Source organism: Hypomesus nipponensis, chromosome 11, assembly GCF_054491055.1.
Source record: "Hypomesus nipponensis isolate SF chromosome 11, ASM5449105v1, whole genome shotgun sequence".
In the NCBI taxonomy this organism is placed as follows: Eukaryota; Metazoa; Chordata; class Actinopteri; order Osmeriformes; family Osmeridae; genus Hypomesus; species Hypomesus nipponensis.
The window spans coordinates 14063450-14332970 of NC_140371.1; the positions used below are offsets into that span (position 1 = coordinate 14063450).

The 269521-nt window shown below is 45.5% G+C and overlaps 28 protein-coding genes across 40 annotated transcripts; 13 read left to right on the forward strand and 15 right to left on the reverse strand.

Annotated features, from left to right (window-relative positions):
• Positions 1 to 6215: 6215 nt before the first annotated feature.
• LOC146268237 (uncharacterized) lies at positions 6216 to 19290 on the forward strand. Its single transcript, XM_084710087.1, has 9 exons — positions 6216 to 6621; positions 7259 to 7334; positions 8859 to 8947; positions 10922 to 11954; positions 14248 to 14432; positions 15172 to 15355; positions 15829 to 15892; positions 16382 to 16481; positions 18679 to 19290. The coding sequence occupies exons 3-9, from the start codon at positions 8891 to 8893 to the stop codon at positions 18706 to 18708; spliced, it is 1653 nt and encodes a 550-aa protein (XP_084566213.1). The 5' UTR covers positions 6216 to 6621; positions 7259 to 7334; positions 8859 to 8890; the 3' UTR covers positions 18709 to 19290.
• A 2000-nt stretch (positions 19291 to 21290) lies between these two features.
• adam12b (ADAM metallopeptidase domain 12b) lies at positions 21291 to 77006 on the forward strand. Its single transcript, XM_084709221.1, has 23 exons — positions 21291 to 21384; positions 28630 to 28757; positions 31818 to 31891; positions 45749 to 45827; positions 47446 to 47522; positions 48351 to 48540; positions 50491 to 50556; positions 51371 to 51442; positions 52026 to 52195; positions 52316 to 52400; positions 54700 to 54848; positions 62271 to 62448; positions 64673 to 64762; positions 65720 to 65915; positions 66123 to 66231; positions 66801 to 66999; positions 67352 to 67429; positions 69199 to 69307; positions 69489 to 69627; positions 69912 to 70014; positions 71525 to 71773; positions 74463 to 74638; positions 74894 to 77006. Exons 1-23 carry the CDS (start codon positions 21291 to 21293, stop codon positions 74943 to 74945), a joined length of 2862 nt encoding a protein of 953 aa, XP_084565347.1. The 3' UTR covers positions 74946 to 77006.
• A 44-nt stretch (positions 77007 to 77050) lies between these two features.
• Positions 77051 to 79927, reverse strand: fank1 (fibronectin type III and ankyrin repeat domains 1). Of its 2 annotated transcripts, none has more exons than XM_084709224.1 (11): positions 79764 to 79927; positions 79226 to 79406; positions 78999 to 79123; positions 78811 to 78892; positions 78667 to 78741; positions 78441 to 78506; positions 78148 to 78313; positions 77807 to 77950; positions 77462 to 77539; positions 77336 to 77380; positions 77051 to 77250 (listed from the first exon to the last, which is right to left on the reverse strand). In XM_084709224.1, the coding sequence occupies exons 1-11, from the start codon at positions 79774 to 79776 to the stop codon at positions 77197 to 77199; spliced, it is 1029 nt and encodes a 342-aa protein (XP_084565350.1). In that variant the 5' UTR covers positions 79777 to 79927; the 3' UTR covers positions 77051 to 77196. The 2 variants fall into 2 exon arrangements, with proteins under 2 accessions (XP_084565350.1, XP_084565349.1); XM_084709223.1 differs by having other exon boundaries at positions 78667 to 78759.
• A 184-nt stretch (positions 79928 to 80111) lies between these two features.
• dhx32b (DEAH (Asp-Glu-Ala-His) box polypeptide 32b) lies at positions 80112 to 87252 on the forward strand. The gene is made up of 11 exons (XM_084709222.1): positions 80112 to 80714; positions 81112 to 81305; positions 82042 to 82435; positions 82663 to 82899; positions 83004 to 83088; positions 83193 to 83342; positions 84597 to 84788; positions 84901 to 85041; positions 85245 to 85435; positions 85587 to 85777; positions 86508 to 87252. Exons 1-11 carry the CDS (start codon positions 80394 to 80396, stop codon positions 86686 to 86688), a joined length of 2277 nt encoding a protein of 758 aa, XP_084565348.1. The 5' UTR covers positions 80112 to 80393; the 3' UTR covers positions 86689 to 87252.
• A 494-nt stretch (positions 87253 to 87746) lies between these two features.
• Positions 87747 to 96178, reverse strand: edrf1 (erythroid differentiation regulatory factor 1). The gene is made up of 25 exons (XM_084710220.1): positions 95782 to 96178; positions 95367 to 95575; positions 95166 to 95232; positions 94943 to 95068; positions 94717 to 94841; positions 94408 to 94558; positions 94205 to 94306; positions 93982 to 94103; positions 93740 to 93851; positions 93504 to 93651; positions 93273 to 93384; positions 92976 to 93087; positions 92552 to 92833; positions 92345 to 92416; positions 92055 to 92202; positions 91642 to 91833; positions 91236 to 91436; positions 90772 to 90990; positions 90359 to 90585; positions 90018 to 90176; positions 89681 to 89830; positions 89294 to 89447; positions 89043 to 89158; positions 88537 to 88712; positions 87747 to 88421 (listed from the first exon to the last, which is right to left on the reverse strand). The coding sequence occupies exons 1-25, from the start codon at positions 95881 to 95883 to the stop codon at positions 88256 to 88258; spliced, it is 3750 nt and encodes a 1249-aa protein (XP_084566346.1). The 5' UTR covers positions 95884 to 96178; the 3' UTR covers positions 87747 to 88255.
• Positions 96179 to 96803: 625 nt separating this feature from the next.
• On the forward strand, positions 96804 to 98386 carry tex36 (testis expressed 36). Its single transcript, XM_084710221.1, has 4 exons — positions 96804 to 96980; positions 97116 to 97190; positions 97412 to 97492; positions 97612 to 98386. The coding sequence occupies exons 1-4, from the start codon at positions 96930 to 96932 to the stop codon at positions 97960 to 97962; spliced, it is 558 nt and encodes a 185-aa protein (XP_084566347.1). The 5' UTR covers positions 96804 to 96929; the 3' UTR covers positions 97963 to 98386.
• Positions 98387 to 98837: 451 nt separating this feature from the next.
• On the forward strand, positions 98838 to 103518 carry LOC146268243 (AP-3 complex subunit mu-1). Its single transcript, XM_084708989.1, has 9 exons — positions 98838 to 98909; positions 99509 to 99786; positions 100077 to 100248; positions 100682 to 100819; positions 101018 to 101103; positions 101262 to 101395; positions 101618 to 101825; positions 102045 to 102189; positions 102361 to 103518. Exons 2-9 carry the CDS (start codon positions 99514 to 99516, stop codon positions 102459 to 102461), a joined length of 1257 nt encoding a protein of 418 aa, XP_084565115.1. The 5' UTR covers positions 98838 to 98909; positions 99509 to 99513; the 3' UTR covers positions 102462 to 103518.
• A 127-nt stretch (positions 103519 to 103645) lies between these two features.
• On the reverse strand, positions 103646 to 125905 carry LOC146268244 (vinculin-like). Of its 2 annotated transcripts, XM_084708986.1 has the most exons (22): positions 125456 to 125902; positions 120551 to 120621; positions 119162 to 119312; positions 118545 to 118653; positions 117873 to 117995; positions 116845 to 117005; positions 114951 to 115041; positions 114666 to 114813; positions 114348 to 114501; positions 114072 to 114247; positions 113391 to 113581; positions 111928 to 112127; positions 111091 to 111219; positions 110755 to 110904; positions 110557 to 110665; positions 110050 to 110352; positions 109798 to 109922; positions 109310 to 109495; positions 107681 to 107857; positions 106423 to 106626; positions 106199 to 106303; positions 103646 to 106026 (listed from the first exon to the last, which is right to left on the reverse strand). In XM_084708986.1, exons 1-22 carry the CDS (start codon positions 125621 to 125623, stop codon positions 105880 to 105882), a joined length of 3378 nt encoding a protein of 1125 aa, XP_084565112.1. In that variant the 5' UTR covers positions 125624 to 125902; the 3' UTR covers positions 103646 to 105879. The 2 variants fall into 2 exon arrangements, with proteins under 2 accessions (XP_084565112.1, XP_084565113.1); XM_084708987.1 differs by lacking the exon at positions 107681 to 107857 and having other exon boundaries at positions 125456 to 125905.
• A 3424-nt stretch (positions 125906 to 129329) lies between these two features.
• On the reverse strand, positions 129330 to 133900 carry LOC146268245 (urokinase-type plasminogen activator-like). Its single transcript, XM_084709892.1, has 11 exons — positions 133534 to 133900; positions 132614 to 132696; positions 132422 to 132491; positions 132005 to 132149; positions 131305 to 131396; positions 131116 to 131172; positions 130772 to 130946; positions 130482 to 130627; positions 130239 to 130379; positions 129988 to 130136; positions 129330 to 129881 (listed from the first exon to the last, which is right to left on the reverse strand). Exons 2-11 carry the CDS (start codon positions 132668 to 132670, stop codon positions 129687 to 129689), a joined length of 1227 nt encoding a protein of 408 aa, XP_084566018.1. The 5' UTR covers positions 132671 to 132696; positions 133534 to 133900; the 3' UTR covers positions 129330 to 129686.
• Positions 133901 to 137134: 3234 nt separating this feature from the next.
• On the forward strand, positions 137135 to 144040 carry LOC146268246 (inhibitor of nuclear factor kappa-B kinase subunit alpha-like). Of its 2 annotated transcripts, none has more exons than XM_084708924.1 (21): positions 137135 to 137480; positions 137653 to 137773; positions 137958 to 138052; positions 138275 to 138462; positions 138600 to 138688; positions 138786 to 138875; positions 138972 to 139096; positions 139280 to 139387; positions 139536 to 139671; positions 140066 to 140266; positions 140412 to 140514; positions 140867 to 140990; positions 141216 to 141367; positions 141660 to 141721; positions 141907 to 142016; positions 142132 to 142181; positions 142294 to 142402; positions 142595 to 142784; positions 142966 to 143129; positions 143246 to 143345; positions 143563 to 144040. In XM_084708924.1, exons 2-21 carry the CDS (start codon positions 137681 to 137683, stop codon positions 143656 to 143658), a joined length of 2385 nt encoding a protein of 794 aa, XP_084565050.1. In that variant the 5' UTR covers positions 137135 to 137480; positions 137653 to 137680; the 3' UTR covers positions 143659 to 144040. The 2 variants fall into 2 exon arrangements, with proteins under 2 accessions (XP_084565050.1, XP_084565051.1); XM_084708925.1 differs by having other exon boundaries at positions 143502 to 143587.
• A 31-nt stretch (positions 144041 to 144071) lies between these two features.
• On the forward strand, positions 144072 to 149564 carry erlin1 (ER lipid raft associated 1). The gene is made up of 12 exons (XM_084708927.1): positions 144072 to 144399; positions 144972 to 145108; positions 145324 to 145405; positions 145712 to 145758; positions 145841 to 145902; positions 146017 to 146142; positions 146232 to 146305; positions 146411 to 146469; positions 146688 to 146779; positions 147137 to 147226; positions 147323 to 147402; positions 147494 to 149564. Exons 2-12 carry the CDS (start codon positions 144996 to 144998, stop codon positions 147659 to 147661), a joined length of 993 nt encoding a protein of 330 aa, XP_084565053.1. The 5' UTR covers positions 144072 to 144399; positions 144972 to 144995; the 3' UTR covers positions 147662 to 149564.
• A 2609-nt stretch (positions 149565 to 152173) lies between these two features.
• On the reverse strand, positions 152174 to 156315 carry spef1 (sperm flagellar and cilia associated 1). Of its 2 annotated transcripts, none has more exons than XM_084708929.1 (7): positions 156105 to 156315; positions 155719 to 155830; positions 155121 to 155274; positions 154984 to 155035; positions 153741 to 153816; positions 153311 to 153410; positions 152174 to 152881 (listed from the first exon to the last, which is right to left on the reverse strand). In XM_084708929.1, exons 1-7 carry the CDS (start codon positions 156211 to 156213, stop codon positions 152765 to 152767), a joined length of 720 nt encoding a protein of 239 aa, XP_084565055.1. In that variant the 5' UTR covers positions 156214 to 156315; the 3' UTR covers positions 152174 to 152764. The 2 variants fall into 2 exon arrangements, with proteins under 2 accessions (XP_084565055.1, XP_084565054.1); XM_084708928.1 differs by having other exon boundaries at positions 152175 to 152881; positions 154957 to 155035.
• Positions 156316 to 156486: 171 nt separating this feature from the next.
• adam8a (ADAM metallopeptidase domain 8a) lies at positions 156487 to 165099 on the reverse strand. Its single transcript, XM_084709744.1, has 24 exons — positions 164916 to 165099; positions 164662 to 164765; positions 164456 to 164529; positions 164246 to 164324; positions 164002 to 164078; positions 163211 to 163436; positions 163019 to 163096; positions 162694 to 162932; positions 162376 to 162457; positions 162088 to 162230; positions 161804 to 161981; positions 161525 to 161614; positions 160963 to 161158; positions 160586 to 160673; positions 160191 to 160365; positions 159796 to 159873; positions 159598 to 159685; positions 159191 to 159308; positions 158838 to 159036; positions 158446 to 158496; positions 158289 to 158342; positions 158145 to 158195; positions 157990 to 158064; positions 156487 to 157443 (listed from the first exon to the last, which is right to left on the reverse strand). Exons 1-24 carry the CDS (start codon positions 164962 to 164964, stop codon positions 157399 to 157401), a joined length of 2637 nt encoding a protein of 878 aa, XP_084565870.1. The 5' UTR covers positions 164965 to 165099; the 3' UTR covers positions 156487 to 157398.
• Positions 165100 to 165290: 191 nt separating this feature from the next.
• On the forward strand, positions 165291 to 168153 carry znf511 (zinc finger protein 511). Its single transcript, XM_084709745.1, has 7 exons — positions 165291 to 165923; positions 166111 to 166190; positions 166321 to 166522; positions 166677 to 166801; positions 166980 to 167255; positions 167469 to 167565; positions 167858 to 168153. Exons 1-6 carry the CDS (start codon positions 165717 to 165719, stop codon positions 167536 to 167538), a joined length of 960 nt encoding a protein of 319 aa, XP_084565871.1. The 5' UTR covers positions 165291 to 165716; the 3' UTR covers positions 167539 to 167565; positions 167858 to 168153.
• Positions 168154 to 168426: 273 nt separating this feature from the next.
• On the reverse strand, positions 168427 to 170229 carry msx3 (muscle segment homeobox 3). Its single transcript, XM_084709746.1, has 2 exons — positions 169738 to 170229; positions 168427 to 169367 (listed from the first exon to the last, which is right to left on the reverse strand). Exons 1-2 carry the CDS (start codon positions 170144 to 170146, stop codon positions 168955 to 168957), a joined length of 822 nt encoding a protein of 273 aa, XP_084565872.1. The 5' UTR covers positions 170147 to 170229; the 3' UTR covers positions 168427 to 168954.
• Positions 170230 to 187108: 16879 nt separating this feature from the next.
• On the forward strand, positions 187109 to 189473 carry LOC146268252 (uncharacterized). 2 transcript variants are annotated; one of them, XM_084710006.1, is made up of 5 exons: positions 187116 to 187215; positions 187416 to 187605; positions 187733 to 187799; positions 187915 to 187952; positions 188130 to 189473. In XM_084710006.1, exons 2-5 carry the CDS (start codon positions 187598 to 187600, stop codon positions 188905 to 188907), a joined length of 891 nt encoding a protein of 296 aa, XP_084566132.1. In that variant the 5' UTR covers positions 187116 to 187215; positions 187416 to 187597; the 3' UTR covers positions 188908 to 189473. The 2 variants fall into 2 exon arrangements, with proteins under 2 accessions (XP_084566133.1, XP_084566132.1); XM_084710007.1 differs by having other exon boundaries at positions 187109 to 187605.
• A 1276-nt stretch (positions 189474 to 190749) lies between these two features.
• Positions 190750 to 192422, reverse strand: fuom (fucose mutarotase). The gene is made up of 6 exons (XM_084709964.1): positions 192270 to 192422; positions 191864 to 191932; positions 191696 to 191766; positions 191437 to 191535; positions 191050 to 191123; positions 190750 to 190900 (listed from the first exon to the last, which is right to left on the reverse strand). Exons 1-6 carry the CDS (start codon positions 192352 to 192354, stop codon positions 190834 to 190836), a joined length of 465 nt encoding a protein of 154 aa, XP_084566090.1. The 5' UTR covers positions 192355 to 192422; the 3' UTR covers positions 190750 to 190833.
• A 3482-nt stretch (positions 192423 to 195904) lies between these two features.
• On the reverse strand, positions 195905 to 198794 carry echs1 (enoyl CoA hydratase, short chain, 1, mitochondrial). The gene is made up of 8 exons (XM_084709687.1): positions 198636 to 198794; positions 197805 to 198002; positions 197489 to 197616; positions 197245 to 197344; positions 196934 to 197038; positions 196676 to 196795; positions 196510 to 196577; positions 195905 to 196392 (listed from the first exon to the last, which is right to left on the reverse strand). Exons 1-8 carry the CDS (start codon positions 198724 to 198726, stop codon positions 196327 to 196329), a joined length of 876 nt encoding a protein of 291 aa, XP_084565813.1. The 5' UTR covers positions 198727 to 198794; the 3' UTR covers positions 195905 to 196326.
• A 632-nt stretch (positions 198795 to 199426) lies between these two features.
• On the forward strand, positions 199427 to 201222 carry sprn (shadow of prion protein). The gene is made up of 2 exons (XM_084667235.1): positions 199427 to 199740; positions 200399 to 201222. The coding sequence occupies exon 2, from the start codon at positions 200405 to 200407 to the stop codon at positions 200867 to 200869; it is 465 nt and encodes a 154-aa protein (XP_084523361.1). The 5' UTR covers positions 199427 to 199740; positions 200399 to 200404; the 3' UTR covers positions 200870 to 201222.
• A 449-nt stretch (positions 201223 to 201671) lies between these two features.
• On the reverse strand, positions 201672 to 204616 carry mtg1 (mitochondrial ribosome-associated GTPase 1). Its single transcript, XM_084667234.1, has 11 exons — positions 204392 to 204616; positions 204148 to 204214; positions 203955 to 204057; positions 203759 to 203845; positions 203620 to 203676; positions 203183 to 203273; positions 203023 to 203084; positions 202845 to 202941; positions 202544 to 202625; positions 202341 to 202453; positions 201672 to 202112 (listed from the first exon to the last, which is right to left on the reverse strand). Exons 1-11 carry the CDS (start codon positions 204492 to 204494, stop codon positions 202015 to 202017), a joined length of 960 nt encoding a protein of 319 aa, XP_084523360.1. The 5' UTR covers positions 204495 to 204616; the 3' UTR covers positions 201672 to 202014.
• A 2373-nt stretch (positions 204617 to 206989) lies between these two features.
• Positions 206990 to 210693, reverse strand: paox (polyamine oxidase). The gene is made up of 10 exons (XM_084709323.1): positions 210377 to 210693; positions 209850 to 210026; positions 209488 to 209615; positions 209190 to 209377; positions 208889 to 209073; positions 208541 to 208710; positions 208335 to 208420; positions 208069 to 208181; positions 207694 to 207848; positions 206990 to 207488 (listed from the first exon to the last, which is right to left on the reverse strand). Exons 1-10 carry the CDS (start codon positions 210534 to 210536, stop codon positions 207336 to 207338), a joined length of 1515 nt encoding a protein of 504 aa, XP_084565449.1. The 5' UTR covers positions 210537 to 210693; the 3' UTR covers positions 206990 to 207335.
• Positions 210694 to 211214: 521 nt separating this feature from the next.
• rassf4a (Ras association domain family member 4a) lies at positions 211215 to 227669 on the reverse strand. Of its 2 annotated transcripts, none has more exons than XM_084709324.1 (11): positions 227548 to 227669; positions 221841 to 221909; positions 221446 to 221521; positions 214903 to 215024; positions 214513 to 214598; positions 213494 to 213687; positions 212865 to 212966; positions 212704 to 212755; positions 212363 to 212484; positions 211972 to 212069; positions 211215 to 211690 (listed from the first exon to the last, which is right to left on the reverse strand). In XM_084709324.1, exons 2-11 carry the CDS (start codon positions 221891 to 221893, stop codon positions 211621 to 211623), a joined length of 975 nt encoding a protein of 324 aa, XP_084565450.1. In that variant the 5' UTR covers positions 221894 to 221909; positions 227548 to 227669; the 3' UTR covers positions 211215 to 211620. The 2 variants fall into 2 exon arrangements, with proteins under 2 accessions (XP_084565450.1, XP_084565451.1); XM_084709325.1 differs by lacking the exon at positions 227548 to 227669 and adding an exon at positions 222374 to 222516.
• LOC146268259 (uncharacterized) lies at positions 217635 to 218954 on the forward strand. The gene is made up of 2 exons (XM_084709326.1): positions 217635 to 217803; positions 218120 to 218954. Exon 2 carries the CDS (start codon positions 218121 to 218123, stop codon positions 218610 to 218612), a length of 492 nt encoding a protein of 163 aa, XP_084565452.1. The 5' UTR covers positions 217635 to 217803; position 218120; the 3' UTR covers positions 218613 to 218954.
• Positions 222589 to 224571, forward strand: LOC146268260 (uncharacterized). The gene is made up of 4 exons (XM_084709327.1): positions 222589 to 222697; positions 222993 to 223122; positions 223289 to 223369; positions 223910 to 224571. The coding sequence occupies exons 1-4, from the start codon at positions 222628 to 222630 to the stop codon at positions 224016 to 224018; spliced, it is 390 nt and encodes a 129-aa protein (XP_084565453.1). The 5' UTR covers positions 222589 to 222627; the 3' UTR covers positions 224019 to 224571.
• A 1661-nt stretch (positions 227670 to 229330) lies between the features above and the next one.
• On the reverse strand, positions 229331 to 233514 carry tmem72 (transmembrane protein 72). 2 transcript variants are annotated; one of them, XM_084710133.1, is made up of 5 exons: positions 233285 to 233514; positions 231921 to 231987; positions 230626 to 230697; positions 230324 to 230463; positions 229331 to 230040 (listed from the first exon to the last, which is right to left on the reverse strand). In XM_084710133.1, exons 1-5 carry the CDS (start codon positions 233358 to 233360, stop codon positions 229592 to 229594), a joined length of 804 nt encoding a protein of 267 aa, XP_084566259.1. In that variant the 5' UTR covers positions 233361 to 233514; the 3' UTR covers positions 229331 to 229591. The 2 variants fall into 2 exon arrangements, with proteins under 2 accessions (XP_084566259.1, XP_084566258.1); XM_084710132.1 differs by having other exon boundaries at positions 230306 to 230463.
• A 1268-nt stretch (positions 233515 to 234782) lies between these two features.
• On the reverse strand, positions 234783 to 236116 carry dnph1 (2'-deoxynucleoside 5'-phosphate N-hydrolase 1). Of its 2 annotated transcripts, XM_084710045.1 has the most exons (5): positions 236032 to 236116; positions 235801 to 235913; positions 235519 to 235590; positions 235178 to 235288; positions 234783 to 235080 (listed from the first exon to the last, which is right to left on the reverse strand). In XM_084710045.1, exons 1-5 carry the CDS (start codon positions 236082 to 236084, stop codon positions 234962 to 234964), a joined length of 468 nt encoding a protein of 155 aa, XP_084566171.1. In that variant the 5' UTR covers positions 236085 to 236116; the 3' UTR covers positions 234783 to 234961. The 2 variants fall into 2 exon arrangements, with proteins under 2 accessions (XP_084566171.1, XP_084566172.1); XM_084710046.1 differs by having other exon boundaries at positions 235801 to 236072.
• Positions 236117 to 236433: 317 nt separating this feature from the next.
• mea1 (male-enhanced antigen 1) lies at positions 236434 to 238639 on the forward strand. The gene is made up of 4 exons (XM_084710044.1): positions 236434 to 236643; positions 237015 to 237347; positions 237452 to 237560; positions 237825 to 238639. The coding sequence occupies exons 2-4, from the start codon at positions 237051 to 237053 to the stop codon at positions 237992 to 237994; spliced, it is 576 nt and encodes a 191-aa protein (XP_084566170.1). The 5' UTR covers positions 236434 to 236643; positions 237015 to 237050; the 3' UTR covers positions 237995 to 238639.
• On the reverse strand, positions 238640 to 269174 carry ppp2r5d (protein phosphatase 2, regulatory subunit B', delta). 5 transcript variants are annotated; one of them, XM_084710041.1, is made up of 23 exons: positions 268671 to 269174; positions 267706 to 267824; positions 266618 to 267251; positions 265281 to 266526; positions 265054 to 265139; positions 264834 to 264933; positions 264319 to 264608; positions 256806 to 256889; positions 253170 to 253347; positions 247736 to 247935; positions 246227 to 246337; positions 246031 to 246123; positions 245244 to 245374; positions 245002 to 245061; positions 244766 to 244874; positions 244553 to 244606; positions 244086 to 244256; positions 243646 to 243773; positions 243274 to 243375; positions 242977 to 243049; positions 242449 to 242493; positions 242172 to 242306; positions 238640 to 241629 (listed from the first exon to the last, which is right to left on the reverse strand). In XM_084710041.1, the coding sequence occupies exons 1-23, from the start codon at positions 268950 to 268952 to the stop codon at positions 241492 to 241494; spliced, it is 4569 nt and encodes a 1522-aa protein (XP_084566167.1). In that variant the 5' UTR covers positions 268953 to 269174; the 3' UTR covers positions 238640 to 241491. The 5 variants fall into 5 exon arrangements, 4 of the variants coding, with proteins under 4 accessions (XP_084566167.1, XP_084566168.1, XP_084566169.1 ...); XM_084710042.1 differs by lacking the exon at positions 256806 to 256889; XM_084710043.1 differs by lacking the exons at positions 264319 to 264608; positions 264834 to 264933; positions 265054 to 265139; ... (2 more) ...; positions 267706 to 267824; positions 268671 to 269174 and adding exons at positions 257659 to 257780; positions 258024 to 258172.
• Between the last annotated feature and the right edge of the window lie 347 nt (positions 269175 to 269521).

Here is a 269521-nt window from a genome sequence, read left to right on the forward strand (position 1 = left end):
CGGTTGGTTCATGGTATCCTTTCACAAAATTGAAAAAGGCCCATTAACTGGGGTTAATAAAAGCAAGGCCAACCTCTAACATCAAAGTACATAGGGTATCTGTAAGTCTGTGTGTGTGTGTGTGTGTGTGTGTGTGAAATGTCTAAAATATAAAACAGGTCTTCCACTTCATCATGATTAAGTCTGAATGTGCAGCTCTAGCTCCATTTGACAGTGTTTGATGTCTCGCACCCTGATGGCATTGTATTCCACATCCCCATTCCAACATCCACCAATGTCCAATCTGGTCTGGTGGTCTCCCCCACTGATCAATAGGACTGCTAATGTATCTTTCAAGATGGGGATGGTGATAGGCCAAGACTGATTGAGGAACAAACCCCTGCAACGCTGTCCCCTGATAAATTATAGTATGAGGGCCATTCATCCTGAATCAACCAATCTGAGAAAAGACAAGAGAGACAGAAAGAGCAAGAGAGAGTGAGAGAGAAAGAGAGAGAGACATAGAGAGATACTGAGACATTGATCCTGTCTCTACTGTAATCTGCTTGGACTCTACGTGAAAATCTATTAACAGTGATTTCTATTCTAAGAGGGCATGATCAACAGGTTTCAAAAATACTGTTGATTGCAGACATGTTTGAGGACTACTGAGTTCAGTTTATTATTGAAAGTCAGTTTAATCTACAGTAACATCAGTTGGCAGCATCACTTGAGTAATTTATTTTCAGGAATAAAAAGGTAATTCATGTACATATAGAATAGTAATTCTGAAAAATGTATTTAATCAAGATGGGTGTCATTTGAAGGTTTCATCAAGGAAACAAATGATGTGCAGTCTTAATGTTTATAGTATGACACAGGGAGAAAGAAGGATAATGAGACAACCATGTTTAAAATTGTAATAATCTACTTAGTGCACAAAAGGCCAGGTACAGCAGTAATCTGGACTATCATAAGGCATGAACACTGCAATGCAAAGTTAGCACACTACAACTTAGCTCAAAGTAGGGTTAACACTTCATTTCCCACCAGTTATTATTTTATATACGCCAGACCAATTTGCTCAAAGTTCTTTCCTCTTGGAGCATGTCCTGAAAATATACACATCTCCATGGCAACGGCCCAGGGCCTTGACTTGTCAAATTAGTCTGGGAATAATTGCAAATCTTGTGACATTCTAAAACCATTCTTAGTCTGCATCACCACACACAGCAGGTGAATCACAGTGAGCTAATATAGCTATGACATGGCAAACATGGATGAATTCCTCAAGAATATATGCTAATCGTTCGAGTCTCTTAAGAGATGCATCTCCTAAAAGTAATTTTGCAGGTAGAGGGCAAAACATGTTTTCTTTGTGGATCACGGAAATTAGACCTTAGTAACCTCTCTTCCTAGAAGAAACACAGTAATAGACAATGTTGAAATGAATACACACACAAACGTGCACACACGCACACAGATACATTACATGCACACAGCAGCAAACTGAAGAAAGCAACCAATTATTTTCTGTAAATTATTTAATTTTACACATCACTGCTCACTGATGTTTCTCCTCTCCCACGCTTGGTTTTGGAAGTCCTCCACTGACCCTACATCTGATGTCTGCTAATGACATTTATGAGACAACGGTCTCCCTTGTTTCATATTGACTTCTATTCAAAATACCCCCCAAACAATTTTGAATATTTCCACCATGTAACTATCAATCGCTATGTCACGTACCCAGACGTGCCTCCAATTTTCCGTGTTTCCTCTTTTCCATCTGTTTGTATGGCCGTAGCTCCGGGCTTCAATTGAACTAGACCACATATTCCCCACCACCAGCGTTGCCTGATGTACAATAATTGTCGTATTTGTTCGTTAATTTTGTCCTCTGTACAATGTATCATCAATCGTACCCCCCTTGTGGCCCCCCTAAATGTGAGTCTCAATAGTTATAAACATGGTATGTTGCCTTTTCTCTGCAATGCAGTGAAGATCATTTTAAGCCTGGTAGAATTATTTAGCATTTCTCATCTGGCCACATTGCACTCCAACAACACAGCTGCTCTTCATTACAATCAGCACACCTGCCTTCCATCTACACGTCAGCTCGACAGAACCGGAATCTGGCTCTCACTCCCAGACCTCATCAGATCGTTGTTTCAACGACAGTGGGAGTATCTTGTTCACTACAGCTCTTTATAGGGTATTCTAGTTATTCCTAGTGTTGTAAGCAGTGCCTGTGCTCACCGTGCGCCTACAGGGTCACAACAGTCTGTTTCCGTCTGCCCGCCTGTCTGTTTGTCCACCTTGTCTGCCCAATTCTACTCTGCCATCCTCATCCCCGCCAGACTCCCACAATAAACCTCGGTTGATTAATGTACTCGGTACTCATGCATTTGGTTCCATTTGCTCCACTACCCCTTAAACACGCAAAGCCTTTTGGCACACTATCCCACCACTGGCAAGAAATTAGACATTGGTTTAGTAGTTTTTATCCCTTACCATATTTAGCACTTTGACTAGCTTTATTTTACCCAGGCCTACAGATAATTCAATAAGAATGCTATGACGTTAGACAATCAGCCGAGGGTCGTATAGGGTAGTAGTGAAACAGTTAGTTTAGATGTTACTTAATGCTTAACTTTTTTGTTTATTCACATACTAGGTGACTTTACATAGACTTAGAAGCAGTGAAGTAGTTTGCTAACCATGTTAGGATCATCTTGATGAACCACCGCAACCCTAAGTCTGCACAAGCAAGGTTTATTCCAGTACACAGCTATTTTACCTGCTATTGCAGTGAAAGACCACAAAGCACATTGTTTGTGCATTGAGTAAGGTTTGTGGTGGTCCTTTGGATTATTATATATATTTTTTTTTTCACAAACCATAATTTGCAATGTACAACAACATGTTATGTGCTACAGTATTACACAGTATCAGTAGTAGCTGGTGACTCCAAAAATTGGGGAGGACAAGAGGAAAAGCAACCAGCAAGTAGACAGCAATACGACAAGTAGACAGAGAACATTTTCTCAATTAGAATGTCTGAAAAGTACATTTGAACTGTTGCGTAGATCGTAATGCTGCTGTACATGTTAAATCAATTTGAGATTTTTTGTGTTCTTATAAACCACTTATCCTGTAATGTCAATATTTTTTTTTAACTGATCGATAATGCTGTGTTAATAGTGTTACTAAAACAAGATTTCAAGAATCCCCTGGCAATGCACTTCTTATCAATAGAAAGGTCATGTAAATGCCAAACTGTCATGGTGCACTAATGACACTAGTTTTCAATTTACCATTTTTGACCCAATGCAGAATTTCTCTTTGCATGACTCTCTACATTTCTCTCCCCCTCTCTATATGTGTCTATCTCTCTCTCTCTCTCTCTCTCTCTCTCTCTCTCTCTCTCTCTCTCTCTCTCTCTTTTACACAGCTCTCAGATTTTCCCAAAATACAGAAGCAACATTTCAAATAAAATCTCTTATCTGGCACTATCTCATTGTCCTTAAAAGTTCCTGGTGAATTGATGCTCTTCCACATAGCATGCTCAGAGATTAAGCTTTACCACATGACAAAGTACACTTTGTGCTCTGGCACACTGGGGTGTTAGGCATGAAAGCTTTACATAGACAATTTATATAGTGCAGGGTAATCACATTTATGAGTTGGATTATACAAAGCTAATGCTGCACAGAACTTAACATTGGAGACCAGTGATACATTTAATTTTCTCCAACAAATACATAATAGCTAAAATATTCATCCTGCGGATTTATGCAGGATAAATCAGATCTGTATCAAATAGATTAAAATCATGTCATTTATCACTTTATCTGTCTGTTTATGGAGGTTCATAATCAGAGGGATGTATTTTAGCTGCTGCCTAAATAGAAATGCATTGCAACCTGATATCTTCTTGATCAACATCCATAGAACATCAAGAACCATGCCATGTCATCAGGGTTCTGGTGGTAGACCCGGAGGAATTCATCAAGGGTCTCCCCTTTCTAGATGTGTTTTATGCAAATCAGACAAATCCCCCTCCCTCCCCAGTGGAGATTCAGTTTCCACGGCAATAAGTGCATGTTAGAGGACAAAGAGATATTTGTAAGTGAGAGACCACAGGAGAGAGTAGCTAATCACAGCAAGCTAGTTTATAGACAGGCTGGATGTATGGTCTGTATGGTCTAGAGTTGGATCCAAAACTAGTTCAGTTATACAATAGCGTCCTCTGTTTTTGGATGGGCAAGTCTTCCAAAAAAAGCCTGCAAGTCTTGCACATCTACAGTATGGTTCTTGACTTTGGGACAGAGCATTGGCCACTAGAGGGCACTAACCTGAGGCACTGTCCCTTTGTCAAAGAAAAGGACAGTGACCTCTAAAGTACTTTTATTTTATTTTATGGTAATAGTTATTGCTACAGTCTTACATGAATACTGTGGTGGCTTGATGGACAATACACTTGCCCTTGACGGTAACAGTAAATCAAGAATGGGCAACCAGCCCTTGTTGTAATGCAGCATATTACCAAGGGGAACAAAGAATGCATAAGGAAGTGGCCAAATTTGAAACTATTAGTGGAATTAATGTGGCTTGCAGAAATACTCTTTGTTCATCATGTTAATAATATGATTACTGTGGTGCCTTAGATACACTCTATGTAGATGGAGTTTACATACCAAGAAGTTGGATATGCCTTTCAATGAGTGGATTGGAACTGGAATGCCTTGCTTATTATTCTGTCATGCCTATACTCCCTGTAATACTGCTTCACCATGTAAGGGTTCATGTTGGTCCATTTTTTACAACTCCTTCTCTAGTCCCAAGGTCCTCGCTACAGTAACATCTCCTGAAAGATGTATGAAGATGACTTATTTGGATCGTGTCAGAGATTTCCATCTGGTCCATCATCATACTGAAGGGAGTTCAACCCGAAGCCCTAATACGATGACATTCTCAAGCACTCCAGGTACATGGAGACCTAAGGGAAGAGTAAAGAAATTGTTTTGGAATTGGGCCGATGACTAAACCATAGCTGCGGAGCTCATTAGGGAGTGGGCACAGAGCCAGGGAACTTTAAACAGAGGTAATCATTAAATGAACCATGAAGCATTACTGCCAGACTTAGCGGATACCCATGGAACGATTTACAGGGTTTGGCAGGTTTGGATTTAAGGGTGAAAAGAGAGGTTTTCCTTCCCTCTCAGTTTGAAACCAGGGACAATTCCAACCCAGTTACAGAGTGCGATTGTGGGGTAATACTTACAGTGCTATACTGACAAAAGTGTTGAGTCATTTGCGACTGTTGTGTCGTGAAGAGTTCTACACAAGTTCAAAGATGTGACACTGTGTTCTCCTCTCAAGGTAGCAGGATATCAGGCATTGATGAGTGAGTCAGAAGCCTGTATTTGGGACAGCATCATATCAATGCTTGGGATAAAAGCCATTGATTAACAACACACTTCTAATTTTGGAGAATTAGCCTTGAGACCTGCGACATCATTCATCTGGCCTTGACCTGTGTTCAATGGATGTCAGTGGACTTGTTCACATTATGGAAAGTAAGTTATTTTCGACATTATTATTTGGCAGAGTAGCGGTTTGATGTTTTATTGGTTACAACTCAGTGCATAACTGTCATTGGTATCACCCTACTTTATCAGACTTGGTTGTTGTTCAAAGGAGAGAAACAATAAGTTGGATGTTCAGCAGTCTCGCTGCCACAAACACTACCCAGAAATCTTTATTTATAGTTTTGCTTTGCTTTGCTTTACTTTGCTATGCTTTCTTTTCTTTTGGACTATTCCTCTATTTAAATCTAGGTCTGCCAGTTCCCAGAACAAGTATTTCTTCCAATAAAACCTTTGGGAAAATATATTCTGAAAGTCTCTGTTTGAGTAAGCTCTGTTAGTGTCGAAGTAAGATAACAGCTTTTACTGCTGTGTCACGACGGAAACCGCAGAAGCCGTGTCCCCTCATTAATAAGTTGTGCTGCAGTCCACCATTATGCAAGCCCTGAAACCTGAGATCTGGTCATCTGTTCATCTACCTGAGCTGGAGCCCATAGGGAGGGAGGGAGGTGCGGGCAGAGTGACAACTAGCTGCCCTACCAGAGGGCTACACTGGAGGGAACAGGGCCTAAGTAATTTCCTGGAGCTCCAGAAATCCCGGGTGTATGTTTCTGCCCACATTCCCCAGCCAGAGAGCAGTGCCAGAGCTGAATCAGGACCTGTTTTTTGCCCTTTATCAGAGAGCCTACAACATTACCACTGTAGGACTTTTACTCAGGACTGGGATGGGCCAGTACCGGACAAGACCTGGGGTGGACATATCACAGAGTGCACTGTGGATGATTTCGACCATTGGTCAGGCCTTATTGACTCAGCAGATGAGCTGAGCTCTTCCCGTCAGTCTCCTGTCAGCAGTGAGGAGTTGTTTTCTGTGGGGCTGGAGGGAACGCAGAGCCCCCTAAGTCACTTGGAGACAGCACGGATCAGATGCACGCCTGGCAGAGAACGAGCTCGAGTCTGTACTCTCTTCTCAGTTAGGAATGGGTGGTTACCCTTAAGAAAAAAGGGAGTTCGAGTTCATTTGCCAAACCTCAACTGTCTTTTATACCAGGTAAGACAATATACACAATGTCTCAGAGTATCTTTATAATTGCAAACTGTTTCCTAAACAAAAGGGGCTGTTCAATGTCTCTAAACTGGGCCATTTTGTATCAGATTGCTTATCATGTTGTTTGTATGCATGCATACAATTTAACTAGTATACCTTAACATTATGTTTCAATATGACTGGGTTGGTACCTAAGTAAGTTAATGCTTTACTGTATCTTTGATACATTTCAACCCTTAGCCACACACATTCCTAAATGGATCTGTATCAATATAAGGTTTCACTGGGACATATACTGGATAATCTGGTTTGTCATAATCAGTATTTTGCCTACTGGAGTGTATTAAAAGTGAACATTCACAAAGAAATCTCTGGCCTCTGGAATGTTCTCCCCTCCTGTGAATCCTAGTTGGAATTCTTATGGATTAGGTCTCATGTGACCAGCTTATCATCCAAGTCAAGACCATTATTGCATACCTCAGTAAGGTTCCTTAATTACTGCTTTTCACAGTACAAAGACCAGTTTTCAGCTATTGATACCTCACTGCCCTGGTCTGATAGTAACTGGTCTGGTAACAACATCCACACTGATACTCTACAGGAATGTTTCTAAACAAACTTTAAATGTCTGTTTTTCCAGAGACAAATTGAACTCTGCATCAACTCTATCAGACGCAAAGATAATAAGTGCAGGGAAGATGAACTGAAGGTTAAAGGTATGCAAAATTGTGATTTCTTCACCCACAATAAACAAAATATATTGACAGATAAAGTTTCTGCCAGCAAGACTGAAATTCTGGTTCCCAAATTGGGCAGGGACAAGAGACTGACAGACATGAGAGAAAATTACATAGAAAGTCAGCAAATGAAAAATGGGACAAATACTGTATTCAGTGAACTACAGAGAGCCATACAGTGTGTTTCGTCATTGCTGGCTGATGTGTTTACTTTCCAAATACCCTGGGCTCTGCATAGTCTGTGTGTTCCCTAACCAGCGGTGGGCTCCCATGGCCTCCCTCTCCGCTCCCTTCTCTGTCAGACACTCAAAGGCTGACTCAATCACTGCTCTCACACAGCACAGTAAACACATTACACAGTACCACATAGACCCCACTCTTTCTGTTCCAAGGCACTGATGGGCCCTGCCCTACCCTGGCATGCTGGGGTTGGGGTTGAAGGGAGAGATAGAGTGAAAGAGATGGGGAGAGGGGGCACTATGACTAAATGCAGCCTTGTTACAAACATTACTCCTTTGTCAGGCGTGTTTTTTTGTGCTGTCTCCCAATCAGACATAGACACACACCGACACACACGCACAAACACACAGTGAAACAAACAACATCCCCATCTCACAACAAACCACCCCACAACCCCCCCCCCCCCCCCTCCCACATCGTATATCTCACAGATACTGATACAGCTTGTCCAATTTCTCTTGCTGGGTTAGCAAAAAATAAATCAAAGCAAAAATGGGAGAAGGGGGGGAACTATGAATACATCATTTTGTATTTCAGTGTTATAGTTCTGCTCCATATTCCCGTCCCATGTGTGGCTCAAACTGGAGCAAACGCGGTAAATAATTACTTTTCACTCACACAATAGTGCTCATGCAAACAGAATGCACAACATGACTGCCTTTTTCTGGGTCATACAATGACATTATAGGATAAACAGGATAGCAGCATTACATGATTGCTGGATTTAGGTACATATCCAAGTCTCTATAAGCGACTACCAACGTTAGGCTACAATTTGTCACCCTCACCAAATATCAGACTGGAAACAATTGATGTATTACCTCATAAGAAAATTGTATTGAAAATCCACCCAAAATTGATCGTTTTGGGTTTAATGGTTCCTAAAATTAATGTTGCACGCAATAAGCGGATTTGAATCTTAAACATGAACGTATTTTATGTGTTTGGAAGCCGATCTATATTCTTCCTTCCCCTCCTTTTGTAAGCAACAACGGAAATGAAGGTCAGATGAAGCCTAGCCTCAAAGTGAATTCAAGAGCAACGGTTTATAGATTACTTTACACATGAGTAACTGGATTTATCTGTCAAAACAGTCATCGACTAAGTCTGAGCACTCTCCAGGCATGCTGAGATAGAACTATCAGTATTTATATAACTTCACAACAACATTGAAACATATTTTAGTTGATTCTGGTCTTGTATTTTGAGTTCATTTTAACTTCACGAATGTTCCTGCCTAACTCTTAATAACTGAATTTACAGTTGGAAAAATAGACAATGACTGGTCGTTTTCCATGAGTTTTCGGAATAGGAGATTCCCCTGCAGCCTTTCAACACCCAACATCAACGAGGTAAATCATGTAATGGCAAGTTTTATTTGGAAGCAGTGGAGGTGCTAAACCATTTCAACTGGGGGGAGAGCAAACTGGGGCCAGATGTACTGTTAGATGGGCAAGTTACATTAAACATTATTGTTATAATTTTGTTTCCTTCACTGCAGGCATTAACAGGCAAAATACCATGTTTTTAATAGTGCTGTCAAACGATTAAAATATTTAATCGCGATTAATCGCATTAATGTCATAGTTAACTCGCGATTAATCACAATTAATCGCACATTTTTATCTATTCTAAATGTCCCTGATTTCTTTTTGTCCCAATCTTTTTTCAAATTTTAATGCTCTTATCAACATAGAAAAGTGGTTCGGATTGCTTTGTGCAAATATTTTTTTTATTGAAAACAACATTGCAATCGCCTGGCTTTGACGAGGGGGCAGAGAATTTGCATCAGCTGTGTGCTTGGCCATCAAGTGGTATTTCAGACTGGACGTGCTGCGATGATAGCTCAGTTTACAACGACAAAACACACAGATCACTGGTCTTGTCAATAGAACCATTTGGCAACTTTTTAAAAGCAAACTTTCCATTCAGACTTTCAAACTTTCCATTTCCATCCATTTCGGCATCTCGCGCTCGTCATCCACTCAAAACGTAACGTTAGCCTACTACCAGAGAATGTCTAATATCAGTAAACGGGCTCTGCTACTACTCTTTAGCCAGCTCGCAAGCCAAACGAGTGTTTGGCGTGCCTGTTGTTTTGTTTCCGGTCTAGCTAGATCCGGTGTGGTGTTGTAGTTTTTCTAACGTCGGTAGTTGTTGCAACAGCATGTGAAAAAAACTACAAAGTTTGCTAGGCCAAAAAGAGCGTTAATCGCGCGATAAAATAATTGACGCCGTTAATTTGGGTTTGCGTTAACGCCGTTAATAACGCGTTAAACTGACAGCACTAGTTTTTAATGATCACACACATTATTTGTATTTCCCTTATATCTTTACATTTGCATTACGTAATCAGTATCAGTCACAGCATGCCCCCCCCCCCCCCCCCCCACATACTAACTATATTGAAAACAAAAACAGTTCTCAGTGAACACATGGGACTATGAGTCAACAGTGGTCTCAAGTGACAGTCCCATGCTGTTGTGTTGTGTTTATTTGCCAAGCCTGGGCTGGTTTCTAGAGGCCTCATGCAAATCAGAAAACTAAACCCACCTGTTGACTTGACCTAAATATTACATTGACATTTTTTACATTTATTCATTTACCTGACGCTTTTATCCAAAGCGACTTCCAAGAGAGAGCTCTACAAAAGTGCATTGGGAACTGATGATAACAACAAGATAGCCCCAAACATTATACGTAGCCAAAACATGAAGCATGCATTGTGAAAAACCAAATAAGTGCCAAAGGGAAGAACCATAAGAGCATGTAGTTAAACAAGTTACAATTAAACAACATGAACCTCAAAAAAGTGCAAGAGTGTACCTGTAGAAAAGCAAGCAACAGTAAAACATTTCACAGCAAGTACAATAATTTTTAATCAGTTACAACTAACCAACAAGAGCAACAAGTCTCTCAATAAGAGTCATCGTGATATATATATATATACTGAATATTTGAATAGGGTTCAGTTAGAGCATAAAAAATACCAAGTGCAGTTTCAAACTATTAATGTGTCTACAATTGTAGCATTATTGGTAAGCTATACTGGAATGTATCACTTCATTATGCGTAGTTGAGATCATGTGAATTGTTTTCCGCCATGTAAGGCACATATTACTATGGTAACAGGAACACATCTCAAAACAAGGACAGGAAACAAGGCAGCTTTGTGAACATTTGTATTTATATCTCAGGCAATTAATTTTTTTTATCAGAATCACACAAAGTGACTCAATATCATGGATAGAACCAAGACAGCTAGCTAAAAAAAACACTGATAATTTATATTCTTGGCTAATATCTTTCTTTGCTCTCATCAATAGACTTCCAGCAAGGTTGACATTCCTGCCTGGCTGCACAGGGATGGCCCACCATGGAGTGTTTGGAGGGGACGAGAGGTTGGTATGGAGAGGCAAACCCCAGTCCCGTGGGGGCTAAACCGCTCCGGTGACTCCCTGAGATGGGCTCCCAGCCTCCAGAGGGCAACCAGTGTCCCAGATGTCCTGGGAGGTGAAACGAAGGCAGGCTTCTCCTCCATCACCATCACATCTCGGAAAGTCTCCAAAACCCACATTTACCATTCACACGAGACCCTGCCTCCCTACCCTCAGCCCCATTCAGTCAGTACAGCCCGGACGCTGACCAAAAGCCCTGCCTTATCCACAGAGAGTACTATGAGCTCCAAATCCGCTTTAGAAATCCAGAGGGCTTCAATATTGAATGTAACAGAAGACAGGCAGGGCTCTTCCATATTTGACAGGGTCCTGATGAGAGGGGCAGGCAGGAAGAGAGCTGGGCTGCCTGAATCTCGATGCAGCTACACAGAAGGGGACAGGAGCCAGGATGCGGGACACTCCTTTCGGTCTTGCCTCCACCTGGAGGTGCCTCTGATGTCTTCCAGCTCTGTCTTGTTTCTCAACAAGTCACTCTCCATCTCTCTGGGGCAGGCAGAGGACGGGAGTAGCAGGGTGCACAGGTCCACTCTGTCTCTGTCTGTGGGCAGGGCGCCCCACCACAGGTCCCCTAAGACGAACCCCAAAACAGACTGTAGGATATCCAGAGTTAAACAGGAATGCACACGGAAATTGGACAACCAGAAGGCTGACTCGGGTCACAGCGGAGGCCACGCATTACAGCAGTGGGGGTGTGAGGTCCTGAAAGTGACCTGTTCTGATGGAGCTAACAGGCAGAGCACGGATTCAGACACGCAACGCTCCACTCCAGGACTATTGTCATTCAGGGAACCAGGCCTCTCATGCACAGGGGCCAGCTGGCAGAATGGAAATGCAGATGAGAAGCGCTATCCTCCCTTCAGCAATTTCAGACACAAGCACTCTACTTGCAATGTCAACCCAGGTAGGAATCTCATCTCTACACATCCGGTCGCAAATCTTAAGTACCCACTGTATGCAAATTTGTCAGTATTCCTTTCAATAGCTTCTATTTCCATACACGCCTGGATAAAATCACATTTCCAAGTCTTAACAGGGAGTGCAAGGCGACACCGAGGCAGTCTTAGAAGGTGTAAAGTCTCATTTTTAACTTCTGCCTCTCACCCTTTGATTTATACCTCATACATTGTTAATAGGAAAGCTTTCCCCTCAACACTGCAGCGTTGTGTATCGAAACGCAGACGGGTAACGGATCTGCAACGGCGACATGCTCTCATAATAGCCCTAACACCGCGCCTATGTGAAATAAAGTCACACATCCTTCTTTTTTTTTTCATTTCGTCTCCCCCCAACGCCTACCCCCCTCCCCACCGCCCCTTCTCACTTACACCCCTCGCATGCATTATCTGTTTACCACATACACCGGTTTGGTCAGAGCTTGGTTTCCACAGCTGTTAAAGTCCTTGCAGAACCTCCTGAGGAGAATGGCTGCATTGTTTGAGTGATCTCCCCTGGCCTGGCCTCAGGGCACAATTTGGCTGTAGTTGGATCAGGGCTGATCTGACGTTAAAGTTCCCCTGTGGGAGGTATTATTCAGTAAGTGGGATGCTGTGAGAGTCTCCCTCAGGTGACTTCAATAGAGAGTAGGGGTCTAACTGTGAGACCAGGGTTCTGTTTGCAACCTGTCATCTTATACAGGAGGGAGGCATTTGAAGGATCCAAGGAGTCCACAAAGAGCATTGCAGAGCTCACATCTTGTTTTACGTTATCTACTTTTGTTAAAAACGTAACCAGGTTTGTCTCATCGTCGAGGTACAAACATATTTTTCGGAAGAAATCTGGGCATGAAAATTGGGCTTTGTTTACCATTTCGATTATACCGAAGAGAGTAGCGAAAAAGAATGAGAGAGGAAGAGAGAGAGCGAGAGAGAGAGAGAGAGAGAGAGAGAGAGAGAGAGAGAGAGAGAAAGAGAGAGAGAGAGAGAGAGAGAGAGAGAGAGAGAGAGAAAGTGAGGTGCAAACAAACAAGATCATTATTCTTGTAAGCTGCAAGGGTACCGGGGATGCCAAGCATGGCGGCAGAACAGTGGAAATGTTACAGTACAGCCTGCATAGACCACACAGACTAGTTGCGTCTGGCTGGCTGGCTATGGACAGCGCGTCGAGGCCTGTACAGTAGTACATACAGAAGGGAATGGTGCGTACAGCGGCATGCCATGGCATACTGTGTTTCTGCTTAGGAGTTCCACGAGAAAAGATCAGGGAGATAAAGCGGGCGAAAGATGCTGAGACAACACTGAATTATTAAACACTCTTCAGGACAAAGAGGCTGCATTTACTCCACCAAAGCGATTCTCTTTCCCTGCTGTTTCACAAAACAGGTCAATATCGGCCCGCCCCAGTGTCGGTTGGACGGACACTTTTTTGTTGTTGAAGTTTAGCAATCTGACGAGCTGCATGTCGCATACTTCCTTCCCCATTTGGCTGCTGCTATGGTGTGTCTGTGGCATCATTGCGTCAGTCGTTTTCCACAGGACCTCTTGGCGAGGGTGCCGGAGATCGGACGAGGATGGATCCTCTGCCATCGTCCTCTTCATTATTCATCCAGCTTGCCCATTCATCCATTTCTTTCTTGTGTTTTTTTCTCGTTTTTCCTCACGGAGTTGTACAAAGGGTCACTTTTAGGTCTCTTTCATTTCCCCACTACCCCAGATCATGAAATGCACAGAGAGACAGCAGGTCTCACTCAGCCCTAATTATTCAGCTATCCCCGTTTCTGTCAAATGCCCAAATCAAATCCCTAGACGGTGGCAACACATACCAAACAGCATATCTGCAGAAAGAGAAACACCTTATTACAAATGCAGTACGGCAGGTAATACAGCTGAAACAAACAGCATGACACTAAGAGCTGAGGGTACTGTCTAGTGTGCACATAGCTGCAGCTGTGTCCTGCTACAGTAGCAGTGGACTGATGAGAGTGTGTGTGTGAGGAAACATAGTCATGTGGTTTACCTACCAGCATGGAGACAGAGATCCAAAATCTGTCTACAGATGGTACTTTTGGAGTTATCGCTGCACCTTTCCACACCTGACTTCCAATCATTAATACTCTCTCTGATTGGCTGATGAGCGAACTGACCTGGATCTGTCATTTGCTGACTGAAAAATGATCGCCGTCACTGAAGTGTAATGGATGTAAAGTGCTAATACCTGTCATAAAATACTGTCAAGTCTTGTTTTTGTGTCTTTTTAAGGTCACTTCAGGATGAAGGGAAGACAGCCACAGAGTGAGGAGAGGGAAGAGAGGAAAGAGAGACGAGGTGGCTCCGGAAAGACTCCTCATGTCAACAACCATCCCAACGCACACACAAAGTCCGCCCGCTGCTCTCGCCCAATGGCCGACATTCCTGCTCTTGCATCCAGGACCCTCAGCCTCAGAGTACGTCTGGAGTCAGCATCACACACACTGTATGGAATCATGAGCATGTGAATATACCAGAGGAGGTGATATCATATTCACAGTTATACTATATTAGAGTGACTGTTTTTGTCTGATATATGCCACATAGTTGTTAAATCTATGAGTTAACTGTTACTGGTAACTTTGAGGAGACAAATTATCGGTGCGAGAAGGATATTTAATATCACATTTGATATAAACTTTGTAAAGTTTATATAAGGATAACTCCAGTACAGAGCAGTAAGACCAACTGTAGTGGCTAGGAACTTGCTGTTCTATATTGCCGGTTCCCGTCAAGGTTAAATGGGTTTATTTCACCATGGTGAAGTGTAAAGCTCCAATATAAAATACTTTTATGAGGTATCACTGAGGATTTGTATTCCCTCCTGCTGAGCAAGTTCCCTCAACACTTTCAGTAAGGTTATGCCAAGCTGTTACCATACTGCTTACACCTATTTAAGCATTAGTCATCAAGGACACAGAGAAGGGGATTATTAGAAAGCAACACAGCCCATATTTTATTTATCTGGATTAGTTGGCTTACTGTTATTTAGAGCAGTTTGCGCATAACCAGAGTACAACACTGGTCCAATTTGAGAAAAAATATATTTCAAGGGATCGTATGTACAGTAATTTGTTTCAGAAAGCCTCTTAAGCTATTGTCTTACTCTCTCGGGAACAAGCAGCTAACTGTCTGTTCTGTTTCTGCTGTCCCCAGGAGGCTCTGGAGCAGTTCAGGCCAGACTTCATCAGCCGCTCCCAGGGCAGGGTGAGGAGACTGGAGCAGAGAGCCAGGAGGAGGAGGGCCCTACAGGATCCCAACCCAGACCTGGTGCAGGGGCTCTGGGGTGACAGAGCCAGACACAGGGGGGACAATTACACCAAGCCCGATCCACTCAGCGGTACTGAGCAATAACATGTTTGCCTCTCACGGTGTGGGCGTATTTGAAGGCTTGGACACAGTTGGCGTTCTGGTTGTTGTTTTTAAAATGGGTCATTAGAGGTGTGGAGATGGGAAAATTGGAACATAATTTCTGTCAGTATATTGTGGTATACTGTATTTCAATGTACAGTATCCAACCTTGCTCTCTGCTGGACGTCATCCGTTACTACAACATAGTTCACAACATTGAAAATCACAATGTCAAAAACCATTGCACATAACAACACACTGTGATGAAAAATCTGTTATACAGTATGTGCTTTAACAAGTTAAGTAAATCTCAGCTGACCTGGGATAGACAACGTGCGCAAGCCTGTTAAGTTGTCTGTTTGTGTGCGTTTGCACACGCACACAAACGAGTGCCTGTGTGTTTATTCATGGCATCTGAACCTTTGCGTGTATTCATTGCAGACACTTGTGTATGATTCACAGATAACCTGTTTAGGCCAAGGGAAAGGTCCATATCAGACCAGGAGATGCAGCTAAGGTCCAGACGGTGAGTCATGTAACCAGGAGTCCAACAACAGGACATTCTCTAACCCACTTATCTGCTTCAAGCTGAGCCTCATCGTTATCGCTGCCTGTCTCAAACCCACCACACATTCTGGATGTCACAACAGACAAATGTCTATTTTGATTAGTGAAATGAATGACCCTGTTACGCTTATCATTTGCTTTCAAACGTACCTTATCTTAGGTGACACTCCCGATCAGATGATATGTGCCCATTGTTATTTTTTTCAACCATGCCTTAATCTGACTTGGAGGATCTCTTAACAAATTGACTTTGTTTGTAGCAGGGAAAAAGGAAACGTGTGTGAGGCTGGGTTATCAGTGCATGCAGGTTTGCCGGTGGTGGTGTGGTCAGATAAAGACTGCTTTCTAGTTTACAGATTCCTTGGTGTCACTAAGCTGCCCTTGGCCCACCAGTGCTCTGCTCCCCACCTCCCCTGCCTTGTCTGAATATGGCTTTTAACGCTTGCAGAATTTACAACAAGCTCCCAGAGGTCACGAAGAAGAAGGAGGAGGAGAAGAGGAGGGTAGTATCACAAACGAACAGATTGCGTGCTGAGCTCTTTAAGAAGGTAATGTTCTACAGAGTTGATATTGCTGGGAATTGTTTTGAAATTGTACTGATCCTTGAAATGGTTGCACAGTATTCAAAGTAAATGTACAGTAATTCCGGAAGCCACTGTATACATAGCAAGTTCGGTTATGTTGGTGAACGTACCCGTAAGTAATTGAAACGGTTCTCACTCCTTCCAGATTCACACACAAACCCAACTTTGTACGTTCCTACATATCTTTACGTTTCCAAAAAGCATTGCTCCCTAACTGCAGACCAATGACAGAGAGAGAGAGAGAGAGAGAGAGAGAGAAAGAGAGAGAGAGCGCGCGCGAGAGAGAGAGAGAGAGAGAGAGAGAGAGAGAGAGAGAGAGAGAGAGAGAGATAGAGAGAGAGAGAGAGAGAGAGAGAGAGAGAGAGGAGCTGGAAAACATGTTGATAAGGAGTGTGGTGGATGGAAGCCTTGGCTGAGACAGAACGCAGGGTGGTTTTCCCTGCAGTGTTAAGGCTCCTGCTGTCACCTGTTCACCTCCAGGTGTGAGGCAGCCAGACTAGACAGGCTAAAGATATCCCCCCTGCCACACTCGTCTGCTATCCCCTGGCACCTCGTCTGACCTGCATCCTTTCCCCTCGGACACTGATCATGCTGTCAGAGAGACACAGGAAGTAGACATAAGTAGCCTGCCTGATCGTTTTGTATCTTAACAGATACCCTGTCGTCATTTCCAATTGACCGCACAGTATAGGATGTCGGCTTTATTTGTGTCTGTTTCAGGTGTTTCTGTGTGTACTATGTGTGTTAGGATATATTTGTGTGCTAGTTTAATTTCTCTCAAACAAAATACATTCCACATAGGGCTCCTGCTCTGCTCATATTCAGAACAGAATACAGCACAGTATTTGACCAGCAGAGGCCCCTGTTTGACTTCTGTAGAGTTTTACTGCCCTTTCTAATGTCATCAGTCACATGATTGTTCTCAGCTTCAGTAGGACTAGCTTAATTATACATGTATCTAAAGAGCGGTAAACAAAGCAGCTCTTTCCTGATAATGTTCAAATTTGTGGCTTTGACTTTGTGGCTTTGTGGCTATGTGTGACTGTCCTCAGAGACCTTGAGTTCCCAACAGGCAGAGTATTTAAAAACCCAAAGGGTATATTAGATAGTTCATTGCTAATGTGATGTGTGGGAGCTCTCTTAACCCGCAATCTGTCTACAGGGAATGCAAGGGGTATGTTGTCATCTTAGGCCACAGGCTGTCACACACATTCTGTTTCAGCTGTTGATCCCTCAGTCACACCTCCATTACTGACAAATCAGGACAGTGAGCTGGGCTCGGCATCAGTCAGGTGGAACGACAGAAATGGGAAAAAATGTCCCCATCGTTCCCAGATAATTAGGAGCCCTTTTCACTTCAGGGATTTTAGAGCTTCTTCATAGACAAGGTGGCCTGAAGGTGACTCGATTAGGTCTAGTGAAGTGTTGCTCACATTAAATTGGACACAAAGATTGAGTCAGTATCGATGTCTACTTTCTCATCTGGTTCAAAGGCACTATACATAAAGTTCAAACATGCCAACAAACAGGCAACTGGTGTGTTGGGGATTCTCTAAGGCAGTTTTAGACCTATTGTAACAAAGTCAACCAGTGTTCATCAAGGGAAGACAATCCAATCAGTTGCTGCATCTGACGGATATGATGACTTCCCAAACCCTCTGGCCTACAATGAAAGGAAAGAGTAATACATTGAAAGCATTGCCTGGTGTTTTAATGTCACATTTTCAAGAGAGAGAGAGAGAGTGAGCCATTAAAAGAGAGAGAGAGAGAGAGACACAGAGAGAAAGAGCGTTAAACAGAGAGAGAGATGGACCCCACTGAGGGGTCTGTTAGCACAAGAAAGCACAGAAAACGACAGGTGGCTGTAAATGGTTGGAATGACATCTCCACCGTCACTTTAAGTGGAGAGTGATTGCATACAGGTACTGTAGCCAATCCTTGGCCTGATACTAGGTGAGCAGTATTCCTCCATCAGGAGAGGGACCACCTGAGGGGACAGCTGATGGATGTGAAAGCCAATTTAGACCCAGGAGTCTGTACTATCTGAACTGCAGCTGCTTTTAGTAGATTGAAAGGTGGCCTGTATGATTTGTGTCTCTGTATGTTCTGGGCATTTTCAGTTTTTCTCAGGAATAATCAGTGTTTTTTGTGTTTTTTTCAGAGACTTCTGGACCAACTCCTGCAAAGGTGAAGTGATTCAAGGAATGATTGGATGTCATAAAATGTCATTTTAGCATTCTTCAGCATATATATCCGAGCTTTCCTTCTACTGTGTCGGGAACTCCACCCATGACCTTGTCATATTAGGCTACATGTAAGCCTGTGCTTACCTTGTGCATGCAATCCCTACATGTTCTACTTCACTTTCACCTTGACAACAAGGTATCTTCTCTTGACATGAACAGCATAAAATCATATGAATTACATTATTAATACTCATGTGTCACCAGGTTCTGAAAAGTGTAACTTAGTGCGGAGTACAGTGCTGAATATCTAATAAAAATGTATGGTACCTCTGATGGCCGAACTGCAATATTGTATCTCACCCGCCCGGCTTTTACAGTTTTTAACCAAAGGACATTATGTTTTTCAGTTTTTTTTATTTGAATATATTAATCCGGTGAGATATTTTCAGAGGAGAGTTTAAATAAGGTATGAAATAAAAATAGATGAATGTTGCATTAGCTGTTGAAATTCTAAGGCAATGTTTTAATTCATTTATTCATTCAAGCAAGATTGAATGATTAGCAGCAAGATATATTTTTTCCTCTAATTAGCGTGATGAAGTTCTTCTGTACGTGATGTAATATCTGTCAATCAAAATGCAATATACTATTTCATAAGACGAACCTGTGTTGTCATTCTTATCGACCTTTCGCTAATTCAAAAACTCTAAAGATGATAGTACAATGTGCAAATCACCATATCATAACTTGGCATCTGTGAAAAGCAAGCTGTAAATACTTATTTGGCATCACGTTCTCCGAGCTTGTGGAACCTTCCATCCAGAACACAGGCATTCCACGCTAATAGAACTCAGGAGACAGGGAGATCCAGTGAAAGAGGTCTTTGTCGCAGAGGTCCTTGACAACCAACCCTGAGATGACATCGTAATCAGAGGAGAAGCTTCAGGGGAAAGCCTGGGACTTATAGTCCCTACTAGCCTGTAATTGTGACTGACATCACAGTCATGGCATTTACACTGAGATACTGGGACGTGATCAGAGGAATGGGTGAAGGACACACAATTTGAGTTGTACAATATCCCAGGAAAAAAAGGGTAAGAGTATGGCCATTTTGAAGTAAACCAATGGAGTGAATGCAAACAATAGCCTTGCATCTTTGCAGCGCTGGAAGGCGCAGGCAAAAACAATGAATTCATTCACATGGGGTGCCCACATCCTTGAACATAAAATCCTCGCATACCCTTGCCTTGACAGGGTTCTACCCAATGGTAAGAGTTTTCTGAAGCCATGTATCCCTGTTGCAATGGCTGAGCACTGACAGACAGGGTATATAGTATATATATATATATATATATATATATATATATATATATATATTCACTAAGAGAAAGCTGTCTGTCAATCTCAGGTATCCCAGTGAATCTGTATTACAGCAGGAGTCTGTCCTTAGGAGCATGCAGTCTGAGATGTGTCTTATTCCACCAAGCCTGAGTGACTACACGCTTCTGGATCCATAGGTGTGTGATTGTCTGGCAGGATCATGGCTTCAGGAACACTGTGGAGTGTGTTATAGACTACTGCAGACCCAGATTGACCCACTGGCTGTCTTTTAGAATAGGCAGTCCCAATTTGAGAAAATAAGACACAGTTTAATAGAGAGAATACAACAGGGAAATTGTTCTGCTTAAAAAAAAAGGCCTGGCAGAAATCTAAGAAGAAAAACAAACGAGTCAACATTTTATGGTGAGTCTTCATGGGCTCATTAGAGGTATTTTGTTGTATAGTAGGGTCACACAAGCAGTCTATACAAATACCTAATTTTTACTTCCCAACAGTTAAACAAGGTATACTCTACATTTCTGTGGGTGGAGTTCTACTTAAATCCCAGAAAGGTGTCTGAGTCAATAGGATTTGTAATAGCCTATGTCCTCGGTTACACAGACAGAACCTAATAATTAGCCTAAATTACTTAATTGGCCTCCTAGAACGCATCAAGCTCATAGAGCAGGTGGTTTGTCTTGAAGAAGAATGTGACCGGACACCTTTGTCGGTTAAGAAAATGTGAATACATTTTGAAATGTATTTCTGTGCAGTTTTCATTGTGTCATTCGTATTCCTATTTAGGATTCAAATAATTTATATCGGCGGATAGCCTGGCGCTAGGACCCAACAGAGACAAAAGCGCACATGGCGATTGTTGGTTACTGCCCGGGTGCACAAGAGATGCTGAGGCGGTGGAACTGTCTCCCGAAGAGACCAGTTCTGTAGTAGCCTATCATCCAGCTCCCTTCTCCGTCGTTCTCTATTACATCATACTCTAACTAAATGATCAATGCTTTGGACAGATCGTTTCCAAATCTTTGGGAAAGACATCCAGAGACTCGAACATGCACGGGTGAAAAGTTTTAAATAGCTTAGGCGCCTTGATCTATTCGGAGTCAGCGGCTTTTGCGTGTTTTGGACTTTATCAAACTGTCCAAGTAGCACCCTTTTTGTGTTTAACAGTGAATACTTGTGGATGTCATATTATTATGCTGGTGTTGTGATCTACTTCTCTGGACTATTTTCCTTATCTTAACTGCGCAAAATGAGACATTGGAGTTGGAATAACTTTCTTATAGCTTTATATATGTTGTCCCAGACAACAGCAGTTGACCACACAGACTCAATTTTCAATGCCGGTAAGTTGACTGAAATATCTTTTGAATAGAATACTTACGACAGATTGATGTTGAACTCTAAGCAAGGTACAGTCTACCAAGTGTTGAATAAGAGTGTGACATTTAATAGACCATTTAAAAACAAAAAGGTATTTCTCTTGATACATGTTTCACTGCTGTGTGTGGACCTTTATTTTTCTCCTACATGCCACTTCAAGCGAAGTGAGATAAAGGGCTTGCTTCTGAGAGAGCTATTCTGTATCCTGTGGCTATTGTTTCCTGCTCAGAGATAAGACACGAACAGGAACGTCTGACAGGCAACAGTGAATGGACACACTGTCTTTATGCTTTAGATATCCCACATTGTAGTTGGCTCTAAAAAATAAGAATAGGTTTCTTCAGACAATGAGCTAGACTTAATTATGAGTGTGCTTGTGTGAATTAGAGTGAGGGTTATTATGAGCATTTATGTTGTTTACATGGACACATCAAATGATCCTGGAAAAAGTGAAGGCGTGAGAGAGAGAGAGAGAGAGAGAGAGAGAGAGAGAGAGAGAGAGAGAGAGAGAGAGAGAGACAGAGACAGAGAAATACAGAGAGATAAAATATGCCACACTGAGGGGGTGACATATAGTCAGGCTGGACTCCCACCTCTGGCGTGAGAGTGAAGGAGACATATCCTTTGATCAGGCCAGGGATCTTCTAAGAGCCTCTGGCATCTGTGAATAGTCAGTCTGTCATCAGCAGTTAGCCACAGCTAGGGTGTAGGTCTAGAACAGTGTCAGTCCACCCTCACCCCACACAGCAGGGTGGTCACGCACTGAGCCAGCAACAGGAACCCAGGAACAGCATGATGATATAAGGCTGCTGGTATTAGCAGAGGGTTTCATAAAACATGGGCCAGGGCATTTCGGGACATTGTGTTTCATCTGCCTCTGTGCTGAGTTGCTAATGGAAATCTTAAATGTGGAATTCCGGGTATGTTTGGAACATAATGTACAGCATGCCTTCAAAGTAATTCCATCTCACCGTGGTGATTTCAGTGTCAGCATCACCCACCAAGAAGAAAAGGGAAATTAGTAGGGCTTACTTACTCTCAAATAGAAAGTTTGTGAAAATATGGTTTCCAAAGCACCCATAAGGTAACTCCCATTATTAAACCTTACTTTGAGAAAAAAAATTTTGAAATAGGTCAAAATAGAGCTTTGAAGTCAGCAGGAGACCAACAGCAAGCTACAATCAGTTATTCAACGACTTCCCTCCACAACCAGAAATGACTAGGGGCTGAAAGATAGAGACCATCTGTGGTTGTCTCCACCCTGTGGTGTCGTGTGTAGGGTTTAAGAAAGATTTTTGAAGGATGGTTGAGTGTCAGGGTATCGAACAAACAGTGTCTACGCAAATGTCGATTTTTGAACGTCTTTCATCATTTCACCAAAAAGTCGGTGGTTTGAAGGCTCTACTGTAGAGTCAAATTATTATTGACTCAACACTGAGCCAATTGTCTGTGTGTCTTTCTGTCTGTTTGTCTGTCTCTCACTCCCCCCCCCTCTCTCTCTCAAAGATATATAGACTATATCTTGTTTATTTCCATTACAAAGCTTTAAACACAATTGTGAACATGTTGTGCATTGTGATTTATTCAGCAGAGTTCAATAAACAATTAGAGTGAGAGAGAAATTAACTTGATTGAATTTGAGGAAATTATCGGTTACGAATGCTCTCTTGGTCAGCTGCATTCATTAAACAGATTAGAGTTTTGGTTGGTTGTATCCCCAAATTACTGTAAGGAGGAGAAAGCAAAGCTGCTATTATAAACCCCAGCACGCATCCCCACAGGCACACACACAGTCCATGAGGAGTGGACCTCTCATCGCTGTTTTCTGGATGTAACTCACACACACCTCTCAGTATGCCCTGGAATGCTGATGAATGGTGGCCATCCTGTTTGAAACGAGCCATCAAGCCTCCCTCTGGAAAAACCATTTAAGAAATAACATCTTCCTGGTTTGTCTTTAAAGACCTGCTCATTGGCTGCATTTGACATTATGGGGACAGGTTGGTATAAACGTTATACCTTGATATACTATAAAGGGTTCGACCACCGGGGAATGAGAAGCTCAGTTAGCAATGTCTGTCTGTTCGCCGTCACTGGCCATTAAAGCTATCAGGGTGATTTAGAAACCTGCTGCTTACCAGACACTGTCTGCACTGCTTCCGGGAGATAAACAGATAAACAAACGCACACACACATCCCAGGAGGAAAACATATAAACCTGTCAAAGAAATGTTTGACTTGGGATGATTCATTTTTTTGTTGACGAGTTTAGATTGATGATCAGTTGTGGTCTACTCAGCACGTCGATTACATCTACTTAAAGTTGCCACATTCTAGTCAATTTTGTTCAACATGGGCTTGAGTAAGGACGAGAGTCTAAAGAACTGATGGAAAACCACATGAAATATTCATTGAAAGGCCGGATCTGAGGTTGAGGCAGCTTTGCCTGAGGCTTTTGAGATCTTTTAAGGTGTGTGCGTGGTTTGTGTGCGTGTGTCAGCAAACACGCTCGTGGGTTGGAGCCTGAGCCTTCGCAGTCGCAGCTTGATTGTTAGGTGACATTTGCTACTTTAGCCTTAATCCCGGGCCTTCCACTGCTGGAGTCCTCCCCTGTTGGAGGACTGAGGGTCCTGGAGACCTGAGTGGACAAGTGGCCTTCTTCGACACGGCTTCCAGTGAGAGCTCCTGAGATACATGAGTGGGTGTTGGACGGAGACCTTACTAACCCCCGCCCCACGGGGAGGGAGGAGCGCTGTACCCCGCGCGGACACTGACTTACTGAACACGCTCACAAACATATCGTACGCTCTGCACACGCACGCTGTACTCTCGCAACGCTTGAGAGGCGGCCTTTTACAGAGGGGCTTCGGGGTCAAGGCTTCGGGTGTCTCGTGTTACCATTTCTTTCACCATTATATGCTGGCCGTATGTTTACTCAAGCCTCCTACTTATGCGTTTGACGCTTTGAGATAGGGTGGGGGTCCACCAGGGCTTTCACAGCCACTTTTCCAGTTAGCCCCAGCACTAATTGCCAAATGCTTGGAGTGTGTTATCACTTGGCAAGAGGAGTTAGTGAGGGGATGGCAAGGGGGATGGATGGTTGGATGAATGGATGAAGAGAGGAAGGAAGGATGTTTTAGCAGTCTTAGTTCTTCCAAGAGGTATCTCTCCCCCCTCCCTCTCTCTTTCCTTCCCTCTCCACCTATCCATCTCTCCCTCTCTCTCTCCTCTCTGACCCAGTGGGGGCCCTTCCCCTCTCCTGTAACTGCTGAGAATGATTACCTCATGAGGGGCTTTGGACAGCATGACGAATCCTCTCTGGGAGGACAACTGGTCCCACTTAGCACAGCAAAACAAACCTTCCATTACATACAGGTCAAGAAGGGCCGGAGGGAGAGGGGCTGGGAGGGCAAGCTCTGTTTGTATATGTTAATCCCAATCCCAACCCCAACTCCACTCCACCCCCTAAATCAAAAGATGAATTCCTGATGTTTGTAGGTTTTCTCCCCAGACTCTGGTGCTGCTAGATTATTTTTTTTAGAACTTTTAGGGGGGGATTTGAGAAATTCTGATGATCAGGATCCCAGACCCTACAATTTAGGGTAACTGTTTCAGTTATGTTTTTGCCATTGAATGTAGTTTTGTGAACTGTGCTTTAATAAATCCTTTCAGATGGGTTTAGTGTAAAAAAACATGTACATTAATAAACAGCATTATCGGTAAGCTGTTTAAGGTAGTGGAAAATGGATATACTGCACTGTTTTAACAAGGGGAATGTTATAGCGCTTCAGTTGATGTAAAAGCATTAGCCCTGAAACTATAACTGCCACGTTCAAAGGATCCATGTGTTTTGAAATGAAGCTAGAGCCACAATCTCTTTATTATACATGCTGTGGACATGAAAGGCTACAGTTTGTTATTAGAAACTGTACTTTATCACAATATAGAAGTCTGTAAAAACAAACATCCAGTATGTTGGATTTCTTCGGCCTTTGCTATTGGATCAAGTCAATCTGTCTTTCAGTTCTTTGAGTGGTTTCGCAATCAAAGATCCATTGATGTTGTAGGGTTAATAATGCACAGAAGGCTACAGTAGCCTCGAGCGATACTATTGCACATGTTAAACCAAATGCAAAGAATCTGAATGCGAGACTTTTCAAACAATCACTCAGCTATTGTTAAAGAAATGGGTGTGAACCACAACGGTGTGAAGGTTGCAGATGTTTCTCACACGTTATTGGGTGCAATGAGAGCTTAACTTCCTGAGCCTCCACTGACATAAGAGATAAGTGAGCTTAACGTCATCCTTAACTTTAAATGTGAATCCTCTCTGGTAGTGCAAGACGTGAGATGATTGTAGAGGTGTACTAGTCGTTTTTAAAGCTAAGAGAGACGCTCCTGGAAGGGCTTCTTTAACAACCTCTGGGTATATTGAAAGTCAACCTGTCCAGTAGCCCAAAATCTCCTCTGCTCTCTTTCTCGATCCGTTTACACTCTGGCCTGTCGTCCTTCATCCGTCTTCTCTCTTTCATTGGCCATCCCTCACTTCCCTATATCTCCCTATGACTGTTTCACTTCTTCCTCAAGAGACATGCTTGAACAAGAGCACTGCTGAGCTTGCATATATCAGGTTTGAATAAAAGGTAATGTATTCCGCTGTTATCTGAAACTTGGGGCAGCCCAAATAATGAAACACCCCTGATTTATCCCTTTTTTATTTCAAGACCCATGTAAGGGAGCGCAGTAAAATATGCCACGCAGACGTGGGTTTTTAATATAGTCAAGAGGGCTGTGGTCGGGCCAACCATCATTCTCCCCAAAAGACAGAAGGGAATGAACCGGTCTTATTTAAAATTTCTAACGTTCCCAAGGAAGATCAAGCACATGCAATTAATCATGAAAGCCTTTTTTTCTTTTTATTCCTGATTCCCAAGTGTCTGTGAAGGAAAAGATGATAGATGGAATATTCATGCGCATACTTATTCAATTTGCAACCTCCTCCCCCATCGAAACGCACACACACACACTGTATAACACTGGCGCGCACGCAGGAAGCATCTCTCTGTATCGACACAATACAGTGCAACAAAAAAAGAGTCTTTCTTTTTCTTGTAAGAGAGAGCACATGTCACGAAAGTGAGAACAGTTGTGGTGCTAAAAGCTTATTTATTGAAAAACGTCTGCCGGCCTTTCTTTAAATGCACTTTCTTTTTCTCTCTCTCTTTTTATGATCCTCCAGCCGCAGCCTGTGGCTGCTGGGATGACTCCGATGTGGGTTTCATGCACCACTACATTCAACAAACTACTGTAGGCGTGCGCTCAAATATCCCTTAAAAACTGAAGGTCTCATATGGTGCCCTTAAGCTGAACGGGGGGGTCAGGCCAGACGCAAAGTACGCCACACTCTCTTTTTGAACGTGGAACCAAAGCAGTTGTTGTGTGTTGTCGGCACTCCTCGTAGTCTTATAAGAGAGTCACTGTTGTCTGTCTAAAGAGAGACAGCGTGACAGAAAAACAAAGACCTTTTGAGCGGTGAACAGAGCAAGGCGGCGAGTAAGACACTTCCTGTGGGCTCAAAGTCTTAGTCTGACACGCGCGCACACAGAATCACAAACAAACATGCGCGGCCCGCATGGCCTTGTCACAGTGACGTGAACAAGCCCTTCAACTGGTCTGTGTTTGCCTGGTAGCATATCCAGCCCGGTCTTGGATCCAGCTGGAGCTCTATAAGAACATCAGAGAAGGAGCCCATCTCGCTATCTCCACTGATGGATGACAGGTTCTCTCAGTCTCCCACTGAAGTGAGCAGGAGGTTATCTCTCCACTCCTCCACCCCTCTGCTCTTCACCTTCACTCCTCTCAGTCAACACCCCCCCCCTCCCCCCCCCCCCCCTCGTGTTCCCATCTCTTCCTCCTCGGCCACACAGGAACCCCCTGGGCCTGTTATCGCAGCATGCTTAGTGTGGACCTCAGAGAGCCCAGACAGCCCCAGTGGTCTGTGGGAGCCTTGGCAGCAGCAAGGATGCTGATAGGACGGAAAAGCACCCCACAAGTTTCCCACAGCAAGCCTGGGACACAGCTTGCTGTATATCCCCCGACAGTTGAAATACAGTACAGTATTGAAATGATGCATGCCTCACTGTTTAAGGTACGTTAAATGGCATTCAGAATTTACATTTCTCTTTCAATCCGTGGTGAAGAGAAGATTACTTTAGTAGAGGAGACCGTTATGAATACATGGCATTATTGAACAAAAGAGATGAGAAGAATAGAGAGAGATAGGAAGACAGAGAGAGTGGCAGAGGGAGAGGACGGAGGGGAGTTTGAGTCGACAGAGAGAAACCTTGTGCGTGTGTGTGTGTGTGTGTGTGTGCATGGGCGTAACAAAGAGTGTTCATCTTCAACAGTGGCAGAGCTGATGCAAAGCAGTCTAGAGATATTGTATAGGCTGACTACTTCATGAGCTGAATGAGAGAGAGAGAGAGAGAGAGAGAGAGAGAGAGAGAGAGAGAGAGAGAGAGAGAGAGAGAGAGAGAGAGAGAGAGAGAAAGAGAGAGAGAGAGAGAGAGAGAGAGCATCCATTATTTATCGGGGGTATTACTGCTGGTCCTGCAAGACTGGTATTGGTGCAGGTTCTTTGGGGACACTACTGTCATAGTACAAGGGACTTGTTTTTACATCACACAGCCAATAAAGTCTACCTTAAGAGAGGATGGCTAACATGATAGATGATGGGATGTTTCAGTAATACATGACCGTGATGAGTTACATGTAGCCTACCTATGCTAGTGTGTGGGCTTGATACTGTACACATGACATTGTATTAAAGAAAGCTGTAATACACTCTTTCATATTTTTCTCTGACAGATAGTTCTCCCCCTGATGGAACAACATAATTACATTGAGTCATATAATATAACATTGGTCCTCACTTCACAGAATGCCAACTGTGACCCATTGTTATATTAAATTACTCAGTGTAATTATGCTTGTCTTTGGGGTTAAGTGTTGCTTGAGGTGATGCGGTGTCTGTGCCAGGAGTGGAACTTGTTCTTTGCAAAATGTGATTGTTGATCAGTAGTTTTGTCTGTTGACCCGGATACATTTCTAATATTCAACTATTTATATTCCATTCTGTCATGGCATATCATGGTCTGCTTTATTCTATGTCCAGCCTGTCTTCATCACTGTCGTTGATGTGTTTATAGGGAGCAACATGGACCAGTCCAGCCTGGGAGGCGGTGCCATCGCTAAGCTACATCGCTACCCGACAACCATTCCAGTGCAGCTGGGAGGGAGAGACCGGAGCAGGCCCCTCAGCCAGCTTCCAGCCAAGGTAAATATTCATAACATGGCCACTTAGTGGCCCTGGCTAATGCTAATATGGTGCTTAGAGGCCGAGCCAGCCAATGCTAATCTGCTGTTGAGAGCCCAGCCAAGCACAGATGCTTGCCTCTCTCCTCGCCCTGCTCTGTTGTTCCAGAGGAGAGCTCCTCATAATTCCCTCTACCCACTCTGTTTATCCTCTGTAGATTCCTCTTTGTGGTTTCCCTCATTGCTTTCTCTGTCTGTGCTGTTTTGAATGGCCCCCTCGGTTGTTTGTGTAGCGTGAGATAGCCCAGGGGCGCCACACACTGTGAAATTATTCCCCAAACTCGGCAGGCTTCCTACTCTACAAGTCAGCCGTGCATGAAACCCTGCATTTTCAAACGATATAGGAGATAGGAGAGGCCAGGGCTGAGCAATTTCCTCCCCGATCGTTTTCTGTGTTGTCTGAGACAAGATCAGGCAGCAACAAGAATTGGAACCTAGTCTACCTGATCTCTGTGTCAAACCCCACTGGATCGATCAACAAACAGCACAGTTGCTGGGTAGAGTTACAGTACAGTACATGTATGTCATAATCCTAAACTGCATGTATTTTAGGCTTTGACCAACATCAGCTAAAAGAACATTCAGCTATTGTACATTGTAAAATTCCCTTGAGACCGGAACAGCAGGTGAATATGCCTCAGCTTGCCTGCAGTACCACAGTGTAAAGGTTCTGTGTTCTGGACTGATCTCTCTGGTTCTGGGGTTGCTTCAGGCAAGGAAACCCTACACGAACACTTGGCCCAGCAAAGAGAGGAAACCGAAATTTGGGATCCTCCATTGCAAAGTCAGGAGAGCTCTGCAGAGGGGGGGATGAGGTGTCGTAGTACACCCTGAATATTTAAACCAGCCCGGCTTACCTAGATTGATCCCTTACAGAATTCTGGCATGGATTAGTTTTTCCTGGCTCAAGGAAATCCTACACCTTAGGGGGACAGGGGAATCCTATCACGTTATAGACTCTCAAGTCCTGTACAAAAAAAGAGAAGAACAGAGCTAAGGAAGAACCCTTTAAACTCTCCTCAAAGGAATGAGTCAGTCTCGGATAAGATGGGGAATCGTGAAGGTAAAACAACACAATGTACCGAGCCACTCAAAGCATTGAAGCTGGAACCTTTACACATCCCCTCTTAACACAATAGCCCACTGCTCTGATACATGAAAAGATAGTTTGACACTGAATATTACGTTCAGTGTTGGACATAACTGAATCCAAAGAACACCTACAGCTGACGCTGTGTTCTTACTTTTTTTGCCTAGGAGTCAGCTGTTAGTCCTATAGATTTTTCCTAATGTGCTTAATAAGGGTACAGATATTTTCCAAGATGCTACTAGACTCTCCTTCCCTGTAGTCCCGACATGGCAGGTTACTGTCTCACTTTCAAAAAGAACAGAGAAAATGAAAAGCGATGAGTCAGGACCAACTTTTGGATGATGGCCTGACGTGAACTTCCCATCTCTTCCCTCTGCCTCTACAGACACACAGTGAGTAGTGGCAGACAAACATCCCTGAATTAACTGTAGCAGAACCCTGTTGGTCAAAACCTTGGAAGGATTACTCCGGTAGGAGGAACCCTATTGTATTTGTTAGTATTCTTCATTGTTATTGTAGTAACCCATTTAGATATAGTATCTTATGAATGACCATGCCCAGAAGGCTGACATTTTGTCCAGATATACAACTCTGGAAAAAGTTAGACCACTGCACCTTTTTCTTTCAGAAGAGAAGGGTTCCTCACTCAAAAGTTTCCTTCTCAACGTTTTTCATCCTTTTGAATGACTAACCCTACCAAAAAGGTTGCAGATTTTTTAATGAAGAAGCCCTTTAGTTTCTGGGCTACACGGAACAGGTGAGACGATAAATGTTATAAGTACGAAGGTTCAAGGGGCACTGTACTGCGACCCTAGGGACATCGGTATTACAGAAGCAGGGACCATACCTGCTTACCTGGTGATTAATAAATAGTAATTATCTGTATCTTGTTGAAGATGGGGATACACTTCAGATGCATTATGTTACCCTGGTTATATAGTACATTTACAATAGGTTGCTAGTCAGCTTATTGCTACACACAACATGCTGTAGTTTTTTTCCCAATTTTTGGAGTCACCAGCAGCCACTGTTAGATATACTGTAAGAATGCTTAATAAGGCAGAATACATGAATAGAAAATGATGAACTCGCTGTTGACATACTGATTGACATTTCAGTCAGAAATCCCCTTTTCTCCCACAAGGGTTTGTGGATTTAACTGCTTTGATTTTCTAGACCACGGTACACTACTTGCCTTTCTGTTGCTCAGACTTTTCTATCTGTCTGTATGTTTGACATTCAACATTGTCCAAATGACAGAATGAAACATGGACATTTATCTAAACTGTGATTTTCTATCAGGAAGCTTTCTTTCATAACCTTGTCAACAGCTTTATTCTTGGACACCCTCTTAGGGTTTGTGCCTGGAAGGCATGGAGCTATTTGTTAAGGTGTGTTTTTTTGTGTGTCACACATTTTTGGATAGCCCTGTCACAATACATCCAAAGTCTCAAGTCTCTGATTCCCATGGTCCTCCACAACATGAACCCAAGGCGAAGAGAAGGTGGGGTGCCTGGTGAAAGTAACGTCAATCAGCTCTGAAATTTGCAGACAATCGTCTAAAATGTTGCTTTCACTCTAAAATTCCCCAAATTCCAATCCACAAAACTGTTCAAGCTGTTGATTTGGGACTAATAGTGTGCTGATGTGGGATATTTTGGTCACTTTCGATCGAAGCGTGAATGTTTAATTACCTGTCATGGACACTTGTCAACTGAGGCAAGGTTTGAAGCTGTGAATTTGGTGGGTTGAAACCTCAGTCAGGTCAGAGGTTACACACTATCAACCACCACTGGGAACCCACTTCCTGTATGCCAATTTCCAGTCCTGTCAATTTAAATGTCCTGTCCTGGATGTGTGTCATTGTGGGTACTGGCTGACACACGGACCCTCCTGTCCCCTGACCCCTCCTGTGACATGTGTCTGTTCCAGAGTCACCCTGCGTCACTGCAGCTGCTTGTCGAAGCGGAAGGCCAACAGCTGGTCCTGGTACTGGAGAAGAATGAGTAAGTCCTCTTCCGCATCACTTCCTGCTAGCTGCCACTGCCATGGGCTCCACACACAGAGATGGACATTTGTCAAATCAGGAGGGCAGGAAGCAACCATATTCTCTCAAGTGTTGTATTGCCCACTCAAATCGGAGAACTATGCAACTGCTACATATCCTGGACTCTGATTAGAGACATGAAGAGACATGCTGTGTCGCTATTGGGCTAGCATAGACCTCAGTCGGTAATGTAAGGTTTCTACCAGACAAAGTCATATCATTGTGTGAACTGGAACCAATAGGGAGGAGGTAATTGGGATCAACACAGGGCTCTGATTTCAACGCTCGCTTTATAAATAGATAATAATAATCAACCCGGCTGTACCTGCGTCCTGATTGCTGATACGGTGCTCCTCACAATTGTCCCCAACTGCCGGTAAAACAGAACATTGCTCAGGTTATCGAGTGCAGCGTTTCCCTTACCACTACCCTCAACTACCCCCCGCACCCCCCCACCCCCCCGTTCAGGGAATACTTCCCATTTCTCACGCTCAACTTTCTCAAGTCTCCCTCTGATGATTTCCAAGTAAAAAAGCTGCTCCCACTTCAACTCCCTCCCTCCCTTCCATCTAGCATCGCCCCCGCCCCCACTCCGACCCCCGGTGACCCCAGCATCAGCTGTGACAGATCGGTCAGCCCTGCGCCGGGCCCGGCTGGCTGCCAGTCCCTTCCGCTCTGCCCCCCCGAGGGCTCCAGATGTGTCCACTGATATGAGTCCCTGTGCCGGCTGAGAACAGGTGGTCAGTGACCCCTCCGTGGGGAGATCAGTAGCCTTGACTGTCTTCCCCAGACCAATGCTTCTCTCATGGCCCGAGCTGAGGAGAGGAGGAGACGCTGACCTCATTACAGATGAATAGGCTGGTGGAGTCACGGCTCATCCTTCTTTTATAGACACACTACCAGAGCAGATTCCGTGTGAATTCACAACTGAATTTTTTTGTTTTACATGATTTGGTTGCAAATTGTCCCAGAGGTGCCGTTGTTTTATCTGTTCATTGGTTCTATTTGTGGACCCTTGTAAAGTGAAATATGCCTTTGGTTCTTGACGTAAGGCGAGGTAGTAAATGATGGTAGGGTACTGAAGAAATCAGTGTGTCAGGCGTTGATAACTGCACTCCCACAGAACCCTGGCGAGAGTCTGAGTGGAGCAGGTAAGGCTCAGCTCTCTGAGGGGCTTGTAGTGCTGGTTTGCTCTCCATGGGCCCTGTTTGTTTAACTGGCTCAAAGGAGGAGGAGAGTTAGCAAATTGTATTTTTGAGGACCGAAGTGTTCAGTTAGGAGAGGCATCATGTGCTGAGTTATGGAAGGTTTACTGTAAGTGGTGGTCTTTTACTGGATTCTGCTGAGTCCATAAGGTTTCCTCATTTGGCGAAGCTCCAGAGAAGTTCTGGTGTGGAGCCAGTGAGAAATGATGTAGGGCTTGCCAATGTAAACGGACTACCAGATCTAATTAATAAACCAATATGTTTGCTAGCAGCCTTCTGGCGCTGGCCCAGTACTCTATCCTGAAGCACAGTGTAGAGACGCTCAAGGCCTGGGGAGAGGAGAGCAGCAGGAAGTGTGTGTCTGTCTGTGTGTGTGCCTGCGTGCGTACGTGTGTGTGTGTGTGCGAGGTTGTGTGTACCTTGTGTGTATTCATGTACACGTGTCTGTTCGGTGTGTACTTACCGTATTTACCTTGAAAACACTTTTTAGTTCAGCATTGTATCTCTCTAGATTGACCCCCCTCTGCCCTCCGTTTGGTACACACTCTTACAGCTTCCCGGTTGAACACACCCAATTGTTCAAAAAGTTTTTTTTCTTTTTTGGAAATGTTTGATCCAAAAAAGGTTGTTTTGGAGTTGGACCAGAATGTTCTGTCTGCTGGGCTGCTTCTGGCTCTCACTCTCTCTCTATCAGCTTCTACCTGAGCAGATACAGACTCTGAAATAGAGTTGAAAGCTTGAGTCCTGATTATTGGAGCCCTTGTCTCATTTCTCAAGTATTTCCCCCCCCCTGTGTGTGTGTGTGTGTGTGTGTGTGTGTGCATGCATGCATGCATGTGCGTGTGTGCATGTGCGTGTGTGCCTGTTTCTGTTTCTGTTTATGATGTCTGAGTGGAGGGCCTCATAGCATTTCGATCAACCAACCACATTATTGTTTTACATTTTCCAGGACTTGTTGCTCCTCAGCTGTAGCCCTCTCAGAATAGAGCTCTGATTATTCCGAAAACAGATGAATAGAACAAGTAGTCTCCTTTCAGCTCAGAAAGACGAGCTGTCAGGACAAGGTTAGAGAGCATACATCTGAATTCTTGAGCTATGTTGCACATTGTTGACTGCATCCTCTACTGACACAAGATGTTTTATTATAGCATGTTTGACCACTCTCTTTCCATATTGTTTGGTCTGTCTCCAATGAGGCCCCATGTTGCCTTCACACATGACTACCTTTCGTGTTCTAGATGTCAGTCATTGCACATATGGAAAAAAGAAAGAAAAAAGATTTTCCTCGGCCTCTGTAATGGGGACTGTGTGACATATGATATTTAATGCTCGTTGCACATGCGGCTGGTTAGACGTGTGTGTGTGTATGTGTGACAGAATGGTCTCTTTAAAGCATTGTAGTGATCCATAGCTTGTGAACCTGCCTGTAATGACCTAATGATAGTCTTATGGGACATTACCACATTTACAGTAATCAAAGACTGCAACAGCACTATACAAGGGAAAAATTGTGCAATGTGTGTGTGTGTGTCTTTGTGTCTGTACATGTGATTCTCTGTATGCATTGGCGATTTGTTTGTGTTCATTTGTGGAAATGTGTATGTGACTGCATGTGTGTGCACTTGGAGTTAATACATGTAAACAGCTCGCCCTTCAGGATTTCAGTTTGAATCAATACATTGAAAACCATTTTGCCATTCATACGCGCAGCTAGTTCTGGCAGGGCAATCGGGCAGCGCGCGTCAGTCAGTCATCGGGGACGTAAGGCGTCTTACTCCACCCACTGCCACACCCATGTTAGCAGCGCATATCCATTGGGCCACGTCCGATAAGGCGTCTTAAAAGACGCGAGGATATGCACACACTCACCCCGGTCGTTGTATGATCAGTGCTGCTGCCACCCTCCACCATCCCCTTCTCCCCCATGCTGTCTGTATGTCTATCCATCAGGGGGATTATATCTCTATTGCTCCCTGCCACATATGTCATGTATGTATGTGTTGCATCGAGGAGGCAGGGAGTGCTTCCCTTAGATCATCCACTCCGTCATAGTAAATCTACATGTCCATATCACGTAACAATAAATGCTCAAATCTAATACGTGATTGTCTTGACTGAAATTTCATTAATACAAATCATTTGAGAAAACGATTTGATGATCAGTTGTTCTACCTTGTGTCATATATTAGACTGGAGATGTTGACAGATTACCCATACAGCTTTGCACAATACTTCCCCATGATGACATTTCCTTTCATTCTTTTCTCTCAGGAAGGACTGGAGGAAAGGGCTATTCAGGAACACAAGGCCACCATTAAACAACATCATTATGGTCTGTCACAAACATGCCCATAGCAACATCCTCCTCAGCACTCTTTTCTGTTTATGCAAACTGTGTAGAATCAGTGAAGGAAACTGACAAAGACATGCCCCCCCCCCACCCACACCTGATGGTCCCTTGCGGTGCACATCATTAGCCACAAAGCTCATTCACAATAGGTGGACAAAGAGCCAGAAAGAGACAGAGAGAGAGAGAGAGAGAGAGAGAGACAGAGACAGAGAGAGAGAGAGAGTGAGACCTCGTTTTCCAAGCTATTTAATTAGGTATGTCAAGTCTTGGAGACGTCGACCTGTCTTTCAGCCACACTGGTCCTGCAGAGAAGAACGAGCTGTTAGCTTGTTGGCCTGTCAGCTCGGAAGCCTAATGGGGCTTTTTAAAGAGCTCCCTCGCAGCGCAGACTAAACACATTGTAGCGCAGAGTTTCTAGACAGACTAAACACATTGCAGCCACCTACTGACTTTGCTGGGGATCGCAAAGCGGTTGATTACAATTCAGGCACGCCGGATATCAGCATCAGCTCCAGCTTCTCTCTTTCTCTAACTCTTTGTTTCTGTCTCGATAATAAGCTATGGAATAAGTATAAAATAATATAGCATAAGATAGCATAGTGAGAATAAATCAAGTGTGTATGTGTACAATATGTATGTGTTTTTTTATGTACAGTAGGAGGGAGTAGCTTGTTTCTATGAAAACCACGCCCCCCCCTTCTCCACTGGCCACCTTTGTCCTGATTACGACCACCAAAGGGGGATTTGGCCCAGAAGTCTCCCCCTGCTGCAAACACATAGGCCCTCAACCTCAACGCCAAAAACCTCTGTGGCCCTCGCTTGTTGTGCCAGGGCCTAATGCCCTAAGCCTGTCACGACCGACTTGCCACGCCTTGCCAGGTTCAATTGTACGCATCTCTGCAGAGTTTTGGAGACAGTGTTGAAGCGTGCATTTCCCATTTGAACATTGTGAAGGGCAGTTATGGGAGTTGAATTGGCCATTAGGAGTGATGAACATTTGTGGTCTTTACACATATGTTGATCAAACTAAGTCAAAATCGTGCTTAGTACAGGGGGTACTAAACATTGCTGTTAGTCTTGTGAAACCTCTACATGGCTAGGTCTACTGCCAGGGTCTGAGGTCTTGGCAGTGGGGTCTTGTCTGTGAGAGTGGACTGTAGGGGAGAGAGTCAGTGACTACACCCTACTGCTAAACCTGTGATATTTTCCATTACACAATGAAAATGATTGGATTTTTCAAATTGCAAATTTGTAGGTTAAATGATTGTTCAGTGAAACCATTAGAGGAAGAACTTTCCTTCTATTGGTCTTTAATTAAGATCCTGATGGGTGGCAGAGAGACTGAGAGAGCTGTTGGGATGACTCAAGCCCCTCTAGGAAACAGAGAGACGGAGGGAGGAGAGAAGAGAGGTCCTGCGCAGGGAGAACAGAGGAGTGCTACTTTAGCCTGTGAGGGCCTCGAACCAAGCCCCAGGGGTCTCCATCTCTCCCCGTCTTCCTGCTGTTCACTGCTACATTTTTTATACTCTCACTGTCTCTCTCTTTCTCTTCCCCTATTTTTCCTCTCTTTCTCTCTCTCTCTCTCTCTCTCTCTCGTACACATTCTCTCTCTTTCTGTCTCTGTCTCCCTCCCCCCCCCCCCTCTATGTCTCTGAGGTAGCTGTGAAGTTAAGAGAGTTTGTTGAGCAGTGGAACTTCTCAGAGACCCCTGGCAACTCCTGCATCACTGCTGGCTCCTCCTGCAAGTTTAGTCTTGGGGTTATTCTTAGCCTGGCGATAATGTTGTCGGACCACTTAGCCAAATGTGTTTGTGTTGTGTGTGTGTGTGTGTTTTTTTCGCCTTCGTCATTTACTAAGCAGGAGAACATTGGGTGGGATGCCGCCCAATTTTCACTGCTTTTAACCTTACATATATGGGTCACCTGTCAAGGGTGTTAGCTAGCGGAACGGCAAGGTCCCGCACGCATCAGCACTTTTCTGCTACGTTCTTTAACGCATTACAGAGAGTAAGTGCTTTTAAATGAGAACACAGGGGTGATGCATGCACAGCCTCGCCCATTTCACAGAGTAAGACATGCTCTGAATATCCCCCGGCTAGACACATTGAGATGAACTACAACCATGCAAGTTAGGCAAGAGGGAAAAATATGGTAAGTCAGAAGGGGTCATGTATTTTCCATACTGTGGACTGTGGATGTTAATGATGCATAATGTATCTATTTATCTGGGGCAACATTTCTCTGGATCAGTGGGAACGGCAGATCTCGGGAGCACGAGCGAACGCATTCTTCTCCTTTACTCTGCAGATCTCCGGGGAGGATAGAAGCACAGTGTGTATACATCATGTGTACATTTGCATGCATTTGTCTCAGAGACAATGCGCCCGTAGTAGTATGGGATTCTATTACATTTCCCTGCACACTCGACACATCTATCCTTTTCCCCATCTTGGATCTACGATATCCACATTTTCACCAGAGCACGCTATTCTCACGGTCCCTCGTGCCATCAATATCACAGACAAAATAAATGTGAACTGCGATGAAGAAGGATACTGCTTTATATGGGAGTCCCATACATCAGTTGTTTTCTAGGATTATAAAACTGAAACTTCAGCCGCCCCAAAGCTATGAGGTCAGACCGTCCCCTCGCTGAGCTCCACGTCTGACTGCTCCTCCTGCTCCACAGAGCCACTGATCTCAATCTCATATGGATAATCCAGACCAATCACTCACTTAACAATCAGATGAACCAGGCGACGGATAGATTAGGGGGATTACACGCTACTGGCCTGGAGGTGAAAATTCAACAAGGCAAAGCTTGCAGTAGTTCAGGACATGGCGGTGGGGATGAATCTAGTGTGATAAGCATCCATCCACAGCTCCAACACGTTAGTCTTTGTCGCCTCGACTTACGCGCACACACAATCACATACACACACGCACCCACTGCCCCCAATACAGCCACACACCGCACGCACACACGCAAGAACGGATAGGAAGCACGAATTTAGAAGCTGCGAGACATGCAAAGGAGAACGCCGCAGAGAGAGGAAACGCATCCGAGGTCTGACGGAGGCGATTTCCTGAGTGAGCCTGACAACACAGGGGTCGGACAATCAGCTGAAGGAACCAGTGAGCAAACACACCGACAGAACCAGTGGGAAAACCTTGCCCAGGAAGCAGATGAGGTTGCGCAGGATTAGTTTAACCGACAGTTTCAGCGATAAGGCATTCAATTATGAAAGGATGTCACTATTTAAACAAGCAGAGACAGATTACCACAGTTTGTTATCCATGATGTGAATAATAGACGCCTTTTGGATTCGTAGGACGTCACAGATGTTACCGCTTTCAACCAGTTCCCCTCCCCATGCACCTAATGTTCACCCAATAACCTATGTCCCTTAACCTATGACCTTTGAACGTTTGGCGACCCCGCTGGTACCTCCTGTATGAGTTGATAGTAGCCTGCAAACTGCACGGTGGTCAAGTAAAACAGGCATAGGTTAGCAACGGTACAAGTCCCACAGAATTGACAACTAAAAGGCTGACAAGTTTTCAATCAGTCCTTAGTGCGTCATTACCCATATCCAGTCTTTAATCGATGTCTTGGTCTCTACCTGCCCAAGCCTCTCTCAGCTCTGCAGACTCCTTGCTCTGAAGGAACACGGCGCAGTCACCCAATCCTTTGTTTAAGTGATACATCATTGCAGAGTGAAAGACACAACCTCCGCCATGTTACCAGGGTAATGGGGTGTGGAATGACAGATTGGGCGCCATTATCTTTCTGGGGGATCAACGCTAACTCCGTACAAATAGAAAGGAGTGGACCTAATGATGTGAGACATTTTTAAGGGCACTTTGTGGGGACTGGGACATGAGGAGCAACAAGGGGGAACAGTGACAGCCAAGGAAACATGCTGTTTTATGAGTTGCTGCTAAAGCAGCATGTCATTGCCTCTTTTACCGGTCTGTTGTACTGTACCTTCCACTTTCAGAAAGAAAGAAGAAAAGGAAAGGACACAAGAAAGAAAGAGAGGGAAAAAAGAAGAAAGCATGGAAGGAAGGAAGGAAGGAAGGAAGGAAGGAAGGAAGGAAGGAAGGAAGGAAGGAAGGAAGGAAGGAAGGAAGAAAGAAAGAAAGAAAGAAAGAAAGAAAGAAAGAAAGAAAGGAAGGAAGGAAGGAAGGAAGGAAGGAAAGAAGGAAGGAAGGAAGGAAGGAAGGAAGGAAGGAAGGAAGGAAGGAAGGAAGGAAGGAAAGAAGGAAGGAAGGAAGGTAGGAAGGAAGGAAGGAAGGAAGGTAGGAAGGAAGGAAGGAAGGAAGGAAGGAAGGAAGGTAGGAAGGTAGGAAGGAAGGAAGGAAGGAAGGAAGGAAGGAAGGAAGGAAGGAAGGAAGGAAGGAAGGAAGGAAGGAAGGAAGGAAGGAAGGAAGGAAGGAAGGAAGGAAGAAGGAAGGAAGGAAGGAAGGAAGGAAGGAAAGAAGGGAGGGAGGACTAGGGAGAGAATATTTTGAATGTTACAGCGTTTAATTGTGTATTTTCCCTCTAGACAAAAGAAGTCTGGCTGAACAATGAAAATGCCTTAGGGAACAACTTCTGATTAATTGGAGAGATATGAACCCTCTGACAATAACATTTATGGATTTGTTTACTCTTTTCTATGAATAATGAGAGGTCTTCTTCCTTGAAGATCCCTAGTCCCTCATTAGTTCTGGTGAATGTGAATATGGAAGATACTTAAGCTCCTCTGAGGAGTGGGCAGTGCATACACTACCTGGAGTTATTACCACAGTTTCTCCTGGGGTTAAAAAGTACCTACCTACCTATTAGGGGAATGAGGTGACTGCGTATGTGTAAGTTTCAAACACCATTCCAGGTTTATGGTTTTTAATGTGCTAACATAAAAACAGTCACATGGTGTTAGGTCAATTGCAAACTACAGTTGATTCATGTCACTCTGTGATTGACTAAGGACTTCAGAAAATAGAGAGCTGTTCAAAAAACTATCATATAAAATGTAAGGTTTAAAATGAAGCAGAATACTAACGTAGAAAAGTTTTGGTCCATAGAAGCCCTCTGTGTAGTCTTGACTTCATGCACTCTTAATCGTATAATATCTAAAAGGATCACCACTGTCAACTGGCCAGCTGTTACCTTTAAAGAGTATGAGATCATGTTCATTGTACAGTGAAATGGAAAAATATGCCAGATGAGGGAATTGTTTAATGGTGTTACATATTCCGGATGTGTAGGCCAACAGCAATGAAATGGCTGATTCTTATAAAACTGGACTGTACCTTGGGATCTCAGGGTCAGGGTTGTCATGTGACTTCAGGCCCTCTCCAGGACAAGCACGAGCAGCATTCTGGTGATAAATCTCTCTGTACAATGATTTGTTTCACACCAAATCCATGCCTTTATAAAGTATTAAAACAAAGATGTTTCAATGCACAGTAATCCTTTGTTTCTGTATTCCTGCTGTTATGGAGACTAGGCAACACCTGCTTTGTCTTTGGAATAGAGTGTGCTACTCTGAAGAGATTTTCCTGCTTCTATGGAGAACATAAAAACATTTTTATTGAGAATTCAATATATAACAAATTACAGACAAAGGACCAACATGGAGGAAGAGAGAGAGAGAGAGAGAGAGAGAGAGAGAGAGAGAGAGAGAGAGAGAGAGAAAGACTTTGCAGAATGAAAACGTTTGGCGAGAGGGTCTCTTGCAGAATGAAGACAAACAAGGATTGTGAGTGAGGGAGGGAAAAAGACAGAGACCTTGTGGTTGCAAAGTAAGAAGGGGAGAGATGTGTGTAGGAGTTCCATTCAGTGTTTCGACCGCTTCTCCACATGAATGTGAGCTTTGCTTATGCTTCAGAGAGCTGTTTTCCTTCATCATTGTCATGTCACTGGAGGTCACCACTTAAGCTTGTAGACTGGCCTTCCATTTAACAATATGTAGCCTACATCACTCAATTCACACAACCGCTTTGAGATCTTCTTTCTCCCACCCTTTTGGTAATGTGCACGATATGATTTGCCACAGTACATTTTCAGAAAACATGTCAAAGATGACATGGGGACAGTATGTTCAGGCTGGTCAACGGAAATGAAATTGGTTTGAATCGGATATGTACATGCGGTGACACGCGTGTTCTCTTGAATCCCACATTGGGGTTGGGCGCCCCCTCCCTCCCTCATGTGTGTCTGTTTGACCTCTTTGCCAACACCACAGCTACTCAACTCCTGTGCTTGCCTGTGATTCGCTGCTGATGGGAAGACCCTGTATTTCTTCCACTCGGGAGTTGTTTTTTTGTCTCTCTCCATCGGTTTGACTCATCTGAGACTGCAGTGCTGTTGGGATGCATGTGCCGCAGAGAGTACTGCTGACTGGACTGTTTTCTAAGACTGGAAACAGAGAATATGCTTTGTCCCCTGCCTTCAAGGATACCAGGTTGACAAATAGAAAAATATAAATATATTGGTCAGAACCCACAAACAAGTGATCTGGTGATATGTTAATATTTAGTTTCTAATATTTAGGCTGAAACCTTGGTGTGTTGAAGTTGGAAATAAAAGTGAAGATTATTTTATGCATTAATTAACAGTGACTTAATTAAAGAGTCTTTAGGCTTCTGTAGATACTTTTTTTCCACTGATAACTTATCATAGCTAGATAAGACTGACTAATGATCAGTAGGTTGTCACTGGATTCTGTCATCAGTGTCCTTCTGAGGCCCCCCAGTGTTTGTGATGAGAGTCCATTATTTCTTCAGCTCAAAGAGAATCTTCTTCCACCATCTCTGTGAGCTCACTGCAGAGCCCCAGATAGAAGCGTGCCTAAGCTGGGGGGGGCGGGGGGGGGGGGGGCATGGAGCTGTATGTAAATCAATTTAGAGAGCAACGGCGTGTGGAAATAGAATTATGGCTGTCAACCACAGACCTTTCTACGGCTCTCCCCTTTCTCTCACTCCTCTACACGTCTGTGAAGGCAAGAGACTCTGTTCAGTGAAATTACTCAGATTACAAAGAGCACTGAATAAAGCAGCGCTGAATTGCACTCAAATCGCTCAATGCTCCAGGGGGTTCTCATAATGGTGAATTATTACTTGAGGTGTGGCTTCATGTGTATTAAAATGCTGCACTTTCCTCACATTTACATAGAAGCAGAGTGGAAGTAGTCTACAGGAATGTGCACAACTTTTTTACCATATGCAACGTTTTAAAATTGCATTACCTTTTTTACCAGAAATCCAGTTAGAGACCTATCGAGTTCCACCTAAAGATATTATGCTCTGCTCTGGAGACCCTGGCATCGTCCTGTTTTGGTTTGCGTTCAGTCTGTGTTTGACTCGTCCCAATTATGCAAGCAAACAGCAAGCCATGCATGTGTGTGTGTGCATGTGTGTGTGTGCTTTTTTGTTTGTTTGACAGATCCTACATCATGGAAAAATATCAAATGTACCATATTAAAAAAGTGTTCAATTGTTTGCTTGATTATGCCTTGGATGCTATTTATACATTAGGAAGTCTCTGCTCTGGTCTGCTGAACCTGAAAAAGTATTATTGACAAAAATGTACAAAACATAGGACTAGGTTCGAATATGAATCGCTGGAAAGCTGTCGCCAGTGGAGGAGTGTTGGAACACCACAGGAAGATAGATTGTTGTTTAGACCTCCCTTAGATTCCACTTAAATGGCCTCATTCATCACAATTAACCTGTGTGTCTATTAAGGAAGTGCTAATTAAATGTTTGTCCATGCTTAATGAAACACAACACACTCGAAGGCCTATGAAATCAATGTTCATTGATTTCAATTGTTATGAATATGTGTATTAAGCCAGTGAGTGGTACGTATGTACCAGAAATAATAATTGTCTTTGTTTATCCCCATTACACAATATAGCACCTTGGAGTGAAGGAGCTTACAACAGTGAATTAACAACATCGAGTGTAAGCGATATCTCTTCTTGTTTGTGATAACATTAGAAACTGTAAACTGCAAAAGGCTACTACAAATGAGAGAATCAATGATTTGCATCTGACAGGTCTATTTCTTAGTATGACACATTGGACAGTATGGAATATAGACCGCTAAAGGAGTGTTGGAAGGGTAAGGGGCCGTGCTGTTAAAGCCTTTTATTCCTTGCTAACGTCAATGACGGTTATCAAACCTGACAGTCAAACTGAAGACTTGAATTTCAATCAGGCCTTGTGTGGCGTGTGTCAGGGCATGGCATAAATACTCCAGAATCCTTCGATAAATACATAACCATCTCGGTTTATCTCTCTCAAACCGAAGGTGTTTCATGGTCTTCCCGTCCAATCTTTGACTCCCCAACCACTGTAGAAACCATACATCTCTCTACTTGGAAGAAAAACATCTCTACAGCTGAGCCTTTGGGGTTCACGCTGGGTTTGTGCAGGGGGGTTCTGGTAACTGTCACGCCGATTCCTACAGGACGAGATCAAAGGCTTTGGGAAGTAGCCTCTTTGAAGTGATCCGCCATCTAAATGTCATTTGATGGCTACTGGTTCCGCTTGACAAAAAGATGGCCACTGGTGGGTTCTCATTACCGGGGAGTGGGCATAATCAAATTTAGGCGTTTTACAATGTCTAGAAAAAAACATCCACCCTCGCTCTCTTTCTTCTGTCAGAGATCTGTTTGCTTTGTGAGGATTTTTGAGCCTGAGATCTAACCATCATATTATGCAGCCTCTAACCCCAACAACAACAACATCAGACATGTCATGATTGATTCTGTTTTCTGAAGAGCATGTGGTCATTCCACTAAAGAAGCCAAGATACAGATCAGATATTCCATAACTATGCATGCTATTTGCCTTTTCATTATGTTTTGGACTCGGCAAGGCCCAGTACCCCAGAGGGCTGTAGGTGTGTAGCCAAGAGGGACATGCAGAGAGGCAGCACGCACACTCAGCTGTAGAGAGCCTTTGTTCCATCATCTGTCTTTACCAGAGAGTTGATTACAGGATGATTTGATCATGTTCAACCTACAGCCAACCTCCTAATGCATGTAATGGCACCTTGACATGAATTATTCATCTTAAGCCAGCTTCCTACCCTGAAATGTTTTTTTAGCCTTTGCAGGGAACTAGCATTAGGCAAACACAAATCCTATCTGGACTACAAACATATCCTCTTATGCCATGTAAGGCAAATACCAGCTTTTGGACTTTTGATCTATCGTGCTTGCTGAAGGCCTTCAGTGTAATATGGATGGGGTGCAGCTACATAACATTAACTTCCCAGCTTTTGCTTGGTGGTAAGTTTGTAATGGCGACACAGAAATAGCCGTAAAAGACAGACAGTAGTTAAGTCATATGGGAGCAATGACAGCAGCAATGGATCTGTTGCTCATTTCAGTTTTCGGAGGCAAATACTATCCATAGATGCTGAATTTATGTATGTCTTTACTGTATAATCCTTCCTCAGCTAATCCTGGATATTGGTGAGGACAGGCAGTGTAGGATGGTAGCATGGTGGGATATCTCCTGCTGTGACTTGGACGCACACGGCATCCCATTTTTTCAATCTCTCTGAGTGATCCATCCCAAATCCTCTCCAGCCATCCCACTTTAACGTGTGTTTTGATTGAATTAATGACATTTTCAAATATCATCTTTGCTGGTAAATGGGTCATCGCTTTGGGGGTGGTGTTCTCAGCCTAGCCTGTTCTGGGACTGCACAGTCGATTGGTTGCTTTTTAAAAAGCTGTGTGTCTTTAGATGTCTCTCCTGAGAGAGTCGACATATTAGCCTGCTCCATGTAGATACATGTCTGAATGAACTGTAGTTAGGAGGGCGTTTTTTCTTTCATTGGCTTTCTTTCACGCACACACACACACTATCCTAGATTATTTTCTAGGACCATCCCCTTAGATGTCACTTTGACGGTTCAGCTGTTGAGACACACACACATGCATGCACACATATATGCACACATTGACAGGAACACACACACATTGGAATAATTGCCTTAGAAGGCTATGTCATTCATGGACACAGGGCATTGTTAATTCACTTCTACTACTCCCAGTGAACTGTCTTTGTTGTGCCATTTTCTTCAACATGAATCATTCCAGTGGCCTGCCAAGGAATACAGAAAGCCTGAGAAGAAAACAAATGTTTAGTTCCAGACTATTACAAAACAGAGTAGACAATTCTCTTCATTTTGGGTCTGAAAATAACCCTTTTCAGATGTCCCTCTGTCTTTTGTTTGTTTGTTGTCTGTTTTGCAGGGGTCTGTTCGCAAGCCATTACACTGAGACACATTACCTTGAGGACGGGAGTGCAGTCGTCACAGCCCACAACGTCACGGTAAGCAGGGGAACGAGTGCACCTGATATTCATGCTTGAACTGACGTGGTTCTCAGCTTGTCATAACGGATGATTCAGTAAGAACGTCAGCTATCAACTGATGTTTTCAGAATCACATGCCGAGAAGAATAGTACTGGTATCTGGAACAGTGGCATGACAAGCAGACACACTGTTATTTGATGATGGTGTAGACTGACGGGTGGTGAATTATATCATTCTGTTCTCATCAAGATGATGGAATGTGAATCCATCGGGAGTATTTTGAGCAGGTTATGACATAAGGCTATGTATGATATTATCTTGAATTTACAATGAATGGATTTATTTTACAAAATGTCTTGTGCAAGTGCATGCTGGAGGAAGTCACCTACTGTTAGAAAGGTGTAATGAATGGATCAAAATGGGTGTTCCTTCTAAGTTTCCTTTCACCTCAGTTCTCTCAGAGTTCAGTTGCGCGCATACAGCACCTTTCTTTTCCTTACTTTCCAACAGAAACTGGTGGAACCAAAGTTGAACATTTGGAGCTAGGTGTTTTCCCCTCACTGTCTTGTCTTATACCTTTGGTGTCAGCTCATTTTGGAGACATGCTAGATGGTTTGTCTCGCTATGGAAACAACATTACTCTCTGTACCTGCTCATCTGCCTTGTGCAGCTGAAGAGGAGAGGTCATCCTACAGTATTGTAACTAGTAATGCTAATTATAAGATGTCCTAATCTCATAGAAATGTATATCATTATTATTTAAAAGTTGTTTTGCCACATGCAGAGCAGGCTAGAGTACTGCATGTCAGAGTGATAGACTTTCAAAAGTCAGGTAGGAAAGAAGATGCTGAAGTTGTGTTATGGTGACAGGACTCCTGTCTAAATCTGCTGATATTTATCTTTCCTTAGACTTATAAAAATGTGCCAAGTTGACCTTTTAAAAGCCTATTATTTCCGTATGGAAGGATCCATTCCCAGAAGCAAACCATGTCTTTATAGACTCTGGGTCAACATACAGAACACTTGAATTGTTGCCCAAAAACAGCAGCACTGTGTCATGAAAGAAATATGAGTTGGTGGTATTAATATAGATGCTATACACAGAACGTTTGCTGAACCCCTGTGTTCATATTTAATGTCACGCTAAAGGCCATTAGCTGGTGACTCAGCAAGAGCCAGCTGGTGTACAAACTTGACACAAACTCTTTCCTATGCAGTTGAACCCAAGTCCTTTTCCAAGATAAAAAACTTGGCTGAGCTTCCTCTGTTAAAGTCTGTTAAGAACCAGCCTTAGGTATTTCCTCTTATAGTGCAGTATTGACAGAAAGTACATTTGGGACTGAGGAATGGTTGGCTGGTTGCTAAATGACAGTTGATCTTGGAGGGTTTGGTTCAGACTTGAAAGAACACAGTTAGCCATGAAATGTCTGTTTTCTCTCCAAACCAGACACTTCCTTCGCCCCCTCATCCAGACAGACAGTCACTGCAGTGTGTCTGTCTCTCAAACTCTAAATTACCTTTTATTCTCTATCTCTCCTCATGTCCATTGTAGACCATAAATAAAAACAACCATCCATGTGTCCAGAATTTCACTTCACAGCCTGATTAAGTACTTAACGACATGTTTGTCCCCAGAGTAATTGCTACTACCATGGGCAGGTGCAGGACCACCCGTACTCTGATGTCACCATCAGCACCTGCTCCGGCCTCCGGTGAGTCAGACAACAGGGGCAGTCTTCTGGCAGCCTGGGACCGCGGGTTCAAGTGTCCACAGGCATCTCTGGGAGCGGATGCATTTCTTTAACATGACCTGCGTGCATGCCATGAGTGCTTTTACCTACAGCCCTTCACAGCTGGTCAGATGCACAGTCCCTGGAGAGAGAGGGGGTTGCATCCTCTTCTCTCGCTATGCATCCAGTAATTATCCTCTTCTCCTCCACTCTCATAGGCATCTATCTGTAACTAATGGCCACCTGGAAACTATAAAAGATCCCGATGGAGTGAGAGCATCAACAAAAAGCTTGTTGATGTACAGTCATCTCCTGCTTAATTGCCCTTAAAACCGGAGCTGTATTATAGCTGGAGAAAATGTTTTGCATGCCTTAAAAGCTTTTAACGAGGCCATAAAAACTAATGACCAGGAACATTTGGCTGTTATAAATTTGTGATAAAACATTGACCTGGAATAGTAAATACCCCCAAGAAATGATTTTGCTGAAAAAGTCAACAAACTGGAGATTTGATAAAAGTCTTAAAGCATTCAGTTTTACTAAGGTCATCAGCTCATTTTAAGGGCCCTCCTGTTAAATGGATGTTTGAGGAGAAATAGTCATTTAGCCTTATTGCAAAGACAATGTGAAATTGTGGCCATCACTGTCAGACTGTTTGTCAATTTGACACATCTCGAGTCACGCTGAGGGTGAACTCGCATTTAAAACGAAGTTTTCTTGAAATCATCAGTTCCATTCAGTAAATTTTTGTGGCAGGCTTGGGGAAACTATTGTACTGTCTTCCTGAAACAGTGTCCCTAACCTTCCTAGGGGCTTAATTGCACTTGAAAACAAAACCTATATCCTGGAACCAGCATTTGAGCCTGACAATGGTACCCACCTCATCTACCGAGGAGAAGACCTCGACCTGTCCCCTGGAACCTGTGGACATGGCTTCAACCTGTCCTCTGACACCATTGACAACCACTTGAGGAGCCCGTTTCAGTCATTCAGCACTAGGGTAAGGCACCTGGTGGAGTTTTTCACCCTGTCTGTCACACGCATGAAACAGGACAGTGGTATTGGGCCTAAATATTGATTGATGTGGATTGAAAAGGATGGGCCTGGAACCTCTAAACTGTTGATGGTTGGACACGGGAATATTAGTGTCTCATCCTGTGGTACAGGTCTGGTCTTGGCCCTAGTCTCTCACCCTGGCTTCAGACATCTATCACAGTGCCACAGGACAAGCTGTGCCACTGGCTTCCATGTAGCAGGTGTTCACGTCCATCTGCCACTGTTGTACCTACTTCCATCTAGCCCTCCAGAATAACAGACTTAGCCTCTGATTAAACACTCACATCGAGTGACCTGCAGCCAGGGCTTTCAAAGTTCACTATAAAAGGACCAGGGGCCACCTAAATGGAGAGGAGATTGGAAAGAATAGTGTTCATAGCTTACATGAATCAGGCTTTGTTTATGTAATGCCACAACATAATTGTGCGGCATGTGTTTATGACAGAGTGATACCAAACAACAGGTGATAGTGTGATAGGTCTTCTGTAATGATTCATACTATTTAATGACTCTTTAATTACATTATTTACTTGTTGTAAAACATTCTATCAATGTTTTACAACAAGCCAGTTTTTCTGCAAGAAACTCTGTGTGCTCCGAGAGTACGGGGTACCGGATTCCCTGATCGGGGCTGTCCGGTCCCTGTACGACCGGTGCCAGAGTTTGGTCCGCATTGCCGGTAGTAAGTCGAACTTGTTTCCGGTGAGGGTTGGACTCCGCCAGGGCTGCCCTATGTCACCGATTCTGTTCATTACCTATATGGACAGGATTTCTAGGCGCAGCCAGGGTGTTGAGGGGGTCCGGTTTGGTGACCTCAGGATCGGGTCGCTGCTTTTTGCAGATGATGTGGTCCTGTTGGCTTCATCGGGCCGTGACCTTCAGCTCTCACTGGAGCGGTTCGCAACCGAATGTGAAGCGGCTGGGATGCGAATCAGCACCTCCAAATCTGAGGCCATGGTTATCGACCGGAAAAGGGTGGAGTGCCATCTCCGGTTTGGGGAGGAGATCCTGAACCAAGTGGAGGAGTTCAAGTATCTCGGGGTCTTGTTCACGAGTGAGGGAAGAATGGAGCGCAAGGTCGACAGGCGGATCGGTGCGGCGTCCGCAGTGATGCAGGCTCTGCATCGGTCCGTCGTGGTGAAGAAGGAGCTGAGTCGAAAGGCGAAGCTCTCTATTTACCAGTCGATCTACGTTCCTACCCTCACCTATGGTCACGAACTATGGGTAGTGACCGAAAGAACGAGATCGCGAATACAAGCGGCCGAAATGAGCTTTCTCCGCAGGGTGTCCGGGCTCTCCCTTAGAGATAGGGTAAGAAGCTCGGTCATCCGGGAGGGGCTCAGAGTAGAACCGCTGCTCCTCCGCGTCGAGAGGAGCCAGCTGAGGTGGCTCGGGCATCTGATTAGGATGCCTCCTGGACGCCTCCCTGGTGAGGTGTTCCGGGCACGTCCCACTGGGAAGAGGCCCCGGGGAAGACCCAGGACACGCTGGAGGGACTATGTCACTCGGCTGGCCTGGGAACGCCTCGGGGTCCCCCAGGAAGAGGTGGTGGAAGTGGCCGGGGAGAGGGAAGCCTGGGCCTCCCTGCTTAGGTCGTTGCCCCCGCGACCCGATCCCCGGACAAGCGGCAGATGACGAGAGACGAGACGAGACGAGAACTCTGTGTGTGTGTGTGTGTGTGTGTTGTTTACCAGGCAGGATATGACAGTCAGCCCATGAAAATAATGGTGGGTTAAATTGAGGATGTCAGTCTCCCCTGAGTGCAAATGTTGTTTAAATTGTCACTTTTCTTATTTCTTTATCTGTTTCCATGATTATTTGTTTCCTTCCCAGAATCCATCATAACCTTTTTGTCCACCTTCTGTCTATCTCTCTTTTTCTCTTTGTATCACAGCACAAAAGACATGCTCAGAAGGCTACGAAGTACGTGGAGCTGATCATTGTTGCTGACAACAGAGAGGTAAGCCCTCCATGTTTTTTTATGCGTACATATGATGTTCCATTCTTCACTGATAGAGATTACCACAGTGGAAACAGACAAAGGAAGAATAGAAGAAGAAAACAGGCCTGACAGAAGGAAAAAAAAAAATGAAGCTCCCCGAGGACTTGTAGAATTAGGTCAGTGTGCAACAGCCAATGTGGTCCAGGGCTTCACAGGAAGTTCTGAACTATTCCCCAGTGCCCCAGACAGGAAACAGGAAACCGTGTGTGGATACAGAAGTGGTCTGCCAAGGAGAAAACAGGCTCGCTTTGGGATTTCCTCCCAGCTGCCCTCTGTCCTGGGCTGGAGAGGAAGTGGTCAGGTCTACCACCCAGACCGCAGTATCGAGGCCCGGGGGAGACGGTGTTGTCAGAGACCTTGGGTGTGAATGCAGGTTTAAACTCAGAGGGGTAAAGACTGAAAGGCTGTCTCATCACGGAACGGGTGTCTGCCAGGAACCCTGGCTCCCTGTTGGCACGACGATGATTTCTCTCCCACATGGAGATGACCCTCATTCCAGATGGATCTCAGCTTGACAGCTTGTCTGGCATACTGTGCTACACATGTCAGACCAACATCACAGTCCACTACAGGAGGCTGTCAGCACAGGAGATTGCGATTCTCACTTCAGCAATAGCTTTTTTTCAGTCCTTCAATGGAATCTCTTTTGGAAACTTGTGTACCAGCTTATTATACACAACAACATATCAAGTGCACCACAGGTTGACTTGAAGGTTGCTTGTGACTTCAGTTGACCCAACATTGGTGACACAAATGTTGCGTCTGTGTTCAGTTTCAGAAGCAGGGGAAGGACGTGGAGAGAGTGAAACAGAGACTGGCCGAGATAGCCAATTACGTGGATAAGGTACGATCCTCACCCCCGCTCCACACAGCAGTGATAAATCACACGTTGCAAATAGAACAACGGCCGACGGGGGAGATGAATGTGATTCCTGTGTGATATATTAATGTCAGTCTCTCACAACTGCCTTGTCTCGAAAGTCTTATTTTAGGGCTCCAGATGGATGCTGTATAAATAGACAGGTGTCAAGCGTGAAAGGGTAACGGGGGAGAAATGGAATCGTTTCGACATCAAACGATGTGTGTCTCTCCTTCTTGTGACCTTACAGTCTTATTCGTCCCCCAAGTCCCCCGTCCACCAGTCCCCTAGCCCCCCCGTACCCTCTCCAGAACAAATGTACCCCACTTCCCCCATAAGAAGACCCCTTGTCCTTCTCCTTTACATTTAGCCATTTAGCAGACGCTCTTATCCAGAGCAACTTACAGTAAGTACAGGGACATTCCCCCGAGGCAAGTAGGGTGAAGTGCCTTGCCCAAGGACACAACGTCATTTCGCATGGCGGGGAATCGATCCTGCAACCTTCTGATTACGAGCCCGACTCCCTCACGGCTCAGCCATCTGACTCTTCCCACTTCTCCCCGCTCAGTTCTACCGGGCCCTGAACATCCGTGTGGCGCTGGTTGGCCTGGAGGTGTGGAGCGACTCCGACAAGTGTCCCGTCACCCAGGACCCTTTCACCACGCTGCACGAGTTCCTGGACTGGAGGAAGGGGACACTGCTGCCTCAGAAGCCCCACGACAACGCTCAGCTCATCAGGTAGAGCTCTCCCTGACCGTCCTGCAAGACCACATTCGCACACCCAGACTCGCACACACACACACGTCGGAATCTTGTCGCCCAGAGCCCCCCTGATGTGCGTCTGTCTTCCTGCCCCAGCGGGGTGTACTTCCAGGGGACCACCATCGGCATGGCCCCCATCATGAGCATGTGCACGGTGGAGCAGTCGGGGGGCATCGTCATGGTGAGTCTGAAGCTGCACCCCCCCCCCCCCCCTTCTTTTTAGTTGTGGCCAGCATGGACCAGCATGGATGTGATCCACAGGCCTCACCTTCTCTCTCACTGACCGCGGACACCTTACCACTTCCAAACCAGCCAGGAACCTAACTACCCCTCCTCCGTACACTCGGATACCCAGTGTTGTGCACACATGTACAGGCATGTACAGTACACACACACACACCACTCAAGGTCATAGGCAGGCTTGTCATTACTCAACCACCCAGTCCCCCGGCTTGCATAGTGGTTGGACGGCCTTTGGAGGTAAATCAGGCTGCACAGACTTTAAACAATGTTACATTTCCATTTTTATGAAGGTGATGAATGGCTTGTTCCAGGCAGTTAACTGTATATTCTATGCATTTGTAACTAAACACATTTCATATACACAGGAGTAGAGTGAAGTATCATACATTTACATTTACTACCTCGTGGGTGTCGGTCCCTTCTGGAACATGCGATATTCATTGTAACCTGCCAGGCAAGCTCCTTCTCAGGGTCATCCTGGAGCAGTACAGCTCTTAACCGAGAGGTCTGATTTCCTGTAAGAGATCTGGTTCTCCCCTGGTTATAGCTGCTTGTGTTTTTCCACATGGTCGTCCTTCCTATCCCATCCCATAATGAACACACGGCATTGGCTTGGCCCAGGATGAAACAATCTGAAACACAGTTTTATGAGACCGATCGATCAGATGAACCACTTGTTATACCGTATACCCTTGCTAAGTTATGATCAGCCTCAAATCCCTTCATTTGGTCCACATGCACTCTCAATTTCACAGTTCCAACATGTTGGGGTTCTTAGAAACGAAAACACTTGTGGGCCATTTATTCGTCTGCCGCCGGGGTTAAATCGTTAAGGTAAACAAAGCACAGTCGCTTTCCTTTCGGAGCTGGAAAACTCCCAGCTCAAAATGGAAAGGATATCACAGAGAGCCTAAACGATTTCCACAGGCCAAGCTAACCCTCTCATGTTCTCACCATCACAGCTAGCTCATTTCTGCTTAGCTGGGAAGACTCGGGCGTCCCACCATTCTATCCCTAACCCTACTGAATCTGCTATTAGGGTTTTTGTGAAGAGGAACCATGGGGAGATATCCTCGGTATACCCCCCCCCCCACTCAGACCACTCAGCGATGCTGAGGAGAGGCTTATAACATGACAGAGCAGGGACTGGTTTCCTATCCTGCCAGCAAAACCCCATCACACCCCACCGCTGAGCTCTGTAATCAGGACAGAAAATAGCTAGCTGTGTACATGGGCCCTGACATGTGACCCTGTGGTGCAGATACAGAGCAAGTGATGTTCTCACGAGTCTCCAGAAAACATCAGAGAGCAGCCCCAGACTGAAGGGACATCACCACCATTGCAAACCTCAGCTTAGCGGTGCAGCTATAGAAGAGGCAGATGTGGAGACCAGTAGGGTGGAGAGAGTCGCTTTGTCGCGTTGTCACATGCTCTTACTGACAGTGTTTGTCACTCCACTGAGCCATGTTGTCCTCGACTGTGTGTGTGTGTGTGCTTGTGTGTAAATCTAACAGGGGACATGTTTTCATAATTCATGCAGCCTTTGTGTGTGTGTATATAGCACCCTCTTAGCAGGAACCTGTGAAACACACTGGGCCAATTCTGCCTGTCCCTCCTCTATAACTCATTTACTCTCTCCATCAATCTTTAGTCTTTTTTGGCACTCTTAGGTCGAACTCTTTGAATGTTTTACACTTTGTCTCTTTATTGCTTTGCTATGTGTCTCTGTCTCCACCTCTCTCTATCTCTCTCTCTTTCTTTATTTCTATTTCTATCGTCTGTCTGTGTCTGCCTGCCCGTCTGTCTTCCTGTCTCTCTCTCATGTTGTGTCTCCACCACTCTCTCTTCTGCCTCTCTATGTCTGTCTGTCTGTCCACCTTCATTTCCTTTCCTCTCTCTTTCTCCCCAGACACTCTCTCTCATTCTCTTTCCTCTCACCCCCCCCCCCCTCCACCCCCCACCCCCCCCCCCCCCTCCGAAAGGGACAGCGTGTGTTATCAGCGCTGTCAGAAGCCATCCTGTCCCAGCAGGAGGAGTACGTGCTTCTGCCGGTATCTCTCTCTCGGTCCCTGATGTCCCAGGTGACTGCAGCTGCAGAGAGAATGACAAGAGTGTCTGAAGGGGCTTTCCTTCTTCAGGAAACCACGACCTTCTTGCCCCGGCACTCCTCTGTTTAGTGTGTTTAGTATCCATCAGATAATGGACCGTGCTGACCCTGACTTCTCCTCTCTCTCTAGGATCACTCCGAAAATCCACTGGGCGCTGCCGTGACTCTGGCCCATGAGCTCGGGCACAACTTTGGGATGAACCACGACACACCTGAGCGGGGGTGCGGCTGTAGGATGACGGTTGACCGTGGCGGCTGCATTATGACCCCTTCCACAGGGTAAGTGAGGCCAAGTGAGCCGGCCCATAACGAGACTGTTATCCAGGGGTGGAGATGGGTTTTACATCATAGGTTACATCCGAATTCTCAATAATTCTGTCTGGAGGTGAACAAACGCCCCCAAAAAAGAGACAGTTCCATCTATTTTATCTTGTTTGGGGGAAACTTCACAGTTAATCCCCTGCAGTGGTCTGGCTTTGAGATGGAGTTTACAGCGAGTGCAAGGACACCAAGGACAAGTGTTTTATACGGTCCCTCCGCCTCTGTTGGTCCCTGTCTGATCTTCTACTCTACAGTTCTCTGAAACTGTTTAACAATTCCCAAACCAGCCTTTCACTTTACGAGTGTGTAAATGAAGCCCTCTCCTTCTAACTTTTTGGAATAAATTAGCAACTCTTCTCCACATTGTGCAAGCAGGCCTCTCTGAAAGATTAATCGCCCAAGTGCCGGCGAAGAGAGTCGATCGTTATCACATGTAAACATTTGTCCTCGCGTGTCTCATTGTTTATGTGATGTTGGCCATGCATCTTTGTGAGGGCGAAGACCGATAATCACACACACAGGCACACGCATACACACACCCACACACCTAACCCAGGCTGAAGACAGAAGAGCTGTATCTAGTATTCCCTCCCTGTAGCCTGGGGCCGCTTGATAACAGCCTAGCCAAGAGTGATGGGCCATGTGACGCTTCCTTAGTCAACAGCAGTCAGATAAGGTGCACCCACGGCGTAATAGGAGATTTCACCCTTGGTCTGATGCCAATTTAGCTTATCTGATGATGAGTCCTGCCACGCAGACTGATTTGTTTGGGACAGATTCCACAGCCCTGCCAGAGTAGGAAAGCAGGCAGAAATTTATAGAAAAAAAGGCTCTTTTATGCCAGTTAGATATGACAGATGGCAGCCCAAGCAGAGGAGTTTGGTGTCGGTGCAAGATTGCTATGTGCAGTTTCCTGTTTGGTACAGTTTTTGAGAGCACGCCGCTGATTCTTTGAGGGACATGTGTATATCTGTCTGTCTGTCTATCTGTCTGTCTTTCTAACTGTCTATCTGTCTGTCTGTCGGTCTGTCTGTCTATCTATCTGTCTGTCTGTCTGTCTGTCTGTCTGTCTGTCTGTCTGTCTATCTGTCTGTCTGTCTGTCAGTCTGTCTGTCTGTCTGTCTGTCTGTCTGTCTGTCTGTCTATCTGTCTGTGTGTGTGTGTGTGTGAGGGAGGGGATGGGGGGAGCGGCCTGTTGGTTGCAGCTGATTCACAGCCCGTGTCCACGTCCGCCGGTGTTTTTACTGGCCTCTGCTCTCGCCGCTGTCACTGGAGCCCAGCCATGAAACACACCGTAACACTCTTCTCAATGATGGGCTCATAAAACAACACGGCGACAGGCTGGAAGCGAACTCGGCCGAAGGAGTTGTTAAGGCATCCATCGAAAGTTCCAGCAGATCTGGAAGGACGGCGGGAGGGGTTTGGGGAGGTGTGGGGGTGTCTGTGTGTGGGGGGGGGGGGGTGTGAAGGTGGAGGGAGTGGAGTCTTGAGCCCGGTGAGACTAATCTGACCTTTTACTCAAGAAATAGGCCAGCAAAAGACTTGAGTACAAGAGCTGTGCGGTGAGCTCATGCTGTTATTCTCATGCAACATTGATTTGGAGAAGAAGGGAAAATCTCTGGCAAAAAAAAGCACTGTGGCACGAAATGAATGCGTAAGCATCATTCCCCACCTTTGGAGTTTGTGAAGGCTTTTATAATTCATGCAAAAGTAAGCGCTCACTGTAGTGTAAATCATCAATTAATTAAATCTTGTGGTGTCAAATCTTTGAAGAGTTATTAAGTGTCACTTCAGTGATTCACATATTTATTCTGCTAAAACGAGTCATGATCCCTAAGAGCATCATCAACTGTGGAATTCGTGTAATAACAGTGCATTACGTGTCCAATGTAAGCATGTTGAGCAAAGGGAATTGAAGCACAATTATAAAAAGCAACATTACGCCATCGGCTTAGTTTTCTCTCGGAGCAGCAACACTTTCTTTCACGGTGCCCTTTTGACTTGTATTGCTCGGATCCATGCGCTCAGTCAGAACTCTGGCTCTGCCTTATATTCTCCAGCATGAGGTGTCTGGTGGGACACAAACTAATGTCCTCAGTTCACTCTTATTTCACTTCTGCTGTACACACACACCCACACACACAACCCCACACAGACACACACATGCACAAAAAAGCAAAGCCACATACACACAGACAGTCAGCACATCGATGCGGTGTATCCATACGTTTTTCGGACCTGACTCCACATCATTGCTCATTGACAAGACCAGTCGTTTCAGAAACCAATCTTGAAGCTATTTCCTCCATATGGATTTGATTTCTTTCTGCCCTGGACTAAAGCTACCCACAGTGCTCTGTCACTGCCCCAGCTCTGCTGCGTCTTCTGAGTCCGGGAAACAGAATAAGCTGTCAAACCACTACACAGACAGGCAGACAGACAGACAGACAGAAAGACAGACAGACAGACAGACAGACAGACAGACAGACAGACAGACAGACAGACAGACAGACAGACAGACAGACAGACAGACAGACAGACAGACAGACAGGCAGACAGGCAGACAGACAGGCAGACAGTCGAACAGACCTACGGACAGACAGACTGACAGGCAGTCGAACAGACAGACAGGCAGGCAGGCAGGCAGGCACACAGTCGAACAGACCGACAGACAGACAGACTGACAGGCAATCGAACAGACGGACAGACAGACAGGCAGGCAGGCAGTCGAACAGACGGACAGACAGTCGAACAGAGGGACGGACAGACAGACGGACTCCCAGACCGCGGGGCTGGTGGAAGAGCTGTGCGTTGTGTTGGGGGAGGTCTTAAGTCAGACTGACTGATGGAGGGGAGGACAGGGCTGCATCTAAATGACATGATTATCCGTGGCGCTGCCAGCCCTAATCAGGGACAGGGCGCACTGACAAAGATCCACTGAGAGGTGTGGTGCCAGGCCAGACAGGCAGAGAGAGAGAGAGAGAGAGAGAGACAGAGAGAGAGAGAGAGAGAGAGAGAGAGAGAGAGAGAGAGAGAGAGGGGGGGAGACAGCCATCGAAAATGTGAATTTGGCAAGCCTAAAGTACCTCAGTCCTTCTATTGCAAGATATTGATACCGAGAAGCGGTCTTTAAGTGTCTTGTAACTGGCTGGGATGAAACCCTTGTCTTCTATGGTACAATGTGTTCTGAGATTAAGGAGAGCAGAATTTGTGGAGCAGCAGGTGTTTTGCTGACGGGTAGAGGGGATGGAGCGTTGTGTTGATTGTGGGCAGATGTGTGGTGCAGTGATGCTGTACCCAAGAGAGTCGTAGCTCGGTCTTTAGCACAGCCTCACCAGCCTCACATCTGCTGAACGGGCAGAAACGGTCCATTTCCTCTGTTTCTTTACCCCTCAGATGGGAGTTTTGGAAAGGCCTCCTCTCCTTCAGTCTCCGCCCTGCCCCGCCCCACCCCGCCCGAACCCCATTCTGGCCCCGCCAACCCCACCTAATCCTGCCTTGTCGCGTCCTGTCCTGTTCTGTTCCTTCTACCCATCCTCTCCCCTCTCCTCAATTTCACCTCTACGCCTCCTCCTCCATCTGCAATGTCATTCTCAAACTCAGACCCCCCCCCCCACCCAGCTTCCTGTTTGACATCATCGGACTGACACCAGTCTTCCGGGGGGGGGGGGGGGTCCCCACACGTGTCTCCAGCAGTGGCCCGCTCCAGTCACGCCCCCACCCCCCCCCCACCTGTGAGGCAAACCGTCGGCAGGAGGGCAGATGGTCCCAGAACTGCCGTGTCACGAGCCAGAGGAGAGGTTCCAGAGACCAGCTGCAGAATCTTCGTCCTTGCCCTTTCCCCACTCCCTTGCAACCTAATGAAAATGCAAATGGCGACGTCTCTGTGATTTCTCATAGGTCAGACTGGCTAACTAAAGAGCAGATCAGATCCTATCAATTTGCTCTTTTCCCTCAGTGGGATCTGACATTGAACTCCTGTTAGTTAGAAGCCTGCCTGTCATCCTCGGAGCCCCCGAGGACTACAAAAGGCACTGTCTGTTATTGCACACGGCTCTAAGTAAGATATGACACCTTTCATCTCCGGTGGTATCAAGCCAGTGATCAGAATTTGAATCAGGTTATGCTCTTTTACAGAGCTTCGCCTGAATCCATATTTGCTAGGTGAATCCCATTTCTCCCTTTCATGCATCCTGTCAGTCAGCCAGTGCAGTGTGATAGAATTTGGTTCAAATTCTCTGTGACCATTATGCGGCTGACGCCCCAACACCTCCTGCTCCTAATTAGATCTGCGTTGCATGGCTGCACATGGTGAAAACACGGGGTTTGAGCTAATATTACGCAGTGAAGCCTTTACTGTAGTTCCAGTTTAGTGTCATTTCCTGGACGGCGAGGGTGGCACGTGTCTTCAGCTGTGATAACAGTCATTGGTGTGTGGGTGTGGATGTGTATCCACATTCCACGGCTGTATTAAAGGCCTAAGTGAGCAGACCAGTCCAAGCAGACCATCTCTGGTTACACAGCTGGGGAGAGGCTGGCTAGTCTCTGACCGAGCCCAGCAGATTAGGCTGTTTACCAATGGAGCTTAACCTGCTCTCTCTCTCTCTCTCTCTCTCTCTCTCTCTCTCTCTCTCTCTCTCTCTCTCTCTCTCTCTCTCTCTCTCTCTCTCTCTCTCTCTCTCTCTCTCTCTCTCTCTCTCTCTCAAAAACCCAAAAGCATTTATTGCTCTCTGTCTCTGTCTCTCTCTGTCTCACTGCCTCTCTCTCTCTCTCTCTCTCTCTCTCTCTCTCTCTCTCTCTCTCTCTCTCTCTCTCTCTCTCTCTCTCTCTCTCACACACACACAGTATCTCATTCTCTCTCGTTCTCTCTCTTTCTCTATCTCTGTTTTGCGGAATGTCTCTGCCCGGCTCTGTTCCGTTATCAGTGCCGGCCATGCTATTGACAGCGGGCTCTGCTGTGCTCTGCTGTGTGGGTTGATGTTGCTGTGCTGTGGTCTGCCTGCCGTCTCTGTAGCTCCTCTGACAGGGCTCCAGGGCCTCAGTTGAGGCTGTGTGTGGTCAGGGGGTAAACAGCTGATTGTAAACCAGGGCTAGTGGATTAGACGAGCAAACAGGTTTGGCGCAGTGAGGCGGTGATTACACCACAGGGTGCGAATGGAGAACACTCAATACCCACTGAGGTGATGGGTGATGGAAGATTCAGGTGGGTTTTTCTCAGAAGTTGATGTTCGAACTGTGTGTTTTCCTGGTATGGTGAACATGTTTTCCCAACTGGGTTTTGTTCCGTTGCGTGTATGAGACTCACTAACGAATGACCTGACAGTGCTTTTTCCAAAGTAACGGCTGCCAAATATAATCTCCTTATCCAAGCTAGCACACACAAACACATCCAACACACACACATTACATACACTCACAAACACGCACACGCAGTCACTCACACTAGTCCGAGGTGAAGCATTGCAGATCTCTTTCTATCCCATTCCAAATGGGATAAACCTACTAACGTGTAACGAAGCGTTCGACAAATCCTTTCAGTGTAACATCATGGTTTACATACCAGCTCTCTGCCGATTGGCACGTCCACCAACCTCCGCCCCATGTGGTGCCAAGACTCACAGAACATACCCTGCTTACCCAGATCTTGGCAGTTTAATGCATTTGTGTCTGAAGGTTTTCAACCCCTATTCCGGCAGTTTCCATCAACTCCTCGCATGTTGCCCTGTTCTTACCAGTCTTCCAGCTCCATTGTATCCTCAATCTTTGCTTCTATAGATGGCTTCATACTAAAAACAGCCGCAGAAGTGTCCTCCCCCCCAACCACCACCATGCTCCCTCCCCCCAACTCTCAATCCTCTATAACTTCTCTCTGAGAGAGACCAGGCTTACCCCCTCAAATCCTCTCCTTCTCTGCCAATCTCCTGGGCCACCATTCGTTCTCTCTGGATCATGTGCCTGCCTGAGCATAGGTTATCCCGCCCGATGTCATGCACAGCATTACTGTACAAAGTGTGCCCAGCATGCAGAGTGAGAATGGCAATTGGGCAACTGTCAGTCAAGTGAGGAAAACCTTCCTGAAGACAGTGCATGCTAATGGGAAATGTGCAACAAGAAACTGAAGTGTGAGGGAGTGTTGATCAGGCCTTTGGGGGTGGATATTCCAGGATCACAAGCAGGAAACATACATGAGGATTTGGAGGAGATCACTGTTGTTCCTGGATAAGTCAGGATTGGATACCAATTGTATTTCGTTTCAACAACCTTTTTATTCACTACACTCACATTTGCACACACACACACACACCAACTAACACACACACACACACCTCCCTTGTACCCCTGCTCTGTCAGTTGCCCAGTGTGGGCCACGATTACCCAAGCTCCTCTTTTTAAGATATTTCTTTGTATATTTGTATAAGCAGTGGAGAAATATGTATGAAATGAGGGGTTTGCCGGCCAAGCAGACGTATTTGTTGGATAGCTTTCATTTTGTTGGTTCGGTAGTTTGTGCCCCTTTGTGAGTTGGAAACCGTGTCAAATTAGAGTGCATCTGATGTTTGCTAGACCGTTTAATATGTTCACAGGCTGAGTGAATGAGCAAGACTCTTTCCAGTCAGAGCTGTCTGGCTTTGCCTGTGAGTTCCCAGCTCGTCTGGCTTTCCCTTGAACCAAGTTTACTCTTCAAAGTACATGCTCGGCTCAGTGACATGATTCATGCAGTGACAATGAATCTGCCCTTTTCTGCCCTTCACGGTTTGGGCCTGTGCCTTTTAGATAGTCAGACAGCAGAACCCTGACCATGAGGGGCTGAAGGCTTTTCTCGATGGGTTGGTCAGGACTGTGTCGCTGCCGCCAGTGTTGATCAACATTCATCTCTGTCTCTGTCTCCATTCCTGTCTCCATCTCTGTCTCTGTCTCTGTCTCTCTCTCTCTCTCTCTCTCTCTCTCTCTCTCTCTCTCTCTCTCTCTCTCTCTCTCTCTCTCTCTCTCTCTCTCTCTCTCTCTCTCTCTCTCTCTCTCTCTCTCTCTCTCTCTCTCTCTCTCTCTCTTATTCTCTTTCCCTCTTACTTCTCTCTCTCTCTCTCTCTCTCTCTCTCTCTCTCTCTCTCTCTCTCTCTCTCTCTCTCTCTCTCTCTCTCTCTCTCTCTCTCTCTCTCTCTCTCTCTCTCTCTCTTATTCTCTTTCCCTCTTACTTTCTCTCTCTCTCTCTCTCTCTCTCTCCTCTCTCTCTCTCTCTCTCTCTCTCTCTCTCTCTCTCTCTCTCTCTCTCTCTCTCTCTCTCTCTCTCTCTCTCTCTCTCTCTCTCTCTCTCTCTCTCTCTCTCTGTCTCTCTATCTCTCTGTCTCTCCATCTAACCCTCCCTCTCTCCATCTCCCTCAGGTACCCTTTCCCCACGGTGTTCAGCACCTGCAGTAAGAAGGACCTGGCAGCCAGTCTGGAGAAGGGCGTGGGCATGTGCCTGTACAACATGCCCGAGGTCAAGGTGCTCTACGGGGGGCAGAAGTGTGGCAACGGCTACGTGGAGGAGGGAGAGGAGTGCGACTGTGGAGACCTGGAGGTAACACACGCACACGCTGACAGCAAGGGGCCAACTGTGAACATGACCGACTGTCAATTGTAGATATTTACATAATGAGGAAACAGGGCAACAACGAACGCTGCGAGGAACGACTGTTGAATAGCTCAACTATTTGCATTGTCCCCCCCAAACCACAGCCAGTCTCTCTAAATGGTTCCCATGCCACAGACATTGTTATTTTGTAACAAACGTGTTGAAAGTGAGGTGAAACAAGATACCCCCATTTCTAAATCCCCTCAAGAGACCCTCAACATGGAGCTTTGTTTACGGGCACCTTCCTCTCTCAGCCCCTACACGCCGCCACAGTGATGTCACTTCCTTTTCACAGGCTCATTAATCAAAAGCAGTGTCCAAATGTGTGACAGATGAAACTAACAGTGGCGTAATCGGGGCGAGGCCGGCGAAAGAGAGAAAGGCTGTGCCAGCCAAACAACTGAGCCCGCGTCGACACATCCAGCACACAGCTTTGGGAACTGAGCACACTGATACATGCTAGGGAGCAGGTACCTCAGGCACAGCACTAAGCCTCGCAGCCAAGGCAGGATATAGTTGTGCAAAAAAGAACAAAGCAGGGCGGAACTCCTCACGAAGCGATGCTACATGAGAGTTCAAGCTAGGAAACAATGGCTCAGCAGAGCCGAGGAGCAGAAGCTACCCATCGGTTGTGTTCATTCGTGTTTCCATTAAACGAGGCCGCAGTCAAGCAGGTTATGAACCTGATAAGGGTGGGTTCGTCGTGCCTTTTGGATGACGAAGTACTTCAGGCCGTATGCCATCAAAGGGAGTGTTTTTTGATGAAGATACATTTGACATTTGGATAGTTCGTGTTGAAGTGTTCTGGCACTCTCTTCTTTCTTCCCACACCCAGATCATTCTCTCTCTGGATACTTCTTTCCTTCAGAGTTGGCTGCTTCCTTGTGGTATTCAGTGAGTAAGCGGATAATCAAACAAACTGTATGGCTTACTTTGGAGTCAGCTCTCTGCAAACACGTTGATTTGATTGAGCCCCTAATGTTCTAAACAGTAATGATTAGCATAAGGTCCTTCGCTTCAATTAGGGAGAAATTCTAATCAGGATAAAACCACTGGCCGTGAGTAGTATGATTCAAATTGGCAGTCCACCATTCCATCACCCTCTGTACCCCTCCTCCACCTAGTGATGTCACCCCAGAGCTCTGGTGTGATTGGCTGGCTTCCCATTTGGACCGGGAGATGAAAGCTTACCCTCCACTCTTACAAACAATAGGATGGCGCGAGGCCACAGGAGAGAAGAGAGGCCAGGCCCGTAAACCTCCCCCCAAAGGAGTTGAAGGAGGACGAGGGGAGTAGCAAGAGGGGGAGGAGGAGGTGGAGGGGGAGTTTGGATGGAGATGGGGAGGAGGAGAGGCCAGAAAATTAGCCTCCAGTCCTCCATCAATACCTCAGTGACAGCCCCAGGGGCCTAGTTGAGAGGAGGTGAGAGACGAGAGAGAAGGAGTAACCGTTGTGGCGTTGTGCTCATGAGAAGACTGTTTAAACACATTTTAAAGAAAACTTTCACCTCTCTGAACTGTTTCATTCATGCCCCGTATTCCCCTTCTTTCACAACCTTTTCTCTTCGGTCGGTTTCCTTCTCTCTCCCACCAGACCCGAGTTTCTCAACTTCCACTTTCTATATTCTCCCTCACTTCCCCCACCAGCTCTGTTCTCGACATTGTTTAACTATGTTCCTCTGCATTGTTCAGGCGTTATACACCCCCTACTAAACTTCCATCACCACACAAGTAAATAACCTCGACCACTACCTCACACTGCTCCAGTTGACATGCATCTCAACTACATCCTCTTCTACCCACCTGTTTGCCCACAGCAAGGGACGGCCCATCAAAACTCTCTGGTCTTAACATCAGAGTATAGGTCCACAGAATTCTCTAATCCAAAACACAGAAGCTTGAGGGGGGTGCTGAGTACACGTTTGTACTAAAGAATGAAGTCCCCCACTGCTGGTTCAATATTATTGTGTCTCAGAGGTTTGGCTTGCAGGGTTCAAAGGCCTGCGCTATGGGGTCTCCAGGGCCGTCAAGCAGGGGAATTCCCCACAGGAAGTACACTGCGCTGACCTGGAAGGCTGAGGTGACATGGCCAAAACAGAGCCTGTGGCTAATCATGTCCTTGTGTGTTGGTGTGTGTGTGCGTGTGTGTGTGTGTGTGTGTGTGTAATCAGGAATGTTTGAACCCCTGCTGCAACGCCACCACATGCACTCTGAAGGGAGATGCGGTGTGTGCCCATGGACAGTGCTGTGAAGACTGCATGGTAAGATTGCTATTCAACTCACTCCAACCTCCCTTTTCTATTTTATGACTGTCTCAGTCTCTCCTCTCTCACCATCCATCTTTTGCGGTCTATCTCGTCTCATTCTTTCTCTCCCGCGTGCTCACTCTCCATTTGTCTCACGTTGTCTGTTCCTTGCAGTCTGTCTTCTTTCTTTTTCTCTTTCTTTCTTTCTTTCTTTCTTTCACTTGCTCTCCTTTACAAACATCATTCCCTTCTTCCTTTCTGCTCGGCCTCTCTCCATCTCTCTCCTCTTCCCTCGCCGTTGAGTTGACAATCAGCATGGAAATGAGATTCTCTCTGCTCCACTGACTACTGTTCCACTGGCACGCCATACTGTATGGCCATGGATGAAGACACCCAGTGTCGAGGGATTCTTAATCCAGTAAATGTGCAGTAGAAAGTAGAGGAGCTATGGAGAGGTGCTCAACCTGCTAGAAACGAATCTAGCTGTCTTGAGTGGGGGACATGGGAGATTCAGTCGCCGCTTTAGTAGGAACGTGTCCTTGGCGAGTTCAGGTCCTTTAAGGTTGCTTTTGACCATATTTTTTTTATCATACTGCTTCTCTGTGGGTTTTGCTCTGTTTAAATGGCTTTCCATCTGCCACAGTCATGATCCCTTCCTTTGACATAGTGATCAAAACACACGCATCAGATGTACAGTGGATCCTTTCTTTGAAAACAAATTCACTTGAGCGAGAGAAGATGAAGAAGCCCGACAGTGTGGTGTTTTTTTCCCCCAGACGTTTTTAATCATGTTCTTTTTCTCCTCGTGCCGTTTCATTTCGAAAAGCTGCTGCAACGTTCTGTCAGTTGCATCAGGCTGTAATCCCATGCTGTGAAACATCAATAAGATGCAAGGCTTCTGATTTGATGTATGTTTGTCTATGTGTTTGTGTTTGCGTCTGCATGTGTGTGTGTGTGCCTGCGTATGTGTAGCTCAAGCCTGCTGGCACGCCCTGCAGAGAATCCAGTAACTCCTGTGACCTGCCAGAGTTCTGCACTGGTGCCAACCCCCACTGCCCGGCCAACGTATACCTCCACGACGGGCACGCCTGCCTCAGCGTGGACGGATACTGCTACAATGGCATCTGCCAGACCCACGAGCAACAGTGCATCACACTGTGGGGACCAGGTCAGTAGAGCGCCCCTTGATGGACTGGAGGAATGTCGCTGGCCATTGCATTGAGCCCTCTAATGCAGTCTGGCCTCTCTTTTTTCTCCTTCTTCTTCTTCTTCTTCTTCTTCTCCTTCTTCTTATTCTTCTTCTTCTTCTCTCTCTTTACCTCTCTCTTCCTTGTGTTGCTCTCTTTTTCACTCGGTTTCACGCCCTGTTCTGCAGGAGCCAAGCCAGCCCCAGGGATCTGCTTCGAGAGGGTCAACTCTGCAGGAGACCCATATGGGAATTGTGGGAAGGACTCCAAAGGCTCCTTCGCCAAGTGTGAGGCGCGGTAAGCCTCTGGAGCCTCCCCAGTGCCTGTCTGGTGCCTTTGTCTTCCAAAACAAAAACTGCAGAAAACGAAAACCAACAAAGGAAACAACGCCGTCCATCTCAATTAGCATTATCAACGGTGTCATCTACAATCCACATTTGAAAGTGACAAATAGCCTTGAAATTACAATTAACAGAGGGGTGGGAGGGGGGATATTTTTAGAAGATAGCAAACTAATTAGAGTTTGAAGTGTTCATAAGGCACTTTATGGTATTCGTGTCTTCTAATTGTTCTTGGAACTCCCCTGGGTGAAAGCTCTTATCAAGCATTGCTAATTGATGTAATTTCTATAATGACTAGAGGACTCATGGAGGCTTTATAATGGACGCATGATGACTGTCTGGCAGCCTTTCATCTCTGGTTACAATTACATACCCTTTTTCACACTCGTCATAGACTGTTGGTGTGAAAACGAACACTTTTAGTGCTTTGATCAAGTGCTGTGGGTCTTGTTTTGAAACCAAGTGTGTGTGTGTGTGTGCATGTGTGCACGTGTGTGTGTGCGTGACCTCGTCTTTTTTAAACAGGGACGCTAAGTGTGGCAAGATACAATGCCAGGACGGGGCCAACCGACCGGTGATTGGCACCAATGCCGTTTCCATAGAGACAAACATCCCTCTTCAGGAAGGGGGCCGTATCTTGTGTCGGGGGACCCATGTCTACTTGGGTGATGACATGCCCGATCCTGGACTGGTGCTGGCCGGCACCAAGTGTGGCCAGGGCATGGTGAGAGGCCTGGCACTCTGACCGTGTTAGAGAGAGATTACAAGATACACTCGTGAACACTAGGGACTGCAGCCACCGATAGTGGAGAGACGTGTTGACTGGAAGCCGTGTTCCTGAAGCTTAGACCTAATACGTAGTGACGTGTCGCTACTCTTGACAAATGCCTGTACGATAACATGTTACTCTCCCTTTGACCGTCTCTCCCTTTCACTCTCTGCTCCCTTATCGCTCCCTTGCCCCTTCTCTCTCTCTCTCTCTCTCTCTCTCTCTCTCTCTCTCTCTCTCTCTCTCTCTCTCTCTCTCTCTCTCTCTCGCTCTCTCTCTCTCTCTCTCTCTCTCCCCCTCTCCCTAGATGTGTCTGAACCGTCAGTGCCAGAACGTCAGTGTGTTCGGGGTGCACCAGTGTTCAGGAAAGTGCAGTGGACGAGGGGTGAGTCGAGCCACAAGGCGTTCTGTGGAATTAACCCAACTTTGTACCGCTCCAGCACAACACCTCCACATGTTCAAACTGTACTGTGCAGCTCAGCAACCCACCCGTGTGAATTATAGCAGGTACTCCCATGCTGTACAATCAATCTTCATTGCCCGGGGAGGTTAAATCAATCCAGTTTAATGGTGTCATTTATGTTCTACTTAAAGTGCCGTCCATCATCTCCTGGCATGAGGGAGGCAGGGCATGCTGTCCTACAACTGTGCATGGGTATGGAGGATAACAACCGCAGCCAAAAAGTTCACCTCTGTTTCAGTTCCCATCAATAATGCACAGAGTAGTCCTTTAATGTTTTATTTACTTTGATGTCAAACTCCATAAACAAAGCACACAGGCACACAGGGCAAGATTGACTCACCAATGCCATCATCTTCACCAGCTAAACATAAAATCGAAGTTGGAGACATTTCCATAGTTTAACCTTTGCTTGAAAGTTACAGTTTTCTCTCCGACTGTAACTCCGCCTTTAGGTCAACCTTATCTGAAACCCTGTCTTGAATAAATGAAGAGTGAGAATCGTTTTCTCTCCTGTTAGGGCAAGTTGTTTGTTGAGTGACTTGTAACTTTTAACAAGCTTTTAATACAAATCTTAACTCTGTATGATATTTATGTCCTGTGAGTTTCTCAAATGTTACTGCAATTCACTTCGCCATCAATCTGCCCTGTATGGGCACCTGCAGGATGTCCAGTACTTGTCCTTAGGTTTAATCAGTACCACTCCCTGCCTAGCCCCTGTGGGCCCAGGGCTGTTCAACCGTTACCCCCCTCCAACCACCCCCAAACAGGGAGTGCCTGTGGCTCAGAGGCAGTGACCGTGGAGGGCTGTTCCCAGCGACGGGCCAGATCTGCTGTGGATCAGCCCAGGCCCCAGAGCTCCCTCAGGCTGACAGCTGGCCTCTATTACCCCCCCTGGGCTGGGGAACCCTGCTCTCCTCCCCCGCCTCAGGGATGGGCTCCCCCCCCCCACACACACACACATATTTTAACCATCATGACTGACGCTGCACAGCCCTGTGTCATGCCCCCCCCCCCCCTTCTTCTCCTCAAAACCACATGAAAACCAACAGCACTGTGTGTGTTCTCTATTTGGAGAAGTGAACCAATTATTTAAGAAGTGGGCTGGGAACGTCTATTCATTTCATTAGGGGGATGGAACCCCTATATTCTGGCATTGCCAGACAAATTTGCAAATGTGTATGAGTCTGGAATCTTTGATTTCATTTCGTATTTCCAAGGGGCGCAGACCGAAACGCCTCTGGACGCAATTGTATCGGAGTGAACAGATAAAATCAATCAGAGAAACCAAACGTCATCTTGCTGATTCACAAAAAAGCTTCAAGGGCATACTCTCTATGACAGTCGTCGCGTCAATCATATCAGATAAACTGATGTGATTGGCTCATCACTGTTCAGGCTGGGGTGGAAATCTGTCTAAACAATGAGATGACCAGGCCCATCCGCCAGAGAAAATGAACCACGAGCTCCCAGATTCATCTGGTTCTCAGTCTGGAAGCCCTTTATGTGCAACATTGATCCGTCGTGTCTGCAAGCCACAATAAACAAGACAGATGCCATCAGCGAGTGTATATGATTGATTTGGAACACATTGAAGTCACTGTAGAAATGCTCGCAACGTCATATATCGGTATTGATTGACATAAGAGGGTGAGGTATGTGTTGACTAACCGCAACCCTTATGGACTTTGTAGGTGTGCAACAACAAGAAAAACTGCCACTGCGAGCCACACTGGGCCCCGCCCCTTTGTGCGAAGGCTGGGTTTGGAGGTAGCATCGACAGTGGGCCGACGAGACTGGCAGGTAGTCACGCAACGTCTTTCAACACTCAATTTTGGTCCCCTCTGGACTCCTTCGCTCACCAGAGAGCTGTCCCGCCCCGCCCATCACCGCCTTAACGCCGCGCACGTTTGTCCTGTCGTGTCCCGTGCCGTAGATGTGCGTGCGTGCGTATTAATGTGCGTGTTGTCGTATGTGACATCAGCCGACAGCAAGGTGGTTACCGTGGCAATCCTCGCGGCGCTCCTCAGTCTGCTGGGCGTGGCCTCCGTGGTGTTCCTGAAGAGGAAAACCCTGGTGCGTCTGCTCTTCACCGACAAGAAGAGCACCATGGAGAAGCTGAGGTACGGACTTCGAACCTAACCACAAAACAGGGCCCTAAAAGCACTTGCTATCCTCTGAGTTGGTGCACCCATAAACAATTTCAAATCATTTTCATATATCTGATTGTAGTGTATGTCCAAATACCCGTTGGAACCATTCAGTTTAAGTAGAAATGATGTCAAATGGAAGCATGGAAAGTACAAATACACCCTCACTGTGTGATGAGATCCACCAGGTGCACAGCTGTCTCTCTACTTTGTCTTTGATATCCGAAACATGAGTTGTGGAACATCTCTGTCTGCAGATCGGTGGGGACCAGACCGACCAGTCCCACGAGAGGCCATGGGTACCACAGGTCCCCTCCACACCAGCCCTCTGCCAACCCTCAGGGGGGTAACACATACAAGGTAGGTCTCTATCAACCCAGATGGAAACAATTAGGTGTGTGTATGAATGTGTGTTTGTGTTTGTGTGTGTGTGCACACAACTGGATTGGATTCCAAGTATATTTCGTTTCTAGGAGGAATGAGCGTGTACCGAGCCGTCATGCGTATCCAAACCTATTTATCCCAGGATTATTGTCAAAACGAAAAATTGTGTCTGCTGTGAACGTAATTGATTCAGTCAGCAGCATCCCTCCCTTGAAGAAATATTAATTAGACAAGTATTGTTGGCAGAGGGCTGGGAAAAACTTTAATTGAGAGACAACGCTATTGAATTGAAATGTAAATTATGCTGCTCTATCATTATTGGGCTGTGCATTAAGCTTCTGTCGTCAATGAAAAGCTTTTGTGTTTGAGGAGAGAGCTGAGTTGATTGATTTCCGAATAGGAGGAAAATTGGTTCGGACTTGTGTTGATAAGTATTGAGGGAAATGTGTTGTGAGTATGACAATGATGGAGGGTTTGTGTGTGTCTGTCTGTGTGTGTGTGTGTGTGTGTGTTTGTGAGTGAGAGAGAGAGAAAGAGATAGAGAGCAAGATAAAGAGGTAGAGAGAGACAGAGAGAAAGAGAGAGAGAGAGAGAGAGAGAGAGAGAGAGAGAGAGAGAGAGAGAGAGAGAGAGAGACAGACAGACAGACAGACAGACAGACACAAAGACAGAGAGAAAAATAGACAGAGGCTAAGCCAGCAATTTCCAGATGGTGTGCATTACAAGACACAGAGGTTACTCAGGGGTTAAAGGTTAAAAGTCAGAGGTCGCCTGGCCAAGGCAGGAAGAGACACCAGGTTCCATGTCTAACATGTGTGTCTCCTACTCAGAGAATCAAGATTCTGAATCTTAAACATCTACATTGTTTATCCACAGGTAACATGAACAGACATGTTTGCCCTTGTTCTGTTTGCTCCAGTAATCACTCACTGTCCAGATGTCTAGCAGAGTCACAGCAGGTTGTCTTGGCTAAACCTGCAGTGTGTGTGCGTGCGTGTGTGTTTGTGTGTGTGTGTGTGTGTGTGTGTGTATAAGTGTGTGTATATGTGTGTACGGGTGTTTATCCAGCAGTAGCCAGTCCAGCAATCTCAGGTGCTATTAGTTTGTTTTGGACAGGAGGACTAACAGCTGTCTAGACCATCTGATGCTGTTAATGCCAATGTCTGTGTGTGTCTCTGGAGCATAACCACCTCTTACTGAGGCTTGGCTTTTGATTGGACTGAATAAACAAACTCGTATGTAAGTGAAAGTTTAGTATTAAAGGAGGAATAAATACCAGTTCAAACTAAAACAAAGACAATGATCTCTCTGCCCCTCTTCCTACCCCCCTCTCTCTCCCTCCCTCTCTCTCTCCTTCCCCCCCCCTCCCTCCCTCCCTCCCTCTGTCTCTCGCTCTCTCCCTATCTCTCCCTTCCTCTCTCTCCCTTCCTCTCTCTCCCTTCCTCTCTGCATCTCCGGTTCTGTCTGTCTCTCTCTCACTCCGCAGCCGTCCCACTTCAGTTCGGAGCCTCTCTTACCCCCCCCCGACTTCCCCTCCCACAGCCTGCGCCGACTGCCCCACTACCAGCCCATACACATCAGCCACCCCATGCCCGTGTCCCTCAGTGTGGGCCAGCCCACCCTGCCCCCGGTGCCCCCCCACCACAGGGCCCTGACACCTCACACCAGCTTCTCGTCCTCCCGGGCTCCGAGCTCCCAGAGCCTGCCCCGCCAGCAGGCTTACAGACTGGATCAGGTGGGTACTCGAGGCGTCATACTGTCCTGCTGCATGACCCCGGCTTATTTAGCAGGACTCGACAGGGTTTCAAATGGATTAATACACAATTATAGCTCAGTGCTAGAGCAGTTGACTGCAGATCAAGAGGTTGTGGGTCTAAAGCCCCCCCCCCCCCCCCATACGTCACTTTGGATAAAAGTGTCTGCTAAATGAATGCATTACCAATAAATGCATTACATAAACACACCCAGAGTTGATGGCACACATTTTAAAGGAAATCTAACCCATCTGTGTTCATCACACCATGGAGATTTTCTGATATGATTGGGTGATTCATTGTTAATACATACCAAACTTTTTTTTAAGTCATCTCTATTACAGACCAGCATACGTACAGTTTTCGATGTGGATGAATTAGACACTTGGCAGAGTTGCTGAATTTGTCTGTCCGTCATACAGTATTGGCCAGACAGTATTGGTCATACAGTATTGGTCAGACAGTATCTTCCAGACAGTATTGGTCTGACAGTATTGGTCAGACAGTATTGGTAAGACAGTATTGGCCAGACAGTATTGGTCAGACAGTATTGGCCAGACAGTATTGCTCAGACAGTATTGCTCAGACAGTATTGGTCAGACAGTATTGGTCTGACAGTATTGGCCAGACAGTATTGCTCAGACAGTATTGGCCAGACAGTATTGCTCAGACAGTATTAGCCAAACAGTATTGGTCAGACAGTATTGCTCAGACAGTATTGCTCAGACAGTATTAGCCAGACAGTATTGGTCAGACAGTTTTGGCCAGACAGTATTGGTCAGACAGTATTGGTCAGACAGTATTGGCCAGACAGTATTGGTCACCCAATTGGCCAGACAGTATTGGTCAGACAGTATTGGCCAGACAGTATTAGTCGACTCTGCCTGTGTAGCTGATCCAGAAAGCACCATGTCAGCTGTCGCTGCTTTACGAGGTGTTCAGCACTGTCTGGCGGCAAAGCTGTAAAAGAGGAAGGAAGACATTGAGTCTCCAGTGTATGTACATGCACTTGAACTAGTCCCAGATGTTGCGGGCAGAGGAGGGGGATGGAGGGAGACAGATACAGATCTGAAACATCCTTCCACGTGGGTGAGCCAGCACATGGAGCTCATATCAGGGGTTTGAGTTCAGATCCTGAGGCCCACAACCTCTTCCTGACCAGAACATGTACAAACTCTCATTGCCACACACAAAAGTGAACATCTATGGTATTTGGCACAGTGACTTCACATCCAAAAAGATGACACTTAAACGTGTTCAACTGAAAACATACAGACTTTTCTGAACCTGGACATCACCAATTATGGGCTTCCTCCTCTCCTCCTACCCTCTCAACCTTCTGACCTCTGGCAAGGTCTCCACAAGGAGAGACAGGCTCAAAGTGGAGCTTTAGGGGTGTTCCATTCTGCAGCAATCTCATTGCATATGCTTTTAACTGTGTGGAGAATCTCAGGTCTGACTAGTGATGTTGAGCATCTCGACAAGCACAGCGGCCTGGTAAACCTTTTTACCTACATAGTGTTTCTAAAAGCCTGTTTAAGTGATAAACACACTGTTTTGTACTGTACCTCCTATTTTCCGATCCAACGTCACTGGACCAAGTCTCAAACACAAGTAAGAGTGGAAAAGAGTGGGATTTTGTTTTATTTGGAACATGCATGATAACGTGATAACGTGCCACGACGGCTTCATCTCAGACAAGTACATTTGTTTGTGTGATAGAACCCAGTCATTAGTGTGCAAAGAGGGTTATATCCAAAAAGCTATCATAGCTATCCTTGACTGGACTGTTGCCATCTCCCTCGTCAATGATGGTTTGCGGTCTGTGACTGTCCCCGCCGGTATGCAGGTCATGTCTTCAGCGGAGGTCATATACAACCTCCCCCCACATTTGGCTGCAGCCACATGAGCATGACCGCACCAGGCACACGATGCAGTGACCTGTCCGAGGAGATGGGGGGTCAGTCAAGCATCGTAGGTGCAAATCACCTCCACCAAACCACTGACATGTTTAACATTATCCAGGGCGTGAGGTCCCTTGTTGTAAGATCTGGACCATGCAGGTGACACAGGCACAATGACACACACACACACTTCCCAAAACCACTGACAAATGTTTCACTTATTATTCTGTCCTCTAAATCTCCAAATCTCATCCGTCTGGTGTTGTCTGAAGCTTGGCAGCTCCCTGCAAATGTTGCACAAGGTTGGTCCCTGGCCCTGCTCTTCTGACACTGTGCAGAACAGCTGTGAAGCCGGTAGCAGATGTTAGCCATTATGTCCCCCTCCCCGGACCCACCCCGCTCCTCCCCCAAGCCAGATTAGTAACACATGATGGCACCGCATTCAGACAACCTCCCAGTCAACACACACAGAGACCTGATGGTCTCAGATACAATGCTTCGGATTCACCTCAGGACGTCTGTCTCAGATTGTGACACAGTGCCCTCTACTGAAGCAACGGGGACATTCTTTGTTGACCTATTCTGGGCAGAATATTAACTTACACTTGTAGTTCATACTCTTTGGTTCCCAGTTGTCGAACCTGTGTAGGATATGATTTACCCACAGGCACGACATCCTCAATGACCTTCCATGCCTTGAATCTACTAGAATCTCCAATCAACGTAAATTCGGAATCGGTAAAGCCTACAGCTTGTTGTCTTTCAGGAGCGTGAGAAGCCCAGCCCTCCCCAGAAGCCCTTGCCTGCTGACCCCCTTGGAAGGACCTCCAGACTGGGCCGCAATCACTTGGCAATGGGGGTCCACCTGCCTGGCCCTGGACCCCTACCTATCCCCATCCCCACCGTGCCCAGGCCTCCTCCAGCCATCCCGCTACCTAACAGGTGTGTTTGAACCCCACACTACAGAGTTCTGTTGGTACATTGTTCACACAGTAGGTCTAGAATGGGAATTGTAGCTCAATACATGTTTAGACTAAAGGTTTCGAATATTAGATCAGTAGCTGTCAATCCCAGGGCTATTACGAGTTGATGTTGCTCTCTTAAGTCTTGCAGTGGTCTCTCAGGTTGCACGTGTGTGCGTGCATATGTGTGTGTGTGTAGGTACTGTATTTACACATGGTTTTCATCACATTGCAGGCCTGCGCCCATGCAAACCCTGAGACTGCCGAAGCCTCACTACGAGCGCTGACCTCACAAGGCTGAGGCGGAGTAATGAAGAACTAGGAGACGCCCATTTGCACTACAGGACTCTCTGAGCCATCTCGGACATTGGTGGGGTCTCAGACTATTAGGGAAATGGGGATCGACGACTCGCCTTGGTGCTGTCACTCTAAAAGGTTTCTGTCATCCTCGCTCAGGTACCAAAATGAACTATTTAACTTATTATCAATATGTGTGCACCTCGCTCGAAGTAACATCAATTTCCCCTAACCTCAACCAGAAGAGTGATCTGATGTGTTGTGTGGGGATTTTCTTTTGTATTTCTTTGTGATTTTTTACTGTTTGGAGGGAGGGCATACTGAAGAAAGCGTTTTTTATATAACCTATGAAGTTGCTTAAATAATTAAAGAGACATAGAATCCTTAGAAACGGGTTGTTTGAGGTCAAAATGAAGGGAAACTGACTTGCTTGGAGAGTTGTAGGAATAGATACTGTGCTTGTAGTTTTCTTAGCAGTGCAAGCAAGTTTGGGTTTGTGTTCAGTTGATCATCGATAACTGTTTGTACATTTTCAAGACATCTATTTCCCTCATGCAACCAATGGAGTTATGTCTACCCAAGAACACAGGTGCATTTCAACCAACTACAGATGCTGAGAACGCAAAATGACTTATTGTTTACATGTTTGTAGTTTGCTTGACATTAATTTACTTGGTAAATCTTCTCTGTGTGATGTTAAGTGATTGCCACCTTTGTTAGCATTAGTATGGTCTGTGTAGAATAATGGTTTATTCACAGGGTATCAGGCTCAGAAAGAAGCACAACAGGGTACTTGACCTTGAATTGTGCATTCCTCTGATGAACTGGAACACATTTACAAGATTGACAGATGGTTATGTGCCCATTTTTGTTTAAGTCAGGACCAAAAACTTGAAAGACATGCTGCATTCGCCCATTTCGTAAAGATTACAATCTCTGACAGACTTCAGACTATTTGCTGGCAGCTCTACGATGGGTGAATGCTCTTCGTGGATCATGAGTCTGACATGACCTGGCAGTGTGTTCCAGGAAAATACAGTAACACCAATTAATGCAATAGTGGATGAGTTCTGTGTCATCGAAGACTGCGGAGCTATTCCATACTTCAGTGTCAAGATCACATCAGTTTTGTTAACGAACCAAACCCCACTCTGACTTACACTAAGTCCTGTTTTTCACTGGGGTCTCTTAACAAGGTTTCAACTAGGATTACCATAAAAACATCCACACGATGAGATCATCGACTAGATACTTCCCATTGTTTAAAGTTCTTAAGCACCCATGGTAATCCTGTTTACAATGTCCCACAATTAAGTTGAAGACTTATGAATAGGTTAAAATGACTCTAACCAAAATATAAATTCATAAAGGGAGTTGTGATCTTGTACACAATCTTTTTCACTAGAACTTTGTGTGGTGCTAAGTGGCTGTGTATATTAGGCACACTTGTGTGTAGCAGATCTGTGTTCTTGATGAGTCACAATCTAAATCTTTGCTCAGAAAAGCTTTCTGTACAAAAACAATTGTGGGTATCATACCTGGATCTCTGTGAATTATGTCTTCATTTTGTAGTTTCTAGGTCCGGATTCACATTATACTGTATGTATGTCTCTACGCAGATCGTTTCCTATCTTCAGTATTGTGCAATGCAGAAGTCACACAGAGCAACATTGGGAACGCATCACACTTGAGTATTCATTGTTTTTCTGACGAGTAATAACTAAATATCGGTTTATGCCATGTCTTTTCTTTTCATTCATAATGACAAATGTACTGAATGTTGATAACTGTAAAAGTTTCCAAAGCCCAGTTGTACAGTTCCTATGAATAATGTGTCTGTTGGTATACGTGCTACTTTAATGTTTTCATTTTGACAAGAACAGTCATTTGAGAGCTAACATTGTATGATGGTTCCTTCTGTAATGAGTCTTGGGGCTCGTTCATAGAAGTGTGTTCATTAAGAATGGGAACAGCTTGTTGCCCAGGACAGCCTCTGATCAAAACCACATATGCAGTGAATTCATACAGATAAATAAATAAAGTTGGAAACACTTTCTTACACTTCTTTCTTTTACTTAAAATTCAAGCAACAACAGTTAAGCAGTCAGTTAGAATAGGTGACTACAAACAATCGTTTTCATGTGTAACACATTTTTATTCAAAGTTGAATTACTAAAAATGTAAGTTATCTTTTCAAAGTAGTAATATTATAAGTATTTTGTATCTAATTCGTATTCATTCTTACTCTAATTCATGGGCTGTACTCTTCTTTCGTTCCAGTAGATTGATGATGTTCTACAGGAGAGGAAAAACAAGATTAATTCAAAGTAAATACAACATAAGAAACAAGTATGATATGATTTATTGAGAACAACCTTACCTCTCTTCCAAAGGCCTTTGCCATTTCAGCAGCCCCCGATCCAAACTGCAGACATACCAGTAAACATCAGTGATTCCAACAGGTACAGAGTCATAATGTCAACCCCTCCCTGTGGTCCTCCCTCACCTCATTCTTCACATCGTGGTCTGCCCCGCTGTCTAACAGCAACTGCACCAGCTCCTCGTGGTTGTTCAACACTGCAACCTAGTGGACATCTGAGGTTAATACCCTTCATCTCTTCCAACGCGTCTTGCAATAGTTGGGAGTTAAACCAACAAAACCAGGGTTTGATCCACCATATTTCCCACGCATACACCCGCTATTCTAGCATCTCGCATACGGTAAACATCATCGACTCTTCCCAGCTCTTCCACACGTGTGGTGGGAGCCCTCCATGGGGGAGAGCGAGGGTGTGGCAGAGCGAGGGTGGGTGTGGCAGAGCGAGGGTGGGTGTGGGCCGGTGCCACGCACCATGAGTGGTGTCTTCCCATCCTTATCCCTGGCGTTGACGTCCGCCCCGGCTCTGATGAGGAGAGAGGCCACCGAGGGGTTTCCGCTCACTGCCGACACCCTCATCAGAGGGGTCCACTGCGACACCCCGTCGCGAATGTCAAGCTGGGATCAGAGCACAAACGGGTTTGTTACATTACATTACATTTAGTCATTTAGCAGACGCTCTTATCCAGAGCGACTTACAGTAAGTACAGGGACATTCCCCCCGAGGCAAGTAGGGTGAAGTGCCTTGCCCAAGGACACAAAGTCATTTGACACGGCATAGACACATGCTGTTCCTGCGTCACCCTCGGTCTCACCTCGCATTTGTCCTGGATCATGTAAGCGATGACAGCCAGGTGTCCCCCGTCTGCAGCCCAGTGGAGAGGGGTACAGCCCCCCATGTCCTGGGACTTCCACGACGCTCCAAACTTTCTCAGGTACTTCACTATGTCCAGGTGACCAGAAAAACAGGCCAACATCAGGCTGATTGGGCGGGGGGAAAGGGGGGGGGGGGGGGAGTAGGATCAGCTTTCGAGTTCAAGTTTCCAAGCGAGAGTCAGACCGATGAGCAGATGGGTGGATAAAGGGGGGGGGGGGGTACTTGACACACCTGTCTCTCCCACTGCCGTTCTTCATATTCACATCTGCACCGTGCTCCACCAGTTGGTGGACAATTCTGACCCCAAAAAAGAGTGCGTTGTATTCATTGGCTATTGCAGGCAATGCTGCTGCTGGCTTCCTGGAGGCCTTGAACTGATGCAGCGCTGCTTACCAGGTGTGTGTGATTCATAAGCAATACACACGAGACTATAACTGGTGCTTTGTTTCTACTGTACCTGGCAAAGCCTTTCTGTGCAGCCACCATGAGAGGAGTGAAGCCTAGTTTGTCATGGACATTTACGATGACTGACCTGCAAAAACAAAAACAACTAATTCAGTCTCATGTAACGTGATCGTTGTCTTCCTCAATGCTCACCCACCCAGACTGCAACACTCTGGTCATTTCCTCCTCATCATTCATGTTGACAGCACGGTGCAAGCTCATCCCACTCACTGGCTCACCTGCAAGCAAGATAGACATTTCAGGTGTCAACATGCTGTGCTAACAGATGAACCTTTTAGGTTAGGGATTGATATGTTGGTTAACCGAGGCTGGTTATTGACTCACGCGTGGTGGAGACAGAGACACATGGGCTGCAGAGGGACTCTCCTGTTGGCCGGGTGAACCTGAGTCTAAATTTGTAAGCAGTGCTGGGGTCCAGGCCTTGCACAGTGTGTTGGTTGCTGTACCCACTTAAGACCCAACAATAACACATTCAGCCAGCATTTCAGCAGATTACTGTAAAAAATGTAGTGTGTGGGAAACCTATCTCGTGGTAATCTATGGATACTCACACGTAGATGGTCCCGTATGTGTGTGATTTGAGGTCCATCTCTTCCACAGAGAAGCTGGTCCATCTCTCAGGTGGACCACTCCTCGGTTCATTCTCCTCTGTCTCCCAGCACAACTCAATGCTGTGATGGCTCACTTTTCCAATGACTGGGGGTGATGGTGTTTTAAATGGTTTAGGGATCCCTGAGCAATATGTTGCACGTTATGGGAAAGAGAAAGGGGCATGGTCGAGTGGGTCCAACATTCCAGATGAAGTAACACATTCAATGTGTCATCGCCGGTCACTAGATGGCAACAAACACTCAAAGTAGGGAGAGCTAGCTAAAATTCTGATTATTCATTTTGTTGGCGCATATAAATGCAGATCTCTATTAATGCTAATATGGTTCTTACACATATTTTGTATTTCTATTTGAAAAGCTAACTAGTGCTACCATATGTCCATTGCTAGCCAGATACAATAAGTACCGCCGTCCTGTACTGTAGCTAGCCAATTTCCTAGTTACAAATCAAAGCCACCTAATGAAGTTAGATAGCTACCTGTAGTTGTCATCGAAATAGGTTACGTAAAATTCCTTGAAATATGTAACAAAATCGTTATTCAGTCCAATAATCCAAATGAAAAATGTTTACTATTAAACTTGCTAGCTAGTTAGCTTTCTAGTTACTTTCTCATCACAAGAGACTGAAAAAGTGTGTGCCTGTTGATGGTTTCTATGGAAACAAGTGAACCACACTAGGGGAAATTTTTTAGACTTTTGGCACCAAGTTGGAAAACTATTTTCGCATAGAGGATTCAGCATATTCTCCAGATTTTGTTTTATAATATATATATATATATTTTTTTTTTCTTTTTTTGCAAATAGACGATGATTTAGCCATCTATTCTCATTAGGCATTGTTCTCCATTCCATGATGTTATGTCCCTCCTCCTGCTGTCTCATCTGATCTGGAGGACTAGTATCACCATAGATGGGATTAGTGACCACATGACCACATTCAGTGTTCATGGTCCACTGAATCGTGCCTTTCTATTGCTTCTGGCAACAAAGTTAGAGCGGCAGCAAGCACAGTCCGCCAAAACTGCAGAGAACGACTTTGAATATGATTTTACGCAAACTGGCTCACATTTATTTTGAGTAATTCCTAACGCTGTTCATTTGAGCGCACATGGACATAATCGGACAAGGAGTGCGTCGTAAATCGCAATTGATGGCGCAGGACATGGCAACAGCAGGGGAGGAGTATTTGGAGGAGAAAATGGGCTACGATTCAGATGGAGATGTGGCAAGTGAAGAGAATGTGGAATATGATGATGTACTGGAACTTAATCAATTTGATGGACTGCCTTATTCCTCACGGTATTATAAATTGCTGAAGGAAAGGACTGCTCTCCCAGTTTGGAAAGCCAAGAGTGAATTCATGGAAACTTTGGTCAATAGACAGTTTGTTATGGTCAGTGGCACTACCAAAACAGGCAGAAGTTCACAGGTGAGTTGACATAGGCTACAACTTAAACTGCATGATTTTGTAAATTGCCAGGTGTCAACTTGGAATAGTTACTATATATAGTTCTCAACCCTGGTCCTGGGACTCTTGTATGTTTTAGATGGTTCCTTGTTTTAACACACCTGATTCAAATGAATAGTCATTACCAGGCAACTGCATAACTAGATAACAATCCATTCATTTGAATCAGGTGTGTTGGAGCAGGGAAACATCTAAAACATACAGGGGGTACCTGAGAACCAGGGTTGACCACTTCCTTAGATGTCACATACAATATGACATGGTTCCATATGAATTCAATAGCATTCTATGTGAAGTGTTATAAATCACCTTCCAACAGAGTTCATCTACTCTTTCTCTATCATTGTGCTATCTCCAGATCCCTCAGTGGTGTGCAGAGTTCTGCCTGTCAGTTCAGTACCAGAACGGTATGGTGGTGTGTACTCAGATACACAGGCAGCAGACAGTGGATTTGGCCCTGCGGGTGGCTGACGAGATGGACGTCAACATTGGTCATGAAGTGGGCTACAGCATTCCATTGGAGACATGCTGCTCCAGTGACACTGTCCTCAGGTCTGTAAACACGACTCATGTACCATACTGCGGTATTCACACGCACCACAGTCATAAAGACACACTTTCTCAAAACTCCCTCGCGGGTTGTGTCTCCCCACCTCCTAGGCGGCTGTCCTTTCTTTAAGAGAAAGGAAAAAAGTGAACAATAGGCTTGAGGGGCCTCTTTTCAGGGGGCTTCCAGGCAGCTGCCCAGTCCTCTGTCGGTCCATATGCTGCTCTCCCGCCTCACCCCCCACTAGAAGTCAGGCAGAGAACAAAGACAACACAATCAGGCAGGGGGCTAAAGATATATGCAGCCAGGGAGACCCTATGAATTCGCTCACCACATTAATTACCAACGGAGTACATTAGGCTTTGTTACAGAGTGGCCAGTCACCGCAGATTCATTAGAGCACCAATCAGGGGCATGTGTTATGGACCCTCTACTTTGTTAAACCCTGAAGAGCAATTTGATGAATTGCTTTGTGCATGTATTGTGGCAGTACAGATAGTAGAGCTATATTAGGGCATGGTAATGAAGGAGCTGTATTGGTTTTAGAGGACTTTCTATTAGTCTTTTTGTATTTAGTATAACTATTTAGTGTAACTATTTAGTGTAACTATTCTCACTATTTAGTGTAACTATTCAGACTCACTTATAATAATTTAGTACAACAATTGGACTCAGTTATGCTCACTGTTCTGTGTAACTATTCAGTATCATCATTATTCTTCCCTCTTACTCCTGATCCAGGTACTGTACTGACGACATGCTGTTGAGGGAGATGATGTCCGACCCCATGCTGGAGCAGTACGGCGTCATCGTCATCGACCAGGCCCACGAGAGGACGGTCAGCACGGACGTCCTGCTGGGTCTCCTGAAAGACATCAGCCTTCAGAGGCCAGAGCTGCGGGTGGTGGTGCTCACCGCCTCCCATCCCGGTCCCAAGCTGCTGGCCCACTGGGGCTCAGGCTCAGCGGCGGCCCCTTTCATCCAGCTGGAGGGCCTGGCTGGAGGAGAGGTGGTGCACAGCAGCAGTGCTGGGGCCAGCCAGAAGGACTACTTTTGCTCCGCGCTGCGCCTGGTGCTCGAGATCCACCGCTCGCAGGAAGGAGGAGATGTGGCGGTGTTCCTGGCCACCTCTCAGGTTCGTCCTGTCAGGGTGGCTTAGAGCTGTGAAGTGCCAAGGCTAGGGTACCATAACCCTCGTAATTTTGATGCTGTCTTTTTACAAAGGGAGTTGATGCTTATTTATGCGTCTTCGGGTCAGCGATCAAGTTGGTACAAAATGTCATCTCCGAGTGAACCAGTCTTGGAATGCGTAAAAAAAATCCCAAACGTCCCTCCCTCTCGCCCTCTCTGTCACCCTACCAGGAGATAGATCTAGCCCAGGACATCCTGCGTCGCGAGGGGCCCAGTCTCCCCACAGCCCAAGGGGAGCTCCTGCCCATCACCGTGCACCCTGGGTCGGGGTGCAGTCTGCTCGTCCTGGGGGAGGGGGAGGAAGGCAGGGCCAGGAGGGTCTTCCTCACCTCAAGCCCAAATGAGGAGCTCTTCTGGGCTGTCGATTCAATCCGCTTCGTCATCGATGGTGGGGTCCAGAGAAGATGCGTACGTAGTCAGGATGGATCTTATACCTCAAGTATACTGTAACTAGATGTGGAAGTGCTGTGTAGTAGCTTTGATGTTGATCTGTTTCTGGTCATCTGTAACAGGTATACAACCCCAGGATCAGGACTAACTCTGCTGTCATACGGCCAATCAGTAAGAGCCAAGCAGAGAGTCGGCGGCAGCTGGCAGGTCAGACTGCTCTAAAGCGTGAATCAATTCTTGGCATCGACTAGTCGTCAAGTGATGTGCAATTCTATTATCTGTTCCCTTGTTAACCTCAGTATCCCCCGCAGGAAAATGTTTCTGTCTGTACCCAGAGGACACGCCTCTGGCCAATGAGACGCGGCCACACATTCTGGAGTCTGACATCACTTCCACTGTGCTCTTCCTGAAAAGGATGGAGATTGCCGGCCTGGGCCACTGCGACTTCATCGACAGACCTGGTCAGACCATAGAAAATCATGTTGTAGCTTGTATCAAGGACTATGTGCTACCGTGAATTGTTTGTGTAGGGTTTGTTTTGATGTAAGTGGTTAAACTGGAAGCACAAGATCAGCATCCTGATATGGATAGCATGCTGTTGTTGGGGCTGAGTTCTATTTTGAAGTTTTCGAGTCACACTGGGTTTGGGATGAGCCCAGTAGAATAGGCCTGCGTGGCCGACCCCAGAATCGCCCACTCTGTTCTATTGGGGGTCAGTGAGCCGTGGGTGAGCTGAGCTGACAGGGTGTTCAGCAGCCATTGTTTTAGGTCTGACCTGCTTCCGTGTACTGAGGTCGGTCCGTAGAATTGATGAAACACACACGCTCTCTTTCTCTCTCCTCCTCCCTCTGTCTTCCTCTCTCTCTCTCTCGTCCTCCCAAACTTGGCTCCCCATGCCCAGGGATGAGCAGCAGCTGCAGAAACATTGCTAAACACTCATTAGCAACAAGAGCCAGTCCAAGCTGTGTGCTGGTGTGTGTGTGTGTGTGTGTGTGTGTGTGTGTGTGTGCTGGTGTGTGTGTTTCTGTGCTTGTGTGAACAGTCCATTCAGAGCCCATGATGGGATGACATGGATAAAAGGTGCGCGTCTCTCAATCACGGTCCCCCATTGCCATGCTATTAGGTTGAGACTGTTGCCCATTATTGTGATTTTGACATTCAGTGCTGCAGCACTGTGGTGCACCATTATGATATGGCTACAACGGAACATCCTATCCTTTCATATCAGAGCCACTCAGTGAGTTGCATTGTGATGCATGACAGGTGCTAAGGGGTGTGTGGAGTCCTAATCTGCTGTTATTGTTTTGATGGCTTGGCCAATTCATAGGCTATATCAGAGTGACATGTTTCCCCTCCCTGAAAATATTCCAAATCAATTGAGAGCCAGCAAGTCATTATTTTACAAAGGCATACATTATCAAAATAAAAATAATAATAAAAAGAAATATAAAAAAAAAAAAACTGTTCCATCATATCCCTCAACCTACCCTGAATATGGTCTACTGTAGCACTGGTGATGGCTATACTAACCATCACTGGGATACACAGTCAGTTCACATATTCAAATCAAACATGCAGACTAAATCAAATGTAAATAATTGCATATGGTCATTACGCTGAGTAACACATTAGTCTCTGATTACAGTTTTTCAATCAATCACAGTCACAACTACCATGTCCGCTGGACGTGACCTCCATGTCTGTTCTCCCCCCAGATCCGGAAGGTCTGATGCAGGCTCTGGAGGAGCTGGACTACCTGGCAGCTCTGGATGACGACGGCAACCTGTCCGAGATGGGCATCATCATGTCCGAGTTGCCCCTGGAGCCCCAGATGGCCAAGACCCTGCTGGCCTCCTGCGAGTTTGACTGTGTCAACGAGGTGGTCACCATCGCTGCCATGTTGACCGGTGAGAAGGCCTGTGAACTCTGAGAGTAATGACGATTCACTTATCGGGCTTTGTGGTTTTATAGAACTGTATTGGGCTCAAATCCCTCCCTCCTTATTCATCCCTCCTTCAGTTCCTTCCTGCTTCCTGGTCCCCTCGGCGGAGCTGCGTCCTGAGGCTGCCCAGTGCCACATGAAGTTCCAGCACCCTGAAGGAGACCACTTCACCCTCATCAACATCTACAAGGCCTTCAAGCAGCACCAGCAGGAGCCAAGTAAGTCCTCACAGTACCCACACATCAAGGAGATGCTAGCTGGAGGAAAGTATTTTAGCACCTTACTGACTAACGTCCATAAGGTCAAAGAAGGAACAGACATGCGTTTCTTAAAAAGATTGCTCAAGTGGTTCCAAGTTGACGGACATCCACATGCTAGCAGTGAGGCTACAGCTGCCTTTGCCGTCTCTCCCGCCCCTCAGACTTCTGTGTGGAGAAGTGGTGCCAGGACCTCTACCTCAGCTTGCCCGCCCTGCAGACAGCCGATGCCCTCCGCTCCGAGCTGATGGCCACCCTGAGGAGGATCGAGCTGCCCGTGTCCATGCCAGCCTTCGGCTCCAGGATCAACACCCTCAACATCAAGAAGGCTCTGCTGGCAGGGTTCTTCATGCAGGTAACAGCATGTCAACATTGGGCTGTGCTCGGTATGTGTTTAGTGCCATGAGGAATTGACCACTCCCCCAAAAAATGGGACAAGCTGGGATATCGGTGTTGTTTTAAGGCATTTTCTGAAAAATGCGGATTTCCCGTGTTCTTTTTCCCAGGTGGCGAGGGATGTGGACGGATCGGGGAACTACTTTATTCTGAACCACAAACACGTAGCCCAGATCCATCCTCTGTCTGGCTACGGCGCCAAGATCCCCAAACTGGGCCTGCCAGACTGGGTCCTCTTCCACCAGTACTCCTTCTCCGAGGACAACTGCCTGCGTACCGTTTCACAGATCTCCCCGGAACAGTGAGTAACCGCAGTGGATCTGGATCGGGATTAGATGAGATTAGATTCGATTATATGTGCTTGACCAGCTAAAGGAGAGGACAGTCTTGTGCTTTGTGATACTGCACGGTACATTCAAATAGTTTTATCCTGATTTTATGTATATAAGGTCTGTTAACGAGTCTTCATCCCAAAACGTCCACTGAAGCTTAAGAGTGCTTTAAAACTTTGGAACCTCTAAGGGACAAGACCAAGAAGAGCTAAGGAATCAAACTATTCTAGTCGAGTTCTCCCTGTGGTTCCTGTCTTTCCATGGCCCAGTGGAGAGAAATGTTTGTAATGGAGGGGGGAATTCCTAATCCCGTCCTCCAGTATCTCGTCTCTGAAAGGGGATTAGGGATTGCACTGCTCCCAGGGAGAGTGGCGATGCAGCTTAACAGAGAGTGTTAATGACACACAGTCCAGCAGCCTTCACATTCTGGCTGAGGGTTCCACATCCACAGAAATGTCGCTTTTTTAAATCTCTCCACTATGCTCAAAACAGGGCCTCCGGCTGATGTTTAAAATGATTTTAATCCCTCTCTCTCTAGAAATGAGTGGGTATCATTCAAAAATGACCTTGGTATGAAATAAACTGGGTCAGCCTCTTTGTTATCGACGGGTTCGGTTTTGGCTCATTTGATTCCTGCTGAAGCTGTGTCCATGACTCAAAGAATGTCTCTGTCCCTGTATATACTCTACCAACCTCCAGGTTCATTCAGATGGCACCACAGTACTTCTTCTACAACCTGCCGGCCAGCGAGAGCAAGGACATCCTCCAGCACATCCTGGACCATGGAGCTGCACACTGCAAAGGCAAGAAGACGACCAGCCCCATTCTGGAGACAGACTCCCCAGAGGAACAGCCCTACGAGAGATGTGTCATACAGTAAACACCCAGGAAGACCAGGTCTACGAGAGAAGGGTTTTACACTAAACGAGATGCTTGCCATCTCTGTCCTTGGACAGCGAGCGTCTCTCTACAACCCTAGTTGTAACTAACTCAATGCTGTTTGTCGACAACCTTATTAGTCCTCGGGTGTACAAAATTAGGCCACTAAAAGAAGACGGACAGGCAGCTATTCAGGGATGAGAGACTGCTGTAGGCTGGTTGGAGCAAGAAGTCCGTATCCATGCCTCATCTGCTTTGCACTAGTATTACCTTCAAATCTGTGTCTCTTAGTAAAATAGAGGCACAGTAAGGAATAAAAACCCAGGACAGAACTACATCAGTGACGAATGTCAGGGCAACATGACCTTTACATACAGTGTTCAAGCACATAGAGCTTAGAGTTAATAACTCGAAATCTGCTAATATATGGAAACAAGACTCCCGGTCCTGATTGTCAATTTGTTAGTTGTTATTTAAAGACATGTTTTAGTGACTATGTATTTATAGAGCTTTCTTCCGTTTTGTTACTTGCACTTTAATAATAAATATTCCTGCCTGAAACAAATATTCCTCTCTGAAACAAATGTATGCGGTCAGACGTACATGCAAAAGATGTTTCGTCTGAGAATGTTTCTTCCTCCACTGCATTCCTAGGAGAGCTAACAGTTCATGGAATGCTGGATCCCTTGGGCACTCTTTAACCACTTCTGCTAGTTTAACCTTCTGTCTTCCCCTATTAAGTTCCTCCAGTTGCCATGTTGAAGGCAGCTGGCCCCGACAGATTTCCCAGGCACAGGGGAGCAGACAGCGAGCTGTCCAAGCCACAGGGAGAAGCCAGAGTTTGGGGTTTCAGCTCCATCTGCTACCCAGGGAGCCAGAGCAGAGCTGGGCAGGGGCGGGGTGACCCAGATCACAGGCAGGGTATTATAAATGGCATTACCGTATCATGTGACCTCTCCAGTCCTGTGTACCAACACAGGCCTCTTGCTAGAGGCCCGCAGCAACCGCCTAGCACTGCCTGGCAACGGCAATGCTGTAATGATGTTCACCCACCAGATATAAATAAGCACTGAAGTTTTATTTTGAGTCGGGGCAAACATGCTGACACACTCAAACATAAATATAGAGCAACCTGGACACGCCAAGTGGCGGTTTGTATTGAACTTTGCCAGATTATTGCACATACTTGTTTAGAAGAAAAAATCTGAAATATAATACTGTAAAAATGTTTCAACCTTTAAAACGAGCAACCGAGCAGCGCTCTCTTCACAGCATTATTCCTATCAGCAAAGTCAGAAATCAAGCCATGCTTTCTAGCGTTTTCTTAATAAACGATTTGCTCCGTTGCTATAGGGTGTACGAAAAAAAAAAAGTCCCAACTGTACCTGTGATCTTTTACAAAACCAAGTCAGATGTACAATTTAAAAGGCAAACTGATCCTAGTGTTCTTAATCGCTGCTGATTGCTCTGTGGACTAAGGCACGGCTGGTGACGCGGCTCTCACGCAGACGCTCCGTCTGGGCCGGGAAGCGGAATCCTGAGGGTGTGCGTCATCGTCACTGGCCTCGTCACGAGGACGCGACGACGTCGCCGCAGCTGCCTGCGTGCGGGGTCAGCAGGTGCAGGAGCTCCAGGTAGAGCTCGATGCGGGCGAGGAGAGGAGCGGCCTTGTCCGCTCGCAGTAGTTTCGAGTACACGTTCTTGTAGGTCTTCAGAAGCTCCTCGTCCTTATTGCTGGAGAGAGAGAGAAACGGTGACGGGTTATTTTCTTTTTTCTTCGCGTGAACGTCTGGACAGGCCTCGTGTGTCGTCGACCGCTGCGTCTCAAGTGGCGTCCTTCTCTTTTTACCTTGGTTTGCGCTTCGCGGCGGCCATCAGCTTGATCAGCTGCAAGAGGAGGAAGGAGAAGCTGGGCTCGAACACGCCCATCAACGTCATCACTTCCTGTACGTTCAGCCCTAAAGAGACAGTAGCATCAGCGGCGCCGGCAGGACCAGAGAACTCTGGGCCGTCTGTGCCTTCCTTCTGTTAGGATGAGAGAGAGAGAGAGAGAGAGAGAGAGAGAGAGAGCGAGAGAGAGAGAGAGAGCGCGAGCGAGAGAGAGAGAGCGCGAGCGAGAGAGAGAGAGAGAGAGAGAGGTTAGGGACATTTGCAGCGAATGACTTGCGACCATATCAATCCATAATCATTCACACTTGTGTGGTATTTCGGTCATTTTTTGTGTTAACTAGAAGAAAACTGGTCGAATTATTAATTAGCGCTTTGGGTGGAGAAAAGTGCGTTATAATCATTTAAAATAAGGCTTTTGGATGGCCATCTGTGCTAGCTGTGTAACCCGCTGTCATGGTGCCCTACCTGTGTGTGTTCCTCCTGCAGCTCCTTGTGGATGAGCTGAAAGGCATGCTGGGTATCAGACAGGACGTCCAGAGCTCCAGTCAGGGTCTTCAGCTTGGCCCCGCTGCTGCTCTGACCTGAGGGAGGCGGAGGCAGAGAGGGGCCAGGCGGTTTGGAACCCAAACAGTCTATATGAACAGCCTACTTGAAGTCCACTGTCCAGGAACAATGACCTGACCGTCCAGGAGCTCTGGGCCTTACAGACTACTGACCTGTCATGGTGAACTCGGCGAAGGCCACTCTCTCCAGCAGGGTGCGCAGCAGCTCACAGGGCGCGTCCTTCAGGCTGAGGAAGAGGCGGATGGCCTTGCTGTAGTGCAGCTCCGCCAGGCTGCGGTGCTGCTTCCTCAGGTGCTCGTTCCCCACCTAGTGGTGAGTTGGGAAAACTGCATCGAGACTGAACGGTCCAATCAAACACAGAACCAGCCATAATTGCCAAGGAAATTAGTACTTGGCAATTATAATTAAATAATTAAATACTATAAATCACCATGATACGGAAATATACGTTTTACGTGTACAATGTTACAAAATGTGGATATAACTAATCATAGGACAGTGTTGAAAACGAAGCGTGCATGTGGATGGGACTTCCATACCTGGTTCCGGAAGCAGCTGTGATACATGGAGGCCAGGCGGTGGTGGATGGTGGCGGCCCGGTACTGGTAGAGGGGCTGGCGGGCCGACTCAGTCTGCAGGTCACAGTACTTCAGCGACTTCATCATGGACTCGGTCACCTCACGCTCAATCTGACACACGACGGAATCGGTACGACATCACAAGGGACAAGGTCAATCTTTGGGAGACGGTATACGTGACAGGGCTGGAAACCTGGGCACCAGTCCAGTCCAATGATTGTTTTAGTATGTATGCGTTGGCCATTTTCATTTCATCTCATCAGATTTGACTTCCGGTCGTGTGGTTGTCACCGTGTACCTGCTCCTGGGCCTTCCTGGACAGAGGGGCGTAGTCCTGCAGCAAGGTGGCCAGGGTGAAGTAGGTGGTGGACAGCTCCCAGTTAACACTGTCCCACACTGCTGGGTGGCTCCCTCTGGTGGACAGAGACTTCATAGCCCTCTGGTAGTAGTCTATGGCCTGGATAGAAGGAGGGGAGAGTGGGACAAAGAGAAAAAGTAAGAAATGTGATGGGGTGAGGAGAAAAAAAAAAGGAGTAATAAAAGACGGTTAGCAAGTGAGAAGATAACGAGGGGTTAGGGCGCATTGTTTGAATCCCACGGCCTTTGCGGGCCCACTAGAAAGCTGAGCATGGCAGAGACCTTGTTGTAGTAGAGGGCCTCCTCTGGGGAGAACTCGCCCCTGCTCTGGTCCGCAGACACGGCGCAGTGTGCCTGGGCGCAGATCCTCATCAGCCTGCCGGTGTTGCACAGCAGCAGGGCCGTGTTGGTGAGGTCGCCGATGGCGTGAAAGTCCTCCATGCCCTTCTCGAAGCAGGAGAAGCTCTTCTTCCACATCTCCTGCTCTGCCACGGACACGGACTTGTTCACTGCGGAGTGAGGGTGGGGGGGGGGGGGGGGGTGGGAGGGGATAGCAAGGGCGTGGAGAAAGACAGGAAGTTAAAAAAAAAGAAACGAGGCGTACTAGAGTTCCAAACGCGCGGTTTTTGGGGAGCCGGCGAGTTTGGGTCCAACACCGGCTTCTGTCGCCCCCGACATCCAGGAAGTCGCTTCACCTTCCTTCTCCGTCTGCATGGCGGCCGCCTGGTTCATGTAGAAGACGCCGATCTCGTTGCGGATGTTGCCCAGCCTCTTCAGCACCTGCGGCTGCTGCTCCGGCCCGTGCTCCTTCACCGCCCCCGAGGTCAGCAGCTCGTGGGCCGCCTCGTAACACTTGCTGCTGACAAAGAGCTGGTACTCCGGGTCCATGGCCAGCTCTGTGGCCATGTTGAAGGCTGTGGGGGTGGGGAGGAGGAGGAGGAGGAGGAGGAGAGGGTGGAAGTAGACAGACAGGCAAGCCACAGAGGAGTTAGTCAAACGATGCTGCTCTAACCTCTGAAAAGGGGGCTAAGACTCGCCATATCGGTGTTTCACCATGGTATTTACAGCATGAAGCTTCCTCTCGACCATCAAGGAGAAGGCGGAACATACGTGTGTGGTGTCTTTTGTTCCAGGTGTGCGTGTGCGTGTGTACTAGTACCCTGGCAGCTGCTCTCTCTTTGCAGGCTGTGCAGGATCTCCTGGTCCTCCCTGGTCTGGTAGTTGTACTCCTCCAGGTAGGCGGCGCGGTTGCTGGCGTTCTGGGCCAGCATCAGCTGGATGTCCCCACACAGAGACAGACACTGGCTGTGGAACAGCAGCACCCTCGGGTGCAGCGTGCTGCTCACCGAACAGTAGGCGTCTAGGGCAGGGAGGAGGGCCGCAGAAATAGATGGAAAACAGAGAGAAGGAGGCTATCAAAGGACGTCTTTGGACGTTGAGAGTCATTCGGAGTCACTTGGAACACAGATCTCTGCACGACCTACAACCCGGGGGTTCTCAAAGCGAGCGTTAGCCTAGCACAACAAGCCCACGTTTCCCAAGATCCCCGGGGCGCCGAGCCGTACCGTGACACTGCAGGGCCAGCTTGATGTAGCGCAGCGCCCGGCCGTACTTGAGCAGGTTGGTGGCGGCGTCGGACAGGACGTAGTAGGCCTTGGAGGCCTTGAAGAAGAGCTGCAGCTTCATCCGGTGCTGCCAGGAGCCGGGGATCATCCCCGACCTGGTGGGGAGCTTCTGGTCCTCCTGGAACGGACCCACTGGAGGACCGGAGGGAGGGGAGAGAGGACGCCAGAGAACCGAGGAGTCAAAGGAGAAGACGAAAAAAAAGAAACCAAGAGAGGGGGTGAAGAGAGATGGAAGAAAGAGACATTTCAAACAGAAGGATGAATTAGTACCCCAGTTCGCTGAAGCCAAAGGAAGGGCGGACCGTATCGTAGATTGTGTACGGAAGGGGGTCTGTTTGGGGGGGGTGGCTAACCTCTGTCCAGGAGGAGGGCGATGCCTTTCTCGGCGCCGCAGGCCCCGCTGGCGCTCCTGTCCTCGTACTTCAGGGGGATGGGGGTGTTGGGGTCGGCCGCTGGCAGGTCGCTCTCCTTCTTGATGCTCCCGTCCACCGCCTTCAGGCCCTGGCGACATCGCACACAGTTCACAGGTCACCACACCGCCTCACTTCATCTGCTGGGACTGGGCATCATCCCACGCTGGGAACGTTCAGTCTCTCCCAGCCGTGTGTTTCCAGAAGGACCCCGCACACACACACACACCCACCTTCAACACGTAGCTGAGGACATGGCGACATTTCTCTTCCTTGTCTTGAGAGACGGCGAAAGCATAGCTCGGCTGCAGAGGGGAGGGGGGGGGGGAAACAGCGAGGATTCGCCCGGTCATAGAACGCAAGACTAATTTAGCACAGCGACGGTTCGTGTTACAATTCTATTCAACTCGCTTTCTTTTAAAATGGTCAAAGTCTCTTACCCGAATCTGGTGGGTGGACTTGTACTTCTCGGGCACGGACAGCTCCCATACAGACTTGATGATGGCAACGGCCTTACTGTCGTCGGGCAGGTTGGAGCAGGTGCTGTAAGCGCCGTTCTCGTCGCTGTCCTCCGGCAGGTCCTCTTCATCCTCCTCTTCCTCCTCCTCCTCGCTATAGCTGTCCTCCGACCCCCCTCCCTGCAGAGACTCGCTGCCGTCCTCCTCGGGGGGCTCGTCCAACTGGAACAGCTCTGACAGCATGTAGTGGGCCGAGGCGATGATCTAAACCAATCACAGAGAGAGCAGGGAGCGGAGTGGAGGATGACCCAAGGGAAATTAGGGCGGAACGGATTGATGGATTGGAGTGTACCAACTGCACCGTTATTTAGGGTGGCATTTCATGCTGGACTAGTCCAGCGTCTACCTGGGGGTGTCTCTCCTGGTCCAGCAGCTTGACACAGTTGAGTAGCAGTGTTCTGATTGTGCCATAGTGCTTCCTGTTCTGGTTGGTCTTCAGCATCATGTTGCTGGCCACTCTGCCACAAACAAGACACCGGACTCTTAACCAAAACGTGCCACTTATTCATCTAAACCTTACAGGAAACACTTGCCTGAGTAAAGGACATACAATGAACATGAGTCCCCCTGTTGGTGTAAAATAGCCATCACAGCTGTGTGTACAGGAGCCATGCGTTGTGTGTCTGACAGGTGGGGTACCTACTTGTAGAGCAGAACAGCCACGGGGAGAGTGAACGGGTTCTGGCACTTCTCCTCTGCTGCCTCCTCACAGAGAGTGGTGAGGTCGTACAGCTTCACGATGTCACTTCCGCTGGCTGGGAACGAGGAGAAACGGAGAGTCATCAGGGTGAGGGCGGGAGGGATAGGGGTCAACACACCGCTGATGGGTTTTCATGCAGTCATGATTTGCCGTGATGGGTCACTGGTGCCTCACCTTTGAAGAGCCAGTAGGTGTGACCCTCTTTGGTGCAGTTGGACTTGAGGAAGGACAAGATGTTCTGAGCAATGTCTTTAACCACCCTGGTGGAGAAGGTGGAGTTGTCCAGATCGGGGATGTCCTCAGTCTTTATCATCTCATATTTCTGATGACAGAAAAAGACATTTAGAACAAAGGAAAACACTATATATATTCTTCCAGTGTCGTATACAACTTAGGAGTGATTCATTTACCTGGACGATACCATTAACATGAAAGCACATGACTAGTTCTGGAACGTTGCACATCAGGTTGTCCAGCCAGTAGTCTATACCCGTGAGAATATTAATCGGTTTATTGTTGTCCCTGAAAGAGGAAGAACATTCTAGATGTTAGATAGAAAAACGGTACAGTTGGCAGACAAAGGATCCCAGAGGAAATCCTATTCGAAATCAAACAATAAAAATAAACTGTACTATACGCATGTGATTCTGACCTGAGTCGTAAACTGACAGCTGGGTAGCGTCCTCCTCCAAATATTGGCATGTTGGAGCCCACCAGCATGTGGATGTCCTCAAAGGTCCACATGATGTTACGCACAAAGTCATTCCTCAGACCCTGCGTGGTGAAGCAACAAGAGGGCATCAAGTCAAGACCCTGACATCCGTCCCTACATCCCAACAGCCCAGCGTATAGTCGTAATATGTCCCTGTGGATACCTGACTGCTTTCCCCCTCGTTAAAAAGCATTGGGAGGTTCTGTTCTTTGAGGACCGAGGTCACCTGACCCAAGGCATAGTGGTTCTCCATGGAATCACATTGCTGAGGACAGGGGACAAAAGGCAGCCGTCGGGTCAATGTCGGTAGAGTGACGAAAGAGGGCGAAAAAAACACTGTTCATTCCCGCTCCCGTCGGTCGTTACCCCTTTATGTGCGCCGGACTCATCCGCGTCGGAGCTGGCGCTGGTGAAGGTGGCGGGCCAGGAGGGGGCAAACTCCTCCGCCTCACACTCCTCCTCGCCCTGCTCGTCTGGGTGCTCCTGTACCTGTTCCGCAGCTCCGTCCCCATTAATACTGGACAACAACATGGACACCATCAAAATCAATAAGCTCCAAGAAGACCTTATCTAAAGTGCATTCATGTCGTCCGAGTTGTGCCAATGGGTGATGTTTGACACGCAATTGCTTTTCCAAACCCTTTATTTCGAGAGATACGTCATCGAAGTCCTCACCTGTAGTAAAGGAATTTGGACAGGATGGCTTTTTGGTACCAGTGCTCTTTACTCTTCTTCTTCCTTTGCCACTTCTGGTCGATCAGCCTCTGGTAGAACTCCTTCAGCCATGCCCAATCGCCCGTCTTTTACATCAAACACAGTAACAAAATACCACGATTCAACATCATCTTCGTTTCAAGCCCAAGTCAATCTAATCAGGCTCGTCACAAGGCTGGGTGTATACCTGTGAAGACTTCATGAAGAGCTCCTGAATGTCCAGTTCATCCAGGAGGAGAGTTCGGCCCACGCGGTGAACCGCCATGCTGACATGGGACTTACTGTAGGGAATTTTCAGCAGCTTCTTGATGTTCTGAGTTGGGAAAGGGCGCAAAGCAATTTGGTTTATTTTCAAACATTCAAATGAAACTGTTCTGCTTCATGTATTTATTTTTCCTCATGTTCCCAACCTCTGAGTCTGACACCACGTCAACATCGTCACCAATGGAGTCGATGAATTCATAAGCCATCCCAAAACTGTGGGGATAGGAAAGCATTCAGATGAGCATGGATCAAATCTACTGTACTGTATGGCAGAAACCCTCCATCTTGCACCTCACACTTGCAACACACACGATCATGCACTCAGACAAGGGTCCCAGAGCTCGTACCTGGAGAATGGCTTGCTTTTGCTGCTGGACCCTAGAACAGTGGTTCCTGCTGATCCCAGCTGGGGGTTCTCTCTAAGCCAGTTGGCAGGAGGCAGTTTAAGGTCGGTCTTCTCCTGCAGCAATGCATAGGTGGTGGGCGGAGGGGCAGCAGAGTACTTGACCACTGCACAGCTCTTTATTTCATTGTTGCCCAGGTACGACTCAGACTCCTGATAAGATAAGTAAGAAAATGCACAGAAGTCAAATGACAAACACTAGATTCTGTGACAACTTGATAAGCAAGGCAGGCAACCGTGTTGAAATGTATTACACTGGTAAATATACTATACTGGTATGCGCTTGTCTAAATCCACATGTAGCACATTGACAACAACTTAGCAGTAGCCTATAATATTAAAAGGCTAGCTATGCGTACCTGTCTGCGGCAAACGTCTCCACCACTATTGCCATTCAACTCTTCGTTCACAGAATCAGAGTGGACACCACCATCCTCCCTGTTTTCAGATGATCCGCTCATGTTGCCTGTTTTGTAAATGGAAACTACACATCCATGGTTTAACTACCTAGCTAGCTAACGACTCAAAGTTAATTTATAAACTGCGACTTAGCAAAGCTGGTTAGCTACCCAACTAGAGACCAGGCTGGATAACCCCGACTGGTCGCAACAATAGCAGCCAGTTGCCATTAAGGTAGTTTGATTTAAAATTAATACAAATGTATTTTCTGTCTGATTTCCAAAATAACAAACACAGCTTCAGACCCTTTGGTAGGATGCGTGTGTGTGTGTGTGTGCGTGTGTAAAGTTGATCATGTTGAAGTATAACCTCCGGTCAGGTTGAGAAAGAAAGCAAAATAAAAGCCCTATAGCAAAAGTGCAGAAAGTAAAAATAGACTAATATTAACATCAAGAAACAATTTTTTCAAATATTATGTAATATTAACTGCATATATCTACACAATGAAAAAATGTATATCGGGGTTGTGGACATGTTTTACTGGACTGGATGTGATGGTGTGAGTGAAAGAAGTCTTTTAATTTGAAATGTACGTTCGCACTTTTGCTTGTTTTAGTTTTGTAAGCGTGTGCAACCCGGAAATGGTTAAGCTTTCGGTTCACTTCCAGAAAAATCTAGAACGAAATAAATATTTTGAAGCTATAATCAATCAATAAACCGCCTGACTATTATTAATGTATTAATTTATTAATTCGTTATTTACTCAATCTTATTCATTAATATTATTAGTAACATACTTTAGAGTTAAATATTTTTGCATCTAAAGACAACAGTCTTGAAACAATATAAAACTCCACTTTAAATGTAAAATAAATCTTACACTGTAAAAGTGCATTATTTGTATATTTTATATTTTATAATCTATTTTTGTGAGCCAAAGTTTACTGACTCTGGAATGTCAAATCTATGTTTTGAGCATGTTTCTATAGCTACACAGCCACACTGTTTTCATTCTAATGAGAAGACCTTCAGTATCAACCAAGATTATGTAAGAAGTACGTGAGCACAGAGATTTCAATGTAGTTTGGTACATTTCAATATTGTCAAAATGACAAAAGGTGGAAAGAGATATTCCCTAATGGAAAATGATGGCAAATGGGTAAGATTATTTTGGATAGTTGGTCTCATGATGTTTGTTGTGGCTTATACTGCAATAATTGTTACTTAGATTTTTTTTTATTAAACATATGGATGTTTTGTAAATAAGTATATTAATGTTGATCAAATTGATCAGTTTACTCATGCAGACGTATCAGTTACTGAAACTACCAGACAGGAGGCTTGCACAAGCACAAGACCTATTCTAAATGTAAGAGTCAGCATGCCTTGGATATAACACTGAACATATCCTAAATATTTCTCACAACGGAACAAGTGAGAATTATCTACTATCCTAAAAAAACCTCTAGTAATCTAACCTTGATATATGTCAATGCCACAGTCTGGCATAATGGTCCTGCATGAACCTGAATACTGTACTCTTTGGAATGTGGTTCTGTTTTGTCTTGTAAATTATTATTCTTTTTGCAGAAAAACCCAGGGATAAGCTATCCGTTTTCAGCTCACGATAACAGATCAGCATTGCAAGACAACATCAAAGTATTTGATGATGTAATTATCACTCTCCCATTGTTTCCAGCATTTTACACTCTAAACCTAGAACAAATTGAAACCACATTGCATGCAACTGTAAACCAAACAGTTTTTATCATGGTTTTCACCATCCACAGGGCTTGGGGCGAAAGAAGTGCCTGGACGAAAGGAGACAACAAAACTCCTCCTGTCTGCGTAACCATGGTGATGTGACCGATTCGGAGGTGACCAAAGCACGCTTCTCAGCCTATCGCACAGACTACCCAGCCAGCCAGTCTACAGGTAGTGCTACCTTCAGGCGTTTCCCCAGAAACCATCTGGAAAAGTCCATTGCAGCCGCTAGTGCCTTGGAAGCAGAGCCGTTCATGTGGTTTGGAAGGCATGACTTGGACCACCCTCTACCCCCGGGAGTTTGGGCTGCTACCAACTGCTCTAGTAACTTCAAGACAAAACACTATCCGCATAACCAGCATCAGAATAAGAACTGAACATTATCTGGGTGCTCTCTTCAAATTGGAGAACAGTATTGTCGTACTAATGTAAATAAAATCTGTGTATCAAAATCTTCTGTGTGCATGGCATGTGCATGACCTGGACTTATGATCTCTGACCTATGCACTTTTGTAAAGCTCTCTCTTGGAAGTCGCTTTGGATAAAGTGTCTGCTAAATGAATACATGTAAATGTAATGTAAATGTGTAAAAAAGATGTATCAGTAACATGAGAGCTGTCATAGAGACCGATTGGAAAATTGTACAGAAATTAGGCCTACATCTAATATTTTAGGCCTACAACTATTTTAGAATGATTATTTTGACCAGATTCTTATTGATGGCACCAATACCAACAAGTTTATATTTGTTTTGCACATCCTCTTCTTAATGTAGTCATACAGACAATGCGCGTTGTGTTTAATTGCCTTTAATTGCTTATACATTTTGAGAATTCTATTAATATTATTAGTATAATATAAATTATACTATTACAATAAATATTATATTATTAATATATGTATTGTATGCATATATATATTTTTTATCTTCGTCTGAAATACGATGTGGGGTCAATATCATGGGGTCAAAATTCTGGTCTAAGTATTTGAACTATTTGTATTGAATTTGCGGGTTCATACGATTTGACACGAAATCGTTGGGAATTGTAGTTCTTTCAACTGAATGCAAAACAAGGATATTCTTTGTTCTGTGTGGGTTTTGGTAACTTTGAATACATTTTGACGCTCAGTAGTTATGCGTTTGAAGTAAAAAAAAACAAAAAAAAACCGGAAAGTTTTGAGCTTTGTAATTTATTAATAGTGAGTTGCCATTACTTTGACACACAATTGCGTCACTTCTGGGACCGAGCAGGGAGAGGAAGAGGCGTGTGTTCACACTGCCACAAAGCAACATTCCAAGCCTCTATCACTGGAGTACAACCAGGTAAAATTTTACGAGACATTATGAGTTTTATCCAAACTGACATATCGAAACTCGCTGTAATCTATTGAAAGAGAATCGAAGGTCATTTAGAAACTGAAATGAGACTTTAAAACTGAACGATTTTGCACCCGAAAAGAAAATGAGTTGTTAGATACAGCGACACTCCACACCAGCTGTCAAACTTTACTTTAGTGTTATTGTAAATTATAATTGGTTGCCATTTTTGTGGGGGATTTAACAGTTTGGTTGATAGCATTTAATTATAACTAAAAACTGTATGGTATTCAAATATTTTAATTTGACTGTCTTTCGTGAGAAGCTTGTGTGTGTGTGTGTGTGTGTGTGTGTGTGTGTGTGCGTGTGTGTGTGTGTATGACAAGAGGATGCCACTTATGATGCAGGCATATGACTAGCTAGGGCATAATTAACAAAAGCATCCAGGCGAAACAAATGTAGGTTTTGTCAAACTCACAAGACCATTTGTTCATTGTGCACACCGGCTCTTTCTCTCACTCCTTTCTCCCTTACACACACACACATGCGCATGCACACATACACACACACACACGTTGTTTCCACACACAAACACAATGCCTCAGTTGAGATGATCCACAGCCTGTTCCTGATCAACCCCACGGGTGACATCTTCCTGGAGAAGCACTGGAAGAGTGTCATCAGTCGCTCGGTGTGTGACTACTTCTTCGAGGCCAAGGAAAAGGCAGTGGAGCCCGAGAATGTGCCCCCTGTCCTGCGCACCCCCCACCACTACCTCATTAGCATCTACAGAGAAAAGCTCTTCTTCCTGTCAGTCATCCAGACGGAGGTGCCCCCGCTGTTCGTCATCGAGTTCCTGCACCGGGTGGCTGAGATGATCCAGGTGGGTCAGAACTACACAGTGGTGTAGCACTCAAAGAGCTGGGTTATGGAACTCGTGACGGGGCTGTCTCATTTTGTTATCTTGTCTGCTAGCTATGTCTATCTGTTATATAATTATTAATTATTGCACTGTTTCCCTTAAATTTCAATACTTTATCGACATTTGACTATTGACAAAGGCCCCCCACTACACCACACACACACATTCTCCAGATATGAATGATTAGTCTAGTGTGTAATTTGAGTTGACTGTTGGTAGGGTAGAGTGTAAACAGATAGTGGCTTGCGCAGGACTACTTTGGTGAGTGTTCGGAGACAGTCATCAAGGACAATGTGGTCATCGTGTATGAGCTGCTGGAGGAAATGCTCGACAACGGGTTTCCCCTGGCAACTGAGTCCAACGTCCTCAAAGAGATGATCAGACCACCCACCATCCTGCGATCGGTCGTCAACACACTCACAGGTAACCAGGAAATCAATGCTTTACCTTCACTCTTTATTCTGTCATATTGTATCTGATCCAAGGCTGTCCTATTCAAGTGCCTACCATAGCAATCATACCATACCCTGTAGATTTGATATTTAAGCCACAAACTCTGTCTATTCACATGACACATGCCAAAAAAGGTGCACTGCTTTTTTTTAGGTCTTCCGGAGCTGCGAGTTAGCAAGAAAAACTAGGAAGTCGTGTTGTGAAATACCTGTTAGAATAGATTTGAACAGTTACAGCACTGCAGCTATGTTGGTCTATTGCACCTCAAACCAAATCACAAAACACCTTGTTTGATACAGTGTATCACTGTGGTGGTCCTTTGTGTTTTGTATATAAACCATAGCTTACCCCACACACAGTACCATACACGTAGTTTTTAATGTATTATGTTGGTGTTATCCAGGTAGTAGTAATGTGGGTGAAGGTTTGCCCACGGGTCAACTGTCAACTATCCCTTGGAGGCGGGCAGGAGTGAAGTACACCAATAACGAGGCCTACTTTGATGTTGTGGAGGAGATAGACGCCATCCTGGACAAATCAGGTACATCCAGCTCTCTGTTCTTATGCATCTTAAGGAGAGAAGGACAGTCATTGAAAATACATTCATTTACATTGAATTCCAATACTTGTACTTGTTCCAAATGGGACATAAACTTGAAACGTGAACTTAAAACTTAGCAAAAAAAGTCTTGTGGCTGTAAAATGTTATTTTTCAAGAACAGCATCTGTTGGTGTCCAGGTACAACAGTGTTTGCGGAGATCCAGGGAGTGGTTGAAGCCTGTGTGAAACTTTCTGGGATGCCTGACCTGACGCTCTCTTTCATGGTGGGTCCCTGTGTGTGTGTGTGTGTGTGTATATATATATGTGTGTGTGTTTGTGTGTGTATATATATATATATGTGTGTGTGTGTGTGTCTGTGTGTGAGGGAGAGGCTCTCCAGAAACGGTCCCATTTCAAACCTGTGCCAATTGAATGGTTGCAGAATCCCCGTCTCCTAGACGATGTGAGCTTCCACCCCTGCGTGCGCTTCAAACGCTGGGAGTCGGAGAGTGTCCTCTCCTTCATCCCCCCGGATGGAAACTTCACTCTCATGACCTACCACGTCAGTGCTCAGAAGTAAGCACGACAAACCCCAAACACGAATCGCTCCGTGTACTTCCCAAAACACACGCCCAGCTGCCCCGCACCCTAGAAACAGGAAATAGGGCTGTCCGACGTGTAATCCTATGTAAGACTTTGACTTGCGTTACTGCATTGCACGGCTACCTAAAGAACAAACGCATCCCCGTAAGCCAGTCCTGTCGTGACTGTCTTCTTCCTTTCACCTCTGCTCCCCAGCCAGGTAGCCATCCCTGTGTATGTGAAGCAGAACATCAATTTCTTTGAGAGTGCTTCCTGTGGGCGTCTTGACATCACCGTGGGCGCCAAGCAGACCATGGGGAAGACTGTGGAGGGGGTGATGGTCACCATCCACATGCCCAAAGTTGTCCTCAGCGCCAACCTCATTGCCACGCAGGGGAGTTACACCTACGACCTTGCTACCAAGGTAACCCACTCATCCCGGGCCGGCATACAACCACAACGATTGGTCATCTCGATGTGGTCTTGTTTATTGTCCACGCTGCCTCGATTTCACTTTTTCTCCCTCAATCTACACTTCTTGACTTTGTTCTTTCCTCTCCTCTTACTAACTCTTTTTTTCTTATACTTTTTCATCATCTCCCCCCCCCCTTCCCTTAATATCTGTCTGTCTGTGTTGTGCTAGGTGCTGGTGTGGGACATAGGTAAGCTAAACCCTCAGAAGCTGCCCACCCTGAAGGGCAGTCTGAGTCTACAGGCTGGATCCCCGAAGCCGGAGGAGAACCCCTCTCTCAACATCGACCTCAAGATCCAGCAGCTGGCCATCTCGGGTACCCCCTGACCTCTTGACCTTTTCCTCCTGACTTCAGCCACCCTCAGTATTTAACGGATTGACACCAGCATTCACTGTCCGTGTGTAGCTTTGTTGTCCATGTTGTTTGTATTTTAAACATTAGCATTAACGTTATTGAGACTTCTTTTTTTTCTGTTGGCACTTCCAGGGTTGAAGGTGAATCGCCTGGACATGTATGGCGAGAAATACAAGCCGTTTAAAGGGGTCAAATACGTGACGAAGGCAGGAAAGTTCCAAGTGCGGACATGAAGAGGGATTCCAGATTACAGGTTAAAGGTCAACTATCCAACATGCCAAACAAGTGTCAAGGATGCCACCCCCTACAAGTGTCAATTCTTAAACTTTTATATTACCCTGCTCCATAGCATTCTGGGTTATTTATTGTGTATAGCATTCAAGTACATGTTACTGGTTGGAACTGGAATGATGTAAAGGAAATTAGCCTTAAAAATCTCTCCTTTGTGGTCATGAAGTACAATCAGAATAGCTCCGGTTTTAAGTGTTTTATGGATCGTTGTACCTTCCTTTGGTGAAGGGACAGCTGTAAATGTAACTGCTTTGAATATTGTTGTTTGTCAAAAACCTATTGAATGCTGCCTAATGGGAATATTAGGAGGCAAGAGCCCCTATGTGCACACACACAAAATGCATCCTCACCTGTTTTCTGAGTGTTCAACCGTTGTATCCCAGCGAGCCTTTTTCCTCACCTAACTGGATTCCAATGCTGTTTTGTATGAAGTGTATTTTTTGAGAACGGTGTCCTAACTGACCACAGCTAATATGTGAACCTAGTATAAGCTTTGCAGTGTGTCACACACGTTTGAACTCAGCACACGTATTCACACCAGTGGCCTTTGCAGATAATGTGCTTGTCTTGTGTTGTACAGTATGTGCCAAAGACTTTTTCACCCCCACTTGAAGGAATAATGGGAAAAAATATCAATGGATGGATTTGGACAGCGATGGGTTTCAATGTAGTTCCAAACCATCTATGTGATTTGATCTTGGAAAGTGCCTAAAATGACGGATTGTTTACTGGTTTGTCATTGGAATATGAGTTTTAATTACTGCTTGTGTAGGAAAATGTGGGAAGGCTGTCTCAGGAAAACGATTTACCTGCATCACGGAACTTGTTCACGCACTTAGAATATCTGCACAGGACCTTCAAAAATACAATCTGTGTTTCACGGGTCACACTGGGAAGAGTAACTCATCTAGAGCACCTGTATGTGTCAAAATCTGTACTCCAGCTTTGAGGCCTTTGCATTATAGTGTTTGCAATGTGAATATATCCCTGTACGTCTGACTCTTTGCTTCGTTCCTACTGCATTTCTTGCCACCCTACATTCAGGACACATCAGACAGTCTGAGAGACGGCACTTCCAAAACGCAGCTGCCTTTTATAGTGTGAATTGTAAAGGAGGAGTCTGAAGTGAGTTACTAGCTTTGTACTTTATTATTCCAAGGCACAGCAGATTGTGTTGGCAGGGCAGTAGTCATACATACATTCAGAGTGTGGAACAATGTGTACACATACAAACCCTAACACTCAAGTCAGTCAGTCAGTCAGAGAACACTATAGGAACCCTTAACCAGTCCTTCAGTCAAGGGATTTCTACAGTCTTCTGAAGTAAAGTACTGGAAAGGATCAAGCTACTATTCAGTATCTGTGATGGGACAGACAACTATAGGTGACTCGTTAACTAGTTCAGCTAACTTGACGAGTACTGTGCACACAGAGTGCCAGCCTTCATACTACAGTTCAATAATACATCGTTTGTCAAGTGAAGATGGCTCACACACACGTACATACACTCGACCCGCCCCATGTCACCCATAGATAACCGCTTCACCACCAAACTGTCCAGCCTAGGTTGACAGGGCCAGCCTGGGCTCATGCAGATGCTTCAGTAATAATTCCCTCTAACATCAAAGTATTTCAGACGTATAAGACCACCCCTGAGTTCTACATGAAATGCTAGATGATGTTTGTCTCTGGGATTCACCAGGGCTGAGGGTAATACTGATGGGTTCAGCGAGATATGAGTTACAGTACACAATGTAGTACAATACAGTACACAAACCTCAGCCCCTTGCTGCCTGAAAACATCTGATAGTTGTCTTGGATTGAATCACCACTGACATACAAAGGTCTGTTCATCACTAGTCATTATTATTAAACAACAGGGTATATGCTCAGTGGCTCCATTCACTTAAACCCCCCAGCTCAGCAGAGCCCCACCTTACAGGTTCTAAATACCATAGCACTGTGACATTATTCATGCCAACAGTTTCACACAACGTTCTTCGTATTATTATTGACAAGCCACCGGGGTCTTGTGAAAAAACACTCCCCTACTAACACACACACTTGTCCTCAGAACACCAGGTGACTGTGTACTACTAAACTGCCAGAACCTGGGTCAAATGCACAAAAAACGATTTTTTGGCCATAATTAAAATGATTTGAGGGTGTGTTTGAGTTAGTTACCTCAGAGTTTGCTGTTGTGGGATTGTTGCAAATAGTGCCTGACCCAGGCCTTAAACTGACAGGCTGGTAGAGCAACAATAGGTCAGCTGTGTGCATGTCTGTCAAGAATGGCTTTGACTATCATTCATGATAAAGTATCAAAGTAAAACAGTTCAACTGTTACGCAGATCATACAGAAAAAAGGGCTTCATCTAATAACTAGCTTAGGTATCACACTGCAGAAACATGGTACTTATTCAATCATCTTTGAAACTAGAAAATTATGGTAGACCCAACTTCTCAAAAAATAAACACGTGAATTTTCTTTCATTTAGTTTGTGCTTTTAAAGTTGAGAGTAAATATGCTTTACGGTCAAACAAATCCTTTGGCATAGTTCAACATGGTAATACTTGAAATAAAACTACAGTCAAAGAACATGAAGCACACTTGGGAAGCACCCGTTAAAATATCACCTGATGTTAGCCTATTGGATAAATAATATCACACAAAAACAGATCTCACAAATAAATGTGTTAAAGTGTTGCCACTCAACGTAAACATGAAGTGGGAGAACTGGTGTACCATCAGCCAGGGGCACTCATGCCTGTTCAACCCTTAACTGAATGTCATTTGCAATAAGACAAAAAAGTATGTACATTTAGACAATAAGAAAAAGTCCACTGGTAAAACAGAATCTAAAGTAAACGTCAAAAGCTCGTACTGTCATAAAGAGAGGGGCAGAGAGACAGTTCATAGATCACTTGCTTTTTTAAGAAAATAGAAAAAACATTTCATGCTAAAAATATACCTGGGATTTTGGATAAACCTTTTGTAACACAACATACCAAAAAATATATATTAAAAACCTTTTGTGGTTGTCCTAACATGTTACCGTTACAGATAAAGGGATATATTGTGAAGCGAAGCTGTACTCGACCCAGAGAAGAGGGGCTTCTAGCAGTATCTGCTAGGGTTCCTAGGGTTCTTAACACACCAGAGTCGAGTTCACCTGCAGGTTTTGCCTGTTTTGTAATGTTCTGTGTGTGGGCATTTTCAGTGTACTGGGTATGTACTATACAGTATGTTCATAAAGTTACATGTCTGTGTGCTACCAGGAAGTGTGTGTGGTCAACATCAAGGTTGCATGTGTGTGTATCTGGTACACAGTACTGTTATCTCTGCGAGCAGGTGTGTGTTTACTGGTACCAGGGGGTCTTTCGGACCCAGCGCAGGGTGCAGCCTGAGTCTGTACGTATCTTGATGGACGCTGCCTCTGCTTCTCTCACTGTCTCCTTCACAGACTGCATCAGGTTCTGAGCATTGTGCACCAGCATATCTGTAGCCTGCAGGGGACGGAGGGAAGGAGAGGAGAGGTACAAAGAAAAATGGCCCGTGTGAGAGATGTAGATCTCTGAGGTAGGTCATTTGGAGGAGAGGGACTATACTGTGGTCCTGTGTGTGTGTGTGTTTGGTGTGTGTGTGTTTGTTTGGTGTGTGTGTGTGTGTGTGCCATACCTGTTCTGACTCCTCCTCGCTGATGTTGGTTCGTCCCAACATTGTGGCTTTTACAGTGGAGAGAATCTTCAGCTGAGTGCTAATGGTGGGAATACGCTCACACACCTGCAGAAAGAAACACAAACACAAGTCACAATCACTATAAATCCAGTGTGTTTGTGCTCTGGTCAATAAATCGTGCGCCCGTTTTCCGTTGAGTGTATACGTATGTGTACTCTACACACCTGTAGTAGGTTGGTTCTGATGCGTCGGTCGGTACACTGCTTGGCCACCTCTTTAGCCAGTCGGGTGACCTCGTCGGAGGCTTTGGCAATGTCCTTGGCACACTGGATCAATGCCCGCTTGTTACCGCTGCCGCCACGCACCAGACGAGACATCTCCGCCATAAGCAGGGCCATCCGCTTGGCTGCCCCGATGATGTCATTACCCTAGAGAGAGAGGAAGCGGGGGACAGAAGTCAAAGGTCAGGGGGGGTCACACTGTCATGGTTTAAGTGGGATGTTGAAAGAAGCACATGCCGTTGTTATAGCAAACCCTTTTTCACATATGATTGTGTACATAGCCCTCCTTCAAAAGTAATTATCAGTAACTGGTCATGTTTAACAACGCTGTTATCCAAATGCTGAAACATTTTCTGTAGTGTACATTGAAACACACAAAGTATTATAGCATTTGATTAACCATCAACTGTGGCAGCAAGCAGTGAAAGAGCGGTTAGTGAAAGTGACCAGACCCTGGCTCCATGTTCTCCTCCAGAGAGCGGAACAGAGGCACAAGACCCTCGGGCTGTAGCCCACCGCCCCGCACGGCAGAGGTGAGCTGAAGTTAGCTGTCATGATGCCAACGCTAGCAGTTTAGTAGCATCCGTGAGGTGTTAGCATGTGATTCGGTTGTGCTGATCAAATGATCCTGCAGGCTCAGGATCAGCTGGTGACCATGTCATAGAAGCAGGCACACAAGCAGGCAGGCCAACTGACTTAGAAAAAACGACATCACTTTGGGAAACTGTCATCCTTGGCTTCACAGGTTGGCCCGAGGCAGAGTGATTGACAGCAGCGACCACTTGTCAGAGTGACTGGCTCGTCCTTCTTTAAAACACTCTCCTCCAATCAATCACGTGAACATGACTGGTAGGGACTTGTGAAGCCAGTCCCAGTTTATCCATTAGGTGCAGCAAACACCATTCCAACAATCCTCAATCTAAGCACAACCCCAGCATGTGTGAACTTTGAATCTGCTTGTGATGCAGCAGCAACAACAACCACCACATCAGCAGCCATGGCTGGTTGAAGGTTTCCATGGTAATAACGGATGCAGAGTTGAAAGTTCCCACGGTGCATTCAGGATGTGGTAGCCAGTGGTTGGCTGCGAAAGCCCTCAGGGTGTGGCTTAAATCCAGTGGGCGTGTCTGTGCCACACAGGGGCCTCCATGTGGTGCTTTTGTGTGTTTGTGTGTGTGTGCGTGTGTGTGTGTGTGCAGACCTTGCTGGACCACTTGCGGGCCTCCTGATGTAGAGATTGGGCGGCTGCCAGAATAGGTTGATTGACAGGCTGGTTGGATGGCATCATCAGGAGCTCAGGTTCATAGTCATCCTCACCGTCAGTAAACTCATCTTCATCATCTACCTCCCTCTCTTCCACTGCCTCCTCATCCTCAGGCTGGGGGAGGAGTGCAGGGGGGAAGGGATGGGGGGATGGAGGTGGGATGGGGAGGGAGTAGGAAGGAAGGGATGGGGGGAGACAGGGAAGGGTGGGTGGATGGATGGGGAGGGAGGGAGGGAAGCATGAAGAAAGGTAAAGATATAGTTCACTGAGAGAGGATCTGGAGGAAGGGACAGAGGTAGAGAGAAAATCTAGCAAAAGAGAAGGAGGTGGAGGATAGTTCTACAATGGTGGTGGAGGAGGTGGAGGATAGTTGTGCAAGGGTGGAGGACGAGGAGGAGGGTTGATGAAGACATTCTCATGCTATACAGTAATAGCGAGGAAAGGAGATGGAGGCTTTTCAAGGTACGGTGGAGGCGAAACAGCCAGCATAGACGTAAGACCATTCTGAACTATGCTCCAATGCCAACACTAAACCCGACTTCCAGAAAGAGAGAGGCAACAGTTACACCTAACAGCCTGCTGGGAGTTTTAGTGGTTTCGAGTTCAGGTTTAGTTGAAGCCACTGTAGAGTCATGTGGCCTATTTTTCTTGCAGCCTTTGTTCCCATAGATAATACTGTTCAAGACTACATAGGAACAGGGAGGAGCACTGTAGTTGGGTAAGACCAGTCTCCGTCCGAGCTTCTCTATAAAATATCTAAAGATGTGATAAGAAGACTTAGTGATAAAGAAGGGCAGAACGTCCTCACTGATAAGACAAGTGATCCACCCTGTACATAAAGACCTGGCAGTCCCCTACTGTAGAGGAGGGCCAGCTTAGCATTAGAACCACACACCACCGCTCCGCGAAAACAGACAGAAGAACGTGAAGAGTGATTCGGTTGACTCTGCTCTGACTCTCTCCACGACGGGAGGTGGGTGGCATTTCTCTTGTAGCAGGAAAGGCTAAGGGCTTCATTAGATAGCCTCCACAGGCAGAACCCCCCTGAGGGTCTGTGTGTGTGTGTGCGTGTGTGTGTGTTTATGTTTGTGTGTGTATAGAGTAGCGACCCTGCATGCAGACTCTCCTCCAGTCGATGACAGTTTCCAGTTCTCCTCTGAAATTGGAATCAAGACACAGATCTCCACATTTCAGAGACACACACAGTCTTATGAGAAAATAACAGCGGTGTATTTCGGGATCAAGCCATTGCACCCACAGGACATCAAGGAACACTCTGATCCTCATTGTACGTCTCTAAAATCTGCACTGGCACTATGAAGATTCATCATCATCGCCTACGACCCCTTCTGGGGCTTACGCCGCCAACAGTTCTCCAAGCTTCTGGATCTTGAGCCTGGATCCTGCCAGATAAATCGATGTGTATGTCATGTCCCGTCCACTCCCATTACAAACCACTGCTCTGCAGTTTTTCTCTGCATCTGTTTACACACTAACTGACCGCTCTGTCCACAGGACTACAGCACGTGCGTGTGTGTGTGTGTGTGTGTGTGAGGTTTCACTGACTTTGCTTGACCACTTGCGAGCCTCGTCGTGTAGTTGCCTAGCAGCCACCATCATGGGCTCGCTGACCATCTCCCCGGCCTTCTGCTCGGGGAACTCCTCGTCCCTCTCTTCTGGGGGCGGGGGGCGCGGGGGGGGCACCTCTCCCTCGGGCAAGGGGGGCTTGGGGGGTGCCTGCTCATCACTCACCTGGGAGGGGCCGACACACAAACACCCACACACACACACAGACGGACTGTGTCAGCCTTCATGATCAGCGTGAACATCTGCAAGGTTATCCGGAACGAGTATGGGAAGTGTGCTGAGTAAGAGGAGGCAGACCAAGAGAAGAGGTAGAGGGAGTAGGCAACAGAGAGAGAGAGGGGGAGAGAGAGAGAGAGAGAGAGAGAGAGAGAGAGAGAGAGAGAGAGAGAGAGAGAGAGAGAGAGAGAGAGGGAGAGTCTTTGTGTGTGTGTGTGTGTGTGTGTGTGTGTGTGTGTGTGTGTACTTACATGCAGCTGGTCTAGGTCTGGGGGTGGAGGGGGGAAGTCAAGCTCCTGGGGCTGGAAGGCTTCTCTCACCTTCCCCACCGATGCCAGGATCCTCAGACAGGAGTCTAGGAAGGCCTTCTGAAGAGCTGTGAAAGATTCAAGAGGGAACAGAAGTCAGATATGTGAGAATGTTTGTGTGTGTGTGTGTGTGTGTGAGTCCTGTATGTGAGTGTGTGTGTGAGGACTATATATATTGGTTGTGTGTGTGTTTACCTGGGTCCTGTATGTTCCCAGCCACAGCCTTGGCATCCATCACCATGGGTGATATGGTGTGTGAGAGAACGTCGGAGGCGTGTTTGACAGCGTCTCGGAATCGCGGGTCCTCAGAGTTCTCCACTTCCCTCTTTGCCACCAGCAGCACCCGATTGGCTCGCCTGGCTATGCTGGTCGCCCCGGCAACAAGCATCTGGGGCTGTACGTTGGCCATGGCAACACGGCATTTGTCGATGTCCTTCTTTATGGCCTCCTCAGAGGCATCCAGCAAAGACTTGGTGTCAATAGCCTCATCTACCAGACCTGTCGACACACACCACACACACACAGACACATCACACACACACACACACACACACAAACACACAGGATTCTCATTCTCAAACTAGCCATCCATTTTGAAATCCATTTCAAAAGAAGAAAGATATCATGCCCTTCTCTTGTGCGTCTTGTGTTCGCTAAGCTGGCTTATTCGGTGTTTATTCTGACCCCAGGTCCGTTTTTTACCCGTGAGTCTCTCCACATTGTCGATCCACTGGTTCTTCATGGTGTCAAAGTGTTCATACGCTGCCTGGTTACCTGGGTTCTTCAGCAGGATACGGGCAGCCGAGGTCACCTGCGTTCAGATAGAAGAGGTGCGTGGGAGGGACTCTTCTGACAGACACGCACAAACAGGAAAGCCCTGGCACCCTCTCCGGGGCGTACCTGTGGTGTGAGTTCCCTGGCATGTTTCACAGCGGCGTGGATTCCCTCCACCGTGCCCTTATTGGCTGATCCCACGGCAGCCGCCTTCTCCGCCGTGGCCCCCAGACGCCCGGCGTGAGCCTCAAAGTTCCCCGCGCGCTCGTCAAACACCTGCAAACACCGGCACGCGCCTGTTAACGACTCCCAGGCAAACACACAAGCCCACAACGTGTTTTAGCCCGACCCATCGAGGCTTCGATTATACTCGTCCACTCCTCAATCACAGAACACATATAATACACAGATATGGACTCGTAGTGATTGACTGGGTTCTACCGCTCAGGGTGCAGTACTGACCTCCTCCCTGTTGGGGGCATCAGGGGGAGCAGTGGCAGACACAGCCAGCAGCTTGATTGGGGTGGTGGTGTCACTGAACACATCCGACACTTCCTGTGTCATCACTTCCTGCATGCGCCCCTTTAAATCCTGCAGATTGACACAGAAGATGACTAGAGTCCATACTGCATTACACTTAAGCACACAGGGATCCATAATAGCCCATTCCAGTAATGCTGTGAAGCATGAATATCCAGATCAAAAAGCAATACCATGTTTGACCACTAGAGGAAGATCATGGCCTTGAAATTACGACACACATTTGATGCTAATTGAGTAAGACAGTGGGAGGCACTGTGTATAGCAGCAGTAGTAGTGTGTGTGTGCGTCTATTATTGCATGTGAGTAGTAGTGTGTACCTATGTACTGGCGTGTATGTCTGTATTACTGTGTACGTGTGCAGGAGTTGTGTGTATGTATGAGGTAGAGTGTGTGTGTGTGTAGTAGAGAGTGTGTGTGTGTGTGTGTAGTAGAGAGTGTGTGTGTGTGTGGTAGCGTGTATGTAGTAGTAAAGTGTGTGTGTATAATAGTAGAGTGTGTGTGTGTGTAGTAGAGAGTGTGTGTATAGTAGTAGAGTGTGTGTGTGTGTGTGTGTGGTAGTGTGTATGTAGTAGTAAAGTGTGTGTGTAGTAATAGATGTGTGTGTGTAGTAGAGAGTGTGTGTGTGTGTAGTAGTGTGTATGTAGTAGTAAAGTGTGTGTGTAGTAATAGATGTGTGCGTGTAGTAGTGTGTGTGTAGTAGAGAGTGTGTGTGTAGTAGTAGAGTGTGTGTGTGTGTGGTAGTGTGTTGGGCTCTACCTTCAGACTGTCCTGCAGCTGAGCAGCTGTGGCTCGAGCGTGAGGAGCTTCCGCCTCGCCCCGTCCCGCCATGTCAGCCAGCGACGTCATCAACGCCTCGTTGCGGTCACAGCGACCAATCAGATCCTGGCGGTACGGCCCTACAAGCCCCCCTGCTAGCCTCCGCCCCTCTGAGACCATGCCCCTGATTGCTGCCTGACCTGGGGACAGGGGACAGAGGTCAGGGGTCAGGAGTCAGGGGTCAAGCTACTTTACCTCAACTGCTGGCTGAGACCAGCACGTTACTCACTAGAACTGACATGCAGAAAGTCAGGGGGAGGGGGGGCGGCGGGGGGGCCAGAAATGGAGAGTGACAGAGACAAAAAAACGAGATCGATTAGGGGGGAAAGAGAGAGAAAGAAAAGACGTTGATTCAGACAGAAAGAGATGGAGAGACGTGGAGAGAGTGAGAGAGAGGGGGAGAGAGGGGGAGAGACGTGGAGAGAGGGAGGGAGGGAGGGAGGGAGGGAGGGAGGGAGGGAGGGAGGGAGGGAGGGAGGGAGGGAGGGAGGGAGGGAGGGAGGGAGGGAGGGAGGGAGGGAGGGAGGGAGGGAGGGAGGGAGGGAGGGAGGGAGGGAGGGAGGGAGGGAGGGGGAGAGGTGTTGGAATGGTCAGGAGTGGAGGCATCAGAAGACGTTACCTGTGTGGCTCTGGGGCCGCTCACACACTGCTCCAATCAGACAGCATTGGAGAGAAGCAAAACACTCTCAGCAGGGAGCAGATACACAGAATGCCCACATCGGTTCATGGACATGTGGATGCGTGTGCACGTGTGTGGGAGGGGGGGGGGTGTGGGGGGGGGGGGAGAGGGGTTTGTATGTGTGCATGTGACATAAGACACTGAACGTGGCTGCAGTAATGGCTGTCTGTCATCCTCATCTCTGAGAGTACGCGCGGGTCAGAGTCTAAGTGTGCGGTGGTTTCAGAGGGAGGGCACGGCTGGGACAAGAGATATCCTCCGTCTCCCCGTGGACCCACAAATAGCCTCGCACCACTCACATCTTTCAATATGGTCCAACTGCCAGCCAACAGACACACGCAAACACACGCACACCAGCACGTACACACGTGTTATCCACAAGCTGACACGCCATCCAACATTCACAAAAGCTGGCATGACAGGACCCGATGGTCACTGGGTTTATTTTGGTGTAAAACCATCAGATGACAGAGCCTTCTCCAGGGACCTGCACTATGGCCCAGCTCATCTGCATGCACAAAATACAACCTGACCTGGATAGACTTTTACTGGATGTACTCACCTTGTCTACTTTTCCTTCTCCAATCCCTTCTCCCATCCCCTCCCTTCTCCCTTCATTTCCCCTCTCCTCTCCTCTCCCTTCCCCACTCTTCTCCCCTCCCCTCTCCCATCCTCTGCTCTCCTCTCTTCTCCCCCAACCCCCCTTCCTCCCCATCCTACTCACCCACTCCTCGGTCGTCCACTCCAGGGTTGTTGACCCAGCGCAGGGCCTGTTCCATCTTTCCCTCCAGGGTAATGGCAGGCTTGGCAGGCCTCATGTTGGCCACGGCCCGGTTGGTCTTAGACTGCAGGGTCAGCAACGCTGCACCGATCTGCTTAGCCAACGCACGGGCCTCCGGACTGTCACCCTTACCCCTGAGGGAGGGAGGGAGGGAGGGAGGGAGGGAGGGAGGGAGGGAGGGAGGGAGGGAGGGAGGGAGGGAGGGAGGGAGGGAGGGAGGGAGGGAGGGAGGGAGGGAGGGAGGGAGGGAGGGAGGGAGGGAGGGAGGGAGGGAGGGAGGGAGGGAGGGAGGGAGGGAGGGAGGGAGGGAGGGAGGGAGGGAGGGAGGGAGGGAGGGAGGGAGGGAGGGAGGGAGGGAGAAAAAAGGGAGAGATAGAAAGTCAGAGGATGACAAAAGGATACATATAAAACCTTTTATCCCACAAGATCTAAAACACCCAAGGGTAGAGTTTCGCTGCGTGAATACATTTTTGATAACAGTGCTGAGGATTTGATCATGTTATTCAGCCAAAGTACCCTAATAGGTCCTCATCTAAGAGCCTGCATCAAACCATCTGTCCCTAGACAGCAGGCCCCTTCACAGAACTCTGGTGGTGAGCCAGTGTGCGTGCGTGTGTGTCATACTGCTTGCGTAGCTCCACCAGTCTGGAGGTGAGTCCGGCGATCTCGCTGATGGAGCGCAGGATGTCGTCTCTCTCGCGGGGGTCCTCGCACAGGTCAGCGATGCGCTTGGCCTCCGCCAGCAGCGCCCGGATGTTCTCCTCCCCCTCAGGACCCCCGTTAGGGTCTGCCAGCCACACCTGCAGGACACACACACAGAAGCAGATGTGTATATGATTGCAGTCAAATAACGGCAATGTGTGTGTGTGTGTTTCAACGTGTGCGCGTGTGTGTTCTGACCTGTGCAGCATCGAGCCTCCGGGCGATGGCCGACTTGGCGTTGATTAAGGCCTCCAGCCTGCGAGTGGCGCTATCCACCTTCCCGAACAGCAGGTCCAGACCCTGGGAACACTGAGCAGCTCGCTGGACACACGGGGGGGAGGGACCCTGCCCCCTACACCACACACATACACACACACACATTAGAACGCGCATCACAGCGGACGCACACACTTCCCCCGCTCTGTTCTGCGGGTCACGTCTTTCGACGCAGCACGCGAGATTCACGTCGCCACCCCGACACGCATGCACACGCCTCGAGGCAAACCCCCACTCTACCTGGCCCGCAGCTCGGACACCTGATCGGTCATCTGTCCCAGGGTCTTGGTGGTTCCCAGGACGTCCCTCCGCTCTCTCCCGGCACACAGCTCGCCCACCTTCCCTGCCTCGTCCAGGATCACATGCACGGCCCCCTCCCCGGCCTCTCCTACACACAGACACAAAGGTGCATGACGAGGTCACTGTAGGACTCATATTGGTCTGGTAGTGAGTGTGTGCTAGACTGTGTCCATGTGTGTGTGTGTGTGTGTGTGTGTGTGTGTGTGTGTGTGTTAGACTGTATACCTGGCTGTCCATGGGGGTCTTTCAGCCAGCCTTTAGCCAGCGCCATCTTAGACTCGATCAGAGCCAGAGATCTCTTCATGGCCTCCATATCCTGACAGGCAGACAGCAGAGCATTACCACCAACAGACGAACCATCCAGTCCACACAGAAACATCCACGCAAAGTGCCGCTCAGTCATGGATCGTGTGATTATCGATACCGATTCCCCTCCATGTACTGTTCCTCAATGTCATGTCATGTTGAAAGTTGTGAGGGCATTGCTAAGGATTCGCTCAGGCCTGTGGTGTAAAGGGTACAGGGTGGGAGAGGGGTAAAGAAACAGGGAGAACATAAGGACATCACAGAGAATCAATCTGATTACTCGGGGTCTGGGAGAAAAGCTCTTCCTCCTTATTGAATAATGGACTTCTCAGAGGCACCTGTTCGATAATGGACATGTATAATGGATGTCTGCAAGTCTCACCAACTCTCATCCATTATGCAGGATGTGAGAGAGCGCGGACCCACACTGGGCAGTCTAAACACCTCAGTCAACACACACACACACATTCTCTGTCTCCCCTGGCTGGTGTAGTTGTGTGAAGTGGGGTTACAGGTTACAGTACATGTAGGGTTCCAAGTTACAGGTTATATTGTAAGACAGATTCTACCTCAGCCTGGAATGACCTCGTCAAAATGCGACTGGTGAGTGGTGAGTGGAATGGGACTGGACTTTCACATCGAGTGCATTCTGCCTCATCAGTGGCACATTGGAGATGTTCCGTGGGACATCTCACAGATACATGAACGGTAGCCTTTAGTATATTAGTTTGAGATACAGAGGCTATACAAGTTAAACAGCCATTATATAATCAAGCAGATAAGTAAACTTTTGACGCAGAAATAGGAAAGCCAAAATATCTGTTATGTATACTGCATGTTTCACTATATTGAAACAGTTTTGGACAGATATCTGTCATCTTGCACAGAGACTGGCCAAGTTCACGAACAAACAACAATGATTGAGGTGAGGTGAACGCAGCATCTTTTGGGTTACAGACACAGTAGCTAACCCAAACTAGACAAAAAGACAAACAGCCTCTATCAAAGGACAGACACGCATGCCGCAGAGTTGCACAGAGGGGGGGGGGGGGGGGGGGGCAGGAAGAGGCTTACCTTCTACAAGGAGGAAAATAACGGAGAAGGGCAAAAAAGAAAGAAAGAACAGAAAAAGAGAAATCAAGAGTTAAAATACCAGGTTCGAAAGAAGGGTGTGAATCAAAGAGACTGAAGGCTGCTGCTCAGAAGAGTGGAAGCACACACAGCCTCCATGTCAGCAGGACTGTGGTGCCAACCAGATGCGCTGTATTACATATTGATGGTGGGGGGGGGGGAGGAAGGAGGGGAGAGGAGAGGAGAGGGAGAGGTGGTGTGAGGAGGAGAGGGAGTGGGAGAAGGGGGAGGAGGGGAAGGAGAAGGGAGGCAGGAGGAGGGGAGGAAATGAGGGAGGGGGAGGGGAAGTAGGAGAGAAAAGGAGCAGTGGGAGAAGGGATGGAAGGAGAAGACAGGAGAGAGGGGTGAAGAGGAGGAGGAGGAGGAGGAGGAGGAGGAGGAGGAGGAGGAGGAGGAGGGGGAGGAGGAGGAGGAGGAGGAGGAGGAGGAGGAGGAGGAGGAGGAGGAGGAGGAGGAGGAGGAGGGGAATGGGGGAATGAGGGACTTAAGTTAAGGCTTTGATGACAGGTGTGAGGGTGTGAGGGATACTAGACCCAGGACTGGGGAGATGATTGAGGTGGCAGAGGTATTTGAGCGGGAGAGAGAGAGAGAGAGAGAGACAGAGAGAGAGAGAGAGAGAGAGAGAGAGAGAGAGAGAGAGAGAGAGAGAGAGAGAGAGAGAGAGAGAGAGAGTGTGTCACACCTTGTTGGCCCATGCGTCTTCGTCCCAGGTGGTGAGCTGCAGAACGCGTATGATCTCCTGGATCTCCGAGCTCATCTTCTCAAACGTGAACCGTCTGTTCCTCTCAGCCTCTTCGACGCCTGCATTGCCGCCACTCTTGGTCGCTACAAAGATCTTTATGGCTGCAGGGAGAGGTGGGTTACTATTGGGCACGATCACATTCTAATATCATTTCTACAAAATGATTTTTGAAGTCCTTGTGAAAGATGCATTTGTTTAGGCTCTCTTCTAGAACGTATAGGACTGGTCCACTGGTTAAATTGCACATCAAATTCATTGCATGAAGCTAAATCAAGTCAAGTCTTATGTCAGTGGCATTGGGTTCATTTCCATAGAACCTCTTTGGTACATCCAGTACAGTACATACACTGAGCTTGAACACGCACACACACACACACAGTCAAAGACAGACAGCTTTCAGAGTTGCCGTACACCATCTCACAGTACGTGGCTGCATGCAGGACCATGTCTCTTCATGTTTGACTTTTAATGCCTTTTTAATGACTTTTAGATTCAAAAACACGTCTGACCATCAAAGCACACTGTCAGTGTTGCACGGATGGAGAGAGAGAGAGAGTGAGAGAGAGAGAGAGAGAGAGAGAGAGAGAGAGAGAGAGAGAGAGAGAGAGGGGGGGGGTTATAGTGTGTGGTTCACTGCACTTCATGTACAGTACTAACAGTTCACCACAGTAGACAGCAGCAGCTGGTGGGCGGTTTGCGCGTGTGTGATTGTATGTGTGTGTGTGCGTGTGTGTGTAAGTCTAACAGGCCCAGGAAGTAATGGCTGTAATTATCAGGGTTGCTATAACAACCATTGAAGGCCCGTTGGCTGTACTACCTCCTGCTGCTGCAGCTTCTATAACACACACACACACAGGCACACACACACACAAGCACACACACACACACACACAGGCACACACACACACAGGCACACACACACATACACACGTACATACAGGCACACACACACAAAGATAGACACACACCTGATATAAGGACGGGTAGTAGCTCTTTGATGGTGTTCATGGATGACACCAGCATCATTCTGTGTTCCTGGTGGGTCAGCTCGTGCTGTCTCTCCTCAATCATCTTTGACATCTTTGTCATCCCTGAAAAGGACAGCAATCTATCAAAATGCTGGGAGAAACTTTGCCAACCAATAATCAGAGGTTGGGGACCAACCAATCCAAATGAATATCTGTTGTCTACAGCTCTTTACTCTGGGCCAAATAGACAGCTTCTCTCATAATCATATACATAATCAAATATACATTTTGTAGCCCATGTTATCTGTAAAAGGTAAAACAATTGTAGGAGGGTTTATCCCGGAACATTTAAAGCATTAATCCTTTGGGATGTCATCATCACCCTACGTGTCTGAAGCAGCTACTGCACTGTGATCTTCAGTGACGACAGTTCTGTTGAGGTGCCTCCTAGATCCAGACACACGCTATCTACAGTCTGTCTCTGATGCTTCTTTCTCTAGACCACTACAACAGAACTGACTGCTTGGATGAAGCAGGGGCTGAAAGTTAAAGGCTGGTGGTTTGGTTACTGTGAATGGGTCAGGGGCCAGGGCTGGGAGAAGTGACCTGGTCCCAAGTCTCGTTCTCTGAGTCAGGGGTCCGGTCTGAGTGATGAAGGCTAGGATAGGTTACCTGGTCCCAGGTTCTTGGTGTAGGTGATCAAATCCTCCATGGTTTCCACCACCTCCGCTACTGTCAGATACTCCAAGATGCCCTTACACACTCGGATGATCTTTCGGACCTGGAACACAACACACACACACACGATTGCAGGCACCTACACCAACACCACACTGCACAATGACGCTGTAGATAACAAAGTCTCACAGCCTTTAAGTGTTTCTCGTGCATTTGTGCATGCTTTTGGTTTCCCCCTTCCTTTTACAACCATAACCCAGAAGGTTGTGTGTGTACATATATGTCTGTGTCTGTCTATGTGTGTTTATTTGTGTGTATGTCTTGTGATGTAGGTCTTGTGACTGAGGGAAGCCACTCTATCGGAATGGGGGCCAGTGTGGTGATCAGACAGTATTTAGCAGCTCAGTGTGATTCTACTTACACTGCCTCTGTTTATCAGGGGAAGGTCACCAACAGCCTCGTAAGTCAGTTAGTGAGTTAGCCTGAAAGCTGCTGTCCTGAATGCTGCTGAATGCTTGGGTGTGTTTCAGTGTGGGAATGCATGCGAACACAACCAGATTCAAACACACACACACACACACTCACACACACACAAACACACAGAGTCACACCTCTGCTTCGTCGAAGGTGAGCAGGAGATCAGAGGTCCCAGACAGGATTCCTCTGGACCCATCGATGAGGTAATCCCGCGCCGGAACAGAGTACGGGTCTGCCTTCAACATCTGGGCAGCCTGGACCAGCTTCGAACACGCGTTCTCCACCCTTAGAACACAGAACCTGTGTCTTAGAGCAGGAATGGTCAAACCTGATCTGGCCAAACCTTGTCTACCCCACTGAGAAGCGGCCCTCGTATGCAGTAGCAACCCTCAGAAGGCCACTTTCCCATCTGAGGAACGGGGCACTCGTCTGTCCACTGGCCCTGTTTAGATGACACTCTTCCGGGGTTTATCATTAGAGCATCCCTCTTCCACTGATCTGAGGTTGGGGGTGCGGGAGCACCGCTGGTTGGATTTATATTTCTGTGTAGCAGGTGACACTTTGTGTCTAATGGCAGATGATTTGCAGATTAGTGATGGCCCCCCGGGGGGGGTGATGCATATTAAGAGTGGTGTTATTAACGCCTGTCTGGGGAGAAATAGCCCCTCCCCTGCGTGACCCCCATTGGTCAGGGTATCGATGGCCGCGGAGGGATCTATATTTAGCAGGGTTCACATTCCCACATGCCCCCTTCCTAAGCCCTGTGTGTGAGATTTATGATGCGTGTGTGTGTGTGTACGTGGTGTGTGCGTGCGTATGTGTGTGTGCTTTAGCATGGAAGTGTGTATCTTTTACAGAGACAACCCCTTCTGCCACAGTCACCAGGAATGAGGGAGGGCGAGAAGGAGAAAGTGTGCAGAGAGGAAAAATGGGATTGAAAAAAAGAGGACGTGAGAAAGTGGTTGCAATAGTGATAACAAATGGCCTTCCTTGACCTCCTGACAACACACACACACAGCGTTAGTGCTGAGACCGAGGACTGCTGAGTAACAGCTCACTGGCAGATCCAGAGTCAGCTGTTTGGACCCACGCAGTCAACAACAAAGTAGTTCATCTGTCAGGATGCTGAAGAGCCAGCAGGGCCCGGCCCACAGCCCTTCCTTCATTCCTTCCTTCTTTCTTCCTTCCTTCCTTCCTTCCTTCCTTCCTTCCTTCCTTCCTTCCTTCCTTCCTTCCTTCCTTCCTTTTTCCTTCCTTCCTTCCTTCCTTCCTTCCTTTTTCCTTCCTTCCTTCCTTCCTTCCTTCCTTTCTTCTTTCTTTCTTTCCTTCCTTCCTTCCTTCCTTCCTTCCTTCCTTTCTTGGTTCCCTCCTTCCTTGGTCCATTCTTTGAACAATTGTCTGATCTGATCAAGAAACATTGGTATTGAGGCATGTGCTTCCACTCACATGACCATCAAGGATGCCGTTACAGAAGATTCAGACACAGCCCAACAGGTTTCAACCTTTCTCACAGTGGGACTTACTTGATGAACGCTGAAGGCATGTCCCTCTTCATCACCTGGTCCTCTGTGGTCTGAACAGTCTCCTTCCCCACCTACAGGACACACATACACACAGAAGAGTAGAAGAGAAGGGGAAGTAAATATACTGAATCAATGTGTGTGTATGTGTGTGTGTGTCTGTTTGTAAATCACCCATCTGGGAACACTGTCCTCAGCCTCATCTAAAAACCAGCGCCAGTCACAAATCCACATAGAGAAAAAACTTTTCAAACAAAGTGTTTGAAATCACTTCCTTCGGTTCAACCTCGAATGGAAGTGATCAGCTAAAGGAAACTTGAAGTGTTACAGTTAGGAACAGAGTTCTGGGTGCTGATTTGCTGTGGACTCAGGCCATCACGGTGATAGTGGTGTAGGGCAAAAGGCCCTTTAGGTCCAATCACAGAAGCCAGGGAAAGAAGAGACAGACTGATCTCTGTATGGTTGTGTGGCTAGTCTGAACACCCAAGACAAAGAGCCCATTTTTCTCTGTCCAGGGGGCTACTCTAGTCTTGTCTGCCCAGCAGACTGGCCTGGTCCTGGGATCCAGCCAAACACACGGGGGTACTCTTACTGAAGGTCTGATAAACACTGCTGTTCATCACAAATCCACAGTGAGACACCAACCCACATAGACACAAGCTCCACAAATAGACACAAACACACACAACATACGGTATGAACAGTCTCACACCCAAACTCGAAATAAACGGTGGTAAACGTGTGTGCGGACCGTGTTTTTGATTTGAAGTACTGCACATAACAGGTTAATATTAGCTCATTTGGAGACTCAATGATCTCAATTGAAACATCAATAGCAGCCATTGTTTTATGAGATTCGATTAGTCTGTGTCCTGGAGGAACGACAAAGGCAATGCCCTTGCATCATACAGGAGAACTACAAACTACAACGCTTCAGCATTTAAACACACACACACTTTGGGTGACCTTGCTCTGTCCTTCAGTGGAGACTGTTCATATCACCATAGTGATGGAGCTGGTTATCTCTTAAAAACACATGGCCCACACATCAAACACACACACACAGATACAAACACACACATCACACACACACACCAAATGCAATTACAGAGGCTAGAGCATCAGTCTTTGTTTCCAGTGTCTGTGAAAGTCAGTTAATAGGTTTTCCGCTCCAGAGAGCCTGAGAGGAAGCATGCTGAACGTCATGCTATCTCGGCCTCAGATAAGGAACATCATTATGCTCCTGTACAACATCCTTCCACGCTCAAATCAAACTTGGCCACAAGAGCCCAGAGAACAGTCTTCGTAAAACAATGCAGAGACTGAATCATTGCATGAATGAATGAATAAATACATGGGAGAATGAATGAATGAATGAATGAATGAACAAATTGTGAATTCAGGGCACTCTACAAACCATCTGTAAAGATGACCGATCATTTTCATACCTATCTGGGATTTCTACTAAATACTAGCCAATTGAAGAATGAGTGGGTGTGTGTTTGTGCGTGTCTATGAGTTTGCCAATGATGAAGTCATGTAAGATCAGTGATCAAGGGAGGAATAAGGATATTTTTTAAGAGTAACTGTACCATGCCTCAGGACTTAAGTAATGGCAGTCAGTGCTCACAACTAATGTTCAATACATAATTAATGGAGAGTTAAGAGGTTTACAGCGAGCCAGCTATTAGATCACAGATCAGAGACATTGAGCAAAGTAGAGAGGAAGGGAAAGACAAGCAGAGGGTGTGTGATAGGAAAGATATTCAGGCTACATGATCATATCAGAGGAGTTCACCCATTAGACCAGGTCTTCTCTGGATCACATGACGCCGTGACAACCAAACGAACGGGTCTTTCTATTTCACTGTCTATCTTTCTGTCCATGTGTCACTCTTCCTTTTACTCTTACAGGAAATAAATGTGTCTGGTGGTGTCAGGGCTACTTAAGGGTCAAGTACAGGGTTAGATTACCAGATGACAGACTTACTGACAAACAGTCAGACAGACAGACAGACAGACAGACTGGGTGGGGCAAGTGAGAGTTGTCTGAACACCCTGTAAATAGTCCTAAAGACCCAAGATAGCTGTGTGTGAGTGTGTGTGTGTGTGTGTGTGTGTGTGTGTGTGTGTTTGTGTGTGTGTGTTTGTGTGTTTGTGGTGTATGTGATCTGAGGATAGTCTCACTCAAAGACACTGACGCCAGACTTTCCCAACTCAGCAGGGAGCCCCTGTTGCAAAGCATACTACTCAGATCTCTCTCTCTCATTTCTCTCTCTTTTCTCTTCATCCCTCTCTCTCTTCCTCCTCGCCCAAGTAACTCTCCCGCTCCACTTGGATTCCGATCCTCTCACCCTCTCTCCTTCCTGCTTTTCTTCAACCTCGTTCTCTTCTCCCACTTTCTCTGCTTGCCCTCTGCGAGTGTGTTACTTCCCCAACCAGTAAATCTATTTATTCCTCCCTTTCCCTCTATCCTTCCTCCCCTCCCCCACATAGTTGGGGTCCATGTTGACTTCAGACATCCATACAGACACCCACCTGCAGCAGCAGATGTGTGGTTAAAGAAGGGACAGGACAGGTGCCTGGGGAAGGACTTTCCTGCTGTTTTTGAACTGCAGCTAAAGTGGCACATTACCTGGATGAATGTACTCTCCATTTACTGCCTAAACAGACAGGTTGGGACCGTTTAGGAGACAAATGTAGAGTATGTGTGTGTCAGTTTCAAAATATGGTGCGTGCGTTGGGGGGCTCAATGACGTGGTTCTTTTAAAGGGTCTTAACGTTCAGTCCTCCCCGGTTGGGGTTAACAGTGTAACAGTATCGGTGTGCTGTAATGCTGTCACACCGTCCATGAGTGAGTCTGTTTCTGACTCTCTCTCTCTCTCTCTCTCTCTCTCTCTCTCTCTCTCTCTCTCTCTCTCACACTGCTTGGAGATCACAGTCAATATGACACAACTGCACTGGGAAAACAGAGATCCGTTAAACATGGAACCACTCCCACCATTTTGACGTCTTCTTGTATACGTCTTCTCCTGTCATCCTCCACTCCTCCTCCTTCTCCTAAGAACCGCCTCTCTCTTTCCTTCATCCCTTTCTCGTCCCTCTCACATCTCCAGCTTCTCTCACTTCTCTCCGTGCCCCACATGAAATGTTTAACGTCTAACTCCCGGGTCCCAAAGTCCTCCATCTCTCTTCCACAGATGCCTGTTCCTCTCCCGGTCTCCCTGCCTCCCTGGCTGTCTCCCTGTCTGTCTCCCCGCAGGTCTGTCTGCGTGTCTGTCCACTTGCCTGCCCGAGGGCCAGCATTAACCCTCTCGGAAGAGTGTCTCTTTCTGCACGGATCCACCATCCGCCCGCTCCAAAACACACATACAAAAGTACAATGACAAATCAGGGAGACACAGAGATAGACAGATAGAAAAAAAGGAAAGATAAAAGAGAGAGAGAGAGAGAGAGAGAGAGAGAGAGGAGAAAGAGGGAGATGGGGGTGGGGGAGAGAGAGGAGATTAAAGGTATGCTTCATAGGGGAGAAGTATCCAGTGGCAACAGAGCATCAGAGAAACCAGACTTAGGGAGGGACCCCACTGGAAGGACTCTTCATAGTTAGTCTAGGGCCAAACAGCCCTTGGCTCATTTCTGACCCAGTCTTATTGAATACCAGTGGCCAGTTTCCCAGAAGCACCAGTAATTCTAGTTCAGGACTAAGAAGCCTTTCAATGGAGTTCATTCATTGAGAGACATGTTTTATTTTCGAATTTGCTGTACTTGGACCAAGGCTGCCGATCCCTCTGTTCCTTCCTCCCTCCTGTTCTCATTTCTATCCTTTTTCTGCTCTTAAATCACCGATTCTCCATTCCATCCTTTCTCTTTCCCATCGTCTCATTTTCAATCTATCCTTTTGTCCTTTTTCTCCTTTCTACCCTTAAAAATGTTTTGCCCTTCCACTTGTCCTTCTCTCCTGCTACTCCACCACTGGTGGCTGATGCAAGCTCAGTCCTGATGTTCGACAAAGTGTGAGACCCAGTTCGCCCATGTGTCAATAATAATGACCCTGGAGCAGTGATAATGGTCTGTCCTGCATTGATCTGCCCACAGTTAGAACCCATTGAGTCCCATCTGTCTCCCCCTGGTCTGCCCGGCCGATGCCACTTCCTCTGTCTGGTATTCAGACCGCAGGTTACAGCAGGTCAAGCCAAGCTCTGATATATCCCAGATAATGAAGTTGTGCTCATAAAAAAAAACTCAAGTGCCCAATCAATTAAGATACGGAATTGGAGATGACTGACAAGGTGAAGACATACCAATCGTTGGGTATGCAGGACTGGAAGAAGATAGGGAGAAAACTGAGGTTAGGTGTCGTGTAGTAGAGGGCTGGGAGGGTGGGGCAGGTGGAAATATATCATGCAGACTTTGAAGGCTAAAGTCTCCATAAGGATTTGAGAAGGACTTTGAACTATAGCAACAAGCCAAAAACAAATTCACACCTTAATTTTGTGAGCAGTTGGGGGCACATTACAGGGCATTGCACAAGCACCTTCTCCTCCTCATTGATAGATGACAGCTCTCTTTGCCTCTAGGTTCAAGGACAGAGTGTCTTGCGCGACATAGGCTTGCTCTGTTTATTTCACCAGGATTCGTTTATTCCGCCCCACAAACTTTTTTCAGTTCAGCGCCCATTCGATAGCCAGGGCAAGTTTGATACATTGTTGTCATTGTTTAGAACGGGGAGAGAGAGTGTGTGTGTGTGTGTGTGTGTGTGTGTGTGTGTGTGTGCGTGTGCGTGTGTGTGTGGTGTGTAAGAGAGAGAGAGAGAGAGAGAGAGAGAGAGAGAGAGAGAGAGAGAGAGAGAGAGAGAGAGACAGAGATAATGTTCCAAATGGTGAAGGAGATGGCAAACAGGGGACTCACCCGCACAAGGTTGCTAACTGCCGCTTGCACCACCGCCACCGGGGTCGTTAAATCCGGGATGGCTTTACCGTCCACCTCTCCCTCTTCGTGCATGATGACCAGGTGGGAGATCTGCTGCGCCACCGGCTCGAGAATACTCTCGATTGTCTTGGTGTGAAACACCGGCATGATGAACGAGTTCTACCGCAGCCCTACAGATGAAAGGCGGCTGGTCGCTCCAGCACACTGCGCTGTTCTGCTGTACCCACTCTCTCACCAACGAAAGCGGCTATCCAGATCCTCGGTCCCACCACTGGTAGAGCCCTTCATGCGTCACCCTGGGGGACGGTGTACTGCACGACTCTACCGCTGAACGGTGTGCACTAGCCTGCGAGCGACCAAAATCGTGACAGGAGGAATCACCGTCCTCCAGCCAATCAGCAGCTGCGTATTGGTTCGTTCTGACTCCTTTATAACACACACGCACACATACACATAAACACACACACAGCATACTCTACTCTCCACACTACCCTACTGCTAGCACAAGCAAGAGCTGCTCCCAAATTACGTCATGCATTCCCGGTAGCCCGAAAAGGAAAGTGTTGGTGTGGGGGTATCTTACTGTCAGGTGATTCCAAGACGAAGAGAACGGGAAGAAGCAGAGAGGGAGAGAGAGGGAGGGAAGGCGGGGGATATGAGTTATTACTACACTTCATATTGATAGCATGGCTCGTAACAAACGTTATAATGGACCTACAGTTATAATTTTCTGATCGCTGAGGCCCCTGGCATTGGAGATCCACACAGGATAGAATCCTGTCAGAATCCATGATACACTTTTTCATGATTCATCTGGATGTCGCCTCCACAAGGTACACATGTAGCCACCACACAGTCGCACCCATGGAAATGAGTATTTAATAATGCTGATGACCCTCCCCCTGTCACCTGATCTGTCTTCATTAAAAGGTGGGTCAGGAGTTCATGTCTCCAGGCCTCGACGCCCAGCTCTAAATTAAGACTGAGAATTCAGTTTGCTGCACAGAGGACTGGGGAAGAGGCAGGAAGGGTAATCTCGCCCGTAGATTTGGAGAAGGAGGAAAGGGAGGGAGAGAGAGAGAGAGAGAGAGAGAGGGAGGGAGAGAGAGAGAGAGAGAGAGAGAGAGAGAGAGAGAGAGAGAGAGAGAGAGAGAGAGAGGAGAGAGAGAGAGAGAGAGAGAGAGAGAGAGAGAGAGAGAGAGAGAGAGAGAAACCCACCTCAAAGCCTCTTCAGGTCCTACCTTATCCTCCACGGAAGCTGCTTGGCAAACGTGGTAAAGGAAGAAGAGGGTATTAAAAAACACAAGCCCAACGCTAACCACTGGCCTAAAACAACGACAGCATTTTAGCCAAGTGCGGTTTTGGAAACAGATTGTGTGGGTATCTTTTCCTGCATTGGTCATCAGGGGGAGTTTCTCCACAGTGTGTGCGGGCACTGTCAGGGCGTCTCTGCAGTGTGTATCTCCTCATGGTCTCTCTGTGTGGCTCTGCGGTGGTTGAGGTCTTCCTGTGGGCTCCTGGCTCACAGGGGGAGCTTGTCTGGATCCAGGGGCTAGAAACCGGAGCCCCCCTACAGCAGAGGAGGGGTATTTATATACCCCCAAGAGCCCCAGCGTCTACCCAGTTCTGAGGCTGGAGGATCTTATAGTGTGTGTGTGTGTGTGTATGTGTGAAAAAGAGAGAGAAAGAAAGTGAGTGAGTGAGTGTCAGAGAAGAGAGACAAAGTGTTTGGTCCTGGTGTTGGGTTTAAGTAAAGATGCACTCAAAGCAGAGAGGTTGGACTGTTGTCCAGCTAGTGAGAACAAAAGCATACATGTCGTGGTACTGCTATTGACACCACATCCTACACATGCATTCACACCTTCAGGGTTAGGGTTATACGGTATGTCAATTGTGTTGTCATATTTTAAGTCCCTTTTCTTCTCCTCCTCACTGTTCTTCTCTTCACTCCTCTTCTCCTTTCTTCTGTCCTGTACATTACGGGGGGGGGGGGGGGTGCAAAACAGCCAGCACTCTCAACTGTCTCCCTTCTACTCTCCTTTTTGTCTCTCTTCTAGCTATCGTTCTTTTTCTCTTCCCATGTAACACTGCACAGTCCCATTCCCCCTCAGGGCTTGTCCATAAAGAGCTATACAGGCTCATAGAGCTCCTGCGCTACCGCCTCAGAGCCCTATAAGGCAGGTGGACCACAGGGATAAAGTCAACAGTGTATCTCTACTGTAAACCCTGTCAGAGGTGGTGTAAACTGCCCCCCCCGGTATGAGCCCGGTAGCTGGGAATGTGAGCATAATCAGATGGAAGTGATGTCTAAACACGTCTTATTAAAACCTATTAGCCCAGCGTTGAGGCGTGTGCTTTGAAGTGCAACTCGAATCGAATGAAGACACGTTTAAACACTGTAGTGCACACGGTGTGCATTGGTGTGTACGTGCTGTACTGTATGTGTGTGTGTCTTTGTCATCGGTCTGTGGATGTACGTTTTGGCTGGCCCTGACTCATTCTTGTTTATGCTGTTGCTGTTTATGTGTTTCAGAGATGAATGAGGCATTCGACACAGAAGTGCAAATAAGTATAAACACACACACAAACACACTCTCAGTCAGCTGAGGATCAGTGGAGAGAGAGATTATGGAAAATACAAAGGAGGAGCACAAGAAGAGATGAAGAGAGATGGACAAGTGAGAAAAGGAGAGAAACCAAGGAAATAAAAGAAGAGAACAAGTAAAGAGAGAAAAAGAGAGAGAAGAGATGGTGAATTTGGTGAGGTTGAGACAAATAGAAAGAGAGACTAGGAATACACCCCCCCCCCCCCCCCTTTTTTTGTGTGCCTTTCATCACTCAGCCTGGGCCTCGGATGAGATAACGGTTAACTGAGACCTCTCACAGTCGTCTATACCAAACGTATTAAAGACCTGTGCGTGCACTGGGGTTCTTTGTGTGTGCGATTGTGTGCTAACCTACGTGGGTGTGCTCAGTGGGTGGGCTGTGTCCTTATGCTGGTTTGTAACAGGAGCCCCCTTGAGGCCCCCCTAGTTCCCCTCTCCCCCTCAAATACCCTCTGAACTCATCCGACTGTTGAGCTTAATGAGACTCATTAGAGACATACCTCTGACAGAGAGAGAGAGAGAGAGAGAGAGAGAGAGAGAGGGAGAGAGATCTACCTGCTCTTTTTTCTTTCCACAACAGTAAAACACAGATGTTCTATGTCCATTGTAGTATATAGTACAGTATAGTCTCTATTATTACAGTATAATACAGTATAGTCTCTGAGAGATATGCTGGGTTACAGAGACAGTCAACTTAAGAAAAGGGCACCATGACACACACAAGGACCAGCTGGATATGAGCGGCAGGTCTGTATGCTCTGGTGATCTGAGGGTGTGTGCTGCTGGTCTGAGGGGTGGAGGGCTGGGAAAGACAAATTCTGTTAAATAGTGCCCTCTAGCGCCCTCTAGTGATATGAACAAATGTACAGTATCACAGGATGATCGTGCAAGTTTTATCCTGTCTGTCACTGTTCTTTGGCAGGCTTGGAGTCTGGCCAGGCAGATGCAGAATCTAGACCCTGAGCTTTCTCAAGGTCTGCAATGGAATGGGTTGGCTTAGTCATACATTTCAGAAGAAACCCTGAAGGTCTCATTTCTCGTTAGACACAGTTTACCAACAAGACAGCTGCAGAGTGATGATGGCATCACAACTCCAGGTGCAAGAAGGCAGAAAGTTTTGGGAGAAATTAGAAGTCGAATTTTATGCTTCTGAAATGTGTGTGTGTTATAAGTATGCAAGGTCAGTTTTCCATTTTTACACACAATTAACCATAACAAAGAGGCTTATATTGTGCAAAGTATGTGGAAATAAACTTTATATGCAATAAAAGAAAACAGTTGGACAGATGTGCCCATGTATCAAAATATTTAACATATACAATTTTATGACAAAATACATAGATTTTATAGAAAACAAATATTTATATAAATAGCTTTTGAATGGAAATAAAATAAATTCATGAATAAATAGTCCAATAAAATACACAACAAATAACATTACATCAAATGGTTCCACAAAGGACGATGCTCTCTATGCAGGAACAAGGCTTAAGCGGCGGACGTCAGGTATGATAGCTAGGTCGGTTATTCTGCCTGTCTCTCAAACTATAGCTGCCTCATCTTATCTCCTGCTCCATTCTCCTCTCTCTGTCTACTATTCAAACTCACTTCTGGGGGTACATGACTCCTGCGGTGTAAGCAGGGAGCCCTGTTTTCTCAGCGATCCAGCTGTTGTAGTTGGTGACGCGCGTGTACACCCCAGGTTTGTTCTGTAAGGCACAGCCCTCGCCCCAGCTCACCACGCCAAACACAAACACCCTTCCAGACACTTCGTACATCAGCGGTCCACCCGAGTCACCCTGCGCAAGAGAGGAGATGGCTGTTAACATAATTGACGTCACCTTATTCACACACACACACACTCTCACATGCACACTATCCTCCACTCCCACCACACACACTTACCTTACAGGCGTCCCTGCTCCAGTCAGGAACCGCAGCACAGAACATGTTCTCTGTGATGCTTTTGTTATAGTAACTCTCGCTGTTGCAGAGGTGCCGAGAGAGTAGGGCAACGTTGGCTTGTTTCAGTTTAGGAGAGAACGCCCATGCTCCTGTAAAGATAGACCACATCAAGGCTTCGTCTTCACAAGGAGCCCGACATGTGTGAACGTGTGTGTTTTGTGAGGACTTAAGTGTTCAGAGGTTGTACACACCCGATCTCTCTTTCCCATGTCCTGCGATGGTGCACCGCGCACCGAGGGGGAGCTTGGTGAGAGGCGGGGGAAGACACACCGTCCTGACAGCCTTGGTCCGCACCGCGCACATCCCGTCTTTGCTTTTCAGCTTCAGCAGGGCTGCAAGAGACAATCCCCACACGCACACACTGAGTCAAACCCATGTTTGTCCCTACTTACACACACACACACACACACAGACATACGCTATACTCCACCCACCTATGTCGTTATCGTAGGTTCCCTCAAAGTGATTGTAGTCTTGATGGTTGATAATCTGATCCACGGCAAACTTCTGCTCTCTGTTGGCATCAGTCTCTCTGATGGAGCTTTTCCCCAGATACACAGTTATATCCTTGGTTGTGATCCTGGAGCAGACATAGTGAGAAACCATACAGACAAATGATTAGGTACACCTGCACAATGAAAGACACATGAACTACACAGACACTTAAATGTGTGTGTGTGTGTGTGCCTGTATGTGTGTCTGTGTGCCTTGTTGTGCATTTTACCCCTCGCTAACGCAGTGAGCGGCCGTGAGGACCCAACATGGAGCTATGAGGGAACCTCCACACACGTGTTGTCTGCCTTTAAAGATGGCCGCTGTCCATGGCTGTTCCTCGATGGGTGTGACCGAACCCCCCACAATCTTATAACGCTGCTCCACTCTTTTCCCGCACGTATTCTCTGGACGCACAAACACACACGCACAAGTCAGGTCATTGAAGTTCATCCAGAAATACTTGGCCTACTACCTCCACCTATGGCATGGCCCCCACCAGATCCACTGATTACTAATAGTATTGTACCGTATGACATGGACAATCTTATTCCACTGTCATTGTGGACAACTCACCAGTGTCCACAGCTGGAGATGGAGGAGTGTGAGGAACAGATGTGGTGACAGGAGAATCTGAGGTGTCACAGCGCAGACAGAAGGATGTTAGAGGATGCGCTGGTCATTAGGACAGGTCATATAAGGAGACAATCATAGGTGTGTGTGTGTGTGTGTGTACATGCTTATGAGTGGGTCTTTGTCACTCACCAGTGTCACACTTGGGAATGCGACACAACTCTCTGACGATTCGATGGCTTCTTCGCACCCGACACCACGGACTCAAGCTTTGGTCTGGGTTCCTGAAAACCGCATTAATCGGGATATCAACTCATTGCATCACTGGATAATTAACCAACCAATGAATCCGTTGACTAACAATCGACAACCAATCTATGAATGAATGCAGCAACTACACGAAATGATGTACTCAACAAGTACATCGAATTTTGACGGCAGGTTTATACAAGTACTAATTGGAGAATTATCTAAACTCTGTAGCTCTAAGAAAGAAGAGGGAGGCTTGATGAACATCAACAAAAACAGCATGGTTGCTGAAATTCAAACAACATTCAGAAATAGATTCCCACAAGTGACTCATGACAGAAGAGGAAGCAGATACACAACACACACACAGACACAGACATAAACACACCCACATTTTCCTCAGAAACACATGATTTTGATGTGTCAGTTAAATGGATGACATCCTTGCACACAGACACTTTAGTATGAATGGTAACTGGAGTTGGAAACTAACGAGTGGAAAGACTGTTATAACGCTCTGATTTCATAATGTGCCTTGAGAGAGAGAGAGAGAGAGAGAGAGAGAGAGAGAGAGAGAGAGAGAGAGAGAGAGAGAGAGAGAGAGAGAGAGAGAGAGAGAGAAAGAGAGAAAGAGAGAAAGTACCTGCAGAAGTTGTGTTTGCCCAGGCCCTGTGATAGAGCCTGTCTTCCGATGTTACTGAACTTGTCCCAGGACAAACAAGTGTGGCCGCGGGCAGACACAGAAACAGAACCTCTGTAACTGCTCCCATTTCCAATCCGACATAGCGCTGCAGAGATATGACAGGGAGAAGTCTACTTGTTAGACTTATTTCTTAAGACTAATTCTAGTGTAATAAACATCAAGGCTAGTTTCCTAAACATGGATTAAGTCTAGTCCTAGACAAAAAACAGTTTCAGTTGAGATCTTCATTGAATTGGCTTAATCTATGTCTGGGAAACTGTGCCATAATGTTTTTGTTTGTTTTTGTAAGCGTTGTTGTTTGTTGTTTATTTTGTTAATGATGACTGATTTGAGTCCACAGATGCCAGGAAGTCTCACCACTTTGTTTTTCAGATGGAGTCTGGGGGGAACGTAGGCGTCGGTGCCAGGGCCAAGTCCTTCTAGTGACCTGGAAGGGGAGATAGAGTCAGAGATGATACTGACTGAGGTATGCACACAAATAAAGATGTGCTCATTGTGTGCATGACTTTGTAAAAAGGTGTTAAAAGTAGTTTCCTCTTTGATACTTACTGATGCATAACTGGAGAAGATAGTGGCCGCTAGCGATATAACAAGTAGCAGGTTCATTGCAACCTCTGCTTCCTCTTTTAAGTCTAGAAAAAACACAGTTTGCAGAAATGAGAAACCCAGACCGCTGATTCCCTTCTTTGGAGTGACGGATACACTCAGTACTGCGCACACGCATACACCCACGTACACACACATACACCCACGTACACACGCATACACCCATGTTCACACACACACATTTCAAAAGCCTACATCTAGGAATAGAACACTGTCACATGATTAACCAGTAAGCCCAGTACACTGTAGTATCAGTAAGTGTGTGCGTGTGTGCGTGTGTGTATGTGTGTGTGTGAAACTGGTATAGGTATGTATACAGCATAAAATGCAAAAGTTGAATTCAACGTGTATCTTGATGCTGGGTTTTAGAGAGCTGAATGCACCCCCACGGTGAAAGAGACTCTCAATGTAGAGACTGACAGTAATCCAACACTATCTTTAAACAGCGTAAAACACAGGACGTTCCTAGACTCTATGCACAATCTACACGACTTTCACATTAGTTTTCACCCAAACAATGAATCCAGATAGTATTCTTCCATGTGTTTATCTACAATCTTGATTTGTTGTACTCACTCGACCATGTATCTCTGTGACTGTACTTTCGTGGCATTGTTTATGTAATATTATGTACATCTGTCTATTCATTGAGAAACAAATTCTTTTCGAGATTATAGGAACACAATAATACAATATCCTAAGCGTAATTTATGAACTCATTATACAACCTCTGGTTCAAACCTTTAAGCATTTCGGGTCGTTTTCCCGTTCAGAACCATTGTGTGTCTCTCCATAACTCAACTCAACATGCTGCAGTCAACCAAAACCAATTATTAATCAATACTAAAGCTGTATCAGTTTACCTCCAAGCTGGACCTGATCAAGACCAAGTTGTACTTCTTCCCTCTGTTGATTCTTCTTTCTTATTGGCTGCTTGTTGGTTCTGTTTCTGGTTTTTCTGTTTTGGTTCCAGGTCCAGATGATTGGATGCTTGACAAAAAGTCTTCTGCGGCCTCTTCTTGTGTTCTGCTGAGTTCCCACAATGTTGTCTCACAGACTTTGAGTGTCTTTGCCCATCAAGGTCTCTGTTATAAATCTGCAAAGAGACAGTGGGAGGGGTTATGAGTTGGTGGGAAGTGTGCACATGCACACATAAATCCACTTAAATGCACACGCACACACACGCACAAAAATGACAACCACTTCTCACACTTCTCACAGCAGTCATTCAATGTGGTCATGGCAAGATATCCTTATATGGACACAGACCCATAAAAAAAAATTTGCCTGAAATTACAACACGATATCTGAAGAATTCATTTTAGCAGCATTAGCATTTAGGCATCTATGTTTGTGTATATGCATTGTGTATGTGTGCATGGTCTTGTTGAAAGACTCTTGTGGGGACCAAAAAACCAGGATAGAAAGGATAGTGACAAGCATGGTTAACAGAGGAAAACTATACCTCTTGGGCACCACAGCGTCAAGTGTTATTTCTAGGGGAGGTTTATAGTCAGGGTTAGAATTAAGGTTAGAATTAGATTTACGTTAAGAGTTAAGTTTAGGGTTAGGATTTTTTTTGCATTGCCCTTAACCCTAAATGTATCCTCTTAAGAGTGAATTGTGGGTCCTCAATTAAATAGTAAACAAAAAAAAATGAGCCTTAAGAACCATATGCAGGTCCTTAATTCATGATGTGCTCTGTGCCCTGCGGAAAATACTTTGAAGAAGACACTGACATTGAAGACTGAATATGTACTTGTCTGGACATAACTCCACATCATACAGAAAACAAGATAATTACTGGAAAACAGGTCATATTTTAGCTAAAAAAAACCCTTGGTGTGAAAAACTTGAAGTGCTGTAGCAAGCCAATATGATTAATATGGTGATTAAATATGTTACAACAAATAACTCAATGTTACAACATTGTATTTCTTTACAAAATACTAAAAAAAATCACATACACATTTGACCAAAAATAGCCCTTCCTTTTCTTTGTGAACAATTTCCAAAAGACAATGACCTCATTCTTCACACATTGAGAAATATATGTTGTCTGATGATTTACCAACCTTTCCGGTCCCCAAGGAGGGGAATTCACCTTTTGCTGCTGCAACACATTATAGCCTACATCAGCCACTCATGTATAGTCACAATATTGTGTTTCTGGCCAACATTGGCATATGGGGATTTTTGGATGTGACCACCACTGGAAATATTTTGACAAGCAGGCCTTTATTGGGTAGGGGTGATGTAAGCTAAGCTTCGACTCTCAAATTTGTACCCAGGGGGTGTACATTTGTATCATGTCTTGGATATAATATTTCACTATTTGGCTTATCATTATTTACTAATAAAAGGAAGGTCATTGTCACTTTACTTTTATGTTCCTCTTACTTACATAGCTTACCCTTGGTACGTATGACATGAGTTTTGACTGTCCCCTGTAAGAATTCAATTCAATTACTTCAACAGAAATACCCACAAAGTAACTCGTCAGTGCCCCGTAAAAAAGTGTAAAGTGGCCTTGGCATTGAGACTCACACGAAGCAAGTACTCACATAACATGACGTGATGTGAGACAAAAAAAAACATACGAGTGAAGCAGTATGATTACTAAGAGAAGACTGTGGAAAGAAATGAATCCACCTACTGTTCTGAGAACTAAACGTCATTCACACATCTGTTCCTTATCGCTAGAATTTTTTTTTTTTTTAAGACAGTTGATATTGATTACTGTTGAGAAATATGCACCCATGACTTAACCAATTATTATTTGTTAAATTGATTGCCCCCTATCAATTTTATATAATACTATTGAAACATTTCTATAGGTGTTTAAATTACTTCACTTCACATATATTTTTCTCCCAAAGTCTTGTTTCTCCCAACTTTTCTTTGTATACCGACACCAAGTGGAAACTTGGCCTATTCCAAGGTTTTTTAATGAGAGCCATGTGTCAATTTGTCAGTTAGTCCCTTGAAAAACTGATTTACATCATGATTTTGCGGAACACTTCACATACTGTAAATCCATGTTGACTCAGGTATTGCAGATCTATTGCACTGGTCCCTCAGTGCAATATTCATTTCGAAACACTTTATAGACAAGAAACTATAGCTGTTAGGTGTTGCTTCAAAACATCCTCTGCTAATCATGTCTTTGGAAACGCTGTATCTGTGTCTCTATCTTTCTCTACCTAACAACATAGGTCTAGTAACTGCAATGAGTTGTGTCGTAACTGTCGTGATAAAAATGTAGAAAAGGTGAAGTTTACCAGTTCTACAGTATTGTTTTGTTGGTAACATGAACTGTATTTATCTTCGTAGGGAGTCAGCTGGCTGAGCGGTTAGGGAATTGGTCTAGTAATCTGAAGGTTGCTGGTTTGATTCCCGGCAGTGGAAAATGACGTTGTGTCTTTGGGCAAGGCACTTCACCTTACTTGCCTTGAGGGAATGGCCCTGTACTTACTGTAAATCGCTCTGGATAAGAGCTAGCTAAATGTTCATGTTATATCATGCACTGTTAATTTGACGCCAAAAATTATTTAAACTAATCTAATGTCCGTCCAGGGGCGTCCTTAGACCCTTTTTACTGGGGCATGTGCCCCAGTATAAATCTGCTGTGCCCCAGTAAAATCTAAAGTTTGAGTTTTAACAATTTACTTCATTAGTCAGTGCATTCATTTAGATTGATAATCCCGGAAGAAATGCCAGGGGGGTATTCCAGAAAGCAAGTTATGCAACATACCTGGGTAAGTTTGCAATGTTGTGTTGGGTTTCAGTTGGGGAGTTAACTTACCCTGTTATGTCACATAACCTGCTTCGGGCTCAGCACACACGTCAAAATTAAGGTAGGGTAAGAAAACATTACAAAACTAAAGACAGTTTCTAAATGATAGGCCTACCGATCATCTTATTTTGACTAAACTATAAAAACAATATTACATGAAGCTAAAAGAAAAAGGATTTACCCTAAATGAATGCGAAAAGAATGTGAGTGCTTGCATTTTATATTTATGTCCCTGCCAAAGCTGATATCAAACTTGTGTCCCTGAACTGTTGTATAGAGGGTTAAGCAAGAGGAGTTTCTATAGCCTAGTAATGCATTGAGCGCAGCAAGCTTGAAATAAAAAAAAGGGATATGAATAAGGGGCCTGTGCCCCAGTAAAGTTTGATGTCTAACAACGCCTCTGTATCTGTCTATTTGTCAAATGTGTCACTGTGTCATCTGTGTTGCTTCCACCGTACTATTGGAAAGTTGGAAGCAAAGGGATATACATGAAACAATGAACTGAAGTTTAAATGTAATACATATTCTGTCTTTTCCTCCGATTGTAATTAAATCCTCGTTCATCGGCAATCGTACCGTAGCCTACCTCTTGCCCACTGTTTTGGGAACCACTGCTGAAGCCGAGTGAGGTTATTTTGACGCGCATGCGCATGCATGCTGCGCGCTGCCTTGTTTGGGTCGTGAAACTACTCGAAAGTAAAACTAAACCAGCTAAAGTTAGCTATCTAGCATAGGCCTAATCTAACAGTTTACTTACATTAGCTTGATTCAATGTATACCGTTTGAAAATTTTGAAAACCAAAGTAGCCACAGGATACATTTGTTTGCGTTTTGGTTGTCAGTATCACCTTTAAGGAACGACGTCCAGTGAGTGAGTGTTACTGTACAGTACTGGACTCTGAACACAACAGGGAAACTGATTGACAACATGTGTGTCTGCGACAGTCTGGTTTTGACGTGACAGATGTGATACATCGATAGCTAACAGAAGTATTCCAATCCTGTCACGTCAAGGTAAAGGTTTTTGAATGATCAAATCAATAGAAGAAAATCATTGTTAGCTGTTGCTGTTATGCTAATTTCAGCTAATACGAGAAACCTGCTAGTGTGTAGTGTGAAACTGTACCTTATGTAGCATGCAATGTTTGTTGCATGTGTCTGTGTGCCTCCACTCTCCTTTCCTCAGACAGCCACAATAAGCTACGGAAAGAGCCATGCTGAAGCAGACCCAGGTCTGCGGGTTATGGGAGATGAAGGAGCGGCTGGGGACAGGGGGGTTTGGAGATGTTTACATGTACCAGCACCAGGTAAGTCATGAATATACCCAAGTCAAGGTTACAGGTGCATTTTATCTGTCTACTAAGGCATATGTTGATTATGATTTTTGGAAAAGCACCACATTTCTCTACAGGGATCAATTATTTGTATTTCTAACTATGTCTTTTTGTTGATGTGTGTGTGTGTGTGTGTGTGCGCGCGCGTTTGGAACAGGAGACCGCAGAGAAAATTGCTGTAAAACAGTGCCTCCTTGAGTTGAACCCAAAGCACAAATGCCACTGGAACAGAGAAATACAGATTATGAAGAAGTCAGTCATCAAACAGACCTTCCCACACTTTAAAGCTAGCTACACCAAAATAACATGAACAGTGTGCATAACAGTACCGTAACCATCAGCTGTGTTCATACATTTCCTGTGATTCATTTTCAATGATTGGGTCAGCTATGCTGTCACAATGACCATTAAAAAAAAAACATTTCCTTCTTGCCTCATTGTCCCCATCCATCTGTGTGGGTATTGCTGCCCTAGGCTGAGTCATGTGAATGTGGTGAGGGCCAGGGAGGTGCCAGAGGAGATGAGTTCCATCACTCTCAATGGCCTGCCCATGTTGGCCATGGAGTACTGCTCCAAGGGAGACCTGCGCAAGCGGCTCAACAAGCCAGAGAACTACAGCGGACTAAAGGAGAGCGAGATAGTCTCGCTCCTTAATGACGTCGGTAATGTAACCTGAACCTAAAAATAGTATCTGTTTAACTTATGTTTAGGTTATTCATGGTTAATTATGCTTTGGTATAGAGTATGTACGTGCATGTTCTCCTGGAATTATTAAGCGTACTCTACCATACAACCCCAGGGTCTGGCATCAAGTACCTCCATGAAAATAAAATCATCCACAGAGATTTGAAGCCAGAGAACATCGTTCTACAGGAGACCAATGGGAAGGTGAGGGCATACACACAAGCAAATAGACACGCCTCAAACACTACTTTGATGCTCTATAACACATCTGCTGTTTTTACTCCACTGTACTCTACCGTAGATTGTACATAAGATCATCGATCTGGGTTATGCCAAAGACGTGGATCAGGGAAGTCTCTGTACTTCCTTTGTTGGGACTCTGCAGTACCTGGTGAGAAGCTCTGTACCTCTTAGCTTCTTACAAGTACTCTGACACAGACGTGGAAGAAACACACTCGACGGCTTACTCTGTGTGTGTGTGTGTCAGGCTCCTGAGCTGTTTGATGAGAAGCCCTACTCATTTACAGTGGACTACTGGAGTTTCGGAATCATCCTCTTTGAGTGCACATGTGGATTTCGGCCTTTTTTGCACCACTCAAACCCTGTACAGTGGTGAGTACATTTCCTTCTGGGTCATTATTTCATCATGTGTCTTCTACTTCCTTTGCCAGTGCCTATAATAAAGATTTATTTAGCTTTTGTATTCAAGTATGTATGTGAAGAAAAAAAACAATATCTTGCTTTCTGTAAGTGCACATTTGCCCTACTGGCTGCTTACTATGCTTGTTTCTACAGTATTGGGAAGGTGAAGAACAAAGGTGCTGATGACATCATGGCAGTTGAGGATATGAACGGAGAAGTCAAATTCTCAACACACCTGCCCTACCCCAACAACCTGAGCAAGTAAATCAGCCGGACACGACCTAGCCAGGACTACAGTGTAATGGTACACCACCAAGCAGTAGTTACTCCAATGTGTGTGTGTGTGTGTGTGTGTGTGTGCGCGCGCGTGTGTGTGTGTGTGTGTGTTTGTGTGTGTGTGTGTGTGTAGGGCTTTGTTGGAGCCGCTGGAGCGTCTCCTGAGGATGCTGCTGTTGTGGGACCCAGCTGAAAGGGGTGGAGGGCTGGACCCAGACACACACCAGCACGTCTGCTACACTGTTCTGCAGAACATTCTGGAGATGAAGGTAGACACACACACACACACACACACCAGATAGGGTATGATCTATGTCATATTCACTTTCATCTTTGTATGGTCGACAAAGGGTCTGTTTTAACCAATATTACCGCAGAATTAATTGTGACACCTATATTGGAAACTGTAATCCCGTCAGTACTATAACTGTATGTAGAATTATTTTTGGTGAAGTGGATCAGACATAAAAAAATGTCCTAGCTGGCACGCTGGGTAGGGTGTGTACCATATGGGCTGAAGCCCTCACATAGTGGCCCAAGTTCAATTCCGTCTCAGGCCATTTCTGCATGTTTTCAGTTTTCTCTCTCCCTTGTATTTACTGTCTCACTGACTGTATCCAATCAAGCTGAAAATATATGTAAAAAAACATCCCCATCCTCCAGGTGATCCATGTGCTGGACATGTCATCAACCGAGCTGCACTCCCTGGTGCTGGGGAATGAGGAGGGCCTGCACTCCCTCCAGCAGCGCTTGGAGACCCACACTCCAACGCACATCCCCCCCCTCAGCCAGGAGCTGCTGCTGGATACCGGAGTCTCCCTGGACCCCCGACCATCGCCCGTCTACTGCCTCCCTGATGGACCGGTGTGTGTTTACCCCCTCCCCCCTTCCTCTTCAATTCCGATGACCAGGAATTGTCCTCACCAGTGACCACTTTAGGATGTACAATGACTAACTAATAGAACATGCGCCAAACCGTCCAATGACTGTGGTGATGCTCTTTCCTCAGCGAGGGTGGGACAACTGCTTAGTGTACCTGTTTGACAAGAGCCTGAAGAAGTACACCGGCCCTTTCACTCCTAGACCCGTCCCTGACAGCGTCACCTTCATCGGTAAGCTGCCAAACACCAGCTGTAACACCACTACATCAGTCTGATTAAGGGGCAACAGGTATGCCATGAGACACTGTCGTGGGGTGAAAACTCACGACGGGAGCATGCAAACACTTTCTTTGAGTTTAATACGACCCATGAGTCCATCTGCTGTAAAGCTACCTGTTGAAATGAGGCTGAGATCACACTGTGTCAGTGCCCACGTGTTTGTAGCCTGAAACATCGCCAAAAGGCTGGCTACTCGATGGCGGTATTTATAGCCGCGTAGCTGTTCAACCCATTCAACTGTTGAGTTGATGCGCGCGTCACTCGGTCCCATCTTTGATGGCCGCCTGTGTTTGGCTTGACTCAGTGAGGGAGACTAAGACCCAGCTGCCCCTGACGGCCCTCAGGAAGGTGTGGAGGGATGCGGTCAGCTACATCTGTGGCCTCAGAGAAGACTACGCCCGCCTGTACCAGGGACAAAGGGCTGCCATGTAGGTCTATACACTGTCAGAACTCATCCTATTGTTTGCAACTCGAGCGTATTTGGGGAAATGTAACTGCCTCAAATTTTGTGTCAATCTTTTTGTATTTTGTACATTTGGAACAATTTAGTTAAGTCATTTAAATACGTTGTGTGGAAATGGAATTATGAGTGCACACGTGTGCTAGCCGTCTATCTTGCAATGTCTTCCTTGTGTGTGTGTGTGTGTGTCTAGGTTGAGTGTGCTGCGTTACAACACCAACCTGACCAAGTATAAGAACCTCCTGTACTCCCAGTCCCAGCAGCTTCGAGCCAAGCTGACCTTCTTCAGGATCAGCATTAATCAGGATCTGGAGGAGTACTCCCAGCAGAGTGACACTGGCATCTGTGAGGGCGTCTTGCTCACACCCTGCTGTGATCCCCCCCCTTCCGCACACTCTCATACTCAACAAAACCATATACTCATACAGCACAGTATTAATCATGAACGGTACAATACTCAAGAGTGTTATTGAGGGCAGGTTGGCTTGACCTTCTCTCAAGACAGGTTCAAACACATTGGCCTTTGTCGTGAAGTATTGTTCAATTGCGTGTTGAAATGGTCAAAGCAAATAAGATTTGATTTGAAACCCAGTGAGCCTCAACTCTGCTGCTTTGTTGTTTATTCCGTGTGCTGCAGCCTCAGAGAAGATGCTCAAGGCCTGGGAGGACAATCAAGAGAAGGCCAAGGAGTTTGGACAGGTAGATTCAAGTTTACTCATGTATTGGTTTTTACTCTGTTTTCTTTTTTACAAATCTACTCTTCTCTTGCTGCGCTTCTCTTATCTTTACCTCACTGTTCTCAACTCCTTTACTCTAAAGCTACTCTTTTGAAAAATTCCCTACTCATACTTACTGTACTTTACTGTGTGTGTGTGTGCGTGTAGGCAGCGGAGGTGAGCTATCTTGATGAGGAAATTGTATCTCTCCATAATGAGATTTGGGAGCTGGAAAGGAGTCCCTTTGCCAGGAAACAAGAAGACCTCATGGAACAGATGTTCGTATCAACGTCCACTACCTTTAATCAATGCTGGCCTATGTGTGTTTGTCCTACTTGTAATGTTTGTCCTGTTTGGGGAAGGTGGGTAATTGAAATGTGTGTTTTTCCTCAGAATCGAGACGGCCATTGGCCTCTATAAGAAGTTGACCCTCAAATGCAAAAGTGAGTCGGATCCCATGACAGGGAGCTGAGGTGTGCCCGAGTGGGATGTTGTTAAAAATCAGCTCAGGTTCATTCTGATGACACCGAATGTATGCTGTGTGTGCGTGTGCAGGTGCTGACCCCCCTCACGGCTACAGTGACAGCTCCGACATGGTGAAGGTCATCATTCAGGCCGCTCAGAACCATGATCGAGTCCTGAGAGACGTCTACTCCCATCTCGGGTACGTCGCACACAGATCTACTCGCGCACAACACGGGCAACGTCTTCAAACATGCACGCGCAAAATTATTCGACGTACGCACGCACGCGCCCACGCGCGCGCCCACGCACACACTTAATCGAAATGGTTTCCCGGTGTCTCTGATTCCCTCTGTCTCTGCTTGCCTCTCTTTCGCTCCATCCCTCCTCCCAGTAAGACCGCGCTGTGTAAGCGGCATATGGTGGATCTGTTTCCGAAGCTGGACTTGGCCGTGGAGGGCATAAAGGCGGCGGAGATTGCGATCACGCAGATGCAGCTGAAGAGACAGCGAGAGTTCTGGCACCTTCTCAAGATTGCCTGTGACAGTGTGAATCATGGACACGCCGATGCTCACGCATCCAATGTACTGCATATATACGTAATGTTGGGGAGTCACCGACAAATGTGTTCATCCAAGAGTGTGTACTCGGGTACACACACACACTCTTGGATGAACACATTTGTCGGTGACTCCCCAACTCACGAATGGGAAATTAATCCTTTCAATTCAAGTGTTTAAACTGTGTGTTTGTGCATGTGTGTAGGCCCAGAGCACCTGTCCCAGGTTTCTGTCCCCCCACACCAAGGCACTCAGCCTCCCAGAGTCCTCCACACTGCATGTGTACCAGCCTCCGACCAAAGACGGCCTACCTCCTCTCAACCTCCCGGCCTCTCTACCTCCCGGCCTCCTGCTGGGGGCTAACGACCAGTGAGGCCAATGACATCTACATATTAGATCATATCACACAACGGGTGTTTGAAGCACTGTCGTGTCACTCTTCTCTCTGTCACACGCATATTTTCGTTTTTTCTTCCCTCTCTTAGTGAGCCAGTTTGCCACCTGTTAGAGGAGAACCAACGATACCTGACCCAGATGACGTCGCTCATGCAGAAGACTGCTCAGCACATGGAGCACAGCGTCATGGTACATGTTTGTGAGCTAGCTGTATGTGAGCGTTAGTCGGCAGTACTCATGTGTTTATGTGTTTGTGTAAAACGTATGTTTTACTGTTTTGTACTGGCTCGGTTTATGTTTGGCTGATATTTCACTAGTAAAGCAGGGGTTATGATGTACATGCAGTGTTAATGGACCATATGCAGAGGCATGCCTGACCCTGTGACCCTGCCTGTGTGGCCTGCAGGAGCAGGACTGGACCTGGACCCAGTATCGATCACTTCCATGGTTTGAGACCCAGCAAAGCCCCGGCTCTGTGAAGGCCACTACCTCACTCCTATAAGCCCTCGGGTGAACGTGGACTTTTCAAAAAAGTGCTTATTTGGAAGGAACTACGGCTAGATTATGTCTGTATGCATCACACATATTTCAACACAGACTGGATGTCTGCATAGTTACATGACAGAAGCACAGTAATCTAATGACGCAATGTAACAAAAATGTGTAAACATTGTGAAGAAAGCCATAATGTGTCTGTGAGCACATATCATGCATTTTACAGACACCATTAGGATGATGCCTTTGTAAAGTTGAAATACTATCTTGTAAGACAATGAAGTCAATTGAGATATGATGCAGCCACATAATTTATTTTTATTTCATTGCAGGATATGACGAGTTTATATTTGTGTGTTTGTATGTGATTGATAAAGTTTTAAAGAAGACCTATGTCTGTTTGGATTTTATTGAATAACACGAGCCAGTCCCATCTGGTTTACTCAGTTATATTTCACGTTTTGGTATTGATTTCGTAAGACCGTGAAACACGATATCCACGTCTGTCGTCTATCGCTTTTAATGGCAGATTGCAACCAACGTTAATGCACGTCTGTCTGCCTTCTCTCCACCTTTTACTAAAAGTTTTAGGTTTTCAATTCTAACCCGGAAGAGCTGATACGGTTAAGCGAGAGTATCGGTATCTAACTAACATTGCTTGGCTGTCAGAAGTGAAAACACCCGTGGGTGGTGGAAAGGGGGATGGGTCGCTGTGAACCGATCGTAAAGAGAACTGATCAATAGACTGGTAAAATTTAATTTTAATCGTACTTATGTTATTAGCTCAGCTAATGTTAGCTGAGCACATAATGTTAGCTAGCTTTATTAAGTTGCTTGCTACGACATTACACGCATATTGTCGAACTAATTGCTAGCTAGCTAGCTAAGTTCGCGAGCAAGCTAATGTAGCCTGTCTAGCTAATGTTAACGTGCGTCATAAATTGGACGTAGGCTACATTGTAGGCTGCTAAATCATAGGTGTCTGCAGGTTAGCCAGCTTAATAATTACGTTGTACACAATGCATATTATATGCAGTGCTAACCTTGTTAAACACAGATTATTTCTATTCTAGTTGTAGACCCTAATTGTGTGCCCCCTATTGTGTGAGTGTCTGTATTTTGCTAATTTACGTAGCGTAGCTTAATGCTAGTTAACCTAATAAGGGGGCAGGGTAATTGTATAAGCGCTACGGGTGGAATTGTCTGATAAGGTATTTGGAATTACTTTACAACTGCTGGCTATCCGTTGGGCTGTAGTCAGATATGTTGGAGCAAGATATTAAATAAGCAACAATGACTAGTCTTGTGTCTACGTGCCAGGTGTGGTGAGTCCTGTAGGTGAGGATGACGATGGCGCATGTTGGGGCAGTAGTGGCAGCAGTGATGGGGCTGATGGCTATCCTGCTTCATTCATCCATCCATAAGATAGAGGAGGGACACTTGGCCGTTTACTATAGGTAAGAGCTATATTCGCTTCAGCATGTAGCCTAGTCATGCTGCAACTTTCTCTTCCTTCTCCTTTATACTTTCAAAACGCTCATTTTCACAACGATGGATGTGAGAAGTGTTTGTTAGAACAGAGCTTTGTGAGTTTTCTCACAGGTCCTGCCAAAGGGTTGGCATTTTGGTTGTTGTGTCTGCACATTGCTTACATTGGTGTTATGCGTTTCAGGGGAGGAGCTTTGTTGACCACGCCCAATGGCCCTGGGTATCACATCATGCTGCCCTTCATAACCACCTTCAGATCTGTACAGGTAACAGTCACCGGCTATTCAGACACAAACCCTACTTGCTAGAGCAGGTCAGTTCCTATTTGCCAAAGCATGGGGTGAGATCAGTTTATCTCATCGGGTGCAAAGGACACAACAAGTGGATGCTGATGGGTGTGAACCACAAGATTAGTCAAACTCACATTAACAACTTTCAGATGGTTACTGATAGCTAAAACAATCCAAGGTTAGCTGACTCATATCTGGCTAAATAAACAGCCATATCAGATCCTACAGTGTAGTGCGGTCAGTGACTAGCTCCTCTCACAGTTCTGTTGCTTGTTTTAACAGACAACTCTCCAAACGGACGAGATCAAGAATGTACCTTGTGGAACCAGGTAACTGGAGGAGGGTCTGGCTTGGGCCCTGTATGTGTATTTCTGTAATTCAGGCCTCCTAACATCCATGTTCTCTCCACAGTGGAGGTACGATGATCTACTTTGATAGGATTGAGGTGGTCAACATGCTGGTCCCTACTGCAGGTAACACCCTCAGAGCTACACTTCCCATAACCCCACTCCCCTAAAACGTGACTGGGAAACGATGCAGTTGATAATGTTACAACTCACTCCAACCTAGTCTTCTGTTCCCGTCAGTGGTTGACATTGTGAAGAACTACACAGCTGACTATGATAAGACGCTCATCTTTAACAAGATTCACCATGAACTCAACCAGTTCTGCAGTGTGCACACCCTTCAGGAGGTCTACATAGAGCTGTTTGGTGAGAATACACACACACACACACTCAAACACACTCTCTCAGGAAGACAAAACTGTTTTTTTTTAAAGTTCTGTTAATGTTTTTCACAGATATCATAGATGAGAACTTGAAGATCGCCTTGCAGAAGGATCTCAATTGCATGGCCCCTGGACTTACAATACAGGTACAAACACACACACACAAAGGACTGCTACGGCAATGCTGGGTGCTTGGCAATCTTAACAGGTTTGAATGTGCTGTAAATATTTTCTTTCTTGCTGTGTTGTAGGCGGTCCGTGTCACAAAACCCAAGATCCCCGAGGCAATCAGGAGGAACTTTGAACTCATGTGAGTGTTTTAATGAGTGCATGCTTGTGTGTGTGTGTGTGTGTGTGTTTAGCTTATTCAGGCTTTGTGGTTTTATGCATATTCCAGCATCGTAGCTGAGACACCCACACCTACTCTGGGCTGCAAAGTAGCAAACACGTTGACTTTCAATGTCTTTGCCATTCTCTCGTTCTCCTTTTCTCCTCTGCCTCTCTTTCCCTCCGTCTCTCTCGGACTAGGGAGGCCGAGAAGACTCGGCTGATGATAACAGTCCAGACTCAAAGGGTGGTGGAGAAGGAGGCGGAGACTGAAAGGAAGAAAGCCATCATTGGTAAGGCTTGACACCCTTCCGACCCATAACGCCGCGCCCCCTCCAGTGTCCAATAGAAATGCCACGTTACGTTACCCTACCTCTTCAACGTCATTCATTACCCCTAGCAACATGCCCGCATACCATAAAGTTGCAGCCATCGGTAACCTAGTAACGGGCCTGTGAACCTTGACCTACAGAACAAGCCTTTGTTCTACAAGACGGCCCTCTTTGAATTTGCTTTAATTACATGAAGCTCTGTCCAAATGACCGTTTGATAAGTCACAGACATTTCCTGGAGCTAGATCAATGTAAAATAAAGAGCCAAATATAAATATATACTTTTTAATTTACATTTTTTTTTTCTCCGTCTCCCAGAGGCTCAGAAGGTGGCCGAGGTGGCTGGGATCCACTTCCAACAGAAGGTGATGGAGAAGGAGACAGAGAAGAGGATTTCTGAGATAGAAGGTCTGTCTGTCTGTCTTCGTAACACTCGTCCATGTTGTGGCCCCCTGTGTTGTACAAAGTGTGATTTCCCCCCCCCCCCCCCCCTGTGTGTTTCAGACTCTGCCTTCCTGGCGAGGGAGAAGGCCAGGGCTGATGCTGAATACTACACAGCTGCCAAGTTTTCTGAAGCCAACAGGGTAAACATGTACATACTTCTCTCTCTCTTTTGCTCGCTCTCGCTTCCTCTCTCGCATATCTTCCCTCATCATCGATCTTCTCTTTCCCTAGTTGAAGTTAACCCCTGAGTACCTGGAACTGATGAAGTACCAGAGCATAGCAGCCAACAGCAAGATCTACTTTGGCCAGGACATCCCCAACATGTTTGTGGAGGGCAACAACGGCCCCAAAACCACGGAGGGGGACGCCCTACCGGACGCCCAGCTCCGGGAACACTGAGACGCCCAGCCGGCCTGTCTGTCTCTGGGCAGGAAGGAGGGAGGACGGTCACACTTTGTGGGGGAGGGAGGGGTGTGTCTCCCCAGGGAAGGCATGAACTCTGATGGCTTCAGGGTGGCATAGCTGCGCAAATAGCTTGGTGGGAGTAAAAAAGTAAAAAATTTACTTAAAAAAAAATATACAAAAAAACACGCTTTGGTCTTAAACCTCAAGGGCTGAGAGAAAAAGACAGATAGGGAGAAAGAGGAGATGGAGTGAACAGAGGGAGAAAAAGTGGGATGGGGTTAAAGAGAGGGAGGAAGAACGAGTGCATTCTGCTGCTCTGTGTGAAGATGCTGTCTTAGAGATAGACACCATGATGGATCAAGCATTATGAACGCCGATGCATGGATGAGTCCGGTCCTGAGAAGTCAACCAGACGGGATCTTCTCTTGACATTTGTCCCAGTCACCCTTCTTTACACGTGCTTGCATTTTAATGCAACTTTGGGCTTTGCCTTTGAAAGCTTCTTTCCTTTTCTGGTTTGTTTGTTGGTGCGTTTCCCTTTTTATGCAAGACAATTTGATTTGTTTGGAAATTGAGCGGTTATCAATGTTGATTGAGCCTTAATGTCCGTGGTTTAGTTTAACTGGAATCAAACAGGTGACACTAATTATAACTGATCTCGATTTCTGGGATGTGGTCAGGGACACTCACTTGTTTTCATTAAGTTCTTAGGAGCAGAGAGAGAGAGAGAGAGAGAGGTGAGCCTTCTCCCCGAGACAGCGCATCTGCTCAGTTCAACACTACAACCCAGCACTCTCACTGATAGGTACTGGAGACAGAGGCGTTAACCTGTATTAACATGTATTAAGCACAGACACTCACACCCCTTACAAACCATACAAATACAATCTGAAGGGCCAGAGCTGTATGCGCAGTTAGGTGTTAGTTTTGTATTGGCTTACCTGGAGTCTTGAGTGCTCAGAAGGTGGTGGTTTACAGTAGTGTAGGTGTATTGTCATTGTATTTAGTGTAGTTGGTGGGTTTGATGGTAGTTTGTGTGCAGTGCAAGTCTGTGACCAGAGAATGACTGAATATACCCACACTATGACCAGCCCTGATGTAAACTGTGAAGCCGACAGAGAGGAAGCACTAAATCAAGGGCTGTCCAAATGAGAATCCTCGGAAGATAATTGCCCTTTCTATTCTCACGTTGCTGTGAGTTGGATAAAAAGGGATTTCATGATGTAGTTGCAGTGACCAGTCGTTTCCAGGCCTACTGATTTAGACGGAGGCGACGGGGCTGAAACGAGCCGTGTCCCTGCTCCCTCCTGCTTGTTGCCCTCAGGAAGAAGGCTGGGAAGATGGGACACAAGTCCTGATCGTGCGACTCCTCCAATTGATTTTCAGGGGTCACCCTTCTCTTGAGTGTCAATTAGAGCTTACAATCACCCCACAGCAGTTTACACATACACACACACAAACACACACACTCATATGCAGGTACAGTGCCACATCAGACAGGTTCAAAGAGATAGGGCTCTGAGATTTAGACTTAAGTTAAGGTGACAGACTACTGATGAGCTTATATAGGACTAGTGCTGTCTGGCTGGTTAACACACCACTAACACAGTGGAAGCTTCAACCTGTGGTTAAGATATAGACCTACTGACGTTGACTTGATCTAAGAATCTGCATTAAAGACTGTTCTCGTGATTTGGTGGTGGTTTCAAATCAAACATACCAAGGGGTTGTAATTGAGATACTCAAAGGAGGATTCATAACCTTGTGAATGTTACTTTTGTACAATCTGCCTAATTTGGACTATGTCTCATTGTTTTAAAAGATTTATATGCAAGAAGTTTTCATCAAGTTTTGACAATGTTCGTTTATGTAAAATAAAGCCTATTTTGATACCACATACTTGTGTCATGGTTGGCAGTTTATTCCATTTGGAAACAGATGTAGTATTCTTAATGTCCACTAGATGGAATACTATAGTTGTGTTAAAAGACTTGAACTTAACCAGGGTTTGCTTTGTTCTTGTGTTTTTGTGTTCACAAAACACTGACACGTCCACATTCAGCATTTCTGTGCTATGCAAGATGTCAGGGGTTTTCCACCCAAGCTGCAAAAGATCTATTAAGGATTTTTATTAAAACATGGTGTTATTGGCCATGAGAATCCACACTGAGGCTGGAAACTAATTTCCTGAGGTGACTTAGGAAGAAAACAGTTGTTGATAATTTATGTGCTTTTCTTTTTTACGACTTGTGCGTGTTTATTTAAGTGTGTGTCTCTGAGGGAGACGGAGAGGGTGGGATGATTTTCAGTGTGGATGGGCTGTGGTTGCATGATCATGTTGCAAGCACACACACATTCAATCACGACAAACACATCTTTTGACTGTTTCAGTCGCTTGTTATTTTGACCCATATATCCATCACTGTGATAGGAGCACTTAGGGCTACAGTCATCAGCTGTGAGTGTGCGTTTGTGTACAAGACAAAGGGAAAGTTTGTGTGTTTGGTGCGTGCGTGAGGATGGCTGTGCGTGTGTGTTTGTGAGAGAGAAAAGGGTGTTGTGTGTGAGTAGATGACTGTGGCTTTGCTTTGACTAACTGCTGCTCAGTTCCTCCTGGGGTCTCTGCCTCACTCCCTAAACGACCCCCACTCCCTCTCTCCTCAGACCATAACTCTCCTGGATGCTGAGTTGGCGCGGCAGACCCTGCTCCTCCTACCAGAGCATTTGGCTGGAGTCTGACTCCTGACCCGGTCACCGCTGGACTCGGAAGTCTGGAAGTGTCTCCTCAGGAATTGTATGAGATGAGGAATTGTGGCTGTGTTTGTGTGCGTGTCTGTGATAACAAACGGCTGAAAGAAGGGAGACGGGGCTTTGTGCAGAGACTTTTCCATCTCGTCTGTGGGTGGAGTAGAGTGTCGAGCAGCCTTTTCTGTAGTAGCTCATTCTGATCTTTTATTATTCACACGTGCGCACACAGATTGAATCGTTGGAAAAAGTGTGATGTGCAGAACTGAGGCCGATGATCATATCAGGGACCCCAACAGAATATCAACAGTGTGTTTTAAGCCCCTCCCTTAGAGGAAATGAGGTCAAGGAGAGTTGTGCCGCTTCCTGGATGGTCATGGTTTCCTCCATCTTTCCTGTATCCTTCTGGTGTGTGATCCCACCCTGGCCAGAACCCCCTCCGCCCAGTGGGTACAGAGCCCAGTCTCCGCTGAGTGCCCAGGGTGGAGGAGTTGCAGTGGGGATGTTGTGGGAGGGAAAAGAGTGGGGTGCAAGGACCAGAAAAGAGAGCTCGAGGAAGGAGGGAAGGACCAATGGTAGGGAGAATAGGGGAAGGAGAGAAAGACAAGGCAAAAAGGAGAGGAAGACAAGGAACATTGTTTTGGCATAAGTGAGGCAGGGAGAATGGAGAGACAGGCTTCTATTTCCCCAAACAACCGGGTGGCAACCGTGACTCAGTCTACCTATCACACAAACCTCATTGGCAGCACCGGGCAGTCGGGCACACACACATTCCAATCCCGTGTGTGTGTGTGTGTGAGAGCCTTGTTACAGAGGGAAGAGGAATGGCACTGGTGCTGTTATCTTATCACTCACACTCTCACACACTACCAGTCATTTCAAGATTACACCCAGAAGAAAGAGGCCCATCCCTGTAATGCCTCACCACCTCCAGGCTGCCCTGCTCCCTGTGGGTGATTCACCCTGATAACACCCTGCAGGACTCCTCAGTTCACTGTGGGATTTTCTTCCCGATGAACTGTCTCTTCAAACGCCATCCATGTGGTCCTTTCTCACCGGCGTGCCAGTGGCTTGAGTCATCACCTGGACTGTTTAAAACGTTTCTTGTTTGAAGTGTAAGGACAGGGTTGGGCTGCTATGTTTTTGGGGGGTGCTTCATGAGTGAGTCATCATAGTCAAACAAGACATCTGAGATCCAGCTGGACTAGATCAGCAGCCCAACAGGGTCCAAGAAGACTTTAAGGAGATTTTATCAGGTGTTATTCTATACTGGGAGAGAAGTGAAGACGACAACTTAATCAGACACACACGGGGTGACTTGGTTGGTGACTACACTTACGTGGTGTTATTCGACAAGGGTAGGGGCTATAACAACATAGATAGGCCTCACGTAAACACCAATTAGCAGCCCACTGAGAATGGCACCTGGGAAAAGTAAGGAACAATGCAGGGAGAGTTTTGAAGAAAGCTCCTTACATCTCAGTAACGTATACTGGGCACTCCCACGCATGCAGGCAAACACATGCTGTCCTCGCACATGCTTGGGCTAGACTAATAATAAGTCTTCTGAGAAGGTTTGTTCAGAGTCTGTGGATAGCAAATGCAGCAGAGTCTATTGTCACAGGGCCTGGTCTCTGGTTTTTGTAAGGTATCAGAAAAGAAAGTCTAGATATGGTCATGACTGACTTGCTTTCTGATGGTATCAGACCACACTCTATTCTGACAATAGTAACAGTTGTGCTTCGTTGGCAGTTCCTTTTATTTTGAAAAGAGCAAACGCAGGAGCTCCACTCGAGAGTTCTAGAGGAAGTGATGTCAACTTCTGAAATTGAACTTTTTCTTTTCTCTGCTCTCCCGTTGCTCTCCCCTGTCCCCTCGCCACTCGTCTTCTCTTGTTCCGCGTCCTCTCACATATAGGCGGTGCGGCACAGTTGCAGTATCAGGCTGGATTGTTTATTTAGCTCTTGGTTTCGAGGTCAGGTAGGCTGAAGGCACAGTAGTAGCAACACATCCAATTCACAGATGACATTTATATAAAACACAGAATCACATGGTCTCATTGGTCATTAAACACGTTAAACCAATTATCAAACAGTGCACACAGCTACCTGATGCAAAATGACCCAAATATGTCATCAAAACAAACGTGAAATACATCATCTTTAGTTTAGAAACATAAAGGAATATGGTTAGAAAAGAGGCATCTGTGATTCCACGAGAAATAGTATTAAAAGTAGAGAAAATAATGATCTTGTTATGATATTCTTCCATCACCAATAGTCTCCTATATTGGTATATTTAGACTGTGTGAAATAAACATTATTGCAGATTAGGTTCCAGCCTTGCGTCTGTTTATTTGGACATGTTGCTTCTGGCCTTGTATCGCTCCAAATGACGTGTCAGATCTTCTATCCGCATGTCCTTCAGCTGCACCAAGTGCTCCAGCCTGTTCACCTTAATCTGCAGGATCTAAACACACACATACACCAACACACCAACACACTCGTGAAAATACAACATAACTTGCTTAGTGAGATCGTAAAGGCAGTGCCTTGCTGACTATCTCTAACACGTTGGTGATGAGCAGCTGTGCTAAAGAGGGCTCACATCTGCAGAGAGCTAACTGACTCAGTGACCACTACTGGCTCAGCTTACCACACACACACAAACACACACACACACACAGTCAGCAATGTTTCATATGAACTGGAACGTCCTTAGCAGGTCATCACAGGAAGAGGGAGTGTGTCACATTTTGTCAGCAATGTGTGTTTCCTGAGTATAGAGGATGTTGCGCATAGCAGTGTACATACAGTGTGTGTGTGTGTGAGTGGGTGTAAGTATGAGTGGCTGTGGCTTAGTGTGTGTGTGTGTGGGTGGGTGTGTGTGGGTGTATACCTCCACAGTTTCCTGCAGGGCCAGTATGGCTTGCTCCTTCTCCTCCAGCAGCAGTCTGAAGGCAGGGTCCATCTGAGAGCCCGGGGCCACCTGGGGAATGCTGTGGGAGCAGACACACACACCGGACTCAACAACACGCAACCACATGCACTGCTTGTTTCATTGCATAACCAGCACTGTATCTATATCTTTATTTGTTTACCGTATGTAACTCAGCTTATCATTTTTTTTAACAATGTAAGGTCTGGTTTATTATTATTTGGTGTCTTATGTATTAGGTAAATAAATAATTATACAATGCCTTGCTCTAACCACTGAGCTATACTCTTCCTATCCCCCCCAAAACACAACATATACTGTATATATACAGTATTCTAGTCTGTCTGAAGGTGAAGCATACACCATGTATGCTGTGCATTTGCTGAGGCACCTGCTTTTGTCTTGACCAGCCTTCTCCTTCTTCCTCCCCTGCTCTGCCTTCAGCTGAGCCTCGATCCGACGGGCCTCTGGGGGGGAAATAAGGAAGCCAAGGATGGAAACACAGAGACACAGCCGTAGGCCTGACTCGCACATCTCTCATCATAGTATCAAGATGGATCGGAGCCTTCTGGCCGTGGCAGTGTGGTTAGACCACCCAGTCGACAGGGTCAGTCAGTGGCAGAGACGCGTAGGGGTCGATGTAACGAAGGCCCGTGAGCACGGAGGGGTCGAGAGGGCGGAGGAGGACCAGACACGGCCTTCCCAATCGGAGAGAGATAGGAGTTGATGGGAGAGCTAGCCAGTGATAAGAACCATCTGGCGATGAGGGCTGATAGGATTCCTTTGTGTGAGCGTGAGTGAGGATCGAGGGGAGAAGAAAGAGGGAAGGAGACAGGAAAGGACAAAGGGGAGGGGGTGGAGGTTGGAGAGAGGGTACGGACAAAGGGGGAGGTGAGGTGTGGGAAACGGAAGAAAGATATGTCTGGTGTCCCTCCCTCAAGGTCCTGGCCTCTTGACCCTCATTCCTCCTCTTATCTGATGTGGCACCCCTGTGTGTGCGTGTGTGTGTGCGTGCGGGGGGAGTGGTTAACATTTGCTGACATTGGAATTCTGACAGCACCTCAGCAAAGATGTCAGATGGTTGGCAGTGGGACAGAGGTGACAGGAAACAGCCTCCCCAGACAAGAAATCTTTCTGTCCTTTGTTTGTCCCTCCTTCAGATGACTGGAGCACTGGGTCAGCACAACTCCAAGCACGTGCATATGTGTGTGTGTGTGTGTGAGACACTTCCAAATAACCCTTAAAATGAAATCCAGTCCCCTGCCATCTGTGCAAATGTGCCGACATGCTGCACGTCAGCTGAGCATATGAACCCATATACACACAAACACACACACACACACACCTCACCACATGATCATGAGCTGGCCTGCTGGACTCTCATTGAATTGACACCAGGATGAGTGTCCATCCAAACAAAAACATTTGTCTATGTTCTCATTTTATTTACCACAGCCTTTTATGACGATGAAAGGAAACAAATAATAAAATAATATAATTTACTACACAGTATATCAGTGTTTTTTTTTTCCTCAAAACTCTGCGTGAATTGGTGATGTTAAGTTGACATGCATGAACATAATGTAGTGTATTCAGGATTCCCTTACCCTTTGTTATGGTTGAGGTATTGTTACCTGAAGCTGGAGAGGTTTTCTCCTGATTCCTGATATTATAGTATTCCAGATCCTAAGAGTGATGGAAATAAATTCTTTACATATTATGCCATTCTGTACATGTTTCTGGACGCACACACGCGCACACACACACACACCAGTAATGTGTCTCCAGCAGTGTGCTCCACTGGCTTTTCCTCGATCCTCTCTCTGAGGAAGCACAGCACAGGCTCGATCGCCCCAGGGGCACACACTACAATCCTCTTCACTGTCTCCTCAGGCACGTGGAAACTGAGCTTGGAAAACACCTTCCTACACAGCACAAAAAAAAAAAAAAAAGCATGTTTATGGAAATCATGAGCTCTGGTTTCAGGACAAATAAACACATGAGTAGTCCTAGAAAGAGATTTAAGTGTCTGCTAAATATGTTTAGTTTTTAATCCAGAACTAACTGGATTCCCAGGAAAAAGGCCCATAATATACTTTACACTGCTTGACAAGATATGTTTTCAATGAGTGGCAACCTCTGGGTCTCACTGCTATGTACAGCAGCATGGCTGTGATCCAGACCAGAGGTCAGAGAATGCAAGTGTTTCCATCACAGTTCTCACGACCCATAGCAAGGATGTGGAGAGGAAAACATTGCCCAGAGCAGAGGTCAATGTGCACTGCAGGCAGGCAATGCATCTTACTGCAAACATTCCCATATTTTATTCCACACCAAAGATATATTGTCAGAAAGGGTTTCCTCCTTGCCTGTTGAGAGTGCCCCAGTTGCTGAGCTTTTGCTGTGTGGAGTTGGCTGGGCTGTAGTTGTGCATCTCTACGAGCTTGGGAAAAAAATACTTCACAACTTCAGCAGCCATCACTGGAGGAGAGAGAGAGGGGGCACCATTTTTGGTCAGACAGTGACAGTACATCATCAGCGTATAACATGGCTCTCAAGAAGTAGGCTAAATGTCGGCGAGTTTGCTTGTTTTGGACAGCATTAATAGTGAGAAAACATGCCCAGTTGTTGTACAGAATACATTGCCAAACTAAATCAACACTGCAGACCCTTTAAATGCAGCACAGAAACTGTGTCAAGTCTACTGCATAGTAGTAGCACTGCTACTAGCGCTAACTTTGACGTTAGTATATACCTCCATCGCTGAAGTCCCTTGTAATATTTCTTTTAGGTCTTGACAACGGTATTTTGTCTATCCATGCATACAAATCTTGCAGTTTTTCTTCGTTTAACTCTTGATCCATGTTTTTGTTACTGCATTACATTAGATAACTTCGATAGTGTTTCATTGGCTAGCTAATGTAGCTCACTTTTCCATCAACAGGTTGTTTAATTTGTTGCTGGGCAACCAACATCCAGGTATGGCAACTGAGAAAGGACAAACATTTCTTCACCAGTTGTTTGCGCAATTTTAATTCACATTGGCCAAGAAGTCAAGGCCAACTAACATTTTCGTAATATATGCACATTTTATCATTGAATTATTTTAATCACAACATGATTCTCAAAATATAAGTCAAAACATCAGTCTGACAGTCTTTTTTGTCAAGTTTATTTTCAGGTACAAAAATGTGCACAGAAATACAGTACAATGCAAAACGTTCAGAAATTAGAACAATGGTTCAGACTAAGTCTAACAGACCAGCTGAATGTAACATCTATAAAAATATCCCTTACATTATTCAAAAAATCGATCAAAAGTACATCAGCAGCAACATGTCAACAGACATAAAATAACAACACCATAAGGCAAACCCTAAACAGTAGTACAGGGTGAAATTAACAATGCAGTTTGGCCCTCAGTCATAAGAAGTCCATGCTCGTGCAAGGGGACAACAAAAGAGTCCCTGAAAATGGTGCTTTGTTTAAGAGTCGTACCGAAAGTTGGTGAAGTAAAAGGAAAGTCAGTAAAGAGTCAAAAAACTATAAAAAGAACAATTTGCTGTGCAAGTGCTTACTCATTAAATACAGAGGAGAAGTTCTTCTTAAAATAAAATCCACATCATCATCATCATCATCATCATCATCAGCATTATCTTCATGGCGGCATAGCCAGTTGTCATAAAACAAGAAAGCGTGGGAGTGTGTCAATCACAGACACATCCGCACGCAAGCACTTTCATACACTCACACAAGCCACACAAACACACACACACACACACAAGGCACAGACAGTGATCAAACTGCAAACTAGGCGAGGCTTAGGTAGGGGCTGATGTTCCTCAGAGCAGCTCCCCCTGCAGCAGACAGACTCTGAGGACCAGGTCTCCTCAGACAGCCTCTGTTCAATGCAGGCCAGCTCCCATTCAGTATCAGGAACCTGGCATGCTTGACAAGTTGCTCAGCCAGCCAGGCCTCTCCCTGTGGGACAGCCAAAAGGCACTCCACTCAGACCATTTAAAAGGGTGTCACCTCAGGGTTCCTCTCCGTCATCTGGGTCTGGTGGGGGGCTTTAAGGCTGCCTTGCCTGCCGCCTGTACAAAAAGACACACGCACACACCAGGAATGAGTCAGTATTTCCTGTCTCCCTCTCCCTGGCCTCCTCCCTTTTCTCTGTCTCTTTCTCTAATTATTTAAACCCTGTATGGTAACTCATATATAAAAACAGCTGTTTGCGGTCATGAAAAGGGATGGTTAAATGGTTCTGACTTACTCTCCAAACATCAGACACTCCCTGTGTGTTACATGTCTAAATGCCAAGACGTTGTCCGGATAAGAGGCTTGGACCATAGGGATCTTTATATAGCTGAATGCCAGGAACAATGTCTGGGGTGTTTGAATGCCAGCCGTGTGCCCTCCCATGCCCCTTCCTAATACGATTCCTATTTGATTTAAACTGGAAAATCCCTACTTTCTCTCCAGACCCTCCTTTCAAAAGGAAGGTCTGGACAAGAAATATAGGCCCCGCCCCTAAGGAAAAACACTACCCATACATTCAATACCAGACAGAAACTGACCACTGTTCAATCCTTTTGTAAAACACTGTATCATTTAATATCAGTGTCGAAATAATGACTCACCAGTTGATTCTGTTTCCACGGAGAGGGAATGACAACAGGCTTCACAGACGGTATAGGAGGCTTTGGCTTTGTGACCTGATAAAGGAATTATCAAATTATGAATTGCTTTTGCGACCGGAGTATGTGTCTGTGTTTTTGTATGTGTATGTTCATACCGATCTCGGACTCAGAGGAGGCAAGGGTCTGGATGGAGGCTTTGGTTTAGGCTGGGAAAACAAGTCATTCAAGTAAGTATCTCTCCCATAGTACTAGAACGTCTCCCATGCAGTATTTATACAACTGGAGATATTCATCCTCACCTCTAACACCTTCTTGACAGGAACAATTGGTGGTGGCAGACATGGTCTAGCAACCTAGGAGAATCAGTTCAACATCATCAATATGCTGCTCTTCTCTCCTCAACACAAGCAGAGATCAGTATGTGTCCATCATGTGATGGTTATCAGTCGACTGTACCTGTTCTGTTTTATGCCTGGGTGGCAGCCCTGAAGGTGTCTTCCTGGGAGGCTGTTGGAGGCAGAGACAGACATGGCTTCATGAAACCCCTGCAGCATTAACCCCCCCCCCCCCCCCCGCCCTAAAAAAAGCACAAAAGCACTGACGTCTGGCCAGATTATTAGTTCCCAAATGGTACCCCTTATGCAACTGTGCAACTACTTATCCACTATCTCCAGACATCCAACTATCCATTCACTCTTGTTATCCCCCAATGGCTGCACACAAATTGAGTTACGTTTGATATAAATGACATGTGCATCAGTCCTGTATTCTATGAAAGCCTATGAATATAAAGTACGGCCTGGCTGTTTCCGGGAAGCTAAGCTGATGAAGCCGAGAGCGAGTCCCACCTCGGGGGCAGGTCTGCTGGGGACCACGGTGACAGCGAGGACCTTGCAGGGGGCCCGGCCCACCGACAGAGAGAGGGGGGTGTAGGCCTGGGTAGCAGACGACTCCACGAACGTGGGTTGGCTGATGCGAGGGGGTCCTTGGCGGGGGCTGCCTGACTGAAACAAGGGGTTGGACTGGCCAGAGGTGGAGCGCATGGGGCTGTGGAATAACACACAGGCAGGGAACAGTTGACTCCAGGGGCGCACATGAACAACACTTTCTTATTCGTGGTTGTACTGTTGAATAGCAGAACATCTGTTCCCCTATTCTAGATTTTGACTATTAGTGTGGGACAGAACCAATGTTTTCCTACCCTTTAGAGGAATGTTCCTGCCTGCCGTTTCTCCTGAATCGCAGACCCCCAAAGACCAGGATGAGGAGCAGGAGGAGAACTCCAGCCAGGGATACACTGATGATAACTGTTTTCATCCCTGTTCACAAACACACACATACACGGCCATGACTACAGCATCCCTCAAGGGTAAATATGACATCTGACATCAACACAGGAAACAGACTCAACTGTAACCGTATCTGTTGAGACTATCGGGCAAATTCAATTACAGTCTGCCTGTTCACTCATCAGAACAAAGTACAGTTGTTAAAGACCATGGGAAAAGGTTGCTCAATGATAGTGAACCCAGACCACACACATTCTATTAGACACTCACACACACGCACACACACACACAGGGACACACACTCAGAAGCACACAGTACCTGAAGCAGCCTGTTCTGACAGCTTCACATTACAGTAGGGCGGGGCCCAGCCAGGGTCACAATGGCACTGCTTCTCATGGTTGCAGACCTATCAGAATGCAGATGCAGTCAGCTACAAGCTTAAAGACACGTTCTCATAGGTCAATCTTTGATAGCGACGAGAGCTGTGGGAATGGTTGCTGTGCGTCACTGTCTCACCCCCCGGTTGTTGCATTTGGCAGAGCAGTCGTCTGTGCCGTACACCTTAATGTCCTGGCAGCGTTGGTCATAGCACACCTGAGCCACAGAAGGGAAGAGTCAAGGACCTCACATAAACACACATTATTGTTTCTAATCACTTCTACACAAGAAGCCCATATACTAACCAGGGACAAATAATCATCCATCACATGCATTTACCTCCTTAACCTGAATGCACTATTTTTGCTTCGGATAAGGGCCTAACACAGCAGGCATTACATAGGTAGATCAACATATGTGGCACAGAGTAATGGGTTCAGGCCTCTAATCTAATGTACTGCTGATGTATGTAGCCAGTGGATCTTGTACTTTGCAGTAGTGTAACGCTGTTTGGTATAGCCAGGTTTTCTCACCATGTTGGTGCCACACTTGGTGCCGGTGGGCACCATAGTAATGTCCTCAGAGCTGCCTGTGGCATCCATGCTGGCCTCGTTACACTTCACTCCATTGAGAGTGTGGATGTACTTGTGACGTGTAACCGGAAACGTCCGTCCACCGGTGCAGTACAGCTTCCCGCACCACATCTCCCTGGAAACACCCCAACACAACATCACAGGTCAGCCTGTAAGTCAGTACCCCATTCCCCTGAAACAACATTTGACCAGAGTTCAAGGACTATTGGAACGATGTGGAATGTAACGTATACAATCAGTCGCTGTGCTGGTCACCACAGCCTACAGTTGTATGTAGAATAACTGGTTTATAAGAGTTCTACCAGACAGGAAGACAGTGCTATTGTGGTTCTTACTGTGGCTGACACCTCTGGGGTCCATACAGGCTCTTCCTGCACTGCTTGTTTGGGGACAGGAAACAGGCGTTGTCTGCCACCTCAGCATCTAAAACCATAGAGATAGAGGATGTAGAGTGACCTGTCAGGATCAAGAAAACAGGACAAACCCTCCACCCTGAAGCCTCTCATCGACAGCATCTGTAAGACCTCCTCTGTGATTCACACTGGGGAGCTGCTCTGACATAGATTGAGCCAAGACTTAATCACAAGGCTTAATCTGTACATGGGAAACAGATTCTCAAATGTAAATCTTGATGCTGCGAATGAACACAGGGTCATCGTGAGTACTTCCTGTTGTTGAAGTGCAGTCGCGGGAAAATTGAGTGTCACTCTACCTGGTCCCCACAGTCTCTTGCAGTGTTGTGTGTGAGTAGGACACTCTCCGCTGAAGCAGTATCCGTTTCCGCGGTTACAGGGCAGCCCGTTTTGAGTGTAGGAATCAACGGGGCATAGAGGGGAGAAACCAGTACAGTGTTCGGCCAGGTCACAGTCACCGGATCGGGCTCTGCACACGCTGCCTGTTGGCCTCAGCTTGACGGAGAGGAGAGAGAGAGACGAGAGGAGAAGGGAGAGGAGAAGAGGACGAGAAGGAAGAAAAGAGGTTAGGGAGAGGTCTGGAGGAGTAGGCAGCCATCGAAAGAGCCGCTGTGGTTTGACACGCTCCTAGCAGTTACTGTGGATGGTGACGAACAGTGAGGTGTGTCTAGTCATTTCCTGTGAAAAGTGACATCAGTTATGATTTCCCATCAGACTCGTCCTGCTCACTTCCTCTCAGTGATGCCACGCAGACTTCCTTCATTCAATATTCAACCACCAACTGCTGTACAATGCATCCGCAATCCAACACCCACAAGTGCGTGTGTGAATATGGTTGTGCCGAGTGTGTGTGTCTGTTACCTGGCAGTCGTGGCAGCAGTCTCCTTCTGCACATTGGGCTCCGGCATTCAGTCTGCAGGTGGAGGCGTTACAGCAAGAATTCGTGCATTCCTGTCGGAGAAATAACTAGGACTTCAGTTCCTGTTCCCTAACACTGGACATGAACCGACAGACACATGGTGTGTGCGAGTCCATAAGTCTCTGTGTGCATGGGTGTGTATTGTATGTGGGGTCTGTACGTGTGTGTGTATGCATGTGGGGTGTGTGTGTGTGCGCGTGTGTGTGTGTGTGCACACGTACCTCCACTGTGCCACAGTCACACTCCTCCCCAGGCTCTACATATGCGTTGCCACACACAGGTCCCCCGTAGATGCGGTCCACAGAGGGAGAGTCCAACAGACACGAAGGATTCTCCTCCTCCAGGAAGGTGCTGAGCTGCTGCTGGCTGCAGCTACTGAACCCCTTCGGATACACAAACCTACAGACACACGCGCGCGCACAACCCTTAGCTGCTAGTCCTGCTCAAGCTGCGACCGATGGTATTTGTATCGCAGGTTTTACTGCGAGAGTGTGTTTGAACTCACCCAACTGTCTCAGCCATAATGCAGCCTTTGGCAGATGCCGACGATCCACAGCGGCAGTGTGTTGCATCATGGGACATTCCCAGGTTGTGGCCCAACTCATGGGCGATGGTGGAGGCCACTCCCACTGGGTTCTGGTTATGGTCCTGGAGAGATAAGAGGTGGAGGGGAGATAAGATAAAGGAAGAGAAGAGAAGAAAAGAAAACAGAAGAAATGAGTGATGATCTTCCACATACAGCAACGCAAACTGTCCCGCATTTGGTCAGGTGACAGCTGCAGGAGACACCCACCTCGTTGACAGCCCCAGATATGATAGAGCAAATGGATTTGGTGGGCGCCAAGCCAACAGTGGACCCTTGAAAATCCACACCTCTGAAAGAATGAGAGGAGAACTATTCAGAACAGAGCACATCAAAATCAGAAGCACCATATCCACAAGGGAACATGCATCAATATTGTGTGTAGGGTTACAGTCAGACCTGACAGTGACCAGACAACACAATCCAACAGTATTGAATGACACACATCACATTCAACAGTGTATAAAGAGCGAAACAAACAGACATTTCATTGGCGAGAGAGACAAGAGATGGCTCGTTCATTCTTACGTGACGAATTGTGCATTGTCATGTTTGATCTTGTTCAGCAGGCTGTCCTGGCGCCACTGCAGGAAGCGTGTCAGCGTCTTGTTAGGGTCCGAGCTGACCTCCATCAGGTCTCGGTAGGACCACATCTGCAGACCCACCAGCATCACACGCAGCCCAACAGAGTGATACAGCTTGTCCACGTGGTTGGCAACCTGGAGCATTCTGGCCTCCACCAATTTCCTGTCACCAAACTTCTTATACTGCAACAAAAAAAAAGGTAGAGTCGATGTTGATAACACAGACACTTTGAAGTTTATGATAACATAGAAGTGATTATTATACCTACCTCTGTGTGGTCAACCACTATAACCATTTCCACGACCCTGCGCTGACCAGCCCGGGCCTTGGTCTGGGCCTCCATTCTCTATAAAGAGGAGAGATTTTATTTATGTATAGAGCTGATGTATCTTTTCTGTTAGGGTTGTTGGTACTTGTGTCTGGTGTTGGGAGAGAGGGGCATGTGAGTGCATGTCTTTACCAGGCTGCCAAGATGGTACATCCCAGATGGAAGGGAACCATGGTCGTATACTGTAATGTTGTCATAGGAACAGGAGCTTCTCTTTCTCCTCAGGTGTTCCTGCCGATACACCGCATGGAGCTCCTCCCCTTCCACGCGAGGCTCCGCCCCCTTCGACTGCTTTCCTGTCACATGGTCCCCTAGACGTTCAATCAGGTATGACTGCTGAGCCACACGCACAAACCCCCTGCACAAGAAAAATCAAACTCTTACCCTATATCGATAACATTTCAACAACAGAAATGAGAAAATCACTTGACCTAATAAAGACAAACATAGATCTATGTTAGTGTAGCAAAATTAGACATCCCTTTTGGGACCATTGAACAGATTTGAGCAAAGACCAATGAGCAAATAGGATGATTCGAATCACACAAGTCTGGTCCTCTCAGTAAGGCCGTTGTGTGTCCATAAGGAGATGATTAGGTTACAGGTTATCAGAGGCCGGGGGTAGCCCCACAGCTTTAATGTTCTTAATGACCGTGTTAGAGGAATACAGGGATAGATCACTAATGCACTGATCACTCCTGACGTACGCCGATAAATTGATTATTTCAGGACCCTATCATTTCTCATATTTTATTTAAAGTATCTACTCCAGTCTATAGAAACGAGTTACATGACATTGATTGAAAATAGATCACATATGCATACAGACCCCTCGTGGATAACATTGTATGTCATGCTCTAATTCTGAGTTCTACAGAATCAATAATATTGCAGAGCATGACATCATTGAGAGTGCCACTCACTGTATCCCCGAGCACAATGCCACACTGACGGAGGAGTCTTCCATATCCACAACGTGCCCATGGTAGTAACAGTGGTCCTGACACACACACACACACAACCATTATTAGACGTGAGTCTCTTCACAGTGATCTGACGTACAGTACAAAGGCATGTAGCATAAATAATCCCACTGCGGACGTAGACATACACAAGCAGGATGGGACGTCTCGGGTTAGGATTAGTTATCGGTTAACAAAATAGTACCTCATGATCTGGGGTTGTTACAACCTCAGCGCCGTCTTCTGAGTAGTGGGTCAGTGCATAATGCTTTCCGACAAGATCCCTGGGATGAGAGGAAAGAGCTTTAGTGGTGGACAGATGAAGAGGGGGTTGTGTTTGACGGGAGACTTTCTCCCTCCAGATGGTCCCTTTTCTAGCTCTATACCATATTCTCAGATTACAGTGCAATCTCACCTGTTCTTCTCTAAATGGAGAGTGTAGTTCTGTCCGTCTAAAGCGACTGAGTACTGGACCACATCAGGGTATGTCTGCACACAAACACGCAACACAGACAGGCATGTTTCAAAATGAGTAAGGAGGAGGAGGCATTCCTTATGGCAAAGACAGGTTATAGTAAATTATTTGAACCACAATTTAATGCCCGGGTTATACATTTGTACCTGTTGAGAAGAACTCCCTTGTGATTGAACTTTCAGTATCCGAGGTGTGACAACTTGGTAGTCTGTCACATGAGGTAATGTAGGAAGGCTTCTCACAAATATCCCTGAAATAATAAAAACCATGTTCAATTGGAAGAAAGAAAGAAAGAAAGAAAGAAAGAGAGAGAGAAAGAAAGAAAGACAGAAAGAAAGAAAGAAAGAGAAGGAAAGAAGGTAGAAAGAAATGAAAGAAAAATATATAATGTATATCCTACCCCATGAGGAGATACAGAAACAGAAGGATAAGCAATGAGACCATCTCATGATGCTGCGGACAAGAGGTCTATTCTCCCTTCTCCTAGACTGACAATGGCAATGCTCGGCTCTTGGTCTGGGAAATCACACAGCCATACCGGAACCACGCCTCCCTGCCTTGTGCGTTGGTCTCATATCCTGAAAGTTGGCATGAAGTAATCTGCTCTTCCGCCGGATCAGGACCGAGACTGAGTCAGTTAAGAGTCACATTTACTGGAAGGTCCAGATTTGGATTAATTCAACTTCAAAGTAAATTCGTAATCAATGTTGCTATCATCCATTTTGTTTAGGCTACCGTCAACAGACAATTTGACAACTAGCCTATCTTTAAATTCCAATCAGTTTTCTGTGCGCTAGGCCATCGACAAACAGCACGTCCCCCAGAGGCCAGATCTGTAATGTTTCTATTGTTATGAGTAATTTTATTCAATTTGTATAGGCCTACGTGTATGTTGGTTACATATTTAATCCCGGGGTCGCTTGTGTTTAGCATACATTAAACTCGGGACAAGAGGACTTGACAAATGTCATTAAACATAAAGTGCACTTTAATCGCCCTCTTGTGGTTGAAGACGCAACTTGCAAGCAAATACTTTTTGAGAGCAAAATCAGGCGCCCATGCCGGTAAACCAATCATATCCGTGTCGCACGCCGATTACGTCATCATTCCATTGGTAGTTGACTGTAGTGTAGAAATTGGATCTACCTGAGATTATCTGGCTGTAACAGTGAACTGCAAATGAAAAATTCCTAGCACGACAATGTTGCAGCCTGAGTTAATACAACATTTAAAATGTGGCAATATTATTAGTATAGACGCGATTCCAACGTTGCCGGTAGATTCTAAATCGTGGCAGTGTAGAAGGTTGGAGCAGCCAAGTGGAGATAGCGGTACAGAAGAAGCACCTTCACCATTTACTTTCGCTCCTCATGGGATTCATCTCGGCCAGGAACACGAAATATTTGAGGTAGGCTATTTCTCTGGAAATCTATGTGCTGTAGAATTGGGATATTTTCAATTTGCCCTCTCAGAGAATTGAGCTCGTCAACTAGCTTGAGCTTTCTACTCCTAGTGGGCTCTAGCTATCTATTTGTGAATTATACAGAACAGAAAACATACGCTTGCAGCAATCATGTATCCTGTCTCCCTGGTAGGATGGAGATATCCACAGACATCTGTACCTGCAGGATCTCAGCAGCAGCACTGCAGACGCAGACAACTCGCCGAAGCTCAGGTACTGTCAGTGGGCTGTCAGGGCTAATAGCCTTTAGTCTCCGTCCTTGGTATCAAAACAAGCTTCCTGTTTCTATACAATCTCTATAAGAAACCTCTATCTTTACTCCCCTGACTCCTCATTGGCTCAGCGTGTCTGCGTTTGGCTGCCACATCTCAGGCTGCAACCAGGTGTTCAGCAGTGTTGAGGAATACGAGCACCACTACAACTCCCTCCACAGGCACGTGTGTTGCTCCTGCCAGCGCTCCCTGCCTTCCGCCCGCCTCCTGGACATCCACATACAGGAGTGGCATGACCCGCTCTTCACCATCCTCACCCAGAAACAGGACATGGTAAACCAGACCTTGGACTATATAACTTTTTCTAATGCACATATGTATTAGATATAAATTAGAATAAATAAATATTGTATACTGAAAAATGTTATTGTAGTTAGAGGCAAACATTTTCACAATTGTATTGTTCCTCTTCTTTCTGCCTCTCCAGTTCCAGTGTTTAGTGGAGGGATGTGAACTAAAGTTCAAGACTGGTATACAAAGAAAAGACCATCTGATAAGGATCCACAAGTATCCTCCAGACTTCAGGTTTGACAAGTCCAAAAAGAACAGAAGGTAAATAGTGGGTGTACTCTACATGGGTGTTCTCATTGTGTCCAGCAGGTGGCAGTAGCACCTCTTTTTTTAAATGCAAGCTCTGGCTCGCCGTGCTCCATACTGTATGCTTACGGATCATCTATGAATGTGTTTCTATGCTGTGTTGGCCTCAGAGTTGACTACTTTGTCCTTTCAGAACCAAACACATGAAGATCCAGCAGCCTTCAGACAGAACTATGGAGGTATCTGACAGTGTATGTGTGGTGGAGAGTGCATGTGAAGGTGCGTGCAACATGGCCTCCATCCACCCAGAGGAGGGGGAGTCCATGGAGGTCCCTCTCCCCCCAGAGGAGGCAATTTGTCTGGTCACTGGAGCTACTTCTGGCCCCTCAGAGATGAACACAGAGCATCCTGCTGGTCCCTCCACCCTCCCACACGCCACGGATCAGCAGAAACCACGGTACTCCTACAGGTCGGTGAGCTATGCCAGGAAAAACACTTCTTGTAATCTTTCTATATCCTTAAAGCTTGGTTCTAGATGCGACTGTCAATACTAGACTAATCTATTTTTCTAAGTGTTTTCAGATTCAAGATTATTTATTTTTTTAGGCGCTTTTAGTTCAATTTGTATTTTTCCGTTTGGCCGATGGAGTTTTCTGTTACATGTGGTGTTCTGGTGTTGCAGGGTTCCTTCATCTGTGTGCTTCGGCAAGGGCTCTGTCCGGGGGTTTAGGGGTCAGGGAAGGAAGAAGTGACAAACCTGACCCAAGCTGGAAAAAGAGGTGGGGTGATCTTTAATATTTCACTTCATAATGACTTGGTTAGTCTGAAATGGGCACTGCTTGCATGTACAGCTTTGTATGAAGCTTAGGTTAATTTGATCATTTATCATAGCTTAGATGTTTAATCTATTTACATATGGTGGCACACATTCTTGGAGAAGTAATTCTTTACAAGTAACAGATCATCCCTCAATACAGTCAACTCCACAAACAGGCCTACTGTATAGAACTCTCTCAGTTCCTTAATGTATTAGTGAGTAAACTAACTTCTATTCCCTTTGCTGTTTTATAGTGTATGTGCTGAAGAAGCACTGAAGGCCTGCTGTATACAACTCTCTCAGTTCCAAAATGTATTAGTGAGTAAACAAACTTCTAGTCTCCTTGCTGTTTTATAGTGTATGTGATGAAGAAGCACTGAAGATATGACACCAAAGTAACATTTAAAAGTACCAGGACATTTAGTTTATTCTGGAAATATTTATTCTACCCCAGTACAAATGTGTGGAATAATTCAAACCCTTTTTGTAATGTCGACTCAATCTGATCGTCTATCTCAGTGACACTAGCCTGTATAAACTAAATTGAATAAATATGTACTGTTTTTGGTTACTGAACACTAAAATTATTCTGTGGATATGACAATGTCCTTCTTAAATTGACATAATATGGGAGTGGACTGACAGACAGTATTCCATGTTATTTTTTTCTAACGAAAGATCTTTATTATTTTAGGCTAGTTGCATTATATAACATATAAATACCATACCAGTTATATTGCTGTACATTTTGGTTGCAAAAATAGTTGATACATTTTATTTACAAATTCCAAAAACAGAAAGTTTGCATCATAAAATGTGTTGGCTTGTTCCATCGATTTAGTGAGTGCGGCCTTAAAATCCGATTTAAACGCCACAGCTAGACCAAATAGACATAAAAGTTTTCTTTCACGTTTTCCAATCTAAGCAACACCGAGACAATATGAATTGTCAAACAGTTGAGAAACCAGATGTGTTTGCTATTGGTCTTTATCTTGGCAGCACCGATAGCATATGTAGGCTGGTTAAGCGACTGCGTACGTCAATAATATGGTCGGTCGGAAGATGCCATTGTCTTTTTATTACAACTGATGGTTACAATAGGCCAACAAAATATGAAGGATGTCAATACTGTTCTCAGAAAAATACCTTAGCTTTCAAATGTACTTTACTTTAATTAACAAAGTTAGACCTTCAAATTAACCTGCGATTATGTTTTAAAATCCAGAAATATAACGGATAGGCCAAATGACGGGAATGAGGACGGTGCAACTGAGAAGTAATCCGTAACGAGTTTGCATGGAGAAAGAGCTGTATCTTTCTTCGGTCTTTCCAACAATTCAGTTAGTAGGCATTAAGAAAGGTAGTACATCCCATAGGGTCCACTGAATAGTCCGGGTACCGGTAAAGCTGGCCGTGGAAACGATCCGTTAACAGCGCCGTATAGAGATGGTGGGTTCATATGTGCGCCCAGAGGAAAGGGAAATGCGAAAGCCGGGAGTAACGGTTTGGTCGCCAGTTTCAGTTTCTCTATTTCGGCCTCCTGTAGTCTCTTCGCTTTGGCTCTCCGGTTCTGAAACCAGATCTTGACCTGGGTCTCTGTAAGGCTGAGCGAGTTAGAGAACTCGGCTCTCTCAGCAATGGATAGGTACTGTTTTTGACGGAACTTTCTCTCCAAAGACAGAAGCTGGGAGGTGGTGAATGGGGTTCTTGGTTTTCTGTTGTTCTTGTGTTTCCGCAGGGGGCAGGGTGGTGGACTAGGATGCCCTATAATATAATACAATTTCACGAGTTTAATGATTTGTGATAGTAGAGATAATGTGAAATTATGTTGGAACTTCAAACGTCATACGGTACTTGTAGAAAATGTTGACAAGATCATGTATAATTGGACAATGTGTTTGAGAAAAGAACAATACAGGCAGCACACATATAAACAGGATTTCTGATCGGTTGGCACCATAACAGATTAGGCTACAAGCCTAATTGAAACAGAATCGTTGGGATATATGCCTATTATGTACTTAAAGTATAGCCTACGCTTAGCAAAGTAGCGTTTGAAACTTTTAGCCAACCCATTGCATTTAATCTTATTTGTTTATTTTTTTGGATGGACATCTTATTGAAGAACACTTACTTGGAGGTGACGCGAATTCAGCTTGAAACCAAGAGCACTGTTCCTTGTCACTGAGCTCTACCGTCTCTCTCTTAGGGCTGTCAGACAGGTCAGCTCCCCCACTGAGAGGAAATCGCTTCTCCGCGTAAAGGCCCATTGGGGACCGACAAACGGTCACCTCTGTCTGGTTATTAGCCAGCCCTGGATCTGACGAATAGTGAGTCCGACCCGGCGCCCTGTTAGATATCAAGGACTCCACACTGAAAGGCAGATTCAAACTTTTGGTTTTGCATCGTTTAACTGGCGTCGCCAAATCGCGCGTCTGGAGTTCTGTTTCCTTGCTGTCGTCGCGATCATCTGGTAAGTCATCCACTTGAGCAGTGGCTGGTGATCCCTGCGCAGGATTCATTACGCACGAGAGCGGGGCCATGCAACTTCTGTATCGAAGTCTATGGTAACTCCTCGACAGCCTGTTACTCTCCTGTCTCGGGACGCCTCTCTGTGCCCTCTGAATATGGCTTCAACTTTTACGCACGAACGTTGCTACCCGCTATTAAAGTTCAACAAGTATCCCTGTGATCTTACCGCCTGCCAATCAGCGTATGAGCTAATCACGTGACCACCCGGGCATGAGTTTTGATAGGCTTGTTCCCGAAAGGAATAAAGTATGACGAAGTTGCTGTTCGTGTGCTGCTCTGGGACCAAGGTTGCTTCGCTCTCTCTATTAAAAACCCGAATAATGGTTGGATTAGCTGATCCTGGGTCGGTGAGCACATGCTTCTGATGAGACCCGTCAAGGTTTAGACAGCATGGATCGAGTGCCCCATAACTTTCATTGCAGTATCGAGGTTGCATTAGGAGTCCTTTATGGATCTCAATGCCCCCTTGTGTTGTTGTAAACCAAAGAAACACTCAATAAGGAACGACGGGCTGTTTTAAAATAGATACCCTACACAAGTGTAATAAAAAGGTGCCGTGTTTATCTAATAGCTCCAATAAACCCAGATGAGTGAGGAAATGAATGATATTAAACGTTATGTCTCATATATATCTGTCATTTATAACGAAGGTTAGGAGTCCTTATGTTCCATTGCATTTTGGTGTATTTTCTCATGCATTTGTAATGCAATTACAATAACTCGATCGAATGTTTTTCTTCAGACTTATTTCGTTGTCATCTTTTTCAAATGTGACAAATCCTCTCATAAAACCGTTCCAGGGATGTGAAGCAATGAAGAATAATCGTCAGTCACGCTACATTAAAGCAATTTAAAGCTTGTATAGGCCTTTAAAGTTTCGAGCGCTTGGCAATCCGTCACCGTCAGTCAGTCAGTCAGTCAGTCACACACAAACACATACACACACACACACACACACACACACACACACACACACACACACACACACACACACACACACAGTCAAGGAGTTTATACAGCAGACAGTTATGTTTCTGCCGGCGCCAGCCTCGGCGGGATCAAAGCCGAAGCTACCTTGGGGGAAAGAGAGAAACAGTTAACTCCACTTAAACAATTGTCCTCCACAGTGAATGTCTATGGCTGATGGGAAACCGTTCCCACAGCCTGTCAGTGTTTTCTTTTTCTTAGTAGTTTTTTTTTTTGCTATATCCTCATGCCGATTTTTTTGCATTATTTTTTTGCTATCCAAGAATAAGCCATGCCTTGTAGAGGAACGTATCCCAGATTTAGCCTATACCACACGCTTGTTTCTTAATTACCATGCCCAATTATTAAAAATAATGGACTTCAAGACAAGTTCTCCATTTATTTTCGTGAAAGGCAAATATTTATATATATATAATATATAAATATTACCTATAATATAACAATATCGTTTTTTTAATTTAATATAACTTGCGAACATTTCGACTGAAATAATTCATAGAAATGGGCGCAAAAACTTGACTATGTTACTCCGAAAATAGAAACAATTTAAATAGCCTTTATATATATATATATATATATATATATATATATATATATATATATATATATATATATATATATATATATAATTTTTTACTGCTTTTTTAAACTTCTGTGAGACCCGCCTCTGTCTAGATATAGGGTCGTTGTTTTGCTCTGTACCGTCTTTATTGAATAATTAATATTTCCTGTTGCTCTTCTTGGGGTTAGTGTAATTGCATGGAAAGTCAACAGTGTGTATTTAGCTTCGGATCCTCCGGGGCTGACTGTGGCTTTGCCAGCAGAGCAGAGAGGACTCCTCAGCAGGCTTGTCATTGTTTACTTTAGCTAAAACCCTGCTTGTGAGTGTGTGTGTGTGTGTGTGTTTCTGTCTCCCTTAGTTCAACGTTTTATGATGATCTGGAATATTAAAGTATGCATAAGGGGGTTACATCTATTCCACAGGCCCCCTGTGTGCATGTGTGTATGAGTGTGTACGCAAAACCCCAACCCTGCTGTGGCTCTTAGGCTTACCACAGTAGAGAGCTGTTTAAGGAGGTAATTGTGGTTTTCCAAAAAGTCATCTTTTTGAACCATGCATGTCAGAGCAAGCTTTATATATTCATTCTTTTTCCTTCCTTTTCTCTTTCATGGAAATTGGCAGGCACTCAGAGTCATAAGAAAACTTTGAGAAGGGAGTGAGAGTAGTGTGGGATAAACATTTATAAAGGCCACAGTGGGGAACCTGGTGGGGAGTGTATCGTCTTTAAAGTGACCAGGGCACTGGCATAATAAAACGAGAGCATGTCTGAATGGACCTGCCAGAACCAGGCATGTCTGAACCTGGATAGAACCTTTATCTCCTCATCTACACTAGACATTAGATGGAAACTTGAGATCCGTTGCTGGAGTGCATAACTTTAGGACGTCTCAAATCAGCATGCATAAGATTCAAAAGTTAGGACTCAAATTCTCATCTGTTAGGATCCAATCCAAGTTCCTGAGCCTCAAGCACATGGTGATAAAATAGGACTACCTTCAGTACATCTTTATATTGAGCTACTTTCTCTATATTTGTATTTCCTCATTTGATCTCTTTGTGACCTGACCTGACTGTATCTCTTGCATAAACTCTCCAATGCAAGGTTGCCTGGAGTGGTCACATGATTATCCGTATGAGTAGCCGTGTTAATGAGTTAGTCTCTGTGATTCTCTTAATTTCGATCACAGGATGGGGTTGGAGAATCATGAGGACTGAGTTATGTGGCAGAACTAAAGCTGATTCCACCTCAGGGGACTGGCAAGATGTGACTCGACTCGTTTACAACTGAGCCGTTTGGAAACAGAGGAACAACACACACACAGACACACACATACCTCTGCTGGCAATCAAGTCCCATTAGCTGTGCGCTGTAGTGTAACAACGTGGACAGGGGTCGTGACCTCTCTGCTCGACATCAGATGCTGCTCAGAGGGGAAGGCTTCAGGCTGTCAGCAATGATCATGTCACTCATTTTACAGTGAATATATATGTGTTCCCAGCTGTCTCTTCTCTACAGTATGATTGTGTCATGATAAAAGTAACCCTTGACCTCTAAATGTCAGTATAGGTTTCTGTACTTCTCACAGACTCAGGGTAATGGCTTATGTGTTCATTTGAAGTCGTTCCTTCTAAAAGTCTTCCTTGTCTCCGCACCCCTTCCCTAACCCTCACCAGTTTCCCCATCCACTCATATGGCCCTTTTCCGTCCCACTTTGCCCCTCATGCTCCCCCATGGCCCCCTGACAGCGCACAGCTTCTGGGAAGGTCCTGTTTGCCCCCAGACGAGTTTTGTGCCGCAACATGCAACAGCGTAAACCATGTGAAAAACAATGACTTAGTTTGACAAAAGATTCCACAACCGCACTCCAAATCTCGTTTAGAGTTGCACTTACAAGCAGAGGCAGCCCAGCTAGGGACGTCTATAGAGAGGAGATACACAGCAATTGAATGTGGTTATTGGTCATTCAACAATTTACTCATACGTTCTCTGTGGAGGAGACGGGGACTTTTATTTTGAAGTAGGATGTGAGAGAGGACATGAACTGGCCCTGTCTAATAACCCGATGGATCCCTAGTTAATTGCTTAAGTGCCATCTGTCCTCCTCTACAAGGTACTGTGACTGTGGGGCCGCATCGAGAGTACCGGGAGGTGTTGACAGGGCGGACGCCGGCGGGGCATCCTGTCTGTTGGTGTGTTTGTTTAGTGTGTGGAGCACAGTGAGTTTGGTGACAGCCAGTCGAGTTCCACATGGCGTCTGACGTGGTCGTGGAGGCCAGTGGTTGGCTGGTAGGGGCCGGGGGCGGCCAGGCTCCAGCCAGAGGTGCTAACAGCAGAACAGTGACATATTGTTGCTGCATTGTAGCGGCTCGGGAGGGACAGGCAGGGACAGAGGGAACCAGACACCCGCCCGCTGCAGCCCTGGGGAGGGGTTGGGGGGCAGTGAGCTCAGTGACACCCTGGCTGACGGCCCATGCAGCCAGGTAAACTCAGACGATCGATGGGCCGGACGGTCGGGTCCCGCTGGAGAAAGAGAGAGCTCCAGGAAGACCGTCCACTGGTGATGCTTTGTCATTCTACCAGTTTTGGTGGAGGAGATGAGGGGGTGGGGTGGGGGTGGAGTTGGGGAGTAGGAGGACCACGGTGCTGACTGATGGTGGAGATGCAGGAGTTGGACCCAGCAGGATGAATGCAGTTTTGCGAAACCTGAGAGATACTCTCAGACACACATACAGCGAAGCAGCACACACACACACACACACACACACCCTTATACGCAGATACGCCTAGGCAATTTGACTTTTTTATTTCTCCTGCCTCACCCTTTTTGGCCCTTGAAAGGAGAAGAATAATACTGGATCTCTCCTGGCAGGCTGATGTGGTGATTGGGCTGTTATGTCGGTTGTGTGTTTGTCCCAGATGGTCATCTATGCTAACCTTTTGATTCTATAAATGGGTGCTATTTAAAACCACTGAACAGCTCATGAACCTTTCTGCATTTTGGCAATTTGTTTCTCCATTCAACATTATATTTGGTGAAATTGTCCTGTAATTAACATGTCAGGGTTTATCATGTGTGGTTCTTAAACTGACACCAGGATCTGCTGTGCAATTTTGCACGTCCCCTAATGGCTATCCACATCTTCACGGTTTGTGACGCCCTATGATTCATTAGACATAATTGGCCTGATTTAAAGTGTGTTTTCAAATGCATCATGGGCTTGAGCACGTTTATGTATGTGAGATCACACCACACAGAGACTCTGAACAAACAGCCCCGGCCAATTGTTCTGGGATTACAATATTCTGTCTCATGCAGCTGTGAAAGAAGTGGGAGGAGAGAGGGGAGGCCCCTGAATCAACAAGCATTAAATCCTCCCTGTCTCTGTCTGAGAGGCCCTGCCACTGAGGGGCCAGGCTCGGAACAAAACCAGAGGCTCGGTCACAACTCAGGTCCAGACCCAACGCTGCGGAGATTGAAAAGGAGAGACATACTTTTGAAGACGTAGGAAAGAATGATTACTCTACACCCCGAACGGGGGTTATGATGATAGTGAGGATTATATGGCTCCAATTAATGGAGAGAAGAAGGGAGGAGATGGAAAGAAGATGAGTGGATGCCATGGAAAGCGACTGATGAAAGGAGGGAGGGGAAGATGAAAGCTCGGTTGTGCGGATGTTTAATGAGGTGGAAAACACAATTGCACTCCTCTGACTGTGGAGCACTGTGTGTGCGTGCGTGTGTGCTTGCTGAGCCTGTGTTTGCGTTGGTATGTGTGAGCGTGTACGCCTGCGTGTGTTTGTTTCCTCTGGCCGTCGTAAATTACCATCAAGAGTAGCAAGCACAAGCTGATAGAGAGCTGCTTTGTGATTGGCTGAGCCGCCCTCAGTTCCATAGAGTCTCTGGCCCTCTCACAGACGGAGCTGCAACGGGAAGTGAAGCGACTCTGCATTTGTCATCTGTGTTGAGTTTGCTGTGCCGTCCTCTCAAAACATTTCAAAGCTTTACATTGAGCTCATCGTTGTCCCGCTAAATGGTTCTACATGTTCATGTTATCGTGCCCCCTACCCCATTCTACTACTGAATGCTACGGCCCCTCCGCCCTGTCTCAGTTCTACCAACCCTGTCTCCTACCCATGTGCCCTATTCTTCTATTTGCCCCATTCCATTACCCCTCTGGTCATTGTTCTGTAAACAGGGGTGTGACCGAGGCCCAGAGAGAGGGGTGAGACCGCGATGGACTAGGGCAGAGAGGAGAGGGAGGAGGAGGGTAAGAAGGGTGTCTAACTCTTCCCCGATATTTAGTGAACTCCGAAGGGCGACTCTTCATCCTGGCTTTGCAGGCTTGGCACATGCCTTCTGTTACTAAGTGGCTTCGTATTGAAAGGCTCGGTGGCGGCTATTCTCCGTCCCCCCGGGTGCCAGGCTCTCTGGCCAGGCAGCTGCTGGGCTGCAGAATGGTCCCTTAGTCTCTGCACTGCAGGTGAGCTCCACAGCCAAGAACGGGGCCCCTCAATGGCCCTTTCAGGCCCCTCAAAGAGAAACTGACTCGCCTAGAGAGGAACAGACACACAATGGCCGCCTTCTGTAGATGTGGAGGAGGAGATGGAGACGGGACATTCTGCTGCGGCATGACTGCTGTTTCTGGAGATGGTGGAAGATGAGAGGACTAGAGAGGAGAGTTGAGGGAGGAAGGAAGGAAGGAAGGAAGGAAGGAAGGAAGGAAGGAAGGAAGGAAGGAAGGAAGGAAGGAAGGAAGGAAAAAAGGTGAAAATGGAGAGTAAGGAACGGACAGGAAAACAAGACAAGTGGAGAGAAAAAGGGAAGGAGAGAAGAAAGGAAACAAGTGGTGTCTGCTCTACGTGGCTCTCTGCCCTGTGAAAGGCTCCGTGTTTCGAGAGGAGCGGTTGTCATGCTGCGGCATCCTTTTGTGCCTTGAACTTCAGTGTAATTGCCCCCCTTCCCTTTTGAAGCATTACAAGGCCATGTGTTTTCCACAGTGCCGTGGGGCAACAGAGGTGGCACCTCGCTCCCTCCCTCCCCCCCCCCCCAAGCCTGCCCGCCCCCACTCTCAGCTCCCTCTCCTCCTCCTCCCCTTTATTTCTTTCTCCGCCAGTCTGCCATCAGATGGTCTTCCTTTCCCCTGCCCTTTCCTCTTCCTTGCAAGGGAATGAGCAAAGAAATGCACCTTCCTTTGCTCATTCTCACATTCATATATATATTTTTTCTTTCTTCAAAAGCAACAGCTTTCACTGACATATCAAGAACTGGCAGCGGAGATTTGGAGAAGAGGGAGGGAGGTAGGGGTGGAACCGGGGAGAGGGGTGAAGATGGAACGGATAAGAGAGATAGAGCGGGTGAGAATAGCAGAAGGGGATAGCTTAAAGGCAACACCACAGTATAGTCTGCCTCTTAGGAACTCCAAACAAATCTGACCTGGTCTGTGTTGATGTTTCAGAAACGCAACATAAGCCCTACTTAGATAGAAGTATGGGGTCATGTGATATGCTGCATACTTCACATAACCTCTCTACTGTAGCTGTGAAACCACCACACAACTGTTTGCAACGTCATGGAGCCTTTTGCTGCCTGAACTCATTAAGTTGGGTAAGTAGATGTTATCAGGGATCTAATCCCCCCTCTCTTGCTTTCTCTCTCTCTTTTTTCTATATTTCCCTCCTCCCGATGTCTGTTTCTCTGTAATCAGTCCCAGTCTGTTATTGCTGGCCCCAGGCTGTTTACCTCCCTTTTAAACAGTTTTCACAACCAGGAGACCAAAGCCGACGGAAGGCCTTTAGTCTCCCTAAACGGCCTCTTCGGGCCTGACAGTAACTGTGTGTGATCGTGGGTTCACATCTGGGAGGTGTTTGTCTGTGTTAATGCAGGACTTATAACAAGCAACAGTACATCGCCCCAACATCTCCCATACATGCAGACCTGTGGTCAGTCCTCTGTGGTTCACCCAGTTGATGTCAGGAAACAATCTCGTGTTTAAGGGTTGGCATTACCCAGCAAGTGGGAAAGTGTAACTACGGCTGTAAAAAAAAAAAAAAAAAACTAAAGCACCAAATGATTCGCTCTGACCTTAGCGCTCCACACTGGTTCACAGCTATCTCTATTTAAAGTGACACCATGCTCACGGTAGGAGAACGCCCGACGAGCACTTCGGACAGGTCAGGAGAGAGCCAGGGACAGAGAGCAGATAGAGAGAGGGAAGGAGGGATAGAGGGGAGGGGGAAAGATAGCTTGAGCCACAGGAGGTACAGCAGAGAGACTGGCGAGGGCGGAGGGAGATGGCTATCTCAGTCTCGGAGCGCAGCAGCAAACAGTAATAATAAACGTAATGAAATACGGTACCGAGCCGAGGAATCCACGGGAGTCCTCGAGACTGACTCGGCAAAGGAAGAGTTAGCTAAGCCAGGCCTCGTCCTCCTCTTCCCTCTGAGGTTTTTAAAGAGGAGGAAGCATGTCCTGCAGTCAGAGCAGCTGGTAGCGATTTGGAGACATTATTAAAAGCCGGGCTCTGCCAAGCGGGCGTCTATTCTCCGGGAGGGAGGTTCAGGAGACTGTGTAAACCAATAATGTCCCCCCTGATCCTCTCAGGTCCAGTCCAGCCTCCTGGTGGTTCTGACAGAGCAGTGCTTAGGCTGGGGCCGGATTTAAGCATATTAGACTTTAACATTGGCTTTCGTTGAAGGTAGTATGTACAGAGTAAGCGTGTCGATGGTGTGTAGGGGCCATGCAGTCGTGATCCACAGGTTTGACCTGCATTGTAAGTTTGTCTGTGTGTCATGTTTGATTAGATACACTGTGAAATGGGGAGGGGAAGTGTGTGTTTGGTGAAATGGAGTGAAAGAGGCTAGCCAATGACCTCTTCTTGAGGTACTGTAATGAAAGTATGAAAGTAACCCTTCATTGTAGAATGGTTTGCAGGTCTGTCTATCTCTGTTGCTGCCTCTGTTTGTCAATTGCTATTCTTGATTAGAGAGAAAATTGAGCTTGTAAGTGACATTGATAGTCTTTTCTTCTTCACACACATAACCATGCAGTTATTGTAAAGCTTTACTGATGATGACCTCCCACCCCCAGTCTTTGTATTCTCCTCTGCTGTGCTCTGGTATTGTCTGTGGTTTCAGCAGACATGTAATTATGGTTTGAGATGTCTGGAGCCAGATTCTCTTCAGGACAAAGCATGGGAACAATGCTGGACTGGGAAGGTTAACCCTGACTCCCTGGCCTGCCTCTTCCTGTCTCTCTTCCACTACTTCTCTCCTGTACCTGCCTCTCCCTGCTGGGACTTGACTTTCATGGATCTTTCTCCTGCTTCCACTCCCCTGCCTTCCATCTCCTGCATGTCTCTCCTACCTCCCCTCTCCTGCCTCAGTCTCCTGCCTCCATTATCCTGCCTCACTCTCCTACATCCCATCTCCTGCCTCAGTCTCCTGCCTCCCCTCTGCTGCCTCAGTCTCCTGCCTCCCCTCTCTTGCCTCAGTCTCCTGCCTCCCCTCTGCTGCCTCAATCTCCTACATCCCCTCTCCTGCCTCAGTCTCCTGCCTCCTCTCTCCTGCCTCAGTCTCCTGCCTACTCTCTCCTGCCTCAGTCTCCTGCCTCCTCTCTCCTGCCTCAGTCTCCTGCCTCCCCTCTCCTGCCTCACTCTCCTACATCCCATCTCCTGCCTTCCCTCTCCTGCCTCAGTCTCCTGCCTCCTCTCTCCTGCCTGTCTCCTGCCTCCTCTCTCCTGCCTCAGTCTCCTGCCTCCCCTCTCCTGCCTCACTCTCCGACATCCCATCTCCTGCCTTCCCTCTCCTGCCTTCCCTCTCCTACATCGCATCCCCTTGCCTACTCCGGACGCGTCGGTTGGTAGCTTATCTGTAATACCCCACCTCTCCTCACTCCACAACCTCCACCATTAAGGAGCAAAATTGCAAGACTGATACCAGGTCAGAGCTTTGCCTTGACATCCATACTGATACCCCCAGAGGGACCCACTGCATGGTTTAGCAGCAATGACATGTAATTAGAGAGTGGATGGTTTATGTTTGCTCCACAACTCGCTCTGAGCAGCAAGTGTGTTTAACCTGACATGAATGAAGTTTCTCACATCAACATGGCCTCTCTCTAATCCATCCTGAATGCTGAGGTTTCTGTTCAGAAAGAGCCATTGTGCTTTTTATCATGGCTGTGTGTGCACGTGGTGAAAGCAGAGACATTGCTGTCATCTTCTCATGTTGTTTCAAGATTAGTGCAGAGAGAGAGAGAGAGATGGGGGGACAAAGAGAGTGAGGGAGAGTGAGAGAGATGAGGGGACGAACAGACAGGGAAAGAGAGCGGTGACTCAGATTTCTCAGATAAAGACATACACACCACATCACATGTAATCCTGCATGTCTACATGGTGATTGAAACAAAGCAGTGGAGCTGATCAACTCACTATAGATCAAACGCATCAAAGTCAGACACAAACAGGATTGTCACTGTGTAAACACGCCCTCCCTGTATTCCACATTAATAATAGTTCACATTTCGCATATGATTTCATTCAAAGCGACGTATGGGGGGGGGGGGGGGGGGATTTCAAACAGTGACCTGTAGATCTGCAGTCAAATGCTCTACCACTGAGCTAAACCCAAACCCACAGGGATTTCTATCATGAATTCAAATCCTTGTCAACTCGGAAGCACTGAAGTCTTGCAGAGGTTTCAAACCCATCTGTAGTTAAGGATAGTGCATATAGGACTGTTGAGGAAGAGTGAAAGCACACAGGAGACACTAGCACCAGCCAGGTCACATGCGAACAGGCTCCGCTCAGCCCTGCTCCAATTAGTCATGTGGGTATGTGATTAAGAGCAGAGCTATGTGGTAATCAGTGTAATTGTAGCTGGTGCAGGCCTTGACGTGCTCTGTCAACAGACAGCTATTCATTATCTGTTGACTCAGGAACCACAGAGTATGTCTAATATGATTGAGTCATGAACTGATGGGAGGTTTTCAACCGTCTATCCCAGCTCACATGTTAATACTGCTCATAGGAATTTGGTTAAATATACAGAGCAATGTACAGTACATTTATTCATAGTAGACACTTTTATGCGGTACACACAAATAATGGACAGGAGAATGAGTCATTCATCTTTTTCTTTAAGCAGACTAGCATTGCACAGTTCAGAGTGCATGTGTATATTACAACTTACAGTACAGTCACATACTTCATTAGTTTCAAACGTGTTCTTCAGACACTTACTAGACTCTCTGCCTTTTATCGATTTATGTTTACTAAACCCAGAGAGAGCACAGAGAATGACCCCCCAGGGCTGTGGTATGGTCAGAGCTCTGTAGCCAGAGTTAGTAGAACTGGTTAGCCACAAGTGTCTTTCATAAGGATGAAAGGACGGTTCTCCTGTAACAGGATCTCTTTGGAGCTGCCATCCCGGGGAAGAACAGCATGGACTTCACTTTAACTCGGGGGCAACGTTGCGATGGATAGGACCCTGACACGCGAGCTTAAATATGCCGACACACACATACGCACACACACACACTGATGTTACATGCTATTCCTTTTCAAATTCCTTTGTATGTATTTGTATTGTTTTGGCCGTGGAGAACCCGGGAAGCACAGTTGCTCTGTGTCTTGAGTGTTTCAAATAGTCCTGTCCCAGAGATTGAGGACACTAACCAGGAGGGCAGACAAGCCTCAGGATCAAAGACTGTTCCTTATCTATGGGTTTGCAGGCCTTAGTCTGTCCACAGTCAGAATGCAATGTCAGCATGGCCTGCGAGGGCTAGGGGTGAGACATAATGGGTTCACACGCACAAAGACACATCCATATTTTTATGTGTCTTAACCTATCACAGCCTGGCTCTCGCTCTCTCTTTCTCCCTATGCCCCCTCTGTCCCCATGGCGATGTGCCATCGCTATGTTAACGCTGGTCCTGAGGAGGTCCGCAGGAGGCCATTGAGGTGCGGCGGGGTGATAGAACTCTGCAGGGCCAGGGGTCAGAGGTGAGGGTCAGCGGTCAGCCGTACTCCAGCTGGCAGGCAGGGACTCGGTGGTATCCAGTGATGAGCCATTCACATACTAGATGAAGGGGGGAGAAAGGAGGGGGGGGGGGGAAAGTAAGGGAGAGAGAAAGAGCGGTGCCATTTCTCCCCTCCGTTCCTCCCGCTTTGTTTCTCGTCTTTCGTTTTTTTTCGAAATGTTACGCTCCTCGGACGCGATCGGCTCACGATTCTTGTTCCGCGGCACTTCTGTCTGTCCGCCATGGGAACAGAGAGACCTCAGGCTCAAACAGACCTACGCCCACGGACAAATCATGCCAGGCCTCACAGAGAAGGAGTCGGATAGTGTTGGCTCCTCACTTAGATACTCACTTGGGATATCTGTCCATTGACCTCATTTAACTGTAATACTAGTACTGGCTAAGCAAAAATGTACTGTCCTTGATATTTGCCAGATGCACTGTTCCGTGTTGGCGGTTTAAGTGCAGAACAGGATTGCTTGTAGTTCTCCCACTGCCCTGTGGAGGGCAGAGCTTCAGAGGGAGGGTCTTGCCCAGATTTACAGTATTCAAATTGAATTCCGTCACATCATTCCCCTAGCTCCCCTAGATTCCCCAATCACTGACACCCTCACACGCCCACACACACACACACACTAACTGACATGTTCACCCTCACCCAGCAGAGTTGATGTTGGGCTTCGGTCATTACTAGAGATCACCTTCCTCACAGCTGCAGTGATCCATGCTATCATCTGTTTGTGTGCGTGCGTGCACATGTGGGTGTGTGAGTGAGCATGCTAAATGTTGGCATGATAACTAGTTCATTTAAGAGGGTTTTCTGAAACATTAGCAATCTCAGAGTGGAAAATGTGTTTTAATGAAAAGCCTAGAGAACACAGTAAATAGCTATTAAACTCACTTTAACTGCTGCCACATGTTTACTAAGTGTATGAGGGGAATGATTGAGAGAGGGAAGTGGGGCATTTATGAGTGTATATGTGCACGCGTGCGCGCGTCCATGCGTGTGTGTATGAGAGAAAGGTAGAGAGAAAACGCGAGAGCGTGTCTGTGTGAGAAAGCGCTCAGAGTGTGAGCGAGACACGGAGCAGGAAATCTACACCCGTTTCTTCCAGCTCTCCATCCATCTCTCCCCCTTGTCACAGCCCACCCCCCACCCTTCCTCTCTCACGTATTGAGCTGATTCACGGACAGACATACACCAGAGTGGTTCCTGTGTTCTTCAGGCTCGTATCACATGGCTAATGCTGCTAATGCTGCTAGACTAATGCTCATCTCTCACACTGCCGCTAACAGATAGGGCGGATTAAGTCGGCTAGACAAAAGGGCCAATCACATTGCCCGGAGAGACGGCAGTAGGGAGTAGGAAAGGTTGGGGGGGGGGGGGGGGCATGGTCATCTCCCCTTCCTCTCCGTCTCCTCTCTCACACAAAGGCCTCCACATCCCCAGAGAGAAGTGGTCTGAGGTCTCCATTACAGAAACAGACAGAGTGAAAGTTTCATAATTCCGTCTGGCTTCTGTGTTTGTCAGTGCACATCCTAGTCGGTACTCTTTCTCTCAACCTGACCTGTCATCAGGGTCATTGTTCCTGGGCTTATAAAATAGAGGTCATTTAGCCCCCTCCCCCTTCTTCCTCACTTAACATCCTTTCCCCTCCCCCTACTCCCTCGTCCCCAACCGCTACCTGGCATGGCTTGTGTTCTTTTCGAATTGTGCCGTAAAAATGTTTGTCATCCGTTTCACATGAGTGTGCGTGTGTAAGCGTGCGTGTGTGCATTAGAATGCGTGTGTGTCTGTGCATGCGCGCGCTCTATGAATTATGACCAACTGTTGAGCAGATGTCAGACTAATTCCCTCTCGAGCAGCTCACTAACGCTGACAGCTTCCACCAAACATCAAAACAACACAAAGCAACATCACAACAACATTAAAGCAATATTACATTCACATTGTCCCCGGTCCTTCAGGGAGGTCCCTGCAGCAAGCCTGTAATTCATGTTGTTGGGCTCCACTCTGAAGAAGTCTAATGTGTGTTTAATGGGTGTTGGTGAAATATCAATTATGTTAATTGTAGATCATTTACCTAATTTGAGTTATTTAGAAAACCCCAGATTTCCTCAATGTTTGGAACTGAGGGGATTGTGGCAGATGAGCTGAAAGGGCGGTTAGCCTCATATAGGCCTCCCTGGTTCGAGGCAACCACTTGACGAGTTATTAACCGAGCAACGACAATGAAGATGGCGTCATCCCAATGTACTGTGTGCGTTTATTGCACACATCACGCATCTCTGGTATCTACACTCAACATAATCAGCTAAACATAATCAGTTCAAACTAGTTTCGAGCCAGAGGGCCCCAGTTACCCAGTCTGATTTGGTTCCTCTGTAGCTGGTTATTGTCTCTCCTCTATTTGTTCCTCCAACAACAAAAGAGGACATACACAGATGCAAGTTTGACTTTCATGCACAAACATGCCGACAGCATTCCTCTCTGGGTTGTTCTGACTGCTGGAGTAACAATCCTGTGCTGCTGTAGGGCAGGAGCCAGCAGAGTAGTTCCTGTGGTGGGACATCAATTACACTCAACCCGAATCTATACTCGGCAACAAATGATGGGCGTCAAGGTTCTTCTTATCTCAACTATCAAACTGAACACTGAGGCTCTGTTGCATAAACCACTGAAAGAGACACACAAGGAAAAAGATACACACTGGTACACACTAACAGACACACACTCAATACACACATACTGTATAAAGTACACACTGACAGACACACACTCAAACAAACACGCACATTAAGGCTGTTGTAGAAGCTGTTTTCAGATTAGATGTGTCATTCACAGCAGTTTGTTTCTCATAGAGATGTTTCTAAAGATCCCCCTCACATCTCCTCATTGAGCCATCTTCCTCTGTGAATCTTACACATGTGGACTCGCATTCAAACGCCTATTACCCGGCAAAATCAGCCCCTGCCACTGTTAGTCGCCCATCATTAGACAACAAACACAATAAATGTTGATGGCGAGGCCCACAGTCCGCAGCCGATCATTATCCTGGCTTCCTCTGTCTGTGTGACTGACATGTGCAGAACAAATGTGGAGGACTGGAAGTTCTGCTGGCTGAACATGGCTCAGACTACAGACATCACCCACACCGCTTTGTAGGGGTTGGGGTGGAATGCCAGTACAGAGCATGGAATCCAATGGGTACAGGGCTAGTTTGCTACTGGTTTACCCCTCTATGCATAAAGAAATCTACAAGTTTTATTCCCCAGAACCCAGCTGTCATCATTGGTGGCGTCAAGTCAGGTGACATCTTTTATTCAAATAAAAAAGTTTAAATTCTTCTAAAAAGATGTAAGGGATGGGAGCCCACAAACACTTACAGTATATACTACACATTATCACACAAATACACACACATAAATCCAAGTGTGTAGCGGGCCCTTTTAGTCAAGTGTAACCATTTAATCCTACCATTCCGATATTGGAACCTATTCAAATATTCATCATGGTGGTTTTCCCCCATATAAATTAAATTGCTCCAAGATGCACCACTTGGAGCATGTTCTCTCCAATAATGCCATATTTCTGGGAATAAATCACATCTTAATGCTGCACTTAAATACTTACAGACAGGCAATTTATTCTTGGCTTCCTATGCGCGATACCCTGGCCAGTTTGTAAGAGTGTGTGTGTGTGCGCGTGTCAAGGTTCATTGCCAACAGTCATTTTTTGCTGACAGCTCACAGTCACTCTAGTCTTTATTGTTCCCTTTACACGTTCTAAAACTCTCGACACACACACACACACAAACCCTCACACACACCGACACTTGCCCAGGCGTTAGCTTGCCCAGGCGTTAGCTTACCTCGGGGCAGTGGTATGGGAGGGGGAAAAGGGAGCTGATTTGCTCATGTTTTGGCAGACTTCACCAAACTTCATACAGCTTCTAGGTGTCAGGGCACACCACATATCATAATCAAATTACCCTCCTATCAATCCAGGCCAATGATACAAAAAATCCTTCTTTTTTTGGGGGGGGTGAACTTGTTTCTTAGGAACATTCCACCACTGAGGCCTGTGTTGTTTCCACATCTCTAGAGAGAAAATAAGATGATGGTTGGGCTTAAGCTGTGTGTGCCAACACTGTCTGGAAGGACACAGATAAACCTTTGACAAAATGACACTGTCCCAGAGTTAGTTCTTTAAAGACCCCCTTCAAGTGTTATACATTTTGCCTCACATATTGACTTATGTGATTGTCCAGATCAGCTGTGTTTCCATTGGGTAGGTGTGCTTACTTTGGTGTGTTTATTTAGAGGGTTCAGAGAGGCCAGAACGTTTATCACACTTTATCACACCTTAATGTCACATTTTCATTTGAGCTTATTCAGTATCACAGTGAGGAGAATTTCTTCAACCACGGACCGTGACGTTTGCGTTTGGTTTCAAAACCCCCTTAATTTCCTCCACCCTGTTGCATGACAGCCTAGATACCAGACGAACTTCCATCCTCAAACAGTTGATCATCCGTGGGTTCCCCCCAGTTTTGAACCCTCTCACCAATGGACTGACCAGAACACTAAGCAGGAAGGCATAAGGCTAGCTCGTCACAGACCTGTCCTACCTTAGAGACATGTTCTGCTGCAGGACCTAATGGGGATCATTAGTGCCTGGGCGGAGATGGGGGCGTAGTGGTGAGTCACTGTGGTTTAGTGTTGGGCTAAACTCGGCTACAGATGAAAGTAACTGCTAGTGATTTATCTGCCTATCAGAGGGCTACTAGCCAACATGGCCACAAGAGGGATGGAGAGAGCGATGGAGGGAGAGTGGGTTTAGGTCAAAGCCCTTTCACACTTTATCCATCAAACTTCACTTTCAGGTCAGGAATTCCAGATTTTTTTTCTTTTCTGCTTGGTGGTTTCTGGGAGAAATGAGGAACAATCCCACAATGACTCTCCTCTTTTCTCTGGCAGACTGTGTGTAAGACCAGTGTGTCTTTAGACAAAGACAGACATCCAAACCCAGTCTATGCCTCTTCCTGTGGTGTGTGCATTGTTTTTTATATGTCTAATGAGTGGCATCTGTCTCTGGGAATCAATTATTTTCCCATCAGTTCACATAGTGTCCTGCAGGGGTCAGTGTGCCAGTCAGTCAGTGGGTTTTTCCGCAGGATTGAATAGAGGTAGTATGTAGTACCAGCACATATGGATCTGATATAGAGGCCAGATAGCAGTAGACGCTATGGAGCCATCCCTCCAACAGGGCAGGAAGTGTGTGGTGTATGTCTGTCTGCCCTTGGTCTGTTCATACCCACTGCGTGAGAGAGGGAGGGGGAGTGTGTGCGTGAGCGAGAAAGTGTTTTGGGTTTTAGATGGGGTGGGGGGAGGTCGTGATGTAGGAACAGACTGAGATGATTCATTTGATACTCGACTTCTAATTGAGACAAGCTCACATTCTTGTTTCATGCGGCCAACCAAAATAACGGCATAAGAGTTGAGAGCGAAGGTGAGTTTCAGTTCTTCTTCCTTCACAGCAGACTTTTATTTGGATTCACATCCATATCCATTGAATACTGATTAACCTTTTATATTCATAAACAATTCTATTTAAGTGTGAAATTGGGAGCTTGTGAATTAACGGAACTGTGAAAATAATAATAATTCCTTTATTTAATTATTGAATCACTGTCTCACTACTCTTTTCAGCTGTCCGTGGTTCACCCTCTTGTAGACTTACAGCTTACTTATTGAAAGTTCAAAGGTTCAAACAGAACATGGTTTATGAGCCTACCTTTGCCCTGTGGTGCCGTGCGTCATGACTGGTATGTTTAAAAGAAGTCTGTGTGTCAGATCCACATACACTCCAAGACTCAACAAACACAATCACAATGTTCAGGTAAGATCATACTTCTTCGATTTGATTATACTAGTCTGACTGAATTGTATCTGGGTACAAATGAGTTCTGTTGGACAGGAAGGTTCCCGCTTTGACATACAGGAAACATTTGTCAACATGTTTACAGGTTATCACTGTTGGTTTGTACCTCTCTACTATTGTATGGAATCACAGCAAAGCCATTCAAACCGTCTGTAAGTACAACACATAAAAGTTATTCTAATCTTATAATAACCATGTTTACATGTTTTGATCTTGGTGTGTCAACCTAACCATTTCTCTATGTTTACCTGACTGTGGTGCTGACAGGGTAAAGTGGCCGATACAGCATTCCAGGAAACTCTGATGTGAGTCATCTGTTTTCAGAGTAATAAACATCGATGAACATGGATCTGATAATGACGATATACTCAAAAGTCATGATCAAACTGAGTCATTGAGTCAGTTGAGTCAAAACTGAGTCACATACAATGTGTTTGATATGTCTGGGATCCCCTTTTCCACTTCCCCTCTTCTTCTCCCAGGGACATGACTGAAGGGAAGATGCCTTTGGGACTGAGAGAGGTGGAGCCTCCAGAGGACATGGATGTCACTGATTATTACATTAAACCCAACATGGCCATCTGGAAGAACGTGAGAGGCAATGGACAGGAGGAGAAATACTTGGAGGCCGAAAAGGACAGTGACGATCTCTACCACCCCTCCATGGAACAGAGCCAGATGGCAGATGTCCTCAGAGCCTGGCCCCAGCCAGAGGACACCTTCTCCTGGGTGAATGTCCAGGCAGAACCCCTGGAGGACGGAGACAACCTCGAGTACTACCAGGAAGCAGAGGTAGATCAAGACGCCATGTCACACACATTCTCAGAGCAGGTGGACCCGAAGGAGCCTGAGGTAGACTGGGATGAGGTGTACCACCCTGGGACCAAGGAGGGGGGAGACGGAACATACCAAGTGGTTGTGCCTTTACAGGAAGAGCTCATTCCACAAGGTGGTGATTTCCATAGAGTTCACAATGTTCCAGAGGAAGATATGGATGACATTTATCATGGTGATAGGTCTGCACACACCCAGGTGGACCTCCTTCCACAGGAGGCAGAAGTCTGGGATCAAAGCAAGGTCATTAAGAACAAGCAACCGGAAGAGGACCGAGATGACGTCTACCATGCCGACCCTCCAGCATCAGTTCCTTACCACAAGGTGGCTGACACTCCAGTAGCTGCTCTGCTGCCTTATGACCAGGCAGTACAGAGGATGCACACCCAACCAGAGGAAGACCTGGATCACCTCTATCACCATTAACTGCCTTTGAGCTTCACCTTGATGTCTCACCCATCTCACACACTTCCAGGATGACAGCCCAACTGTTCAAATCAGTATTATTTTCTGTATGAACCAGTTTTTGAATGACGATGTCTTCCGGAACAATAAAGACACAGTAAAGCTAACACAGAAATGTCAACAATCCTTCTAACAGTGACCCTGCAGGTTTCAGTAAGTCAAATTTAAGACCCTTTTAGGACACTTTAAGACCATAAAGATTGACATTTGAGACCGACCAAAAAAATATTCAAATCAAAGATATTATTAATTTAATCTACAGATAAAGCCATCACAATAGTAACCTAATTGAATTTCATTCAGGACTAAGTACTAGGGGTGGGGAAAGAAATTCAGTCTTCTAGCGATTCACATTTTTTGTATTTTTATGTAATCATATATTGAATCGCAATTTGATTAAAAATCGTGACCCAAAGAATTTAATCATGAGGTACCAAAATATTCCTTCCCCTAATAGACTGTAAGCTGTACATTTCTGTTTAATATTTATCCTTGTTGCAGAAATAAATGTCTATTCAAGAAAAGTCTACTTATTATCACTGTATTTTGTGAACGAGTTCTTAGAAATCTTTCGGCAAACTTTCACATGTTTTGTAAGTATGATCAGAAGGCAGAGTATTCTGTTTTATAACTTGGAAACAAAATGTACGTTGTTCTTTGGCATTTCATAGTGTCATAAGGGCAATTACAACCTCTTGTAGAAAGTAACTTTGCAGGAAACCTCTGTGGCTCAGTGGGTAAGCATGTGGACCATCAAGTCTATTGCCAAACATGGTACCCCTGGTTCAACTCTCGCACAAACCAATTGATAATTCATTTAACTGATATCAGTTAAGTAATATGTCACATCTCAGTATGTGAAAGGGGGACCCTGTGGTGTAGTGGGTTGAGAACAAGAGCCTAAACCACAACAACCTGGGTTCAAATCCAGCACAGAGCATAGTGCAAAACACATCTGTGGGCCCAGATCCCTGTAACCACAGCACACTCCCTGACTGCCCAGATCCTGTCTTCCAACTGTCTTTCCAGGTACCACAACTGTCCCACCAGGAAAGGACCAACCAAGAGTCTAAAAAGAAATTTACCATTTCTCAGTTTTATTCATAAGTCAAGTTTTATTTATAAGTCCAAGAGCAAAAATTTAGTTGTTAGAAGATCCTTCAGCCAGATTTGAACACACAATCCCTCACTCAGTAGTCCACATCCTTATCAGGGATCAGAACAATCTCCACCCAACATTTAAATTTGACTTTGAACTATCTAGTTGTAACAACCTGCAGAGTTGGGGTGTCAGAAAACCAGAAGAACGCAGGTCTCCCCTGTTAGCTCACTGGGTTAGTGTGCATGCTCTTTCAGATATGCTGAGGCAACCTTTTTTAGACCTGACTAAATGAAATTTAAGACCAGATGAAAATCTGTTTTGTAAGAAGTTTTAAGGCCTTACAATTAAAGTTCAGAAATTCCGCAGGAACCCTGTTCTAAACATACTTGCACACTTTTAAGTCCCTAAGCCACAAACACAAGGAGAATCGTGCTTTTGAAATGCCCTTATTAATTAATTGTTTAGAAGTGACCCAGTAAACAGAACAATTTACAGTAAGTGTAAATTATGTAGTTGATATGATTTACAAAAACTGCAATTTTTTGAAGTTGATATTACTTAAATTACAATGATTTGCATAAATTGTGCAATTTGTAAATACTTGTGTAATTGTGTAAGTTATGTAATTCACAAACAAGGGGAAAATTCAAACTGAAAAAATAAATATATATATAGCAATACAAATTGAATAGCATTACAAACAGAATTCAAAAATGTTTATTTACAAGCTGTATATCTATGTATGAATTACTGATATACTATGCAAGTGTGTGCGTGTGTGTCTGTCACTGCAGTAACTCAGCAGGGATGACCCCCTTCTTCAGTATCAGGTTCCCATACAGAGCCGTCTCCCTGTCAATAGAACCAAACAACCAACACTTACACAGTGGGGGTTGTGAAAACACACAATAACTAGCACCAAGCACAGAGCAGCACACACAGTGATACCGGATATGAAGTTATGCAGTAGACCAAGACCTCCTAAAGCTGGTACATCTTACCCCGTAGCCACAACAGCAAAGGCTTTCTTTGCCCGTTCATAGAAGGCAAACCTCTCCACCTTTTCCAGAGGAGCCTGTGTATAAATACAAATACACACTGAGCAGAGAAGTCAATCAGTATACACCTGGGCCCAAAACCAGCATCTGAGATTTGGTCCAACCAGAAGTGTACATCATAGATCTGGGGCATTTTGAAATTCGGAGCAGGACAATATTTAAATTAATGTTTATTTTGCTCTGAGGTCCAAACATCAGGTTTCTCCTATGTAGTTCCAGCCATGCCTGTACCCCTGGTGTTTTAGGTCTCTCACTTGCAGTTGTTAAGTATGTGTGAGTGTACAGTATTTGTTTCAGTGTGTGTGTGTGTGAATACCACCTTCCTCTCACCTGTGACCCTGCCTCAGATAGAAGCTGTGTGAAGGTGTCCCATACAGGAACAGCCAGACCTTTCAGTTTGTCACTTGCCACAAGCTCCATCACAGCAGCCTACAACAACACAACCTCATTTCAAAAGGAGCTCCCCATACAGTAGTAGAAAACTGAAAATAAATATATTATCATATTGACACAATGTTTGCATCCAGAATGAATCCAGCGTTTCTCATTGTGTTGAGAGAAACAGCTGTAAGTCACTTGTTTGACCTACCGGACTGTGGGTGTATGTATCCAAGGGAAATAACTTCAAAATGGCAGCCAAAAGCTCTGGGACCTGTAAACCTGCAGGACAGATGAACGAAAATGTGATACCTGATAAGTGGTTTGAATCATGGCAGAAATGGCTATGGAAATAATTGTTGGTAAAACATTTACAAACCATCAGCTCGAATCTCAGTGGGACCACAGGCACAAACAGAGGAAGTAGGAAAGTTTGCATCAGCAAGAACTGAAGGAGAAGTTTAATGACAAAGTTATCAACCTGCCTCTAGTTTGAACGTGGATTAATGCTGTTAAGTTTGATTGTTGACCCCCATTTATAATTTTAGGTATCTTCACGGAATGGTAAATATTATGCTACTGAAATGCATCTTATGTATTTTACTTTTTGTGTCGCTGTTTAATCACATTAGTGCTGAAAGTGACATGGCATAACGCGAAGCACGTTTGTTAGTTTCAAAATGTGATAGCTTTTAGCAGAGCTGGAGAAGATAAACAGCAAGAACAATCTCGGCAAATGTATCCCGGCTGAACAGAGCCAGTCAAAAAAATCTTAAGAAACATACCCAGTTCATCTCCATGGCCCATTTTTGCTAGAGCATAAATCAATTCTGGAGATAAAATATGGGGAATTCCTTTCAAAACAACCATGGCTACAACCTCACCTCAGTTTATCTCAGCACACGGACGCAGTGCAAGAGTCAATAAGGAAGTGAGTCACGGGATCCGGTACGCAGCTTGATTGGTCGAACAAAGATAGCCCACACCTCACGCTCCTGTCTGCACACCAGACAAAGTCGCACCGGGCTGTGAGTACTGAGTGAATAGATGAGAATAAAATAGAATTTACTTTACTGCAATAGGAAACATTAGTAAATAATTCATTTGCACTTATGAGCTTTTTCATAAAATGTAGGCCTAAGTTTTTCTTGTCAGTTCATGACAAAATACATTTACAGAAACTACTACTAAAATGTTAAAGTAAACTACAATAATTGCATCTTCGTATTTTAAGTTATTACAATAACTTGAATGTGTTTATTCTGTGCGTAATGCGTACATAATAGGCTGCTCCGCTCTTTTTCATGTATAACTTTCTTTGAAAACCTACTGGATGGGTACACTTATTAGCCTAATAGCAAACACCTGAATTCAAATAATTATGTTTTGGGAGTTTATATGCTAAATATATAGACTGTAGACTCATTCGAAAACAGCCATAAGTTGAGGGACTGCAATGGGACTGTGATTGTCTTAGGATAGCCTATCTGCACTGTCGCCTAATCTCAACTAGTCCACCATCCCACACGCTTGTCATCATTAGGCTAACTTTTCATTTTATTTATTCTTCACTCAGTCTATGCTCTGCTTCGAATCATGCATCTGTTTCAAACTGAGCGCTGGAATCTGACCAGTCGTTTACTAAACAACCCTCCAGACTTATTACATTAGTTCAGCAGAGGATATTTAGGCCTATGTTGTTTCTGACACCCTCGGGTGGGCAAAATTCAAAGCAAAAACTTCTGAACGTGTTATTCCGACACGGCCATCGGTGCCAAGAATGCGAGATAATGAAAATATTTGTCAGATGAAAACCATTCCACCCTCCAGCCGCGTTTCATCTGAACCACGGCAACCTTCAACCGGACCGCGAAACGCCGAGGAAACTTCTGCATGGCTATCAGATATATCTTGCTCTGTATAAGCATGAGATCTGCATGAAAAAGCTTTTAGAGAGGGACCCAAAGCATCTCGCATAAATAAAGCTCGAGTCCGTGGTAAAGAATAACAGACCGAACGTGCAGCTGCTACTAATGTAGAGGTTGACTCTTTTTTTGTCTTCCTCTTTTTCTCTCTCCAGATCAGGTTGTAATTTAGAGGAAATTTCTATTAGCGTGGTGTGAATGGGTGTGTGGAGGCATCGCAGCTGGGAGAGGACAGAGAGGAGAGAGAGACGGACGGAGACTGATGGGTAGAAGAAAAGGGCCTTCGCTGGAGCCAAGCCTGTCTGTTGGTTTGAAAGCTCTTTTCTCTTTCTGTGGACTCATGCTGCTCCCTCTTTAGTTCAGCTTCTTTAAATGAGTTTATCACGCTATGAGGGACTGCACTGCCAAAATGTAACGTTTTGCCCTCATTGTCTGCAAGGAGAGCCTCAATTGGGTCTACATTTATTATTTTGACCTTTCGGTAGCAGGGGAGAGACTTCAAAGGGGTGCTTCTTTTCGACTTTCTCTGCAAACCTTTGTGCGTCCCTGCGGTGTAAGGAGACGAGTTTTCTCTCTCCTTTTATACGTTTTGTTCCAGGGGCTGACAAGAAAGCAAGCTCCAGGGGAATATTGAATGAAAATAAAAATCAATTAGGCCACGGCCTTGTGAAGATATGGGGCGCCGTCGTGTGAAGAAACCGAGATCAGAGACGTAAAGTGCCTTCAGATGATCGGAGAGTGACTAAAGAAAGTGCCCCATAATCAAATCTGTTCTGGTGTTTTCGTTACGTTTGAAGTGGAATGGTGCAAGTTTTTTGTTTTTGGTTAAATTGTTTAATTAAATAGGCTAGATGAATATTCAGACATAATACTTCAACACAACAGCCTGATTTATTTCAAACTGTCGTAACAGGTTAATAGTTTTCATCACGATAGCCAATTTAAAGCGAACTAGGCAGGCCTATCTATTAGGCCTATGTATTAGGCCTATCTATTAGGCCTATAAGTAAAACAAAACATAACAATTAACCTACTTTTCCGTTAAGATCCACTAATAGTAGTTTGTTAATAATGCTAAAATATTATACTGGGGCAACGGCAGGTGGTCTATGAATGGAAAAGATACTCGTCACAAGCAAACATTTGCAAATATCCCAAATTGTTAGGCTATACCCAAAACTGTTTTACATTATGCAAGGCATATAATTCAAATGGTCGCTATAGACTAATTTACAATGAATAGAACATTTTTTTTCAGATTAATCCGGGAATCCATTTGAACGTTCCTGGAAAAAGAAAGAAAGAAATGTTCCAAACAAATCAAAAGATTTGCCTTAATTTATGTGATTTAAATGTAGGCTATTTGGCTATTTCGGCAATGGAAAGACATTTGGAATTTCAATAAATTCGATAGCAAATGCTATTTTTTAACATAGCCTACAGTTCATATCAGATGTGGCACAAGTTACAAATTTTACGCTACTTCAAACAAATGACAACATTAAAATATAAAGTCCAACAGAGACGGCCACAGTTTCGTCCTCATCCATCGGCAACCTAGGTGTTTCTATTTGTAATTTGTCTCTCTTATGCTCTTATGTTTCTTCCCATTGGCATTATTTGCTTTTCACAATGTATGCTTCATGTTTTGGCTACCCGCAATGTGTTTGGGGCTATCTCGTTGTTTATGATCATTGACATACTGTCACTGCAGTTTTACAAAAGTGTGCGTTTACTAAATGAATAAATGTAATGGTAAATGTTCTTAATGGCTGTAAAACATTTTATTGCTTTTAAATTAGATTGTTCTCTCCATAAATGCACATTTTAAAAGGTAATTTCAACGCTGAAAATTATGAATTTCAAATAGGGCCTAACAGTTAGGTCGTGTCTCATTTTGCAACTTGGAGAAATTTTAACTATGGTGTATTTGCCTCGCCTACTGGTGAAAGATAGAACTGTCACTTCGTACACAGAGGCCTCTTCTGAACTTATTTGTGTGTGAAGTGGCCTGGCCTGCACACAAGTCCATTAGTTATTTTCACTGCCACGTTTCGTCAAATGAGCATGAACCGTCGTCCATCTTACAACACTTGGGTACAGTTACTGATGAACTGCCACAAAGACCCACTTTAAGTAATCATCGCCATCATCAACCCAGATAATTTCTGTACCAGGTTATCACTGAACCTTCCATCTCCTATACATAGGAAACAGCAATTAGGTATAATTACTTTTAGACTAAGAGAATATGTCTTGCCATCTGTAACACTAAGCCTCTAAAATACAGACATGTCTCTATGCCTAATTGACTTGAAACATAATCCATCAAGATGGTAACAGATGGACAGGTAGACACCTTATAGCAAAAATAGGATATTATTGGAGTTTTCAAATGTTAAAAACCAATTTGGAATCCAACATCCGACAACCAGAAAAAAATGCATCCAATAGTATAATTTGATAGAGTAAAGCACAAATATGACAAGATCACGCACCTTGATCAAGCTTTATTTGCAAAATGTATAGGGAAAACGTGTTTATCTAGAAAATGTTGATATTCATTTGCAGTGAAAATCAAAGGCATGGTCATGTGTTAGTGGTCGGTATAACGCTTCCTGTTCCATCATTCATTTCGACAGGACTAATATTTTATGTAGACTACAAACTGTATTACTGTACGTAGTATAACTGTGTATGCACATAGCGTATAATCACACTACACTATGAAAAGGCATTACCACAGTCTAGCACTCAAACAGGGCACAATTCAAACTTCTCATCCATGTGAGTTCATTGTTGTTTCTTACAAGTGTGCAGGATTTATGCGGAAATCCAATCCATTTTGAGCGCAGAAATCGGGATCATTGGGAACTTTGCATAAACAGTACTCTGCATGTGGGGGTTCTGTTTAGCTCTACTGGTCCTGAAAGCTGGCCTTCCTCTTCTCCACGAATGCAGTCATACCCTCCTTGCGATCACCCTGAGAAAACAGACACACGTAGGCACGACACACCCACATTTAGACACAGGCCTTGATATGTAACAAACACAAAAATGGACACAGAGCCCCTTCGAAAAATGACACTGTTCAACTCACAGTAGCAAAGGTAGAGTGGAACAACCGTTTTTCTAAACGATTTCCCTCAGCCAGAGTCAATTCATAAGCTGCAACCAGAGAGAGAAAGACACGGTAAAACCAGTCCAGTATTAATAACGAATCGCGTTTTACACTATTCCTGACGACAACAAAAAAGGAGACACACCTGCGTTGACGGCCTCTTTGGCCATGGCAGAGATTATCTTGGAATTGCCAGCAATCTTTTCTCCGCATTTAACGGCTTCTGATACCAACTGGTCTACAGGATATATCTTACTCACCAGACCTGAGACACATACACACAGAATGAGCCATGAGTGGCCAATCTGAAATATTAGTTATACAAGGTTTGAAGTGAATATCTGAATTACCTGAATACCTGATGACTCGCCTCCTCTGTGAATGTGTGTGTGTGTGTGTGTACCTGATTGCTTTGCCTCTTGTGCATTTATCCTGTCTCCTGTTAATACCATCTCCATGGCCAAGGACTTCCCTACTGCACGGGTCAGTCGCTGAGTGCCACCCGCTCCTATACAGACAAACAGTCCATCAGTCAATACCACAGACAAGCTAACACAAAAAGAATGATGGGCTGACAGACAGGCCCTCATTTTTGACAGACAACATATGAAACAGAAGAGGAGTGGAAAAAAAAGAGAGATGGAGGAAAAGTTTGGAGATCATGGAAAGGGAGAGGATGATGAAGAGGAAGGGGATGGAGAGGAAGAGGCGCACCAGGGATGGTTCCCAGCAGAATCTCCGGCTGGCCAAACTGAGCCTTCTCTCCAGCATAAATGATGTCACACATCATGGCTAGTTCACAACCCCCACCCAGCTGCAGAGGGATGGACGTAAAGAGGGAGAGAGGGGGAGGGAGAGAGACTTATGCATACAACAAAGTTCCAGGAGAAAATTACAACACACACACTGATCTACGTTTTCTCTCAAGCACAAATGGATTAAAGAGTAAGATACTCACTGCAAATCCGTTGACAGCTGCAATGACTGGCTTCCTAGCCGTGGACACTCTGTTCCAGTGGGCCAGGAAGTTACCGCTGTAACACTCCTGGAATGTTCGGTTTTGCATCTCCTTGATGTCTGCCCCCGCTGAAGACGCACATTGATGATGACACATTTATTAAATTGTAATTCTGGTCGCTGGCACTCCAACTTTCATTTATGGTAAGATTCGCATCTACTCAGATGAGATTTGAAGGTCATAGACATATCTTTAAGCCTACTTATGCAAATCCCCCCCCCCCCCCCACACACACACACACACACACACCCCTCACCTGCAAAGGCTCTCTCACTCCCAGTGATGACAATGGCTCCCACCTGCCCATCAGACTCAAAGGCATCCAACGCACGCCCCAACTCCAGCATCAGACCGTCACACAGAGCGTTTAGAGCCTTGGGCCGGTTCAGCTGAATAAACCCAACATCTTCCTTCTCCCCGCGCTTCTCCACTACAATGTATTCATACTGACCACCTGTAAGACACACACATATAACTGTTAAGCACCTTGAAAGGGTTCAAAAACTGACAGTAAGTGAGGGTGTCTCAACAATAGGCTGACCTGTGGCACATAAAAAACACTGCTATCACAATCTTTGCTTTATGGGACACAAGCTTTGTGTCCTTGAAAAGATACGGAATAATTCAGTAGGGTAAAGGCTAAAAATGTTGCAGGTACAATACATTTTTGTGGATGAACTTCCGTTCTTAAATATAAATCATCAAATATTATTCTCACGGTTAGATCGACCACGTTCCTGCGCAAATCCAGCAGCACTGGATTGATAGCCTTGTTTAATAGTGCAGCTAGTCTAGTTACTAGATAGTTAGCAAGCTAACGTGCAGAATCCAAGCTAGCCTAGTCATTTTACCAGTGACAAACTAGAAATCTGTAGCTTGCATAGGCTGTCACTAATAAAGTATTTTTTAAGCAGTAACATATAATAAACTATGACTGGCAGGTTATGACGCTGATCACTCGGTGTCGTGGCAACTTTGGCTCACATGCTGCAATTTGCAAACAAGTTCCATGACATTGTGGAATTGGAAAGGGCAATGTAGATTTCCTCCACAGTAGGAGTTAATTGACAATGTATCATATACGTACCTACGCTGTACTGCCGTGCAACCGAGAGACTTGCAGTGAGTGACCTAGCTGGTATCAAGAGACGGGCAGCGGTTCTGCAGAACACAGCCATGACTGCGAGGACGAAGTTGTGCTACACTGCTAGCTAGCCAACAGAGACACCAAACGCACGAGTTCTCACTGCTTGATCGCGCGATATTTGACATTACAAGGCAACAAGAGGAAAATAAAGGTGCGATTATGTGCGCGTCTCTGCCGGCACAAAATAAAACAATTTCTTTATGTGAGTTGGAAATTTGTCTGGATTGATAATTTATATATATATATATATATATATATATATATATATATATATATATATATATATATATATATATCCTAAATAAAGAATGCACAAGGTGCTCCATATATCTTATAACCTAATCTGCAAATGCAAATCGGCCTGGAGCATAGATTTTTTTTTAGATCTGCTTTTAATGTGTAAAAATGCTGTGATTTTATATGATGTACTTGTTTTATGTTTATTTTAACCATGTAAAGTGACTTTGAGTATCTTGAAAAGCGCTATATAAATAAAATGTATTATTATTATTATTAAAATAGGCTAAAGATAAAGATAGGCTAATGATAAATTCAGGATAATAAACATTTCACAAATTGCACAACATTTGATCCCAGACCGAAAAGAAAACCTGTTTACAATTCTCTAGCACACAAGGAAATTCAAAGTCAAAGGTAGTGTTTACTTCCACAGGTTCCTGTATGCCCACAGGAGTGAAGCCTTGATGGAGCACATCAGCCACAGAGACAAACCCTGCCAGTCAATCCAGAGCGTACCACCCTTTCATTGGGAAGCAATCCGAGGAAGTGGTTCTTATTAAATACCTTGACAATTAATCTTTTCAAATAAGTGAGGAGAGTAGTCACAGACAGACTCGTGTACGTTCTTCTGTCACCCCATGAGCGTGTCAAGGGGTGCGAGCATCTAAATAGGCTACTGCAAAGAAAGGAATGAACGTCCTCGTTCAAGCACACTGATGTTTTGAGCACGGATATGATACATTATTCAGAATTAGGGTATCGAGAGCATCTGCAAAGCTAAGGAATATTCGACTGACACAACAAGGTAAGATTTATTTGCTAAACCTGATAGAGAAATAATGCAAGTTGGTTAAGATTTAGTCTACCTATGGTCTCGATAGCTGCAGTAATTGTTCGGCAAAGGCAAAAGCGTATGCTACCGATGAAAATCATAATTGAAAATAAATCTGAATCCATCATCACGGTTTTTGAGAAAGCATGTTTATCGTACAAGATTATAGCTCACTAAATGTAGTGCTTGTATGATTATATGGTCTGGTGAATATCGCTCATGCTCACAGTTTTTTTTATATAATGGGATATTTATGTAATTTGCTAGCCTATATCTTCACGATTCCTCATTTTGTGGCGAAGCTATGGTTTTTTAGATGGCCTACAAATGTTTCCTAAGCATAAAGCCAGAATCCAGTGTCCTCTGTGTTGTGCTCTGTTTATATTGACCTACTTAACACGATTAGCATTCTTAACACTGTCCGTTCTATTATTTATTTCCTTTTCAAATAGTGCCTAGTGCTTGTCTTTTTGATCAGCGACGGAGATAGTTATTACTGACAAGATCTTGGGTTTGAACTTCCACAAAACAGATCGATAGGCTATCGTCAGGTGAGAGCTAGATGACACTGTGGGGGAATAAATAGAACAGGCGCATAAATCATGATCATTTTCTATTGTCATTCATTTAGGTATTGATGACGGGAACGATGCGAGTATTAGCCACGTGCTGGACGTTTCTTCTGATCACTTCGTTCATAACTGAGTCCGTGCTTGCCAAGGGCGGCCGCGGAGGCGCACGGGGGTCTGCACGAGGCACAGCTCGCGGTGGAACTGGGGGGCATTACCGAAGTGGAAGTTATGGAGGCACACGCTCGCGGTTTAGGGCGGCAGGGCGCAGCTCCCCAGTGCGCGTTGCAGCTGCAGCAGCAGCCGGTGCAGCGGTCGCACTATCGGCAGATAACTGGTATGCATCTGCCTTCCGCAACAATAAAGTGGACGACAGCTCTGAGTACGAAGGGGACTATTACAACAGGACAAACTACTTTAATGCGCAAACATCAAAAGCCACTCACGACGAACCCTTGTTTACTCAAATCTTATCTGTCTTTATAACTATAATTTTGCCTAAATATGGACATATCTGGGAGAGTATGGGCTAGCTTAGATAAATGAAATGTCTGGATTAAGTATTCTAGATTGTTGGTATAGTGTTCTTGACCTAACCTGCATATAAAGCCATGGCTCCCCATGGCCTGAAGGTTGAAGTTAGAAAAGGGAAGAAACAACCCCCCCCCACACACACACACAAGTATGACTGACATTGTCAATATCACTTGTCTATAACAGACCCTACACCACTGTCAAATCCTTAATGTCTGTAAAGCTTTACTACCATGTATGCATATATAATTGCCAACAAAACATAGTGCCAGCAAACTCATATTAGACACTGTAACAGTTGTGAATAGGTAATATTTGTCAATAATTGAAGATTTGTCTGTTTAGTACAGGAATGGCTTTTATACATATGTTGTTTACAATGTATTTATCCATTGATGGTTTGGCTGTGTTATGTAACTACAGTATGAACTACTAAAAGAGTGTTTTGCTCATATCCTTAATAGATGACCTCAGTGATGATGTTGGAACCAGTTTGGTACTGTGCCTATGGTAAATGTGACTGTCTTCGTGACTTGACCACTCATCTCCTGCACTGTTTAGTCAACACTGTATTCCAAATGACTTATTTTATACTGCACTACTGATATATCCGTAATTTTGTACCACAGTATATTATCCCCATGGCTTCTATAATATTTTCTGTTTGTCTCCATGACCTTTACAGGTCGGAAAATCACAATTTCTAAATGATGACTTTTCCAGGTTTTCCATGTTATGGGGAAGCCCTATATATTATGCTGCAAATATTACTATAAACAAAACTGTGTAAACAAGACACTGTACTGTACATAAAAATACAGCATTTATTATTGTCACCCTGTCTTTGTGGTAATAAACATATCTCATGTACACAGATGTTATGAGAAGTCTGAGATTTCGAGACAAGATCATCTCAAACAGCATTTCTATGATAAAGAAAAGTGTGTTAAACTGTGGTTGACACCTTTTGAATCCTCTTCCTTTCTTCACCAACCTGAGGAGAGGTGGCTTTGTCTCTGTACCGTGTGACTAAGGTTTGATCCAAACAGCAAACCCTGAGAGTTGACTGCACATTGTGTTGTAAAAACCGTGTTCAATCTCTGTTGCTGTTGCAGGGGTCAGTCGGGGAGAAGTCTGTTTGGGGTCAGTCTAGCATGACTCGTCCCAGCTCACCCTTCCTGAAGGTCCTGATGAAGTCATAGGCTGCAGCCGTGTAGTTGGGGATTGTGATAGTGATGTTACCTATAGTGATGAGGAATACAAAACACAAACTAGATCAGTCCACCAGTGTTTGGTTAAGGGACATAATAAAACTCCCAAGTTTGTCATTCTCTATAGTAATGAGTGGAAACAATATACAAACGGAGCAGTGATGAACACTAGTTCTACTGGAGTCAACATTGGAGGGACAAAAAATATTTGTAAATTATATTTTCGGACAGCATGCGTGATTACGGCCTTGGGTCTTACCCACTCCAGTGAGGGCTTTAACCCGCTGAGTCTTGCCCAGCTTCACAGCAATACGTTTGAGGACCTGCTGGATGTCATCACTCGGCTCACTTAGGTCATACTTCTCCACATACCTGCACAACACAGACACACTTTACTGTATAGGGACGTGTAAGGCAAAGATGATCAAATGCACATTATGGAGATAAAAAAAAGTATTGTACCCAAACTTCTCTAGCCGGTTTAGAGAATACAGTAAATAGTCAGCGATGACGTCTTCTCCTACTAGATGGTCCAATATTGTCCCTGAGATAGAGAGATAGAATGTACCGAGTAATAGAAGAATCTCACAGTAGCTCCTGTATGTAGTAATACCTTGTATACTGCTGTATCATGATATGAAGACAAGACCAGTTTGGGTGTCAATTTTGTGCATATTTCATAATAGGCCTGGAACATACTGGCCAGTAATCAAGCTTTAGAACAGTAGGTGTCATTGCAGTACCATATGAGTTCTAGACTCACCACAAAGTGCCAGCTTCATTCCAGTCTCCAGACTCTGGATCCGGGGAGGCAGGACTCCAGGTGTGTCCAGTAGGTGGATGATTGGTCTTTCACACACCTGGAAAAAGGCACAAACCTTGTGAAGGAAACTATGAATATGATGATACATACTGTTTACAGCTGTTACAGTCACACCAACCTGTATTTTAGTGAGGACTGCCTTGGTTATACCTGGCTCCCCTCCCACTTTTGACGCTTTACCTGAAGGCAGAATAGTTAGGACAGGGCTGAACTCAAACCACAAATCTATGTAAGGCCAAACTCAAAGATCTCCTGAAAGGAGGCAAAATTATAAGTACCTTTTTTAAGATGCATCCTCCTCAGTGCATTGATTAGTGATGACTTCCCGACATTTGGTACTCCAATCACCATCAAGCAATAATTACTATCCTGAATGCAATAAAACATTTTCTTGTATCACTCACAATGAGGGGATAAACCATGCGTCTTTATTAGACAATACAAAATATATATATATTGTTCCATTGCAGAAGGTCATAGCACAAGGAAGTAGACAGAAACTCACAGTGAAAGTATAAAAGGTCTATTGAACAAATGTATTTTAAATTTTTGCAGACCCCCAGGGGGCCTAATAAAATATTTTTTACTGCAGATAACGAAAAAGTTGTATAACCCTTATATGAGACTAAATCATGTTGTCATTGCACTTTCAATGACCAACATCAATCAACGTAATCGTTTAAATAATAAATCACTGGTAGGGTTGTTTGCTCACCTCCTCTCTGTGGAAACGTGGACGACTCTCAATCAATTCAGTCACGACAGGAACCAACTGTAACAATACACAGTTACATATATTAATTTGTCCTGAATCTCTCCTCTTTTGCATCTGTTTCTTTCACTCAGAAACTTACCTTTTTTATGTTCTCATCTCTCTGCTTGAAGCAGTCAGTGAATAGGACATTTTTGACCCCATCTCTCTCCAGTTGCTTCAGGATACTCTACATAATCAACCACAATAACATATTCAATGGTGCACAGCATTTCAGTTATCTGGAATCTTATTCAACCAAATAGTGTTTCAGGTGTTGCAAGATTGGTGGCCAGTACCTGCTTACTGGACAGGTCTGTAAGGTCCATCTTGTTGAGCACCAACAGGTGGGGTCTGACATCCAGACTCTCCTGGAACAGAGGGTTTCTGCCTGAAAATGGGATGTGCTCCAGTTAAGGACATTTGCCACCAAAGGAGTGTACCACACTTTTAAGTCTTAACTGTGTAGCCAGCCGGGGGTCATTAAAGGATATTCTGGCGTCATGTATTTCAACGATGCAATCCACGTTCTTCACATTGGCTCTCATCTGCTTGATTCCTGAAGGAAAATTTGATGACAGCACCAGGTCGTTAGCTAGCCTTTTCCATATGAACGCAATCAGATAACCATGTATTAAACATTTTCATCTTTCCAAACATCATAACATACATGATGCAAAAATAATGAAGCAGTTGCTGGTGCCAACGGTACAGTAGCTAGACCATGTTAACAAACCTTTTGCCATATGACCTGGGAACCAATGTGCCACCTCCCGCTCTCCAAAGTCAAAGACGGTTCGGAACTTCGCAGCATTGCGGAGTGCTAAATGGAGTTTCATTGCAGGTATATTTAGGTTAAACAACAGGTCTTTTCAGCTATTGTCATTGGCAGATCGTACCTTAGCCATTATGTCTATGGTTAAAACTACCTTGTGAAGCCAACCTCGATAAAGAATCTAATTTCCGGTAGCATACTTCAAATTACTTCAAAATAAAAGTCAACATATTCATGTGCTAACGTATCAGAAGGCAGTTTTTATCTGATTCTTTTGTTTTTTTTGTTATACACCGTATGCACATGTTATTGTATGCTATGGTTCCCAATATATATCATAAATCTCTCAATGTTTACACTTTTTACAATCGTTCTACATTAACTACGATAAATTGTTCCTTTTAGTCCACCATGTTTCGGCAAATCGCGGGTCAAGCTCTTATTCTGAGAGCATTTTCGCAAAACCGGAAATATTATTGGAGGAAGCAAGTTTCGGTTTCCCGTAAGAAGTATTGTTGTGTTACACAATTTATATGCCGACTTAAAAACGCAACACTGAATAAAATAATTGACCCAAGCACCCAACCCGCCAGCTCCTCAGCTTGAAAGCAAAGTCAAAGGAGAATCATTAATAAACATGGAATAATAAATTATCCAAATGCGGGTAACATGGGTGATAGCAAGGTCTTTGTAAATAAAGTTACAATAACAAAAAATATAAACACAAATGTATTTAATTACAAAGGGCCTATATGTCAATTCCTTAAAACTGCTATCTGGTGGTTGTTGTGGGGCTTTCGTGAACTCTGCCGACATCAAACGGGATTGATGTATTGTTGCGTCACAATGTACAACACTCCAATACATAGATGTCATCTGAGAAATCAGATCATTTGCGATTTGACATTCAGCGTTTTAAAAGGTAAGAAAAATAGCTCCTTTAAAAAAATTGTAAACCTGGTTCTTGGCTCAATTGAATCATATCATTTTCTTGAATCAAAAAGGATAATATACAAAGGTATGGATGATTAGTTGAAGCCATAAGTGCAATTGTCTCATTGTTCAACAGACTTATAAAACTTGTCAATTCAACTGGACAACATTTTTTTCACAGATAAGTGCATAAAACCAACATCGTCCGTGCCTAATTGAAGATCATGAGACAACTCGGCCTGAAAAGGGCTGATCCAATGTCCAACTGTGCTCCACGGCGTTCTGGAAGACTGCCCCGAGAGAGCGAAGAAGACGGTGGTGCTCCGGTCTTCTTCTCAAGGCACTCTGCCCTCCCAAAGCTGACGGTTGTCCCCCGGGCTCCCTCACTTTCTGATGTCGACACCGACGGGTTCATCATGGCAACCCGTCAAGCAAAGCCTATGCGGCACCTCCTGGCCCCGATCCAGACTAGACGTCCTACTCTTCTGTCTGATCTTCATCCCAACAACCCTGAAAATATACCTCCACGACCTGGCAACCCAGTGCCTACTTCTAAGCCGGTTCAGCCTGGGTGCCAGCCCAGCAAGTCTCACCTGGTTCAGAAGGAGCTGGACCTGGCTGGAGCGCCTGCCAGAGAGGTGAAACCCGGTCCCAAGAACCCCAATCCCTTAGTGCACCGAGTCCCCCTGCTGGCCAGGAGGGCTGAGATGAACAAGCCCAAGGTGGTTCCTGTCTGTGAACCAGCACCTCCCTGCCTATTTCCTGCCATTGCCAAGGGAAACGTGTCCCTGGTCAAGGCTAAGAAGCGGAAGAAGGCGAAGAAAGCCCAGACATCCAGCCTGGGCCCGTCAGGTGCCTTCCATCAACGTAGGTTCATGCTAGAATAGGTCCAGCTGGGACTGTTCCCTCTCCTCTCACCCTCCATCCCCACCCTTTTTTCATGCAACAAGGAAACATATTTGAACTGGAGCACAGCACCAATGAGCAGGACAAGTTAGCCTCTCTGGACCCAGAGAACAAGACCAGAGATCTAGACCTGACCACCCTGCTGCTAGATAACACTGTGCTTCCTGCCCCGCCCTACGACCCAGCCCTGATACCATCCGCCTGCACTGGTGGACACCAATAACTTGTGCCATTACGTTTATTACCTGACTTTAATGAAGCAAATAATATGTTACACAATGACATACTTCTGACTGAATAGTAAAAGCATGTTGGCATCAACACAAAATAAAGATGTTTGATTTTACCATGGGTTTTTTATTAGTTCCCTCTCTATCACATCTAAGGAATATCTGTCAATTTCATGATCCATACTTGTTAGCATATGCAAGAGGACCATCAATAGCGAAATCTAAGTAGAAAGACAGACTTTCTGTGCTGAACCCAACCATTACAGCACCAGGTTTGGCTGGTTGCAAATGGTACATGGAACCAGTTTGGTTGAACAGGAATTCTTTTTAATATACAAAACCTTCTCAGGTCCTTTGAGGCAGGCCCATGCTGAACGGATCTTATTAACAATCGGTTATGCCAGATGTTATCTTATTAGGTCGTCTGCTGGGGCACACAATCCATTCCACTGTTACTGCGTATACATTTATTATCACAGTTGCAAAGGAGAAGACATTACGTATTTATTAAAAATACTTGCAAAATATGAATGTACAACATTTTGTAAATTTGATTTTGATTGTTGAGAATCAATAAAATAATAAAACATTACCTATAAAGGTATGATTACTAATAAGCGTCCCAAGTGGCTTCAAATCAGTTTGATTTTAACAATCACTAAAATCATTATCATCCATCAAATCTTTCAGTCAACATCAGATCCGCTTCATGAGAAATATTCCTTAATTTCAACACTCTCTTTAGTATGTTTACATATTGTATTCCATTGGTACAATCATTTAATTCACATTTGGCTCCGATTCAAGACATGAGGCTCGAGACTGCTCTTCTTTCTTCAAAGCTTGGATTTCATTGGCTCAGACACGTTGGGGGAGGAGTAGTGTGAGATGAGCCTGTCTGCTTCCCGCCAGCCGCTGAGCAGTGCTCCATGGACGGTGGAGAAGAAGCAGGAATGGGTTGCCTCCCCTGCAAACATAACCTGCAGGGGCTAGGGATGACAGAACAGTAAACACACCATGCGGAGCTGGAGACAGATCCCCAAAGTCAAACATGGCTACCTATTCGTTATACTGTTTGGTACTTTATTATCATAGTGGTTTATGGACATTTACCTTTTGTGTGTGTTTGAGTGCATGTGTGTGTATACAGTGCCTGCACTGCACTCATGGACTGCACTGCATGTGTGTGTGTACCTGTGACTGCCGCCCCCTGGAGGGGAGGGGTTCTGCCAGGTTGTCTATGTCCTGGCCTGAGCAGCCTGTTGCGGTGTAGCTGTAGGAGCCACATGTCCAGGGGTCCTGAAACCACTGGGAGCGCAGAATCCTTCGTGGAGTGATGATGGGGTTCCCTACACACATACACACACGTAGACTTTGCCTTTTATTATCTTTATTGTCTTTAAAAGGGCAAAACCACCCTTGAAATAGTTTGAAAATACAAAAAGTTCATCTGCCACAATTACACACGTGACAACAGTTTCTCACGAACACGGGCGCAACTCGAACGCATTCACAAGTTCACATTAGACAGACAATGATGGTATTGTTAGTATGGATGGTATTGTTTACCTGTGAACTTGCGGATCAGGTGCGTGATGGAGTGCGTCACCTCTTGTTCAGTCAGAGTCTCCATGTACTCAGACTCGTGACCAGCTATCCAACCACAGAGCACATGCCCATACCTGAGGGCAGAACAGGACCAGGAAGGGAGGGGTGAGAGGACAGGGAGAGAGAGTGAGTGCAGAGATATGCACAGTGGAATACAGAAGCACAACACTATATGAGCAAGCACCTCATATTCCATACAGCACTATTACAGCGTGGGTCTGACTGACCTCTCAGTGGGCTTGAGCACAGTAAAGCCAAACAACTTCTTCATCCAGAACTTCTCCACATCTGACACCTGGTCAACCAGGTCCACCTTGACGCGAACATCAATGTAGTTACAGGTGTGCGTGTTTGTACAACAGCATCATTAGCATTAGCAGTGTGTCTTTGGACGTGTGTGTGTGCTTGCATGTATGTGTGTGTACTCACACACCTCGTCCTCCCACACCAGAAAGATGACCTCACAGTCGGCGTCCCACCAGGGAGACTCAAACTCCACAAAGATCTTGTTGTTGGTGCCAAAGCCCAGCCTCTGGACAGAGTGCTGCTTGTGGAGGGGGAGAGGGGGACTGAGTAGGGTGGCGTGGTGCTTTTTCAGGTACCCTGTCAGCATAGAGCAAAATAGAGTCGATGCCGCTGCACTCGTGCATATGCAACGGAACAATTAGGAACCATTTGCGGGAAAGTCCTAAAAAGGGTCCCCATCACGAGGCCACGAGATGCCCATTACAGACGTGTCGGTGAGCGTGAATGTATGGATGGATGTATGCATATCACCTACCGAGAGGAACAGTGACAATGACATGGTCAGCAGGGATCCTCTCCCCGTCCTGGCACTCCACCACCACGGGGGCCTGCCCCGTGTCCCCTGTCCTGTCCCAGTGAACACAGCGAACAGGTCGACTGTAGGACACTATACCACCAGGAAGCTCCTTCATCATGTTGTCGATCAGGCCGTCGTAGCCTCTGTGAGGAGAAAAACAGAAAGCAACATGACAAGTCCATTTTGTCCCAAAGACAGTGTGTCTACCATAGACCATGGTTGATAATGTACCTGAGTGTGTGTGTGTGTGTGTGCCCACCTGGGGAAGGTGCAGTCCAGGCCTGGCAGGGTCTTGTACAGTCCGAAGGCCCCCAGCCCCACCAGGTCCATGGAGTGTGTACCGCTTACACAGCACTCAGTCTTCAGCAGCGTGCTGACCATAGACAGACGCAGCGCCCTAGTGGACGCCTGCTCCCCCTGCCACTGCTTGGCTGCCTGCCTCGGCACCTAACACACACACACACACACACATTTGATTTCGGCATCGTTTTGATAAGACAAATAAACGGGGAGGGACAACGAAAGAGATAGAGAGGGAGGGGGGGTGACGGATGCACCTGTGCGCGTAGGAACTCTCCCACGCTGGCCCAGGTTTCTCCTCCCTGGGTGAAGTCTGTACTCTGCTCCAGCAGCTCTGCAAACAGGCTCACAGCGGGAGCCATGTCTTCCACGTCGAGCTTGCGCCCTAGGGCACAGGGGTACTCCTTCACAATCATTCATCTCACACCAGGATTTATCAAACCCAGGGGCAACAGCCGAAACAGGACATTCATGTAAAAAGAACTGCATTTTACCCAGAATTTACCAGAATTTAAAAAAGCCATGTTTGGTCTTGATCTGAATGTGAAAAAAAGCCTAGGAATGTTGTAGGCTATTAACATAAACCTTAAGTTCATGTTCAGTACTGGAGAGTGCAAACCTGAGCTGCTGAACCAATTGGGCACCCATGGGGGGTGTCCCCCGATGTCCATGGCCTGATTCTCAGGGGTTAGGGACTCAGGGTCCAGTAGGCCATACTGACGGGCCAGGCAGAACACTGGATTCTCCTCACATGGACCATGGATCCAGTTAGCTCCTACTTCTATTATGTTGTTACCTTAACAAAAAGAGAGAGAGAGATTGTTTTATTACTTGTGAGTGCATAGCGAGAGTTTTATTACATTTTATCATGAGCCAGATCTTGTTGTGCCAGAGCGCCAGATAGTGAGTGGGTGTTATTTTAACTGTTGGTTAGGGTGACTTTAAATTGCATCTGAATGGAACTACATGTAACTGTAACTGTATGTTTCGGTAGAACTAGTCAACTGGTAAATATGGTAACATTCGAAACGAATAGTAAGACTAATCTAAGCTCATTCAAAGTCCAATTTCAATGCACAAAATAAGAAATAAAAACGTAAAACAGCGCTGCTCATTTCATACGAACCAGAGCCATCCGTTACTCACCCATTCTCCCTGTGCGAATCCTTCCCCCGCTCCTCGCAGTAGCTTCGATGATACGCACTTTGCGAAAACCATTCTTAATTAGTTTTTGAGCTGCTCCAATACCTGATATTCCACATCCAATGATAACTATCCTGGAGTCTAAATTATGACTAAAAGCCATCCTAGCCTCACTTTTAAAAACAGGTCGCTGGTCCGATAAGAAACGGACACGGAGGAGCAACACGTTATGTCTTCCGCGTCATCTGGGCGCACTTCGGAACATCGTGGTAATGTTTCTGGTTCCGCAAGCTGAAGGATACTGCAGTGCAATGTTTTAATACTAGCATACTTTGGACAACTCTGTTTTGTTACAGCGATACAGTGATCATCACAAACTACAACCAGAAGAGGGCAGTGTGGGTGTAGGTGTGTGTGTGTGTGTGTGTGTGTGGTTACACGCTGGTGCAGCTGAGCTGAGCATGGTTGTTGCTGTTGAGAATCTGTGGGAAATGGGAACAGCCCCCCTCTCTCAGGATACCCTCATTGTACAACCATGGTGGGAACACACATACACACACAAGCACACACATATTAGCACACGTAAACACACACAGCAACGGTGCTCATGAGAACTGACTGACTGCAAGGGTCACTCACAGAACAATACTCAACTCTAGTCCAGTCACTGTGTAAATACAGGAAATAATAAAAGCTGTTACATTAGTGTAATGTGTCTGTGTATGAGTGTGTGTGTGTCAGTGTGGATGTTTTAGTTTTTACTGTGCACATACTTTTGCCAATCTGTAAATAGAAACAGGTTAATTTACTAATGGATGGACAACACGACAAGGACAAGGGATTTATTGTACAAAAAACATGTATTTCATGTTGTTGTATTACAAATATTGCTACTTGAGAATATTTCCTTTGTACATACTGTAACAAGACTACTATTAGAGTAAAATATAAAAACAGGTCAAATAAATGCACAAGACAAGTTTATAACCGTTTCAAAGTTCACAGGTGCAGACTATGGTTTTACTGTAAGTGTAACTATAAAGGCCAACAAATGTGTAACATTTGCTACAGTAAAATACTATAACTGAAAGACAAAGTGTGCAAATGTTTCAGTAGTACAACCATCAGCATAGTTATTTTCCACACACTCTTACCACACACATATACGTTTGCATACATACTGGCACAAAAGTGCGCACCCTCACACACGCGCACACACGCACACACACACGTACACACACACACTCTCAGACCAGGTCAGCTGTGCCCGGGACACCTTCCAGCTGCTGTAATATCATGGACTTCAGAGCACTATATCTGGACAAAAGAAAATAGACATATTAGCTGTAGGCTTCTTATATAATTTTCTCTCTTTTACTCCCTCTCCCTCTCTCTCTCTATCTCTATCTCTATCTCTCTATCTCTCTGATCTCTGATCTCTCACTATCTTTCTTTCTTTCTCTTTCACTCATTAACTCACATTAATTCACTTCTACACACACACAATGAGGTTAACAGGGCTGATGAGCAGCTTCCAGCATCACTCCCACTGTTCACCACACAGTGTTGTTAGCTAGCTACAGAAGACAGATACTCACTTCCTGGTTAGTCTGGAGATCTCCCTCTCTTCCTCCTCTTTTAGTTTCACAACAAAACTGTCCAAAACAGGCATCTCAAACTTGATGTACTGGGCAACCTGTGGAAAGATCAATTCAGACATGTTCACATGACGCAGTACTTTCCAGTAGTTTCTCTTCTAATAATACTGTGGTCCCAACAATGAAACTCTATAAATATAGAGCTTGCTGCTAGAGCCCATTGTTACAACAGACCCTAAACAGGAAGTCGCTCTTACTCAGCTTTCTAAAATTACCCTGTCTATTGCTGCAGTGTATTGTGGAATTGTCAAAATGTATTCAGACAAAACAACAAAATGGAGGTTGTGTTGGTTGAGAATGCAGTGGGGTTGGAGAGATGAAGGAGACTCACGTCATGTGTGACCTCCTCCCCCAGGTCTGACTCCATAATGAAGATCTTGGATATCTTCTCGCAGGGGCCGTATAGAACACGAGACACCAGAGGGTACCCACTCTCCCTCAGCTGGCTGCGCTCTGAAGGACCAAGTGCAATCTATGAAATGCGACATCAACACACACACCCGTGCTGTCCGTACTGACACAGTTTCACACAGACACATACACACGCGTGTACTGACACAGTTCACTCAGAGACATACACACAGACCCACACATATATACAGTTCACACACTCACACATATGCATAAATACATGTGGAGGCATGCAGACACTAACACACAAAGAGATCTTACCTCCTGTCTCGTGCACCATGTAGAGAACAAACTCGTCAGCTTGATTTTCCACCTACCGACACAAAAAACTGGAATATTCACTTGTAGTACTCAATGTGAAATCATGTATTCCAACCGTGGTGACAATACAGTACTGGCCTGACCCCTGACCCTTGGCTCACCCTGAACTTGTGTAGCAGCAGGTTGAGGACCTGGACAGTTGTCATGGTGCTATTGACCCGTACGTTTGTAACCGACCCAAAGGCTGGTGTAAACACAGATGTCTGAGGGGAATCAAGAGAACACACACACACACACACAAACTTGATTAATGCCATGGGAAAGAACACATTCATTAGCAGCATCTGGTCAGAGATGCTGGGTTAGTGGGTATAAAGGGCTGGAGGGGGGGGCAGGGGGGGAGGGCACCTCGATCGTTAACTGCAGGAAACCCCAGAGGCATAGGAAAAACATGGAGCTCAGCCCTTTAGAAGCACATCTCAGTGTGTCTGATAACACGCACTCTCTCTCCTGCTCTCCCATACACACACATAAACATAAACACACGCGCGCGCGCACACACACACACGATGTCCTGGAGGGTTGGGGTCAGTGCGGGGCTGGGAGATGTACAGTACAGGACAGTAATGAGCGGACCAGAGGACAGGCTATTGTGAAGCACTCATCATTCTCCCAGTCACATCCGTACAGGAAGCCCCGGCCTCTCTGCACCTGGTCATGTGTCAGCAACCAGAGAGACCCGCCTGCGCGTGTGTGTTGGGTGCGCGCGGGCGGACAGGGCGCGTGTTACCTTGTGGTTGTAGAAGTGTCCGTTGATGGAGTATCTGTGTGTGCGGAGGCGCTGCATGTCCTTGGCGCTGTGGCTCTTGCGCCTCCTCCTCAGCACTCCCACGAAGGAGGCGTCGCTCCTGGTCCGGAGCAGCTGGGGCACCTCCTCCTCCTCCTCTTCCTCTCGCTGCTCCTCCACAGCCGTGCTGCCCCCCACTGCCAGGACACACACCCACACGGTTTGGTCTGCAGACTCACGTACCGTGTCAGTTGAAACGGTTGAGGTATTTATAACCGGATGACGTATTCCTCCGTGCTAATTTCTGCTTATGCTTCAGACAACAATGATCAAGATGATGATCAGATGACTGTCGGCTGATGCCGATGGCTGACTGTCAATTCAATGCTTCCAGAGTCTGCAATCTGAAATAGAGTCGTCTATTGATGTATTGCCCATTGGTACATTCATCAAGTGACCTAAACTTGGTGTTCATCCTGTGTGTGTTTAGTAGCAGTTACACTGTACCCTCCGGTCACAGACTACAACGTCTCATTTAAGGTTTTTGAAAGACAGACTTTTTAGACAAAATGTTCTATGATGCTCCATCCTGGCAGGAAAAACAAAGGACAGCCTTTCTCATCAATGATCAGTAATCGACAATCGAGGCCAGGGTATAGCTCAGTGGTTAGAGCATTTATATGAAAAGCAAGAAGAACCATTTTCAATTATGTATTGTTATATCTGGATAGGATTCACCTCCTTTCAGATCTCAGTAATCTGCCAGTTGACATGGCTGGCAGAGTAGGCTTCACCGTGTGTGTGTGTGTGTTGTGTGTCTGTATGTGTGTGTGTGTGTGTGTGTGTGCACGTGAGAGAGAGAGTGTGGGTGTGTGCACATGTAGGTGATTCAACTCATCTGTAATCTCAAATCTCAATAATCTGCCAGTTGTCTGGTGTCACGTGTATGTGTTTGCATGTGAGTGCTCACTGGTTAGGGCTGGCCCATGTGTGTGTGTGTGTGTGTGCATGTAGGTACTCACTGGTTCGGGCTGGCCCATTACTTCGGCCCAGTATGTTGTTGTTGGACTCTGATGTTGTCTGCATTGACAGTAGGGATCTCTCATTCCTGAAAAACAACACTACGTTCAGGCAGTGTCAAGATAGTCAAAACTGTAGTAAAAAATATTGAGCCCATTTTTAGGGTTATATGTGCAGTACATATAACCTTGTATTTATAAAGTTGGGAATCCTGCCTAAACACTAAGGGTAGGACAGCTGCTCTCTCACGACTTGTTTTCATTCTAGATAAAACTGCGGATGTTACCTTGAATCAACCCTAATCTGATACACGTGTAGGAGGAAAGCACAGGAGGTGGAGGAGTACTAAGTCTACTAATACGTGTGTGTGTGTATGTGAGTTGACGGTATACCTGTTGACTCCTGGGCTGCCGTAGCAGAATCGTTCATTGTCATCATGCATCTGAAGGCGGATGGGTCTACGAAGACCCCAGTAGATGTTCAGCAAACCCTCCAGAATCAGCTCTCCATCTTCCTACACACACACACACACACACATATGAATTGTAATTTGCATTATACACACACACACACACACACACACATACACACACACACACACACACTAGAATAATAATCCTCAGTATTCCAGTATCAGGGGGATATCCTGCTGGTGGGGAGCCAGCAGCTTCAGTGTAAAGCGTACGTGCGGGGTGGGCCGCACCGCAGGCGCTAGATCAAAGCCTCAGGTCTGGGAGGGACGGGGCTGGAGTCTAACCTGCCCCACCGTCCAGAGCTGAGGTCATGTCTGAGCGGAGCGGCGGCCATGACTCACAGCTCCCCGGGTGCTGCTGCAGGGCACGTACGAGATGCGGCTACCTCACGTATGGAACGCAGGCGTGCCTGCCGGCCAGGAACACGTCATGGGACTTTTAGTCCAGTCACAACGCACTCCAGTCCTATACCAGTCAAAGGCCCAGTACGATGCGTCTATTTAAAGTGCTCAGCGTAAATGAGTAAAACCCTTTTAAAAAGTAACATTTCAAACAATATCTCAATGAACACAAAACAATTGACTAAACTGTTGACAAGACTAAGTTTAACATGACATATGTTTAACTTATAACATGAAAGTAAAGTTAATAATTTAATTTAAGATACCAATTTTTCAGTTTAACTCAAATTAGGGTGATGCAAAAAATGAGTACACCCCACAACAAGTAGACTACATCTGGTACTTTGTATGGCCTCCATGATTGTTAATGAAAGCACCAAGTCTTCTAAGCATGGAATGAACAAGCTGGCGAAATTGCTGGATGGAGAGTGATGCTCAACTTTTCTCTTCAGAATTTCCCATAGATGTTTGATTGGGTTCAGATCATGAGACATACTTGGCCACTGAATCACTTTTACCCTGTTCTTCTTCAGAAATCCAACAGTGGCCTTAGATGAGTGTTTAGGATCATTGTCATGTTGGAAAAGTGCACGACGACTAAGGGCACAGAGTGATGGTAGCATATTCTCTTTCAGTATAGAGCAGTACATCTGTGAATTCATGATGCCAGATTATTAGACCCAGCAGTCTTCATCTTTCAAAAGACGAAGACCACTGGGACTCTATACTGCCCTGCATTCATTGAGATTTTCTTTAAAATGTTACTTTTCAAAGGGGGTGTACTCATTTACGCTGAGCACTGTATATGAACTTATATCAGGCAGTATTATAGAGAAGGAGAGCACCAACATGGCGGGGGCTAGGATGCTAACCCAACTGTGATTGCAGTTGGACTGACTGCAGTTTGACTCAAGAACCAGAAGCTTGTTCCCTGAGCTAAAGTCTTGCCGTACCTACCCAGGGAGTCTCCAGAAATCTGGGGCCCTAAGAAGCAACACTATCGCTATTAATGACCACGACCAGGGTACAACCTACACTCATATTTTATATATACAGCATCTTCCATTTATGTAGTTATGTTTGGAATGACAGACCAGCCATTGAAAGAGCTGCTCTTGGTACTCATCCAGGCTCAGAAAACACTAGACAGAAGGTTTGCTACACCCAGTAGCTACAACACCACCAAGCTGTGCCACAACACCACCTGGCTCTGACCCTTCTCATCACAGAATCAGCTCTTTCTCATCACCACAACCCCAGATTCCATCTGTCCTTCTCCCCCAATAAACTCAGATAGTGGCTGGTTGCCTAGGTCTGAGCATAGATAAACACACACACTCACACACACACACACACACACTGCATGTGCACACGCACTTTTACTTACAACTACCCACACACATGCATCCCAGACACACACACAGCAGGTGGCAAAGTCAACTCCAATGTGCTTAAAGGCTAAGAGTAAGATCCTGGGTGAGTCAAGATGGAAAGAGAGTCATGTGGTCAGACACAGGGCCGATAACAGGTCACATAGGCTTAAATCAACATCATAGGCTTCTGCCTGTTTCCTCCAAGGCTCTTTCATGTTCAATCCAATTAATCGAGGATGTATGATAGAATTCGTTATGATATTTATATCATTTCGTTGATGTGGACGCTATGGGTGACATAACATGAAAAGGTTGAAATGAAAAAAACTATGAATAAAGTGATTTTCTAGAATGAATAAAACCCATTCAGAGCATCTAAAGTGTAGCTCTTTGAGATTGTACCTAAGTATAAATGCATTACAAATACAATAATAATAATTTATTTTATAAAGAGGCAAAAGTGTCAACTGTTATACAAGACGGCGAAGAAAAAGGTCAGGACCAAATGAAGCAATTTGTTTGCAGGGATTTTCTGGGTGTGATTTTTTAAGAGCACGTGTAATCCAGTTGTGTGTGTACGGCTGTGTGAAATGTGTGTGTGTGTGTGTGTCCATGTATGTGTGTGTATTTGTATTTTGTGTGTGCTCCCAAGGCCTCATTGTTCAGAAATGTAAACAGTCAAAGCAGCTGCACCACTGAACCTTGGTAACCCACCACTCCAGAGTTTCCTGAACACACACACATACACACTGTAACCCCCTCCCTCTGCACACACATACCACACCCACCCACAGTTACTCCCTCAGCAAGGTCAGCAGAGGGCTATATTTAGCAGCCTCAGCCTTGGCTTACCCCCCGTCACTGTGTGTTCACATAAAAGCTCCTGCCAGTCCCCTGAGCAGTACATCCGCACACAACACAACCGGCAGAGCAGACAGAGCTCTCTGATCGTAAGCACAGAATACAGCGCGACTGCTGCTCCCGCAGACCGAGATTCAGAGAAACACAGTGGGACTGATCAGTTATCTGGACCGTTAAAACAAAAGGTGAGTCCACTTTTCAGGAACTGTACAACAGACCTGTACCTCTAAAACGCTTGATCCAGGAATCATCTTTAATTATTTTGGACTGTAGTACTAATGTACAAATGTTTAATGTGTAGTCACATTACAGCCTTATTAGTTTATTAATTAACTAATAATGTAATGCTAACCTTAACCCTATTAAACATGGTACGCGAGCTACATTTGTTGTCTTTAGCCTTACATTTCAAACTACTTAATTTGACAGAGTAATATTGAGCTTGAGCGTGAACACCAGTCCCTCTCTCACCTTGCTCTCCCTCCTCTCTCTGTTGCACAGAATGAAACACAGACGGCTGCTCCTGTCTCTGGACCTGCTGCCCACCATCACGGAGACCCTGGAGGACTCAGCTGCCTTGGGGGTCCCTACCCACCCCTCCTCCCCCTCCTCTTCCTCCAGTTCACAGTCCCAGGACGAATACATGACCAGTATACAGGCTCTGGCCTCCTGCCCAATGCTATCCTCTACCTGTGGCCCAGTCAGGTTTCAGAAAGTGCCTTCCATCCGTCTGTTCTCCAAGCCCCAGGGAAGACACTGTAATTCGGCTTCACTGCCACGCGGTAATCCCCACACACACCGGACTCCCAGAGCCTCTGGTCTCAGTCTAGCCAGGCCTGAGGAGATGACACCGTGGCAGGGCAGAGAAAGAGGCACTGGGGACCCGGTCGACTGGCTGTTTGGACAGAACCAGAACCAGACCCAGACTCTGAGAAGGATCTGTGGAGAGCCGTGTCTGAGTCCGACCCTGGCCGCTTCTCTGTGGGTGCTGTGATTCAGAGCCGGGACCCGAAATCAGCAAGTCCTCATAAACTGATAGTCTGACTGGAAGTCTCTTGGCACGACAAGTCCAGATATCAGGCAGGAAAGGTCTTCCTTACAAGGAGAGGCAGTTAACCTGTCACCTGTAATGGGAGGAGTTTGGTGAAGAAAATGAAGACTGTGACTGGAAGTTGGAACTGGACTTTGATGGAGCAGAGGAACCTAAGATCCACTATGAGCAGGAGGAGTTGTATTTATTTGTTTTGCACTGGACTTTTGTCTTCTTGTTTACATTCTTCAATGATGTTAGTTAGTGAATCTTTTTAAATTTTGTAATAAAAACATTCAGAAGTCATGCCACTTGAGTTTTCTGTGCTCTAATTGTAAATATGATATTTCGCAAACTATGACAGACGACCTCAAACACACCGCTTGAAAAACATTAAATTAAGTGTTTAAATTAACATATCATAATTTTAATGATAATATCTAAATCGACTTCCATGAATTAACATATTATTAAGTACCAATAACCCACTAACTCAACTGAACTTGTTGAACAAAGATTTGGATAGAGCCTAAGCAGAATCATGGAGGTGTGAGTAGAGGGAACAAGGAACCAGAAGACAGAATTATAGTTCCATGCTGCCCTCTAGTGGTATATGGAAGTGCTTGTCATTTGCCCTCTAGTGGTATATGGAAGTGCTTGTCATCTGCCCTCTAGTGGTATATGGAAGTGCTTGTCATCTGCTGCAGTTCTGGGGGGTTGCATGTCTGCATTATGCTTATAAAATCGAATCACATAGGTAGGTTGAGGACATAGAATCGCATGGATAGAACGATGGAATGTGAGAATTTAGTTCAATTATTGTTACTAAAAATTAAAGTGAAAGTTTTACAGGTGAGTTTTACAGTGATGTACAGGTGTGCTAGATAAAAGGATATCTGTGATGCTCTGATGTGCTAAGTCACATGAGAACCTGAGAGAGTCATCAACGCTCACACACCCTCCCATATGCACCGTGGGAAGCACACCTTGTCTGTGTGTCCCTCTCTTTCTGTCTATCTGTGTGTGTGTGTGTGTGTGTCAACATGAGTCACTCCCATGATACCTTTGGGCGGTTGGCTGACAGTTGACTTGCAGCACCAGACCCTGACAGCAGCACATCACCTGACTGACACAAACTCACAACAACATAAAGCAAAAGCAGGGTGTGTCCACAGTTGGGGGGGAGGGGGGGGGGGGTTGACTGTCTTTCCAAAACTCTCTTCCTCATTCAGGGAATAATCAGCGACGAGGTCTTGTCACTGCTGCAACTGCAGAGATCCAAGTTCCCAACATCAAAACTCCCACTAGCACCAGGACCTTTTTGATTTTACTGATGTCAGTCCAGTGTATGAAATATGTAAGTATTTGGTATGAATTGTTAATTTGGTATTGGAATGAACACTGTAATTATCCTGCATGTTGTAGTTTTAGTATAATTTGGTCTGACATGATTTAAACCCAATTCATACAGACCAAACAAACTGTGGTTCTAGTAGTGAAAGGGGTATGATTCCCATAAGGGGGGAAGGGGCATCCTTGTCTCTCTGCTGGACTGCTGGGGTCACAAGGCAGGAGTCTAAGGCTCCTTTGTTCCTCATCCTGGTTCTTGACCTTACTCTGGCATCCTGTTCTATACATTTGAGCAATATTATGAACGTATCTGTGCTCCTACAAACACACACACAAACCGTCAAGCTTTTGGTCAGTGGTCCGAAGGCCAGTTCACCAAAGCATCCGTCAAGTTCATTGTCCAAACCAGTGGCCTGTATTTGTGTGTTTCTGTGTGTCTGTGTCTTTGGATCTGTCTTTGTCTAACTTAAAGGTCAATGCTCTGTTCTCAAATCAGGCACACCCCTTGTTGGTGTGTGTTGATGTGTGAGTGTGTGTTCATGTGCATGTGTGTGTTTGTGTAGATGTCACATCTCTTTGGTCAGTACCAAATTCCCGGGAAGTCCCCCAGAGCCATGACCTAATATGGTGTCTGCATGCGGGAGTCTGTACACACACACACACACACACATATTAACTATGATACTCATTCTCTATCTGGTTAACCATATATACATACATTCAGTAAGGGGAAACTCCTGACCACATAGTCCAATAAAAAATAGGTCCAAAAACCTCAGAACATCAGTTTGTCCAAATCACACCACCTTAGTATTCTTTCTCCTGTCTCACACAGATACATGCCTGTCTCCAGAAGCTACATAGAGCCCATATTCTTGTGCTACATAGTTAAGATTCTCAACTCCACAAGAACTGCTAATCAGAGCAGCCGGTTTAACTGCTCTCAATGTTTACTTAACTCCACTTGCAATTTCTGAACTTTCACTGTATCTCAATTTACCTGGCACTTCCTGTACCTACACACATGCTCTTACAAACTAACTAATGTTTTAGGGATCCAGAGGCTGTGAGTTCTAATTGCACTATTTTATCCCAACCACTGAAATATTGTTATATCTGTGCCCTTCTGGTCCTAGGACATTTGCTGTACTTGTTATATGCACTATACAAGTGTCTGCTAAATGAATAAAATGTCATGTTTAACCTCATTAACAACCTTAGATGATGCGATTAACCAGTCAGGGGAGTCGTGGCCCTAAACCGCTGAGAGACGCAGACACACTCACTACACCACGCACTTGTGAAACTGGCCACAGTCCTTTGTTTCATTACCACATTGGCTGGAAGCCACTGGCCGCTCGTTCACAAACAGCCAGCCAGAAAGGTTTCCAGAACATTCCATGGGCAGACTGAGGTTTTTGGGTGAGTCGGCTCTAATCCCCCCTACCTCTCTGGCTCTCAGCTGGAAGCTCTTGCCCTCATGGTAACAGTTGTAGGTCCTCAGGAGAGTCAGGATATCTGACCTAGACAGAAACACAGAGAACACAACATCAGCACACAAACAAGGGAACTGGGTTAACCATTCCAGAAAGTCTACAACAAATCAATGATCCTCCAATATCTACAACCAGGGTCATCAACAAAAATGTTTGGCCCCATGAAAAGATATTCCACTGGGTCACCTTCACATATGTGTCAAGTGGTGGCCATGTCAGCCACGTCCTTTCAGACTTCTACTACCCCCCTGAACACCCCCCTCCTTCTATCCACAACAGTTAGAAGTGCATTAAACATGGAGCAGTGTAAAGAAGAGCTGTTAACACTTGACAGCACCAGACTCACTTAGGAATGATCTTCTCCTGGTTTAGTTTCACAAACATCTGGCCTGCAGCCATCCTGACAGACACACAGCTGGGGAACACAACACAGTCATTTGAAATGTTATGTCAAGAGCCATACATTAACTATTATCAAAACAATATGGCATAGTCCTGGGGGGTATTTCGGGTATTGGTCGTAGCTCGCTAAGCAGTTTCACTTTGACTGTGACCCCTATCATTCAGAACCGGTAGATTGAGAATAAATCACATGTCCCGAGAGACTGAGCCAAAGAAGTCTCTTTCAGGCTCCAGAGAAGGATCACTGTGCCAGATCAGAAACAATACCCTTTACCTTGATACAATAAGAAATCAAACAAACAAACATTGATATTGTCCATTCATGGCACATTTCAATAACATCAATTAACCACCAGCATTTCCTAGGAAGAAATCAGTGCATGTCTGCATTTGGCAGGTTGTTGTGCAGGCAGGGAAGTTTTGCTGTATTAAAAGGCACCACAAAATGGCCCATGGTGGACAATATGACGTTACGACCTTGGATAAGATGGGGATGTCCGGTGACAAACTGTTGTTGCAGTTGCCTTCAACAAAATTGGTCCTGGACAGCCATGATCCTGACAATCCTGACTAAGGATGCCTCTTCCTGAGGTATTTTGGAGCTGGAGAGTGGGGGAATTCCGGAGAGATTGGAAACTCCAGTATAGAGAGTCTCGAAGAGGAGGAGCTTGTGGGTATAAAACAGAGCCATAAGCGGTTGAGCTCAGTCAGTCTCAAGCTCAGCAGTCAGTATGGAGTTCCATTTCCTTTCTCTTCTCGTTCGCTTCGCTACCCTGAGTCTCTGCTGTCTACTGGTCACAGGTAAGCCACTTTCGATCTTTGTCTCCAAATCTCTTTTTTTTTATCTCTATGGATTCATTTTTGTCTGTTTACACCTTCACTCTGTAACTATCTTTTACAGACCATCACTTTCTCTGACATATCAAACTTTGTACCCCTTTACCTTCTCTTGATCTTTATCTTTCTTTTTGCCGGTCTTGATAGCTTACATTCTAAATTTCAGTCAAGAGCTTGTACAGTATAATCCAGCGTCTAAATCACCTGTGAGGACCTGCGTTTTTATATTTGCTTTCCTTTGCGTTTTGTGTGTTTACAGTGGAGGATGCAGAGAGCACGTTTGTGCCAGGGAGGTGTCAATGCCCGAAGACACAGATGACAGTCAGAAGACCTATGATAGACCTTGCAGTCACCCTCAGTAGTCCCACCTGTGACAACGATGAAATAATGTGAGTACACATACGCACCCATGCAGGTACAAAAAATACACACTATATATATTTACAGTCAAACATGCGTGTGCATACACTTGCACATTGAAGCTGAATCTCCAGGCTGCTTGACATAATGAACGTTCAAAAAGCTGGTGATAATGTGTGTTTGTCTGTGTTTCAGTGTGGTTCTGAGGAACAGGGCACAAGTTTGTGTGAATCCAACAGGACGTCTGGGGAAACGACTGATTCGTTGCTGGAAGAGGTGAGAGACACACTATGGTTGGTGGTTGACACACACACACACACACACACACGCTGTAGATAGACACATACTAGATTTGACACTTACAGAGTGTAAATAAAATTAAATAAATACACAATGTAAATACGCTTAAAGTTGATTAGATATCCAGCTAGCAGCCATGAAGACAAACACATGCAGCACAAACACTAAGTTTCCAACTTTGGTGTCTAGTTGCATTGAATGTTTTCACTTCACTTTCACTTTACCCTGCCATTACAAGGGCACTACAATCAACACACACAACAACATGTTTCGCGTCTTTTTAATATCCGTCCAATATTGGTCATATGTATGTAAAATGTTCATCCACTCACACACTAAAAACTAGAAACTGTTTGTATGAAATTAAAACCCACGCTGCACTTTTACTTGACAAGCAGAAAAGTCTTAATGTTACCTATCTGCCTACACCATTGCCTCATTAATAACTGCCCCTTATCTAAAGATAAGCACCAACAATGAATTGTGTATTAAGTTTGTGTGTATGTGTGTTCTTAGGGTTACTAGGAGTGGTCTGAACAAGACAAGGTGTCTGAAGAGGAAAAGGATTCAGGGCACTAGACAGAAGAAGCAGAAAGGTCAAGCTAGGCGGCTCGCTGCATCCTGAGACTCCAAAAACCTACAACTACCCCAGGCCTATCCAGCCGGAAAAACTACAACCACCCCAGGCCGATCCTGCCTGATACACTACAACTTCCATGGGCCTATTCTGAGGGAACTACAGCTTCAATGGAAGTCAGAAAGACTCGGTACTCTAGTCTCAGGCTGGATAGGAAAGATCTGATAAAGTAATACATTTAGTAACTTATCAATGACTTCCAAAGCTACATTATAGCTTCTCTTTACATACATTGTTTGGCAATGCCCATGCATTGAGCTCTCTCAAAAAAGGTCTTGATAGAAAAGCTGTTCAGCTGAGACCAGGAGATGCAATGACTGATGAATTCACTGCTGGGTGGTGAACAGAACTCATTGAGCCTGTAGTCATTTACAAAGATGACATTGTGTGAATTTACAATTTTATACCTTGTTTAATGTTTGGGTGTTGTTTAATGTTTCTCTATAGTGCGTGCTCTGTCTATAATCTCTTATTGCTTAGAATGAAGGAAGGTATTTTTATATCATGCAATTTTGTAATAAAACAATGTATTTTCTCTATAGTGTGTGCTCTGTTTATAATCTCTTACTGCTATGAATGAAGGAGGGTTATCCAGGATGTGAGAGGTCAGAAAAAAAAGTACATTAGTACAAACAGTACACGAATAAGCTAGTAGTCAGGAACAAACACTATTATCCCACAGTCACACCTCTTCATTGCCGAACAGGGTCTCTTGGTTGTCTAAACACAAAAACTGATTGGTTTTCTTTGATCTTTTGGAATCTTTTGCATAGGAAATAATTGCGACCATTTATATTGGAAGCTAAAGATGTGTGCATCTTCAGGTGGTATAAAGTAGTGTGCGTGTGTTTATGTGTTTGTGTGTGTGCGTGTGTGTGTGCATGTGAGATGGAAAATCACTGGATGAAATATAAAAAACAAAGCAAGGTGGTGAGGTTTCTTGTAAACCATGTGACTGAGCTCTACTAAATATGGGCATAAAGGGAGCAAAGTGAATGGGAACTGGGACACACGGGGCACAGAGTAGACACCCGAGCACTCACTTCGCCCATTGTGACACAGACAGGTGTGTTCAGAGCATGGTTGCCTCATGCATCCGTCCTGTCCTTACCTGCTCTGAGGGTGGCAGAAAGAAAGAAACTGCCAGGAGAGTCACTGTCCATTCAATATCGGCTACTGGGTCTAACAGGGGGACAGGAGGACTGAGGAGAGAAACTGGAAACTTTCTCAAATCATACTTTGGAAATACTCTCAATGACTATAAAGAAATTGAAGAAAGGTCAGGAGCATACATGAATTGAGGGATCCCCTCCTCTAGAGATGGAGGTCATGAGAAGAGCAGAAGAGGGGAAGGAGAGACGTAGGAGGAAAGGAGAAGAAGAGTGGGAGGAAGGAACGGAAGGCTGGTGGAGACAGGGGACAAGTAGAGGTGAGAGGTGAGGCTGGAATGAGAGGTTTGTGTGTAAAGTCAGAAAACAGAACCACAAGCTGTTCACTCAGAGGTAGAGGGCTACTCATGTGTCAGTGGTCAGAGGGTGATACTGAGGCTTTTGGTGGGGTTAGTGGAGGAACACACACACACACACACAATGCATGCCACCATATTATTTTCACCCAGTGTGACCCTGCAGCATGCAGGTCTACATCTAGAGAATAGTTACCTAATACTACAGCTCTCCTGTTCAGACCTGCAATGAGGGCTAACTGACGAGAGAGTCACGGACCATTTAATGCAAAGACCAGGCGTTGGAGAGGAGGACGGGAGGGGGGGAAGGAAGATTGGGGGAGTTGAAGAGATGGGTGGGGGTTTGTAGAAGAGAGGGTAACAAAATGGGAGGACCTTATGTGAAAAACTATGGAATGACAACTATGGAATGACACTGTCACCTAGTGGAAAAGAGTGCTACTGTTAAATGTTTATTTCTACTAGCAGGAGCAGGGACAAAATTCTACATGCAAATGCAATCCTAATTAATTGCGAATGAGTTATCTTAGATTTTACACTCATCGCTGCTTGGATAGACTCAATACAATACAAGGTCAATACAATGCGAAGATACTGGTTCTGAAATTATTGTTATTTTAACTAGAGAATTCCTGAGCTGTGTGTCTAGTTGTCTTTGCTATCATTTGTTCCTCTTTTTGGGAGAATCCCTCACTAGGTTCTGTTAGCTCTAGAGTCAGACCATCACCCATGTTTCTGGGGCGAAGCAGTCGACAGGACATCCAAGGTGAGGTCAATCCATTAGCCCAGCTCAGTGACGACCTAAATCACAGCATTTAGCTCAGTGACCTCTGACCCCCTAAAGACAGGCTGACAATGGAGACTGCTGAATCTGACTGCCATACCTGGCGTGCGAGTGTAACCCAGCTTGATTCAGACAGGTCGATAATTACATAGCAGAATAATACATTTTCATAAACAGTAAGGGCAGTATGAATATTCCATAAGCACATCGGTCTGTCACCCTTGATATGAATTATTTAGCCGGGGCACCTGGCTTCCAGACATAAAGCTCTAATGAAATTGCAAACGGACAGGGTGGCACAGACCATTTGGGACTGACTGACATTCTCCTCATGAGAATGGAATAATGAGCATCAAGCCTGAGGTTTTGGGAAGCTCTTGGTGGGCTGTGAGTCATGGTGACTACTGTAAGAGGGGATGGAAGTTCTATAGTATTCTATTCTTTTCTATTCGCTTCCTCTGTGGACAAGGACAAAGGGACCCTCTGCCAGCTTCAGATAATTTACGTATTAGCCAATGACACCGAGATCCATACAAATGACAAAACATCAGGTGCAGCTGCGGCCAGCTCGTCCCCATAAAGTGCTGTAAAGACGCTGTCCGAGACGCTAGATACACACAACATCGAAAAATGTAATACAAATTAAAAGATGTACATTAATATGGTTCGGCAAAGTGAAGAAAAGTACGATAGAGAATGAGAGAGAGAGAGAGAGAGAGAGAGAGAGAGAGAGAGAGAGAGAGAGAGAGAGAGAGAGAGAGAGAGAGAAAGAGAGAGAGAAAGAGAGAGAGAGTGTGTAAGAAAGATAGAGATAGAGAGATATAAAGAGAGAAAGAGAGAGAGAGAGAAAGAGAGAGAGATAGCGAGAGGGAGGGTGAGAGAGTGCGCTGAAGCCTGCTCAGTCTTTTGTGTAGCCCACTGTTTCGGCTGAGTGGTTCAGAAAACATGAAAATGATAGGAGAGTTATTAACAATGTTAACTATTAACAGAGCGATTCATTAACTCATTTCGGCATGAAAGGTTTTTTGTGACGGTTAACTAGGTCACTATAGACGTACAGTCCTTACTTCCACCTTTGGTCCCAGTCAACTTTATAGCTTTAAGGCTGCGCAACGCACATTAAACAATTTCAACATTAGGCATCGGAGCATGCAATCAAAATTGAGCTCAAATCAAGATGGTACGCTACAACGCAACAAAAAAATTATTAACCTAACAAACCTAGCCTAAACATAATTGCAGCCTAGGAACTGTAAACAAGAACTTACCATCACCGAGGGAGAATATAAATTGTCGTCCCAACGTATTCTGGTGTTCGATTTGAAATGCACGTATATCAGTCTTCACGCATTCTGGACCCCGAGGGGTTGTTTCAGGAGACAGTCTTGGAACAGGGATGAGAGTGAGTGGCAGCCGAAGAAGCGAACGGCGAAGCTCACTGATAAGCCAAACCCAATCAGTGTGTCTGTGGGCGGGATTTATGGAGCCCGACTGCAATTATCTTTCTCATCTATGGGATTTATTATTGTAACCTGCTACAGTCTCACGAGAAAATGTTTTTTTTTCTTCTTACAATTTCCTGAAGGAAGTTTTTTGGTTCTCTTCACGTGTGGAAGACAAGGAGGGGACGGTGTTGTTCACTTTAAAGATGTAACCTTTGCATCCTGTTTTGGAACCTTGGAGGATGCCATCTCAAAACTAGCCTACCTAAAAGTTGCAAGTAGAACACAACCTTAGGAAATGTGTGTGCGTGTGTCTGCACGCCTGTGTGTGTGTGTGTGTGTGTGTGTGTGTGTGAGTTATGTAGGGCAGGAGCTGATGAACATACAGAGGAAGTCGGTTGTTCCAGCAGTCAGACTGCTTCCTCCACGGAAAACAGTTTGTTTCTGAGGATATGACTGTGGCAGAGCACATCCCTGTGGAAGAAATACTGACGAGTGAGAATGAATGAGGAAGCAGACTGGAAATATTGAGATTGTTATCCTCTTTCTCAAGCTACTGTCATCCTCTCGTCTCCTGTCCTCTCCGGTTAATTATAGGTCCTTCAGTCAGTCATTCACAAGCCTATTCAGAGAGAACAATGTAGCCTAGGGTTGTGGGCCAACCTCATAGCCTCTCAGTAGAGCCAGGACAAAGAGACTTTGTTCAGGACCCAGACCATCATATTTTTGTGATAGTGGTTTTAGAAACACTCTGGACAGACGATATAATGTTATAATCAGGTAGGTTAACGGCTTACTGGATGGTAAATATAACGTGTTTTTGTCAGTTGCTCAGAGGTTAGATGTAGAGAGCCTGATTGCACGCATGCACAAGCTTCCAGTACGAGTGTGTGTGTGCGTGTGCAATGTGTATGTGTTTTTAAACAAAGGGTTTTCTATGTCTGGCACAAGCTCAGCTAGGTGTTGTCTGATCTATGTGTTTTTTTCCTCCAGCTATTGATTCTTTGTTTAGCTTTGATGTGGAAGAAAGATAGTCTGTTAAAGCCAGACAGTGCAGCAAAGTACTGCACACACACTAGCCCTACAGTCTTTGTCCCAGGGGACTGGAATATTGTGTGTATGATTTGACGTGTTTGTTCAGTATTGATCCATACGTCTTAAGAAAGAGATCACCTCACTCTCTGCTCCCGTTTCTGCTGTTGCTCTCTCTCGTCTTCTCTCTGGAGATCGACTGAGGAGAGAGGTGTTTTTCTCATCACCACGGCGACCAAGGAGAGCTCTCTCCAAGCTCCGTCTCCATGGTCACCACTCATAGGTGTTTTATTACACGAGACACGACAGACCAATACACAAACATGATCTCACTAATATAGATAGGGATGTACTGTGGGCTGGAGATACATCTGTGTTTGGACAAACAAAGAATTCAATACTGATTCAGATGAATAATGTATGAATCCTTAAGTGGATTGGTTTGCCACATGTTCCAATTAGTGTGTCTGCTTTGCTTTGTCTAACCTGTCACACATTATGCAAATACAGACAGCCAGACAAATAATTTGGCAAAATCATTTTATTTAATGTAAGTGCAAAAACTATATATAGGGTACACTATGTGCAGTTACAAGATTTTATATATACATGTATACATAAACCTTAATCTTCCAATTGATCATTAAATAGAAAAATTCAACCCTACATTATATTTTTTATTGTGGATTAAAAATCTATAGTTGTGTTGAATAGCAAGAAAAGGGCTTGAGCTGGAGTTCTTGGCTGGTAAAAAGCTTTCCCTCTATACATGAATTGGCAAAATAAGTGCATTGCAATACTTCCATAAAGTTCCAGAGCTCCTGGGATAACTATTTAGTCAGCCAGAGATCATAGGAGCTGTGTCTGAGGTTGTCTCTGGCTCTGACTCACAGAATCCTTCCATTTCCTGCATCTCCCTCGCCCCAGAGACCTGTCGTTCTCTGAAAAAGACGTGTCTCTTCTCCTTCCCTCTGTTGTCGTCCCTCACTCTCTCTGTTGATCCTCCTCTCTGCTCTAGCTCTACCTCCAGCATAGCCTGGGTACTCTCTCCTCTCTCCCCCACTCCAAGACTCCTGCCCCTGGGTACAGAGGCCAGACTTGTCCCCTTCCTTCCCGTCACCATGTGAAGTAAGGAGAAGGTGGGCTCCGAGCTTGGCCCTCTCTCTGCCACACACACACTGGACAGCCCCGACTCACTGTAGCTGTCCTGGGGACCTTTGGGAGGTGTTGTCTTGGCTTTCTTGCTCAGGATAAAATTGAAGAAAGCTGTCACCAGAAGCATTGTCCCTTAAATCAAAGTGGATAGAACACAGGGAGAAGTAAACCAGTAACTTAAATGCTCTGGAATGACAAGCCTCATTAGAGGACAACACATCTCACAAATAACATGCTTTAATTAATAAAGCATGATGAAATGTGCTAGTTTATTGTGAAATAACATTGATAATAATATCACATACTAATACTAAGTTGGAATGACTGGGTTAAAGCTGGAGGTACCTGGTTTGTAAAGGTAATGGAAGGAAAACAAATGCTGGCTTCCTGCTAGTACCTGTCAGAGTCATTGTACCTGGAATAACAGCATGCCACACCAGGACCGGGTGCAAAAAGCAGACCACAGACATGATGGAGTAGTAGAGAAACTTCTGGAAGCCTCCGAGATGAGCCATCTTCTCCCACAACACAAACAGACACCAGTCTGGGGGACATCTGCCCGAATGGGGGAGGGAGGGGGGGAGTGAGAGAGAGAGGAGATTAAAGAAAAGAAGAGGAATAGACGATCAACCCAACCTGAAATATGGAGATTAGAGATCACGGTGTGAGCCGTGATCTCTATGAAGTGAAGAAGATGAAGTGTAGCTGTGTACTTACGGCAGACACATGATGAGGAGGGCATCCAGGAAGTAGGCCATTTCAAAAAGCATCATACCAGCAGCTGACACCCTGCAGGAGACAGAGAGGAGGCAATTTTCTGTTTACCACAAGACTCACTCAGCAGGGCTGGAATAAAAATGATCTCCAAATACTGTCAAATACATGGAATGGGTTGGATTTGTAGGCTGGCAGACACCCCTGCCCCCACCTGCTAAAGATTTGAGTTGCTGGATGGAGTCTTTGCTTGATGGGTCTTACACCTCATTGTGTGACTTTCTATTGCATTTGGGAGTCATGTTGATAAGTAAGGGTCAAGATGTGGTCTGACAGGAAAACTGGTTGTTCTACGGATAATAGCTGCAAATAAAGTTTATAAACGGTTAAAAGTATTGTTCTCTAGATTCTTCAGCTCTGCTTCTCCTTGCTCTCCTCTTTCTTTTATGATATACAATCCTCATGGTAGAGTAGGTTAGACTTAAAACCTAATTTTGTAACATTTTGCCTTGTAATTGATTTGCACCATTCTTGCTCTGATTTAACCCAGAGAGTCAAATAACTGCAATTCCAGCACATTTGCTTGATATTAATACACTCTCCAGTTTACCCCTCTTCTATTATATCTAGGGAAATAGTTTTTTTGGACAACATAGAAACCCCTACAGACTTAATCTAGATTAAAACGGTAAACACAGTAAACACAGCCAATGTGCAATTTCAATTATAATGTGTTTCGGATGCAGGTCTGCATATCCCACTACACTGTTGCTTCCTTGGCAGTGATATAATCTAAGTGGGTAGGCCATACACACATTTGAACATCCTTCTCGATTTTTATCATAGTTAATCATTTAATATGACTCTAAGACTAACCCAAAAGGAGATAATATCCCCAAGTGCAACTGGTACTGTGTATGTGGATGTTTGGATTGAAGTGGTAAACAGACTTGAATTTCTTTTTCCCCCTGGGAAGTGTCTTCCTGTGGGAGTTTCTTCCTGGTGTGTGAGAGCCCCTCAGTGTGTGTTGATGTGTCCGGGGCACGTAGAAACAGTCTCTATTCTGCTAACTTACAGGATAAACATTCTTTCTTTATTAAAACTTCCAGGGGGTCTAGAGGTAAGCTACATGTGGAAAGCTACCAATCCCAGGTAGGGTCATGTACTGAGGAGTGATGAGTGAAAGTTAGTGTGAGTTAGAATAAGTTAAGAGTTAGTGTCAGGTTAGGAGGCTACAGTGCCTGGTTTCCCAGGATGACAGTGTGTGGGTTGTAGTGCTTGGTAATGAGAATACTTACAGTAGATAGACAGCCAGACTGTGGAACTCCCCCTGTCCCAAGGTTTCTACTCCCACAGCACACAGCACTGGAGGAGAGAACCAGGTTATACATCTAAGAAACGCAAAGCTCCTGCATGCTCACAAATATGTACAGAGATTGCCACATGGTATTTGCAACTGGTGTCATTGACATGCACAATATATTCGTTTCCAGAGTTTGCAACACATTGCCACTAGGTGTCAGGATCAGCTCATTGCTTTATGGGCAGAGTTCTCCTGTATACTGTGGCATTGGGAACCAGGGAGCCAAGAAACAGCAGAGAGCCAAGAACGCCGCAGGCAGCGCTACGGGCCAGCTCTGGGATAAGGGATCCAGGCCAGGCTTTGCCATAAGTGCTCCCCAGTCAACAAGAAGCTCAGTTGCGAGGGCAGCACAGTATAAAGGTTGTCTAGCACAAGACTTGAGGATCGAGTATGAAGAAGCCACATGGGTGAGAGCTGAAAAACCCTGTCCCATGCTAACCCCCCTGGCACTGTTCTCTGTTGCCAGGCCTAGAGCTACCCTGGACCTTGGTGAGCAGAAGAATCAGGTTCTTTGAAAAAGCTTACCCATTTTTGAAGCCTTTTTGCGTTATTTTTTGAATAAATGCCCTTTGGTGGGCTTACGCTGTGCCTGGCTGTGAGTCTCTTGTAAGTTGTGTGAGATCGAACCCCCACGTGAAACTCCTTGATTGCCACAATACGCACACAGAATTACTAGCCTATGATTGCAGTTTCTTTGACTTGAAATGTTTCACAACTAGAGAACACATAAAATCCCTTTGTTACTGTAGAAACTGTTTCTTATGAACGAGAGAAGTGAATTGTTGCTGAGCAAGGATGTCTTTCATCAATGACAAAATATTGAATGGAACCAGTTGTAATTTGAACCTCCTTTTTATTTATAACAGATATGTAATCTCACATAATATTACACCAAAAGGTGAATCATTTTAACAAAACGGACACATCTTTGTAGTCATCTTTCCCCTTTCACTAGCCAGGATGTAACAAAGAGCCAGTTAAACTACACAACACCGACAACTATGCTGACACTGGATGTTTCCCTGGCCCAAGATGACCAACTGTGGCTGATGGACTAGTGTGCATGGTCTCCATGTCTGCCTGTCTCTCTGGAGGTTCTGATTGCAGTGAAAAGCCACTCAGAAAGAATCACATCAAGGCCACTAACGATAGAGAAATACCCTATATGTTGTCACTGTGGTTATGTTCCTTCTCTAAAGGGGTCCAAGTCACCAGATCAAAAGACCCAACTCCAAGACGTAAGATGTGATGAGGTCATAACCTCAGAAACATTCCGGAAAGGTGCATCCATGAACTTACCTACAGCTGTAGAGATACCCAGGATCCTGCAGGCACATTCCACCACAACCCACCACACTCTCTCCAGGCTCCCCATAGCAATACTCTGTCCTCCTTCAAGTGTCTCTGAATCCGTCCTCCTCTGCTGTGTCCTCCAAACCTTCGCCTGCGGGTTCCCCCGGGAACCAGCTGGTTACTATAGCAGCATGGTGGTGCGGAATCACTGAGCTGGTACCTAGCAGCTGGCAGCTCCTAGCAGGGCAGGGAAAGCACGAATGGCAGACTGGAGGGAACTCTGTACTCCATAGTGTCAGGCTCTCTGTGGCTGAGGGAGTTAGTCCACAAACTAGGAAACTATGTGCCCTGTGGCTCACAGCACTGCTAATCAGCCTAATGTTAGACTGAAACACACACACACACACACACACACTAACTCTACCTCTTCAGCTGGTTTATACAACATTCCACATACTTCATCCCAAGGTGAGCCTGGGCAGCTCAGGGTCAAACCAGGCATCTGCTTCCATACTGGTTAAACATTGACTGCTTACCAACACAAAAGCAAGAGAGCAGTAACCCTGGAGAACAGAACATAGGTGGTATCTTAGGCTTTTTTCTCTTTAAAACCCTTGTTTTCTTCTGTGTCATCATTAATTCTGCTTAATTTTAATAACCAAAAGCAAGATGTGTTTGTTAAGAAAAGAAATACAACATAATTGAATCTATAAATAAGAGCTGGGGGAAGTAGGGCAGGTGCTGGTGGTGTCCAGTATATTGTATATGATTCTACTTCAATGGAATACAATAGAATCAGAGCAAGCTCACATCCACATCTTGACTCCTGCTGGGGATGGAGGCATTTAAATCTGATTACACTCTTACAAAGACTCCTTTGTTAACTTCCTCCAAGTTCACTTTTCTGAGTTTCCATCTTTGTCTAGTTTTTTTTGTGTATCAATGTGTGTGTATCAATTAAACTGTGTACATTAATTAGTAGTTTTCATATTCCAAATGATAGTTTACGTGTAACATGGTGTCCTTTGTAACAGGCTGTTGGAGAGGCCGACTTATTCAGGCACCCATGATGGCTTATAGCTGGCTGTGCTCCCATGTAAAGAGTGTAAGTAATCGGATGGAAGAATTAGGCTAAATAGCTGAACTTTGAAAGTTCTCTCTGAAGATTTAGACCTTTTTTTATTAAATCATAGTTGTCTGCAGATAGAGAGAAAAAACTTGACTCTAAACTGTTACTTGCTCTTAGTATCTACAATTAACTAAGTGAAATAACATAAGGTTAACAAAGGAAGGGTGTCAAGCAGCTACCTTGTGCTAGCTCAAGGCTTACGACATTGCACCTCACACAAGTACGCTTGTTGCACTTCATACTGATTTTAGAACCTTTGATTTAAAAAGCCTAAGCTACTCCATGCCACCACCAGTGACACCTGGTGGACAACTGACTGCACTTACAAACCACACAACGTAAAAAAGACACCAAAAACAAGACTGAATCATACCGTGGAATGTAATAACTATATTTACAGTTGACAATTTTACCTAGATTAAACACATATATACATATTTTAAATTCAATCTGTGTATCACAAAATTGACACAACAAGGCTATTACATAAAACTTGCAACATTACACAAACTACATTTGTTTACCAGGAGCAACACTGAGTGGCAATGGGACCATCAGACTTTGGGAAGCTTATCAAAGTAGTTTTCCAGGATGCCTTCCACTTCCTCCTCCGAGTAGTCAAGCACTTGAAAGAGAGAGCCGTCGTCAGCCCCTCTGACCATGGCCGACAGCACTGGAGGTAAGAAACATCACAGGAGGATGGTCAGGGGCCGGTGATATAGGGTGGGAAAGAAGCATGGTGCCTTTCATCAACACAGAGTGAGGAGTACCTCTGCCAGACTCGGGGCGGAACAGACAGAGGATCCTCTTGTGCATGGCCACAGCCCTGCCCAGCTCATAGCCCACTCCCAGGGACGGCTGGGTCACCTCAGCTATGATTACTGACAACACAGATAGAATAAGTTGACCCAAAGTCCACCATATTTCAAGTACAACAGCACTTTATACACACATGGCACGCTCTTTTGAATTAACAGACTTTTAAATCGTCAGCCTGCTCCAGGGATGGAATAAAGTCTGAAAATTCCACGGAATGCAGTCTGACAACTAGCCTAAGCTTAACTTTCAAAATGTAAAAGGTCTCAAGACTCTTTCTAAAGGGCTTTCTCACCATCAGACTGTTCAAGCCATTCCAGGTCTCTGTGGTGAATAGCCTTTTCTCCGCCCCCTACAGAGTCCTCACCTAAAATAAATCTAGTTATTATCATATTTGGATGACATGCAGGGGCTGCTTATGCAGCCTACTGTACTACTCAGTGGTAAGTAGCGTTACTCGATCATACCAAACATCACTACCATTGCAATATTATCGGGTGCACGGGTGAACTTCTCACGCAAGTGCAGCAAATGACAGTTGTAAATAATAAGGGCGGCACGGTAACAGGGCTCTAACCTTTTTCTGAAAGATCACCATAACCCACGTGTTCTGTCAGAACTTGCCCATATTTCTCCAACTTCTTCAGAATTCTCTGATAAACAACAACATCTTGTCTACCTCCACGAATGCTACCACAGAAGTAAATGCGCATTGTTAGTAATATATTTATAACCGGAATGGTTACCTAAATATGAGTGAAATCAAGAGTGCGGAAAACAAGTTTCTGACTCTTCATATGAAACCTACGGTTCCAATTTTACTTCTTGTGCTGCTGATGTTGGCGCGTAACCTGTAGACATGCGTAGTTGCGTACGTGTAAGCTCTACATCCAATATACTGACAGTACGGCTGTTGCGCCCTTTATTGTGTCCAGAGGCTTCTCTGTTATGTCTATGGTTGCGCCTATGTTTTTCAACGCTTCGCTACCAAAGAGGCATTATTTGGTTTACCATATAGGTATAAAACTGTATTAGTTAAAACAGCACAAAAGTACATTTGGCGTTATCACAAGCGCAATACAATTGAAACATACTTTTGTATTACGTACATAATTGAAACCATGTTTTCCGTCCTTTAGTAAGATAGGATTTTGACCTGACCAAAAAACGTATTCAAATAATTTTTGAAAAACTTTATTATTCACACAATTCATGAAAACGTGACAATAACCAATAGTACATTTATACATAAATTCCAATGGAAGGAACATTTTTCCCGTTGATTTGGGTACATCTAAGGTCTTAATGACGTTTTTCCGTAGACTTCCGTTGCTTTTCCGTGACCGTGACGTGACGACCTAAGGCCGACCATAACAGAAGCAAGTACTCTTACCATCTGAGAGAATCATTGTATTTTAAGGTAAATTGAATCTCCACTTTCTCGACAGCTTCTAATTTTAATCTATACACAGTTATCAGGTTTTTATCAAATCAAGGTTGTGATGTAGGTGGCAAATGGTTATCTCTCCTTGTAAACTTCCGTTACTACTGTACAGTGTCTAGCTCAGAGTTAGATCTAGCTAGCCAATTAGCTTTGTGCTAAATCAGAAAGGTTAGCAAGCACCTATTTAACATAGGCTAGCACGTCATTGTACGAAAGGAATACATCAGACAGCTAGCTTGCTATTATATTTTATCAGGTGTACGTGCAAATGACGGCCATTGTGGTAGCAAACCTAGCAAATGTTAAGGAAAACACAAGTGTCTCATCTAGTTAATGTTCACTCTCAGCCAGGGCCTCTCTCTACTTGAGTCTGGCGTTTGTGGATGGAAGTGGCGAGAGCAATTGAGATGGGTCCTGAGAGAATCTTACCGAATTCCGAGGATGAGCTGGGTCAGGAACGGCCGTCGGATGGCACAGTACCTGACATCGGTGGAGAATGGAGCGGAGAGGACATTGAAGAAGACGAGAGTGGTGTTGGAGACGAGGAAGACGAAAATGGAGGCTACTATTACCAGCCTTTAAACCAAGATCCGGATGGTCTACATGCTGTGCCAGTGGACCAGCCCGAGGACATGGGCTCGCATGCAGAACAGATGCAAGAGGTTCAGGAAAGGATTGAGGTACACAATTCCAACGGACGTCATTGCCAGCACGCTCTAGAACTCTTACTATATTCCTCAGTGGTCAAATCTTCATTTATTTGTAACATATTTTCGTGCCATAGGCAATGGGTCTCCACCTTCCCCAGGCGCCCCCCGCAGACAGTGAGGATGAGTTGGATCCAGAGGTGGCTGCTGCCCAGGTCAGCAACGTGTCCATTCCCATGGATGCAGGTAAGAACCCTCCTTACTAAATGTACAACAACTACATATTCCACATGATATAACTACTTACCCTTGATGCTGGGGGTTGTGTGTGTGTGTGTGTAAGAAAAATATTCCAGGTCGAATGGCTTTTTAGACATTTATCACTTACCACAGTCCTCCAAATAAATAAGAATGGAGATTTAATCATTTGTCAGGCAGACATTTGAATACTATTTCATACAGTAGTGTATTAATTTCCTCTGTTACTCTATACTGTTTGTACCTCTCCAGACCATGTGGAGCTAGTGAAGAGGACCATGGCTGCAGTGGCCCTGCCCTCCCTGGGAGTCCCAGCCTGGGCCCAGGAGATCTCAGACGATCAGTGGAAAGACATGGTCCAGCAGACCCTCCAGACCAGGCAGAGCTCTGCAGGCCTCAGGATACAGCGCAAAAAGGAATGACCAGACGTGTCTCAAATCCCATGTCTAGTCCCAGTTCCATGTTCAATTATACACTGAATTTTACCATCTCACCTGCAAACAAGTGACTGGATCAATGTCTCACAGATTGTGACTTGTTGGGAACTAACTGTCTATATTATTAGGAATTCGTACTGTGTTCATTTCTTTTTCAATGGAGATTACTCAGTGTGATCCCCTTAATCCTGTGTTCATCTTTGTGGATTGCTATAGGTCAAATGAATGAAGTTGTACAGTGGAAGAAGCTTTTCCTTTCATTCACAATATTCGTTGTTGAAAATGTCAGTTTATTGTAATGATTACGAGCTTTATGTGCTAAGGGAGAAGGGAAACCATCTGGACCTTAGTGGAGCAGAAAGAGGCACATGAACCCTCATCAGTAAAAACCTTATAGATCTAAAATGTTCCATGCCACCTGTTCTAACACCAGATCGCCTTTAAGTCCAATTGTGTTATTTTCCTTCTACCAGGTGTTGACTACCTTTTGATCATTGTAATTTACTTTGTTTCCTGTCCTAATGTGTGTGTAAATATGTAAATGGCCATCTTTAATAAGTAAACATAGAACCCAATCTATTAAAATGTGACCAATGGTGCAAATACACATGTAGGACATTTTAACTTCAATTGATGTCAAACATGTCTACTTTATTTTTTACTTTTTATTTTGTTCTGTACATACATGAACATCTGTACAAAATAAGACTTTCATACTATGTAATGCTCTACCTAATTAAAGTACAACATATGTACATATGACCTGGAAAGCAGCTTGATTAGTGTCAGAACTGGACAGGGGGCAGGGAGATATATAGGGAGGATGGATTGGAGAGACCCTTGGTTTCAAAATGCTCTCTTGAAATAACTTTTTGCTGCAGGACAAAATGAACACTGACCTCAACCACAGTACGTCATCTCTCACTAACCAGTGATCTTAGGAGCCGTTCTCTTAGTTAGCCTGGAATGTATTGACGGCATGGTCAATGGGAATGTAAATGAACCTGTTATGGTTCTTTAGGCAACAAATAATGTAATTGAACTGAAATGAGAATTAGGACTTGTATATATACCGTATATACATAATGTATTAATTTAGCATACGCTTTTAACCAAAGCGATGTACAGTACAGGGGGATTTGACGTTGTAACCTTGATCTCCAGTCAAATGCTCCAACCACTGAGCTTCACCCTCCACACACACACTGTCCAGTGCAATCCGAAACAATAGGACTGTTGTTGTACTGTGATAAGAGTGGTGTTACAAACACTCTTCATGACATATGGGACAGACTTGTGCTGTTTCAGATAAGGGATCACTGTAGCATGGGAAACCAGGTGGGCCATCCTCCAACTAGGACAGGGAGAAGAAGACAGAGTCAGTGTGTCCTGCAGCCAGGAGGACCACGTGTTGTCGCCCACCAATGGAATGGTCCGAGTGGTTGACAGAAAGAAAGACCAATAGACAACAACCATACAAGAATATGGGACAATGTGCAAAAAGTGTGAGGACAAGCTAACTAAACTGGAGGGGAGGAGGGGTCAAGTGGGTGGTAAAGTGGGGAGTGTAAACACAGGACAGGGGGGAGCCTAAGCAATATACATTACATTATACAGTACACAAATATTTGCAACAGTAACTGCAGGCAAAATGTCCCCCCCCCCCCCCGCCCAATATATAATGTGCCTGAATAGTAAAGCAAGTGACTTTTTTTCTCCGTCTGTATAGACCTATAAGGAGGATTGTTTTAGCGCACTTTCATACACAGTGTATGAGTTTGTTTCATCAGTTTGTTTCCTCTAAAAATATTGCTTAGGCGCTTGAAAGAAAGGGAAGAGCACAGACTAGGACATAGACCCATTGACTCAAGCAGATTTGCACAAACAGAGAACAGAAAGTAATTATTTGCAGATTATTCTCTACAAGAAACGAAAATAGCAATTTTCTTTTGTAACGGAGCATGACTACAAACCAAATGTGAGAAACGAGAGGGGGGGGGGGCTAAAGAGGAAAAAGGAAGCAAATAATATAAACCAAACGTAATACTTTAACACATGAATAGGGGCCTGACATGGTATTGTTATTATTATTGGTAATAACTATGTCAGAGTCTGTGGCAAACACTCAAACAAAAAAGATATCTGCAACCTATGGTCCAACATGGCTACAGCATGAGGAACAAACCCCTGACGTCCTGTCCACCTCTGACTGAAAGGCTCCCCGAAGGTCTCATTTTGACACAGTGACATGATTCACTTTTGAGCTACCCCCTTTAATTATCAAAAATACATAATTTTTGCATGAAACTCTTCTACAGCCAAGTTGAGATTCTTTTTTTCCAAGACTCTTTGTACGGACAATACAGACATTCAGTGTTTGGATCGTTAAGTGCTTTTTAAGAGTGGACTACCTTGGAGTTAACAGGACAAAATAAATCTACTGTATTTGGCCATATCAGTTTAGTGAACAACAAAACATTTAAAAACACAAGTCAGAAACAGACCAGACCAAAAGCACTCCTAGACCTCCATGCGAGCGGCTGAGTGTACAGCGATTGTTTCTCATTGATTCGTACATAATCCAATCATCTAGGGATTTTACAATCATGCCGTTAGCTTACAAATAACCAACAGGAGAAATGGTTATTCAACATACACTGTAAGGCCATGAGTTGGGGATGCAAAGACATGAATGACGTAAGGACACACAATGTCCTCAAATGGGAGCAACCAAAATTCATGTGAGGTATAAATGGGTCATTCATTTGTTTCAAAGGTGATCGTCTCAAATTTGTTGAGCTCTTTTCCATTGCCTTTGAGAGTTTACGGAGCTTGTTGTCTTGAACAATTAAATCCCTGGATCTTGCTAGCTGGGTGCTATTTGGACAGAGAAGAACTGCTACCCAATGTACAAGAAACATACATTCACCCTGCCTGTACACCAGCTAGCTAAAACAAAGGCTATGGATCTCCAGAACGTTTTGAACCCTCACACCACTTCTACAAAGCAGAAGAACACTGACTTACTTGCCCCCACATGGGGTGTCGGGGGTATGTCGGGGCAGTACTCTCTTAGCACAGCAAGAAACAAGGGTGGACCAACATGTGGAAAATCGGACACAAATCCTAACTCCGAACAAAACTAAAATGAAACAAACATGCTTCACAGAGGCCGACACAATTATTTGTTGAACTGATTGCTGTCCGCGTGCAACCTAAAGATCGTCCCACTGTACCCTCAGATTACAGTGTGTGTGTGTGTGTGTGTATACGCGCGTGTGTAGGGCGGGTATTTGTTGGCATGTTACAGTTTGTGATGACCGGGTGTTCTGACGACAGGGCTCTCCAGCAGAGGTGGGAGGCTAAAAGGGGCGCGGGTGAAAAGAAGGTGGGCGGGTCAGGTGCACAGCAGGCGATGGGTGGATGGATAAAAGACAGAGGAGGGGGAGGAGTTGGCAGAGGGGGCCCCCACTGTTCCCTGGTCAGAGGGCTTCCTGATTGGCCGTCAGGTACTCCTCCGCTCTCTTGTGCGCCTCCAGGGCTTTTATAGTGTACACGTCCTGCGGCAACTCAGACTTCCGTCGCATCAGCGCCTTGTCCTTCTTGATCTCCTTCATTCCCTGAAGAGGCGGGAGAAAGAGAGGGGACACCGGTCAGCTCCAACGCTAGTGAGCGTGTAAGGGAGTGCTAAACCTGTGAGTGTGTGCGTGTAAAAAGAGTGTGATGTACCCGAGTGTGTTCGCGTTTGTTGTGTGTGTGTGAGCCGTACCTTGGAGTGTGTGTGTGTGAGCCATACCTGTGAGTGTGTGTGCGTGAGCAGCAGGTTGTACCTGTAAGTGTGTGAGTGTGTGCGCGTGAGCAGCAGGTTGTACCTGTAAGTGTGTGAGTGTGTGTGCGTGAGCAGCAGGTTGTACCTGTAAGTGTGTGTGTGTGTGTGTGTGTGTGTGTGTGTGAGCAGCAGGTTATACCTGTGAGTGTGTGTGTGTGTGAGCAGCAGGTTATACCTGTGAGTGTGAGTGTGTGTGTGCGTGAGCAGCAGGTTATACCTGTAAGTGTGTGTGTGTGTGTTAGCAGCAGGTTATACCTGTGAGTGTGTGTGTGTGTGAGCAGCAGGTTATACCTGTGAGTGTGAGTGTGTGTGTGCGTGAGCAGCAGGTTATACCTGTGAGTGTGCTGATACCGGTGTGGCCTCGGTCTCAACAGTCTTCTTCAGCAGCTGAATGTCCTCGGCAGTGGGCGTCTCCATTTCCATAGAGTACAGGGGCACTCCTCCTGCACTCTCATTGTACATCATGTACTGCGCACGCACGCACACACACACACACAGTCAAATACACTTATTAGTGGGTCTGAAAGGACAATTCAACAGTGATGCGCCCACGGACGTCCTCAGAGCAGAGAGAGGCGGCTTGGTGGCGAGGCGGCTAATGGAAACCCACCTCTTCCTGTGGGTGGAGGCCCGGCCGCAAGGAGACCTTGGTCATCTGAAAAGAAACGCAGAGTTTAGGACACAAAAGAGACACACGCACACACCAAACAGTGACTCGCTATGCAAGGCAGTCTACTTAATTAAAATCATATCTGCCTGAGCCTTTGGCGCAGGAAAGCTGTCACGAGACATGATTAACTATGATTATTAGTTAAGTCTGGAACAAAAGAATGTCTAATTATTAACAGCATGACCCTGTTTTAAACACCCCAAAGACTCCCTCCACCACAGCCCAACAACGAGGCAGAACCAGAGTTGGTGAGGACCCGTGCGCCCATTTAGCAGTCGTAAAGGGACAGGTATGAGACATTTCTGAAATAGGGAACATTGGAAGGGGGTGTGCTGGGTGGACGGCCATTGGATTTTACCACACAAAAACAAAGCGGCGTCCGACACAAATCCATGAAACCGGCTGGTTCCCTAAGACTCCCGCTGCAACGGCTGGTAGGCAGCTGGCACCCTGCGGTGACGAGCCTACCTGGGGATTCTGCTTGGCCAGCTCCTCGATCTTGTGCCAGATCTCCTCCCTCTCCTTCAGCTTGTACTTCTCTCTGAGAAATACATTAAAAAGAACAAAAAACAACAACATCAAACACTTTAGACTGGTCCCACTCCGAAACCACCTGCCTTGCATTTTCCTCTGCCCGGGAACATGATCGATACTCCTGGATGAGGACGAGGGACAGTGCTGATTTAGAGGAGAATCATAAAGATGTCCCCTCTTATAGACACAGTAGGTGTGTGTGTGTGTGTGTGTGTTTGAAACGGCACTCACTTCTGTTTTTCTGCCTTGTACTGCTGAGTGCAGTCATCAAACAGTTTCTGGTTCATCTCCATGAAGAGCTTCAAAGCGTTGTAGATCAGACCATGGATTGTTCTGTCAAAAGGGCAGAGGAATGTCCATTATAATACCAGTCAGGCAGTAATATCACTGAAGCCAACCAGACGTCAAAGCCCTGGTTAAGTCCTATTAGGATGTTTAACCTAAACGTCTGACTTTCGCAGAGGTTTATCTGACTGAATCTAAACACAAAATGGTGCAAAGTATCGTGGCACACATCCGGGGGATGTGGGGTTTCTGCTGAATGAATACGTTGACATGAATTCCCTCTCTGGCTTCAGAACACCATGAGGTCAGGGCTCGTACTTGTTCCAGTGGCTCTTGGAGTTTTTGTAGAGAGCAGGGAACATGATGGGGAGGATCTTGGCTGCGTTGTCACTGATCAGACTCATGATGTACTCGTTATTCCAGTAGTACAGAGCCCTCTCTGCCACCTGAAAGAAACAACAGAACTCGCTAGTTAGCCAACTCTCCTGAACTCTTCTCCTTAACCCCTTTCCTTAACCCCTTTCCTTAACCCCTTTCCTTAACCCCTTTCCTTAACCCCTTTCCTTAACCCCTTTCCTTAAACCCTTTCCTTAAACCCTTTCCTTAACCCCTTTCCTTAACCCCTTTCCTTAACCCCTTTCCTTAACCCCTCTCCTTGTTTTCCTCTGTTATACAGGAGAAACATCACCTCCTACAATCATAGATGTTTCTGTCACATGGTTTTATTAGAAGCCAGTTCAATCTACTGGCGAGCGTACCTGGAAGTGTGGACTGGACACACACTTGGCCAGCTGTCTGAAGAGCGGCTCCATGACCTTGACAAACTCAGAGGGCTCGATGACGTCCAGGATCTCCTCCAGCTCGTTGAGGAACATCACCTCTTTCGGACTGTGGGTCTTGGGCCAGAATTTCAGCAGGCCCATTATCACCTGTGGGGTAGGCACATCAAGCAATTAAATAGGATTTGGTCCTACAAATGGACATCCTTGTTTTACTCATTTGAATTGTAAGTAATGTTGTTTTATCCTTGGCATTAACCACTGAAAATACTGTTAGAACGGTGCACTTCTAGTCTCTGATTATCTGCTACACTTTGGATAAAAGCGACGTGCTAAACGAATACAAGAAAAACGAGTATATAAACATAAACCGGTCTTCTGTTGTCGGGTACACGCTGTATTAGCTCGGAACTGAAGGCTTAAACTCAATTCAGCAGAAAACTCACCGGCTCAGTCAGACTGCTGTCCTTTTCCAAGAACTGCACCACACAATAGGCCAGCTGTGTGGGGAGAGAGAGGGAGAGAGAGAGAGGGGGCCAGCAGTGAGAGAGAGATCAGACAGGGAGGGGGGGCTAATAGAGAACCTGCCCCCCCCCCCCCCCCCCTCCTGCTGGGTCGAGGAGGCCTTTCCAACAGAGCCAGCTGTGGCGCGCGCTGACCTGCGGGTGGTACACGCTGAGAGACTTGACTTTGTGGAGGGGCAGCAGCACGCGGATCAAGAACATCTTGTGCTCCTCCTTCAGTGGGAGGGCAAAGCCGTTGATGATGCTGAGGAGGGGGGACAGAGGGGGGGGGGGGGGGGAGAAGAGACACACGTTTGTTTAGACAGGCGAGGTCGACAGGGTGGAAGCATGAGCATGATGGTGGTCGAGGGGAGGGGGGGGGTCGCGTTTACCTTCCTAGGATTTCCAAGAGCTCTGCGATTCCGTTGTGGTGCTCCGTTTCATATATAAACCTGCAGAATAACACAAAAAATAAACACATCCGGCATCATTCAACTTGAACTTGAAAATACTGACGGGATCCATGGAGACGTCGTCAGATGAGTAGATATACTGGAGGTATGAAACCAGTCGATATGGCCAAAGCACCGTCAAGCCTGCATATTCTAGAACATTGTCGAGGTCGGCGTCAAACCTGTAGAAGATGTTGTTGATCTGTCTGCGGATGTAGGCCCTGAGGCCCAGGAACTTGCCGTAGATCCGATGCAGGATGGTCTTGAGGAAGTCCCTCTCCCTGGGATCTTCACTGTCGAACAGCTCCAGGAGCTGCAGGGGGAGACAGACAGGATGACCAGGCAGCGCCAGCTTCTCTCACATTCCTACAACAGGCTCCTCTGGAAGCTAGCGCCAATGAATGCGTCGACAAAGAGCGTCATTATCAAGAAGGAACATTTCAGTGTGGACTGTTACAACAGGCCAGGTGGTTTGTGAGAGTGAAAAAAACAAAAACGAACAAACGGAAGAGTTCAAGTTGGGTCATGAGTTTAGTTGTTACGAGACGCCATCATCTCCACACTGTGCCAGAATGCAAAGCAAGAACAGGGAGCCAAGCGCCGCACTCAGAAAGTGAGGAGGCTGACTCAAGTTCTTATCAATATTCACAGAGAAGCAGCCACGGAAAATTGATCTCAGATAGAGCAGAGTGATAACTTCCCTCTCAGCTCTCGTTTCTTTCCACTGTGTGGGAGAGAGAGAGAGAGCGAGGGCAGCCAGGCGGAATGCCCTTTTCACAGACGGCCACGCCACACGCGCACATACAATACACAGGCTAGCGCACACGAGCACGCGCACACACACGCGCTTCCATTTACAAAGGCTAATGTCCTCGTTTAGCGAGTTCAAGGAGATGACACCGTCAGCTTCTTTGATATTTCGACAGCTGTCACGCACATGTAACTTGGAGGAAACGGGGGAATACTTACAGACATCACAAACTTTTGGTCAATGTATTTTTTGGCGACATTAGGCTGGAAATCAGGCGACTCCAGGAACCGTAAGAAAAACTCATACACCAGCTGAAGATCAAAAAGGGGGGGGGGGCATAAGGTTAGGACAATGCTTGGGGAAACTAGTAATGTGGTCAGGTAACAATATGAATAAATGCCCGAGCGCTGGTACCTGCAGGTGGGGCCAAGCGGCCTCCAGCGTGGGCTCATCCTCCTCCGGGTCAAACTCAGCTCCCGTGGGGTTGGAGGACGGGGGCAGCGTCCTGAACAGGTTCACTGAAAACTAGACAGAGCGAGGGGAGTCAGTCAGTGCCAAACCCCCCCCCCCCCCCCCCCACACACACACACACATTTCAGCTCATGAAGGAAAACAAACCTTTCAACGTTCAACAAACTATGTCTCAAGACTGGAAATTTGAAACAAATCGAGAAACATGTCATGCGTGTTTCGGGTGCCTAAAGTCCCAAGGAAGGGATGAAAACCTAGAGGTCAAGTCAGGGGGTAAAACAAACCTCCAAACATTCACCCTCCCTGACCATCTCTCAATCTGAGAGGAGGGAGGGGTGGGGCTACCCTCTCTGTTACCTGAGAGATGCAGCGGAGCTGCCTGCCTGCCTGCCTCCCTCCTGTCTGAACAGTGACGCAGTGCTTCCCAGGAGCCTGCTTCCTGCCTGAGCCTGGAGCTACAGCCCTGCAGCTCCCTGACACCGAGGAGGAGAGGAGGCTGGAAATAGCCTGGACACGTCTCCGCGCCTGAGCTGTGTTACTGTAGCTTCTCACATGAAGCGCGGGGGGGGGGGGGCGGGGGGAGGAGAAGACAGCAGGGGGGCCTCCGAGGTGTGTGAGGAGAAAAACGAGAGGACAAAAGATGGATGGAGAGAGGGTGTCAGAGAGAGGGTGTGTGTGTGTCTGTGACAGTCAGTGAAGGAGCTAAATGAACATAGAGGGCTAAAGCCGCATGACGAGGGTGTTAGGCCTGTGCACTGACAGATGCGTAGTCCTCCCACCAAAAACCTGCAGGTGCCTGAACCCTGACATGTGAAAGATAATGACACATAATTACCCAGAGTTCCCCCAGTGCATGTTTATTCACTTGTTGAGCACCATGCTCAAATGTGCCAGTGGGGCAGACAAAACCAAATAGAACGACAGTGATGCCCGGCTTACGAGCTTCCGTAGGGATTTGCACTGATCGGACTTATCCCAGCAAGAAATAATGAGCTTTGGGGATCTCCCAATGTTGTGGTGTTAGTGCTCCACCCCCCTGCCCCGCCCCCAACCCTACCCTCCCTCCGCCTCCCCATGGGTGGATTCTCGAGGCCCGGCAGAAGTCATTAAGCCAGGGTGTATTAACACTGGAAGACACGGGGGAGAGAGGGAGCATTGGGGAGAACGTGTTACAATGCAGGGGGCCTCGACAGAGAGCGCTCCTCCCCCTTCAACGTGAGCTCGGACGCGGGTCAAAAGAGAGGGGGAAAGGCTCTTACGGGCCTGCTTGTGTCCAGGTGGAAATAGGATGGAGGCTTCACACACCATATCCACCTGGTGCAGACACACATCATTCGGTCTGATCATTCTAACGCAACTGTGTTGTGTGTGTGTGTCACCTGTAGGAATGTATGAACAGTGTCTGTACGTTCATATTGTATGCAGGAGTGTGTCACCCGTGCGCCTGCTCACCATGATGACAGCCTCGGGGTAGATGGACTCCGTGACCACGTCGCGGTTGTGTGTGATGTACTCCACCATCTCGTTCAGGCCGGCCCGCTTCACCTCCTTGTACTTGAGGTCGCTCAGGGGGTCCGTGATGAAGTCAAAGAGCACGCAGCACTGCCGCAGCTTCTGCACAAACAGCTCCTCCTGGTCGATAGGGGGCGCATCTGAGGAGAGGGGAGAAGAGAGAGGCAGAGAGAGAGAGACAGAGAGAGAGAGGCAGAGAGAGAGAGGGGTAGAGAGAGAGAGGGTTAAAAGAACAGCGGAGGGAGGGAGAAGGTAGACCAAAATGGCAATCATCTGTAAGAGACATTCCAGCTAGGAGATCTATCTAAAAACAAGGGGGGGGGGGGGGGGGGGGGCGGGGGTGAAACCATTGTGCTGAATCACTTTATGCAACAAGTCTTTGGCTGGCCTCCCCTCGTCCTCCCTTAGACAACCAACATGAAGGTCTCCTGTAGCCGTCAGCCCCCTCACAGAGCAGCTCCGACAAACACAGTGGAGGGCGCTCATGGCCCCCTTCACAAAGTACAGAAAGATAAAGACTCTTCAGAACCTATCTCTTCTCAGGAAGAGGTATGTGAAAGGACGCAATGCGTCAACGCGCTCTTGTAGGGTTGCGAATTTCAGTCGTTTCGGTGGGAGACAGTTGAGAAAAGAAAGTGGTCAACAGTTGATATGCAAGGGAGATGAGGATTAACCCACAACTCACAAACTCAGAGCCAAACGGGAGAGAGAAGAGAGAGAGACACTGAGGAATGGAGGGAGAGACTAAATGAAAACGACCGTAGAGAAACTGGGTCACAGACAAATGCTCCAGTGAATCGCTGTTGGAAAGGCAGCTCAGAGACGTCTCGGTTGTCTTTGACACAGCCACATTACACAAGACATCTGCGTTCATTTTCCGAAGCCATCTTAACTTTCTGGGTTTAAAAGAAACCCAGTCAAGACTTCCATTAAACAAGTCGCGGGGACCGTTTGAAACAAGTTTAGTGCAATTCTAGGTAGAAAGTTCAGGAACTGTGACAAGAGTTGCGTCACTGCCTGCACAGCTCTGTGCACTGACTAACTGTATACCGAGAGCTATTGTACAGAGCCTGCCCTGACCAACACTAAACAGACAATTTGACACCACACAGTCACATTTCTCATAAGGGGCCTATTTGATTATCTCGTGTCGTCACACTCCTCACAAATCACCCTGGTATGTGACAGAAGGCCCTTAGGAAACGCTGCTAGCCTGGGAGCCACATACACACACCCTCCTATTGACAGACACCCTCACAAAACACACACGTACACAAACACAAACGCACAAAGTCCCCCAATCACAATGTATTTATTCCAACAACGCCTGTACATTCAGCAAATTAGCCCATTATGTACAGAGAACGAGGTTACGCTTTTAATGAAGAGGGGGAAAAAAGACACAAATGCTGGGTTAGTGTTAATGGATTGGTCCTCAACTCTTTCTACCTGCCACTGTTCTAGTAGAAACTTAAGCTGCTTAGAGGTATAATCACAGCAAGCAAGATCAGTACGCTATGCTGCTAACCCTCTCTGCATAACCACTGGCTCGCTTTGCAAGCGCCTCACTCCCCTGGCCACAGATCCATTACATCAAGCTAGATTATCTTATTTCTACTCCACTTTCTACTCCACTCTCATGGCCTTCTATCTCGTTTCAGGGCAGAGGTGGGAGTCGTCTGTGTTGCGGCTTTCTGCTGTTGGAAAGAGAACGAAAGGGGCGCTCTGGTGGCTCACTGGGTAGGGCGCGTATCGTACAAGCCAAGGCCCAAATGCAGCGGCCCGGGTTCAATTCCGGCTCGGGACATTTCTGCACGTCTTCCTTACTCTCTCCCCCCTTTATTACCCGTCTGTCTCGATCCGGTAAAACCTAAACAATGCAAAAACAGATTTTCGTTAAAAAGCGAAATCCATCAGTTGCCTTTCGCACAAAGTCTCTGTCGGTCACGTGACTGCCGCTGTAGGCTCCCTATACGTCACTGGGTCGAGTGACAGGAGTGATGGGGAGGACATGTGACTTGTGTGAGCAGTGAGGCAGGGCAGAGGCTTGAGTAGAGATGCAGCAGATCGGCTCTCGTGAGGACTTCCAGAAGCTTCCAGACAGAGCAGGGGGCTGGGAGTCACAACAAGCGAGGCAGTGTCCCATGAAGCCTACCGGTGACGAGGGTCTTAAAGACCAACTTATACGTCTGCTTGCCCCCGCCTGCCTTGTGCTCCATAAGCAGATGAGAGGATTAGGAGAGATGTTTTATAAGATTGCCACCTCACACTTGACTGTACCTTTTTTTTTTTTCATCCTCAGAGATATTTCCAAGTGTTGAAGTGTGAAATAAAATAAAATAAAATATTTAGGATTTGATTTGCGACCGGGCAAAAAAAAAATAGACAGCAACTGTTTACCCACGACGGTGATTCTACCTACATCTACCCTCTTCTTCCTGGTAGAGATACAGTGAGAGAGAGAGAGAGAGCGAGAGCGAGAGCGAAAGAGAGAGCAAGACAACCTGTGGCTCCCCATGTTCTCCCTGCACCCACCCGAGAACACGAGGTAGCAGCAGCAGTCCTGAACGTCCAGGATGACTCACCCCTGCAATTCCGCAGCAGCTCCTCCATGGAGCTCCACGGAGCCTGAGCCGGTGACGCACCCCTGACACCATGCACATCAAATCTATATCTGAACCTATTTCAAAGCCCGTTGTATTCAAGCGGATTTATAACTCGTATCGCTTTGACGTAACCAAGGCTCGGGCGAGATCAGGACCATAGAAGAGGTGGATGAGCACGGAAAATGCAGTTCTATACGCAGGAATAACAAATGTCTTCAAGGTCAAACTGAATAGCTAGTGGGGTGTTCCTGTGAAACCAGAGTAACCAAGCAGCATTTGAACATTCTATCTATATCTCCACTAAATGTGTTTCGTTCCAGTGTTCGAAAACAGCAGGCCAACATCATCAGCACGTGGCCCGATCCATTCAGTTGATGTGTCATGAGACCCGGCCTTCACCCTTCCAGGCACCATCCGTCCATACAGCCCCTACTTCCAAGGCCATGGTTCACTTCGCTCAACAGACTCCTATTATCTCTGTCAGATTAGTACAGCGATTCAACAAGACATACAAACAAGAGCCTCACTGTATGTGCTGAATGGAACCCAACAGGGTTCACAAATCTCGGTGGTCTGCTCTCTGCAGATCACTAGGGACCTCAATCCAGCGATGGCTTACTTGTTGTCGTGTGTGGAAAGATGGGAGGAATCCAGGCTATTCGGACAGCCAGGCAATTTGGAAAGGACTGTGGTATGTGTCCACGCTAGACTTGGACTTGTGATAGCCACTGAACTGGCCAGTTGACATGGCTGTTTCAGTAAGCACACAGCGGTGGAGGTAACATACGGTACACGCACGCAGAGGCACATGTACTCACATACTAAAAACACACACACTGTGCTGTAAGTCCATTAAGAGGGTGAGGTCACACAAATGCAGGGAGGGGAGACTTCAAGGCTTCCTGTGTTGTCTTGTTTGAAATGAGTCCAATAAACTGCCAATGAAGGTGGGTTGCCAGGGCCAGTAGTACTAGAAACATGTTCACACTCAAACTAAACAACAATCACATATAAACAAAAGCCCACCGATTAGACTTCTAAGCTGCAAACCGCTCAGTTCTGGTTTCTAGGGGAGAAAATGACATCAGCAGACTATCATTTTCCTTGACCAATAACAGCAATCAAATAGACTGCCGAAGATGCCATAATAAGTGTTCTCTGAAATAACATTTGAAAAATATTTTCCTTCAAAACGCTGGTGGTTACTTATGTTTTATGTTGTCTCATTTTACCTTCCCATGAAAAAGGGGGGGGGGGGTCACTGGGTCGTTCACCCACAAAGTGTGCACTTTCAATAAACACTCCCCAACTGTGACCCACTGGACAATATCTGTGTCAATACATATTTAGGAACAACCCAAACCACAGACCTCCTGTGTGTGATCACCCTTCTGGAATTGCATTGAGTAAAACCGATGCTTCAGATAAATAACAGGAATCAGCATAGATTATATAGAGCTAAATCAGTCCATGCTAGTGATTGTCGGTTGGAGCCTGACTGCTTGATGCACATAATGCACATAAGCCAGTACATAATGTTCACAACATCATGATGTACATTAGCCGGTGTATTTCTGACAGTTGTTTTGACTAAATGACTAAAATCTTCCCCAGAGACAGGAACATGTGACTGCAGACTGAAGTATTTGAGGGACTGGACAACCAATATCGGAGAAAAACACTGAAATGCTTAATCTGTATGCACACAACAAACAGCCCTGCACCCCCCGCACCCCCCCCCCCCCCCCCAAAATCTCTTTTCCTCAAATTGACACTGAGTTTCCGTCTCATTTGTAGCCGTGAAACAGCCTAATTCAGCAGAGACGGCCCCCTCATGGGGCCCAGGTCTGCGGGGAGCTCCAGGGAGCCTGGCATGGAGGAGTGTGAGGAAAAGGGAGTGCCCGTCTGCGCCAGGAGCCCCTCATCTGTCTGCACGGTGTGTTGTGGCGAGGCATCTCTGTCCTACTTAGTGCAGACACTTGCACTGCTGATCCAATTACTGCCTGTGCTCTCTCTCTCTCTCTCTCTCTCTCTCTCTCTCTCACTCTCACTCTCACTCTCACTCTCTCTCTCACACTCTCTCTCTCTCTCTCATTCTCTCTCTCACACTCTCTCTCTCACACTCTCTCACTCCCTTTTTCTCTCTCTCTGCCTGGCCAAACAAGAAAGGACTCTCAATGAGGGAGAGAGGGGGCGAGGAGGGAGAAGAGCCCTAAGCCAGAACATGAGGGAGACTGTAAAGTGAGTGAAATGGAGGGAGACAAAGAGAGAAAAGCAAAAGGGATAACAAAAGTATGTCAGCACTTAAAGAAGAGAACGTTCACTTCTTATGGAGCCCCTTTGACTCACACGCCACAGTCTGCCCAGACCTTTGTCGTGTCTCCAGTTTGGATCAAGGGGATACTGCTGAGTCATTCAGAAGCATGGGAGACAACAAAACGAATTGTTTCCAATAAAAGAATCATTCCAGAAACACAAGGGAAGAGGCTGATGCATTTCCATAAATCCAATTAATTCAAGTTAAGATATGAAATCTTGTCTCTTGAGGCGTAGGATGAAAAGAACAATTCTCAGTGTAATACCGCACGACTAACGCTGCCCCAAATTAGCCCCAGTAAGTGAATAAAAACTTGGTTTGGGTAGGTTCAATCCATGACCAAGAGACGCGTTTCACATTGAATGTCGGGGTCGCGCGGTCATACGGTCTCTGGGCCGGCGCCCCGGGACGAAGGCACGGTGAGTGGGGCTGGCTCGGAGCCGGGAGTTACCTTTGAGCGCAGGCAGCTTCTGCAGCTCCCGGTTCTTGGTGAGGTTGAATCGCGACGAGCTCTGGCGCCGCTCCTTCTTGACGATCTGGGGGCCGCCAGAGTACTTGATCTTGTTTAGCTGGGTGGGCGGTGGGGTGCTGTTGCTGGGACGCTTGCTGGCTGTCTGCTGCTGCTGGGCCTACACACACACACACACGCGTTACATGATGTCCAACTACGAAATGTATGCAATGTAGAATCAACAGTGCGTGTGGTCCGAACACTTGCATCTAAAATCCCTACACTGTGATCACTCTTATCTGAGTCCTGACCCCAGCCAAAAATCTCAAGAACTACAGTTTTTCATGTAACATTTATTGTGCAATGATCTGCTCCCTTCTCATGTTACAATAGTCTCACAGCTCCAGAACTCCTCCTACGTGGTGATATACATGTATCCCAGTCTACAAACAGAGAGCAGAGAACGATACCATAGAGACCGTCTTGGCTTTATTTCATTGAGCCCAGATATTTTTCTTCTAATAGACCACAGCGAGAGACAGCAATCATGATTACACAACATCACGTAAGCGGTAAGAATGATAGCAGAGGACCCAGTGTCAAATTAGACTCATGGGACTGGTTCACATACTTCAAAATGAACCACACACAGGAATTCCTTTTAAAGGGACTTCTACAGCTTGCCTTCAGGATAATACAGATATAACTGCACCGAGGTGCTACTGCTTTCCCTTTAATGTAAATGTGGAGACTAGCTTATCCCTAACATCATGGTACTATAACTCCTATTAAACTGGTAGGCCTCATGATGGCTCACGTCCTTGTTGAACATTTTATACAACGACAAAATAAAGGTAAATAAGGTTGGATATGTGTGTCGCAGGTGTAAATCATGCGGATTGCATTGGCTGACTGATTAACCAGATATCAACATAACAATGACAAGCCCAAGAGTCACCATTTGTTAACTCGGAAAAACATCCAATTGAATGGGAAAATGTGTCCAAACTTTTGACTAGTACTATTTCCAATGAGTCACTTGACCTCCCCTACAGCACCGTGCTAAGATGCTGAATAGTCTTGTGTGGAGGGCTTCAGAAAGGACACGGCCACGTCCACGGTCGTCTCAGAATCGGCATACAAGCAGAGTGAGAACGGTACAGCCCTCCCCCCAAACGAGGGGTTACAGCAGCACACTGGGACACCCATAACCCTGTCCCTACTCATGCTATCACACTGGGACACCCATAACCCCGTCCCTACTCATGCTATCACACTGGGACACCCATAACCCTGTCCCTACTCATACTATCACACTGGGACACCCATAACCCCGTCCCTACTCATGCTATCACACTGGGACACCCATAACCCTGTTCCTACTCATGCTATCACACTGGGACACCCATAACCCCGTCCCTACTCATACTATCACACTGGGACACCCATAACCCTGTCCCTACTCATGCTATCACACTGGGACACCCATAACCCTGTCCCTACTCATGCTATCACACTGGGACACCCATAACCCTGTCCCTACTCATACTATCACACTGGGACACCCATAACCCTGTCCCTACTCATGCTATCACACTGGGACACCCATAACCCTGTCCCTACTCATGCTATCACACTGGGACACCCATAACCCCGTCCCTACTCATGCTATCACACTGGGACACCCATAACCCCGTCCCTACTCATGCTATCACACTGGGACAACCATAACCCTGTCCCTACTCATACTATCACACTGGGAGACCCATAACCCCGTCCCTACTCATGCTATCACACTGGGACACCCATAACCCCGTCCCTACTCATGCTATCACACTGGGACACCCATAACCCCGTCCCTACTCATGCTATCACACTGTGTTATGGGGACCAAGACTGGCTCCAGATTTTCTTTGAATCACTGATCTGATGTGTAGATCTTTGGTGGAGTCAGGATCATGGAGAATGAATAGACAAGAGGAGCCCTCACACAAAGGAATATTTAAGGAGCTTTCAAAGAGTCAGGTGCCATCACCAAATAAATAACACAATGGGATTCAGGGATAGGGGTAATAAGGAACAAGTCTAAGCTAAAAGCTGCTGATGGTCATATGGCAGGAGTCCTCTTGTTGAAGTGCTTTGAGAGGATCTGTACGATCGATTGTCAGCAGAAAATGACGAACCATTTCTTACCAGGTCACGTGATCAATCTTGATGCGAATACAAACATGAAAAGGAGTCTGCACAGACAACCTCACTATCCATCAAACTGAGCACGCACGACCGTCCTTTCAGAGATCATTGAGAATGTCAGTTAGAGTAGATGTTACAATGTTCTTAGTCATTTTGATGAATGATGTCATAACATTTAGGTCTAGGTCAGAGATATAGGCACAACAATGAAAACAACACCCACTGGCTTTGTTCCAGCAGTCTTTACCCTTCACTACCTTCCATGACATTTGATGATGCGAGGGCGGGTACAATCGATGTTCACCACATGATCAAACCTTTGTTATCGTCTAACAAATGAATGCTTCAAAAAATTTAAAATAAACATTTGTAGTCACTCAACCATGCCATTGAATTCCTAGCTCTCGAGTGGTGTATCTGGCTAAAGCTGTGTGCATGGGCACGGTCCCTTGGTTTGCACGTTCTCCTTTAAAGTCCTCAGCTCAGGGGTTCGGTAAGGCGACACAGCGATATCAGATTCAGATCTGATGTCGTTCGGACACAGTTGTTGGGTGTTGTTGTAGGCCCATGGCACCTTCCTATCAGACATGTTTAGGGCAGCCCAAGGCATGGCAGTGATGGCCTGGATAGGCGAGTTTGCATGACTGAGTTGGACTTAAAATAGACCTGATCAATAGCATCCCACCCTGCGCAACGTCAAACCTAAGCATCCTGCCACTGCTGTCATCAATACCACTCTCTGAACAGTGGCATGTTTAGAAAGCCCAATTGCTAACATTTGTTAAAGTAAACTAATACTCTCTGCCGGAGGTTAACTAACCACATTGATTGCAACAAGGTCTGATAGGGTGTGTTCATCTCTAGTCAATTGCAATGAAAAAGGAGACCTTCTAGTTTCCTTTCATTTCCATCTTTGTCAGGTGCCTGTGGGTAACTGTTGCGGGGGGCTTGCATAGCCATTTGTGACACTGAAAATATTACACAGATAATTATCTAATGACCCAGGACTTCAGTCAATTATACATAATAACCATGGGTCACTTTGTTCATGTGATTGAAATATGTTATTGTGGTAGGGCATTTCATCATGTCGTTTATTCAGGCAATTGAAGTGAAATAAGAAAAGATGGGTAGTGGGAAATACATATATAGTCTTCTTCTGCAGAGAGTGGGACACTTCATGTAGTAAATGGAGAGGAGAGAGCTCAACAGCTGAGGTCTCGGCAAGCCACTCCTTTTCTGATAAAACATTGGGTCTGGGTCTAACTCAAGCACAATAATGGCCCTCGTGAACAATGTTCCCGAGGAGCTGATGAGAATCCGACCAGCAGGCCAGTGTGGCTCAACAGACATGACATTTCTGTGTCATCTTTCAATCACTAACTGCAACAAACACTGTGGCTTTTGGATTTATGCAAAAGAAAATCTGAGAAATGATCTTACCTCATCTGCATTTTCAGTTCCTGTGTCTTTACCAGTGTTGGCATTACTGTTTTTAGTGCTGCTTTTGGCAGATTTGGTTGGCTCCTGCAAACGAAGCCACATCTTGTGTAAATGTAAAAGTAACACACATTTTACATGTTATTTTATTGTACACCCTTTTAGTACAAGCCCTGTTGAAGACCCTGCTCTTGACGGCAAAAGAGTATACGATTAATAAATGTATCTAGACTATTAATGACGATTATGACTTTTTTTTTTTTACAGAAAGCCAGCAGCAATAAACGAATGTGTTCAATACTCACTACATAACGAATCATCTCACACAATGTTGCAGTTTGCATTTATGACCTGCAGCTGCAGCCTATTTTAAACTCAAGTTCATAATCTTGCGTTTATGTAACAAATGTCGCTAGCTAATGCTTAAACTAGCTGTCAACTCTGCGCGACAATATGTAGCATGCTTAGACAGATTGCAGTTAAAATATTATGATGTAGACTACATGATGAAACTAGACATTGTTTTGAGCCTTGTTTTGATAAATCTGATGAATTACAATATAAGCTATTAATTATTTAAGAGTTAAAAATGCATTGTTGATCTGCTTCTGACCATATAGCACCTTATATAATGTTAAAAATAAACCACGTCAGCTCTGTGTTATACATTGCTGAATTACATTGTTGCCCCTAGATGATGGCTAGCTATTCGGTTTGAAAATCTTGTTCTGCTAGGCCTTTGGACAAAAATACAATTTATTTCAGCCGAATAAAAACACGAAACGATAAGCGTCCAGTAAATATTTGGCTACAAAGATAAAAACCTATTTCTGTCATCTTGCAAACATTACGTTACCTTTTCCTTTTTAGTTTTATTCGGCATTTTGTGGCTGATGGTGTTTTTCACGGTGACTCCGTGACAGACTTCCCCGAGACTCGAACGCTGCCACTCAGTTACCTTCAGCTCCCTGCGCCCTTCTAGGCCAGGGAAAAATCATTGGTCACATACGTCTAATACTGCCTAGTGACAGACCATTGTGAATTTGTTATTGGATATCTAAGAATGGGCGGGTCGACTGTAAAAGGGTGTAGTGGAGGTGTTGGAATATTCTCTTTACCTAGCAACAGTGCACGCCCAAATGTCAAAACAAAGAATCAAAAATGTTTTTGAAAATCTGGATTTAAGAGGCCGTCTTCCCTCGGCCACTTTTTAAATCTTACTTTAGTCAGTATTAACTGATGGACCGAAATCAACCCCGAGCCTCCCGTCCACCCCCTTCTGGGATGTTGACAGCAGGGCATAAATATTCCCGAGGTCGTTCATTTGCCTGACCCGTTGATAACCAGTGATGACACTAGTTCATGCACTCCGGGGAAGTTATCAGCAGGTGTCCTGGATTTAAACAGATGAAGACAGTGTGTCCATATTTACAATGTCATCACTGGCAAGTGCTAATAGAATCGGTCATAATTGTTCAAATATCAGATATTAAAAATATACCTCCGCCAATAAAGTGCTGTAAGGTTCTGCATATCATTCCTACTTTACTAAGTTTTTGGAATGCTGAATTCTCAATAAACAAAATCGACTGTACATTGCAAAATAAGTTTATGGCGTAAGGTGTCCTTAAATTTGCTAGAATTGGGCACACAGTTATGCATTAATTTATCATACAATCATCCTAAAAAAGATATGCATATGCCGATTTTTGGTGTTTCCCTTGGCTCAACCATTTTTAATGTACCTGACGAGCACCATCTACTGGAAATGCTGCAAGGTCTCACCAAAGCTCTCTAAATATATCGGAACTATCATTACTTTCAAATACGACTATTTTTTCATAGCTTAATTACTAGAAAGTCAGTGCTCCATGTTTCTATACCATATATAAAAAATTGCAATGTAGACATGGTCCAGTAAATCCTTTATTAAACACAATTATGCAAATGACTACAGTGACAGAATACTGAATAATGTTGTGCAAACAATAGGCCCTGAGCATAATTAGACAAAAACTAGTTGTTAAATTATATTACAGAAAATATTTCTTATTCTAAAGAGGTCCTTCTGAAAGTGCATTAATTCCTGCATGTTGTTGTATAATTACTATCACAATCATCCATCATCTGCTTCTACATAAAAAGAAATACTGTGTACCAATTCTGTTGTCTTACCTTTTCCCATTTTGGGACTGCTTTCCCATGTGGCTTTGTTGAAAGGAGGAAGTGGTGGCTGGCCTTGACAAAATAACATTACAGAATACTTCTGATAGAATTCAAATAATAAACAATTACAACAATTTCCTTGACTAACCCGTCACACTGATTATGTAGTAACCTGATTTTTTAAGAGGCAAGGCAAAAGTGTAAGGACACATTGATCAATAGTGCCATGGAAATACATTACATAACTTTTAGACTGATCATATTGCTCTAAAGTCTGAAGAAAAATAACATCAAATGTGGACAGATGCTTTTATTTAAACTACTTCAATTGTGGTTACAGGATGACATTTTTATATATGGATGTTCAGGATACAAAAGGCTAAAATTAAACAAAGATGTGTAAAAAAAAAAAAAAAAAAAAAAAGAAACATTTATGTTAAGGAACGCTATTTCCCATCTTCTTGTCAGGATGGTGCTGTAAAGAGTGATAGTTATTCTAATGAAGTTGTGAAAGAAATACTCTTCAGAGAAATATTTTGGTCCATGAAGCACCACCATGCTGGTATGTCTTCATAATCTTGAGAACTGTTTCCTGTTTTAAAACACCTTTCAATTATCCAGTGAGGAGGAAAGATCAAGCATACGTATATATCTGAACTAAAATATAACACAACACAAAACTTTATACAGTACATTACCTTAAAGAAGTAAAGAACAACTTTGATGTATTTCAGAACAAGAGGGTAATCAATTCCCCCAAACCAAAGGCTTGCAAAACGAAGTCTAAGTTCTCTAAATGGAAATTTCACATTCATATCCATTTACTGTTCAGCTGCCTGCAACTCCACCGTTATAGGTTTTGCAGCAGGTGTGGGGGATAACACTTGTCCTCCTCTATAGCACACCATTTGACGACTACATGAAAGGGACTTCTCCATGATGGGCCACTAGCGGATTTCACTCAAAGGAAAAGTTGTAATCAAAGTCTAATGTAAGGACATCAGCTGGGAGACCCAGTGCTTCTGTTGTGATTTCTATGGGCTCAGCCAAGGGATCATCATTAGCAAGGGTGTCCTTGATCTCAGACCCAAGCCCACCTTCACACTCCTTTGGGTCTTGAATTCCCATTTCAGCACTAGTACAGTTTTCGTGAGCTAACCCTGGACGTAGTTGGGGTTGTGGTTCAGGTTGAAGCTGAAGTTCAGGTTGGGGCAGAGGATGAAACTGGAGTTCACACTTGGTTTCAGGTTGAGATTGAAGTTCAGACTGGGGCTCGGGTTGGGATAAAGGGGTAGACTGGGGCTGAGTTTTGGGTAGTGGGGAAGACTGGGGTTCTGTTTGAAGTTTAGATTGAGGCTGGGCTTTAAGGGTTTTAAGGGTTACAGATTCCAACGGTTCCTTATTTTTAGAGCCAGATAATTTTGTGACCGTACTGGTGTGGGAAGGGACACTGCTGCTGTAGAATATGTCAAACAAATCTTGAGCTTTTGCTGCTGCAAGGTTGGACTTAGGTTTGTCAGATTTCTGGACTTCTGGTTGGTATTTGGCCATGAGAGGAGGGGGTTGGACAAGCACTGCACGGTTCTGCTCGCATTCTGGCACACCCGGTGCACTTACATCAGACTCCATCATCATCAGCATAGACATAGTTGTGGAAGGTTCATCTTTTGTGTCCATAATTTTCGTGGGAACGGAAAGAATGGGACTAACAAACTTATCTGGCTGGTTCAAAACCACCTCCTGACCACCAAAGGCTTTGGAGATTATATCTTGGGGTAGCATGGGATCAATTGTAGGCTGGTTCTCTGTAACTGACATTGGGGGCACTGTACCAGCACTGGGTGGCCTGATGGAGAGGAAAGCATTTAGAGGTGCAGGCTTGTTGAACTCCCCAACTGACTTCCTCAGGACCATTGAGGGGGCCGGAAGGTTAGGACGTATCCTGCCACGGTTAGATTGGTATGGTACCCAGGTATTAGGGATAACAGCAGTGCCTGAAAGCTTGACGGCGATACTCTTGGCTATCGCCACAGACTTTGAGTAAGGATCCTCATCTCCGTCTTGCCTTTCTGCTTCCTTGGCTTCCTCGTCTTTTAAGAACTCTGCCGCCACTCTCTCAGCTTCTTTCGCAAGTTCGCTTTCTTTTTTCTTCCAACTGAACTTCCCAAAAGCCACCGGAGCTGCTGGCACTCCTTTGGTGGCTTCTTCGCTTTTCTTGCGCAATTTTGCCCTCATTGCCGGACTCGGCCCACAGATTATTTTTGGAGGCTCACTTAGTTTCTCCACAGGTTTCTCCGACTGCTTTTTAGATCCCGACGTCTCTTCCTTTGAATGCCCAGCCTTGTCTTTTTTATATAGTCCATCCTCGTTGGGTTTTCCTTTCTCTTTTCCAAATCTATACTTCTCCTCCTCCTTCCTATCATATTTTGACCTGGACTCTTTCCCCCTATTGTATCTAACCCTTTCCTCGCTGTCATCGTCCCTCCAACTGTGTTTGGGCCTCTCGTCTCCCCTACCGCATCTAGATCTCTCATCTTCCTCTCTGTGATGTTTGTACAGGTTGTCCTCCTCCCTGCGATATGGGTATCGCTCCTCCTCCTTTCCATATTTGTATCTATACTCCTCTTCTCTCTTACTGTGCTTAGACCTCTCTTCCATCTCCTTGCTATACTTGTATCTGTCCGACTCCTCCTTCGCAAAGCACTTGTTTTTATCGTCCTCATCTTTCTTAATATACAAAGGTTTCTCCTCCTCTTTCTTGCCAACATTGGGTCTTTCATTGTCCTTCTTTTCCTCCTTTTTCTTGGGTTTAGATTTCTCCTCATCCTTCTTTTTGTTGTGTTTGGGTTTTTCTTCTTTCTCTACACTGTCTCTGTTCTGTTGCTCATGTTTCAATTTGAGCTTTTTTCCACCTTCCAGATTAAGTCCAGCCTGGCGGTCCAGGTTCCTTCTCTGTTCATAGAGTGGATTCTCGTACATTTGTTTCTGGTGAAAAAGGATCACACACAAATATGCAATTCAATAATGTTACAAAACTAGCATTGAATTAAGTTACAAGAGTTATTTACTGTGTGCGTGGAAAAACACCTTTAACACAATACCTTGTATTTCTCATTATGCATATGGCTGGTGACATGCTCCTCTGCGCAAATTGCATCGCCATAGAACTCCTCACATAGCTGGCAGAAAAATCCCCTCACGGGCAGCAATAATTCAGACCCTATGAGGACAAAGACACAGTAAAAGAGATTAAACCAACTGATACCAACAGAGATCTGCCACTGGTGTTTACCTTTGTGGTGCTCCCCAGAGAGAGTACCTGTAGTAGGAGGAGAATGTTAATAAACTTCTAATGCCTTGTAAAGCATACCATAACATTAAGTTAACCGACACTTGATTAAAAGAAATGTGGTTTCTGGTAACTCAGTTCAAATGATACAAATCCCTCGGTGCATGTAAAATCTTTCTGGATCTTACTTCTTTGCATTGTTTTGCTTTCAGTGACAGAATACTGTGGCAGTGTTCCAGCTGTGAACAGAACCTAAAAGTAGAAGATTGCTAACAACGTTTAAGAGGCCATCAACAAATATTTTCATAAAATATTTATCTCTTTTTGTATTTCATTTACCTTTAGCGGGCTTAACCATTTTCTCTCCCGAAGAGTCATTCTTCTCATTTTTTGTAGAACTTGATGCCCATGGTCTGCTATATGGATCCTGTGTCTGTAAAGTGCAAACAAAAAGACATCTAACTAAACGCAAGAAACACATTGAATTGCACTGTTGAAATGATTAATGTTAAAATATAAGGGTTACTGAATGGGGCAGCAGGCTGGTGTCTTATAGGAGCTTAATAAATAAAATGAGTAATTTCTAACACTGTAGGTAGTAATCTGTCAATATTACATTTTTTCCATTCAGCAGACGCTCTTATCCAGAGCGACTTACAGTAAGTACAGGGACATTCCCCCGAGGCAAGTAGGGTGAAGTGCCTTGCCCAAGGACACACAACAGGAATCAAACCAGCAACGTTCTGATTACTAGCCCGATTCCCTAACCGCTTAGCCACCTGACTCCCCTATATTAGACGATTAATTAAGACTGATCACACTGGTCAGGACATGAAAACATGAAAAGAAATACAGCACTATAATGATATTAAACCCAAAAGGGCACACCAACCTTTCTGTGCAATTTGCTATGCAAATGTGTGAAAAAATCGAACATGGAACCAGAGGTGACATTACAGTGTTGACACCAATGGTTTCCCGCGTCATAGTATTCAAATAGGCTGTCGGGGATCACTGAAGGTGGAGCGCTGGAATTCTGCTTCTGTTTGTCTGGAAGTGCTCTTGAGGACGATGTCATCTAATTAGGAACACAAGTTGAAACAGTTAACAGTTTCAAGGTAAAACGATTTGACAGTCTACAAGAGAATGAAGACCCTTACCCTTCAGCTTAAAAAAGTACAACAATTGAAATACTGAAAATGAATACTTTTCAAAGTTTTATCTCAACTATCTGCTACACTTGTACCATGGTACTTTGTTATATGGAAGATCATGCACTTCCTGGTAAAACTGAAAACAGCATTGCCTATTGTGTAGAGCTGCTAGGCTCATGACCACTGATGTGGACTGTAGCTAGCATCATTTTCTTTGCACTACTGAAGACAAATACGACTACTGTAACCTTGCACAAGTAAATGAACAAATGTAGACCCCATCAATTGGTTGAGCACCCGTTATTGCTAAAAATGCCTTTTGTCCCCCAACTGTTGGAAGTTCTCAAAAACACTTACCGTGCAACTTAGATGATCTGTGTTCCAGTCTTGAGGAGGATACTAAATTCTTATGTTTAGGTCAAGTTCCCACAGTAATAGACCCATAATTAAATCTAGTGTTGGGTTGTGACCACTTCATTAGCACAGTGTTGTACCCACACACACACACACAGTATCTGAGAATAAACTAAACTAGATAGTCTCATTGCAGTTATTTATTATGGCTTAATCTAAAACTACCTTTAAAGCAATTAATCTTTGCAGCTAATCCAAGTTATTTTAATACATGGTATTAATGTGTTGCCACAGATATCTAAATAACCACGACATATAGCTAATGACTGTGGGGAATAGGAAACAATAAAATGTATTTTGTAATAGTCATCATGAATTAAAAGATAATAAGAAACCAAACTAGAAAATCATTCAGAGAAAATTAAGATTGTCTATACTAAACAAAATTGAGGATTATCTGTTAAAATGAACATTGAACTATTTACAGAATCACAAGTTTGACTATGAATTCTGCTCTCCCTGACCGTGTGTGGAGATGCTTATGGAATTCTACCTTAGAGGAGGCGGACTTCTCTGGGATACCAACTGGCTCCTTCTTCTCTGCAGTTACTGGTTGTTCAAGATTCCCAGCGGCCCTGCTCACTTTCTGCGGCTTGTCAGATGCACTCAGTCCCAAAATGACAGCCACCTTATCAATTTCGGAGCGCTTCTTCTCGGCTGCCTCGTGTTCTTTGCGTAGAACAGAGATCTGGGAAATGACCTCCTCCTGCAGGCGACTGATCTCTGTCAATAATGGGTCTTTGTGGCCATCTTTCTCGCGGCGCTTTTTTCGAAGAAGCTCACCTATAGTAAAAGTAAGGTACAGGTAGAAAAAACATCCATATGATCGGAAACTTAAAGCATTTACATACAGTTCTTAACCATAGAATATTTTTTTGCTTTTTTGCACTTAATTGATTTAACTTGATTTATATAATATACCAACAGCAATGAAAAGCTACATCTAAATACTGAGGAAAATGCACGTGAGGGCATCAGCAGGGTATGATAAGTACTTGGGTTGGATACCTTGCTGTTTTCTAAGTCTTTCCAGTTCCTTCATGAGATACTCTTTCTTTTTCATGCGGATGTCTCTTTCTTGTCTCAGTTTTTCCCGTTCCTCGAGCACCTGGTGATGAAATTAACCAAATGTAACAAACAAAAATGTAATAACAAAAAAATGTAAAAAAAAAAGTTTTACGATTGTTTCAAATGACAATTTTGCTTGTTCAGAAAGTTGCCATTGCACCTTTTGTTTCTGACTTTCGTTGTTTTTCTCTTCTGAACCTTTCCGCTCATGGCTGCTGCCTGCTCTAGAGCTTCCCTTTCCATTCCCTGAGGGTGTGGAAAAAAAGCTATTAAAATCATGCTTTGAATAAAAAAATACATCACTTTATTAATGGTACACTAGAATAAATCAAACTGCCCCTGCCTAAAGACAATGATTTTACAACAATCAAAGACTTTAGCTCCCACCTTTTATATCAGACTCTGAGGTCTGGACAGATTGAAGGTATGTCCTGTCAAATGGCGGGGCACTCAAGACGTCTTCATTCGGAGACTGAGGTGGAATACTCATGGATGGAGGGGGGTACAGTGGCCACTGTTGAGGCATGTAAGGCATGTAGTTCCCATACTGACCATATCCAGGGGGTGGATAGTTTGGAGCGATCAGACCATGTGGCTGGGCTTGTGGGTAGGCAGACATGGCGTGAGCTGGGTGAACCATCATTGCTTTTGGATCAGTAGACTGGGACACTGATTCAGACACGGACTTCTCTTTGGAGCTTTGAGCCTTTCCATGGCCACGCCCCCTGTTAGATGGGGGAGTCTTCTTCCGCCTCTTACATATGGAGTCACTGCTCAGGCTTCGGCTTCGACTGCTGCTGCTGGAACTCCCACTCCGACTATGGGTCTTGCGCCTACGATGATACCCGCCACTGTCTGAACTGTCTGAAGAATCATGATGGCGTCTCTTCTCAGGGCGACGGGTGGGGGTCTTTGGTGGGGGCTTCTTTCCATGCAGGCGTTCCTGAGTCCTGGCGGCCATTTTGCTGATCTCCGTCACACCAAGGTCCAATCCAATGGTTTTGAGCAAGTCCTGGATCTTCTCATACTCCTCCACTTCATGTCTCTCATTCTCTTCAAGTGGGCCTGTCCCCGGTGGGTAGCCAAGGTTAGGAACTTCAATCCTGATGTTTTGGTCTGGGGTAATAGAAGATCTGCTGTGGTACCTCATATCCACCTGCTGTTGTTGATGGCCGCGGGATGCATGTTCTCCACTAGCAGCCTGGCCCAGTAGTTGTGGTTGGGCCACTCCCGGGGCACAGTATTCTTTTTTCAACACATCATGATGGGATGCAGAATCCTCATAGAGTGCATTCTCTGTATCACCATAGATCTCTGACTGTTGGGGAGCTTCTATTTGAGGTCTGGATCTCTCTGTTGAATCATCCTCATCTCCATATAGGAATTTCTCCTCATCTTCAATGTCGGTGTTCTTTTTCTCATCCTGCTGTCCAGCAACTCCTTCCAGGAGGCCGAGGATCCCGGAGAGTGCAGGGTTAAGACTAGCGCTCTGGACCATGTGAGGGTCATCTCTCAACTCTCCCAACATTGAGGCTAACATGCTGGGTTCCATGCCTTTAACTGCAGTCAGGAAGCGTTCAGCCTCTCTGGACATAGTCGCACTATCTAAAGGGACTCTAGGAGACTCGATATTCTGTTAAGAAAAATAGAATAATGTAAGTTAAACAAATAACCCATATATGTCTGCAACCATAATACTGCAAAGTAATTTGATACCCTCTCACCTGCACTGATACAGGGGAGTCCTCAGAGTCGACACGTTTCTTCAGTATGGATTTGGTGGGCCTGTTGAGCAAAGCCTCTAACTCCTTACGGCGTCGTGCCATATCCAGCTCCTTGAACTCGTCAGGCTTCTTGGCTAAACTGGAACTCCGACTACTGCTGGTGCTGCTGGTACTGACACTGCGACTGCTACTCCTTTTCCTGCCCACACTTCTCCCTCTGCTCTGGGCCCGGCTCGAACTCTGGGCTCGGCTCACACTACGTCCTCGGGTCTTTTCCAGACTCCTGCTCCTGGACTTGGACTGAGGCCGGCTCATGCTCCTTGCACGGCTCCTGGCCCTGCTACGGTCAGGGCTGCGACTGCGGCTGTGACTGCGAGGACGACTCTTGCTCCTCGCTCGGCTTCTTGCCCTGCTTCTATTAGGGCTCCTGCTGTTACTGCGAAGACGGCTCTTGCTCCTCGCTCGACTTCTTGCCCTACTTCTATTAGGGCTCCCGCTGTGACTTCGAGGACGACTCTTGCTCCGCCCAGCCACTGGACTGCGACTTTGTGGTCGGCTTCTCCCTCTGCTTGGACTTCGCCTTCTTTGTCCATGGTCATCAGGCCCATCATAAGCAGGTCTTGGTGTGTAATCTCTGGAGAACAAATATAGTTAATGATGAGTAGAGGTGTACCGGATCGAGAGAAAAAAAAAAAAAGAAGGCAGTTGTGTGTTGACGTGAACAGGGCATGTTGAATCCCAACAAATCAATTCAAGACTTTCAAGCAAAAAGAAAAAGGCAAATAATGGTTTTGAAACTTGAAAAGCCTCCCGCATCATTTAAAGTGCCAAGTATAGTTATAAATATTAATAATATTCCAATAAATGGAAAGCAAAGTTCTAATTGTCTCCCTTTTTTCTGATCCGAAAATGATCTGATCCGTTAATCAAAACAGTGGTACGGTACGAACCATTCTGAACAAATTATGACTTTACTCAACAGGTTATTTTAAAACATTTGATGTAAACATGATTGTAAGGCAGTTAAGGCTACACAATACTGTGTATAACAGACTGTAAAGACTGCATAACAGAAGTGTCTACAATACCTATCATAAGGTATGGAATTCCGAGGGGGCACAGATCCAGATCCGGTCCGCTCATTGCCCACCGTAATCACCAGACTGTGGTCTATGGGGATCCTACCACGGGGAGGTGATGGGGATCTCTGCAGGCAGAAATATGTCAGTCATGTGAGCATACACAATTTCTAAAATCAACAAATCGGTTTCAACCATTGATTTACAATATTACTGGGGTTGACTGAAAAACATAAAAACAACTCAAAGATATAGCTGCAAACAGTGATTCAGTTTCTTCCTGAAGTGGGGTACATTCTTGGTACATACTCATAGAATTGTGAGTTAAGTAATGTATTTATTTAATGAATGTACAGTACCGGGGGGAATTTGAACCTGGAACAAATGTATATTTAAGCAAGTGCTCTCATCCCCAACCTATACCCTTCACTTGAAGCATGTTGAGTTTGTAGTACCTATACGTGAAAATAGGTCTGAGCAATAGACACTACTATACTGTTGATACATAGGGGAGACATGTACCACACAATGCGTGCAATTTTAAGTCGTTTGGTTCAATGGGCGATTAGATTTTTTAAAATATATATATTTGACCACTGTACCAAAAACAAAACATGGCGGATATTATGTGTTCTTGAAGCTTATTTTTTCGTCAGTAATAGCGCATGTGTACACGTTTCAGAAAAATCCTGACGGAGAAACTGTAATGATAAAGGTACACTAAATGTCTCCAAATCTGCTAGATCTAGCTAACACGAAGACAAATTGAGCTGAGAGCCCCGTTACATCTACCAGTGCTAACATGAGTAGCGAGTCAACACTTTCGCTTGGTGCGCGCGCAATACAAAATGTAGCTAGCTGGCTAAATGGCCTGTCCTATAAAGCTATGTGGGCATTTTCTGAATGAGAACTAGGAAACAATAAATCATTACCCCGTTAGCCATCATCAACACGAAGGTTAGCAAGTTACTCACTTCTCTAGGAGGAACGCTGCCCCAATATTCACCCCCTGGTCGTCTATCACTTCCTGGATCCGGAGAAGAGTACCTCCTGCGTGGCGGAGAACGTCTGTATATGTCGGCAGATCCATGGTCTTGGTATCCGTGATGTACCGGAGCCCGCGGCCTACCTCTTTCATCCCTTGTAATGGGCCGAGTATAGGGCCGCCCGGATCCAGTATGCGAACCTCGGGGCGAAGGACCACGGCCTTTGTACGGAGGATATTCATCTCGAGGTGGAGGCCGACCTCCGTACATTTTAGCTAGCTAGCTAGCTATTAAACTTTTGGTAGTGATTGACTTACTGTAACATGTAGCAAATGATTGCAATATGGCAAATCCACTGTTTATGTATGACTATTTCGAATAAATCCACATGAAGCCAGATGGGAAGTATTCCTGATCCTCATTTACATTCGTTTTGCTTTTGCAGGGCACAATCCAAGTAAGCGCGTGAATACGTGAAACAATGGATCTATTCCATTTCAAAAAGTCGGTTCCTGTTATGCGCCCTCAATGATTACTTTCCTCCCGTGATGTTTGATGGTAGGTTTTCAGTGATGCTCCAGGTTGAGTGGTTCTTGTGACAAATTAGTGGCTATTTCCAGCTTTCAGTTTTTCCTATTATTTCACTCATTATAAAAATAAAATGTTTATTCCTAGGCCTACTCTTATAAAACTACGTTGGACGTAAACTCAGCACTGAGCGTGAACGTGGACGGAAGAGGGATCAGACGTTTATATTCGAACGTATTCACCCCAGGACTGAAAACTGAAAAGCTCAAACTCGATTGGCCCGCAGATGAAGATGCTGAAAAGCAGGAATA

Excerpts from the sequence above, each read along its gene's own strand:
- LOC146268237 (XM_084710087.1), top strand. The coding sequence starts at position 8,891 with ATGAGTTTTCGGAATAGGAGATTCCCCTGCAGCCTTTCAACACCCAAC. Across the intron at positions 14,433-15,171 it reads CCAGGACCCTCAGCCTCAGA|GAGGCTCTGGAGCAGTTCAG; the intron begins GTACGTCTGGAG and ends TGCTGTCCCCAG. Across the intron at positions 16,482-18,678 it reads GTGCTGAGCTCTTTAAGAAG|AGACTTCTGGACCAACTCCT; the intron begins GTAATGTTCTAC and ends TGTTTTTTTCAG.
- adam12b (XM_084709221.1), top strand. The coding sequence starts at position 21,291 with ATGAGACATTGGAGTTGGAATAACTTTCTTATAGCTTTATATATGTTG. Across the intron at positions 54,849-62,270 it reads ATTATGACCCCTTCCACAGG|GTACCCTTTCCCCACGGTGT; the intron begins GTAAGTGAGGCC and ends CATCTCCCTCAG. Across the intron at positions 66,232-66,800 it reads TTCGCCAAGTGTGAGGCGCG|GGACGCTAAGTGTGGCAAGA; the intron begins GTAAGCCTCTGG and ends TTTTTTAAACAG.
- fank1 (XM_084709223.1), bottom strand. Across the intron at positions 78,314-78,440 it reads AACGGCAGTGGGAGAGACAG|CCTGATGTTGGCCTGTTTTT; the intron begins GTGTGTCAAGTA and ends CCGCCCAATCAG. Across the intron at positions 77,251-77,335 it reads CAAAGGCCTTTGGAAGAGAG|AACATCATCAATCTACTGGA; the intron begins GTAAGGTTGTTC and ends CCTCTCCTGTAG.
- dhx32b (XM_084709222.1), top strand. The coding sequence starts at position 80,394 with ATGGACATAATCGGACAAGGAGTGCGTCGTAAATCGCAATTGATGGCG. Across the intron at positions 82,436-82,662 it reads TGTTCCTGGCCACCTCTCAG|GAGATAGATCTAGCCCAGGA; the intron begins GTTCGTCCTGTC and ends TCACCCTACCAG. Across the intron at positions 85,778-86,507 it reads TCACAGATCTCCCCGGAACA|GTTCATTCAGATGGCACCAC; the intron begins GTGAGTAACCGC and ends ACCAACCTCCAG.
- edrf1 (XM_084710220.1), bottom strand. The coding sequence starts at position 95,883 with ATGAGCGGATCATCTGAAAACAGGGAGGATGGTGGTGTCCACTCTGAT. Across the intron at positions 95,576-95,781 it reads GAGACGTTTGCCGCAGACAG|GAGTCTGAGTCGTACCTGGG; the intron begins GTACGCATAGCT and ends TTATCTTATCAG. Across the intron at positions 94,559-94,716 it reads TCCAAATTCCTTTACTACAG|TATTAATGGGGACGGAGCTG; the intron begins GTGAGGACTTCG and ends GTTGTTGTCCAG.
- tex36 (XM_084710221.1), top strand. The coding sequence starts at position 96,930 with ATGACAAAAGGTGGAAAGAGATATTCCCTAATGGAAAATGATGGCAAA. Across the intron at positions 96,981-97,115 it reads TGGAAAATGATGGCAAATGG|TTTACTCATGCAGACGTATC; the intron begins GTAAGATTATTT and ends CAAATTGATCAG. Across the intron at positions 97,191-97,411 it reads GCACAAGACCTATTCTAAAT|AAAAACCCAGGGATAAGCTA; the intron begins GTAAGAGTCAGC and ends TTCTTTTTGCAG.
- LOC146268243 (XM_084708989.1), top strand. The coding sequence starts at position 99,514 with ATGATCCACAGCCTGTTCCTGATCAACCCCACGGGTGACATCTTCCTG. Across the intron at positions 100,820-101,017 it reads CGCCATCCTGGACAAATCAG|GTACAACAGTGTTTGCGGAG; the intron begins GTACATCCAGCT and ends GTTGGTGTCCAG. Across the intron at positions 101,826-102,044 it reads CCTACGACCTTGCTACCAAG|GTGCTGGTGTGGGACATAGG; the intron begins GTAACCCACTCA and ends GTGTTGTGCTAG.
- LOC146268244 (XM_084708986.1), bottom strand. The coding sequence starts at position 125,623 with ATGCCGGTGTTTCACACCAAGACAATCGAGAGTATTCTCGAGCCGGTG. Across the intron at positions 117,006-117,872 it reads ACTACCCGTCCTTATATCAG|CCATAAAGATCTTTGTAGCG; the intron begins GTGTGTGTCTAT and ends CTCTCCCTGCAG. Across the intron at positions 114,248-114,347 it reads GGAGGCTCGATGCTGCACAG|GTGTGGCTGGCAGACCCTAA; the intron begins GTCAGAACACAC and ends TGTGTCCTGCAG.
- LOC146268245 (XM_084709892.1), bottom strand. The coding sequence starts at position 132,670 with ATGAACCTGCTACTTGTTATATCGCTAGCGGCCACTATCTTCTCCAGT. Across the intron at positions 132,492-132,613 it reads TCTTCTCCAGTTATGCATCA|GTCACTAGAAGGACTTGGCC; the intron begins GTAAGTATCAAA and ends CTCCCCTTCCAG. Across the intron at positions 130,628-130,771 it reads GCTCACTGCGTTAGCGAGGG|GATCACAACCAAGGATATAA; the intron begins GTAAAATGCACA and ends TGTCTGCTCCAG.
- LOC146268246 (XM_084708924.1), top strand. The coding sequence starts at position 137,681 with ATGCTGAAGCAGACCCAGGTCTGCGGGTTATGGGAGATGAAGGAGCGG. Across the intron at positions 142,017-142,131 it reads GAAGACCTCATGGAACAGAT|AATCGAGACGGCCATTGGCC; the intron begins GTTCGTATCAAC and ends GTTTTTCCTCAG. Across the intron at positions 143,130-143,245 it reads CTGCTGGGGGCTAACGACCA|TGAGCCAGTTTGCCACCTGT; the intron begins GTGAGGCCAATG and ends TCCCTCTCTTAG.
- erlin1 (XM_084708927.1), top strand. The coding sequence starts at position 144,996 with ATGACGATGGCGCATGTTGGGGCAGTAGTGGCAGCAGTGATGGGGCTG. Across the intron at positions 146,143-146,231 it reads GGTCTACATAGAGCTGTTTG|ATATCATAGATGAGAACTTG; the intron begins GTGAGAATACAC and ends TGTTTTTCACAG. Across the intron at positions 147,227-147,322 it reads GAGGATTTCTGAGATAGAAG|ACTCTGCCTTCCTGGCGAGG; the intron begins GTCTGTCTGTCT and ends TGTGTGTTTCAG.
- spef1 (XM_084708928.1), bottom strand. The coding sequence starts at position 156,213 with ATGGATCAAGAGTTAAACGAAGAAAAACTGCAAGATTTGTATGCATGG. Across the intron at positions 155,275-155,718 it reads AACTGGGGCACTCTCAACAG|GAAGGTGTTTTCCAAGCTCA; the intron begins GCAAGGAGGAAA and ends TGTGCTGTGTAG. Across the intron at positions 153,411-153,740 it reads GCTGGTCAAGACAAAAGCAG|CATTCCCCAGGTGGCCCCGG; the intron begins GTGCCTCAGCAA and ends CTGCTCCCACAG.
- adam8a (XM_084709744.1), bottom strand. The coding sequence starts at position 164,964 with ATGAGATGGTCTCATTGCTTATCCTTCTGTTTCTGTATCTCCTCATGG. Across the intron at positions 164,079-164,245 it reads TAACAACCCCAGATCATGAG|GACCACTGTTACTACCATGG; the intron begins GTACTATTTTGT and ends TGTGTGTGTCAG. Across the intron at positions 161,615-161,803 it reads GTGACTGTGGCACAGTGGAG|GAATGCACGAATTCTTGCTG; the intron begins GTACGTGTGCAC and ends TTTCTCCGACAG.
- znf511 (XM_084709745.1), top strand. The coding sequence starts at position 165,717 with ATGTTGCAGCCTGAGTTAATACAACATTTAAAATGTGGCAATATTATT. Across the intron at positions 166,523-166,676 it reads TCACCCAGAAACAGGACATG|TTCCAGTGTTTAGTGGAGGG; the intron begins GTAAACCAGACC and ends CTGCCTCTCCAG. Across the intron at positions 166,802-166,979 it reads AAGTCCAAAAAGAACAGAAG|AACCAAACACATGAAGATCC; the intron begins GTAAATAGTGGG and ends TTGTCCTTTCAG.
- msx3 (XM_084709746.1), bottom strand. The coding sequence starts at position 170,146 with ATGGCCCCGCTCTCGTGCGTAATGAATCCTGCGCAGGGATCACCAGCC. Across the intron at positions 169,368-169,737 it reads TGAATTCGCGTCACCTCCAA|GGCATCCTAGTCCACCACCC; the intron begins GTAAGTGTTCTT and ends ATTATATTATAG.
- LOC146268252 (XM_084710007.1), top strand. Across the intron at positions 187,800-187,914 it reads CAAAGCCATTCAAACCGTCT|GGTAAAGTGGCCGATACAGC; the intron begins GTAAGTACAACA and ends TGGTGCTGACAG. Across the intron at positions 187,953-188,129 it reads GCATTCCAGGAAACTCTGAT|GGACATGACTGAAGGGAAGA; the intron begins GTGAGTCATCTG and ends TTCTTCTCCCAG.
- fuom (XM_084709964.1), bottom strand. The coding sequence starts at position 192,354 with ATGGTTGTTTTGAAAGGAATTCCCCATATTTTATCTCCAGAATTGATT. Across the intron at positions 191,767-191,863 it reads CACTGAGATTCGAGCTGATG|GTTTACAGGTCCCAGAGCTT; the intron begins GTTTGTAAATGT and ends TCTGTCCTGCAG. Across the intron at positions 190,901-191,049 it reads TTTGCTGTTGTGGCTACGGG|GGAGACGGCTCTGTATGGGA; the intron begins GTAAGATGTACC and ends TTCTATTGACAG.
- echs1 (XM_084709687.1), bottom strand. The coding sequence starts at position 198,726 with ATGGCTGTGTTCTGCAGAACCGCTGCCCGTCTCTTGATACCAGCTAGG. Across the intron at positions 198,003-198,635 it reads TGCACGGCAGTACAGCGTAG|GTGGTCAGTATGAATACATT; the intron begins GTACGTATATGA and ends TGTGTCTTACAG. Across the intron at positions 196,578-196,675 it reads CAAAGAGGCCGTCAACGCAG|CTTATGAATTGACTCTGGCT; the intron begins GTGTGTCTCCTT and ends CTCTGGTTGCAG.
- sprn (XM_084667235.1), top strand. The coding sequence starts at position 200,405 with ATGACGGGAACGATGCGAGTATTAGCCACGTGCTGGACGTTTCTTCTG.
- mtg1 (XM_084667234.1), bottom strand. The coding sequence starts at position 204,494 with ATGAAACTCCATTTAGCACTCCGCAATGCTGCGAAGTTCCGAACCGTC. Across the intron at positions 203,274-203,619 it reads CACGTTTCCACAGAGAGGAG|GATAGTAATTATTGCTTGAT; the intron begins GTGAGCAAACAA and ends TATTGCATTCAG. Across the intron at positions 202,942-203,022 it reads CAGTCCTCACTAAAATACAG|GTGTGTGAAAGACCAATCAT; the intron begins GTTGGTGTGACT and ends GCCTTTTTCCAG.
- paox (XM_084709323.1), bottom strand. The coding sequence starts at position 210,536 with ATGGCTTTTAGTCATAATTTAGACTCCAGGATAGTTATCATTGGATGT. Across the intron at positions 209,616-209,849 it reads CAATTGGTTCAGCAGCTCAG|GGCGCAAGCTCGACGTGGAA; the intron begins GTTTGCACTCTC and ends CCTGTGCCCTAG. Across the intron at positions 207,489-207,693 it reads CCAGGGGGCGGCAGTCACAG|CCCCTGCAGGTTATGTTTGC; the intron begins GTACACACACAC and ends TGTCATCCCTAG.
- LOC146268259 (XM_084709326.1), top strand. The coding sequence starts at position 218,121 with ATGAAACACAGACGGCTGCTCCTGTCTCTGGACCTGCTGCCCACCATC.
- rassf4a (XM_084709324.1), bottom strand. The coding sequence starts at position 221,893 with ATGGCTGCAGGCCAGATGTTTGTGAAACTAAACCAGGAGAAGATCATT. Across the intron at positions 221,522-221,840 it reads CAGGAGAAGATCATTCCTAA|GTCAGATATCCTGACTCTCC; the intron begins GTGAGTCTGGTG and ends GTTTCTGTCTAG. Across the intron at positions 212,070-212,362 it reads GGGAGGAGGTCACACATGAC|GTTGCCCAGTACATCAAGTT; the intron begins GTGAGTCTCCTT and ends ATCTTTCCACAG.
- LOC146268260 (XM_084709327.1), top strand. The coding sequence starts at position 222,628 with ATGGAGTTCCATTTCCTTTCTCTTCTCGTTCGCTTCGCTACCCTGAGT. Across the intron at positions 222,698-222,992 it reads CTGCTGTCTACTGGTCACAG|TGGAGGATGCAGAGAGCACG; the intron begins GTAAGCCACTTT and ends GTGTGTTTACAG. Across the intron at positions 223,370-223,909 it reads CTGATTCGTTGCTGGAAGAG|GGTTACTAGGAGTGGTCTGA; the intron begins GTGAGAGACACA and ends GTGTGTTCTTAG.
- tmem72 (XM_084710132.1), bottom strand. The coding sequence starts at position 233,360 with ATGGGGAGCCTGGAGAGAGTGTGGTGGGTTGTGGTGGAATGTGCCTGC. Across the intron at positions 231,988-233,284 it reads GGGTATCTCTACAGCTGTAG|TGCTGTGTGCTGTGGGAGTA; the intron begins GTAAGTTCATGG and ends TCTCTCCTCCAG. Across the intron at positions 230,698-231,920 it reads AGTCTGGCTGTCTATCTACT|GGTGTCAGCTGCTGGTATGA; the intron begins GTAAGTATTCTC and ends TGTCTCCTGCAG.
- dnph1 (XM_084710045.1), bottom strand. The coding sequence starts at position 236,084 with ATGTCTACAGGTTACGCGCCAACATCAGCAGCACAAGAAGTAAAATTG. Across the intron at positions 235,914-236,031 it reads CAAGAAGTAAAATTGGAACC|CATTCGTGGAGGTAGACAAG; the intron begins GTAGGTTTCATA and ends CTTCTGTGGTAG. Across the intron at positions 235,081-235,177 it reads CCGCCCCGAGTCTGGCAGAG|TGCTGTCGGCCATGGTCAGA; the intron begins GTACTCCTCACT and ends TCTTACCTCCAG.
- mea1 (XM_084710044.1), top strand. The coding sequence starts at position 237,051 with ATGGAAGTGGCGAGAGCAATTGAGATGGGTCCTGAGAGAATCTTACCG. Across the intron at positions 237,348-237,451 it reads AGGTTCAGGAAAGGATTGAG|GCAATGGGTCTCCACCTTCC; the intron begins GTACACAATTCC and ends TTCGTGCCATAG. Across the intron at positions 237,561-237,824 it reads GTCCATTCCCATGGATGCAG|ACCATGTGGAGCTAGTGAAG; the intron begins GTAAGAACCCTC and ends GTACCTCTCCAG.
- ppp2r5d (XM_084710039.1), bottom strand. The coding sequence starts at position 268,952 with ATGTACGGAGGTCGGCCTCCACCTCGAGATGAATATCCTCCGTACAAA. Across the intron at positions 267,252-267,705 it reads AATTCCATACCTTATGATAG|AGATTACACACCAAGACCTG; the intron begins GTATTGTAGACA and ends TTTGTTCTCCAG. Across the intron at positions 261,954-262,069 it reads TGCATAATGAGAAATACAAG|AAACAAATGTACGAGAATCC; the intron begins GTATTGTGTTAA and ends CTTTTTCACCAG.